This window comes from Heptranchias perlo, chromosome 4 (assembly GCF_035084215.1).
Source record: "Heptranchias perlo isolate sHepPer1 chromosome 4, sHepPer1.hap1, whole genome shotgun sequence".
Taxonomy (NCBI): Eukaryota; Metazoa; Chordata; class Chondrichthyes; order Hexanchiformes; family Hexanchidae; genus Heptranchias; species Heptranchias perlo.
In genome coordinates this window covers 42,716,320-43,004,677 of record NC_090328.1, presented here as the reverse complement: position 1 = coordinate 43,004,677, position 288,358 = coordinate 42,716,320, and the positions used below count along the sequence as shown (strand labels likewise).

The 288,358-nt window shown below is 44.1% G+C and overlaps 2 protein-coding genes and 3 long non-coding RNA genes across 7 annotated transcripts; 3 read left to right on the top strand and 2 right to left on the bottom strand.

The window, feature by feature from the left end:
• Positions 1-109,619: 109,619 nt before the first annotated feature.
• Positions 109,620-177,320, bottom strand: LOC137320884 (uncharacterized). 2 transcript variants are annotated; one of them, XR_010962660.1, is made up of 4 exons: positions 176,798-177,320; positions 123,274-123,450; positions 111,717-113,560; positions 109,620-110,573 (listed from the first exon to the last, which is right to left on the bottom strand). It is a non-coding gene; the product is annotated as an uncharacterized lncRNA (long non-coding RNA). The 2 variants fall into 2 exon arrangements; XR_010962659.1 differs by lacking the exon at positions 176,798-177,320 and adding an exon at positions 134,459-134,705.
• On the top strand, positions 110,103-144,856 carry LOC137320883 (arrestin domain-containing protein 3-like). The gene is made up of 7 exons (XM_067982833.1): positions 110,103-110,589; positions 120,807-120,879; positions 125,090-125,240; positions 129,053-129,155; positions 136,136-136,392; positions 137,667-137,820; positions 140,414-144,856. Exons 1-7 carry the CDS (start codon positions 110,322-110,324, stop codon positions 140,461-140,463), a joined length of 1,056 nt encoding a protein of 351 aa, XP_067838934.1. The 5' UTR covers positions 110,103-110,321; the 3' UTR covers positions 140,464-144,856.
• Positions 177,321-177,371: 51 nt separating the features above from the next.
• Positions 177,372-197,873, top strand: LOC137320882 (arrestin domain-containing protein 3). 2 transcript variants are annotated; one of them, XM_067982832.1, is made up of 8 exons: positions 177,372-177,893; positions 181,538-181,619; positions 183,729-183,876; positions 185,379-185,481; positions 186,291-186,547; positions 186,916-186,961; positions 187,082-187,166; positions 190,712-190,799. In XM_067982832.1, exons 1-7 carry the CDS (start codon positions 177,614-177,616, stop codon positions 187,150-187,152), a joined length of 987 nt encoding a protein of 328 aa, XP_067838933.1. In that variant the 5' UTR covers positions 177,372-177,613; the 3' UTR covers positions 187,153-187,166; positions 190,712-190,799. The 2 variants fall into 2 exon arrangements, with proteins under 2 accessions (XP_067838933.1, XP_067838932.1); XM_067982831.1 differs by lacking the exons at positions 186,916-186,961; positions 187,082-187,166 and adding exons at positions 191,511-191,665; positions 196,152-197,873 and having other exon boundaries at positions 177,375-177,893; positions 190,712-190,874.
• Positions 197,874-220,291: 22,418 nt separating this feature from the next.
• On the top strand, positions 220,292-235,362 carry LOC137320886 (uncharacterized). Its single transcript, XR_010962662.1, has 2 exons — positions 220,292-220,346; positions 235,005-235,362. It is a non-coding gene; the product is annotated as an uncharacterized lncRNA (long non-coding RNA).
• Positions 233,027-278,445, bottom strand: LOC137320885 (uncharacterized). Its single transcript, XR_010962661.1, has 4 exons — positions 278,394-278,445; positions 234,983-235,126; positions 234,611-234,719; positions 233,027-233,140 (listed from the first exon to the last, which is right to left on the bottom strand). It is a non-coding gene; the product is annotated as an uncharacterized lncRNA (long non-coding RNA).
• Positions 278,446-288,358: the final 9,913 nt, after the last annotated feature.

Below are 288,358 nucleotides of genomic sequence, written 5' to 3'. Positions count from 1 at the left end.
TCCTGCCTTTAGTGCCAGCAACTCAGCCAAAGGCTGGCCAGGGCTGTTTATTCTTGACCATCCCCCACTGTGCTGGATACCTAAGATGAACCCACTGTAGCGAGAGTGACTGCCAGAAAAATGCAAAGTAGGGAACCTCCCCCTGACCTCGGGTATTCTAGCAGGGTCAGTAACTGCGGGTCCCAGCAGTTGCACCCTAGTACTTTGCTGAGAGAAAAGGCCTGTGGATTTCTGGGTCCCATGTACATGCAGGTAGGTTGTACTACATTTTTTGCGTGAAGTCCTTTGAAGCTGTCAGTCTGCCAAGGATGTCTATTGTGATTTTAAGCTTTAATGTGTGATTGCCTGGAGTATGGGGTATGCATGGTAAGCAATAAAAGCTGTTGGAGTATATGAGGGTTTGGCATAGGCCAGCAGTAAATGTGCAACAAGTTGACAGGCAACGCTTTGTGGCAAGCACACCTGTATCATCCACCTGGTTAGTGTTAGTGTTAAGTAGTCTTACTATAGAAGGTTCTTTAAGATGTGCCATCTTTTTCTGTTTTTGTTCCCAGAACCTGTATGCGCAGCTTTCACCCTGGGCACCACCTCCAGCATGCTGCACAGCTCTCTGATAGAAGTGGGTACCCTGGGGTGCCAAACATGCCAAACCTTGTTGTACTCCTGCAGCAGTAAACCCACTTTTCCAGCCATCAAACAAGGGGGGGTCAAATGCTGCATGTAAGCCTTGGTTCAATGGTGACATTTTCACCTCTAACCCAGAACGTTCTGGGATCAAGCCCAACTTCAGAGATTTGAGCACATAATCTAGCATGACACTTCAGTGAGGAGGTGAGAGAGTGCTACATTGTTGGAGATGCCATTTTTCAGATGAGAGTTAAGTTCAGATGGAGGCCCCATCTTCCCTCTTAAAAGCCCATGGCACTCTTTTGAGAAAAGCAGGAGAGTTCTCCCATCGTCAACTTCTTCCAGTTCTGACAAAAGGTAATCAACCTGAAACGTTTCTCTCTCTACAGATGCTGCTTGACTTGCTGAGTATTTCCAGCATTTTCTGTTCTTATTTCAGATTTCCAGCATCTGCAGTATTTTGCTTTTGAGTCTCCCGGTATCCTAGCTAACATTTATCCCTGAACCAACATCACTAAAACAGTTTATCTGGTCATTTCATCTCATTGCTTTTTGTGGGATCTTGCTGTGTGCAAATTGGCTGCCTCATTTCCCTGCATTACAACAGTGACTACACTTCAAAAGTACTTAATTGGCTATGAAGTGCTTTGTGACATCCTGAGGACATGAAGGACACTATATAAATGTAAGTTCTTTCTTTCTATGCTGCTCCAACTCTTGCTCACATACTTTGTTTCCTGCTTCTACATTGACTTTGCCAGACACTTTTTTTTTTTCGCTCATACAGCCTTTGGAAAGGCTGAAATACTTTTAAAATATTTACAGCCTTTGTAAAGGCTGCTTCAAATTACCTTTAAGTGGCTGCATCCGCTTAAACTTTAGCTGCTGCTTTATCGGTGAGCTCCCAGCGCCAAGCCCAGAATAGGCCAGGAGCTTGCTATGAATAATTTATTAGGGCTGATTCTGGAAAATTCCAGGAATTCCATCCGGTGGGAATTTGGTGAGCGTTAATCTTGCTGCTTTGGTGCCGGGACCAGAAAACATACCCTAGTATTCCTTGTTCTTCAAATTAAGTTATTCTCTGCATTGTATGGGAATATTCAAGTAATCTAACAGGAGAACATTTGTGACATTTTCTTACTGTACAGTATAACTTCCACTCCTGATGCCCTTTATAAAGAGCACCCAAACTGTCAGTTGCAGCTTTATTTGACTGTTAGATAGCATGTAGTAAGAAAAAGCGATTACAAAAATAAACATTTTAACAACAAGTTTCAGACAACAATTAAAAAAGTAATTTTTGATGAAAATGACTCTACTGTTGAAGGTATTAATGTTTACAAATGCAGATCATATTTGCTTCTGGAGTCTCGGTCCTATTAAGATCCAGTCAATGGTACACGTACTGAAACAACGAAGAGAACCTCCACACTTAAACAAAGAAAAGCCGAAGTTAAAGGGCCATAATAACAATACAGCGACATTCTGAGGGGAAGAGGCCGGGAAACTTGGTGTATAGAAGATTGGGATTCTAAGAATAAGCCAAGTAACCAACCTTTCTTCTTCATTTATTAACCTCTGCATGTAGTACTATGGGTAATTCTCCCAAAATAATGCCTCTTTGAGGGAGGGAGGAACTGTCTGCTTAGGGTCCAAGGCAGAAACTAGCAATTCTCTGTCAAATTGAATGTCTTTCTTTGCAGCCACATCTAAAGTGTTTGGCTAATGTATGAGAATTACTTCAGAAGAATACCTGACTTGCAAATTGCAATATATTTAAAATTTGCCTATGTAATGGTTACCACTCAAATGGAATTGCACTTAATTTAGAGAGGAGGATTCAATTCATGCCAAGTAGTATGTGTATGGAATATAGTGTGCAAAATAACGAGTTACTTTTGTGTAGTGACAGTTTTACTTTTATTTCCATAGGATATAAATAGTTAAGCAGATTTTCTGACATAATTTATATTCACATAACAAAAGCTGGGTTCAATTTAAGATGTATGTGGAATGGAAACAAACAGTGATATCATAATTTACTTAGGTGAAATTTGGATACCACCTTAGACCTGAAATTTTGTTTGTGATTCAAGTTTTGCTTTGTTCACAATCCAGATGAGGTCCAGGGATGTCCAGTGACTAAAAACTGCAATTTATGCTTCCTAGCTGACACCATAGCTATCAGAAGGGTTGTTTTTTTTATGACAGGAACTTCATGTTACACGAAGCCATAGATTCAAAGGGAAGGTAATACTAAAGCCAGATTTTATTTCTGAACTACAGTTTTTGAAGAGGCCTCGTCTTCAGTAAATGTAGGCTATAAAGTAGAGTTCCACAACTAAGCCAACTTATAAAAGGGTATGGAATGCTGATATACTAGGACCAATTTAATGAATGAATGCTAGCTTTGTTCACCAGGAGTGGATATGGGAAACTGAGAGTGTGCTCCCTGTGATTTTTTATATATTAAATTAATGGACTGAAAATCATGGATTTGCAATTTCCAGATATTGGCTTTTGTTGGGTGAAGCACTCAGGGGTGATGGGCGAAAGGGACTTGGTGCAGGATAGGATAAGGTCAGCAGAGTTTCGGATGAGCTGAAGTATATGGAGGGTAGAGGATGGGAGGCCGGCCAGGAGAGCATTGGAATAATCAAATCTGGTTGTAACAAAAATATGGATGCATGTTTTAGCCGCAGATGGGCTGAGGTAAGGGTGGAGATGGACAATGTCATGTAGAAAAATGCTGTAGTCAATTTGTGCTCAAAGTCTCACAAACAGAAACTGAATGAATGACCAGATTTGTTTTTGGTGGTGGTTGAGAGACAAATGTTGGTGAGGGCACTGGGAGATTTCCCTACTCTTCTTTGAACCAGGCCTTGGTTTAAAGTCTTATCTGAAAAACAATACCTCTATTAATGCAGCACTCCCTCAGTAATGTGCTGAAGTGTCAGCCTAGATTATGTGCTCAAGTCTTGGCATCTGGCTTGAACCTGTAACCTTCTAATTCCAAGGCAAGAATACTAGCAACTGAGCCAAGGCTGACACTAATCCTCTCCATGGGACATTTAGTTACATGAAAGGTGCTATACAAATGTAAGTTGTAGTTCTATGGGCCTTCTGAGTATCAGATGGCAGATGTTAGCTAATCTGGCCTCCTTAGGAACCAGGTTATTAGTTGAGGGCTGGCCACAGCAGGATGGAAAAACTCTTCTCACTTTGTGAATAGATCATTCCTGTATGACAAAGCCAAAGAATGTGATAATATAAGACTCACAGTTTTTGCAGCCAGTATGGAGCAACTAAAATCATTTCAGATAAACCTGACAGAACACAGGCTTTATCCTTCCACCTCTGTGAAGCTTTTGCAGCCGTACAAATTAAAATAAAAGAACAACAGCAACTCGCATTTATATAGTACCTTTTAATGTAGAAATTAAGTCCTATGGTCCTTCATAGAATCATAAACAGACAAATCGACACTGAGCCAATGGAGGAGTAACTAAAGGGAGTGCCTAAAGGCTTGGTCAAAGAGTTGAGTTTTAAGGAGGGTCTAAAAGGAAGAGGGAGAGGCAAAGAGGTTTGGGGAGGGAGTTCCAGAGCTTAGGGCCAAATGGCTGAATGCACAGCTGCCAATGGTGGGGCCAAAGGAGGGAAAGATGCACAAAAGGTCAGAGTTGGAGGAGCGTAGAGTTCTTAGAAGGTTGTAGGGCTGGAGAAAGTTACAGAGATAGGAAGGGGTATGATGTGGAAGGATTTGAACATGAAGATGAGGAGTTGGGGGACCGGTAGCCATGGTCAGTGAGCACAGGGGTGATGGGCGAACGGGACTTGGTGCAGGATAGGATAAGGGCAGCAGAGTTTTGGATGAGCTGAAGTATATGGAGGGTTGAGGATGGGAGGCCGGCCAGGCGAGCATTGGAATAATCAAATCTGGTTGTAACAAAGGTATGGATGCATGTTTTAACTGCAGATGAGCTGAGGTAGAGGTGGAGATGGACAATGTTACAAAGGTGGAAGTACGTGGCTTTTGTGATGGAGAAAATATGGGGTCGGAAGCTGAGCTCGGGGTCAAATAGAAAGCTGAGATTGCGAACAATCTGGCTCAACTTGAGCCAATGGCCGGGGAGGGGGACCAGGGGGAAGGTATGGGTAGAGCCAAGTGAGGACTGTTCCACTAAGCTGAACGATGGATGAGAGGCTTTAGAGGAGGATGCTGTTGTCAACCGTGTCAAAGGCTGCAGAGAGGTCGAGGAGGATGAGCAGGGATTGTGCATCAAGGTCAATCAAAGAGGACGGCATTTGTGACTTTGATTAGGGCCACTTCAGTACTATATAAGGGGCAGAAACCTGATTGGAGAGATTCAAACATGAGTTGCAGGAAAGATGTGCACAGGTTTAGGAGATGACAACACATTCAAGGACTTGAGAGGAGAGGAAAGGAAAGTTAGAGATGGACAGTAGTTTTCAAGGACAGAGGAGGTACTCCTGCTCCTCCTAGCTCCATAATAAGGTAAGTTTAATATTTTTTACTTACCTTTTGGGTGGCAGCCTCAAGCAGTCCCTTCAAGAACCATTGATTTTGCTGCTTAGCACCTGAAGAAACTGGCCGCAGCATGCACGGTGCATACTGCAGTCGTTCGCAAACTCATTTATCAAAGTTGTCTAAAACATGAGTTAGGCCCCTGATTTGCCTATACAATGAAGGTTGTAGGTTCAGGTCCCACTCCAGACACTTGAGCACAAAATCTAGGCTGGCATTGTCGGAGGTGCAGTCTTTCAGATGAGATTTTACACTAAGGCCCCATCTGCCCTCTCAGATGGACATAAAAGATCTCATGGCAGTATTTAGAATAAGAGCAGTGGAGTTCTCCCAGTTGTTATGGCCAATATCAACATTACAAAGTAATATATGTTAGCACAGAATATGTGAGAAACAGTTCTACCCACAGGAGCAAAGCCAATGGTACAGATTCATCTAGCAGGTCACTAATGCTATGTTCAGCAGGGCAACCTCCTTTATCACTTTCCTTAAGGAAAAACAAGAGAAAAATTATAGGGAAGTACAAGCATGGACAGGAAGGTGCCAATATGTTACTGGATGAGTGAAGGGCAAGCAAGTGGTTGAAAGGGACACTTACCTTGCTGGGATGACATGAAGCCACTAAGATCTCCCTCACCCACATGCCCTAATACCTCCACCCATAATAATTGTAGGCTGAGTTTCACAGAGTAGGTGGGCAGGGCTTGTTGAATGGGTCACCGCCATGACAGCTTCTCTCTCGGTGATAGCGGGCAGCCTGATCCTTTAAAAACAGATGCGTTCAGCATTGAGATGTAACATGAGGTATTCCCTAATGCCCGGCCTACATTGCATCTTGTGTGAACTGAAGACTACACAGTATGCAAATAGTTTGTGGCGCCATGTGGACTTGGTGAAAAAACACGCAAGAGTTACGTGAAGCAAAGGAATCCTTTTCCTTTGGCAGCCACCAAGTTGCAGCTAAAACATTACAGACATTGCAGTTTGGGGTGTAAGAGGTGAAGTTTTGGGCCAGTGCTTTCCATAATGCTAATGCAGCACCATGTTATGGGCTCAGTGATGGTGCATGCCTGGTACGGGCATTCATTTAATTTCAGTTGTCACACTTTAGTCAACCATATCTTAGCATTTTTCCTTAGGCAACTTCTTCCTCATCTTCTATCAACATAGGAGGCTACTTTAACTCTGTTGGCTACCTTTTGCCATGTTTGCTGCACATTATTTTGATAGAATGGCTCCGCTTAGCCCAAAAATGGAGATCTTCCTCTGATGCACCTCCTCCAGAGACTCCTCATCAAAGGAGGCAGTCTGGTATTTGGCCATGGGTGCATTGCCATCTTCTTCCCAGCAACCAACCACAACAGTCAGCATCAACAGAAATCAACAGCAGCCTTTTAAGAGTTGTTGCATTCCATATTCCCCACCCACCTTATCTATCTTGGCACCTAACCTGCTGCTCAGTAATTATCCTTAATGGTTGCATTGACCTCATTTTATTTTCACTCATCTGGCTTTCAGAGTCATGAAGCCTTGTTCACTCAGCAGCCAGCGATTCAGTCTGCCTTCTAAAAGCCCAAATATAAAGGATTATCTTAAAATGAAGAAATTATAACTGCTGCCTACGAAGTTATGTCTATGCGCCTACTGACCAGCTGAACACCTGGACATTGATGCAGTTGGAGTTTACAGTTCGTGTAATGTCTTTACATCAAGTTTAGGGACCTTGATGGCCACATGGTTGCTATCAATAACATCCTGGACTGTGGGGAATCCTATGATTCAGAAGAATTGTACTTCCTTGTCATTCTTCCCTTGTTTTTTCTTAGGGAAAGCGATAAAGGAGTTTGCCCTGTTGAACATGGCATCAGTCACCTGCTAGATGCATCTTGATTAACTGATGCCGCAGATGTCCCTATGAGGGACATGGAAGCATAGAATTTGAGAATGGTTGTGACCTTCACTGGCACTAGCAGTGTGACCAAGGCTGTCTGCAGCAGTTGGCTCAGCTCTGTCACTGCCCACCACCTCACCTTGCAGTGAACCTCATCCTGTGAAGAAAGTTCTTTTCTGATAGTACTTGGTAGCTCTGCTCAGGTCTGTAAACATGGTTCTTTGGATAATGGTAGTTGCAGGGAGGTCACTTTCTGGACAATGGCATTCTTTCATTCATACCCTTTTTTGCAGATAGAGAACCCCTGAATGCTATAAGCATTTGGACAATTCCTCTTTTAAAAAAATCTACTCTGAAGGGAATTTTAGTGCCCACGTCACATACACCAGATGACTGGACTACATGGGGGTGATTTTAAACCCCAAGAACAGGTGGGTTGAGGGTAGGTGGGAGTTGAAAATTGTTGTTTTTTGGGTCGTGACTGCAACCCGGCTTTATTTTTGGGTTTACTGTCGGCACGTAAAAGTACAGGCTTCCCACTGGGAATGAAAAGTCCAAACATTTTGCGGTTGCGACCAAAAAAACAACTATTTTCAACTCCCACCAGCCCCTAACCCACCCGTTCTTGGGGTTTAAAATCACCCCCCATGAATCAGATGCCGGCATCATGAAATGCCACAAGTTGATTTGCATGAAATTGCATATATAAGTCATTCTCGCACCACTTGTGCGAGAGTACTGTGTGCCCTCATTAAAACCCCGCCCCCAGGAAAACACACAATGTACAAGTGGAGCAGGGAACTGGCGAATGTGTCCCCATACTTTTTCCTGGTCCTTGCATGCTTGAAACCTGCCAATGGGTACAATCAAGCAGGTTGTACAACTGAAGTTACATGGATAGACTGGAGAAGCTGGGGATGTTCTCCTTAGAGCAGAGAAGGTTAAGAGGAGATTTGATAGAAGTGTTCAAAATCATGAAGGGTTCAGATGAAGTAAATAAAGAGAAGTTGTTCCCATTGGTGGAAGGGTCGAGAACCAGAGGACACAGATTTAAGGTGATTGGCAAAAGAACCAAAGGCGACATGAGGAAAAACTTTTTTACACAGCGAGTAGTTATGATCTGGAATGTGCTGCCTGGGAGGGTGGTGGAAGCAGATTCAGTTATGGCTTTCAGAGGGGAATTAGATGGATACTTGAAGAGAAAAAGTTTGAAGGGCTACGGGGATAGAGCAGGGGAATGGGACTAACTGCATTGCTCTTACAAAGAGTCGGCACGGGCTCAATGGGCCGATTGGCTTCCTTCTGTGCTGTAATCATTCTATGATTCTATAGGTTAGATAGACAATTGAAGAAAAAGGGGATAAAGGGATATGGGAACAGTGAGAGCACATGGGATTAGGACTACTGCCCGTGTGGAGGATGAACAACAACACAAACTGGTTGGGCTGAACAGTATATTTCTGTATTGTAATTTCTATTAATTCCCGTTAGGTGGAAAATCTATCCCTACTACAGTTCCTTGACATTACCTTGGTACACCAACTGTGTAGGCTCTTTTAATATTTTTCCACAGTTCTGATCTGTGTAAGGTGCTGGGAGTGCCAGCCTAGATGAGGTACAGGACACCATTCCTAGGAGTTGATGCAGTTTATAGGGCCATGAAATGACATGAAGTAAAGTTTGTCAAATAAAATATTGATCTTCAACTTAAAATGCTATTGACTAGTTTTTAAAAAAACAATCTGGGGAGCCAATTTTCCAATCCATAAAAGAAGCATTCTTAAAATGATCATACAACACAACTTAAATGTTTTACTCAAATTCAGTTGCAGTCGATCAATAGTAAGAACATACCTTTGCAATGATGTGTTTTCAGCATATGTGGGAGAAACAGCCCTCGGTTGTTTTAACCTACAATCACGTTTTTTTTTAAAGTATTAACAGCAATTATCATTAACATTGAAGTACTTACCTGTGACTACTGCAATAAATCTTGTTAAAATAACCGAAACATACTTTTTGCATGCAGCAACCTGTCCCCTAGAATCAACACCATCTGCACATAGTTACCATGTAATGTGCACAGATGGAAATTCAAGAAGTATAAGTATTTCCATTCCTTTCAGCAATATGATAGTAAAGTAGTACGATTACGTTTTGAATACACTGGCATTAACATCCTTGAAGACTATCCGATTCCATTAATTAATAAGTAAATTCTTCCGTAAGTATTTTAAATGTCTTTGATAGACTCTCGAAACATCTAAAGAAAAACAGTTGATAAAAACAGCCCATAGCATTTCTTTCAGTCTTTCCATTTTTTTTATATTTGCTAGAAATGTATTCCTAAGGAAAAAAAAAATGGTCCATAGAATTTTCTAATGCAACCACTTTGGACAGAGTGTGAGAGGGATCCCTGACTGCAGAGCTGCAAATGGGCGAATTGTTAGCAGCGTACTTTAAATTGGGTTCCTCAGATCACTTTTAGTCAGAAATCGCAAACAATTCTATCAAGCTGTAAATCATGAAAATGGGAACAAAGTGTGCCAAATAAGGATTTATTGCCATCCTGTCCGTAAAATACAGGTTACCTGTGTATTCAATTCCTGCCTTCCCGTGACCTTGCACTGTAATTTCATTTTGACATTTGTTGCTCATTCCTCTTTAAGCTGGGTCTTGTGTTTCACAACCATAACACACATATGTAAATAATTATCACAATTTCTCTCTCTCACTCTCTCATTTTGACTAATTGCTCAACTATTACCATTCATGGCGTACACAGAGATACATTGTACACAGCATGCTATTGCATTTGGTACTCATTAGAAGGGCTACTCATTAGTAACTAATTGGTCGTGATTCTGAGATATTTTTCTGTTATTGTACAAGGAGAAAACCTCTTCAGAAAAGCTGAAAGTAGTAGTCACAGAGTTAAGCTAGTATTACTCAAACATAAACACTCCTGGCCTGCGATTAACCTCAAAACCAACTGACTGCAAAAATTGACCGTTCAACCTACAACCTGCAACCAAAGTTAGCTGGGGGATAAGGAACAAGAAAAAATACTCTGTTACTTGTTAACTAGACTGTACGAAGTAATTACAAATTTGACAGTTTTCTCATCTTTCTAGCTACATTTCTTTCACAATACCCATGAAGAAACTTGTTTTCTACATTAAAGACATATTACATTACAGAAGTAAACAAAAAGAAAAAAGGCCAAGTTAATTTTAACCTAACCCGCCAGCTGGGAAACTGATGAGATCGGGTGATACATTGGTTTTACACCCCACCCGATTTTATTCTCCATTAAAGTCAATGGAAGTTAATATAGGGCTCTATTTTAGCACCCGCTATCGGGTACATTCCTGGAAGGGGGGGCTCTGAAAATCGGGGAATCCCGGAGCGGGTTGGGAGCCCGGCTCCAACCCGCCCACTTCCGGGTTCCCCACAGACGCGCCGACGTGCGCGCGCAGCCCCCGCATGTGGGATTCCCGCCGGCAATTAAAGCCAGCGGGGAGCCACTTGAAAGTATTTACCTTGCTATTTCAGGTCATTAACAGACCTGATTAAGGGAATTTGTCAGGAGGGGTGGGATTTTACAAACAACTCCCGTACTGGGGGAAACACTCCCAGTTGAAATGGACGTGTTACAGCTATCAGCCTGTGGCAGCTGCAAAGGTCCATTTGACAAGTGTCGGGGGGGGTGGTGGGGTGGGGGGGGTGGGGGGGGGGGGGGGGGGGAGACCCTCACTCATTGCAGGAGGCAACTCTGTCACTTGGGACAAAGTTTGGCCTCCACCACCCTCCTCCTGACAATCAAATTCACCAACCTGCACACTTACCCCGGGGTCCAGAGACATGTACCTACCTTGCGGACCCCCTCAGATGTACATCTTCCGGATGGGGGCCACCGTAGCTGCAGTCATGACCTCCTCGGAGGGCGAACAGCATCACCAGCCTCGCCGGCCAAGCCGTCCCACTCTGACACATGGAGCTCCACAACACAGTGCTGTGACACATCCACCTGCACAGCGGGAGGGAGGGCAAAGGCAGAGAGAGATGCATCGCAGGGGACACTACCCTCGCCACAGGGTCCACAGACCGAGGCTCAGCTTCCTGGACCTCTCGGAGCAGCAGTGCACACGGAGACTCAGAGTCACTCGACATGTAGTCGTGGACATCTGCAGCCTCCTTCATGCCGAGCTGCTCCCGGTTGGCCCGAGCACCATCTTCTTACCTGTCGCTGTCAAAGTCACCACAGCCCTCAACAACTTCTCCTCCGCATCCTTCCAGAGTGCCACCGGGGACATCGTCGACGTCTCTCAGTCGCCTGCACAAAAGAGCCCTGCAAATACAACTACACCCACTTTGCAGTGACACAATGGGTGGCATCAGGTGTGGGTCTTCATTGTGATCCTCAGGAAAGGGCATTATTGCACAAACCAGACAAGATTCGCAAAGATGTGGCAGTAGTGGTGCCAATATAATATGTGATGTGAGTTGATCAGAAATTAAATATAAAGTAAAAACCATGACAAACCCTCAAACGCCATTGTGCAAGCCCTTCATGCTCACAACACGTTTGCCTTACGCTTCCTACTGCACATATGTGATGCATGCCCTGTGGCTGCAGCACAGGTAGTGGCAGGCTGAGTGAGGCTGACTGTGAAAGAGATGCATGAGAGGGTGAGTGTGAGATCGAGCCATGAGATTGTATGAGGATTGGGTTGAGTGGTAGTGGCGGGATGAGTACTGGCGAGGTGAGTAAGTGCAGGTAAGATGAGGATGAGGTTTGAGTGGGTGTGAGGGGTGATGTGACAGAGTAGTGTTGGCAGTGCAGAAGGAGATGTGGGGTGGGGGTGGTGATGTGGCAGACGGAGTGTAGGGGAATGAGTAAGTGTACTCACTTTGGCTGACCTACTTAGGTCATTGCAGCACCTCCTGCACTGTATGCAGGTGGGCGATATGTTGGTGGTGCAGGTGACCTCCTCTGCCACCTCGAGCCAGGCCTTCCTGGTGGCAGAGGCAGGCCGCTTCCTCCCGCCCGCCAGGGGGAAGATCTCTGTCCTCCCCCTCCTCCTCACCCCATCTAATGATACCTGGAGTGAGGCATCATTAAACCTGGGAGCAGCCTTCCCCCTGGGCTGCTCCATGCTGTATTTTTTCCTATTTGTTGCAGCATCAGTCAGTGGAGGACTTCCCCTTTAAATAGAGCTCCTCCAGCTGACAGACCTTACTGCGCATGCGCAGTCCGCCCGACGCGCAGATCAGCAGTGGGGAACCCGGAAGACCAGGTAAGTGGATCCAATTAGCCTGCGATCGCGCGTGAGGCAGACAGATTTCACCGGGCGCGTTACCCACGCGCCCAATAGCCCCCCCGCCACGAACCCGCAGCCCTGGTAACATCGGGCCCATTGAGCGGGATATAAAACCAGCATTCCACCCGCTTGATGAGCTAGGTTAAAATTACCCCCCACCCTGTCCCTCTTGTTTCCATTATTATCAACTTAATGTGTAAACACACTATGAATATGTACATTTCTTAGTACTACTAAAGACATTAAAGCCATTGACTTTAATAGACACAAAGTAATAATCAAAAATAGTAATTTAAAAAGTACAATTATAATTATTGCAAAATTATGGTTCATTTTAATCATTCCACTTTAGTGGTGTACAGTGCAATCTGACCTAAATGTGTTAGGCCAGATTGCACTGGACACCATTATATAATTCTAAACGCTCTGAGTGTTTCCAGCCTAGTGAATCAAATTCACATGCAGGTTTAGGTTAATGTTACATTTAATGCTCTATTCCCGTATTGCCCTTCATTATGTTTAGTAAGAAACATGTTATTTTTATTGGCTACACTGCTGGCAACATTGCATTGTGGGGAAGGGAGGCCTGGAGCAGCGAGGCTCCCTGCAGTGTAAGAGCCCAGAAGTTCCACATGTCCTCCGCTTTACCCTGCACATCAAGGGTTCAGAGTAAAACAGTCCTGACATTGACCTCCCAGAGACCCAGCCACTGAAACAGCCTTAACAAGGTATTAACACAGCAAATGTGCTCCTTAAACCATTACCAGCTGCAGGAGGCAGCGAGAGCTCTGATAAAAGGGCCACTTTGCAGACAGAATATCCAAGGAGACGCAGAATAGTCATAAGATTTTCAGTAACTCAACATCCAAAATTACATCCAATAAAAAGAAAAAAAAGTCTTTCATTTATACAGTACCTTACCAAGTCTCTCAGAAACATCTCAAAATGTTTCCTATAGAATTAGTTACTCTGAAATGCAGTGACTGCTGTTGTGTAGGTTGTTATGTACATTAAGAGTACAGTTGAACCCTATAGTATCTGTCACTGTTTCATAGTAAAAAAAAGTGTAACAAATGCATTGTTCCTTTTTCTCACATTTAAAAAAAATCCCTTAGAATGTAATTTTCATTTATTTGAGAAGTGTTTTCAGCAGGCAGTGTTATTAACTCTTAAGCACAACAGTATATTTGCATTATTAATACATTAGACTAGAACCAACCCCAGTGAGGCCCTGCTGTGTGTGTCCCATTTGCAATTTCAAATCACTAAAGTTCAGTTCTCTGATTTCCTTGCGCATGCGACTTTAATTGCAACCTGATGCATGCCAAAGGAAGTAACAAGTGCATTAATTCAATTGCTGCCATTATTGTGACATCACATCAATAACTGCTCCCACAACTACTGTGGTGCTATTTTACATAGGTTTGATATTCTAACCTTTATTTGAACTAAAAATGAACAATAACCACCACAATGTATATTGGACTCTTAGTTTGCATTATCCACAGTATGCCGAATTACATTTACAAGATAGCTCTTTATGTAACACACCAACTAATCTCCAGTGTTAAAGATAGGCAGTTTTATGCCATTGAGTCAACTATATATTTCTTTTTTTAAAATATAAGAAAATAAATTGTTCAGTCTGTTTTCATTCCAATTCACATGACAGTATTTAATCATTTTTTGAATATATAGTGATTCAGTGAGTTAGTGATCAATTGATTGACAACACTACTTCTCCAGTCCATTTCATACCAATATTTCTTAATGTCTCAACAGTCTGGTATACTTAATCATCTAGAAAGAAAATATAAGGCACAAAGAAGTTTCATCAAAAATTACATATTCTCTTGCTGGTCCAGCTAATGTTTCTCCTGGGTAGCAGCAGCTGGTCCAATACTCACAGCAACACAAGAGTTAAGTTATTAACATTTGAAGAGGTTGATCAATTATTAGTTTTCATAAAATATTGAAAGCAGATTAGTTTCCCTTCTTGACAGCTTTTATGACATCACTTTTGTTTGTCACATTTTAAGTCATTAGCAAACCTTTGTGAAAAGTGAGAATTCTTAGTAAATATACGGTTGGCACAATGCTTACAATACAACTTTTACTGTACCACTTAATTACTTCGTCCGAGAGCACAATTTTTGATCTGTAAATTAAATATACAAATTGATTAATGCTTAAGCAGAAAAGCTACACCAGGGTTGTTTGCAGTCAGAACCAGTAAATTTCAAACATAGGAGAGGAAGCTTCAGTAATGATGTTACTTAAAAAGATTAGAAAATGGAGTTACTTAACAAGATTACATTAGAAATAATAAATGTTAGAAAGCAAACAAACCTGGCATTTTATCTCAACTGAAGAAAGGCTTCAGCTGACTTTGATGAAAGGGAATCAAGTGATATGAGGATAGGGCAGGAAAGTGGAGTTGAGGTAGAAGATCAGCCATGATCTTATTGAATGGTGGAGCGGGCTCAAGGGGCCATATGGCCTACTCCTGCTCCTATTTCTTATATTTCTTATATTCCTAAAGTAACTTAGAATCTTTCAAATATTACTGTAAATGAAAACATTTGTTTTCTGAGGTTATGTGCAAGTTTAATTTGTACTGTTTCAAAATGTCGCAGAGACAAAATCAGCTATTACATTGACAAAAATCTAAGATTGTTTTAGCTATTTGTATCACTCTTTCATTCAAAAGCAGAATTTGCATTCTGCAATGGCAGAACACTGACATTAAGATCTCAGCCCACTCCCTGTGAAATAGGAAGAATCTGATCTCAAGTCCTATGATGCCACCTGGTGTATACAAAAAATGTTACAGTCCTCACACTGCATTGTAGCTGCCTCATGCTCTGTTGTTTAATTTTCAAACTTCAAGAGTGCTGCATTGGTAAATCAAAATTATGAAACAGGATTAGATCTGCATCACTTATAAAATTTAAACTAAATACCATAACAATCATTGATGAAACTCATACCATGAAACTAGAATTAGCCACACTGATAGGAACAACAATTGCTCAAAGATACAGTATATTTTAATCTTGCTTTATGATGGCTAGTTTTGCAAGCCAAAGTGAATGGATCATTTTTCTTGCAAAATTATCATACTGTTTAAAAAGAATAAAACTGAAACAGTGTACTGAGACATGACTGTAAGACAATAACCTTGTCATATGCAGTAACGTACAGAATTGTCACTGTCAGTCCAAGGGACTTAAAAAAGACTGTCATTAGGCTGACAGTACTCAACGTATCATCCTTAACTGACTGTTTAAATTATAACAACCCCACCTTCTGTCAGTGCCTGCATTCAGCCATCAAGACAACTAACCTGTCTGCTAAAATCAAATCTTGCTTCAGTAATATTCCTTATTTCAGAAGTATAAACCAATTTCCTTTGCTATTAATGATATTAAAACATGTATTACAAATGTTCCAATACTATCCAAACATTTTATATGAAATCTACTTTATGAGAAAATGCTTACTTGTGTTTTTCGGTGATCAACAGTTTAAATTAACAGTTTTAATTAACAGTGATTTTCTACTTTGTTTCAATGTTTATCTGTTTCTTTCAGACCCCATTTGGTTCAGTATAATGGACATCCTAAGAGACTATTGCTGCTGCTGAAACCCATAATTCCCTTTGCATGATCTTAAGGCATTCTCCGAGTATTTGTAATACGCCAAAAAAAATCGGAACAGTTCTGACATCATCCATTTCCACCACTCCCACCTTCCCTTCCCTAATGGCAGTATTCTTCTACAGCCTTTGAACACTCAATGATCTCTGTGGCTTTTGAAAACCACACACATTTTCTATTAGGTTGGAAATATGAAAGGCATTTTCTGTAAACAACTAACATTAACGACTGAATATTATTTAAGTAAAAAGAAACAAAGACCCAAAATATAATTCTTCATTCAAAGCTTTCTATTGCAAACATAAAAGTCATAATTTTATTTTTTTTCTTATTATTATGGTTGATAACTAGCTCTGCAGCCCTGAAAAAAATTCACCTTTCAATTGAGAATTTTATTTGCTACTTTTACAATATAAATATATAGCCAACCTTCTACCAGGAAACAAGCTGAGACTCAAGTATTGAACTTAGTCATGAAGGCAGGACTTTTTTTTTCCAAGGGGTGTTTGGACATGAGCTTGCCAGACTAAACAAAGCTACTTCAAAAAGGTCTATTTTTCAAATAGGAATTTCACAATAAGGTTCATATAGAAACATTATTACTTACCTTGATCTAACACTTCAAATAAAGAGAATGAAAAGAGAAGAACAGTCTTGTCGGACAAAAACTCTAAAGCACAAAGTCCAAGTGCTGGTTATGCTAGGGGACATAGTCTCAGGATAAGGCGTCAGACATTCAGGACTGAGATGAGGAAGGATTTCTTCACTCAGAGGGTCGTGAACATTTGGAATTCTCTACCCCAGATAGCTGTGGATGCTCAGTCGTTGAGTATTTTCAAAACCGAGATCGATAGATTTTTGGACTCTAAGGGAATCAAGGGATATGGGGATTGGGTGGGACAGTGGAGTTGAGGTCAAAGATCAGCCATGATCTTAATGAATAGCAGAGCAGGCTCGAGGGGCCGTATGGCCTGCACATTTCTCCTGTCTCTTATGTGTCGCTTGTCTATCAATAACTGCGCTACTGTTTATTGCCATTTCCCGGTGAATATTTAGGTCCGCAAGCCCAACTGATTGGTTTTCACTGGCCGATTTATGGAACTGACTAGCTATGGAAGAACATCTGTTGATTCTGTGTCCTATCAAGTGATTTGAGATAGATCTTTCAAAAGAAGGATTGGACCAATAATAAAAAGTAGAAATTATGGGGGGAGTGTTTGAACACCATGAACACCTCCCCTGTCTACGCCACTGACTGACCTGTACAACCTACTTTTAGCCAGCTAAAATACCGCTACATAGAGTCTACAGCACAGAAACAGGCCATTTGGCCCAACTTGTCTATGCCAGCGTTTATGCTCCACAAAAGCCACCTCCCACCCCTCTTCAACTAACCCTATCAGCATATCCATCTATTCCTTTCTCCCTCGTGTGCTTATCTAGCTTCCCCTTTAATGCATCTATGCTATTTGCTCCAACTACTCCTTGTGGTAGCACGTTCCACATTCTTACCACTCTTTGGGTAAATAAGTTTCTCCTGAATTCCCTATTGGATTTATTAGTGATTATCTTATATTGATGTCCTCTACTTTTAGATATCCCCACAAGTGGAAACATTTTCTCTATGTCTACCCAATCAAACACTTTCATTATCTTAAAGACCGCTATCAGGTCACCCCTTGGCCTTCTCTTTTCTAGTGAAAAGAACCCCAGCTTGTTTGGCCTTTCCTGATAAGCATATCCTCTCAATTCTGGTATCATCCTTGTGAATCTTTTTTGCACCTTTCCAATGCCTTTATATCTTTTTTTATAGTATGGAGATCAGAACTGTGCCTAGTATTCCAAGTGTGGCCTAACCAAAGTTCTTTATATGTTTAACATAAATTCTCCGCTTTTCAATTCTATCCCTCTAGAAATGAACACCAGCGCTTGGTTTGCTTTTTTTATGGCCTGTTAACCTGCATCGCTACTTTTATTGTAAACTTGCCATTTATTATAAAGTAACACAGAATTCCAAAGTTCTGAAAGGATTCACAGATAGAGTTAGATTGATATGTTTGGTGGAAATGATTGACAATATTGAACTCAAAAAACAATGTTAAGTAGAATTACATAGAATTGCATTGAATTTACAGCACAGAAACAGGCCATTCGGCCCAACGGGTCCATACAGTTGTATATGCTCCACATGAGCCTTCTCCCACATTACTTCATCTCACCTTATCACCATATCCTTCTAATCCTTTCTCCCTCATGTACTTATCTAGCATCCCCTTAAATGCATCTATGTTATTTGCCTCAACCACTCCATGTGGCAGCAAGTTCCACATTCTCATCACTCTCTGGGTAAAGAAGTTTCTCCTGAATTTCTTATTAGATTTATTAGTAACTATCTTATATTTATGACCCCTAGTTTTGGACTCCCCCACAAGAAGAAGCATCTTCCCTATGTCTACCCTATCAAACCCTTTCATTATCTTAAAAGGTGATCTTTCAGTCTTCTCTTTTCTAGAGAAAAGAGCTCCAGCCTGTTCAATCTTTCCTTTCAGTTCTGGTATCATCTTTGTAAATCTTTTTTGCACTTTCTCCAGTGCTTCTATATCATTTTTGTGATATTGTGCAGAGGCACAACTTCGCTAATCTGAAAAAGGTCGGGGCCAGATTGTCCAGAGGCAAGGCACCCATTGTATTAACTCCAAATGTTCTTCATTAAAGTTCTGTAGATAGATAGATAGATAGATAGATAGATAGATAAAAAGAAAAAATGTACGGGGGAAAATTGAATTGCGCTGGCCTGCCAGTGCAAACAGGGCACAGGGAATGAGCACGAGGGAAGGAACACACCTATTCCTCTTGGCTCCACAGAATTCCAGTCCAGTCCAAATCAAATCCAATCCAATTCAGAATTTTTCCCAAGATTTTTTTTTAACTTACCTTTACGGTGGCAGCTGCTGACAAAGCCACATCCACGTCCCAAAAACCAAAAGGTTAATCTGTCAGATGCTGATGGTCTTATTGAGTTTCCAGGGCATCCCAATTTCTCGTAAGGGTCCTTAAACATGAGCTAAGCCCTTCACTAGCATATGCAAAGAGATGAAGGCCTGAAAAATGGCCTGACTGAATTTTGAGTCGTACGTCTTTCAGGCATGCTTGAGGTGCATGATATTGTGCCTCGAAATTGGTCCTTTTCATAGCCATTTTACAACTGTAAAACGGGTGCAATGAGGACCAATTTCTACCAGAGAGTTTAATTTAGTTGACTAGTTAGTTAATTTGATTGAACTCGCTAGAAAGGAAAATCGGACGGGCTCTATAACGGGCTTCTTAACGATGACACTCTTTAAATTCCTTTAACTATAATAATTTCAAGATTTCCTGCATGACTGAAAATTTGAGATTCCTCAGCATTTTTATCATGACGCCTCTTTCCATATACTCTGTTTGCTGTTAAGTTTGGTGATCTTGGCCACAGACTTCTCTATAGGCAGCCTGAATGCCACAATGAACAGGAGGTGGGCTTGTAATAAGTTAAAATGAGCAACCTAATCTTTCCCCGCCCCACTCCCAGGGTGGAATTATTGTGAAGTATTCCAATAAGCAGCCAGTTCAACCGATAACTGCTAAAACCCACTCCAACTGTGAAATGGGAACTTCATCCCATAATATTCATGAATAGAGTTGTAATAAACACTATAGTTTCCACAAATTTCTAACCCTTTGGAGACAGAAGTAACATTGATACACAAAATAAACATAATAAAATTACAGTTAACAAATTCACTAAAAGGATACCATGAATTCTAAAATATTCAGCAGTAGTGTATATATTCTATAATCCTACTTCATAATGTTGAATATTAGTAGATAGATTATACATTTTGATTGGATTGCCCTCAGGGATGAATTCCCAGTAGGGTCACGCAGTCTAAGAACCCTATTTGAATTTGAAAGCTCTACCACAAGAGATCTATCAACTAATAGTTATAATGCAATGCCCAGCAGGTTCAATGCTAGAATAAGGGACAGAGAGCTGATTAATGCACTGTTGTTCTCTCTCATGCTTTAACTAGGTCTCTGATTCCATTCCGACACAGAATCCATTGAAGATTGCATTGCAAGCAAACTAGGATTTTACAGGGTGGAAAAATTATGAATTAATGATTATCAGAGACAATGCATTTTGAAAGCAGCAAAGGAGATATAATATTTAAGCAGTGTTTGAAATAGTAATGTTCATTTTCCCACATAAGATAGCAACTGGCCAGGAGCAAAAGCTAGAATTCTACCTCAGCCAAAATCCTTGCAGTTATTACAATGAGAGTAATTTAAAAACAAACCTTATCACGTGAGCCATAAGGTAATGTTGATGATATTACCTTTGTCTGCTATTTCAATGGAGGTACTAACCTTTTTAAAAATAAATGGGATAATGCTTCGATTAAAATGGTGAACAAAATACATATGTTAAAGCTTAGTATGCTGATATTGCGCACAGATATTTCTAAGCTAGCAGAACTTCAGTAATGCATTGGGTTTGTTATTTATACTAGATATGTGAAGAAAGTAATCATTTCCAAATAGCGTACAGTAGAAGAGAAAATGTCTTATCTCCCAAATGTATTTTTTTTAAATCGAGGTATCAGCTTGCTAAAATGTGCCTATTATTTTGCAATTTAATGATAAAACACCAACTACTCTGCATGGTTATGGTTTGCTTTAGAAAAATAATTGATCCTGGCTATGGCCCTGCTGCATTGTAACTTACTGCCAGCAGTAACCTAAATCATTAAATGGCAATGTATTCAAATTTCCCAGATTAGTTACCAGAAATGAATCACATGATCTTTGCTAATGAGTATGACTTACTTTTCACTCATGATGAAGGAAGGAAAATGGCACGCAAATCTAACTGTACAAGGATACAAATGCTCAGCTGTCTAAATATATTGGCCCAGACTTTCTGCTTTAGCGGAATCAAGGTTCATCTCTAAGTCGTAGGACTTCTGCCCGCCACACAGATGCTTCCTCTACCCTGGCCAATCTCTGGGCTTGGGATCATTTACATACTTTTAGTGGGCCAAGAGTTCATGGGACAGAGATCCTCTACAGCAGGTTACAAAGGCCCGGTGCATTGACTGCAGCCTCTGAGCCTGTGGTAAAGTTATAATAGTTTGTTAAAAATTTTCAATTTTGGCACTATGGCCTGTGCAACCAATTTCTCTGCAATTGATTGCAAAGGCTTTCTGAATTAAAAAAATGAAAAGCCCTGTCTTTTTGCCACCATAGCAACAATGGATGCCAAGCATCTCTGGCATCCAGCTTCGCTATGGCACAAATGACACCAAATGTATTTCCCTCGTTTGCATATTATTAAAATACACCCATACATATATGAGCAGTGATATAGAAGACTGCCAGCGTGAAATCCAACGGGCAGGGAACTGGCCAGGAATGTGGTGGAAGGTGTTTCGGTCATGTTTTCTACCTCTATGTGTCCCAGAAATCAGCAGAAAAGGGTTGGAAGGTTCTGACCATTTCAATTCCTGATTGCTCCTGGGTGTGACATAACTGTTCTGATTGTAATAGTTGTATAATACATAGGGCATAACTTCTGATTAATAAGAATGGTGGTGGAAGCAACAGGACAGGTGATGAGGGGCTGAAACAGATCCATATAGCAATATCTGCAGAATCTTAATGCCAGTTGTGATTTTCCATTAGGCCCTTAAACTGGCCTAAAGTGTTCTTACTGAAATGAGCCATATTCAATGCACATTACTATGCATTGAAATGAAGGCCAGCAAGATTTTCCATCCACTTAGAATAGGAACAGGCTGTGGACTCTTTTCACTCATCTGAAGTGGGCTTAAGGGAAGCTCCATGAGTGATGGAGCTCTTAAATGGATCTGAGGCGCTTAAGCTTTTTTTTTTATTTTCTAGTTTTCCAGTTTGCTTTTGGTATAGGTTTCTGTTATTAATTGTTGCCAACATTTTTATGAAAAAACATTTTCATCAATACTCCTAAGAGAAGATGTAAGTTTGGCAAGGGCTTCAATTGTTAGTTGCAGCTTGAATGTGTGCCCGACTGGAATATTAGTATGCATGGTAAGCAATGAAGGAGCAGTAAATGTGCGACAGGCTGACGTACATACTTGGATCATCCACCTGGTGAAAGGTAGTGTTGTATAATCGTACTGTGGCAGCTTCCTGAAGGTGAGCCATGTACTTCCACATTTGTTCCTACATGATGCAAGGCACTACATACAACAACAGCAACAACTTGCATTTTATATATAGTGCCTTTAACATAGTTAAAATGTCTCAATGTGCTTATGCAGCAAACAACACTGACACTAGCCATCAACTCCTGCCAGGCAGACTTCATTACTGTCCTCTGGGGCGAGCGTTCAGGAGTACCAAACATAACAACCCTCCTGGTGCCCACCTCATGCAGCAGCATATTCACTCTATGGGTCATCCAGCAGGTGGTATGGGTGCTTTGCCACTCCATGGGCCCGATGTTAGCAGGGTTGCGGGTACTCGGTGGGGGGGCTATCGGGCGCGTGGGTAACGCGCCCGGTGAAATTAGTCAGCTTCCCGCGCGATCGTAGCAGACAATCCACTAATTGGATCCACTTACCTGCTCCTCCGGGTTCCCCACTGCTGATCTGCGCATCGGGCGGGCTGCGCATGCGCAGTAAGATCTGTCAGCTGGAGGCGCTCTATTTAAAGGGGCAGTCCTCCACTGACTGATGCTGCAACAAATAGCAAAAATTACAGCATGGAGCAGCCCAGGGGGAAGGCTGCTCCCAGTGTAATGATGCCTCACTCCAGGTATCAATACATGGGGTGAGGAAGAGGGGGAGGACAGAGATCTTCCTCCCGGCGGGCGGGAGGAAGCGGCCTGCCTCTGCCACCAGGAAGGCCTGGCTCGAGGTGGCAGAGGAGGTCACCAGCGCAACCAACATATCGCCCACCTGCATACAGTGCAGGAGGCGCTCCAATGACCTCAGTAGGTCAGCCAAAGTGAGTACATGTAGTCTTTCCCCTACACTCCGTCTGCCACATCACTGCCCCCACCCCACATCTCCTTCAGCACTGCCAACACTACTCTGTCACATCACCCCTCATACCCACTCAAACCTCATCCTCATCTTACCTGCACTTACTCACCTCGCCAGTACTCATCCCGCCACTACCACTCAACCCAATCCTCATACAATCTCATGGCTCTATCTCATACTCACCCTCTCGTGCATCTCTTTCACGGTCAGCCTCACTCAACCTGCCACTACCTGTGCTGCAGCCACAGGGCATGCATCACATATGTGCAGTAGGCAGCGTAAGGCAAACGTGTCGTGAGCATGAAGGGGATGCACAAGGGTGTTTGAGGGTTTGTCATGGGTGTTACTTATATTGAATTTCTGAACAACTCACATTACATATTATATTGGCACCACTACTGCCATGTCTTCGCGAATCCTATCTGGTTTGTGCAATAATGCCCGCTCCTGAGGATCACTATGAGGACCCACAACTGATGCCACCCATTGTGTCACTGCAGAGTGGGTGTAGGTGTATTTGCAGGGCTCTTCTGCGCAGACAACTGAGAGACATCGGCGATGTCCCCGGTTGCACCCTGGAAGGATGTGGAGGAGAAGTTGTTGAGGGCAGTGGTGACTTTGACAGCGACAGGTAAGAAGATGGTGCTCGGGCCAGCCAGGAGCAGCTTGGCATGAAAGAGGCTGCAGATGTCCACGACTACATGTCGAGTGACTCTGAGCCTCCGTGTGCACTGCTGCTCAGAGAGGTCCAGGAAGCTGAGCCTCGGTCTGTGGACCCTGTGGCGAGGGTAGTGCCCTCTGCGACGCATCTCTCTCTGCGGTTGCCCTCCCTCCTGCTGTACAGGTGGATGTGTCACAGCACTCTGTTGTGGAGCTCCACGTGTCAGAGGTGGATGGCGAGGCTGGTGATGCTGTTCGCCCTCCGAGGAGGTCATGACTGCAGCTACGGCGGCCCCCATCCGCAAGATGTACATCTGAGGGGGTCCGCAAGTTAGGTACATGTCTCCGGACCCCGGGGTAAGTGTGCAGGTTGGTGACTTTGACTGTCAGGAGGAGGGTGGTGGAGGCCAAACTATGTCCCAAGTGACAGAGTGGCCTCCTGCAATGGGTGAGGGTCTCCCCCCCCCACCTGTCAAATGGACCTTTGCAGCTGCCACAGGCTGACAGCTGCAACACGTCCATTTGACCTGGGAGTGTTTCCCCCAGTGTGGGAAACAGTCCCAGTTTGTTCTAAAATCCCACCCCTCCTCACATAATCCCTTAATCAGGTCAGTTAATGACCTGAAATACCTAAATAAATACTTTCAAGTGGCATCCCGCTGGCTTTAATTGCCTACGGGATTCCCACCAGCGGGGGCTGCGCGCGCACGCCGGCGCGTCAGCGGGGAACCTGGAAGTGCGCGGGTTCAGGGCGGGCTCCGGTCCAGCTCCGGGATTCTCCGATTTTTCAAGCCCCCCTGCCAGGAATGCACCCGATAGCGGGTGCTAAAATAGAGCCCCATGACTCAGTTTCTTACCTCCACAATTTATTTTGCCAGCCATTGTTTTTTGACAGACACTTTTCTTTTAGCTCCATACAGCCTTTGGAAAAGTTGTAATTTACTTTTAAAATAGCCACACCATTTGTAAAGGCTGCAACAAACTTTACACCCATTCCTTTAAATTTTAGTAGCACCTCCTTAATTGCCAATGATTTGTTAAATTTAGCAACCCCGCCCCGGCAAGCTCCCAACACCAAGTTCAATAAAGGCCAAAGTGCACCATATATAATTAATTAGGACAGCCCCAGGAGTTCTACCTGGTGGGAAGTCAGCAGGGATTATGTTTTAGTATTAGGATTGGAAAATATATACTCTAATATCTCATTTAGAAACTCAAAAGGGCGTCTGTGGTGCCTACAACTTTGCCTGATGCAAAATTAAATCTACATATGAGTAATATTCCTGTAAATAACATAGATTATTTCTCCATAAACCTTTTCTCCCACCATCATACCTCAAGTATAGCAATAGAGAATTGTAAACTTGGTCTCTTCCTGTCAAAAGATATAACCCCCATCCACCACCACAGAGTTGGTGACTATAATATGACAGTAAGAGAAAATAGTAACAACAAAAACAAATATTTCAAGGCAATTTTTTTTTTTTAAAACTTACATATATTGTGGCCAAAATTCCTTGAGTCCTGCTCTGCTGCCAGAAGTGAGAAGGGGCAGTCTGACCCAACAGTAACCCTATCCCAAATCCCGGAGTTAGCTTCATTCGCACAAATGGAGAAGGTGCCCAGGCGATTTATGGCACACCGTGAGTGTTCGTCTCATGATGGGAGGAAATTTGGAGTGGCACCTTGCCCTTGCATTGGGAGAGGGCCATTGCAGCTGACGACTTCTTTTTAAAAACGTTGCTCCTGTAAATGTTGCATTGTCACTTTCCTAATGGCAATTGATCACTCTATCAACGATTGCTGCTGGGAAACTGGAATCAGGCCCCCACCGGTACATTGGTAAAATGAGTATGCCTGCATCATGTAGGCGTACTTTAAGTTAGCCCTAGTAAAGGTGGAATCGGCAGGATTTCTCAGGGAAGACGTCAACCCTCCAATCTCGCCTTTTTGATAATGTCAGGATGGAAGGGGGTGGGTGCTTATTGCACCCACACCCAATTAGAATTTGCTAACTTAAAGGAAAGATAGGTGGAGACTTGACAGAACCTGCCTCACATTCTGGTCTCCTGCTGCTCAACTTAATTCATTGTTCTGCCCTCCAAGGCCCAGGAATTTCCCATTATATATTTTTAAAATGTATAACTGTCACTATTGCTTGTCATTCCTTTTTTATCAAACAAACCTACACATTTTATAAAGAATTCTAACTTCCTTTAACCACATAGAATTCTACAGACCAGGAAAATGACAAGATGGTGGTGGCAGGGGAACCTGATTTATGCTGTTGAAACAACGCAAGTTAATTCATATTTAGAAAGCTTTAGCATCTTGGTCAGACTTTTAGAAGAAAATTACAGAACATGCATACAAACATATGAAAAAATGGGTGGGAAAAGACCATTAGGCCTGTCAAGCCCACCCCATCCAGCCCACACTGTAACCTTGTACACCATTCACCTAACTCCTGACCATCTCCTGGAAGAAGCAAAAAAAAAGAGAAAAACCTGCAGCCACCTTGGAAAAAACTCTGGGAAATTCCTCTCCGACTCCCTAAGCAATCCCCAGGAGACTGTGGTAGCTCAAAATAACAGCTAACTAGCAACTTACCCATATTACAAACTGGCCCGTTGTCTCTGGAATTTGTCAGGTGTTCTTTTAAAGGAATGTAGTGAGATTTTACCCACAGGTGTTTCAATAGTTTGTTCCAAAGAGCAATAAATTTCTGTAAAAAGAAATACTTCCTGGCATCTAATCTAACTCTTTGCTTGTGGATTTTCTGTACATGTCCTCTAATTGTACCATCCTGTCCACCTCAAATAATCCTTCTAACTGGACGGGGTCCAATTCCTTCATCATTTGACCGCAAATTGCACTTCTCCAATGTAAATAACTCTAACTCTTGCCTATCTGCATAACTAACAGCTGTAAGATTTTGTATCATTCTGGTCATCTCCCTCCATACCTGCTCCACAGCCTCAACCCTTCAACATTGTTGGCTAGATGCTGCGGTAACCGCCTGAAGAGATAAGATTCGGAATAAGAATGAAGTATCTGAGGCACGGAGCCAGAGTGAAGACTCCGGAGACCAACCATCGCAGAAGTGGAAGACCCTACGTCAGGGACGTAGAGACGATGTCGAAAGAGAGAGAGGACGGAATGCCTGGCCAGCGTCAGCTCTCCTTTTCGGGTATTATCCTTTATGTTCTGTGACCACTCAGGGAGTGTCAGAGAAACCTAGTGGGTGTGCGTTTAGATCTTAGTTTGGGTATAAGACTGTATAACCTGGTGTAAACTGCATGCCTATATCTAACCAGACGTATAAGCTATATGTATATGATCTAACGGCGTGAATAAAGTGAATTGAGAGTTAAGAGAGAATTGACTCTTCTCTGTGTACTAAGCCAGTAACCGTAACTGGTCACCCCCGGTCAACAACATGTATGGAGACCAAAACTGAACACAATACTTTAAGTGTATATGTATCATAGATTTGAAGATTTCAATTCAATGATACTTGCAAAACAACCTAAAATCCTATGTGATTTCCCTATAGCCACCTCACACTGTACACATTTAATGAGTGATAAACTACTAGCCCTGGGTTTCTTCCTTGATCCATTACTTTTAACATGAAAATGCAGAATTGGAATTGTGAACATGGGAAAGAAAATTATAAAAAAGAGCAGCAGCAATAAACAGAGATAGGGCACTGGGAAAGCAGGAGAGCACGAGGCAGTAATGAATCAAGGGAATGCAACAGGGAGGTCTAGAAACAAGGCTGATTGCTGGAGAGTAGAAACCAGGGAGGGGCAGAGACAGGGTAGAACACTGTACTGAGGTGTGACCTGGGGTGGGAGACTTACTAGAACCTTGATGAAGAGCTCAGAGAGGGAGGAGTGTGCTTAAAAGCAGCATGGGGTGAGAGGCTGAGAGAGTGGGACATAGTCAGGAAGAGCGTGACAGCGAATCCTAAAGCTGGAGCGTCTGAGGCACAGAGGAGCCCAATATTGCATAAGAGCCGCTAAGAAGAGAGCCTGAGAGAGAGAGTGCCATTGAGAATGGACAACTCTAAGTGTAGTTGAGAGAGGGAGAGCTGAGAACAGCAGAGAGGAAAAGGCTCTGAAAGCAGCCAGAGAGGGAAAGAGCCCTAAAAGCAACTGGCAGCAGATGCTCAAAATAAACCTAGGATGTCAGTCTGAGCAGCCTTGCTAGATTTGGTCATGTTCAAGGAAGATTTCAACAAACAAACAAGTCATTAGGACTGATTTTTATCTATTAGTGTAAATCGTGTTTAAGTGGTAGGAACTGGTGCTAATCCCACCAGAATGGTAAAGTGCTGATAGCACTGAAATGTCCTTGGTCAGTTGATTTGCATAATTATTCACAGATCCAAACTGTGCAGGTGAGGACTTTAGGAGGTGTCGGTGCATACTTGTGGTGGGAGTGGAAATTACATGTAAACAAAATTTAAAGAGATGGGAACAATTAAAATGAAGGGGGAAAAATTGGATAGGGCCTGTTTTTGGGTGGGGGTAGCATGATCCGCTATTACCCCGTGCCCAATCGCCCTTGCGCAGGCAGGACAAGACTTTCATCAGGCCTGAGGACTTACCTGCAATCTGCGTTGGAAATCAGCGTTGAAGGAGGATTCCTTGCAATTCACACTTTCCACCAGCCGGGGAGCTCCAATCTCTTAAAGGCAGGCTGTCTGTTAGAAATCTCTGAAAAGATAGCTGGTACCTATTATTTGCTGAAAATAACAGTCTGCTGTCTGCATGGACTCTGAACGGAGATGAGACATTGCACAGGTAAAGCACAGATGCAGTTCCTGTCCCTGTGTTTATACACTGATGAGTTATGTTAAAACATTGAATAAAAGTTGCGCACCACTAAATCCCACATCCTCCAATCTGCATGCCAGACTTTACCAATCTGCCAATCTGAGTTTGTACCAGGCCTGTGAGAGTCCGTGCACCAAGATTCTCTGCTGATGCACCAGCAAAGGCCTTGGTACAAGAGGTGGACAGAAGTAGGGACATCCTATATCCACGGGGGGTGGGGCCAGAAGCCCTCCAGACAGATACCCAAAAGGCAGTGGGAGGCAGTAAGGGACGAAGTCAATGCCAGGCACACAGCATCATGAATATGGATGCAGTGCAGGAAGAAGCTGCAGGAATGCTTTGACATGAGTGGTCAAGGTGAGTGAGGTCAACTGTCAAGTGGTATCTCCTACCAACTGCACCATTAACCGCATCCCCTGCTCCATGCACTACACCCCCCATCACCCACCTACCAATAAACTCTTTCCATTAGTACACAACTCTTCTAATCAGATGCTTCCTCTCACCCTCACACACTAGCACTGTTGCAATCAGCCCAATCACAACTCACAGGCACACACACTGGCAGCTATTCAACCATGACAGGCAGATCACCCAGACACATCCCGCTTTCTTGCAAGAGAAGGTGGCACATATCAGGAGGCAGCAAGTGGCAGTGGTATTCACCTCCTTGAGCCTGTTCCACCATTCAATGAGATCATGGTGGACCTGTGACCTAACTCCGTATACCTGCCTTAGCCTCATAGCCCTTGATTCACAGAAATCTATCAATCTCAGAATTAGAATTCACAATTGAGCTAGCATTAATTGCCATTTGCAGAAGAGCTTTCCAAACTTCTCCCAACCTTTGCTTGTAGAAGCAGTTCCTAACTTCACTCCTGCATGTCCTGGCTCTAAATGTTAGGCTATGTCCCCTAGTCCTAGTATTCAAGTATGGGAGACCTCCAAAAACAGATACAAATGTCTAGGCAGCCAGCCATTAACCTGTAAATCCTGCATGGTCCCTTTAAATAGTGCTCTATGACACGTTCAGACAGTCGGGGTTAAGACTGTGTGTTGAGTTGAGCGTTAGACACCATTTTGGCACTTATCACTTTAAATCAGCATTGCACACTGATTGTATCCATTTTCTCCTTACTTTACATGCTTCCAGCATTCGTTATCTGCGCCTGTGCTAACTCCAATACCAAGGTAGCGCCCGGCGCACTTCTGAGCCTTTCTTGGCACTTCGGGAGGCTGCATAGCGCCGAAACAACAGGCACTACACAGCCCAATTTAGCACCTGAAGTGTCATAATAAGGTGACAACATTTCTGAAAGCCTCTGGAAAGGCTCAAAAGGCATGTCAACCCATTAGTAGCCTTTGCCAAGGCTGAAAAGGCAGGAATTAAGAAGTGACAGACAAAAATTAAAGGAAAAGAAACCCAAGATGCAAGCAGTACTCCCCAGTGGCCCAGTGATCCTGATGGCTATTGAAGTTGAGATGGTTGCAAAGTGGGCACCACCCTCATAGGTATTTATATAGCACCTTTCACATCCTTAGAATGTGCTGCTTTACAACCATTGGATTACTTTTGAAGAGCGGCCATCATTGTGCTTAGGCAAACACAGGGGCCAATTTGTGCACAGCAAGGTCTCACAAACAGATAATAAATAAATGACCAGATATCCTGTTTTTTGGTGGTGTGATTGAGGGAGGATTGTTGTCCAGGATACCAGCAGAAAAATCTACTCTTCTTTCAATAGCACCACAGGATTTTTTATGTCTGCCTGAGCATCATAGAAAGTTATGGCACAGAAGGAGGCCATTCGGCCCATCATGTCCATGCTGACTGTAAAAGAGCTATCCAGCTTAATCCCACTTTCCAGCACTTGGTCTGTAGCCCTGTAGGTTACAGCACTTCAAGAGTACATCCAAGTTCTTTTTAAAAGGGTTGAGGGTTTCTGCCTCTACCACCCTTCCAGGCAGTGAGTTCCAGACCCCCACCAGCCTCTGGGTGAAAAAAAAATTCTCCTCAGCTCTCATCTAATCCTTCTACCAATTACTTTAAATCCATGTCCCCTGGTCATTGACCCCTCTGCTAAGGGAAATAGGTCCCCCCTATCCATTCTATCTAGTTCCATCAGAATGTTATATACCTCAATTAAATTGTTCCAAAGAAAACAACCCCAGCCTAACCAATCTTTTCTCACAGCTAAAATCATCCAGCCCTGGCAATATCGTCGTAAATCTCCTTTGTACTCTCTCTACATTACAGGAAATCACATCTTTCCTGTAATGTGGTGACCAGAACTGCACGCAATACTCAAGCTGTGGCCTAACCAATGTTTTATACAGTTCGAGCATAACCTCCCTGCTCTTATATTCGATGCCTCGGCTAATAAAGGAAAGTATCCCATACGCCTTTTTAACCACTTTATCTACCCGTCCAGCTATCTTCAGGAATCTGTGGACATGCAATCCAAGGTCCCTTTGTTCTTCTACACCTTTCAGTATCCTCCCATTTATTGTGTACTCCCTTGCCTTGTTTGCCCTCCCAAATGCATTACCTCACACTTCTCCAGACTGAATTCCATTTGTCATTTTTCTGCCCACCTGACCAGTCCATTGATATCTTCCTGCAGTCTACAGCTTTCCTCCTCACTATCAACCACACAGCTAATTTTTGTATCATCTGCAAACTTCTTGATCAAGCTCCCCACATTCAAGTCCAAATCATTAATATATACCACAAAAAGCAAGGGACCTAGTAATGAGCCTTGCAGAATCCCACTGGAAACAGCCATCCAGTCACAAAAACACGCATCAACCATTACCCTTTGATTCCTGCCACTGAGCCAATTTTGGATCCAACTTGCCACTTTCCCTTGGACACCATGGGCTTTTACTTTTTTGACCAGTCGGCCATGTGGGACCTTGTCAAAAGCCTTGCTAAAATCCATGTATATTCCATCAAACGTGTTACTCTCATCGACCCTCCTTGTTACCTGCTCAAAAAATTCAATCAAGTTAGTCAGACACGGCCTTCCCTTAACAAATCTATCTGACTGTTCATGATTAACCCGTGCCTTTCTAAATGACGATTTGTGCTATCCCTCAGAATCGATTCCAATAATTTGCCTAGCACTGAGGTTAGACTGACTGGCCTATAATTACTCGGTCTATCTCTTTCTCCCTTTTTAAACAATGGCACAATGTTAGCAGTCCTCAAATCCTCCGGCACCATGCCTGTAGCCAGAGAGGATTGGAAAACGATGGTCAGAGCCTCTGCTATTTCCTCCCTTGCTTCTTTTAACAGCCTGGGACACATTTCATCCGGGCCTGGTGATTTATCTACTTTCAAAGATGTTAAACCCCTTAATACTTCCTCTCTCACTATGTTTATCCCATCCAATATTTCACACATAACATTCATGCTGCCTGGTGATTTCAATGATTGCTGTGTGCAGACAGCACTACCTGCACTCTTGTTTGGCTGCAAACACCAGCAGGGGGCCCCGATATTGGAAGTAGCGAGCACCACTTAAAGGCAACCTGCACCTCTTAAAAGGGGAGGTGCACTGTGCCTGCAGAAAGTGGTGGAAGTCAATTGTGAAGTGAATCTGTGCTGCAATATAGTGAAGAATGGTGATGATGGGAAATCTGGAATTTTTAATGAGCAACAACTCCGCAGCTTAAAGTTTGCGGGACTCTTATATTTTCAAAATACAAGATACGGGTCTGAACAGAGATCAGAAATTGCACAAGTAAAATGCAGACTCAGGTCTCGTCCTTATGTTTAAAAACTGTTGTTGCATTTTAAAATATTGAATAAAGGTTTATCAAAACTACATCCCACATCCTCCAATCTGTACACCAGACCCGGCCAACCTGCTGATCTGAGTTTGTACCGGGCCTGCGAGAGAGCGTGCACCAAGGTACTCGGATGATGCAATAGAGGCCTTGGTGCAAGAGGTGGGCAGAAACATAGAATCATAGAATGGTTACAGCACAGAAGGAGGCCATTCAGCCCATCGAGCCTGTTGCAGCTCTTTGTAAGAGCAATCTAGTTAGTCCCATTCCCCCGTACTTTCCCCATAGCCCTGAAAATGTTTTCACTTCAAGTATTTACCAATTCATTTTTGAAAGCCATGATTCAATCTGCTTTCAGGCAGCACATGCCAGATCATAACAAGTCGCTACGTAAAAATGTTTTCCTCGTGTCTCCTTTGGTTCTTTTGCCAATCACCTTAAATCTATATCCTCTGGTTCTCGACCCTTCCGCTAATGGAAACAGTTTCTCTTTATTTACTTTATCTAAACCTTTCATGATTTTGAACACTTCTATCAAATTTAGAAACATAGAAAATAGGAACAGGAGTAGGCTATTCGGCCCTTCGAGCCTGCTCCGCCATTCAATATGAGCATGGCTGATCCTCTATCTCAATACCATATTCCCATTCTCTCCCCATACCCCTTGTTGCCTTTTGTGTCTAGAATTCTATCTAGCTCCTTCTTAAATATATTCAGTGACAGCCTTCTGCGACACACAATTCCACAGGTTCACCACCATCTGAGTGAAAAAATTTCTCCTCACCTCAGTCCTAAATGTCCTACCCGTATCCTGAGACTGTGACCCCTCGTTCTAGACCCCGCAGCCAGGGGAAACATCCTCCCTGCAACCAGTCTGTCCAGCCCTGTCAGAATTTTATACGTTTCAATGAGATCCCCTCTCATTCTTCTAAACTCCAGTGAATACAGACCTAGACGACCCAGTCTCTCCTCATACGACAGTCCTGCCATCCCAGGAATCAGTCTGGTGAACCTTCGCTGCACTCCCTCTATGGTAAGTATATCCTTTCTTAGGTAAGGAGACTAAAACTGCACACAATACTCCAGGTGTGGTCTCACCAAGGCCCTGTATAACTGCAGTAAGACATCCTTGCTCCTATACTCAAATCCTCTTGCAATGAAGGCTAACATACCATTTGCCTTCCGAACTACTTGCTGCACCTGCATGTTTACTTTCAGTGACTGGTGTACAAGGACACCCAGGTCCCTTTGTACATCAACATTCCCCAATCTATCACCATTTAAATAATACTCTGCCTTTCTGTTTTTCCTTCCGAAGTGGATAACTTCACGTTTATCCACTTTATACTACATCTGCATGTATTTGCCCATTCACTGAACTTGTCTAAATCGCCTTGAAGCCTCTTTGCATCCTCCTCACAACTCACAATCCCACCTAGTTTTGTTTCATCAGCAAACTTGGAAATATTACATATTTGGTTCCCTCATCCAAATCATTGACATATATTGTGAATAGCTGGGGCCCAAGTACTGATCCCTGCGGTATCCCACTAGTCACCACCTGCCACACCGAAAAAGACCCATTTATTCCTACTCTCTGTTTCCTGTCTGTTAACCAATTTTCAATCCATGCCAGTATTTTACCACCAATCCCATGTGCTTTAATTTTGCACACTAACCTCTTATGTGGGACTTTATCAAAGGCCTTCTGAAAATCCAAATACACCACATTCACTGGTTCTCCCTTATCTATTCTACCAGTTACATCCTTAAAAAGCTCCAGCAGGTTTGTCAAACATGATTTCCCTTTCATAAATCCATGTTAATTTTGTCTAATCCCATTGATATTTTCTAAGTGTCCTATTATCACATCTTTTATAATAGGCTCCAGCATTTTCCCTACTACTGGTGTTGGGCTAACTGGTCTGTAGTTCCCGATTTTCTCTCTCCATCCTTTTTGTGAACAGTGGGGTAACATTTGCCACCCTCCAATCTGCAGGAACTTTTCCAAAATCTATAGAATTTTCGAAGATGACAACCAATGCATCCATTATTTCCAAATCTCCTCTTAACCTTATATGCTCTAAGAACATCCCCAGCTTCTCCAGTCTATCCACGTAACTGAAGTCCCTCATCCCTGGAACCATTCTAGTAAATCTTTTCTGCACCCTTTCTAAGGCCTTTATAAAGCCCAGGATCCCGTATGCTTTTTAAAACCACTTTCTCAATCTGTCCTGCCACCTTCAAAGATTTGTACACACATACCCCCAGATCTCTCTGTTCCTGCACCCCATTTAGAATTGTACCATTTAGTTTATATTGCCTCTCCTCATTCTTCCTGTCAAAATGCAATACTTCGCACTTCTCTGTGTTAAATTTCATCTGCTATGTGAATGAGGGGTATCTTATATCCGCAGGCTCTTTAGACATAGGCTCATGAGGCAGTGGAGGCAGTAGCAGATGAGGTCAATGTCAGGAGCATAGCACCATGAACGTGGATATAGTGCAAGAATGCGTTCAATGATTTGACACGAGTGGTCAAGGTGCGTAAGTTCAACTGTCAAGTGGCATATCCTACCAACTGCATCACTAGCCGCATCTGCTGCTCCACACACCACACCCCCCATCACCCACATACCAACAAACGCTTTCAATCAGTACACATCTCTTCCAATCAGATGCTTCATCTCAACCTCACACACTACCACTGTTGCAAGCCTCACACTCACGACTCACAGGTCACACACACTAGCAGCCACATGACAGCCATATCATCCAAACATCTTGCAGGACACTCAACGACACACTTGCCGCTTTCTTGCGGGAGAAGGTGGTGCATAACAGGTGGCTGCAAGTGACAGTGGCTCCATGGAACATGAACCTGCTGTGTCTCTCAGGATGACAGCATTCCTGTCCCAACCCTGCCACTCCGCCAGTGCCCTTGCTGTTGCCTGTCAGCCAGCCAGCCTACTCCTTGTAGATTATTGCAACTTTATGCAAGTATAGGAAACCTCCAGAAACAGGTACAAATGCACCAGCAGCCAGAACAAATAATCCAGCAACTAACCAGTAACTCCAGCATGATCCTTTTAAATAGCATTGATGGGGGGTCCTCCATGCCATTTAAGACCTGTTCAGCTGTGCAAAGTTAAGCTATGCGTTGGCTGGAGTGTGGAGTTCCAAAATAGCAGCAGTCCCTTTAAATCAGCGTTGCACACTGACTAACGTCATAATCTCCCTACCCTACATGCTGCTGGCATTCGTTAGGTGCATGTGAGCAAAATACCTTTACCAAGATGCCGTCCTGCGCACGTCGCGCCGGAAGTGTGCACACATATTTTGGAAGCCATTTTTGGGGCTTAGGTGTCCGCGTAGCGCCTACAAAACGGGCGCAACATGACCCAATTTCGCCCGCAGTGTGTTTCCAGCCCAACCAGGAAGGATACGGTACTGAATCTAGATCTGGGGAATGAAGTGGGACAGTTGGAGCATGTTTCATTGGGGGAACATTTGGGGAACAGTGATCATAATATCATTAGGTTTAGAATAGTAATGGTAAAGGATAAGGAACAATCAAATGTGAAAATGCTTAACTGGAGGAGGGCAAATTTCAGTGAGTTAAAAAGGGATCATGTGCAGGTGGAGTGGATTCAAAAATTGGCAGGTAAAACGGTAATTGAACAATGGGAGGCCTTCAAGAAGGAGTTGGTTCGGATACAGAGTAGACACATTCCTATGAGGGGGAAAGGAGGGGCATCCATAGCTTGAGCTCTCTGGATGACTAAAGATATAGAGATTAAAATGAAACAGAAAAAGGAGGCTTATGACAAATGTAAGATTCATAATACTGTAGAGAACCAAGCTGAATACAGAAAGTACAGAGGAGATCGAAAAAAGAGAGAGATGAGAATAGATTAACAGCTAACGTAAAAGGGAACCAACAGTCTTTTGTAAACATATAAATAGTAAAACGATAGTCAAGGTAAGGGTGGGACCGATGAAGGACAAAAAAGAAAATCTTCTTGTGGAGGTAGAGGGCATGGCTGAGATACTAAATGGATACTTTGCATGTGTCTTCACTAGAGAAGAGGATGCTGCCATTGTCGCAGTAAAGGAGGAAATAGTAGCGATATTGGATAGGATAAAAATAGATGAAGAGGAGGTACTTAAAAGGTTGGCAGTACTCAAAGTAGAAAAGTCACCCAGTTCAGATGGGCTGCATCCTAGGTTACTGAGGGAAGTAAGGGTGGAAATTGCGGAGGCTCTGGCCACAATCTTCCAATCCTCCCTAGATATGGGGGTGGTGCCGGAGGACGTGCGGATTGCAAATGTTACACCCCTGCTCAAAAAAAGGGGAGGGATAAACCTGGCAATTAGAGGCCAGTCAGCCTAATATCGGTGGTGGGGAAACTTTTAGAGACAATAATCAGAGACAAAATTAATTAGCACTTGGAAAAGTATGGGCTAATAAATGAAAGTCAGCACAGATTTGTTAAAGGAAAATCAAGTTTGACTAACTTGATTGACTTCTTTGATGACGTAACAGAAAGGGTTGATGAGGGTAGTGCAGTTGATGCGTATATGGATTTTCAAAAGGCATTTGATAAAGTACCACATAATAGACTTGTTAGCAAAATTAAAGCCCATGGGATTAAAGGGACATAGAGTAATAGAGTTATACAGCACGGATGGAGGCCCTTCGGCCCATCGTGTCCGCGCCGGCCATCAAGCCCTGTCTACTCTAATCCCATATTCCAGCATTTGGTCCGTAGCCTTGTATGCTATGGCATTTCAAGTGCTCATCCAAATGCTTCTTGAATGTTGTGAGGGTTCCTGCCTCCACAACCCTTTCAGGCAGTGAGTTCCAGACTCCAACCACCCTCTGGGTGAAAAAGTTCTTTCTCAAATCCCCTCTAAACCTCCCGCCTTTTACCTTGAATCTATGTCCCCTTGTTATAGAACCCTCAACGAAGGGAAAAAGCTCCTTAGTATCCGTCCTATCTGTGCCCCTCATAATTTTGTACACCTCAATCATGTCCCCCCTCAGCCTCCTTTGCTCCAAGGAAAACAAACCCAATCTTCCCAGTCTCTCTTCATAGCTGAAGCGCTCCAGCCCTGGTAACATCCTGGTGAATCTCCTCTGCACCCTCTCCAAAGCGATCACATCCTTCCTGTAGTGTGGCGACCAGAACTGCACACAGTACTCCAGCTGTGGCCTAACCAGTGTTTTATACAGCTCCATCATAACCTCCTTGCTCTTATATTCTATGCCTCGGCTAATAAAGGCAAGTATCCCATATGCCTTCTTTACCACCTTATCTACCTGTTCCGCCGCCTTCAGGGATCTGTGAACTTGCACACCAAGATCCCTCTGACCCTCTGTCTTGCCTAGGGTCTTCCCATTCATTGTGTATTCCCTTGCCTTGTTAGTCCCTCCAAAGTGCATCACCTCGCACTTTTCCGGGTTAAATTCCATTTGCCACTGTTCCGCCCATCTGACCAACCCATCTATATCGTCCTGCAGACTGAGGCTATCCTCCTCGCTATTTACCACCCTACCAATTTTTGTATCATCAGCGAACTTACTGATCATAACTTTTACATTCATATCCAAGTCATTAATGTAGACCACAAACAGCAAGGGCCCCAGCACCGATCCCTGTGGTACCCCACTGGCCACAGGCTTCCAGTCACAAAAACAACCTTCGACCATCACCCTCTGCCTTCTGCCACTAAGCCAGTTTTGTATCCAAAGTGCCAAGGCACCCTGGATTCCATGGGCTCGTACCTTCTTGACCAGTCTCCTGTGGGGGACTTTATCGAAGGCCTTACTGAAATCCATAGTGGCAGCATGGATAAAAAAATTGGCTGGGGGACAGAAGGCAGAGAGTAGTGGTTGTTTTTCAGACTGGAGGGAAGTATGCAGTGGTGCTCCCCAGGGGTCAGTATTAGGACAACTGCTCTTTTTGATATATATTAATGACCGGCACTTGGGTACGGAGGGTATAATTTCAAAGTTTGCAGATGATACAAAACTCGGAAATGTAGTAAACAACGTGGAGAATAGTAACAGACTTGCAGGAGGACATCGACATAGGCATAATGGCGGAGTCCAACACGTGAGTGCAAAAGACAAGGCTGAAGTGTTTGCAACCATCTTCAGCCAGAAATGCCGAGTGTATGATCCATCTCGGCCTCTTCCCGATATCCCCACCATCACAGAAGCCAGTCTTCAGCCAATTCGATTCACTCCATGTGATAGCAAGAAACAGCTGAGTGCACTGGATACAGCAAAGGCTATGGGCCCTGACAAAATCCCGGCTGTCGTGCTGAAGACTTGTGCTCCATAACCAGCCGCGCCTCTAGCCAAACTGTTCCAGTACAGCTACAACACTGGCATCTACCCGACAATGTGGAAAATTGCCCAGGTATGTCCTGTCCATAAAAAGCAGGACAAATCCAATCCGGCCAATTACCGCCCCATCAGTCTACTCTCAATCATCAGCAAAGTGATGGAAGGTGTCATGGTCAGTGCTAACAAGCGGCACTTACTCACCAATAACCTGCTCACCGATGTACAGTTTGGGTTCCGCCAGGACCACTCGGCTCCAGACCTCATTACAGCCTTGATCTAAGCATGGACAAAAGAGCTGAATTCCAGAGGTGAGGTGAGAGTGACTGCCCTTGACATCAAGGCAGCATTTGACCAAGTGTGGCACCAAGGAGCCCTATTAAAATTGAAGTCAATGGGAATCGGGGGAAAACTCTCCAGTGGCTGGAGTCATACCTAACACAAAGGAAGATGGTAGTGGTTGTTGGAGGCCAATCATCTCAGCCCCAAGATATTTCTGCAGGAGTTCCTCAGGGCAGTGTCCTAGGCCCAACCATCTTCAGCTGCTTCATCAATGACCTTCCCTCCATCATAAGGTCAGAAATGGGAATGTTCGCTGATGATTGCACAGTGTTCAGTTCCATTTGCAACCCCTCAGATAATGAAGTAGTCCGTGCCCGCATGCAGCAAGACCTGGACAACATCCAGGCTTGGGCTGATAAGTGGCAAGTAACATTCACGCCAGGCAATGACCATCTCCAACAAGAGAGAGTCTAACCACCTCCCCTTGACATTCAACGGCATTACCATCGCCGAATCCCCCACCATCAACAACCTGGGGGTCACCATTTATCAGAAACTTAACTGGACCAGCCATATAAATACTGTGGCTACAAGAGCAGGTCAGAGGCTGGGTATTCTGCGGCGAGTGACTCACCTTCTGACTTCCCAAAGCCTTTCCACCATCTACAAGGCAAGTCAGGAGTGTGATGGAATACTCTCCATTTGCCTGGATGAGTGCAGCTCCAAAAACACTCAAGAAGCTCGACACCATCCAGGACAAAGCAGCCCGCTTGATTGGCACCCCATCCACCACCCTAAACATTCACTCCCTTCACCCACCGACGCACTGTGGCTGAAGTGTGTACCATCCACAGGATGCACTGCAGCAACTCGCCAAGGCTTCTTCGACAGCACCTCCCAAACCCGTGGCCTCTACCACCTAGAAGCACAACGGCAGCAGGCACATGGGAATAACACCACCTGCACATTCCCCTCCAAGTCATACACCATCCCGACTTGGAAATATATCACCGTTTCTTCATTGTCGCTGGATCAAAATCCTGGAACTCCCTTCCTAACAGCACTGTTGGAGAATCTTCACCACACGGACTGCAGCGGTTCAAGAAGACGGCTCACCACCACCTTCTCAAGGGCAATTAGGGATGGGCAATAAATGTTGGCCTCGCCAGCGACGCCCACATCCCATAAAAAAAAAATTTTTAAAGACAGACTGGTGAAATGGACAGACACATGGCAAATGAAATTTAATGCAGAGAAGTGTGAAGTGATTCATTTTGGTAGGAAGAATGAGGAGAGACAATATAAACGAAATGGTACAATTTTAAAGGGGGTGCAGGAATAGAGAAACCTGGGGGTCCACATACACAAATCTTTGTAGGTGGCAGGAGAAGTTGAGAAGGCTGTTAAAAAGCATATGAGCCTGGGCTTTATTAATAGAGATATAGAGTACAAAAGCAAGGAAGTTATGCTAAACCTTTATAAAACACTTGTTTGTTCCTCAGCTGGAGTATTGCGTTCAATTCTGGGCATCAAATTTTAGGAAGGATGTCAAGGCCTCAGAGACAGTGCAGAAGAGATTTACTGGAATGGCTCAAGGGATGAGGGACTTCAGTTATGTGGAGAGACTAGAGAAGCTGGGGTTGTTCTCCTTAGAACAGAGAAGGTTAAGGGGGGATTTGATAGAGGTGTTCAAAATCGTGATCGGTTTTGATAGAGTAAATAAAGTGAAACTGTTTCCAATGGCAGAAAGGTCGGTAACCAGAGGACACAGATTTACGTGATCCTCAAAAGAGCCAGAGGCAATATGAGGAAACATTTTTTATGCAGCGAGTTGTAATGATCTGAAATGCACTAAAAGGGTGGTGGAAGCAGATTCAATAGTAATTTCAAAAGGGAATTAGATAAATACTTGGAGGAAAAAAATTTACAGGGCTATGGGGAAAGAGCAGGGGAATGGGACTAATTGGATAGTTCTTTCAAAGAGCCGGCAGAGGCACGATGGGCTGTGCTATACCTGGTATGATATTATATGATACTTATGGTATAAAAGTGGTTTCGTCTAGGCCTGGAACTAAGATATGAGAGGGTACAGAACTAATAAGAACTTTTGCAAGTATAAGGATGTATGGTATTCTGTGAAGTAACATGCACTGTAAATGTAAGGTGGATTAAGGTAATCTGACCTGTTTGTGACTGCCTGTTCATAAACTTATTGTATTTTAACGTCACCACCATGTGGTTTTTGACTGGTATTTATTTAAGAATATTAATAGCCATCAGTGCAGGTAAGTGCACAATGACCTGTGCAGGAGGCTACAATTGTTTAAGATTGAAACTTCAAACATAGTCTGGTATGGGTTGAAATGGTACCACAGTAAATAAGGTTAAATAATTGTTCCAGGAATGAGGTACGGTTAAAATTATTCTTAGTAATAGCAATGAATGTGTCGTTCAAAGTGCAACGTTACCTTTCTTGTTCAGGTTAAGTAAATGTATTAGCTCATGAGCCGCTATCAACTAGCAATGGACCTACTTAGCCTGGCATTTTGTCAAAAACTTAAATGGTCTAGTTAAGAATTTTATATGTAGGAGATTTACAGCATTTTGATAAGTGACATTGGACAAGAATTACACCTTTCTTAAGCTGAAACTCATAATATATCTCATTTCAAGATTCTTTTTTATTGTCAGTGATCATCCACCGACAATGCATTTTGCCATCATAGACTTGACAGAAACATGATATGTGAAATTGTTATGTCACATCACTTATCATGATTTAATACAAGTCAGCCGGTACCATTTTAATAAATCAAAATAGTAGCTTTATACAGTAATGATTTTGTGGTATGCTCATTCTGTTACTATGATATATAAGCTTTTTTCTTCAAATGATTTACTGTTCATAGTATAAAAGTATTGAAGACTGCAAGAGATCAGAGCTCTTTTTTCCATGTAGCTCTGTTGTATAACAAATGTGGTGACTTGAAACTGCCCTTCATGTATTTCTATGACAGACAATTCCACTTCCATTCCTTCATTGCATCTAGATATATCTTCCAGGGTTTCCAAATAATAAGTTAGGATGCAGGATAATTCTATAGGAAGTTGTCGGACTTTCAAAACTAGTTTCAGTATTTTGAATGTTGTAGTCTAATTCAGGTCAAGAGCACTGATCTACACAAAAGGCATGAGTTAATCGAGGACAGCCAGCGTGTATATGTTTGACAAACTTAATAGTGTTTTTTGAAGAAGTGATCGATTGGATGGATAAAGTATATGAAATGTATATGGATTTTCAGAAAGCATTCAATGAGGTGTCTCACAAGAGGCAAGTTGAAAAATTCAGGTGTGTATGGTATATGTAGCAGCATGGATAGAAAGCTGGTTGATGGAGAAGAAGAAAAGATTAGTGTAAATGGGTGTTGTTAGAACTGGAGAAGGGTTGGAAGTGGTGTACCCTACGGTCAGTGCTGGGTCCACTTTTATTCTGGGTATATGTGGATGGTTTGGACATAGGAATAAGGGAACACAATCTCAAAATTTGCTGATGACACAAGAGTAGGGAGTTTGACAAACAGAGAGGAGGACAGTAAAGGACTTCAGGAAGGTGTACAGAGATTAGCAGAAGGGGCAGACAGGTGGCAAATGCAATTTAATGTGGATAAGTGTGAGTGAAAAATAACAAGGAATGGGAGTATACCTTTAGTGGAAAGACACTGAAGAGTGTGGATGAACAGAGAGATCCTGTGCTTCAAAAACATAATTCCCAAAAAGCGTGAATGCAGGTAGATGAAGCTATGAGAAAGGTCAATAAAATTCTGGATTTTATAAATAAGGGCATAGAGTACACGAATAAAGAAATAATGATTAAATAATTTGGTTGGGGCACAATTAACTCCACATGCACTACTGCTTCAAAGTGCCTGTAGAATGCTTAATAATGATCCTGGAAGCTGGTGGGCCTAGTTATATCTGTGCTCATCTGGTTTTCGTTGCTCTTGCAATAATGTCATGAGCCAGGACACATGAGGGTAGCCTTAGTCTCCTAGGAGCCATACTTTCACTCTGCCGCCATCTTCAAATATCCTAAGCACAGAGAAATGGGTATTGACCTGCATAAACTTTTGTGGTTTTTCACTGACCACCAGCACATTGATGGAACGGAAACCGTTGTGCATCCTAAATAGCATGTCATTCTGTGTAAAGATGTAGGTGGTAAAATTAGTGCCATTAATAATGCCCTGGATTTTGAGGAATCCTGCAATTTAGATCCTGCAACTCTGTACGTGGCGTTGTCTGTAGGCAAGATTCCAGCAGGTGATACAATTCAGTTCTCCCTGGTGAAATTGAGGCTGCAAAAGCAGTTGATCTTGGACATTCCCAGAAAGGTGTTCCTAAATCCGTACATATAACTCTGTGGGCAGATGGGATAGTTCATTCTTGATGCAAGCGAATCTGCCTCACATTTTTCTCTTGCTCTCTTCACCCACCCCCTCCCCCCGCCACCTTCTCCAAAAATCTCAAAACACAGAAAAAACCCAACAGAAATTCCAACAGTTAGAATTTAGATTGTAGCAATCAAAAATGCAGCTTTAAATACTCACTTCCTGAAAGGCCAGATCACCAATGACTTTTGTTGGCAATTCTACACAGGTGAGCAGCACATTCCTGGCAAGAAGATAGGGAAATCCCATAGGGACTCATTTGCATCACATTAAAAAGCAACTGAGCAATTAAAAAAGTTTTTGCATATTTTGGACAGTCTAAAAGGGACTGATCCTACTGAGAGGATAATCCACCCACACTTGTCCCCATTCACATCAGAGCAGGAAGAAAAATGTATGTGGTATTATTTGAAGTACTTGTTAACTAGGTCTGCCAACACCACCACTTTGGTTATCTGTTTCTTGACCGTCTGTGGAGACGTATTGTCTTGGACAATCTTGAAAATTCATATAAAAATTACAGCTCACAAAGTTGGACCATTAGCACCAATTATGTCGTCTTCTCTTTCTTTAGTCCCCCCTTGCCAGAAAACATGATCCCAAGCTCTTGAGGCAGTCAGGTGGTACATGAAAGACATCCTTGGTGGCTGAATCACTGGTTATCTCTCCTTGTAAAAAGCTCTCTTCAGACTATACCCGAGTAGAATCCGACCAGATAAATCAATACCCCATGTAGAAGTACACATTGGGCTAAATCAAATTCTGCACAAATAACTGGAAACATCCTTATCAGTACAGTACCAATACATGCTAATATAAAGTTCCTCTGTGTACTTTTCTACCACAGGAATTAATCCATTTAAAATAATTAGGTTAACACTTGTGGTGACAGCACCAGGTGGAAATTAGACGTGTATAATTTATTTTGTAATATGAATAACTGCTTAATTACTTGGCATCATTATTGTTATTCAGAATCAGTCTTTTCATTTTTAAAATGTACATTATTTTCTTTTACAATTATTCATATCAGCCTCCCCGTTCTTCATCTGTAATTTGTCTTTGTGTACTGCTGTTTTCCCCTTGTTTATTTTTTTCTTTACTTTGCATATTCCTTCGTTCCCTCTGCATGGAACTGATTATGCAGAATCGACATAAGGAAAGCAAAGGAAAGGAAAAAGAATAAGCTGAGTTAGGAGGGGAAAAAAGGAAATAAGCCCAAGACCAAAACTAAGTTCCTCTTCCACATGACAGGTCGCAAAGGAGAATTCTTCCATTTTGCCTCAAAGGACTTGATAAACGTTCTGTCTGGGTATTCAAAGCAGCTTTTAATGACATGGAAATTAATAAAATTACTCTCTGGCAATGGTCAAATAATGAATATTAAACACTTATAGCCCATTTATAAGAAAACTTTAGAAGAAATTAGAATCATAGAATCATAAAAGTTTACAACATGGAAACAGGCCCTTCGGCCCAACATGTCCATGTCGCCCAGTTTATACCACTAAGCTAGTCCCAATTGCCTGCACTTGGCCCATATCCCTCTATACCCATCTTACCCATGTAACGTCCAAATGCTTTTTAAAAGACAAAATTGTACCCGCCTCTACTACTGCCTCTGGCAGCTCGTTCCAGACACTCACCACCCTTTGAGTGAAAAAATTGCCCCTCTGGACCCTTTTGTATCTCTCCCCTCTCACCTTAAATCTATGCCCCCTCGTTATAGACTCCCCTACCTTTGGGAAAAGATTTTGACTATCTACCTTATCTATGCCCTCATTATTTTATAGACTTCTATAAGATCACCCCTAAACCTCCTACTCTCCAGGGAAAAAAGTCTCAGTCTATCCAACCTCTCCCTATATGTCAAACCATCAAGTCCCGGTAGCATCCTAGTAAATCTTTTCTGCACTCTTTCCAGTTTAATAATATCCTTTCTATAATAGGGTGATCAGAACTGTACACAGTATTCCAAGTGTGGCCTTACTAATGTCTTGTACAACTTCAACAGGACATCCCAACTCCTGTATTCAATGTTCTGACCAATGAAACCAAGCATGCTGAATGCCTTCTTCACCACCCTATCCACCTGTGACTCCACTTTCAAGGAGCTATGAACCTGTACGCCTAGATCTCTTTGTTCTATAACTCTCCCCAACACCCTACCATTAACGGAGTAGGTCCTGGCCCGATTCGATCTACCAAAATGCATCACCTCACATTTATCTAAATTAAACTCCATCTGCCATTCATCGGCCCACTGGCCCAATTTATCAAGATCCCGTTGCAATCCTAGATAACCTTCTTCACTGTCCACAATGCCACCAATCTTGGTGTCATCTGCAAACTTACTAACCATGCCTCCTAAATTCTCATCCAAATCATTAATATAAATAACAAATAACAGCGGACCCAGCACCGATCCCTGAGGCACACCTCTGGTCACAGGCCTCCAGTTTGAAACACAACCCTCTACAACCACCCTCTGTCTTCTGTCATCAATCCAATTTTGTATCCAATTGGCTACCTCACCTTGGATCCCGTGAGATTTAACCTTATGTAACAACCTACCATGCGGTACCTTGTCAAAGGCTTTGCTAAAGTCCATGTAGACCACGTCTACTGCACAGCCCTCATCTATCTTCTTGGTTATCCCTTCAAAAAACTCAATCAAATTCGTGAGACATGATTTTCCTCTCACAAAACCATGCTGACTGTTCCTAATCAGTCCCTGCCTCTCCAAATGCCTGTAGATCCTGTCCCTCAGAATACCCTCTAACAACTTACCCACTACAGATGTCAGGCTCACCGGTCTGTAGTTCCCAGGCTTTTCCCTGCCGCCCTTCTTAAACAAAGGCACAACATTTGCTACCCTCCAATCTTCACTTGCATGAAATCATGAAAACAATTGCAGTATTTTTTTCTTTATGCCTCTTTGAGACACCTTGGGACATTTTTCTACATTAAAGGTGTTATATAAATGCAAGTTGTTGTTGCATTTATTCTCAAACCTCATTATTACCAGCAGAGCTTTAACAATTCTGTGGTCCACCATTCACAGATCAGGCATAAGACAATTTCTGTGTCCACATCCTGGTTGACCATAATTTTTTTTTGTCAGTCACTGAGTTATGTTCAACTACCATCAAGACTGCAAGAAAATTAGTCTAATCATTGCCAAAGAAACATGGTTAGCCATGATTACTGTATGTCTTTTGCTGTTGTCAATGTCAACCTCTAATGCCATATACCAAAGTTTAGCTGTAGTTCACTTCATACTATTTATTACTTATTGTCTTAAAATGACACCTTAGACCATAGTAGATTTTAGTTATGGTTTATTCAGGCAACAGTTAGCAGAGCTAGGCTGAGATCTTTGCTTTCTTCTAACCAAAAACTAAGTACAGGTACACTGCAGGCATACAGTTTCATGCTTAAACATTTAAAATAATAAAAGTTTATTTTTCTGCTTGACCTGTTCTTCCTAATTTGTTCAGTTAGTAACATTTGTCACCAGTAAAATGAAATCCATATAGACAGGAGCCAGTTAATATAATGCTTTTAAATATCACAATATACACATTTTATTGTATACTGATGCCAGTGAAGGTCTAATGAGACACAATTCATCAACAACTGATCCTGCAACAAGAAACAAGGGGTAGATTTTCAACTTGCTGCCCAAGTGTGAAACTGAGGTTGTGGATAAGCTGTCCATTTGTAGAAACCGCCTGATTTTCATTACAATTGAAATCCCTCACCCTCACCAGACTCATCAGCATCCTAAAAGCCACGGATGCATGCCCATGTTGTCCAAATACCCCTTACTGTAGGATTTGGGACAAGGTAAGGAGCACATCCATAGGGCACGCAGAAGATCTGTCCTGCCCCAGATCCACCCCTAAAAAGCTTCCTTCAGAACTTCGTCCCTGACATATCCATGAACAAAATACTGTGCCACCATTCTTCAAATAGGCTGTTTATTCCAGGAATTCAGTCTACCTAAAAACCTCCCAAATGAGTCAAAAATTTCCTTTTAAAATGGTTATAGATGATATGCTTTTTTTTCTAGTATGTTTTTGAAATGCACTTTAAAAATGCTGTGAATTTTATATTGACCATTTTCATGAAATCAGAGCTTATTTACAATCCACTGTTGGCCAGGGGCTGCAGAAAACTACTGAGTTTAATTCGAATTGCTGACAAAGACACTGACTTTTGAACTGAGGTGACCTGGAGTTCAGTCACTGGTCTGAACTGGCCAGAACCGGTTTGAATTCGTTCCGCTTCTTAGAGGGACAAAGGAGCTTTGATGAGACACCAGGCCTTATTTAGAAAAGGAGTAATGAGGTGATGCTACCGAGCCCCTTGGAACAGAGCCAAACAGGGGATGACACTGACCACTCCAGCAACTTTAAGCCAACCGGAGAAGACAGCATCATTCGAAAAGACAGGCTTGAAGTTAAAACTGAAGAATTGCAGGCTTGGGGCCAGTGTGTTTGTGAGGGAGACTCCGGAGACTAACCATCGCGGAAGTAGGGACCCTACGTCAGGGACGTAGAGACTACATCAGGGACGTAGAGACGACGTCGAGAGAGAGAGAACGAATCGCCTGGCCAGCGTTATCTCTCCTTTCCGGGTATTATAATATCCTTTCTATTCTGTGACCACTCAGGGAGTGTTAGTCAGAGAAACCTAGTGGGTGTGCGTTTAAATCCTAGTTTGAGTATAAAACTGTATAACCTGCTGTAAACTGCATGCCTATATCGAACCAGACATATAAGCGGTATGTACATGATCTAATAACGTTAATAAAGCGAATTGAAAATTAAGAGAGAATTGACCGTCTCCCTGTGTACTAAGCCAATAACTGTAACCGGTGACTTCCGGTCAACACCACATGAAATGCTACAATTGCAGAGAAACTCGTGGATAGCACGTTTAGCGAGTTGGTCACACCGCAGGTAAAGGGTATACAGGCAGGAAGTGAATGGGTGACCACCAGGAAGAGTAAGAGATGCAGGCAGGTAGTGCAGGGGTCCCCTGTGGCCATCCCCCTCTCAAACAGATATGCCACTTTGGATGCTGTTGGGGGGGATGACTTATCAGGGGAAGGCAGCAGCAGCCAACTTCCTGGCACCACGGGTAGCTCTGCTGCACAGGCTGGGAGGAAAAAGAGTGGCAGAGCTATAGTGATAGGGGACTCAATTGTAAGGGGAATAGACAGGCGTTTCTGCGGCCGCAACCGAGACTCCAGGATGGTGTGTTGCCTCCCTGGTGCAAGGATCAAGGATGTCTCGGAGCGGCTACAGAACATTTTGGAGGGGGAGGGCGAACAGCCAGCTGTCGTGGTGCACATAGGCACCAACGATATAGGTAAAAAAGGGGATGAGGTCCTAAAAGCAGAATATAGGGAGTTAGGAGGTAAATTAAAAAATAGGACCTCAAAGGTAGTAATCTCAGGATTGCTGCCAGTGCCACGTGCTAGTCAGAGTAGAAATAGGAGGATATTTCAAATGAATACGTGGCTAGAGGAATGGTGCAAGGGGGAGGGATTCAAATTCCTGGGACACTGGAAACGGTTCTGGGGGAGGTGGGACCAGTACAAACCGGATGGTCTGCACCTGGGCAGGGCCGGGACCGCTGTCCTAGGAGGATTGTTTGCTCGTGCTGTTGGGGAGGGTTTAAACTAAAGTGGCAGGGGGTTGGGAACCTGAGCAGGGAGAGAGAGGAAAGCGTAACAGGAAGGGACAGAAGGTATGGAGTAATAGGTAAAGTGTTAAAAAAGGAAAAAGCAGGAACTAAGCATCACAAAACAGATTTGAAAGTTCTTTATCTGAATGCACGTAGCATTCGTAATAAAATGGACGAGTTAACGGCACAAATAACTACGTATGGGTATGATCTTGTGGCCATTACAGAAACATGGCTGCAGGGTGACAACGACTGGGAATTAAATATGATGTGGAGATGCCGGTGATGGACTGGGGTTGACAATTGTAAACAATTTTACAACACCAAGTTATAGTCCAGCAATTTTATTTTAAATTCACAAGCTTTCGGAGATTTTCTCCTTCCTCAGGTAAATATGCCAGGGTATTTAACAATCAGGAAGGACAGGCAGGAAGGAAGGGGAGGTGGGGTGGCTATGTTAATAAAGGAAGTAATCACTGTAATACAGAGAAATGATATTGGGACAAAGCATCAAGATAATGAAACAGTTTGGGTGGAGATAAGGAATAATAAGGGAAAAAAAACATTAGTGGGCGTAGTATATAGGCCTCCTAATAGTTGCAACTCTGCTGGAAGAAGTATTAATCAGGAGATAGTCGGGGCATGTAATAAGGGAACAGCCATAATTATGGGGGATTTTAATTATCATATTAACTGGACAAATCAAATTGGGCAGAGCAGCCTTGAGGACGAGTTCATTGAGTGCATCAGGGATGGATTTCTTGAGCAGTATGTAACTGATCCTACAAGGGGGCAGGCAACCTTGGACCTGGTTCTGTGTAATGAGTCAGGATTAATTAATAATGTCCTAGTTAAGGATCCCCTTGGAACGAGCGACCACAACATGGTTGAATTCCATATCCAATTAGAGGGTGAGAAGGTTGATTCTCAAACAAGCGTACTGAGCTTGAATAAAGGAGACTATGATGGTATGAGAGCGGAATTGATTAAAGTGGACTGGGAAAATAGATTAAAGGGTAAGACGGTACATGAGCAGTGGTGTTCATTTAGGGAGTTATTTTACAACTTTCAAAATAAATATATTCCACTGAGGAAAAAAGGGTGTAAAAGAAATGACAGCCATCCGTGGCTAAGTAAAGAAATCAAGGATAGTATCCGACTAAAAACAAGGACATATAAGGTAGCCAAACTTAGTGGGAGAATAGAAGATTGGGAATTCTTCAAAAGACAGCAAAAAGTAACTAAAGGATTGATTAAGAAAGGGAAGTTAGATTATGAAAAGAAATTAGCAAAAAATATAAAAACAGATAGCAAGAGTTTCTATAGTTATATAAAAAGAAAAAGGGTGGCTAAGGCAAACATAGGTCCCTTAGAGGATGAGACCGGGAAATTAATGGTGGGAAACATGGAGATGGCAAAAATGCTGAACAAATATTTTGTTTCAGTCTTTACAGTAGAGGACACTAAGAATATCCCAACACTGGACAAACAGGGGACTCTCGGGGGGGAGGAGCTAAATACGATTAAAATCACTCAGGAGATGGTACTCAGTAAAATAATGGGACTCAAGGCGGATAAATCCCCTGGACCTGATGGCTTCCATCCTAGGGTCTTGAGGGAAGTGGCAGTCGGGATTGTGGATGCTTTGGTGATAGTTTTCCAAAATTCCCTGGACTCAGGAGAGGTCCCGGCAGATTGGAAAACTGCTAATGTAACACCGTTATTTAAAAAGGGTAGTAGGCAGAAGGCTGGAAATTATAGGCCAGTTAGCTTAACATCTGTGGTGGGTAAAATTTTGGAGTCTATTATTAAGGAGACAGTAACGGAACATTTAGATAAGCATAATTTAATAGGACAAAGTCAGCATGGCTTTATGAAGGGGAAGTCATGTCTGACAAATTTGCTTGAGTTCTTCGAGGATATAACGTATAGGGTGGATAAAGGGGAACCAGTGGACGTAGTGTATTTAGACTTCCAGAAGGCATTCAACAAGGTGCCACATAAAAGATTATTACTTAAGATAAAAAATCACGGGATTGGGGGTAATATTCTGGCATGGGTGGAGGATTGGTTATCGAACAGGAAGCAGAGAGTTGGGATAAATGGTTCATTTTCGGACTGGCAACCAGTAACCAGTGGTGTTCCACAGGGGTCGGTGCTGGGTCCCCAACTCTTTACAATCTATATTAACGATTTGGAGGAGGGGACCGAGTGCAACATATCAAAATTTGCAGATGATACAAAGATGGGAGGGAAAGTAGAGAGTGAGGAGGACATAAAAAACCTGCAAGGGGATATAGACAGGCTGGGTGAGTGGGCGGAGATTTGGCAGATGCAATATAATATTGGAAAATGTGAGGTTATGCACTTTGGCAGGAAAAATCAGAGAGCAAGTTATTTTCTTAATGGCGAGAGACTGGAAAGTACTGCAGTACAAAGGGATCTGGGGGTCCTAGTGCAAGAAAATCAAAAAGTTGGTATGCAGGTGCAGCAGGTGATCAAGAAAGCCAACGGAATGTTGGCTTTTATTGCTAGGGGGATAGAATATAAAAACAAGGAGGTATTGCTGCAGTTATATAAGGTATTGGTGAGACCGCACCTGGAATACTGCATACAGTTTTGGTCTCCATACTTAAGAAAAGACATACTTGCTCTCGAGGCAGTACAAAGAAGGTTCACTCGGTTAATCCCGGGGATGAGGGGGCGGACATATGAGGAGAGGTTGAGTAGATTGGGACTTTACTCATTGGAGTTCAGAAGAATGAGAGGTGATCTTATTGAAACATGTAAGATTGTGAAGGGTCTTGATCGGGTGGATGCAGTAAGGATGTTCCCAAAGATGGGTGAAACTAGAACTAGGGGGCATAATCTTAGAATAAGGGGCTGCTCTTTCAAAACTGAGATGAGGAGAAACTTCTTCACTCAGAGGGTGGTAGGTCTGTGGAATTTGCTGTCCCAGGAAGCTGTGGAAGCTACATCATTAGATAAATTTAAAACAGAAATAGACAGTTTCCTAGAAGTAAAGGGAATTAGAGGTTATGGGGAGCGGGCAGGAAATTGGACATGAAGCTGAGTTCGGATCGGTCAATGCCCTGTGGGTGGCGGAGAGGGCCCAGGGGCTATGTGGCCGGGTCCTGCTCTGACTTCTTGTGTTCTTTAGATTTGTGGTTGGGATCAGATCAGCCATGATCTTATTGAATGGCGGAGCAGGCTCGAGGGGCCGATTGGCCTACTCCTGCTCCAATTTCTTATGTTCTTATGTTCTTATGTTCTTATGCAAGGCTTCGGCTGTTTTCTCCCCCAATATGCATGGAGCAAAGGGTTGAACCTGCAAAGAAAGTACTTGCACTTACATAGTGCCTTTTGCAAACTCAGGATGTCCCAAAGTTTCACAGTCACTAAAGTACTTTCATAGAAACATAGAAAATAGGAGCAGGAGTAGGCCATTCGGCCCTTCGAGCCTGCTCCGCCATTCAATATGATCATGGCTGATCCTCTATCTCAGTACCATATTTCCTGCTCTCTCCCCATACCCCTTGATGCCTTTTGTGTCTAGAAATCTATCCAGCTCCTTCTTAAATATATTCAGTGACTTGGCCTCCACAGCATTCTGTGGTAGAGAATTCCATAGGTTCACCACCCTCTGAGTGAAGAAATTTCTCCTCATCTCAGTCCTAAATGTCCTACCCCGTATCCTGAGACTGAGACCTCTCGTTCTGGAGCCCCAGCCAGGGGAAACATCCTCCCTGCATCCAGTCTGTCTAGCCCTGTCAGAATTTTATATGTTTCAATGAGATCCCCTCTCATTCTTCTAAACTCCAGTGAATATAGGCCTAGTCGACCCAGTCTCTCCTCATATGACACTCCTGCCATCCCAGGGATCAGTCTGGTGAACCTTTGCTGCACTCCTCTATGGCAAGGTAAGGAGACTAAAACTGCACACAATACTCCAGGTCTGGTCTCACCAAGGCCCTGTAAAACTGCAGTAAGACATCCTTGCTCCTATACTCAAATCCTCTTGCAATGAAGGCCAACATACCATTTGCCTTCCTAACTACTTGCTGCACCTGCATGTTTGCTTTCAGTGACTGGTACACCCAGGTCCCTTTGTACATCAACATCCCCCTATCTATCACCATTTAAATAATACTCTGCCTTTCTATTTTTCCTTCCGAAGTGGATAACTTCACATTTATCCACGTTATACTGCATGGGCCATGTATTTGCCCATTCACTCAACTTGTCTAAATCACCTTGAAGCCTCTTTGCATCCTCCTCACAACTCACAATCCCACCTAGTTTTGTGTCATCAGCAAACTTGGAAATATTACATATTTGGTTCCCTCATCCAAATCATTGACATATATTGTGAACAGCTGGGGCCCAAGCACTGATCCCTGTGGTACCCCACTAGTCACTGCCTGCCACCTCGATAAAGAACCATTTATTTCTACTCTCTGTTTCCTGTCTGTTAAACAATTTTCAATCCATGCCAGTATGTTACCACCAATCCCATGTGCTTTAATTTTGCACACTAACCTCTTATGTGGGACTTTATCAAAGGCCTTCTGAAAATCCAAATAAACCACATCCACTGGTTTTCCCTTATCTATTCTACCAGTTACATCCTCAAAAAACTCCAGTAGGTTTGTCAAACATGATTTCCCTTTCATAAATCCATGTTGACTTTGTCTAATCCCGTTGAAATTTTCTAAGTGTCCTGTTATCACATCTTTTATAATAGACTCTAGCATTTTCCCTACTATTGATGTTGGGCTAACCGGTCTGTAGTTCCCTGTTTTCTCTCTCCATCCTTTTTTATATAGTGAGGTTATATTTGCCACCCTCCAATCTGCAGGAATTGTTCCATAATCTATAGAATTTTGGAAGATGACAACTAATGCATCCACTATTTCCATGGCTACCTCTTTTAGTACTCTGGGTTGCAGATTATCAGGTCCTGGCGATTTATCGGCTTTCAGTCCTATTAATTTCTCCAGCACTATTTTTTACTAATACTAATTTCCTTTAATTCCTCCTTCTCACTAGTCCCTTGGTTCCCTAGCATTTCTGGAAGTTATTTGTGTCCTCTTCCGTGAAGACAGAACCAAAGTATTTGTTTAATTGCTCTGCCATTTCCCTGTTCCCCATTATAAATTCTCCCGTTTCTGACTGTAAGGGACCTACATTTGTCTTCACTAATCTTTTTCTTTTTACATACTTGTAGAAGCTTTTACATTCCACTTTTATGTTCCTTGCAAGTTTACTCTCATATTCTATTTTTCCCCTCTTAATCAATCTCTTGGTCCTTTTTTGCTGAATTCTAAACTGCTCCCAATCCTCAGGCTTGCTACTTTTTCTGGCAACTTTATATGACTCCTCTTTGGATCTAATACTATCCTTAATTTCTTTTGTTCGCCATGATTGGGTCACATTTCCTTTTGTGTTTTTGCGCCAGAAAGGAATGTATGATTGTTGCAATTCATGCATTTGATCCTTAAATGTCAGCCATTGCCTATCCACCGTCATGCCTTTTAATGAAGCTTCCCAATCTATCATAGCCAACTCACTCCTCATTCCTTCGTAATTTCCTTTGTTTAGATTTAGGACCCTAGTTTTGGATTGGACTACTTCACTTTCCATCTTAATGAAGAATTCTTTGCTGTTTCAAAGTGTAGTCACTGTTGAAATGTAGGGAAACACAACACCCAATTTACACACAGCAAGGTCACACAAAGAACAATGAGATAAATGAGCAGATAATATACTTTAGTCGTGTTGGTTGAGGGCTAAATGTTGGCCAGGACATCTTCCCTGCTCTTCTCAAATGGTATCATGGGATCTTTTATATCCACCTGAGAGGATAGACAGGGCCTTGGTTTCAAGTCTCATCACAAAGACAGCACCTCTGACAATGCAGAACGACACTTAAGTGTTAGCCCAGGTTAGATACTTACGTCGCTGGAGTGGGGATGGAGTTTATGACCTCTGGCTCAGAGACAAGAAGATAATACTGAGTGCTGGAGTAGCCACCACAGATTGCCCATGAAACAAGTCAACCCCAATTTTTTTTTAAAAAATGTGTGGCACTGAATGGTATTATATCTATCTAACTGAGAACAGGTCTTCAGTTATTCTGGATGTGTGAGGTGCTTAGGAAGCAGATGAAGACTGCCAGATTAGAGATGAAACCTGATTCTGTGTTTGGATATCTGCCATTAACATTATCACCAGAGGGAGAAGAAACTCACCTGTCAGATCAGTAGTACAGCCAGCCAGATCTTTATTGACAATTCTGTCATCTTCTCCAAATGCAAGCAATAGTTCCCAACCATAAATAAAATTGAAATCCTGGCACCATTACAGCCAGACTGAAATGAAAATTATTACTGATGGTAGTACCTCAAAATTAACCGCCCTGCTGCTTGCTATTCTCCTCATTTCTCTTCACACTCTGAAGTCAACAAAGGTTAATATATTGTTGAAAGCCAAACAATGACCAAATTAATATTGCAAGATTAACTGAAAATCTTTTTATAACAGACTAACATATACCTATGTGCATTCATTGATTTTGTCAAAATCATCTGTTCACACATGTTAAAATTTAGTTTAATTATAAGTATTAGCTTACCTTGGTACACAATAGCATACCTAGTTTCAACATCAATGTACTGTATTACAAAGGGAAGGCGTGTTTCATCCTTCAGAGCACTATGATGCCAACCTCAGCCATGCTGAGGAAAAATCTGAGGGAGAAGGTATTCCTGGACTGTCATCTTATGTTTCTTAGCAACTAACTCAAAACAGTATTGTTGGAGACTCAGGAACAATTTACCTATCTGCAGGTGGTACATGACCTGGAGGACACTAGAGGGACAAGGAGGAAATAGAGGGATTTTATATATTCGCACACAAAAATATAGTCCTCCAGATCCAAAACAATTGCTTTCAATACAGGTACATGCTTTTTCAGATTATATTCTCTGGTATTTTTCCAAGGCATGCAATTTATTCTTTAGAAGATTTCTCCTGCAAACTCTGTAGACTACAAAACTTAATATATTTGAGAAAAACAATTCCATTCTATATTTCCAATAAGAAGTCATTTCTCGATTGTTAAAAAAAATTCTAGAAGTAAATGTTCACAATCTTGACCCTAGTATTTACAATGCTGAAAAAAGAGGTATGGACTGAAAAATAAGATTAAGTGCATTATTGTATATTTATAGTAGCAGTAAAGATTTCCAGAGATTAATCAGTGAAAATATTGGCTTTTATGAAAGCATACATTTAAAAGGGGTATGCACTCAACAGACATTCAGAACATCTATGTGCAATAGTCTAGATAATAATAATTAAAGTGGTCAATGTGTGTACTACTGTGTATTACATCTCAAGTGGTACAGCCCAATGGAACAATTCACCTTTAAAATATCAGTGACCTTACAAATAAGGATACTGGTGATCATCATCATATGCACCAAAAAAGGAGCTTAATTAGATATTTATTCAGTATTTCCTTTCCTGAACATTGATTTATTGATGCTATTGTTTTAATTTATGTGCTGTACGCATCAGAACAAAACATCCCATTCTCACCTGTTACTACTATTGAATGGCTGGATCCACACACGCAGAATTTGACTCTCCCCAATGTCTCAGGCACAAATGTTGTTAAGATGCCATCTTTAGCGCAGATGTCACATGTGGTTTCATGTCCATTCTGCCAAAACTCTCCAGAGCCCCAAACAAACAGCAGCTCTTCAGCTGATCTTGCCATATTGTGCTGCAAAAAGAAACAATTAGAATATTATAAACCCTCCTCGTTATCATCCAAATAGAATATCAGTGTTATGTGCAGGAGCAAACCAGGATTTGTGCAGCAAAGATAAAAAGACTCACTAACACAATACAATCACAATATTCATGTATACAATTTTGTGTGGAGATAATTAACCTCAATAAGCGAGGTATTGCACAACTTCCTCTGGCTTCAATCCTATGATTCATGAATTGTATTAAAAGTGAAAAGATACAATCTGTTTACAGCAAAACTAAATCCCAGTTCTCAAGCACCTTCTCATTTAACCTCATTTATACTCCTTTCTGTTTCCTTGACTGCGACTTCGTATTTCACCAGTATGCTTGCTTTGTACTGATTTATTCAGGCTATCATAATTTATTCCATGATATCTTTCACTGTTCCTTATTAAGATAAAAGCTTGAAACTCTTATGATTTAATTGGACTTTATTTATTCCCCTCCACGCCCACGGTAATAGAGTCATAGAGTCATAGAAGTTTACAACATGGAAACAGGCCCTTCGGCCCAACATGTCCATGTCGCCCAGTTTATACCACTAAGCTAGGCCCAATTGCCTGCACTTGGCCCATATCCCTCTATACCCATCTTACCCATGTAACGTCCAAATGCTTTTTAAAAGACAAAATTGTACCCGCCTCTACTCCTGCCTCTGGCAGCTCGTTCCAGACACTCACCACCCTTTGAATGAAAAAATTGCCCCTCTGGACCCTTTTGTATCTCTCCCCTCTCACCTTAAATCTATGCCCCCTCGTTATAGACTCCCCTACCTTTGGGAAAAGATTTTGACTATCGACCTTATCTATGCCCCTCATTATTTTATAGACTTCTATAAGATCACCCCTAAACCTCCTACTCTCCAGGGAAAAAAGTCCCAGTCTATCTAACCTCTCCCTATAAGTCAAACCATCAAGTCCCGGTAGCATCCTAGTAAATCTTTTCTGCACTCTTTCTAGTTTAATAATATCCTTTCTATAATAGGGTGACCAGAACTGTACACAGTATTCCAAGTGTGGCCTTACCAATGTCCTGTACAACTTCAACAAGACATCCCAACTCCTGTATTCAATGTTCTGACCAATGAAACCAAGCATGTCGAATGCCTTCTTCACCACCCTATCCACCTGTGACTCCACTTTCAAGGAGTTATGAACCTGTACTCCTAGATCTCTTTGTTCTATAACTCTCCCCAACGCCCTACCATTAACGGAGTAGGTCCTGGCCCGATTCGATCTACCAAAATGCATCACCTCACATTTATCTAAATTAAACTCCATCTGCCATTCATCGGCCCACTGGCCCAATTTATCAAGATCCCGTTGCAATCCTAGATAAAGTGTAACCTCCCCGTCGGGGAAATGAACCCCGGTCTCCCGCGTGACAGGCGGGGACACTCACCACTATAAAATATCGATGGAGATGCTAGTGCCATTAACTTTGGACTGTCAAGAACTGTAGTTACAATGTCTTGCTCGACCAAAATAGTCAGAAGACCTTCTGGCTCCTGGGTTCCATGGACACATTGAATCTTGCCTGAAAAGTTCACTTCCAGAGCACCTTACACTGGTCACAGCCTCTTATACCATGTGATAAGCCATAGACACTGCCTGGCTGCCAACATATTGCCCGTGTCAACGGACACACCCCCTGAGAACTTCACTTTACTCCCAGCTAAGGTGCCAATTGCATGGTCTCTTATGTTCCTCCTTCTTGCCATAACCTTCGCCTGATTAATTATGCTTAGCCAGGACATTTCTGTCATTCAAATTATTTCCTAACAAAGTCTCAAAAGTTATGGATGCTGAAACTCTTCCTTTTACATCCATCCACGTGGGTTATTTTAACCACACTTTGGGAAGGCTATTTGTACTTCCTGCACAAATCTATGAACACAGGCAGGCCCACCCTTTATATACTGATCCCTAGGCACCAGATGCACTTGTACTAGTATGAGATGGTATCTCAAAACTCCTCTGTTAGCCACTTGTTCACCATGAATGGGCACAGGAACAGTACCAAATTCCATATACAGTCTTATGCACTTGTCTCAAACTCATTAGTGTCGACATCCCACTTATATCAACAAAAAGTTGAACTCCCAGTCCCTTCTCTGCACATTAATACCAAATACTTACCATATATGGCAATATCAATATAAACTCAATAACGCTTAATTCGACAATTTATATTAAGTCCCCAAATATTGATGGCCTTCTTTTATTACCACTTATATTAACAGGCCCTTAACTTCACTTGTGACATGTGACTACAATTTGGACCATTTTTATAATGTGGACAAGACAACATTATTTTTTAAATGCACCCCAGACAAAACTTATTGTGTCAAGAAACAACCGTGATCAGACAGTAAACAACATAAAGACCATGGGGGTAATTTTAACCCCCTTGGGGGCAGGTGGGCAGTTAAAATAGTTGCTTTTTGGAGTGTTCATAAACTGCAAGGGCTATCACTCCATCAATGCACTGCTGATGTGCGACTACCAGAAGTGATTTCTGCAGATATGTGCCAGATTCCCTGGCAGCTGCCATGATTCATTCATTTTGCACAAGTCCAACATCCCGTCCCTCTTCCACACATGAGACAGACTTAAGGGCAGGCTCCTTGGATACAAGGGATACCACCTGCAGACATGGCTCATGACATCCCGTGAGAAACCCCACCAATGAGGCACAGCAGCAGTACAACCAGAGCCACTTCACCACCAGGTCTGTCATTGAGCAAGCCATCGGAATGTTGAAGATATGCTTCAGGTACCTGGATCGATCTGGGGGAGCCCTTCAGTACTTGCCAGCGAGGGTGTGCAGAATAATTGTCGTGTGCTGCGCCCTGCACAACATAACGTAGCAGAGAGGATTACAGGTGGAGGAGGTCGAATGCACTCATTAAGCATCCTCATCTGGTGGCAATATTGAAGAAGGGGAAGAGGAGGGAGGAGGAGCAAAATGAAGATGGGGGACCCATCACCAGAGCAGCAGCGCACATTGCTGCCAGTGATTCCCTCATCTCAATCAGGTTCTCATAATGAGATATGCAAATTGAAGACTTTGAGCTACTCAGGCCGCCTGGAGCGAGCACCATCACCAACCCCCCTTCCCTTTGCACAAAACAGGCTCTTCAACCATGCATACCATGCTTACCCACCCAATGGGTGTTGGCATGTCTTGGCATTCATGATCAAGCAAATGAAATGGCGATTTCACACTCGCAACACAATAATGGCCAAGGCATAGCAATGGTGATAATGATTAAATTTAATGTGCTATAACAAACAAAAATATAAATGAACAACATGACATCTTGTCACACACTCTTGTGCATACCCTTGGTGAACTACAATTGCTAACCTTTCTCTTTCTAGTGCCTCTACGTGGTGCATCCCCTGTGGCTTCAGCAGAGGTAATGTCAGGTTTCTAAGATACCTGCCCTGACAGCTGAGATGCTTTTGGCCTATGAAATCTGGGTTTTGGAGCCCATGAGGACCCCACCAAAGACTGCTCCACCTGCACCTGTACATCAAGTGAGGAGGCAGCATTGCGGGTGCTGGTGAAGGGAGGGGAGGGGTGCAACGGGTGACATGTGGGAGCGCCTTGAGTCAAGTCCCCCCTTCCACGTCCCCTTTCATCATCAAACCTTTCCCGAGTCAGCGCAACATCAATCTGCTGGACAGCAAGTTGATGAATAGATGTGCCGCGTCGTATGGCCACGGACAAGCTATCTGTCAGTCTGTTTAAGGTGGCAGACATATTGCCATCCAGAGTATGCACGGCCGTTGTCATGGCCTGCAAGGTCTCATTTAAGATCCGTGCTTAAAGCTCAATGGAGGCTGCCACTCTCTCCTTCGCAGACATTCTCACATTCACCTGCATCAACAATCCACTAGCTATGGAGTTGGACTCCTCCATCATTGTGGAGAGTGTGCATGGCACGTTTCCCAGTACCTCAATCATTCTCCTTCTCAACGATGGCTCCCGGGGTTCAGCATCTGTGTCCAGCTGAACAGAACTTGGAGAGGACTGTGACCCCCGACGTGGATTCTCCACTGCTGCCCCTGCCACCAGCATCTGCTCGTGCTCACTTGTGAGTTGTGAATCACCAGTTGGCAACCCAACTAACTGTCTAACATGGCCCACCGAAGTGTGAGTATCTGCGCTGGTGCATGGCTGTATGTCCTGTGACGGTGCACCTCCAGAAGGAACGAAGACCTCTGAGGAATCGCTTTCTTCCATTTCAGCTCTTTCCTCTTGAAGTCGTGGAGGCCCTGGAAGACAACAGAAGCTGATATTAATTGTCACTTTTCCGATGAATAATCTTTCCAATGACCAGACTGAGGTCTGGAACAGTTCAATCATTGATAAATCATTCCACAACCAACTGATCAGATCAAAGCTCTGCAGTCCTGCCACATCCAGTCGTGAATGGTGGTGGACAATTAAACAACTAATGGGAGGAGGAGGCTCTGCAAACATCCCCATTCTCAATGATGGCGGAGTCCAACACGTGAGTGCAAAAGACAAGGCTGAAGCGTTTGCAACCATCTTCAGCCAGAAGTGCCGAGTGGATAATCCATCTCAGCCTCCTCCCGATATCCCCACCATCACGGAAGCCAGTCTTCGGCCAATTCGATTCACTCCACGTGATATCAAGAAACGGCTGAGTGCACTGGATACAGCAAAGGCTATGGGCCCTGACAACATCCCAGCTGCAGTGCTGAAGACTTGTGCTCCAGAACTAGCTGCACCTCTAGCCAAGCTGTTCCAGTACAGCTACAACACTGGCATCCACCCGACAATGTGGAAAATTGCCCAGGTATGTCCTGTCCACAAAAAGCAGGACAAATCTAATCCAGCCAATTACCGCCCCATCAGTCTACTCTCAATCATCAGCAAAGTGATGGAAGGTGTCGTCGACAGTGCTATCAAGCGGCACTTACTCACCAATAACCTGCTCACCGATGCTTAGTTTGGGTTCCGCCAGGACCACTCGGCTCCAGACCTCATTACAGCCTTGGTCCAAACATGGACAAAAGAGCTGAATTCCAGAGGTGAGGTGAGAGTGACTGCCCTTGACATCAAGGCAGCATTTGACCGAGTGTGGCACCAAGGAGCCCTAGTAAAATTGAATTCAATGGGAATCAGGGGGAAAACTCTCCAGTGGCTGGAGTCATACCTAGCACAAAGGAAGATGGTAGTGGTTGTTGGAGGCCAATCATCTCAGCCCCAGGGCATTGCTGCAGGAGTTCCTCAGGGCAGTGTCCTAGGCCCAACCATCTTCAGCTGCTTCATCAATGACCTTCCCTCCATCATAAGGTCAGAAATGGGGATGTTCGCTGATGACTGCACAGTGTTCAGTTCCATTCGCAACCCCTCAGATAATGAAGCAGTCCGAGCCTGCATGCAGCAAGACCTGGACAACATCCAGGCTTGGGCTGATAAGTGCCAGGCAATGACCATCTCCAACAAGAGAGAGTCTAACCACCTCGCCTTGACATTCAACGGCATTACCATCGCCGAATCCCCCACCATCAACATCCTGGGGGTCACCATTGACCAGAAACTTAACTGGACCAGCCATATAAATACTGTGGCTACAAGAGCAGGTCAGAGGCTGGGTATTCTGCGGTGAGTGACTCACCTCCTGACTCCCCAAAGCCTTTCCACCATCTACAAGGCACAAGTCAGGAGTGTGATGGAATACTCTCCACTTGCCTGGATGAGTGCAGCTCCAACAACACTCAAGAAGCTCGACACCATCCAAGATAAAGCAGCCCGCTTGATTGGCACCCCATCCACCACCCTAAACATTCACTCCCTTCACCACCGGCGCACTGTGGCTGCAGTGTGCACCATCCACAGGATGCACTGCAGCAACTCGCCAAGGCTTCTTCGACAGCACCTCCCAAACGCGCGACCTCTACCACCTAGAAGGACAAGGGCAGCAGGCGCATGGGAACAACACCACCTGCACGTTCCCCTCCAAGTCACACACCATCCCGACTTGGAAATATATCGCCGTTCCTTCATTGTCGCTGGGTCAAAATCCTGGAACTCCCTTCCTAACAGCACTGTGGGAGAACCGTCACCACACGGACTGCAGCGGTTCAAGAAGGCGGCTCACCACCACCTTCTCGAGGGCAATTAGGGATGGGCAATAAATGCCGGCCTTGCCAGCGATGCCCACATCCCGTGAACGAATAAAAAAAAAATCAATTCGTTATGTGTATGAAAGATGTTAAAGTTCTGTCACCAGCCATCTGCAGGCTGCCAGTCTCTCCATCTCCGACGGATAGTCAAGCAATGGTCCAACTTATCTCTATTGCCTCCTCCTCCACATCTGTCAGTTCCACTATATGTGACAACCAGTTCTGGTCCTTTCCCTTGCATTTTGTGTTCTCTTTTCCTACAAGGGGACAAACAACAGGCCTGCGAGTGACTGAAGGTGAAGTATTCTCACTATGAATGAATTGCTTTCAGTGAGGCTGACCATGAAAGCGATGCATCAGAGGGTGACTATCAGATAGATCCATCACATTGCATCAGGACTGGGGTGAGTGGCAGTGGTGATCATGAAGGGATCATGAAGTACTTACAGGTTAGTTGCTGGATTATTTCTTCTAGCTGCTGGTGCAATTGTACACGTTTTTGGACGTTTCTTATATTTGGCTAAAGCTTCAATATTCTATAGAGAGAGTGGTCTGGCTGGTTTTGCAGTAGTTTTAGTGGCAATTAAAGTATAGTGCTGCAGTTTGCAGTGCACTGCTATACAAGGGAGGTCATTGAGGCTCTGTACGCACTCAGAAACAGACACAAGGAGGACTGAGCACGAGGGTTTGTTCGCATTGCAGGTTTCCCCATGGTGCAGGGTGCCATTGACTGCACACACATTGCCATACATGCTCCACATCTGAACTCGGACATATTCATGAGCAGAGAGGGATTCCACTCCCTCAAATGTGCAGCTGGTGTGCGACCACATGCAGCTCATCATGCAGGTCAATGCCCACTATCCTGGCAGCAGTCATGACTCCTTCGTTCTGTGGCAGTACTCTGTTCAACCAGCTCAGCAAGTTAAAGGCTAGCTACTGGGCGACAAGGATTATCCCCTCATGAAATGGCTCATGACTCCGGTCCAGAACGCTCGTACACGTACACAGCAGGCCTACAACAAGAGCCAAGCTGCTACACAGAATATCATAGAGTACACCATAGGCGTCCTCAGGTGCTTCCGATGCCTGGACCACTCTGGTGGAGCCCTGTAGTGCTCAGCAGAGCGGGTATCAAGATTCATCGTTGTATGCTGCATGGTGCACAACCTGGCCATTATGAGGGAACAGCCCTTGCCACTGGCTATCAGGCGAGAACTTGAGCAAGAGGAAGACGAGAAGGAGGAGGAGGAAGAAGAAGTGCAGCAGGAAGTGGAGGAAGAGTCAGGGAGGCTACAAGATGGACAGGCCCTGTCTGCCAGGGCTTTGAGTGATCAGATTATTAATGAGCGATACCAATAACCTCAACGACACCTCCCCATTCACCAACAATCCCACACTCCTTACCTTTCCTCTCCCACATGACCATCAAATCATCCTCCTTAAGATTACACATTGCTTCCTCCCTCAGCTCATCACAGAAATAAAAACCACCACCAAATGCAAATTCAAATCCACATTTATAAATTAACAGATGAAATGATGCAAACAAAATGAAACTATTCACCGATGTGCATTCCCTTAGGGCCTGTTGCTCGTGTGCCTTTACCTATCCTAGTGCTCCTACGAGGTGCATCCCCAGTGGCTGGAGCATGGGAGGTGGAAGGCTGCTGACCTTCAATTAAGGAGCGTGCAGATGGCCTTGGAGGACAACCTCAAGCAGCTCTGGGCCAAGAGGGCCCAGGTTCAGACTGCACCATCTTGACCTGGGCTGCAGCTGTCTGGCCTGGCTGGCTGACCGGCAACAGCAAGGGCATTGGTGGAGGAGCAGGAATGCTGTCATCCTGAGAGAGGACAGCAGGTTCATCTTCCTTGGCTCCACTGCCATTCTCCTGGGGCACGCCTCACCAATCCTGGTGATCTGTTGGAGAACAGATTGCTGGACTGCTGTGATGCCTTAGAAGCTCTGTTCCACAGTGGTACCCAGAGCCATGATGGCAGCAGTCTCAGCTCCCAATGCAGCAGTCAGACCTTTGTTGGCAGATGTTTGTGCTGCAATGGAAGCTGTGACATCGGTCATCAGACGTTGCATCATGGTGGGTTCCACAGGTGTGCTGATGGAGGTGACCACCTGTTCCATGTGGGAAAGGATGGGCTCCAAGCTCTGCGCAAAGCCCTGTGCCAAGTTGGAACTGGACTCCTCCACACTTCTTGACTTTGCGCGCAGGCTAACTAGCAGGTTTCCAGTGCACCAAGCATCTGGTTGTGTACGCCCATCAGCCTTCTTCTATAGCCTGACCAATCAAAGTCATCACCTGCCTCCCTCTGCAGCAGAACTAGTGTGTGCAACCTCACCCTCCGGCAAGTTGGCACCTGCAGTATCCTGTCCCCCCTCCCCAGCTCCGGCACACTTGTGCCCGGTGTCTCACCACATACAGATCCCTCCTCAATCCTGGCCTCCAAAGTACGCGCAGTGCCAGTCTCTGAGCTGGTGGGTACAAGTGTAAGATCGAGTGATGGTGTCTCTTCATTATCACATTCTTCTTCCTCAGCCTCCTCTGACTGGAATGGTTCCAGTTCTTGGATATCTGAAAGGACAAAGGGACACGGGTTGAGTTGTGGTGAAGGGAGAGGAGAAAGTAAGAAGTGCGTGCTTACACAATCTGTAGCACGTGAGTCAGAAAGGATTGTGTGATAAGGGAGAAGTGGGAAGAGAGAAGGAGGATTGGTTATACAGAGATCCTCATCATCGATCTCACCAGCATTGCCAGTGGCCAAGGCGTCAACGATGGCCTTTCCAAAGATGACCAGCACTGTCTCCTCCATGGGAGTTAAGATGTGTAGGCGCACTCGTCCTCTTCCAGTTTTTTCTTGCTGCCTACTTTATGCACCAACTTCTCCTGCAAGAAAGAGGGAAGTGTGTGTGAACTATGAGTTGTGGGTGTGCTGCTTGCAACAGTGGCAATCTATGAGGGTGAGATAAAGCATATGATTTGAACAGTTGAGTACTGATTGAAAGATATTGTTGGTAGGTGGGTGACGGAGGGTGTAGTGCATTGATCAGTGGATGTCGCTAGTGGTGCAGTTGGTATGATATGCCACTTGAAACTTGAACTCACTTACCTTGACAACTCATGTTAAATCATTGAACTTCTTCCTGCACAGCATCCGTGTTCTTGGCACTATGCTCCTGGCATTTACCTCAACCAATACTTCCTCCCACTGCCTCGAGCATATTTCTGGAGGGCCTCTTGCCCTCCCACTGAATACAGGATGCCCCTCCTTCTCTCCACCTCTTGCATCAAGGCCCCTAGTGCATCACCAGAGAACTTTGGTGCATGTTCTCTTGCAGGCGCAGCCATTCTTCAAAGTATTAGAGCACTGAATCACTTCCTAAATGACTCCCACCACTTCCTGCAGCCACAGTGCACCTCCGCTTTAAGAGGTGCAGGCTGCCTTTAAGTAGAGCTAGCCACTCACGATATCGGGACCAGCGCTGATGCGTGCAGCCAATCAACAGTGCAGGTAGCGCTGGCTGCACACAGCAATCATTTAAAGCAGCAGGCAGCACAAATGTTATGTGCTGCCTTCATTGCAATGAATGGGCGTGGGTTAATCGTGCACCGGGATCCCAGCATTATCCAATTTAATCCCTTAGAAGTCCTGAAGCTGCAGCAATTCTCATAAACTGATTGAAAGCTTCCCATGGATCCCAGATCCCATGAAAGATCCCAGATCCCATGGAGTTGTTTGTTAACCTTCCATCCATACGGCGATACAATCAGACGGGAATCGAAAAACAGGTGCTACTAGACTGAGTTATTTCGCACTTTTTGCCTTCATTGATAAACTAATATGAACGAAGATGAAAAGCTATCCTTCACAATTACATAAACGTACAATTCAAAAGCAGGTGTCAAAGGCAAGGCAACAAGGAGGCCTCTCAGGTATGGGGGAGTGTCAATTAAACATCAGAAGAAATATACAATGGCAGGAAATGGCTTCACCTTGAGTGGAAGTTATCTCTCCAACCAATGTCCATGGATATTAGTGCATAAGTTCATCAGTAGAGGATGTCAGGGATCAGAAGAATCTTGCACTGTTTAAAAAAAAGAGGACAGCCTAAGGCCCTCATGGTCATCCCTTATATCCTCAGGGTATCGAACACCACTTGCAGGAAATATTTACTTTCAGCATCTCACGCACTGCATGTTATCTTGAGCAAATCATAGGTTCCCTACGTAGAAATAGCAAGCCTGGCATCTATCCCATCAACCTTTAGTGTGGCATAATCTACATTTAAGATGAAATGTTAAACTGAGGTCCGATCGGCCGAGGTGGACGTAAAAGATCGCATGGCATTTTTTGAAGAAAAGCAGCAACTTTTCCCAGTGTCCATTTATCCCCCAACTAAAGACCACCAAAAAACAAATTAACTGGTCATTTATCTCATTGCTGTTTCTGGGATCTTGCTTTTTGCCTACTAAACAACAGTAACTACTAACTTGAATCACTGAAGCCCAAAAGCATCTGCATTATACAGAGGTGCAGATGCTGGAACCATTGGAAGATTGGTTGTGGGACCAATTTAAAAACAAATGAATGAAATTATAGGGTGCAATGAGACCCTTGAACCCTTTTTGCACAGCCTCCAAAAAACTCAATTTTTTTCATCAATTATTCTGGACTGTAAAAAGTGGCCATAATTCATGGGTAACTGCTATAAAAGTGAACTTACAGGTTGTATAATATTTAACAGATCACCTCAATCGTTTTTATTACTTCCAAGGTTGATGCTTGCAAGAGCAACAAAATGTCGAGTATTATCTTTTTATCATTTTTGTTCTTTATCTTTTCAGTTTTTTGTCCTTTTATTTACCCTGTTAAATAATTCTGTAACCGTTGGTATATAACCAGTTTATGATGTTTCTTTGAACAATAATCTCTTCATGGAGAAACCTTCAAAAATTAAATTGCTTAACTGCCTAGCTGACGTGTAATTCTTACCAGGTAAATTCTCTAAATTGGCCCTTTTATTTACAAGTCAGAACTTGCTTACAAATGACCCTTCAACTCTACCTGCCTATGTGATTTCATGCTGTTCTGCTTGGCTGCCATAATGATACAGTTACATTGTTCGGAGCTTCAGCTTCACTGTTAATATTTAAACTCGAAGGAATGCAGACTAGTATCTTTATGTTTGTTTTCTTAAACTCATCCTTATTGGGAGGTGCTACAATATACAAATAATATTACTTAAATATAGGCAATTCCTGCATATTAAAAATAAATTTTAGCAGAATATCGAGTTTAAATATCACAGCCACATCCGATATATCTATAGCTTAATCTTTTTTTTAATTCATTCATGGGATGTGGGCGTCCCTGGCAAGGCCAGCATTTATTGCCCATTCCTAATTGCCCTTGAGAAGGTGGTGGTGAGACGCCTTCTTGAACCGCTGCAGTCCATGTGGTGAAGGTTCTCCCACAGTGCTGTTAGGAAGGGAGTTTCAGGATTTTGACCCAGCGACGATGAAGGAACGGCAAAATATTTCCAAGTCGGGATGGTGTGTGACTTGGAGGGGAACATGCAGGTGGTGTTGTTCCCATGTGCCTGCTGCTCTTGTCCTTTTAGGTGGTAGAGGTCGCAGGTTTGGGAGGTGCTGTCGAAGAAGCCTTGGCGAGTTGCTGCAGTGCATCCTGTGGATGGTACACACTGTAGTCACAGTGCACTGGTGGTGAAGGGAGTGAATGTTTAGGGTGGTGGATGGGGTGCCAATCAAGCATGCTGCTTTGTCCTGGATGGTGTCGAGCTTCTTGAGTGTTGTTGGAGCTGCACTCATCCAGGCAAGTGGAGAGTATTCCATCACACTCCTGACTTGTGCCTTGTAGATGGTGGAAAGGCTTTGGGGAGTTAGGAGGTGAGTCACTCGCCGCAGAATACCCAGCCTCTGACCTGCTCTTGTAGCCACACTATTTATGTGGCTGGTCCAGTTAAGTTTCTGGTCAATGGTGACCCCCAGGATGTTGATGGTAGGGGATTCGGCGATGGTAATGCCATTGAATGTCAAGGGGAGGTGGTTAGACTCTCTCTTTTTGGATATGGTCATTGCCTGGAACTTGTCTGGCATGAATGTTACTTGCCACTTATGAGCCCAAGCCTGGATGTTGTCCAGGTCTTGCTGCATGCGGGCACGGACTGCTTCAATATTTGAGGGGTTGCGAATGGAACTGAATACTTTGCAATCATCAGCAAACATCCCCATTTCTGACCTTATGATGGAGAAAAGGTCAATGATGAAGCAGCTGAAGATGGTTGGGCCTCGCACACTACCCTGAGGCACTCCTGCAGCAATGTCCTGGGGCTGAGATGATTGGCCTCCAACAACCATTACCATCTTCCTTTGTGCTAGGTATGACTCCAGCCACTGAAGAGTTTTCCCCGATTCCCATTGACTTCAATTTTACTAGAGCTCCTTGGTGCCACACTCGGTCAAATGTTGCCTTGATGTCAAGGGCAGTCACTCTCACCTCACCTCTGGAATTCAGCTCTTTTTTCCATGTTTGGACCAAGGCTGTAATGAGGTCTGGAGTCGAGTGGTCCTAGCGGAACCCAAACTGAGCATCAGTGAGCAGGTTATTGGTGGGCAGGTTATCTGACCCATTGGTCCACCTACATAGCTGATGCACTAAATAATAAAATAGTGGACATCCCAGTGTCAGACTGCATTAGCAGCCTCCTGGAGAGTTTGCAAAGTGTTTTTATTTATCATTTATTAAACTGTCCTATGGCACTTCTCTGCCCACACAATCACACATTATAAAAGATTGACAAGACAGCAATGTTAATGTCTCACTCTTTGCCATATATTTTTATATTTTGAAAATGAAAATAAAATTTAACAAGTTTCTCAGAATGCCGTCTTCACGGGGTTAATCTTAACTCTACCCTCCCAGAGGAAGCTGGGCTGCTAGGCAGATAAAAACGAGCAGATTACTTTCCTGCTCAGAACTCGATCCTTTCCTAAGGTTAACCTGTAGGCGGCTGAGGCACCCACCCAAAGTAGGAGGGAGGCTCATGAAATTTTGCCAACAGGACCTCAATGGCACTTTAACCAAGGCCTGGGCAGGGAAGCCAAGGAAGCCATCGTGGCTTTCCCACTAAGCAAGTCGTCAGCTGGTGGGAAGGTCAAAGAGGCCCTCTAGGTAAGTCAAAAAACTCCCTTCCTGGGGCCAGGAAGAGCCAGGCTTCCCAATCCCCTCCTTTCCCTTCCACGAGACACTCATGAAGCCTCCTCCAAGGAGGTCAAGTTTCACCTAATCTTCCCCTGCTGGCAGCCGCTCTGCACCCTCTTCCCACAAGTGCACCGGCAGCATTTAAATTGAGACCTGGCAGTTAAAATTGCAGCGACCTCCTGCTGCCTGTGGTGGATGGGAAATTAACTCGCCGGAGTGGTTTCCCACCAGAAACCTGCTCAGAGTTAATATTCAGCCCGTAATGCCTAATATCACTGAGGAAACTGGCATACAAGCCCTGACTCTATGTTATGCACACAAGAACCTGGCTTTAAGTGCTTGCACCTGCCACTCACACTGGAGGAATGAGTATACCAGATTCAGTCAAATAATTTTGTCAGTCTGAGTCACCCTGACCTGGTAGAATTGGATCTTGAAAAGGAAACCTGCCACTATTTAATATTCTAAAAAAGTCTTTGCTACTAATCTTAGCAAAACACATCATAACATATAAGCTAGATACCCCATACAAACACCAGTAACAATGTGACAAATGTAAAATTACAACTAAATATCTCATTCAAATACTGAATTTGAAACTAGCTGCATGGTAACACTATGCACTAATTTAACAGTATTGCATTCAGTACTGCAAATGGATGAATCCATAGCAATGATAATCAAGGAAGTCTTAAAGTAGGAAAAGATTTGAGAAAAGTAATAATAGAGACACTAAGGGGTAGAAATTGGTATGCGTTGCGCCCGTTTCTCAGGCGTAAAACCGGTGCAAATCATACCAATTTAGCAGTGGGACAGCTTGTGCCCAAAGGTACAACTGCACAGAAATGACACAACTACACTACTACCTCAGAGAAAGTACTTGTCGAACTTTCAAATGTACAAATCATATTAATACAAACAGTTCCCTACAATGTACAGTAAAAAGATTAGCGTTATTAAATATTTATGCCCTGGTTGTATTTTTTTTAAGATTGACCTTTCTAATTAAAGAACGACCCTTGAGGATGTAAAAAAGCTATGCAATCAGATTTAAACCTAATAATTTCACAAGGTGATGAAAACTTGTACCTGAGGTCGTTGATCGCTTTAATTCTATGACAGTAACTTTACCGTGTAATTCCCAAGTTGGATATATCTGAAATTTTGAAAGAGCAAAGCAATACATAACCTATTATAAAACTATTCTAAATCAATAGCTAATTTCTCAGTATTGATTACTATTTAGACATTTAAAATTTACCCTAAAGCAACAATATAACTTTATAGGAATGAGGTCCCAACAGATGCTCATAAGTATTAAAATTATTGACTACTGGCATAAGATCAAAAATGTCACCCTATCTATTAATCTTTATAAAAAGTCATTTATCCATTCTCATACTTTATTGCAAACATCTAAACTGAATTTGTTTAATAAAGCTCACCTATCATTTCTGCAAAAATGAATACTGTAAATCTCTCAAGTCATTATTGTTGTGAAGTTTTAATGTTTGAAACAGTAGGACAAAGTTGCTTCAAATGGTAGGGCTCCCACTGATGTATTTTATTTTAATCAAAACCACTTGCAGAGCTTGTAGTATCCAATATTTTTGGGTAGTGCTGGATCAAAAGAAAAAGCAAGACTTTCATTTAAATAGCACCTTATCACAATGCAGAGACATCACAAAGAACTTCATACAAATTACTTCTTGAAATTCAGCCACTGTTATGTAGGCATGCTTGTAATATTCCAATTACCAAAGGATATATTACCTTTTAGATGTTCACTGATGTCAGGTACCCTCTTGTGTATGTTTTGCCCTTCCCCAAAATGATCTCACCCATCACTAAACTGATGTTTTTTTTAATCACATGGAGCTGAGAATGCTGAAAGTGTGCATCAGTTCAATGGTGGAAAGTAGCATTAAAGTGCCGAGGAAACACCAGGACTAATTAAATAAATAACAGCTATCATTAGAACTAAAGAATCCTATAAAAATGTACAAGACAACTGCAGTACAAATTATACTAAGTCATAAAACATTCACTAATGCCATGGAGTCTTTGGGGTTGAAACTCCTCCATTCATTAGGCTTATTATCTGAAAAAGGCAAGATTTAATGCACAGTACTTTTATGGGTTTGCTCCAACAAATCGCTATTATCCTTTAAAAGCTTCTTTTGAAATTCCTCCCTTGCATAAACAACATTGCAAACATTAACAAAAGTAGCTGGTGTAATCAATGTTTAGCTTGATAATCGCTTGTGAAAAGCCAATTAAGGATACAAATTCTGCAGCCTTTGACTTCTCACAAACAGCATATTATCTCACACAGCAGACACCTGCTGTTATAGAAGCAAAGGAAGTTGGCAGAGTTAGCAAAGGGAATAGAGCAGTCACACAGGTTCAGTTTAATTGTGTGTTAATAGTACGAGTGGAGAATGCAGTACCACTTTGGTCGATGAATGACAGGAGAAAGAGCAGGAGGTGCAGAAGAGGATACTCAGGGAAGTCGGAAGTTATAGGAGACACATTAGCAGGAGCTGCTAATATCTCAGGTGGGTGCTATAGCAAAACAGAGTGGGGGAGATATTAAATTGCTCCCCCCAGCAGAAATGGAGTGTTATATTTACTGCCCCATTCCCACCTGCTGCCATTTCCTTGGGTGGCCCAGGCACCCAACCTGTTTCAGATGGGAGTCTCATTCAAATATGTTAATTGGGATCCTACGATGTATATGCACAGTGCATTCTCCACCCATTGGTACCAGCTGTCGAGCAGCCTAAACAGTGGTCCTCCTTATGTGGCTCGATGTGAAATTTTGTTTGTTAATGCTCCTGTGAAGCACCTTTGGGATGTTCTACTACGTTAAAGACGCTAAATAAATGCAAGTTGTTGTTGTTGTCTTTAAAGGGATTGCTGCAGCTCTTTGAGAAAAGATTCATTTTTTTTTAGTTTTGTGGGGCCAGGGGAGCATCAAAAATCTTCTGGCCCACTTCTGACTCTGTTCTGCTGGAGCTGCCGGAATTCCACCCCCCGACCCGTGAGCTGCATCTGAGTGCTGGAATAGCACTCATGGCTCGCTGGTCTAACATAAATGAGGCCAGGCCCCCCAAGTGGCTCGGACCTCTCAGCTGGGACTGCAGGCGGCAGCGCGATTGTATCGCCCACCTGAAGTTAGTGAGCTACCTGGGCCTCACTGAACTTGAGGTGACCCTGGCTGAGTGATGCAGGTTTTACTGATCTGTTCATTATCCTTCTTAGCAATGGTTCCATTTGCATGATTTAAACATTGAGTTTAACCCAATGTTTACCAGAGCCAAGGGGCAGTTTGTCTTTCCTGCTTTTAGCTTTTACAACCTCCAATTTATCCAAAGAATCCTAGACATAACCAGAGATGACATGAGGAAAAATGTCTTTATGCAGTGAGTTATTATGATCTGGAATGCACTGCCTGAAAGGGTGGTGGAAGCAGATTCAATATTAACTTTCAAAAGGGAATTGGATAAATACTTGGAGGGGGAAAATTTGCAGGGCCATGGGGAAAGGGCACAGAAGTGGGACTAATTGGATAGCAGTGACCATAATGTGATAGAATTTCACATCCAGTTTGAGAGTGAGGATCTTGGGTCTGAAACTACAGTATTAAACTAAAATAAGGGCAATTATAAAGGAATGAGAGTGGAATTGGCTAAAGTGGACTGGGTAAACAGATTAGATGGTATGATGGTGGATAAGCAGTGGCAAACATTTAAAAAGATATTTTATGACTTGCAACAAAAATATATCCATGTGAGGAGGAAAGACTCCACAAAAAGGGTGAACCAACCATGGCTAACTAAGGAAGTAAAGGATGGTATCAGGTTAAAAGAAAAAGCATACAACATGGCAAAGATTACTGGTAAACCCGAAAATTGGGAAAACTTTAAAAACCAGCAAAGGATGACTAAAAGAATAATAAAGAGGGAGCAAATAAATTGAGAGTAAACTAGCAAGAAATATAAAAACTGACAGTAAAAGCTTCGACAAGTATATCAAAAGGAAGAAGGTAACTAAAGTAAACATTGGTCCCTTAGAGGATGAGACTGGGGAAATAATAATGGAAAACAAGGAAATGGCAGAGGAATTGAACAGATATTTTGTATCTGTCTTCACAGTAGAAGACACCAATAACATACCAATAATAGTAGAAAATCAAGGGGCAAAGGGGAGGGAGGAACTAAAAACAATCACTATCACTAGAGGAAAAAGTACTAGGTAAACTAATGGGTCTAAAGGCTGACAAGTCCCCTGGACCTGATGGCTTGCATCCGAGGGTCTTAAAGGAAGTGGCTACAGAGATAGTGGATGCAATGGTTGTAATCTACCAGAATTCACTAGATTCTGGAAAGGTCCCAGCGGATTGGAAAACTGCAAACGTAACACCCCTTTTCAAGAAGGGAGTGAGACAGAAAGCAGTTAGCCTAACATCTGTCATTGGGAAAATGCTAGAATCGATTATTAAGGAAGTAGTAGCAGGACATTTGGAGACTCATAATAGAAACAAGGAGAGTCAACGTGGTTTTATGAAGGGGAAATCGTGTCTGACAAATTTATTAGAGTTCTTTGAGGAAGTAATGGGCAGGGTGGATAAAGGGGAACCAATGGATGCAGTATATTTGGATTTCCAAAAGGCATTCGATAAGGTGCCAGATAAAAGATTACTGCGTAAGATAAGAGCTCATGGTATTGAGGGTAATATACTGGCAAGGACAGAGGATTGGCTAACTAACAGGAAACAAAGAATCAGGATAAAAGGATCATTTTCAAAATGGCAATCTGTAACTAGTAGGGTGCTGCAGGGCTCAGTGCTGGAGCCTCAACTATTTACAATATATATCAATGACTTGGATGAAGGAACAGAGTGTCTTGTGGCCAAATTTGCTGATGATACAAAGATAGGTGGAAAAGCAAGTTGCGATGAGGTCACAAAGTGTCTGCAAAGGGATATTGACAGGTTAAGCGAATGGGCAAAAATTTGGCAGGTGGAATATAATGTGGGAAAATGTGAAGTCATCCACTTTGGGAGGAAAAATAAAGCAAAATATTATTTGAATGGAGAAATACTACAAAATGCTGCGGTACAGAGGGATCTGGGTGTCCTCGTACATGAAACACAAAAAGTCAACATACAGGTGCAGCAGGTAATCCGGAAGGCAAACGGAATATTGGCCTTTATTTCTAGGGGGATGGAGTATAAAAGCAGGGAAGTCATGCTATAACTGTACAGGGTGCTGGTGAGACCACACCTGAAGTACTGCGTACAGTTCTGGTGCCCTTATTTAAGGAAGGACATACTTGCATTGGAGGCAGTTCAGAGAAGATTCACGAGGTTGATTCCGGGTATGGAAGGGTTGTCTTATGAGGAAAGATTGAAGAGGTTGGGTCTATACTCATTGGAGTTTAGAAGAATGAGGAATGAGAGGAGATCTTATTGAAACATACAAGATTCTGAGGGGACTCGATAGGGTAGATGCTGAGAGGATGTTACCCCTCATGGGGGAATCTAAAACTAGGGGGCATCATCTCAGAATAAGGGGTCACCCGTTTAAGACGGAAATGAGGAGGATTTCCTTCTCCCAGAGGGTCGTAAATCTTTGGAATTCTTTACCCCAAAAAGCTGTGGAGGCTGAGTCATTGAATACATTCAAGGCTGAGTTAGACAAATTTTTGATCAGCAAGGGAGTCAAAAGATATGGGGAAAAGGCAGGAAAGTGGAGTTGAGGTAAAAATCAGATCAACCATGATCTCATTGAATGGCGGAGCAGGCTCGAGGGGCCGAATGGCCTACTCCTGCTCCTATCTCTTATGGTCTTTCAAATAGCTGGCACAGGCAGAATGGGCCAAATGGTCTCCTTCTGTGCTGTATCATTCTTTGATTCTACGAAATCCTGTTGGAATGTCCTATTAAGTGAATCTTTTCTTTAACATTAGCTGAGTTCTGTTATGTGCCTTAAGTGGGCCCCAAAGTTAGTTTATCTGCCTGATCTATTTCATTATTTATAACCAGATCTAGCAACACCTCCCTTGTAGCCCTATTGGCATACTGCTTGAGGAAGGAATCTTGTACGCATTTTTGAAATTCCATTCTTTTTTCCCCTATCAACTCCCTCTCTGTCCCAATTAATAAGTGGATAAGTCAAATCTCCCAGAACAATGATTTTGTTGTTCCTACTCGTATCTCTAATCTGACTGTAGTTTTCCTCTTCCATTTCCTTCCCACAATTTGGAGTTCTGTAATACACCCTTACTAATGTAACAAGCCCTTTTTGTGTTTCAGCTCCAACCATATTGACTCTGTCTGTACTGCTTCCTATTCTATATCAACCCTCTCTACAGCATGTATTCAATTTTACCAATTTTGCAACTCCACCTCCTTTCTTATCTTTACTATTCCTTCCAAATATATCATATCCTTATATGTTTATTTTCCATTCTTGTGCAGTTTGTAGCTAGATTTCTGTTAATGCTATGATGTCTACATCATCCTGTAAAATAATTCCTTCCAGTTCCCCCAGTATATTTCCCACACTCTGCGCGTTGCAATACATGCAATATATTTTAACCTTTTTTGTGTTTTTCTAAACACTACTCCTTTTCCCATGATTTTTTAAATCTAAGATACCCCTACCTTTACTTCGGTCTTTCCCCTGTTTATAACTAGTCCATTTGATTTTATTCCTCTACTCCATATACCTCTCGCTAAATTGTTTTCTGCATGAATCTTCACACTGATCCTTGTTGGTTTTATTTTCTCAGTCCCACCCCTTCCTATTTTAAATACCTCATGATTTGCCTACTTAACAATTTTGCAGTGCATTAGCACCCTTTCAGTTTAGGTGTAGTGCATCCTTGCAGAATGGCTCTCAACTGTCCCAGGCCTGTTGCCAATGCCTACCACACCATTACCCATGCATTGATTTCCCTAATCTTCTTACCCTTTCCTATTATAGTACATGGCTGGCGAAGTTACCATAAGATTACCATCTGTGAAGCCCTGCTCCTAAACGTGTTTCCTATTTTTCTTATTTCACCTTGCAAGACGACGACAACAACAACAACAACTCGCACTTATACGGCACCTTTAACATAGTAAAATGTCCCAAGTTGCTTCACAGGAGTTTCATCAGACAAAATTTGACACCAAACCACATAAGGAGATATTAGGACAGGTGTACAAAAGAGGTAGGATTTAAGGAGCGTCATAAAGGATGAGAAAGAGATAGGGTGGTAGAGAAGCTTAGGGAGGGAATTCCAGTGCTTAGGGCCTAGACAGCTGAAGGCATAGCTGCCAATGGCAGGACGATAGAAATCAGGGAGCACAAGAGGCCAGAATTTGGCCTTTCTTTACCTAAACCATTGCTTCCCACATGGACATAATGTAATACAAAAATCAAATATTTTAATATGTAATTTATATTGCCATCTTTTTTACAGCAAGGTGTCCTATGTTCTGTCTCCTGGTGTACTGCTCTATAACCATATATGCAATGCATGCAAAAATGGCTCGGGTGACCTGTGCTCTGAGTTTCCCTGCCTCCTTTTGGGAAAGTACTTGTACTCTTAAGCCTCCAAATTATCATGCTAAGGACTATGCAAGCTGAGTTAAATGCCTGTGATAAGACTGCTCATGCAAACCTGCATTTGTTTAAGTGAAAATTAGGAAGGCCATTCAGCCCATCTTAAATCACCAGAAAGACCCTCCTAATCCCCTATTTCAACATCAATTTTTTCTTAAATAATTCCAGTGTCTTGTCTTTCTCTACTCCATCTAGAAGTCCATTCCATACATTGATCACTTCTTGTATATAGAACCATCTGACATTAGTCTTAAATTACCCTTCTACTAATTTTAAGCTGTGTCCCCTTGGCCTACTCCAACAATTTAATTTAAAGCAATATTCCGGATGTACCTTTTCCAAACTCTTAATTATCTTCTGTTCCTCTATAAAATCATCTCAAGATGCCTCCTTTCTACACTGAAAAGCCCAAAGTTTCTCCAGTCTTTACTCATAACTTAGTTCCCTGACACAAGAGATCAGCCTTCCAGCACTTGAATATCTCCCTTGTGCCTCAATGAACAAAACTGGACACTGTAGTGAAGATGCAGTCTGGCCAGAGCATTGTACCATTTGATCATGACTTTCTCTGACTCATATTCTACTGTTTTGGCTGTACGGTTCATCATTCTACTGGCTTTGTTGATTGGTGCTCTGCATTGATTGGATACGTTGAGTGCCGAGTTTACTAAGACTCCTAGGTGTTTTTTGACTTCTTCCTTAGCTATCTTAACATCATTCATGGAATATGCATGTCATTTACTTTTCCTTCCTTCCTATATGTAAAACTTATTGTTTGTCAGTATTGACTTTAATTTGCCGTTGTTCTGCCCACATGCATCTCTTGTCCAACTGATTGTCATTTCTGAGCTGCATCTTTCAATTCCACTGCCCCTCCTACTTTGGTATCATCTGCAAATTTGACTAATTTCCATTGAGTTTTTGATTTCAAGTCATTGATCTAAATTAGAAACAATAGTGCTGAGTCTTGAGGTACCCTAGAGCAGGCTCCTCTTGCAAGCACCCATTATACTCTATCCTTCAGTTTCTTCGTTAATCCCAAGATTTATCCTGAACCTCTATATTCTGAAATTAGTGATATGAAGCAAGGGCATCATTATTTTCATGGCACAAGATATTTTGGATTGTATGTATACAATTATAGAATACATGAAAAGGCTGAGAAGAGGAGAATTTGTACCTGTTCTGCCAAAATCAGGATGGAGAAAATGGAGATAGTTCAGATTTTGATTTGGGTGGGGTTTATGGAAGGCATGAGCTGTATGAAAGAGATGGACTAAAGCTAAATATCATGGTGATAGCAATAGAAACTTCAATTTACTTCAATTGAGAAATGTCTAATATAGAAACTAGGAGAGAGTGAACAGAGAAGTATGAAATGAAGGATAAATCTCATCATAGGGTATGAGAGGCAATGTGTTAAGAAACTAAGTAAAATTAAGAAGCAAGCCCTGATATTGTCATTTTTTTGCATTTTGGATTTCATCAAATGCTCCCTTTTAATTTTAATCCTCACATTCAAGGCCATGGGTCTTTTGATAAGCTACATTAGATCTCTCAGAACTAAGGTGAGAAAATCATCAATAGAAACAAAAGGGACTGTAAACTCATTTCAGAAACCAAACATAACTGATTCAGATTTATTTTGGGATGAGGAAATAAGATTTTAAATACAACATGTAAATTTGGGTTTGATTCTGACAGGTCTACCCATAAAGGAAATGAAGTAGCAAACAGGCTATTTGACTTGAGCTGTGAGCATAGAACAGGAGGGCACTGGTTTAAAATTAACAAGCCTCAAGCAAGATCAAGTTTATTTTTTCCCCTCAGAGTAACAGTTATGTGGAACAAACTCTCAGCAAAAGCAATGGAGGCCAAGACTCCTCCAAAAAGAAACTGAATTATATGGGAATGGAATTTATAGTTATTGGAATAAGCATGTACAGAGATGATCAAGTATTCCAAGGACATAATGAGGTACGTTTTCACCTCACTACCCAGGTGTACAACTGGTGTTGCAGATCAGCCACCCATTATAAGAAATCAATGGAAATGAAAATCGAGCAGTTTCTATAATGGGCAGTTGATCCGCAACACCAGTCTCATGGCCAGATGACAAGTTGAAAACTGACCCCTACGTGACAAGGGTAGGAATATCCTGTCCGGAGGACAGCAGGTTATGTTGAATAGTGGAGTTGCGAAGGTGGATGAATATTGTGAGGTTTACTTTCATAACATTTAGGAATCAGGAAGTATTGATGCAGAACCTTTCCTCAAAATTAAATAGGCAGGAGAGAGTAGATTGAGAGTGGTGGGACTAATTGGGTAGCTCTTTCAAAGAGCCGGCACAGGCAGGATGGGTCGAATGGCCTGAATCGGTGCTGCATGTATATATGATTCTATACCTGGTCAGTGGATGAAGTAGGTTTGATGGACTGAGTGGACTTTTCTGTTCTATTCTTTCTTTCATTCTTATGGGCAGTGGGACAGTTTGATGGTTTATATGTATTTTTCATACCAACAATGTTTTCATTTCATTAAAAAGTTCATAACTACATTTTCATGAGCTCGAGCTTTAGCAGCAAAGAGCTAACAGCTATCAAGTAGGCGTTTCTTATTAATTTCTTGGTCTTTGCTTAATATCTTGTGCTCATTAGGTACACCTGTCATATCTCCGTAGTAACGGCTGATGTTCTTTAAATGTGGTGTCTGGAGGAGCAGGGGTATTCCTCCTGGCTCTACTTTCAGGTAAGTAATTATCAAAAACTTACCATTTTGGTAGCAGGCCAAAGGTTTGCTTTTACTGACAGATTAATCTTGCAGTGAGGGACTCAAACAGGTGCTAGGCCCCTTATTTGCATATGCAAAGGGTCTAACTCCTGTATCGGGTGTGGGCCCTGGACGCCTATCATTTTCTTTCACCAATATGGCGGGTGGCGTACTTCCAGCCGGAAATGTGTGCGCACTGCCTGCCCGCCATATTGAGAGCTTAGTAGACTGGTTAGCGCCTGAAAACAAGCGCTGTGTGGCCAAATTTATAGTTGAATAGATTTCTAATCAATCCCACAAAATGAAATCCATTTTAAAATGAGAAGTGCTAATGTGACGTATTTCATGTATTTTGTTACCACTATTATAGAAAATTTAAACAATTACATTATGCTTTTGTGGGTTGTAGCTGGTTGACTGGGCACAGATAAAATATGCAGAATGATTAAATTACAACACCAAGAAAAACAAGAGAGCATTGATTAAAAATTAATGACAAGCTTTTTGAAATTGTCTATCCAAAAATAAACAAAGTTCACCAGCCACATTTCTGGAAACTCACCAAAATGCAAAGAGATATCCCCTTTACCTTCTCTCTAATACTTTTTTTCCACCAGACAGTTGTTTGAAGGAATGGTTTGTAGAGTTAAAGTGCTAAAGCATTCATAATAAGGACTAAACCACAGCACATGTCAAAAAACATGATCACATTGAATTAAAAATTAATGGATAGCAATTTATAATTTGCTGAAGCTCTTACAAAATTCAAACTATTACTACACAAGCTAATGGTTTGACTGGCCCTACATCACCCTCACCAAGTTACACTCACATCATTCAAACACAGTAATGTAATTTAAATGGAAGACTACTGAAAGTGAAGTGCACCTTTTTTAATTTTTTGGAACTATTTATGCAACTGACCTGAAATAACAGGAGACCTGGAGCTGTAACGGGATATAACTTGAATCCGCTGGCTCTTTATAAAACTCTACTGACTGCCCATAAGGTTTGCTTTGTACTTTGATGCATTTATAAATGTTACAGCTATTGCCACACCCGCAGCCTTGCTAGACAAGCCCAGCAACTGTCACCCTTGGCTACTGCAGCACTTGCACTGACCAAACACACAGCTGACTGTTTATTCAACAGAGACTCACCAAAACACTGTTAGAAGAATAAATGTTTTTTTTATATACTATAATATCCATATTATAAGAGGCCAGTTAAGTCATTTAATGGTAAGTGATCTTCAAAGAGGAAAGCTGTGTTATATGTTGTAATAAATTATTCCCAGCACAAGGATTCTATCTCCTGAACCTTCATAGATCTACAGTTATTATGTTATGCCTATCTCCTGAGCCAGGAAGATGAGTGACCCATCAGAGGTTCATTCAAAAACTCATTCTAACACATTCACTCACTATCACTTCTCAACAAATTAATGCACCAGCCAAAATATTACAATAATTTCCATTTATACAACTTTGAGCCTGTCAGTACCAACCTGTATACCAACAAGTTAGAGAAAAAATAATTTAGTCCAATAAAAGGAAAGGGATAGGCAAGGAGCAGTATAAAATGCTCTTCCTTATCTAAATAATTTTAATAAATGAAGGCGATATTGTATTAACTATCCCACTTTCTTTCTCCTACTGTAACTCAACGTGCTAGCAATTAACTCTCTTCATAACTTGTAACATTTGTAACAATTTTAATATTAAAGGCTGAGGCATTAAGTGGATTATTAAAATATAAAGTATACAAAGTGATTTTTAAAAATTATACCCCATTTAAACCAGACATTTGCAGATCACTATAATTGGTGTAGATTACTAAAATATAATATACTGCACAAGATATTTTATCCTCTGTTGTTTTTGAAAGTGATATCTGGACAGGTGCTGATCATTCCTCTGCAAGTTTTTCATCTCTTATATCAGATACCTGTACCTGTAGTGCTGTACCACATACCAATGATTTTTCATTAACAGTCTCCTTATCTCTACACTCAGCTCACCCTGACACCCTTCCCATCAGCTATATTTTATGACCGAAACATAGAGAAAATTTACTTAGTAAGATCACTCAAAGCCACATACATAACAGTAATTCACTGTCGAGCACCAAATTTACAAACTATCACAACACTCATGACCAATCAGCAGCACTGTTTTACACTGTTGCAACACATTCTGTTTACGAGCAAACAAGTCTATATGGAATAAGCGCTGAATGCATGGAAAATCTCAGATTCACATTTCGAACTATTATTCCAAAACACAATTCAAGTATCTAGAGAAGCAGGTTTGCAATGAAAACTTTCCACATATTATTCAATGAATCTGACCCTGAAATGCCTGAGGTAGTGGAGGGTGGAAAGCAAGACTTCCACACGTGGACGGAAGGCCAAGAGTTTGGGTTGGAACATTTTTCCAGTGGGATTCGGTCTCATTTACAGTGCCACTGAAAGGAGGAGAAAAGAGAGGGAATATCTTATGTTCTCCCACCACCTCCCCCCCCCGCCCCCCCCACCCCCCCCCCGGCATGAAGGGGGTATGCCTGGGGAGTTTCTGAGCTTCCCTGAGAAATTCTACCCATCATTACTTTAAAAGCCCTCATACCATCTGAGATCTGGCTTGATAGCACCAAGGTCCCAGGAGCTCCTGCAGGGGATTAATTTCCTTTTTACAAAAAAAACCTGAATTATTTCTCCCTTAGGAGGTAAAAATTGAACTTACCCATAGCTTGTTTTCAGCCCGCAAAGGACTTTGGGGTCCACCTGTCGAAATGACGGCCAGCAGATTGTGGTGAGCATATCTGATGCACCTGCCTCGGTCATTCAAATGACCCCATCTCCAGGATTTGGAATGGGGTGTACGTCAGGTGTTGCAGGCAAATGAGAGCTTAGCTCTACCGCACTTGAGCTGGTGGAACAGACCCCTATGAATTTTAAGGCCTTTGCATCGATTTTGCAATACTCTAATCTATTAGGACCATATAAGTTTACAGCTTAGAAGTACGATATTTGGCCAATCCTGTGTCTGTGCCAACCTTTTGCAGGAACATTCCAAATCTAATCCCACTAACCTGCTTTCTCCCTAAATTTATTTCAAAAGTTTATAACTAGACACAAAGGAATTTCTCTCTACATACAGATTCACTGCAATAGAGTTCTTCATACATAAGAACAGGAGTGGGCCATTCAGCCCCTCGAGTTGTTCTGTCATTCAATTAGATCATAGCTGATCTGTACCTCAATTCCATTTACCTGCCTTCCCTCCATATCCATAACAAAAATCTATTGATCTCAGTTTTGAAAGGACCCTTAGTTCCTTAAGGATCCTCAGAAGTGTCTTATCCAGCCCCTGAGATTTATTCACCTTAGTTTTGCACAGCTGTTTGGCAACCATGTTGGTAGTAATGTGAATAGTGTCACAACTTACCTCTGCAACACCCTCTTGTTCTTTTCCAGATCAACTGTTAGCTATTTCCTCCTTGTAAAAACTGAGGCAAAAAACTTATTTAGCACCTTTGCAGCCTGTATAGCATCCCTCATCTGATCCACTTTCAGTAGCCCCTTTCCATCCCTCATTTTTCTTTTTCTCTTAATATAACTACAAAACTTTTTATTATTATCCTTCACTTCTCTTGCCATATTCAATTTTAAAAATTCTTTGCCATTCTGATGCATTTTTACACTCCTGGCATACCTTTTGGTACTAAATCCATCTAATTCTGCACAATTTAACTTCAACAACAACAACAACAATTTGCATTTATATAGTGCCTTTAACGTAGTAAAATGTACTAAGGTGCTTCACAGGAGAGTTATCAGACAAAATATGACACCAAGCCAGGTGACCAAAAGCTTGGTCAAAGAGGTAGGTTTTAAGGAGTGTCTTAAAGTTGGAGAAAGAGGTAGAGAGGCAGAAAGGTTTAGGGAATTCTAAAATTTAGCGCCTAGACAGCTGAAGGCGTGGCCGCCATTGGTGGGGCGAAGGAAATTTGGTAGGAAGAACGAGGAGAGGCAATATAAACTAAATGGCACAACTCTAAAAGGGTGCAGGAACAGAGAGATCTGGGGGTATATGTGCACAAATCGTTGAAGGTGACAGGGCAGGTTGAGAAAGCGGTTAAAAAAGCATACGGGATCCTGGGCTTCATAAATAGAGTACAAAAGTATGGAAGTCATGATGAGCCTTTATAAAACACTGGTTCGGCCACAACTGGAGTATTGTGTCCAGTACTGGGCACCGCACTTTAGGAAAAATGTGAAGGCCTTAGAGAGGGTGCAGAAGAGATTTACTAGAATGGTTCCAGGGATAAGGGACTTTAGTTACGTAGATAGACTGGAGAAGCTGGGGTTGTTCTCCTTGGAACAGAGAAGATTGAGAAGAGATTTGATAGAGGTATTCAAAATCACGAAGGGTCTATACAGAGTAGATAGAGAGAAACTGTTCCCATTGGCAGAAGGGTCAAGAACCAGAGGGCCTAGGTTTAAGGTGATTGGTAAAAGAACCAAAAGTGGCCTGAGAAAAAACAAGTGGTTAGGATCTGGAATGCACTGCCCAAGGTGGTGGAGGCAGGTTCAATCATGGCCTTCAAAAGGGAACTGGATAAGTACTTGAAAGTAAAAAACATTGCAGGGCTATGAAAATAGGACGGGGCAGTAGGACTAGCTGGATTGCTGTTGCAAAGAGCTGGCGTGGACTTGATGGGCCGAATGGTCTCCTTCCGTGCTGTAACCTTTCTATGGTTCCATGATTTATGTTTTCACTAGTACACCTGAAGGTTTGCTTCAGTCGGTATGGGTGTTGACTTACACCTACAGCAGCCACACCCACGAATAGTTTAATCACTCCCCTACCATTCTATCTATCCTGCCTGCCAACACTTCTATCCCCCTTTTGTTTAGGTGGAGCCCATCCGGTCTGTATAGGCTCCCCCTATTCCAAAAGGTGCCCACCAAAACCATGATACCCTATACCAAAGCCTTAGCCATGCATTGGTCTGCCTAACTACCCTCTGTCTCTCTTCACTAGCACATGGCATGGGTACCATTTCAGAAAATACTACTCTTGAGGTCCTTCCCTTAAGCATCCTTCCTAATACCCTAAATTTAGCATTGAGGAATCCGGTCTACTTCTACCTACAATATTCGTTCCCATGTGAATAACAACAGTTGGTTCCTCACCTGCTGCCTCTTGCATTCTGTCTACCTGAGACATCAGATCCTTGACCCACATACCCTGGAGGACAGTCCTTGTATCTGAATGGGTAGGCCTGAGGTGCACCCAATAGTGGGCTTTGGGCCTCATTTAAATCAGACCAGCGAGCTGTGGACAGAAGGAGGGATATCCTACATCCGCAGGGGGGCAAAAGGCCCTCCAGACATATGCTCCTGAGGCAGTGGGAGGCAGTACGGGACGAAGTCAATGCCAGGTGCATTGCACCATGAACATGGATGCCGTGCAGAAAGAAGCTCAATGCTTTGACACGAGTGGTCAAGGTGAGTGAGACCAACTGTCAAGCGGCACCTCCTACCAACTGCACCACTCGCCACATCCACTGCTCCACTTACTGCACCCCCCATCACCCACCTACCAACAAACTCTTTCAATCAGTACTCAACTTCCTCTCGCTTTCATATATTACCACTGTTGCAAGCAGCGCACCCACAACTCACAGATCACACACAATGGCAGCAATTCAACCATGAGAGCCACATCATCCAAACATCTTGCAGGACACTCACCGACAAACAACCCACTTTCTTGCAGGAGAAGGTGGCGTATAGCAGGAGGCAGCAAGTGGCAGTGGCTCCATGGAACGTGAACCTGCTGTCCTCTCTCAGGGTGACAGCATTCCTGTCCCACCCCTGCCACTCCGCCAGTTGCCCTTGCTGTTGTCTGCCAGCCAGCCAGCCCACTCGCAGTAGAGTGTTGAAATTTTATTATAGGAACATAGGAAGATAGGAACAGGAGTAGGCCAGTTAGCTCCTGGAGCCTGTTCCGCCATTCAGTGAGATCGTGGTTGATGTGTGAGCTAACTCCATATACCCGCCTTAGCCCCATATCTCTTAATAACGTTGGTTAACAAAAAATCGATCAATCTCACATTTAAAATTAACAATTGAGCTAGCGTCAACTTCCATTTGCAGAAGAGCGGGTTCCAAACTTCTACCACCCTTTGCGTGTCGAAGCATTTTATAACTTCACTCCTGCAAGTCCTGGCTCTAATTTTTAGGCGGTGTCCCCTAGTCCTAGTAATCAAGTATATGAGACCTCCAAAAACAGGTATAAATGCATCAGCAGCCAGAAGCAAGAATCCAGCAACTAACCTGTAACTCCTGCATGATCCCTTTAAATAACGCTGGTGAGGTGTCTTCCTTGCTGTTTAAGACCTGTTCAGCTGTGCGAGGTTAAGACAGTGCGTTGGATGGAGCGTTGAGTTCCAGAATCGAATCTGTCCCTTTAAATCAGTGTTGCACACTGGTCTACCGCATATTCTCCCTGCTTTACATGGTGCCGGGGTTACTTATCTTTGTGTGCGCAAATGCCTTTTCCAATATGGCGTCCAACACACGTCACGCTGGAAGTGTGCGTGCGCATTCCGGATGCCATTTTGGGTCCTTGGGAGTCCACGTGTTGCCTACTCAACATGTGCTACGCGTCCCAATTTAGACCCCAAAGATTCCTTGGTTGTTCCCCAAATAGCTCAGTGAATTTATCCAGTGAGGAGCTGAGCCACAGGGGTTAAATTTAGCAGTACACATTTTGATCGGTATGGTGGTTGTGGTAAGTACTTACCATTTTTTAAATTTATGCGATGTTTAGGGTTGGTTTTCCCTGAGGCAGCCAGCACTGTGCCTCAGGGAAAACCATTGTTGCAGCAGAGACCTGATGCAGGCATTATTCATCTTATTTGCTTATGCAAACGGTGTGGATAAAGGATGCCTCTTGTTTGTCCTTTCCCAATATGGTAGGCAGTGCACTTCCGGTCAGATGTTTGCATGCGTTTCCTGCCTGCCATTTTGGGGCCTTAGGAGGCCCAATTTAATCACAGAATCATAGAATGGTTACAACACAGGAGGCCAATTGGCCCATCGAACCCGTGCCGGCTCTTTGTAAGAGCAATCCAGTTAGACTCATTCCCCCGCTCTTTTCTCGTAGCGCTGAAAATTTTATCCCTTCAAGTATTTATCCAATTCCTTTTGAAAGCCACGATTGAATCTGCTTCCACCACCCTTTCAGGCAGCACATTCCAGATCATAACTACTCGCTGAAAAAAGATTTTCCTCATGTCGCCTTTGGTTCTTTTGCCAATCACCTTAAATCTGTGTCCTTTAGTTCTCGACCCTTCCACCAATGGGAACAGTTTCTCTTTATTTACTTTATCTAAATCCCTCATGATTTTGAACACTTCTATCAAATCTCCTCTTAACCTTCTCTGCTGTAAGATTGAAGAAGCTGGGGTTGTTCTCCTATCATCCCTGGAACCATTCTAGTAAATCTTTTGGAAGTCCATATATACAACATCAACCGCATTGCCCTCATCATCCCTCTCGGTTACCTCATCAAAAAACTCAATTAAGTAAGTTAAACATGATTTGCCTTTAACAAATCCATGCTGGCTTTCCTGTATTAATCCACACTTGTCCAAGTGACTATTAATTTTGTCCCAGATTATTGTTTCCAAAAGCTTTGCCACCATCGAGGTTAAACTGACTGGCCTGTAGTTGCCGAGTTTATCCTTACACCGTTTTTTGAATGAGTGTGTAACATTTGCAATTCTCCAGTCCTCTGGCACCATCCCCATATCGAAGGAGGATTGGAAGATTATGGCCAGCACCTCTGCAATTTCCACCCTTACTTCCCTCAGCAACCTAGGATGCATCCCATCTGGACCGGGTGACTTATCTACTTTAAGTACAACCAGCCTTTCTAGTACCTCCTCTTTATCAATTTTTAGCTCATCCAGTATCACAACTACCTCCTCTTTTACTGTGACTATGACAGCATCTTCTTCCTCGGTAAAGACAGATGTAAAATACTCATTTAGTACCTCAGCAATGCTCTGTGCCTCCATGAGTAGATCTCCTTTTTGATACCTCATCGGCCCCACCCCTCCTCTTACTACCCGTTAACTATTTATATGCCTATAGAAGACTTTTGGATTCCCTTTTATGTTGGTCGACAGTCTATTCTCATACTCTCTACTTGCCACTCTTACTTCCTTTTGCACTTCTCTTCTGTATTGGATTTGTTCTACTTTTTGTGGACAGGACATGAAAATAAATTGGCCCGATAGACTCCATCCTAATTGTGGTTCTCTCAAGTGTATCCCCCTTTAAATTTCACTTTTCTTAGTCACTCCATTTATAACTCTGTAATAATTTCTGGAGTGAGGACGTTTGTCTCTCCCTTTATTCAATGATTCGACTTGTCACCATATTGATTATAGAGTTTGTTCAGACTTTATTGTATAAGGTAGTTCAGACTATATTATATTACAATCCGTTAACAGTAATTAACAATCACTTGAATGGTGCAATAATAGATTCATATTACCCGCCTCTCACGATTGGACAATCAGCACGCCTGGCTCACTGATAGTGATCTTCCCGATAGTTTCACAGCGTTAGGCCAGAGGCCAGCATCGATCTGCTGGATGTGTCTAACTATCTGTTCCTCCTCCAACTGTGTTTCTGCGGGTTAAGAGCCATTCTCTTATTCTTTATTTCTACCTGAAAAATGTGCAACTCTGCACGTACTGTTTAGCAGATGATTCCCAAATGGCGAGCTAATGATGTGTCAGTTCCTTTATGCTGTGGAGATATCCCTATATTCACAGAAGCAGGACAAAAGTCACTAGGTTAGCTGATGACCACCTCCCAAGGTTTACAGCTTTCCTGTTTATTCAGCTATATGATTTAGTTAGAGTTCTAAAAGTTAGAAGAGTTAGAAAGATTTCGATAGGTTAATATTTTTCCATTTCACTAGATTTTTAACCCCTTACTATCAAAATTCATCTCTTCCTGGATTAGCCTATTCTAAATTTATCATATTTGATGAATTCTTAAACTCATTATATTCTTACAACTCTTCTATATCCCTTTTAAGTAACCTGCAGTTAGTTTACAAAATCACCATGGTTTAGTACCAATATTTAGCCACATGAGGGTGCAATAGACCAGAGCCAGTTAAAGATCTAAATACTGAATGGAAATCATTTCCACAGGTTTCTTGCAAGACTGCTAAAACGCCATCTTAGCTCATCCATCCAGAAACAAAATTTACAGTTCCCACATGTTGACCATGACTGTCAATAAATAGTCATTACTTGGAAGGGCCCCATTGATCTTCAAAAGTAATCCCACAGCATCAAGGCAGACAGATACTAAAGAATCGAGCTTTCAGTATTTAATTTTTTTTTAATTAAATCATTTTATTTTGGAAGATTTCCATTCTTCCAAACCCTTAGAATGGCATGATGTAGTTGTGGAGAGCAGGTAACTTAAAAGGGATGCAGAAGAGTTATAAATGGAGTGATTAAGAGAAGTGAAATTTAAAGGGGATGTACATAAGAGAACCACAATTAGGATGGAGTCTGTAGGCCCAATTTTAACCCTTCCGGCCCGGCGCAAACCAGGCACGCCATTGAATGGCTGCAACGACTTATCTGCACAAGTCCCGCTGCCTCCCCATGGGTTGCAATCTTAATCTGCTCTTCTGAATAGATAAGAGGGACACCTGCTGAATGGCAGCTGGGTCCTTTAAATATGCATATCGGACTCCGATGACATCATCAGGGTCCAACTACAATTTTAACCGGAGGCCTGCATGGGAAGCTGTTGTGGCTTTCTCATCGGGCCAACCTGGCTGCTAGATGAGCCTGAGCCAGAAGAGTCCCAGAAAGGTAAGTGGATTTTATTTTATTTTTAGTTTCCTTGTAAGCCAGGAGGAGTCGGAGTGCTCCTCCAAGCCCCACAAGGAAACCTTTGGCCGCTCCTGCCCCAGGGTTCCCTTCCCTGACAGCCCTCCTGATCCTCCACCCCCTCCGAACTGCTTGCCTAAGCATTGAGGACGGTTCCTTTGGTTCCCTGGTGGCGGCCTTCTGCCACCTGCCATCCCACTCCTACCCGCCAGCCAGCTACCGTTTCCTACCGGGTTTGGTGGGAGACTAATGGGGCCTATGCAAGTGAGGCCCAGGAGTTAAAATCTCCTGGTCCTCGCACTGCGGAGGTCCAAAATGTTTGCCCTTCGCCTCGGCCCCTGCTCGCACAACTCCCACCTGCAATTAAAATCAGCCCTTAAGAGTTATGTTTGTTGTGGGATATTGATGGAGGAAGAGATGTGAAAATTATTGATCAAAAGGCTCAAGGGAAGAGTTCTAGCCTTATACAGGAGGGTACAGGTACTCAGAGACAGACAAAAGTAAGTGAATTATCAGGGGCGAGTGGATAGCTTTAGACTTGGTTAGTGAGTCATCACAGGTGATGGGCATGACTCAAAAAGCATTGTCATATATTAATATTATGGCATTTTCCTTATCAATCTGGCATTTCTCAAGAGTTTTTTTCACACAAATGTGGAGATGTGACATGGTTATGCCATTTAAGTGTTATTCTATATGGTTTGAGTTAGGGATAATGGCTTTTCATACTGGTAAGTTGCAAAGAACATTGAGTCAGCTATCAAGAATCAGTTCAAATAGCATACCAAAAGCAATTGTTCGGCAATAGCAGTTGTCAAATGCAGGGACTATCCTGCTGTAGTATTATTTGGCCGGATGAATGCACTGCAAATCTTGACATGAAAGATGTTACAGAACTACTGCTCTCACCAGCTGTATTGCTGTGAAAATTGTTCATCCCTTATCCCCATGAGATCCAGGATGGTCTCACCATTACCACTGCCCTTGGCACATCACTCACGTTCAAATCTCAAATCTGAGGGCATCAAGTTGTAGCACATATGGTTCAGAGCAGCCTTGTTTTCAAATCTCTCCATGGTCTCACCCCTCCCTATCTCTGTAACCTCTTCCAGCGCTACAACCCTCTGAGAACTCTGCGTTCCTCCAACTCTGACCTATTGTCCATCCCCCCCCCCCCCTTCCTTCAACCCACCATTGGCGGCCGTGCCTTCAGCCATCAAGGTCTTAAGCTCTGGAATTCCCTCCCTAAACCTCTCCACCTCTTCACCTCTCTCTCCTCCTTTAAGACCCTCCTTAAAACCTATCTCTTTGACCAAGCTTTTGGCCACCTGTCCTAATGTCTCCTTCTTTGGCTCGGTGTCAATTTTTGTCTGAAGCTGTGAAGTGCCTTGGGACGTTTTACTACATTAAAGGCACTATATAAATTCAAGTTGTTGTTGTTAATTGCTCACTGCAAGATCTGACGTGGCCACCTCAGGTTGTGCTCCCTGTCCCTCTCTGTGGCCAAAACCTCTGAATAATGATTAGTCAATCTCAAATTACTTTTTCCTCCACAAACCATCTCCTCCGCTCTCCCTCCTGTCCTCTCTCCATCCTTGCCTCTCACAGAAATTTGGAGGAATTCATGGACTAACATAGCTCCGCACCAGCCCACCCGCACGGCTCCGCACCAGCCCACCCGCACTGCTGCACTATCACTGCTTGGCCTAATCATCATTATGAACATTAGTACTTGGCGGTTATAACTTTCAGGAAAGACTGAACAGGCTGGGTTTTTTTTCTCTGGAAAAAGAGAAGGCTGAGGGGTGACCTAATCGAGGTCTTTAAAATTATGTAGGTGTTTGACAGGGTGGACTTAGAGAAGATGTTTCCACTTGTTGGGAGTCCAAAACTAGGGGCCATAAATATAAGATAATCACTAATAAATCCAATAAATCATCAGTTATTGAAGAGATGCTACTAATATTTAAGGGGATGGTTGTAAAGTTTCTTGCAGCCTTTAGAAATGGTGCAGATATTTTAAAACTAAATTTCAACCTTTCCAAAGGCTGTATGGGGCAAAGAAAAGTGTCTATCAAAAAATAGTGGCTGGCAAAATAAATGTGGAGGTAAGAAACTGAGTCGATGACCAAGTGGAGTAGCAAAACACCCATACCCCCTGCTGGATGACCCGTAGAGTGAATGTGTCGATGCATAAGGTGGGCACAAGGAGGTTTGCTCTGTTTGGTACTCCTGAACACTCACCCCAGCGGACGGTAATGCAATCTGCCTGGCAGGAGTTGACAGCTAGTGTCAGTGTTGTATGTGATGCCTGCATGACGATGCCAGAACTGAGAGGTTATAACTATCGTAGAATCATAGAAAGGTTGCAGCACGGAAGGAGGCCATTCGGCCCATCAAGTCCGTGCCGGCTCTATGCAAAAGCAACCCAGCTAGTCCCACTCCCACGCCCCATCCCCGCAGCCCGACAAAATTTTTCCCTTCAACTACTTATCCAGTTCCCTTTTGAATCCCATGAGTGAATCTGCCTTCACCACCCCCTCTGGTAGTGCATTCCAGATCACAACCACTCGCTGTGTAAAAAAGTTTATTCTCATGTCGTCTTTGGTTCTTTTGCCAATCACCTTAAATCTATGTCCTCTGGTTCTTGACTCTTCCGCCAATGGGAACAGTTTCTCTCTATCTACTCTGTCTAGACCCTTCATGATTTTGAATACCTCTATCAAATCTCTTCTCAATCTTCTCTGTTCCAAGGAGAATGACCCCAGACAGGCTGGTGGCATGGGCGGACACGTGGCAGATGAAATTTAACGCAGAAAAATGCGAGGTGATACATTTCGGTAGGAAGAATGAGGAGAGGCAATATAAATTAAAGAGCACAGTTCTAAAAGGGGTACATGTACACAAATCATTGAAGGTGGCAGGGCAGGTCGAGAAAGTGGTTAAAAAAGCATATTGGGTCCTGGGCTTCATAAATAGAGGCATAGAGTACAAAAGCAAGGAAGTTATGATGAACCTTTATAAAACACTGGTTCGGCCCAACTGGAGTATTGTGTCCAGTTCTGGGCACCGCACTTTAGGAAGGATGTGAAGGCCTGAGAGAGGGTGCAGAGGAGATTTACGAGAATGATTCCAGGGATAATTAACTTTAATTACGTGGATGGACTGGAGAAGCTGGGGTTGTTCTCCTTGGAACAGAGGAAGTTGAGAGGAGATTTGATAGAGGTATTGAAAATCATGAAGGGTCTAGACAGAGTAGATAGAGAGAAACCCTTCCCATTGGCAGAAGGGTCAAGAACCAGAGGGCAAAGATTTAAGGTGATTGGCAAAAGAACCAAAGGTGACATGAGGAAAAACATTTTTTACACAACGAGTGGTTAGGATCTGGAATGCACTGCCCGAGGGAGTGGTGGGGACAGATTCAATCATGGCCTTCAAAAGGGGACTGGATAAGTACTTGAAATGAAAAAATGTGCAGGGCTATGGGGATAGGACTGGGCAGTGGGACGAGCTGGATTGCTCATGCTCATGCGTGGACTCGATGGGCCGAATGGCCTCCTTCCATGCTGTAACCTTCTATGATTGTATGAATTTTAAAGACACTACCAAACAAAATTACAATATAATAACAATTCACAGTTTTAGGATAATTCACTTCCACACATACCAGTTATCAAGCATTATTACACAGCCATAATAACTCATGTTTGACTTTGACATTACATTTTGATGAAAGTCATAGAATTATATAGAATTTACAGCATAAAAACAGTGCATTTGGCCCAACTGATCTATGCGGATGTTTATATAGTCCAAACAAATCTCTTCCCACTCTAAACACCTCTTCTCACCCTGCCCCTGTATCTCTATTCTATTCTCACTCATGTATGCATCAAACCTTCCCTTAGTGTAGTACAGTAAGAAGTTCAAAGATTTGACACGAGTGGTCAAAGTGTGTGAGTTCAACTGTCAAGTGGCATATCCTCCCAACTGCACCACTAGCCTCATCCACTGCTCCACACACTACATCCCCGATCACCCACCTACAAACAAACTCTTTCAATCAGTACTCAACCCTTCAAATCAGATGCTTCATCGCACCCTCACACATTACCACTGTTGCAAGCCGCACACCCGCAACTCACAGGTCATACACACTGGCAGCTATTCAACCATGACAGCCACATCACACAAACATCTTGCAAGACACTCACTGACACCTGCAGGAGAAGGTGGTGCATAACAGGAGGCAGCAAGAAACAACTGGAGGAGGACAGGTGCGGCTACACGTCCTAACTCCCATGGAGGAGACAGTGCTGACCATCATTGGAAGGGCCATCACTGAGGCCGTGGCCACTGGCGGCACTGCAGGGATCGATGATGAGGGTCTCTGAATACCGAATCCTCCTTCTCGCTTCCCACTTCTCCCTCATCCCACAATCTTTTCTGACTCACGTGCTGCAGAGTCAACACAGTTTCATGAAAGGGAAATCGTGTTTGACAAATCTCTTAGAGTTTTTTGAGGGTGTAACTAGCAGGGTAGATAAGGAGGGACCAATGGATGTAGAACATTTGGGTTTTCAAAAGGCATTCGATAAGGTGCCACACAAGATTAGGGCACATGGGATTGGGGATAATATGTTAGCGTAAATTGAGGACTGGTTAACAGACAGAAAACAGAGAGTAGGAATAAATTGGTGATTTTTGGGTTGGCAAGTTGTAACTAGTGGGGTGCCGTAAGGATCAGTGCTTGGGCCTCAGCTATTTATAATATCAATGACTTAGATGAAGGGACCGAGTGTAATGTATCCAAGTTTGCTGATGAATCAAAGCTAGGTAGGAAAGTAAACTGTGAGGAGGATGCAAAGAGGCTACAAAGGGTTATAGACAGGTTAAGTGAGTGGGCGAGAAGGTGGCAGATGGAGTATTATGTGGGGAAATGTGAAATTATCCACTTTGGTAGGAAGAATAGAAAAACAGAATATTTTTTAAAAGTTGAGAGACTAAAAAAGTTTGGTATTCGGAGGGATTTGGGTGTCCTTGTACATGAATCACAGAAAGTTAACATGCAGGTACAGCAAGCAATTAGAAAGGCAAATGGTATGTTAGCCTTTATTGTAAAGGGGTTGGAGTATAAGAGTAAGGAGTCTTGCTGCAATTGTACAGGGCTTTGGTGAGATCACACCTGGAGTACCGTGTACAGTTTTGGTCTCCTTACCTAATGAAGGATATATTGCCTTAGAGGGGATGCAACGAAGGTTCACTAGATTGATTCCTGGGATGAGAGGGTTGTCCTATGAGGAGAGATTGAGTAGAATAAGAACATAAGAACATAAGGCCTACATTCTCTGGAGTTTAGAAGAATGAGAGGGGATCTCATTGAAACATATAACATTTTAGAGAACTTGATGGGGTAGATGCTGAGAAGCTGTTTCCCCTGGCTGGAGAGTCTAGAGCTAGGGGTCATAGTCTCAAGATAAGAGGTCAGTCAATTAGGACCAAGATGAGGAAAATTTCTTCACTCAGAGGGTTGTGAATCTTTGGAATTCTCCACCCCAGAGGTCGATGGATGCTTATTCGTTGAGTATATTCAAGATTGAGATTGATAGATTTTTGGACACTAAGGAAATCAAGGGATATGGGGATAGGGCGGGAAAGTGGAGTTGAGGTAGAAGATCAGCCATGATCTTATTAAATGGCGGAGCAGGCTCGAGGGGCCGCATGGCCTACTCCTGCTCCTATTTCTTATGCTCTTATGGGTAAGCACGCACATCTTACTTTCTCCTCTCCCCTCACCACAACTCTACCCTTGTCCCTTTGTTATTTTAGATACCCAAGAACTGGATCCTGCCCAGTCAGAGGAGGCAGAGGAAGATGACAGTGATGATGAAGACACACCGTCTCTCGATCTCACACTCACAGCCAACAGCTCAGAGAATGACACTGTGCTTAATTTAGAGGCGAGGGTAGAGGCGGGATCTGCATGTGGTGAGACACCGGGCACAAGTGCGCAGGAGCTGGGGCGGGGGAATGGATACCATGGGTGCCAGCTCACCGGAGGGCGAGCTCACACACTAGTTCTGCCGCAGAGGAGTCAAATGATGACTTCGGTGGGCCAGGCTACAGAAGAAGGCTGATGGGCGTACACAACCAAATGCTTGGTGCACTGGAAAGCCTGCCAGAAAGCCTGCGCACAATGTCAAGGAGCATAGAGGAGTCCAGCTCCAACTTGGCACAGGGCTTTGCGCAGAGCTTGGAGCCTATCTTTTCCCACATGGAACGGGTGGTCACCTCCATCGGCACACCTGTGGAACCCACCATGATACAGCGCCTGATGACCGATGTCACAGCTTCCATTGCAGCACAAACATCTTCCGTCAAAGGTCTGACTGCTGCATTTGGAACTCAGACTGCTGCCTTGGAAGCTGAGACAGCTGCTATTGTGGCTCTGGGTACCACTGTTGAAAGGGACTTCCAGGGAGTCACAGCAGTCCAGCAATCTGTTCTCCAACAAATTACCAGGATTGCTGAAGCGCTGCCCCGAGCGAGTGGCAATGGCACCATGGAAGACGAACCTGCTGTCCTCTCTCAGATGACAACATTCCTGTTCCCACCCCTGCCACTCTACCAGTGCCCTTGCTGTTGTCTGTCAGCCAGCCAGGCCAGACTGCTGCAGCCCAGGCTGAGATGGTGCAGTATGAAGCCGGGCCCTCTCGGCCCAGAGCTGCTCGAGATGATCCTCCAAGGCCGCCTGTAAGCTCGTCAATTGAAGGTCAGCAGCCTTCCACCACCCATGCTCCAGCCACTGGAGATGCACCTTATAGCAGCAGTAGGAAAGGTAAAGGCACACGAACAACAGGGCACTAAGGGAATGCACAATGGTGAATAGTCTCATTTTGTTTGCATAGTTTCATCTGTTCATTTATAAATGTGATTTGAATTTGCATTTGGTGGTGGTTTTTACTTCTGTGATGAGCTGAGGGAGGAAGCAATGTGTATTCATAAGGAGGACGATTTGATGGTCATGTGAGAGAGGCAAGGTAAGGAGTGTGGGATTGTTGGTAAATGGGGAGGTGTAATTGAGGTTGCTGGTATCACTCATTAATAATCTGATCAGGCAGAGCCCTGGAAGACAGGGCCTGTCTACCTTGTAGCCTCCCTGCCTCTTTTTCCACTTCCTGCTGCATTTCTTCCTCCGCCTCCTCCACTTCCTCCTTCACCTCTTCCTCCTCTTCCCCTGCCTCTTCTTCTGGCTCAGGTTCTTGCCTGATAGGCAGTGGCAAGTGCTGTTCCCTCATAAAGGCCAGGTTGTGCAGCATGGAGCATACAATGACAAATCGTGATACCCGCTCAGCTGAGCACTGCAGGGCTCCTCCACAGCGGTCCAGGCTGCGGAAGCATTGATTGAGGACACCTATGGTGTGATCTATGATGTTCCGTGTAGCAACTTGGCTCTCGTTGTAGGCCTGTTGTGCACATGTGCATGGGTTCCGGTCCGGAGTCATGAGCCATTTCATGAGGAGATAACCCTTGTCGCCCAGTAGTCAGCCTTTGACTTGCCGAGCTGGTTGAAATATAGGTGGCACATTGGACTGCCACAGAATGAAGGAATCATGACTGCTGCCAGGGTAGCAGGCATTGACCTGCATGAAGCGCTGCATGTGGTTGCACAGCAGCTGCACATCAAGGGAGTGGAATCCCTTTCTGTTCATGAATATGGCCGAGTTCAGATGTGGAGCACGCATGCCAATGTGTGTGCAGTCAGTGGCGCCCTGCACCATGGGAAACCTGTAATGCAAGCAAACCCTCGTGCTCACTCCTGCTGCTTGTCTCTGGCAAGAGGGAATGAGATGAATCTATTTCTGAGTGCGTACAGAGCCTCAGTGACTGTCCTTATACAACAGTGCACTGCAAACTGCAAGATGTTGCTTATGTCGCCAGCAGCAACCTGAAAGGAGCCAGAGCCGTAAAAATTAACCGCCATGGTTACCTTGACAGCTACAGGCAATGCTGTCCTTGCCCTGCTCTGAGGCAGCAGTTGACAAATTTCAGTCACGACCTCTTTAGTGAACCGCAAACGTCTGATGCACTGGTCATCGCTGAAGTTGAGGTAAGAGAATTGGCACCTGGAGACCCTCATTGTATATGTTCCCACAAACAAAAAGGGTGGCACTCCCAAATCTAGAGCCCCCTGGATGTCAAGGAGCATACAGGATAGAATAAGGCAAAAAAGAGAAGCTTATTTCAGATACTGAGATCTCAATACTGCAAAATCTAGAGAAGTGTAGAAAGGGCAGGGGTAAAATTAAAAAGGAAATTAGGAAAGCAAAGAGAGGACATAAAAGAATATTGCCAAGTAAAATCAAGGAAAACCCAAAGATGTTTTATAAATACATAAAGAGCAAGAGGATAACTAAAGAAAGAGTAGGGCCTGTTAGAAACCAAAGAGGTAAGTGTGGAGGTGGAAGACATGGGTATGGTTCTTAATGAATACTTTGCATCTGTCTTCACAAAAAAGTGGGATGATGCAGACATTGTAGTCAAGGAGGAGTGTGAAATATTGGATGGGATAAACATAGTGAGGGAGGAAATATTAAGGGGATTAGCATCTTTGAAAGTAGATAAATCGCCAGGCCCAGATGAAATGTATCCCAGGCTGTTAAGAGAAGCAAGGGAAAAAATAGCGGAGGCTCTGACCATGATTTTCCAATCCTCCCTGGCTACGTAGGAGGGCTGGAGGATTGGAGGACTACTAATGTTGTACCATTCTTTAAAAAGGGAGAAAGGGATAGACCGAGTAATTACAGGGCAGTCAGTCTAACCTTGCTGGTGGGCAAATTATTGGAAACAATTCTGCGGGACAGTATTAATCGTCATTTAGAAAGGCATGGACTAATCAAGGACAGTCAGCATGGATTTGTTAAGGGAAGATCATGTCTGACTAACTTGATTGAATTTTTTGAGGAGGTAAGAAGGAGCGTCGATGAGGGTAGCTCATTTGATGTAGTCTGCATGGATTTTAGCAAGGCTTTTGACAAGGTCCCACATGGCAGACTGGTCAAAAAAGTAAAAGCCCATGGGATCCAAGGGAAAGTGGCAAGTTGGATCCAAAATTGGCTCAGTGGCAGGAAGCAAAGGGTAATGATCGATGGGTGTTTTTGTGACTGGAAGGCTGTTTCCAGTGGGGTTCCGCAGGGCTCAGTACTAGGTCCCTTGCTTTTTGTGGTATATATCAATGATTTAGACGTAAATGTAGGGGCCTGATTAAGAAGTTTGCAGATGATACAAAAATTGGCTGTGTGGTTGATAGTGAGGGAGAAAGTTGTAGACTGCAGGAAGATATCAATGGACTGATCAGGTGGGCAGAAAAGTGGCAAATGGAATTCAATCCAGAGAAGTGTGAGGTAATGCATTTGGGGAGGTCAAACAAGGCAAGGGAGTACACAATAAATGAAAGGATACTGAGAGGTGTAGAGGAAGTGAGGGACCTTGGAGTGCATGTCCACAGATCCCTGAAGATAGCAGAAGAGGTAGATAAGGTGGTTAAGAAGGCATATGGAATACTTCCCTTTTTTAGCCGAGGCATAGAATATAAGAGCAGGGAGGTTATGCTAGAACTATGTAAAACACTAGTAAGGCCACAACTAGAGTACTGTGTACAGTTCTGGTCACCACATTACAGGAAAAATGTGATTGCACTAGAGAGGGTACAGAGGAAGGTCGCTTGCCATTTTAATTCCATGTCCCTCTCCCACTCTGACCTCTCTGTCCTCGTCCTCCTACACTGTTCCAATGAAGCGACCGGCAGGTCAGGGTCACACTTGCGGACTGAGCGGAGGTGTTCAGCAAAGCGATCGCCCAGTCTGCATTTGGTCTCCCCAGTGTAGAAGAGACTGCATTGTGAGCAGCGAATACAGTGTACTAAATTGAAAGAAGTACAAGTAAATCGCTGTTTCACCTGGAAGGAGTGTTTGCGGCCCTGGACGGTGGGAAGGGAGGAGGTGAAAGGACAGGTGTTGCATCTTTTTTTCTTCCTTTCAGGTGTCGATTTTAAAATTCTCATCCTTGTTTTCAAATCCCTCCATGGCCTCGCCCATCCCTTTCTCTGTAACCTCCTCCAGTCCCATAACCTTCCGAGATCTCTGCGCTCCTCCAATTCTTGCCTCTTGCGCATCCCTGATTTTAATCACTCCATCCTTGGCAGCCATGCCTTCAGCTGCATAGGCCCTAAGCTCTGGTATTCCCTCCCTAAACCTCTCCGCCTCTCTATCACTCTCCCCTTCTTTAAGACACTCCTTAAAACCTACCTCTTTGACCAAGCTTTTGGTAACTTGTCCTAACACCACCTTATGTGGCTCGGTGCCAAGTTTTGTTTGATAATGCTGCTGTTGAGGGGCTTTACTACGTTAAAGGCGCTATATAAATGCAAGTTGTTGTCGCCCCTCCTGATCCTTCATACCCTTCACTTTCCTTCGACCCCATCCCTCTCTCCAATCTCACCCTTTGTCGTATTTTCACTATCCCCTCTGACCTTCTCCTCTCTGACCCTGAATGATCAGTCCTCAGCAAAGGCCTTAGCTTCATCCCCTTTCGCCCCCACCTCAATGAATTTTGAGCTCGACACGGCACTGTTCGCTAGTCCTCTAGCAGTATTTCCTTTCTCTATTGAATTTTAATATATGGATACCAGTGCCTCTGCTATCCCCACCATAGTTTATTTGAATATAGACAGTTCCTGGTTCTTAATGGAATGGGTGAGATCAATTTGCAGTATCCCACGTCATGTGAACACAGGACATGGCACTTTGCATTAACCAGTTCAGCTGGTTTCCCAAGAACAATTGCCAACAATTAAAGGAAAGTAAACAGAGTCTTCTGCTTTTAACCTTTATTTTTTTTTTATTCGTTCATGGGATGTGGGCGTCGCTGGCGAGGCCGTCATTTATTGCCCATCCCTAATTGCCCTTGAGAAGGTGATGGTGAGCCGCCTTCTTGAACCGCTGCAGTCCGTGTGGTGACGGTTCTCCAACAGTGCTAATAGGAAGGGAGTTCCAGGATTTTGACCCAGCGACGATGAAGGAACGGCAATATATTTCCAAGTCGGGATGGTGTGTGACTTGGAGGGGAACTTGCAGGTGGTGTTGTTCCCATGTGCCTGCTGCTCTTGTCCTTCTAGGTGGTAGAGGTCACGGGTTTGGGAGGTGCTGTCGAAGAAGCCTTGGCGAGTTTCTGCAGTGCATCCTGTGGATGGTACACACTGCAGCCACTGTGCGCCGCTGGTGAAGGGAGTGAATGTTTAGGGTGGTGGATGGGGTGCCAATCAAGCGGGCTGCTTTATCTTGGATGGTGTCGAGCTTCTTGAGTGTTGTTGGTGCTGCACTCATCCAGGCAAGTGGAGAGTATTCCATCACACTCCTGACTTGTGCCTTGTAGATGGTGGAAAGGCTTTGGGGAGTCAGGAGGTGAGTCACTCGCCGCAGAATACCCAGCCGCTGACCTGCTCTCGTAGCCACAGTATTTATATGGCTGGTCCAGTTAAGTTTCTGGTCAATGGTGACACCCAGGATGTTGATGGTGGGGGATTCGGCGATGGTAATGCCGTTGAATGACAAGGGGAGGTGGTTAGACTCTCTCTTGTTGGAGATGGTCATTGCCTGGCACTTATCTGGCGCAAATGTTACTTGCCACTTATGAGCCCAAGCCTGGATGTTGTCCAGGTCTTGCTGCATGCGGGCTCGGACTGCTTCATTATCTGAGGGGTTGTGAATGGAACTGAACACTGTGCAATCATCAGTGAACATCCCCATTTCTGACCTTATGATGGAGGGAAGGTCATTGATGAAGCAGCTGAAGATGGTTGGGCCGAGGACACTGCCCTGAGGAACTCCTGCAGCAATGTCCTGGGGCTGAGATGATTGTCCTCCAACAACCACTACCATCTTCTTTTGTGCTAGGTATGACTCCAGCCACTGGAGATTTTTCCCCCTGATTCCCATTGACTTCAATTTAACGAGCGCTCCTTGGTGCCACACTCGGTCAAATGCTGCCTTGATGTCAAGGGCAGTCACTCTCACCTCACCTCTGGAATTCAGCTCTTTTGTCCATGTTTGGACCAAGGCTATAATGAGGTCTGGAGCTGAGTGGTCCTGGCAAAACCCAAACTGAGCATCGGTGAGCAGGTTATTGGTGAGTAAGTGCCGCTTGATAGCACTGTCGACGACACCTTCCATCACTTTGCTGATGATTGAGAGTAGGCTGATGGCACGATAATTAGCCGGATTGGATTTGTCCTGCTTTTTGTGGACAGGACATACCTGGATAATTTTCCACATTGTCGGGTAGATGCCAGTGTTGTAGCTGTACTGGAACAGCTTGGCTAGAGGCACAGCTAGTTCTGGAGCAAAAGTCTTCAGCACTACAGCTGGGATTTTGTCGGGGCCCATAGCCTTTCCTGTATCCAGTGCACTCAGCCATTTCTTGATATCACGTGGAGTGAATCGAATTGGCTGAAGACTGGCTTCTGTGATGGTGGGGATATCGGGAGGAGGCCGAGATGGATCATCCGCTCGGCACTTCTGGCTGAAGATGGTTGCAAACGCTTCAGCCTTGTCTTTTGCACTCACATGCTGGACTCCGCCATAATTGAGAATGGGGATATTTGCAGAGCTTCCTCCTCCCGTTAGTTGTTTAATTGTCCACCACCATTCACGACTGGATGTGGCAGGACTGCAGAGCGTTGATCTGATCCGTTGGTTGTGGAATCGCTTAGCTCTGTCTATAGCATGTTGCTTCCGCTGTTTAGCATGCATGTAGTCCTGAGTTGTAGCTTCACCAGGTTGGCACCTCACTTTTAGGTATCTCATTAATACCATGAATATACAAGCATGTGAAAAGATGGACAGGAAAAGACCAGCTGGTCCATCAAGCCTGTCTCAAACAGTCATGCTGCAACTAAGCATCAATTGCCCCCTAAGTGTTCCCTTCCATCACTAGTCATATAATCTCCTGGGAGAGGCAAAAATTTTTTTAAAAAGCCTCGGCCAATTCAGGGAAAGAAAATCTGGGAAATACATCTCCGACCCCTGAGGTTGATCAAAACGAGTTCAGGAGATCATAGTGACCATGAGTCACATCACCCAACATCCCACCTACCTTTTGTATGCAGTGATAGTAGCGACAGCAAGGAACTCTTTCAGCTCCTCCTGATGCAGTGAATCCACACTCACCACATGAGCCAGCCACTTGATCCAAATGTTGACAACCCTCTGCACAAAGAAAGACATCCTAACATTTAATTTAGTTTTATGCCTACATGGCTTTTACACGTGACCTCTGATCTTCTTGAGATATACTCACTATGAATAGTAATCCCCGTTGGGAGTGCCAGATTGCACTTCCTCATAGCATCTTATCACATACCTCAGTAATTGCTCAAAGTGTTCCACATGCAATGAGTTAGTTTGAAGTACAGTTACTAACATAACATAAGAAATAGGAGCAGGAGTAGGCCATACGGCCCCTCGAGCCTGCTCCGCCATTCAATAACATGGCTGATCTTCTACCTCAACTCCTCTTTCCCGCTCGATCCCCATATCCCTTGATTCCCTTAGAGTCCAAAAATCTATCGATCTCAGTCTTGAATATACTCAATGACTGAGCATCCACAGCTCTCTGAGGTAGATAATTCCAAAGATTCACAAACTCTGAGTGAAAAAATTTCTCCTCATCTCTGTCCTAAATGGCCAACCCCATATCCTGAGACTATGCCCCCTGGTTCTAGACTCTCCAGCCAGAGGAAACAGCCTCTCAGCATCTACCCTGTCAAACCCTCTCTGAACTTTATGGGCATGATTTTAAAAGGGAAAAACCGGTGGGTTGCATGCAGGGAGACATTCAAAATCGCAACCAGTTCGGGCCCGCCTCCAACCCACCCACTTACGGTTTTCACCAGGGCATGACTAGGGGCAGGCGACCAACCCGCTCCCAGGCACCTTTCAAGGAGGCTGTGGGCCTCCATTTGTCCAGAGTTTCCAATTTCAACCCCTGGGGGCCGGGATTCCCGGGCCTTCTCATTTACACCATGTGAAAGGAGGCGAGAAGGCCTGAAACTAATAGGTATGTGCCTTTCTGGCACAGCCTGTGGGCCCGGAGGAGTAGGAGTGCTTTCTCCAGGCCCAACAAGCCCACCTGCAGCAACCCCCCAACAATCACGGACCCCCCCCCCCCCTACACCGATCTCTGGACCCCCCCCACAACGATCGATGACCACCCCAATCTCCGACCCCCCCACTAACGATCGAGGACCCCTGTGATGACACCCGATTCCCTCCCCCAACGATCGTGGACCCCTGCGCTGACCCCTGATCCCGACACCCCCCACCCCCCAGTGACTGATCCCTGATCCCTCCCCCATGACTGAATTCCCCCCAGTGACCCTCATGCCCACAGATGCCCCCTGCCAACCCATGCCCCCCATGCCCACCCGTACCCACCCCTGACCCTGGGCCCACCCATGCCCCCCATGACCCTCCCCCCCCCCCCCCTCACCCCATCCATACAAACAAAGACTTAGCTGAAGACTTACCTGAATACGTCCTCTCCCTGGCTGCTCTCCCGTCCGATTGAGACCAGCCTGTCAATCAGGCCAGCCAGTTGGACAGCAAACCGACAAAAAAAAAGACGTCCTTCCATCAAAATCATAAGGACGTCCGGGAAACCTGTACTTCCAGGTTTCCCTTTCGCAATTTTACCCCCCCCCCCCCGCCCCCTTCCCGGCTCGGCATCAAAATCATGCCCTACATGTTTCAATGAGATCACCTCTCATTCTTCTAAATTCCAGAGAGTATAAGCCAATTCTACTCAATCTCTCCTCATAGGACAACCCTCTCATCCCAGGAATCTGGTGAGCCTTCGTTGCACCACCTCTAAGGCAAGTATATCTTTCCTTTGGTAAGGAGACCAAAACTGCACAGAGTACACCAGGTGTGGTCTCACCAAAGCCCTGTATAATTGCAGCAAGACTTTCTTAGTCTTGTACTCCAACCCCCTTGCAATAAAGGCCAACATACTATTTGCCTTCCTAATTGCTTGCTGTATCTGCATGTTAACTTTCTGTGTTTCATGTACAAAGACACCCAAATCCCACTGAACACCAACATTTAATTGTTTCTCACCCTTTAAAAAATATTCTGCTTTTCTATTCTTCCTACCAAAGTGGATAACCTCACATTTCCCCATAATATACTCCATCTGCCACCTTCTTGCCCACTCACTTAACCTGCCTATATCCCTTTGCAGACTCTTTGCGTCCTCCTCACAGCTTACTTTCCCACCTAGCTTTGTATCATCAGCAAACTTGGATACATTACACTCGGTCCCTTCATCTAAGTCATTAATATAAGTTGTAAACAGCTGAGGCCCAAGCACTGATCCTTGCAGCACCTCACTAGTTACAGCCTGCCAACTTGAAAATGACCTGTTTATTCCAACTCTGTTTTCTGTCCATTAACCAATCTTCTATATCCATGCTAATATATTACCCCCAAACCCTTGAACCCTTATCTTGTGTAACAACTTTTTATGTGGCACCTTATCGAATGCCTTTTCAAAATCCAAATATACAACATCCACTGGTTCCCCTTTATCAACCCTGCTAGTCACATCCTCACAAAACTCTAATAGATTTTTCATACACGATTTCCCTTTCATTATACCATGTTGACTCTGCCTAAATCATATTATGATTTTCTAAGTGCCCTCTTACCGCATGCTTAATAATGGATTCCAGCATTTTCCTGATGACTGATGTCAGGCTAACTGGTCTATAGTTCCCTGTTTTCTCTCTCCCTCCTTTCTTGAATAGCGATGTTACATTTGCTACCTTCCAATCCATTGGGGCTGTTCTAGAATCTAGGGAATTTTGGAAGATCAAAACCAATGCATCCACTATTCTGCAGCAACCTCTTTTAGAACCCTGTAGGCCATCAGGTCCAGGGGATTTGTCGACTTTTAGTCCCATTAATTTCTCTGGTACTGTTTCTTTACTAATATTAATTACTTTAAGTTCCTCACTCTTCTTAGACCCTTGGTTCCCCAGTATTTCTGGTATGTTTTTAGTGTCCTTTACTGCAAAGACAGATATAAAATATTTGTTTACCGTCTCTGCCATTTCCTTATTTCCCATTATAATTTCTCCTGTCTCAGCCTCTAACGGACCCTTGCTTACTTTCGCTACTCTCTTCCTTTTTACATTCTTGTAATCTTGTAACAGCTATTTACATTCTTACAATCTTTTTATATTTCTTCCTGGTTTACTCTCATATTCTATTTTTTCCCTCTATCATTTTTTTGGTCTTCCTTTGCTGGATTCTAAAACTCTTCGTTGAGAATTATGAAATATTTCTTTAATTGTTCGCCATTGCTCATCTACTAATTTAATTTCCCAATCTACCTTAGCCAACTCTCCCCTCATACCTATGTAATTGGCTTTGTTTAAGTTTAAGACTCTACTTTCAGACTTACTGTTGTTATGTAGGCAAACAAGGCAGCTGTTCTTCACTCAACAAGGTTCCACAAATAGCAGTGAGATGAATAACCAGGTTATCTGTTTTTGGTAATGTTGGTCGAGGAGGAATGTTCGTCAGGACATTGGGAGAACTACCTGTTCTTCTTTGAATAGTGCCATGGGATCCAAAGAACAAGCAGACCGAGTCCCAGTTTAACATCTTATTCAAACAACTGCAAAAATGTGTTGATTTATGTGCACTCAAAACACTATTGTTTGATGCTGGTACTGCTTTTTTAAGGTTGCAGTTATGCCACACTATGGCACTACATTAGCTGTAGAGTATGAAACATAGTCATCAGGATCAGAGTTATACTGTGGACTATTACCCTTTATAAGAGGGTAGAGATTTGCCCCTGCATATTTGTGCACTTCGACAAAGCTTCACTTTACTAGCAGCAAATATTTAATGTTAGAGCAAAGTGATCATAACCGTCCACTTCCTCATCTATAATATATCAAAAATCTTACATCTGTGCGCACTTTGAGTCTGCATAACTTGACTTTCTGTTGTCACACTTTTTGGGGGTGAAATTGATCTTGGGCAGTAGCGAATTGGCAGCCCATTATACATCCTGCTCAATTTTCTTTTCCAGAACAGTATGAACTTGGCCCACAAGCACCCTAGAAGCCTAAGACTAACCAGAGACTTACATTAATGGAGGTGAGGATCCCTTTAAATACTGCTGGGTGGTGATGTTTCAGGTGTGAACGGACACCAATTACACAAAATGGTCTTGATTCAGGCATGGGATCCTTATTAACATACTTTAATGATGCCTGTATTTGTTTTAGGCTGCCACCAATTTCAGCCCCTTTGTGTCAACTTTTTCACATTAGAAATTCCTTGGGTAGAAATTGATTTGTGTTTCACACATTTTCTGGTCCAAAATTGGCGCCACAAAGTGAAATTTTGCAACACGGTCTCCCGTGTGCCCCACTCCATATTGGTTCAGGCGTCAATAGGCGTCCCTGGTGGCCACCTGAAAAGCTTGCCGTTCATTATCTAAAGTATTCAGTGACCGTTGCCTCTAGCCAAAGTGTACCTCCTTCTTAAAAGGTGCAGGATTCCTTTTAAATGGTGTCAGCAACAGGCGATATTGCCGCCGCCCCCACATTAGCCGAGATGCTAATGAACAGTGTGAGTAGTGCAGGCAGCATGTCTATTTTATTTAAATCAATGGGCTAATTTAGGGCATTAGTTGCGATCACGTTATCGGGCACGTGCTCTGAGCGCAGTTCCCATTCTGTGCCCAAAAACTGACTTAAACCTATCTGTACATCCCCCCACCATGTCCACATTTATAATAGATTTTGCCTATGTAAACCTGTTACATTGTGACTACACAATCTAGCCACTGGGTAGCTTTACGTATTCTCAAAGAGTCCCTCTCTAGAAATTTTCAGAGTCTGACTGCTATCTTGTTATTTGCTCAGGTCGGTTTTACTTTAATTTTTTTTACATTTTTATTTTAAATTTATAATTAAAATATTTTAGGCTGTTGGCACCTTTTCAAAATTTAAAAATAAATCAAATAAATCTGCCTGCTCTTCATCCTTTTCTGCAGCCCCGCTACTGGCTTATAAACCCATTTTAAATTTCAGTAGATATATATTTATATAAACATATGGCAAAAGAACCAGAGGCAAGATGAGAATTTTTTTTACGCAGCAAGTTGTAATGATCTGGAATGCATTGCCTGAAAGGGTGGAGGAAGCAGATTCAATCGTAACTTTCAAAAGGGTTTTGGATAAATACTTGAAGGTGAAAAATTTGCAGTGCTATGAGGAAAGAGCAGGGGAATAGGACTAATTGAATAGCTCTTTCAAAGAGCCGGCACAGGCATGATGGGCCGAATGGCCTCTTTCTGTGCTGTATCATTCTATGATATAGTGCCCTTCTGACTCTGATGTGATTTTTATAAATATATGATAGCATACCAGTGTCTCTGTGGAATCTGGTGATGCTGCGATTTCCTGCCTCCCACTCCGTTAACTGTGGGCACTAAGATGTGGTTGATATCGTGCTCTACCTCCCCTCAGCTTTATGCCAGGAGGGAAAGATTTTTTTTTACCTTTTTTAACGCTAATCAGAGGAGAAAAGAGAGCAGAGCCTGGTAGGAAGTATTTTTCTATTTTTATATTGTGGCGACGTTTTTTTGGCAACGGGCAGTTGAAAAAACTGTCTGTAATCACCAAGCATTGTTCTGTGAATTATAAATGCGATTTCATTTCGAGGATTTCATTTCCAACAACGTTCACCTGAGGAAGGAGGAAGCCTCCGAAAGCTTGTGAATTTAAAATAAAATTGCTGGACTATAACTTGTTTACAATTTTAATTCCAATTCAAGCTTTGTAAAAGCAAGATAGAAATTTCTGTCTTGATTACAATTCTGTTTTGATTACAATTACTTCCTACAGCTTGTTTTCCGTTTCAGGCCCGCAACCTGACTAAGCTGTGCTGTACTGTCACTTTCATCATTTGAAATGCTGCACATAAATGCTGAAGTGGCAGTCTGATTGCAGTAGTTGACAGAGTAGCATTAATACAGTATTGGGACAGAGTAGCATTAATATAGTATTGGGACAGAGTAGCATTAATACAGTACTGGGAAGATGAAAAGCTTGCATTGTGCAAAGAAATAACGGAATCAATTTTAATGAGAACCCAATGCAAAACCCTGTTTGTAAAACGAGGAGAGGGATGTCATAAAATTAAAGAGCAATGCATAAAAATAAAACTCTTTTCTCTCAGTGAACCTGAGTTACTGCGATTTAAAGGGAAGTGCGTGTGTTTTGCGTGATGATCCTCCAGTTCTGTAATGCTAGTTTCCCAGAACGGACGCAGTGAGCTCACGCCCAAGCCTGTTTGTCACTAAACTTCGAACAGAGAGGTGGGTGTGTCCTCCGCCCACTCCAAAATAGACATCTCTTGACGATCCCAAACCCGTCTCATATTCCACCGATCGGCGAGGGGAAAGTTCCACTTCTTCCACGATCTTTGTACAACAGTGACCGCAGTGATGGGGAAGGTGAAGAGTTTTGCAATTCTCTACGACCGCGCTGCTGATAACAATGTCCCTGTCTACACCAGCGGGGAATGGGTCTCTGGGCGGATCCTGGTCGAGGTTACGGCTCAGATCGAGGTGAAAGCTCTTAAAATCCACGCCAAAGGGCAGGCGTACGTCCACTGGTCCGAGACACACTCCTCTGGTTCCAACTCTTCCACCACACGGCACTACACTCAAGTGGTCAGATACTTCAAGCACAAGTACCTGCTAATCGGAATAGGTAGGTGTGTCATCGCAATACAAAGAGATCTTAAACATCTAAGCTCCAAAGTGTCTCCTTCACAAACCCAACAACTGTGTGTGCAGTTCCATGTCGCCCCCGCCTCTCCTATGTGACTGTGATGAATCTATAAATGGGTGGAGACACAAGGGCTGGAAATGTTCTCCAACTTTTTTTGCAAATACGAAACAGATTTAAGTGATGCCGTTGGCAAGATTAAACCGGTTGAAATTACACATGTAAAAGTTAAGGATCACATGCTCCATTGTTTTTCCATTACCAGCTAGGGTTGCCAAACAAAAAGGAGAAAAAAAACCTAGGGTTGCTAACTCTGGTTTGAGGCATTGCTGGAGGCTTGATCATGTGCTCGCAGTTTGCAAATGTTGCATTTGCTAATAAGGGTTGGGCAGCTGAGTATTTTTGCTCACTGTTTTGTATAGCAGCTGTTGTGCATAGGGTTGCCAACCCACTCGCCTACCAGTGGAAACAATGGGATCGATATTAACCCTACCACAATGGGCGGGAGAGGGTCGGGGTTAACAAATTTAAATCACGAAACGTGACCCCAACCTGCTGCGTGCCTACCGCCATTTTGATGGCGGCGAGTGGTGTGGCGTTTCTGTGCCCGTCTTGGAGAGGCGGGACACTTCATTATAATATTTAAATCAGGCAGCCACAGTGCAATTGGGAGCCTGATTTAAAGTTAACAGTTGCTGGCCGGGTTTCCCAGGGCTCAAGAAATGGAGTCGGGAGCAGCCGGCTGCAGAAGTTGAGTGCTTTTTAGAGCACTTATTGTGAGCCAGAAGGAGCAGGAGTGCTGCCCTCGGCCCCTCAAGCAAACCTTCTGTCGATCACGGCCTCTCCTCACTGCCGCGATCGGCCGACCCCCCCAAGCCCCAATCTTTCCCTCCCACACACCCGATTTCAGGCCTCCAACCCCCACCACCAAGCTCCAATCTTTCCCGATTGCCGGGGACTGTCCCCAACGATCCCCAGCTGCGGCCTTCTATCGCTGACTTTCCCACCCGGCAGCCGGCCAGCTTCGGCAGGAACTCCCCACCTCCCCGTAAATAGCGGGGCCAATGTTTCAATATTTACCAAGAGTAAAGACCTCAGTTTTCACTCACTCTTTTACTGGTTGCTCCTCTCTCTTGGCACCGCTCTCACTGACCAGGTTGCTGCCGTTGCTCCCGGAGGGTGATGTCACCGAGCGGGAAGTGGTTTCTCTGTGGCAGTGACTTCATGGAGCAGATCCACTGCTCCGGTGCAAAATCTATAGGGCCCCCTTGTCAATGGGTGCTTGAGTCGCAGTAGCAGGGAAGTTCTACTCTTCTTCCGGATTGCCAGCAGCAGTGCCTGAGAGATTCCTCTTTCATTCCAGGAGACTCCCGGGCTGTCCGGGATGATTGGGAACCCTGTTACTGACCCACATGTGTGTAACCTTACACTTGTGTGTCTTTGCTGCTTGGAAAACGCTCAGAAATTCCTGGGATTGGAGAGGGCAGAAATCGAGGTTTGTACTTGTGAGGAGGCAGGAATTTGGTTCAAGTCCTAAGAGCCACCCAAAAGTGAGGCTGCAGAAGCACTCACCCTCTGAGTGCAGACATATGGGGATAGAGGAGGGGGAATTTTAACTTCCTCCACCTGGTGGAGAAGGAAATCCCCAATTAATTCTGATTTTAAAATGCCTGATTTTTCAGGCGTATGAGGCAACTGCCTGAGTCAGTTATTCAAATCGGGGTCCTATTACATTAGTAAGACCCAGACACCATCTTAACTAGGAAGTCAGCGGGGCAGCTGCCTTAACAGCAAGTACCTAGTCAATCCACCGAAGAAGGCTTGTAAGGTACATTTAAAACTTTCCTTTGGCGCCAGGGGCAGCATGCGTGCTCTTCCGGGCCTCACAAGGGAAGTGTAGGCCTCCCTTGCCTGGAATTCTCTCCACCACCAAGTCCCCAACTGCTAACCGCCCTGGGAACTCCTTCCCTGCACTTATCTTGGGTCTGGCGAACAGCCTTCGGGCTGCCTAACTTTTCGCCACTTCCCAGGTGTTTTGTCGGGAAGTCAACCAGCAGCATGTTGATGGAGTTTGGCCGTCAATATTGGCTGGGGCTGTTGCTGCTACTTCCAGACAGGCTGGACGCTCACTGGGCAGCTTTCACACCTGGCAGTTAAAACTCCCACCATGGATTTAGAACAGGATAGCCTAAATTCTGTGATCTCCACCTGCCCTTGTGCCCTTCTGATTGTACATCTATATAGCAGGTAAATTGCAAGCATCTGTTCATAAAGGCAGAAGTGGCTGTTTAAAGGGAAGTTGCTGAAACTGAGATTGCATTTGCAGATTTTGTGGAGATATCCCAGAATTGACTGCAGGCAAAAGTTTTGTATTGTTTTAGTCAGAAAGTGTTCATCTACAATCTCCATTACCTGTGGAGAGGCATGTACTGAAGGGGAGTTAGAGAACCAGTATCTGAAGGCTGCAAAATTAGCTTTCCAATTGGAATTTCAACTTAGATGATACACATATTGGAGGAAGATTGAGTAGAATGGGCCTATACTTCCTGGAGTTTTGAAGAATAAGAAGTAACCTCATTGAAGCATATAGGATTCTGAGAGGGCTTGACAGGGTAGATGCTGAGAGGCTGTTTCCCCTGGCTGGAGAGTCTAGAACTAGGTGTCATAGTCTCAGGATAAGGGGTATAACATTTAGGACCGAGATGTGGAGAAATGTCTTCACTCAGAGGGCTGTAAATCTTTGGAATTCTCTACCCCAAAGGGCTGTGGACTCAGTCGCTGAGTATATTCAAGGCTGAGATCGATAGAGTTTTGGACTCTAAGGGAATCAAGAGATATGGTGATCAGGCAGGAAAGTGGAGTTGAAGTCGAAGATCAGCCATGATCTTATTAACTGGCGTTGCAGGCTCGAGGGTCGTATGGCCTACTCCTGCTCCTATTTCTTTACGGAGGTCTATAAAGAAATTTGAGATACTATGAATAAAACAAGGAAAATATAGCTGTAAACTTTCAGGATACAGCAAAACCTCAGAAGCATGCAAATGGCATTGAGACATATGGGCAATATAAAATAACACGGGGGAGATGTTGAGTGAGGACAGGAAGTTGCTGAAATACTGAAGCACTACATTTCATCAGTGCTTACAAATGAAATGATTGCCAGAATTGAGAAAATAGTTTAAGGTCGAGTGTAAACTAGAAACCTTTGAACTTCTACAAATTCCCAAACAAATCTTTCCTTGTGATTTTAATGAGCCAAGACCTGACAGGTCTTATACCAGGGAAGGGAGTTGGCTCAAGAGATTGTGAATCCCCTTTCAGATATTTTCAATAGTTCACTGGACTTGGGCCATATCCCAGAAGATTGTAAAGTAGCAAATATGACTTCTGTTTTTAGAAGGGGGGCTAGGCATCTAAGCATAGATCTGTAAGCCTTATCTCAATTGTGTGGCAATTGTTTGTTATGATGAGTGACATCATACGGGATCATCTTGAGATACAGGATTACTTCGAGATGGGAAGCATGATTTAAAGACCATGCCCAACCAATTTATTGGATTTCTTTGAGGTGGTTATCTAGTGGTAAGGGATAAAACAGTGAATACTGTATACCTGGATTGCAGGAAAGTATTTGGCACTGTGCCACATAATAAACTACAGGCATTGCATTAGACTGGATTAGCTGATCCATTGCAGCGAGTTGTGACAGCGAATGTTAGCCTTTATATCTAGAGGGCTAGAATATAAAGTGCAGGAAGTTTTGCGCAGCTATACAAAGTCCTGGTTGGGTCACATCTGGAATACTGTGTACAGTTCTGGGCACCACACCTTAGAAAGGATATATTGGCCTTGGAAGGAGTGCAGTGCAGATTCACCAGAATGTTACCAGGGCTCCAAGGGTTAGATTATGAGGAGAGATTACATAAACTAGGCTGGAATTCCCTGGAAAATAGAAGTCTAGGGGGTGCTTTGATTGAGGTTTTTAGGATTTTGAAAGGAATTGATAGGGTAGATAGAGAGGAACATTTTCCGCTGGTGGGAGAGTCTAGGACAAGGGGACATAACCTTAAAATCAGAGCCAGGCCATTCAGGAGAGAAATTAGGAAACACTTCTTCATGCAAAGAGTGGTAGAAGTGTGGCACTCTCTCCCACAGAAAGCAGTAGATGCTAGCTCAATTAATTTTAAATCTGAGATTGATAGATTTTTGCTAGTCAAGGGAGTTAAGGGATATGGAGCCAAGGTGGGTGGATGGAGTTAGAATTCAGATCAGCAATGATCTCATTGAATGGTGGAACAGGCTCGAGGGGCTGAATGGCCTACTCCTGTTTCTATGGTCCTTATGTTTATGGAGGGATAGTTAACTAGCGGCCAGTTGTTAGTGGTGTATCACAGGTGTTATGTTGGGACTGCTATTGCTTATAATTTCTATAAATGATTTGGGCGGTGCTATCATGCGCAGGGTGTCTAAATTTGCAGATGACACTCAATTGGGAGCAGTGACAAATGATGATTCTAAATGTACTCAAATTCAAAAGGATCCAGGGAGGCTAAATCTGTGGCAGACAAGCAATTTAATATACTGTAGAGAAGTGTCAAGTTAAGAGGGAAAGATAGTGAGGATTATGTTACCATTCATCAATCTGTAAAGCAATCTGAGATGTCTCTTTGTATGTAATGGGCGATATAGAAATGTAAGACATTATAACTGGAAATGTGCTTGCAGTGTTGCAACAAGAAAAGGATCTTGGCATTTTGGTGGACAGCTCACTAAAACTGTCAGTAGGTGTTCACAGGCAGTTGGGAAAGCAAATAAAATGTAGGGATATAGAGTTAGGGGTGAACTTATATATTCAGAAAGATAATTCTAAAATTATAGCTGGCCTAGGTGAGACCCATTCTAGAGTACTACGTGCAGTTTTGATCCTCCTATTTTAAAATAAAAAGGATATTAAGTTATTGAATGAAGTGTACGGTAAGGGACGAGATTTGTCTCAGCAGTAGAAGGACAGAGCACAGAGGATAGTTATCCTGGGACTTTTCCCCCCTGGACGAAGACTGTAGGGCCTCGATAGAAGTATTCAAGTTTGTGAGGTGTTTGGAGAATTTGGATGCACATAAGGTTTATATTCCATTTACTAAGGGGGTCATTTTAACCAACTTGCCCAGCGGGAAAGTGACTGGATCGGATCGGTCGCCTGTTTTACACCCAGCCTGATTTTACTTTCCACAGTGGTAAGTTAATCTGGTCCTGTCAGTTTCCCACCAGGATTAATTTGAAATTAACCCCTAAATTTAAGAACAAGGGATCGTGGTTTCAAATTAAGAATAACAAAGGAAAACAGGAAATGAAGACTTTTTTCAGTAAAAGGGTGATAAAAGATATGGAACAGACAACCAGGAAGGGTGTTGGAACAAGAAACTATCACAGGATTCAAATAAGCACTAGGTAAGTTCCTATCAGCAAATAGGATTCAGGGTTATTAGGCTAAAAATGCATATGGATGATTTTGTGGAAAGTTGGGATGGTTACGCTGGATGAACCAATGGTTCACTCCTGCCTGAAAGTGATACTATCATATGTTCTGTTGGTAAATGCATTTGTACATTGAAAGAATAATAGACCTGTTTAGGCATGCCAAAGTGTATTGTGGATAGCTGCATGAATGGCTTTATGTGTACTATCAATTGTACTGTGTACCCTGGGCTACTCATCATTCAGGTATAACTACATCTGTCTCTGCTGCTGCTAATGGAGACCTCTCATGAATTACATGTAATTGGTTGTGTGGTGATATAGGCTTTAGTTCCCTCCTTATGGGACCAGTACACGGAAAACAAGCTAACCCTTGAAATCTCTGCTGTGAGTATCTGGAAGAAGCTTGCAGCAAAAATGGTGAGCCAATGGTGACCTTCCACCTCCATTAGTAATGAGGGTTGGATGTTAGACTGTATCTGCAGGTATAGAGTGATGAGGAGGACAACTCCCACAAATTTAATGGCATGGATTCCACCTCACTCACCGTATCCCAAAATAGCACCTGATGTCCATCCTAACTCTTTAGATGCATTTGCACTTTTAACTGGAGATCTTGTTGGAGCAGATGGCACTGGTTATTGATGTCTCACTGCAAAACCTGAGACTCCTCAGACACAGCTCCTCCTATAAAAATATTTTTTTATATTGCTAGTTTATCCTTTTTGGCCACATGTATTTGTTTATTCTTCCTTTTCTTCTTTTTGGAAGGGAATCCAGTACCCTTCCCACCTCCGCACAGCACCAGGCACCAGACTTCCCAGCTTGTGTGACGATATGGGAACCTAAGATGCAGTCCTAGTGACGCAGGTGCCCGCTGTGGTTATTTAAATTACTTTCCTGCAATCCAGGTATACAGTATTCACTGTTTTATCCCTTACCACTAGATAACCACCTCAAAGAAATCCAATAAATTAAACCTCCCACCAACTACGGCAGGGTTGGCGCAGGAGGTCCCTGGTGGGCGCGACCAATTTCGGGCACAGCATTCTTAAAACAAGGAGTTTGGAGAGAAGTATTGAACAAGGTTCAAAGTTCTATTTGTGTTTTCTCCACTTTTTACAACCCTAAATGCAGTTGAAGAATGTAACAGCAGGAATAAGTTTGTCCCTGTTGATTCCTGACAAGGCTTTGCCCTGAGGTGATTGTTTTATTCTGCCTCTCCACCTTCTGCCAGTTCAGTACAAAAGGCTTTGCAGTGGAAAACGTGTAGCAAGCTGTGAATCCACAGAAGGTGGCATTTGAGGGTGCAAAATATGTGTGACGGGAACTGTGCATAAGAGTTTATACAGAATCACAATTGATTTCTGCAAACCTTGAGAAATATGTACAGGTTGTACTGAATTCCTGTCATACATGCTTGAAATCACATAAACAGGGAATCTACAAGTTTGTACAGAGTCACAACTAATTTCTGTAAACCCTGAGAAATTTGTACAGGCTTGCTCCAAATTTGTCTTATTACAAGCCTGAAATCATGTCAAAAAGAGTCTGGGTAGAGTGCAGCCTAAAATGCTGAACTGGGGCTGGGGCAGGAGAAGGACCAAGGAAGGGGTGTCGTAATACAGTACACAAAGCTGTTCAAGCACAGGTTTGCTAAGTCAATTAAAAATATTGTTGATTCTGCCATCTGGCACTCCCTGCGAGGAGTCGCTCTCGCAGGGAGAACATCTCAAGAAATCTTGGTTGTGCAGCCTATGTTCTTCCATCATCTGTGAACAGAAAAGGTCAATATTTACTATTACAATAACTTTTCGTCTTCAATGTAAACATTGTAGAATAGCATGGCCCTGTTTGAACACAGGCAACATTGGAAAGGTTAGTCAATAAATTGGAAGTCAATGCAGGAATTTGGTGATTTTTTTTTCAAATCCTTGTGCCCGTCAAGAAACACATAACTTAATATGAAAACAATTCACGGTAGTTTGAATATGGTCATGTCATTGAGGAGAATAAGGAAAGTCAAGTTGTTCGAGACAAAATTTAAATCCTCAACTGTGGCGGTGCAGGGTGGAGCTACTTGGACCTTGTGCTCCTGATAGGACCACTTCAAACAACGCTGGAGATCGCCTAGTAACTCCAAACAATCAGCCTTACTGTACTTTCCCCATTCCCTACAGGGGTAACAGGCTCATGGCTATTGGTTGCTGGGAACCAAGGAAGAAAATTGTTAACTGCACAACTCCAGCACATTTATTGAAACAGAGAACATCACTAGTATTTTTTTAACCAGCTCCCTGTTTGAATCCCGTAAACCTTCTTAAAAGTACACTGTATCTGTGGTGGGGTTGGAGTTGGGCCCACCACAAGGAAGAGCACCTGACTCCAGTTAATTTTCTGCAGAGTCGTTTGTATTTTTTAGGCGAGTTCTCCAGCCTCCCTTGGATGGAGGTGGAAATTGGCTGTAGCAAGCCTTAAAGACCTGTCATGCCTCTGTGTTAGCTGACGAAGGTGAAATTTTTTTTTAAATGCCATCGTCTGTGAAATTGATCACCTTGCGATCGATTGCATAGGCTTTTCAGCCCCTCAATTTTAACCTCCTCCTGCCAATGCCCATAACAACGCTGAATGCTAGGGACTCACAGACATCCCTTGTCCTCAAGGTTGCTAAAGTGCAAAGTATGAGCAATACATCGTATGACATATTTTCATCATTTGCTTGTAATTATGATATGACAGTCCATATTTGGGCAGCCCCACCTCACTCGTGGTGCAAAATGCTGGAAGTGGTCAGGGCAAGTGGGGAAACTGCTCACTTTCCACCACATTCTGCTTGAGGTACCATGGGGAGCTGCTGTAATTTGAGCAGAAAATCCTGGTCTAGTTTTTAAAACTTCAAGCCCCTCTAGTAACACCCAAAGGTTATATAATTGTATTTGATTACCGCAGTCTAGCTGGTATTTCCATGATTAAAATAAGGAAAAAGTACTCACAGTCTATGCCACTAGCTTTGCTATATATGAAATATATTGCGTTGGCAGAATACCGCTAGTTATGCAGAGTATTACATACAAAAAAAAGTTATCATAAATTAAAGCATAACTTGTGCCCAACACATTACATATTTTCACTTCCTGCCTATACTTCTCTTATTCCCTGAACTACACCATTGTGTAGTGAATTGTCTGAAACTTCCTTCTTTGCAGAAAAGTTATTTTTGTGTAAGAGTTGTTATTGTGATTGAGAAAAAAACGGAGGGACATCTATGCCCTGTTGCAAAGTAATAGTTTTAATTTGAACTTATGACTCTTTGGGAGCGATTTTCAGTGATTTGGCCCAGCTGGCTTCCTGGCACCAGAATGGGCATTGGTTAGGGGGTTGGCAGAGGAGCAAGCGTATTATCCTCCTGAGAGAGGACAGCATGTGCCTCTACCACAGCACCACTGCCACTCGCACGGGCCTCAGCACTTGCACTGATATGCAGGAGAGCAGACTATAGGAAGGCCATGATGATACTGAAGCCCCTATCCATGCTTTCACGCAAACTTTGGAACCTTGTGGGGATGGTGGAACCTAGGGCCTGAATGGCAGCAGTCTGAGCTTCCATCAAAGCTGTCAGAGCTGTCACCGTTGGCTCCATTACTGAGGGTCCCACTGTAGTGTTCATAGAACTGACCAGGTTGACTGCATTGCCTCAATTTCATGCGCTGCGACCCCACAAAGGTTGGAAGTGGACTCCTCCACGCTATCTGACATGGTGCGGTGCGTCCCTGGCAGGCCGTCCAATGTACCAAACAATTGCTGGTGCACACCAAAGAGTCTTCTTTTAAAGCCTGAGGCCTGGAAGTCCTCATTTGTGCCATCTATAGCAGAGCTAGGCCACTCTAGCAGCAGACATTTTTCATGCAGCAGCAGCTCAGTAATTCACCATTCACTAAAGGTGCCACCTCTTTAAGAGGTGCAGGCTGCCTTTAAATGGTGGGAGGCCCGCTGGATTTCTCGAGACTCCCCCTCATTGGACGAGCTGCCAATTGCATGTAGGTGTATGCTTACAACTCACCCTTACTATGGAAATGAGGCATGTACCTCAAAATGGCGCGTGCCTCATATCATCGGGTTCCGGTGGGAATAGCAGAAGCCCCACCCACTTTGTGGCCATTTCGGGTGTTAGTTGAAAATCCACCCTATTAAGTCCCCAACATTTAGTCAAAATTACGACAGAGCTCCATTATCCTGCGGGAGCAATTGCAAAGCATTCTACTCATTTCGTGCCCATTAGCAATGAGTATTTTCAAGGAGGCCTGCATTATATATTTTCCCTTTTCCTCTTAAGGGACCTACTCCTTCAAATAAGGCAACCCTTCATTGATGCACCTCCTTTAGCTTGTCCTCCAAAGACCAATAATCCTTGAAAAGTGTTGTTGTACCCCGGCCATTTTTCTCTCGTAAAATGGCACAGTTTTAAGGTCAGCAGCAATCCTTTAATATCTACCAAAACCTGATAATATGACCTCCCACCGCTGGGAGCACCACAAGAATCTTTAAATGAGATGACCTTGCATTAGTGGGCATGGTCACTTATGTTGTGTGCAGGACCACAGTGCCTGAGGAGCCGAGACCTCAGCAGCAGTGCACTAGAATTATGTTATTGACCCGTGTAGCCCATAATATGACTTTTTTTGCTGTTTACAAATAACTAATTTATTGACATTTATTTTTTTCAGATAATTCTGAAGAAGTCACCGTTATACCTCCAGGCAGATACGAGTATCCGTTCAGCTTTGTGATTCCACAGACGTGAGTTAGTAACAGAGCAATGTAACATAATAATGTATTTTAGATAGAGGAAGGCAATCGGTCCATCTAGCCTGACCATCCAATTATCCGCTTTCTTTTCTGGAAGATATGTCTATACGGGGAGATTTTCCTCCAAGGTTGCTTGTTGGATACCTGACAGGTGCAGTGCACCTGACATAAGGGGTCTCCAGTGCCTTTTGCTCTTCATTGCATCTTAGAAATATGTGTTCCTCAGGTGCTACAGTGATTTGTGAGAACCTGGTGACCGTATTACTCAATCACAGGGTGATGAGTGGGGCTTGAACCCATATCCATCTGATTCAGAGATGAGAGAATCAAAAAGAACAAAAGCAGCAATATTCTAGTTCTGCTTCCCAGATTAAGTTGTTCAGTTGAGATTTGGCAGAAATAAAGTTGCACCATTATAGCAATCCAGTTTAGAGCTTGTTTCACTATTTGTTGAGTAATCTATTGGATTTGGCAACTTGCCATAGTCAGATATTCCAGGAACTCAGCACATGATCTAGACCGACATTCCAGTACAGTGCTTAAAATAATATTTTAAAACTGCAAGAAAGTTGAACATAGAAAGGTTAAAGGTCTCCAACTTAGGAGGAGGTAACCCTTGGGCATGTGAACATCACCGGCCCAGGACCCACTGTTGGCAGCCTTCCATTGGCCCATTTTAACTCGAGATAGGGGAAAATAACCTGAATGGGTTAATGCCTGTCAATCATCAGGCATCATTTCTACTATAAAGATGAGCCCAAAACTCATGCTTGTAGAGAAATAGCGCGACTAAGGTGCGACAATAGCTAGATGGGGCCTCAGTTTTAAAATATTATTTTAAGCACTGTACTGGAATGTCGGTCTAGATCATGTGCTGAGTTCCTGGAATATCTGACTATGGCAAGTTGCCAAATCCAATAGATTACTCAACAAATAGTGAAACAAGCTCTAAACTGGATTGCTATAATGATGCAACTTTATTTCTGCCAAATTTCAACTGAACAACTTAATCTGGGAAGCAGAACTAGAATATTGCTGCTTTTGTTCTTTTTGATGGTCGAGGTCACAGAGGAGGTAGGTGTGTCGAAGCAACCTTGAAGTGTTGCAGCGTTGCATCCTATAGATTGCACATCGTGTAACCACAGAGCACCAGTGATGGATATGGCACAAGTTAGATGCCATCTTGGAATTGGTGTAAGATTCCCCTTCGGAGGCCACAGAAAAGGGCATAGCCTAGGTCTCATAGCAGTGAGCTTTTGGGAATTTCAACAATCTAGGAAAGTCTGACACGAACCAATTGGTAACAGTTGAGTACTTTATTTGGAATATGAAGAGAGTCAAGTACACACAGTGCATCAAACAGCGATTTATTCTGAACAACAAAGGCAAAGCTCACCCGGGTGGTATTCAGGGCAGAGTTGTATTCTGGCGCCAGCGCAGTTGTTCTGAACTGTCGCACCTTAGTAGCGCTAATTCCCTACAAGAAGCATGAGTTTTGGGCTCATCTTTATAGTAGAAATGATGCCTGATGATTGACAGGCATTAACCCATTCAGGTTATTTTCCCCTCTCTCGAGTTAAAATGGGCCAATGGAAGGCTGCCAACAGTGGGCCCTGGGCCGGTGATGTTCACATGCCCAAGGGTTACCTCCTCCTAAGTTGGAGACCTTTAACCTTTCTATGTTCAACTTTCTTGCAGACCCTGCAGTTTTCATACAACTGCTAAGCATGTTGCCATTGTTTGTTCTCAGACATGGGCCTCTGTGAGTTATTGTTTCGTTAAGACCGCTCATGGCAGCTTCTCGCACTCCCCATCTCTCTTGGGGAGGACAGCCTATCTCTTGTGTCAATTGTCTTAACATACTAATGATTCGGAAATATTGTGCTTACATACTGTGGTTATATATATTTTGAGTGCAGTATAAATGAAGTTAACTGTGATTAAGCATTAGTAAATGGAAAGTATAATCGTACACCCAGTAACAGGGTCTCATTTCCTTTCAGTTGGTGACCAAGTGGCAGGATTTGCAGGTCCGGAAGTGGCAGCGGTTGTGTTTCTGGTAGTGTTTGGGTAGTCAGAGCGGCGGGCATCCTTCCTCCAAGGTGCCCCCTATGATGTGAAACACAGAAGAGATTGTTTAGCTCTGCACACACTGTGGGTAATTGTAACTTTTATCGCCTGGTGAAAAAAGGGTGATAGCAAATCCATTCACTGGAAAAGAAAAACAGACTACCGATTCGCTATCACCTGTATTTCGTACAATGATAAAAGTTAAAATGACCCCCAGTGACTTTTGACCTTGATGAAATAGAGGATAAGTGTATATAGGCATTGCAGTTTTTGGAGAAAGCACAGAAAACTGACACTGCTTGTGATAAGCCTTACCATGACTTTATCAATCTTTCGCAGTCACATTGCCTCTCAATGTCACCCGTTCCGAGAGCCTCTCCTGTCTGTACAGTATTTTCAGAGTTTCCTGTTCGTGTAGACTCTGGGTTTTCAGTCTTTGTGTCCACCTCCAGTTGCCTTTTTTTGTTGTTGTTGGTTGTGTGCCACCGTTTCCTTTGCAGGAAGTGAACACAATGTTAAAGGAATTTGGGTGCCATGGACACTTTTTCCCCCGCATGAAAGCATGCGTCTCTGACGATGTGTTGCAGGTGCATTGTCCCCTTAAATGAACTGTCCTTGAAGAATGACAGAAGCCCCTGTGGCAGGCTATGTGAATTGACAGAGTAGTTGTGAGTTCTGATGGTGCTTGAGTGTTTGCAGAGGTTGATCTTTGCATGAGTAAGTTTCCCTGAGACCCAGGTGATGACAGAGAAAGAGCATGAGAGGTAAGGTGAGTAAAGCCTCTCTTGGAGATATAGGATGTGGATTGGCAGCAGTACCTTGCCTTATATTGGCCATTCAATATGGTCATTAAACTTTGACCAGCACTGTTCTTGGGGTGGCAGATGTTGCACCGACTGCTAGCAAACTCTCTCCGTATGGCCTGAATGACCCTCTTATGAGGCTTCCTAGCCCAGAGAGCTGTGGATGCTCCGTTGTTGAGTACATTCAAGACTGAGATCGATAGATTTTTGGACTGTAAGGGAATCAAGGGATATGGGGATCGGGCGGGAAAGCGAAATTGTTGTAGAAGATCAGCCATGATCTTATTGAATGGCGGAGCAGGCTCGAATGGCCGTATGGCCTACTCCTGCTCCTATTTCTTATGTTCCTGCCCTCAGTGCCTAACAGTCGATCCCTTCTTGCCCTGACCAGCCAGCAACACCAGCCATTGACATCCTGCCCCTCCCCTCACAGCTGACAGACACAGGAATTCATCAGTGAGCCAAACCTCACATTCAACCTTCAGTTGAAGCAAACCTTACGTAACCTTTCCACACTTCAACCAAACCACTGGTTCCCCATCTCATTTCAGTGCTCACAAACTCCAGAACCCCCACCCTTGTCCTGTCAAACCTCATTCCCATTGTTAGCAGGATGCTGCACTACCCACAAGTGCAGCTAAACCCCATTCCCCTTCCCCGGTACTGCTACATACTAGCAGTCAGAATTTCCATGGGATTCCTCCCAATTGTCTGCTGTAACTTTGGTGGAATATCGGCGTAAACAGCCATCTTCACCTCTCTTTGAGGTTCCCATGAAAATTCTAGCCCCAGATAATCTGTCTCCAGTTGGTGCATCTTCAGAGCATCTTGCTGTGTATTCTCAATTTTAAAATAGAAAGAGATAACAATTAAATAAAGCAGCAAACTCATGAATTGATTGAGACTCAAAATTGGTCCCATTATCTGTGTGCATGTATTCCATATAAACTGCGGTGGTCCCATGTACATTCAAAGTGGCTGCATCCCTTTACCCATAACCCCTTGTAAGTAACCCTATAAAGCGAATTCCCAACCCTTTATGGCGAGTTCCCAGTGCCAGGCCCGATTTATGAGTGGGGAGCTCACCACATTATGTATGTAAAATAGACACCGCAAAATCAAATGGGGACAGAGCACGAATGTCTGATCAGAGATCCAACCTAAAAATCTACCCCATGATATTGTGAAATTGTTTCAAGACTGATTCCGACGAAGGAATGTTTTAGTATTGCACACCATTCCATGAGGCAATTTTGGAGTTACACAATTTAAATTAGTTTCCTATTATGTGTCACTGATGCCTCATGATGCCTTTTTTCCCCTGACAGACCACCACTACCTGCCTCCTTTAAAGGCCCTCATGGCAACGTGAGTTATTGGATGACAGCCAAACTGCACAGGCCATGGAAACTGAGAACGAAAGTGAAAGAAATGTTTACAATTTATGACCAGATTGACATTAACACTCCATTGCTGCAGGTAAGTTCTGCAGAATTATGGTGGTGTGCTTGGTGAACCAGAGAGTCGATTTTCCAACAGTTTGCACCAGTGCTCCTGGATCATCACTCACAAAACGCAGCCTGACAACCTCTGGTCAGGCAGGGCATGGGGGAGGAAGCTCTCGCCAAAAAATTCATTTAAATATTATAGTTGTATTTAAAAACGTAAAAACGTGCAAATGAACAAACACACAACTTCAAACAATTCATATTGGTAATGGTTGTGTAAATAATAATTTCTGCCATTTAAAACATGCATTGCAGGCAGGAAAGTTCTGTGCTGACAGAAGTCAGGATTTAGAGAGAGACACAGATTCTTTTTGCTGTGGAAATTCAGCCTGTCATTGAAGACAATGGAGGGGGTGAATTTCTGCTGGGGTTCTCCTGCTGGCCTACCATTACTTTGATGGAAGAGCCGCGGAAACCCTGGCAGCTCAGCCTAAACTCCATTTGCACCAGTTTTCCTGGGTTTCCATGGCACTTCCGGTGAAGTTATGGCAGACAAACAGGAGAACCCCTGCGGAAATTCACCACTATGAGATTGATATTGCTTGGGTGTTAAATAGTCACCTGAGTGGAGCGTATAAGAGGAAAGTCAAAGGTATAATTCTATGCATTTTCAACATGAGTTTATTTTATCAGGCAAGCTGAAATATTTATTTCAAATTATTTAAGTTTTTACATTTTTATTTTATTTCTAGTGGTTCTCCCATCACGTTGCCAAATGGAAGTCAAAGAAACTGAGCCATATCTTGGAAATGTTGTAAATAAAAACAGTGATCATTTACTTTGAAGTTGGGCAGTTAATCCAGCACACGAGTAAATAAAAGGACTGGAGATTTAATTCAGAAAGATTGCATTAACATTTATTAATGAAATGAAAGAAACAAATACAACATAGTTCCACTAAAATGTACAATAAAATGTATGCAGTGAGCATTATTAAATTAATTATTACTCAGCAAGTGGGAGTGGGCCAGAATTTTTTTTTAACAAATTATTTCTCAAGTTGCTGGTACGACTGAGGCTAGATGGGAATATTTGTTTAAATCAATTTGTATCGTAGTCAGGAGTGGGACTTGAGGAGTGAGGCTGGGCCAGGGAACAGGGCAGTTTCTTTTACTCTTGGCAGTGGGACCATGCTGGGAGGAAGAGCTAGCCAGGCAATTACCGCTTAACCTCCCAATGCTTCTTCCCTCTTAATATCACTACTACAAATTGAGGCGTGCTATAGACACCTTCTTGGGTAATGTGGCTTCAGTCACTCCTATAAACAGCCTGAGTGTCTTTTTTGGGAGTTGACTCATACTGCCCTCTATCTGCTTGTATGATAGCAGGGCCTGAGGGTGAACCGTGGAGCCCCCTTGTGAACTGAACTGTACCTTTGTGTCTTTCATGTGTATTTCTTCAGTCTCTCCAAAGGCTCACCGAGCAAACACTTGGTGAGATGGGGCCAGATAAGTCATCAAGCTGCTTTATTTCACAGTAAGATGGACATACAGAACAGCTGTTATCAACAGACTCGCCCAATTCAATCCGTACACCTTATCTTCACATAATAATACGAAATAAAGAACGTACCACATAGGCCTCCGTCAGTGGGTGTCCTTACTTGACTTAACAAGAAGGTCTGTAACAATGGCCTAAATTTTAACCCAGAAGAACGGGTGGGTTGGGGGGTGATGGCGGTAAAATTGGAGCGGGACCGAATCCCGGCTCCAACCCGCCGAATAACACGTTTCACCCAGACTCATCTGGGTGTGCTTGCGCTTCAGAAACCAAGAAGTCCCGCAGGCACTTAAAGCCGGCGGGATGACATTTAACGGGGCAATTAAGATGGGCCAAGTGCAGGCAATTGGGACTAGCTTAGTGGTATAAACTGGGCGACATGGACATGTTGGGCCGAAGGGCCTGTTTCCATGTTGTAAACTTCTATTCTATAAGATAGTTGAAGTAGTTAACTGAATTAAATTTTTGTGGATTGAGGCAGACAAGCTATTTTAACTCTACCTGAACGTGTCTCCCGTGGCCTCTGAAACACATGGAAACAGAGGCAAGTTACAGCCGGTTGTCATTTGGACATCTAAACTAGTGATTAACACGTGAATAAAAAGTGAGTTTTTGCAGCAGGGCAATCAGTTCTCTCAGACAAACCTTTGGCTGGGAGTTCTTTGTGTTTAGACTGAGATTTCTTTGTTCACACTCAGAATTCTTGTGTTCACACATATTTACCTACATTTTGGACCCCCTCAAACTGACACCATCAGTATATCTGAGGTGAAGGCACATCAGCATCCACGGCAGACAAGGCGTGCATTTCTGGGAGTTGCAGCTCCACAAGAGAGGTGCACCATAAGGACCTGCAGAAGAGCAGAGAGGGGACCAACGGAGGGGCCGAGGTCGCAGATATCTGCACGCTCCATCATGCAGAGCTGTTCCCGGATGGGCCTGGGCCTGGTGGGCACACATTGCCCGTCGCAGTTAAAGTCACCACTGCCCTCAATTTCTTCGTCTCTAGATCCTTCCAGGGCACCACCGTTGACATCACCAGGATCTCTCAGTCGTCTGCACATAAGTGTATATGACAGGTCACGGATGGCTTGTTTGCCAGGGCATCCGACGACATCAACTTCCCCATTGACGACATCAGCCAGACTGAGAGGGCAGTGGGTTTCCACTCTCTGGCTGGCTTCCCACGGGTACAAGGCACAATTGATTGCACACACGCAGCAATGCAAGGACCTGCACATGAGCCAGAACTGTTCATCAACCAAAAGGGATGTCACTCCATCAATGCGCAGCTGGTTTGCGACCACCGGAAGAGGTTTCTGCAGGTGTGTGTCAAATTCCTTGGCAGTTGCCATGATTCCTTCATTCAGCGCAAATCCAATATCCCAGCCCTCTTCCACGCACAAAACAGAGTTAAGGGCTGACTCCTTGGAGACAAGGGATACCCCCTGCAGACATGGCTCAGGACACCTCTGAGAAACCCCACCAGCAAGGCACAGCAACGGTATGACAATCACATCACCACCAGGTCTGTCATTGAACAAGCCATCGGAATGCTCAAGATGCACTTCAGGTGCCTGGATCGATCTGGGGGAGCCCTGCAGTACTCACTGGCGAATCTGTTCTGCAGTCTTTTTATGATTTGAGATTTCCCTAACCATCACAGTTACCTCAATAGCTTAAATACTTGATCAGATCTTAATCACACTTAATAATTGCTTCACATCCCTCTTCCACCCTTTGAGATATTGATTGTGTTAGTGCTTATTACTTTTTATTCAATGATTTCCTTAAACTTCTATATAAACATTCATGATAGCTGGGGGATTTTTATGAATGGCGTTTCATTTCTAGCTTTTACACAATTTTAATCAGAATAAACTAAAATCTTTTGCTTCAGTCGTTTTTGAGTGTTAATACTTTTAACTTGTTCATTAAAGTAGTGGATACAAGAGTATGACTGTTGATCTGTGCACCAGATATGGGACCAGCTTTGCCCACTCTTTTGCAGAATTAATGTGTCTGTAATAAAATTCTTTGGACAAGTCATTAATACCTTGACTTAAATTGTATAGTTAGAGATTTTCAGGTATTTTGCTATTAACAAGGGAAGATTTCCTTGGTGCGATATTTGTAACAAAATCTTTAACCCGTTTATAAGGAAAAGGTCATCGATTCTGCTTCAACTGGCCCACAGAAGAAATCTTTGGCTTTTGTGCCATCTTGAGAGAGTGTCTATCTTGATGGAAGCAGTATTTACCGTGCTTTCTGTTGATTTTACAGTCCCCACAGAGAGATACGAAAGAGAAAACTCTTTGTTGCTGCTGCTGCGCCTCAGGCCCAATATCCCTAAATGCCAAAATTGAACGGAAGGGCTACATATCAGGTAAAAATCTGGAGCACTGCAAACTACGATGTTCTTGTCATACTGCGAGTATCACATCTGTAATAACATAATATTGGAAGTCTCGTATATGCATGCACTTCCTGTTTAGTCACCACTAATTACTTTCTCCTGTCCACTCTATTTCCGTCATGCTTTCCTGTCGTGTCCAAACCATCCAGACTTACATATACTTATCTTTGATTGAGTTTCCAAGCTTCTAATTTGCATCTCTGAGGTAATTGATACTCGCCACCCGCCTGAGGCTGACTGAATTCAGGCCTCTTGCCTCTCCCAACACACTCCAGAATTTTCTCCATAGGGTATGCTTTTTTAAATGTTTGTTTTAACCTTTTTTACAAGTCTTTGCAATGCTTGGAGGATCGACAATACAGTGTTGTAGCTCTATGTCTGTCCTGTGCTGTTGACAGCCAAGGATTAGTTCCCCGGGTGCAAAGGTCAAGAAAAAGGTGTGGAGATCCAGTTTGTCCCTTTCGCATTACCTCATGATTTCTGAAGCTTTCCTGAGGCGGGGGGGATGGTGGTAGTCAGAGCTTGGTCTGTGCCTCCAGAAGGCCATTTCATACCATCGTGCCTGTACCGGCTCTTTGAAAGAGCTATCCAATTAGTCCCACTCCCCTGCTCTTTCCTCATAGCCCTGCAATTTTTTCCCCTTCAAGTATTTATCCAGTTCCCTTTTGAAAGTTGCTATTGAATCTGCTTCCAACACCCTTTCAGGTAGTGTGTTCCAGATCATAAAATCATAGAATGGTTATAGCACAGAAGGAGGCCATTCAGCCTGTTGAGTCCATGCCAGCTCTCTGCAAGAGCAATCCCATCTAGTCCCACTCCCCCACCCTATCCCCGTAGCCCTGCAATTTTTTTTCCTTCAAGTACTTATCCAATTTCCTTTTGAAAGCCATAATTGAATCTGCTTCCATCACCCTATCAGGCAGTGCATTTCAAATCATAACCACTCACTGTGTAACAAAGCTTTTCCTCATGTTGCCTTTGGTTCTTTTGCCAATTACCTTAAATCTGTGTCCTCTAGTTCTCGACCCTTCCGCCAATGAAAACAGTTTCTCTCTATCTAGACCCCTCATGATTTTGAATACCTCTATCAAAACTCCTCTCAACCTTCTCTGCTCTAAGGAGAACAACCCCAGCTTCTCCAGTCTATCCACGTGACTGAAGTCCCTCATCCCTTGAACCATTCTAGTAAATCATTTCTGCACCTTTTCTAAGGCCTTCACATCCTTCCTAAAGTGCGGTACCCAGAATTGGACACAATACTCCAGTTTTGGCCGAACCAGTTTTTTATAAAGGTTCATCATAACTTCCTTGCTTTTGTGCTCTATGCCTCTATTTATAAAGCCCAGGATTCCGTATGCTTTTTGAACCACTTTCTCAACCTGCCCTGCCACCTTCAAAGATTTGTGCACATATACCCCCAGGTCTCATCATAACTCGTTATGTAAAAGTGTTTTTCTTTATGTTGCCTCTGGTTCTTTTGCCAATTACTTTAAATCTGTGTCCTCTGGTTACCGACCCTTCTGCAACTGGAAACGGTCTCTCCTTATTTAAATAGTTTTGATAGAGTAAAGAGTTGGGTGGGGTGCTCCCGGCCTCAGAGTCTCATTCTCTGAACGGAAGGCTTCCTCGGCATTCCAACACGGGGTGTCCAGAGAAGATGGCACTGTGGCCTTCCCACATACTCCCACTGACTGGAGGGTCCACAGGGACTTGGGGACGAGCTGAAGATTTAAAAGAAGGTCTCCTAGTTTTTAATTCCCCTCCCAGGAGCTAGAAGTCCAATCGGGATCTTTTGGCTGCCAATGGAGATCAGCAGATAGTACATCCCAATGTCCCACACCTAACATGTAGTTGTAAACCTGAGAGGACTGCAGCTTAGCCTTATTTTCCTGCCCCTTCCACTGGCACTAGTTTCTGCCAGGGGGCAGCCTGCAGTGCGGGTGTCGACAGGTTATGTAAATAGACCAGCATTGGAAATCCCGGTGAACCTGGGGTTAAACGGCAGCAGTTCTAGAATGTGGATAGGTGGGCCAGGAAAATCTTCTCTATCACAGCAAATCAGTGGATCTGACAATAGTACATTGTCTGTTATATTGTATTATTTCTCGATTGTTACAAAGTAGCATATGCTTCGACTCACCGTAAGTAAAGCCACGAGAGGTCCGCTGGTTTAATTTGAAAAATATTGCTCCCTGATGACTCGGTAAGACATGCATTCCATGAATTATACAGACCAGGAAGGCTTAGGCTCCACAGGGTTTGCACGTTTGATAACAGAGAATTTTGAGGCCAAAAATCTGCAGCCCTTCCAGCGCATATGCACTGTAAGACTGGCAGGAATGTGGCAGAAGGGCCAGGAATTAGGCCAGGACCAAGATATGCCAAGTCGCGGCCTTCCATGGGGGTCTTCTTTTGGGTGGAACTTCCATTTTCCCCAAACAAGGTCAGCAGCATGAGAGAGGGCATGGCTGTTGAAGGGAACTCCCAGACCAGGAGTTTCCCTGTCCCCGACCTGGAGGAACAGCAGCAGCTAATGTGCCCAATGATAGGGGGGGTACCGGTCACAGCAGGGATGCAAGTAGGGCCGACCTAGAACTTGGCCTGGACCCCCAGAGACTTTGACAAGTGGTGAGGTTTTATTGGCCCCCTTATAAAGAGGGCTGATGCACAACATATGGTATGTTTCCTTGGGGCAGTCTCAACTGCATTCCCTGTCGGGTGGGAGCCCAAGATGTGCCTCTAGTGCCGAGGGCATCCGCCAGGAATATGTTTTAAAAAAAAGGAAACCTTCCCCTGACCCAGCATACTTCAGTGGGGTCAGAAATGGAGGTTCCCTACAGGCACATCCCAGCACTTGTCGCCCCCACAGAAGTTTAGGTCCTTTTAGTCCAATTAGAATAGATTTTTAAAATGCATGTCTGCAGTTATCAGCTAAGAACAGGATGGGTTCAGCTCTGATACCTCCCTTAGTTGAACACTCAAGGGACAATTTTCCCATTCCTGTTGCCCCATCTGAATTAATTCACAGGGTGTTAGGAACAGGGAGAATGAGTAGAGACCTGGGTCGCCATCTGGTAAATAGCGAGGAGGATAGCCTCAGTCTGCAGGACGATGGGTTGGTCAGATGGGCGAAACAGTGGCAAATGGAATTTAACCCGGAAAAGTGCGAGGTGATGCACTTTGGAGGGACTAACAAGGCAAGGGAATACACAATGAATGGGAGGACCCTAGGCAAGACAGAGGGTCAGAGGGATCTTGGTGTGCAAGTTCACAGATCCCTGAAGGCGGCGGAACAGGTAGATAAGGTGGTAAAGAAGGCATATGGGATACTTGCCTTTATTAGCCGAGGCATAGAATATAAGAGCAAGGAGGTTATGATGGAGCTGTATAAAACACTGGTTAGGCCACAGCTGGAGTACTGTGTGCAGTTCTGGTCGCCACACTACAGGAAGGATGTGATCGCTTTGGAGAGGGTGCAGAGGAGATTCACCAGGATGTTACCAGGGCTGGAGCGCTTCAGCTATGAAGAGAGACTGGGAAGATTGGGTTTGTTTTCCTTGGAGCAGAGGAGGCTGAGGGGGGACATGATTGAGGTGTACAAAATTATGAGGGGCACAGATAGGATGGATACTAAGGAGCTTTTTCCCTTCGTTGAGGGTTCTATAACAAGGGGACATCGATTCAAGGTAAAAGGCGGGAGGTTTAGAGGGGATTTGAGAAAGAACTTTTTCACCCAGAGGGTGGTTGGAGTCTGGAACTCACTGCCTGAAAGGGTTGTGGAGGCAGGAACCCTCACAACATTCAAGAAGCATTTGGATGAGCACTTGAAATGCCATAGCATACAAGGCTACGGACCAAATGCTGGAATATGGGATTAGAGTAGACAGGGCTGATGGCCGGCGGGCCTCTATCCGTGCTGTATAACTCTATGACTCTATGACTCTTTTTTGGTAGCCAGGGAGCAGGTACAAGCTTCATATTAATATGTTAATGACATGGGAGCACTATTCTGATGCCCCATTTACGTTGATCATATGCACTTTAACTCCACGCCCATGGCACTCTATGGGGTTTTTGACCATTTGACCTCAGATCAATTTTGGGTCATTTATATTAAGCTGCTATTATGTTAAATTTATCTCAAAAGTAATTAAATCCATCGAACATGCATTCGGGGAATGTGAATTACACCCAGAAGTGTTTTCCGCATAGCACATCAGTGAGATATTGGGGTTCGTTAACATACTCCACAGAGGAAATTTGGAGTAATGTTGAAATGCTTTTAATTAATATCAGCACAGCAATGTGGCATCTTCTAGGGAATCCCACACCTGCCGGGGGTAACAGTCGGTTTGACTGCCAGCTCCTCAGATACGGGGAGTTAAGGAGGATCAGAACTCAAAAGCCCTGATTTTAACTCCTTGGCGGGAATCATGTGGAGATTTCAATTCCCGGGTGTCATCTGAATAGGCCCTGTCAGTCTTTCGTCCGAATCCGGTGGGAAGTGCTAGCTGGCCAGCTTATATATCCGGTATTTATCCAATTCCTTTTTGAAAGTTACTATTGAATCTGCTTCCACTACTTTTAAGATACTGCATTCCAGATCATAACAACTTGCTGTGTAAAAAAAACATTTCTCCTCATCTCTCCTCTGGTTCGTTTGCCAATTATCTTAAATCTGTGTTCTTTGGTTATCGGCCCACCCGCCAGTGGAAATAGTTTCTCCTTATTTACTCTATCAAAACCCCTCATAATTTTGAACACTCTATTAAATCTCCCCTTAACTTTCTCTGCTCCATGGAGAACAATCCCAGCTTCTCTAGTCTCTCCACTTTTATCCAGTTGATAAAAGGTCTCATGGTACAAATACTTGTGAAGGCCTCACTGACCATCATGTTAGTTGGTTCTTCAGCAGCAGCTTAATCACAGCATGTCATGCTGTATGTGGTGCTGGTTATAAATTTCTGGTCTGCCTTCGATATTCTCAGGCTAAAATAACTAGTCTCTCGAGTAAGCAGACCTATGTTCCTCATGATCAGGAGATTACTTTCACTTCCCAATATCTAAATGTACGATACAACAGCCCGAGGCTGTAATAATGTTGTGAACTGGATACCATGATCCTTTTACATGGCCTCACCTGTGCTTCTCCAACTTCCAAAAAGCAAATTGACTAACACTTTAGTGAGACAAGGCCAAATACAATTCGTCAAGCTGCTATAGTTTGCAGTCAGTAGGTGAAAGTGTAGAATAACAGATATAGCAAATCTTACCTCAATGCAACTTAACTTCAGCCCCTCCTCGTAAATAAGGAAAATAATTTTAAAAATTATGCCATGCTGACCCATTTAGCAGGTTAACAATCATTCATTTTTCTTGGACAGTCTCTTTTTCTTGAAACCTGACTGGTTATCTAATCCTAGGCCATCTTTCGTCTTAAAAGGAGATGTACCTCCTCGCCGTCTCATTCGCCACTCACTGTTAAAATGAACCTTGAAAAGTGTTTTCCTGTTCTTTTGTTCTCTCTGTCCACAGGAAATGAAGTCGGGGGAGGGGAGGGAGAGAGAGTCAATCTCTGACTCCACCCCATCATGGGGTTGGTTAGTAAAGCTGCCAATTAAACTGGCCTCTGCCACCCCCACCACCCTCCAGATGTGATCACCTTGATAACTAATTCCTGTTGTTTTAAGACAAACATTGTTGTCCCAATACTTAGAGCCTGAATGGCAGGGACATTTTAATAAACTCCTGGCCATTATTCCAGGTCTCTAAGGATAACAGTTTCAACGGCTGCTCATTACCTGTGAAGTTAGCTTATTAACATACCAATCCCCTGTTTGTGCCAGTGGCTCCAGCAATTCCCTATCTGAAAAACCATCTGAGAGGAGGCTAGATCTTTTGTAAATTAACCCTTAAAGTTCTGAATAACTGAGTTCATATCAGAACCATGTTCTAGCTTAAAACAAAAATCCCTCCTAAGTCAAATCGCCAAGAATCCCTAATTATGACGGCTGCATGAAAGAAGACATAGCAAGATGCTCACCAGGCAGCAAAGCCTCATTGGCCACATATGCCAAGATACCACCAACCATATTTGCAGGCATTGTCATACCTATCTGGCAATGACTCTGGGTAATTCACAGCAGAGAGCCAAATGTAGAGAGCTCTGTTGTAAAGACATCTACTGCTAACAGGCATCATAGGGCTGACAACAGTCAGTGACAGAACTCGTGATCTGTGGGCTCAAGCATGAGGACAGGTTGCATAGACTAGGCTTGTATTCCCTTGAGTATAGAAGATTAAGGAGTGATCTAAATGCGATGTTTAAGATGATTAAAGGAGTTGATAGGGTTGATAGAGGGAAACTATTTCCTCTGGTGGGGTAGTCCAGAACAAGGGAGAGTAACCTTACAATTAGAGTTAGGCCATTCAGGAGCGATGTCAGGAAGCACTTCTTCACACAAAGGGTAGTGGAAATCTGGAACTCTCCCCCAAAAAGCTGTAGAGGCTAGGTCAGGTGAAAATTTAAGAACTGAGATTAATAGATTTGTGTTAGGCAAGGGTTTTAAGGGTTACAGAATCAAGGTGGGTAGATGGAGTTAAGATATAAATCAGCCATGATCTAATTGAATGGCGGAACAGGCTCAAGGAGTTGAAAGGCCTACTCCTGTTCCTATGCAGTCGGGATTTCCTTTCCCTATCACTTCATAATCCCTACCCTTTCAGCTATGACAAAAGTACTAATCGTTTGAGATGCCTTTGGTCCTTAAAGGCTTGCAAAATTTTTGACCTCCCCCCCCCCCCCCCCCCACCATTGTGACAGTCCCCTTTAATTGTCCCCATACCCCTAAATTTGACTTACTAACTTTATTTTTTTTTCAACTAGACTGCTGCAGAATCCAAACGAAATATTCAAAATAATTTACTTTGTGTTTTTATCTCTTCTGCAGGTGAATCAATTCAAATATTTGCTGAAATTGAGAATCATTCTTCCCGCACAGTGGTGCCAAAGGCAGCCATTTACAAAACACAGACTTTCCATGCTGAAGGACGAAGCAGGAAAGCGAAGGAGCTCATAATCAATTTCCAGGGAGAGCCGGTGTTAGCTGGAAAAACAGAAAGTTGGAATGCAATGGCACTGCAAATTCCACCAGTGTCTCCCACGCTGATGAACTGCAGCATAATCGAGATGGAATACTCACTGATGGTAGGTGGGTTCTTGAATTACTGTTAAACGTGCTGACAATGCAAAATGAGTAGAGCGTCACAAAGCACGTGGTAATGCCAAACCTTTAAAGTAGGAGCTTTACCGTACTGTGTTTCTTGCCTTCACCTTTTATTTTCTTTGCTTTCTCCGTCCTCTTCCCACCCCACTGATTCTGGCCACTGTCCACTCACAACCTTGACATCATGTTAAACCCTGAGGTAAGTTTCAGATCCTATATTCTGTCCATCACAAAGACCACTGACTTCCACCTCTGCAACATTGCCCTCCTCTATTCCTACCTCAACCCCTTCACCACTGAAGCACACATATGAGATTTGACTACTCCAACCTTCTTGCTGGCCTCTCATTGTCTACCCCCTTTTAAAAACCTCTTATACCCCATCTCTTCAGCCAAGCTTTCCCTCCTAATTTTAATTACCATATTCTGTTAAAATGAATAAAATTTGGTATGACTAGTGTAATGTATGATGAGCCTTCATTTGAGAAGCGGCAGAATGAGATAATTGGCAAGAAATGTTCTCGGGGTCCTTGTCAAGCTGTGGGCAATGGCAGCAATGGTTTATCTGGCCACGATATGAAGCACATGTGAAAATGACTGTTATGCATTGGATGTTTCAGGTACATAATTGAATATGTCATCAGTTAGAGCCTGTCTTACTAAGTGACCAGTTGGTTGTGCAAATAAGTCGTCTTGCTCTAAGTTTAGATCATCTTCTGCCACTGGTTCACTGGTTGCTGCTGCCTGTCTCTTCAGTCAAGGTAGCCGTTAATTTGACAGTCACTGACAGAGATATCCCCGCCCTGGAAATGGTTTCTAGGATCGAGTGCGGAGCCCTGCAAAGTTCTATCATGGCCTCCTTGAAGAATCGTTTCTCTGCATGAAGGTTTTTTTGGCCATAATTTGATACAATTGCTTCGGCGGGTGGCTGTGTAAGGGCGGGTCCTACTTAGTCGTCTCTGGTGCAAACGCCCTTTTTAAAAAAAAACTGTTGCCGACAAAGCCATATTTATTGAGTAGAAACAGAAATGGGATCTCTGGTAATGACGTAAATAGTGGAATAGTCCAACACTCAGTTTATGCATTCTTATGTGAAGGATGGTCTCTTGGGTGGGTTGATATCAAATATGGAAACTCACCCTTGCACAGATTCCTGCTATCTACAGAGTAAGGGTAAGGGAAGAAATTGAAGTGGAAAAATAAATTGTTGGCAATAAAGTTTTAAATTATTAAAGGTTTGCTTATTGTTTCTTAGGTGTGCGTAGATATCCCTGGAACAATTAATTTAACTGTTAAATTACCAATAGTTATTGGTACAATTCCCTTGCATCCCTCCAACAGCCAGGCTACCAACTTTAGCAACCAGTATGGCATGAGCTACAATAATTTAAACCCCACACTCCCTGAAGGTAAGGACAAGATCTGACAAGACGTATAAGGATATGTGCATGTGGGTGACCAGGGCAGGGGAGAGCAGAAGTCAGAAAATCCTAGGAACAGGCCTTGCATCCTCCCTGCACCAGAGTGGTGCAGCCTGTTTTTTTGAGGGACAGGCTACACTGGAATCGTTGCAGGCTGCCACCGACAGTGCATGAGAGCCTCGTTAATAATTCAAAAATTATTTAAATTTAACTGGCCTATGACTTCCCAACGTTTGCTTGAGAAGTGTGCAGCCAGCACTCTGGACCTTTAAAATGATTACAGTGGAAGGCCCTCCCTGACCTTTGATTTTTTTTTTCTTAAAGCTGTGGTAGGCTGGTTCAAGATTGTTTTTGATTTTCAATTTTAGGTTCCTTTTTTGGCATTTTCTTTGGTGCATTTATTTCTTTGATTTTAATTTGGTTTTTTTTTGCATTTTTGTTTACTTGTTTAGTTTGGTTGCTTTCAAATCATTGCATTTCAAAGAACTTAAAAGTAATTTAAGTAGTGTTAAAATGGACATTCCACATGGAATTACTTTTGCCCACAGGGAGATGAGAATGAGAAGGAGTTGCAGAGAAATGATTAGAGGGAGGTCCACCTGTATTTAAGGTGGGTTGCACAGACCTCACATTACTGAAGTATGTAGGTCCATAGATTCCATGACTACTTGGGCATTTGTAAACAATTTTACAACACCAAGTTATAGTCCAACATTTTTATTTGAAATTCACAAGCTTTTGGAGGCTTCCTCCTTCCTCAGGTGCATGTTGTGGAATACTTGGGCATGTCACTCCCTGGGCATGTCACAGGAGATGAAGCTTTGTCGCCTATGCTACACCAAGGAGATCTTTCTTCAGGATGGATTGTATCCTCAGTGTGCCATCTTGTAAAAGTAGAAAAGTAGTATTGAGATGCTCGAAATTAAAGGAGCACAATCACAGCCTGGGTGCAAGTAAATAACTGTGTGTCATGCAATTAGATTCTATTACAGTGACTTGAGGTGTGATACAACTGAAAACCTTCATAGGGTGTGTTGCATCTTGAATGCTAGGGAGGATAAGATAATTGTCCAGGATTTGCTACTTGCTATCTAGTGACTTCTAGATGTCTCCACAGGTTGGATAACCTGCCAACACTCACTGCCTAGGCTTGCTTATAAAGGAATATAAGCTGTGAGGAGGACGCAAAGAGGCTGCAAATGGATATAGAAAGGTTAAGTGAGTGAGTGAGAAGATAGCAGATGGAGTATAATGTGGGGAAATAGGAAGTTATCTGCTTTGGTAGGAAGAATAGAAAAGCAGATTTTTTTTTTAAAAGTTGAGAGACTAAGAAACATTGGTATTCAGAGGGATTTGGGTGTCATTGTACACGAATCACAGAAAGTTAACATGCAGGTAAAGTAAGCAATTAGGAAGGCAAATGGTATGTTATACTCCAATCCTCTTGCAATAAAGGCTAAGAGCAAGGAGGTCCTGCTGCAATTATATAGGGCTCTGGTGAGACGACACCTGGAATATCATATACAGGTTTGGTCTCCTTACCCAAGGAAGGATATACTTGCCTTAGAGGCAGTGCAACGAAGGTTCACTCGATTGATTCCTGGGATGAGAGGGTTGTACTATGAGGAGAGATTGACTGGAATGGGCTTATATTCTCTGGAGTTTAGAAGAATGAGAGGTGATCTCATTGAAATGTATGAAATTCTTTGAGGGCTTGACAGGGTAGATACGGAGAAGTTGTTTCCTCTGGCTGGAGAGCCTAGAACTAGGTGTCATAGTCTCAAGGTAATGGGTCAACCATGTATGACCGAGATGAGGAGGAATTTCTTCACTCAGAGGGTTGTGAATCTTTGGAATTCTCAATGACTCAGCATCCACAGCCCTCTGGGGTAGAGTAAAATCAAGGCTGAGATCAGTAGATTTTTGGACAATAAGGGAATCGAGGGATATGGGGCTTGAGTGGGAAAGTGGAGATGAGGTCAAAGAACAGCCATGATCTTATTGAATGGCAGAGCAGGCTCGAGGGGCCATATGGCCTACTCCTGCTCCTATTTCTTACATTGTTAATATCCACTTGGCACAAGGTATGAGCTATGGCTTTCTAACCCCGCAAGAGTCATAAGGGGAAAAAAAAAATCAGAAAACAAAATGGTAAATCAGTGAATCTCACATTACTGCTTGGACCAAAATGCCCTGTCCAATTGACAGCCAAAAACAAAGGACCTAGGGCTAAATTGTTTTATCAATGAAAAAGTCATTTAATCAGCTTTACAGGATATCCTTGGCTTCCGTTTCAGCTGAGGAAGGGAGGTGCTTGATTCAAGAACATCAGGGATTTAAGTATGTTATTGTCAACAGGGATTGGTAGCCATTAAATTCATGCAGCTGGGCAGAACTCCTGATCAATTGACTTACAAGCAGGTACTATTTGACTGGCCTCACTGTTCACATGAATGAAAACCTATACTTTTAAGTTACCTGACAATCAGATGAACAGTGATGTTTTCGTCTAGCTCAAATAAGCAAAATGCTTTTTGGATCGGGGCAGATCCTTCTCATATTGTAATTCTTTCCTTTTCAGGGAAATCTGACTTTCTAATCACCAACCAGAATCTGGGCTTCCAGACATAAGGAACGAAAAGCCTTAAGAGGAATGATGGATTGAGGTTTACATTTGTCCTCCATGGGGTTTTAGTGATGTCTTGTTTGGCTAGCTCTCAAGTCATCTGACATAATCCAACTCCACTCCAAAAATCTATTTAACTTAAAGACAACAAGGATAGAACAGGGCACGACATTCATCCTCAGCCAGAAGTGCCGAGTAGATGATCCATCTCAGCCTCATCCCGATATCCCCACCATCACAGAAGCCAGTCTTCAGCCAATTTGATTCACTCCACGTGATATCAAGAAACGGCTGAGTGCACTGGATACAACAAAGGCTATGGGACCTGATAACATCCCGGCTGTAGCGCTGATGACTTGTGCTCCAGAACTAGCCGCGCCTCTAGCCAAACTGTTCCAGTACAGCTACAACATTGGCATCTACCCGACAATGTGGAAAATTGCCCAGGTATATCCTGTCCACAAAAACCAGGACAAATCCAATCCGGCCAATTACTGCCCCATCAGTCTACTCTCAATCGTCAGCAAATTGATGGAAGGTGTCGTCGACAGTGCTATCAAGCGACACTTACTCACCAATAACCTGCTCACCGATGCTCAGTTTCGGTTCCGCCAGGACCACTCGGCTCCAGACCTCATTACAGTCTTGGTCCAAACATGGACAAAAGAGCTGAATTCCAGAGGTGAGGGGAGAGTGACTGCCCTTGACATCAAGGCAGCATTTGACCGAGTGTGGCACCAAGGAGCCCTAGTAAAATTGAAGTAAGTGGGAATCAGGGGGAAAATTCTCCAGTGGCTAGAGCCTAACACAAAGGAAGATGGTAGTGGTTGTTGGAGGCCAATCATCTCAGCACCAGGACATTGCTGCAGGAGTTCCTCAGGGCAGTGTCCTAGGCCCAACCATAGTCAGCTGCTTCATCAATGATCTTCCCTCCATCATAAGGTCAGAAATGGGGATGTTTGCTGATGATTGCACAGTGTTCAGCTCCATTTGCAACCCCTCAGATAATGAAGCAGTCCATGCCCGCAAGCAGCAAGACCTGGACAACATCCAGGCTTGGGCTGATAAGTGGCAAGTAACATTCGTGCCAGGCAATGACCATTTCCAACAAGAGAGTCTAACCATCTCCCCTTGACATCCAATGGCTGCAGTGTGTACCATCCACAGGATGCACTGCAGCAACTCCCAAACCCGCGACCTCTACGACCTAGAAGGACAAGGGCAGCAAGCACATGGGAACAACATCACCTGCACGTTCCCCTCCCAGTCACACACCATCCCAGACTTGGAAATATATCGCCATTCCTTCATCGTCGCTGGGTCAAAATCCTGGAACGCCCTACCTAACAGCACTGTGGGAGAACCTTCACCACACGGACTGTAGCGGTTCAAGAAGGCAGCTCACCACCACCTTCTCAAGGGCAATTAGGGATGGGCAATAAATGTTGGCCTTGCCAGTGACACCCACATCCCATGAACAAATTTTAAAAAAGTTTGATGTATAACCAATAACCATTATATTTTGTTAGTCTACGCACTCAACAATAAGATAATTGTTAATTTAATCGCCGTAAACGGAACAATAACTTGGTTTAGGAATTCCAAAAGCAAAACATTAACTATGTTAAATTTGACAGAGCACAATAACTCAGTTTAGAATTATATATCAAAGCCTTAGTTGGCATCAACTTAATATAGCATATCAAATGTGTTCAACATTGAACAATACATCGGAGGCAATGTTGGCCCTTTTTGTTTGGTGAAATAACATAATACTTGGACTCTTTCTGGTTACTTCATTGGACAAAGGTAATATGAAAACCTACAACATATTTGCTTGAATAGCAGCTCAGCTATTGCATAGAAACAATTTTGCCTTGCTTTGTAATGTGCTGGTTCCAGTCTCTAGGGTTTACCGAGAGAGTGTTCTCAATAGTTTTCCTCCCATCATTAGTTGACACCTTACACATCTGTATTGTCATAATATACCTAAGGGTCATTGAGTTTGTGCTTTTCTTTTAAAAACTGATTTTTGCCAATCATTCCTGGATATTTTTCTCAGATGGCAAATCAGTAAAAAGCTGATTTGCTCCTAAATTTAAAGAAAAAAAACCTTGAAATTTTCCAGTTTTGTTCTTACTGAAAATCAGATGCAGTGATGGAGCGAGCATCACGTTGATGATGTCAGCACAGGTGTTCTGTGCTATATATACTGTGCTGATGTCTCAAATGTGAAGCAGACGCATCTCAGATTTTCGGCAGAAACAAAATGGCAGATTTGGCATTTTTTTATAAAAGGGAACCTGGTTTTAAGTTTCATAGAATCATAGAAAGTTACAGCACAGAAGGAGGCCATTCAGCCCACCGTGTCCGTGCCAGCCGAAAAAGAGCCATCCAACTTAATCCCACTTTCCAGCACTACAGCCCTGTAGGTTACGGCACTTCAAGTGCACATCCAAGTACTTTTTAAATGAGTTGAGGGTTTCTGCCTCTACCACCCTATCAGGCAGTGAGTTCCGGACCCCTATCACGCTCTGGGTGAAAAAAATTCTCCTTAGCTCCCGCCTAATCCTTCTACCAATTACTTTAAATCTATGCCCCCTGGTCACTGATCCCTCTGCTGAGGGAAATAGGTCCTCCCTATCCACTCTATCTAGTCCCATCATAATTTTATACACCTCAATTAAATCTCCTCTCAGCCTCCTTTGTTCCAAAGAAAGCAACCCCTGCCTCTCCAATCATTTCTTCAGAGCTAAAATTCTCCAGCCCTGGCAACATCCTCATGAATCTCCTCGGTACCCTCTCTAGTGCAATCACATCTTTCCTGTAATGTGGTGACCAGAACAACGCATGCTCTTTAAGTGCTTCTGTTAAATGCCTGGATTTTTGTTTTCTTTGCAAACCTGTATTCATGCAGTTACAACTCCATAACAGGAAAATTCCCTGAAGCTGCTCCCACTTCGCCAGCAGTAGGACGGAAGCGCTGCTTACGTGCTGAAACGCTTACATTTTTTATTATATTTTTATTTAGTGTGGAAAATGCTGTAATGGAAATTCAAATTTTTGTGACATACTTAAGTATTCTAATTGCTTTGTACTTTTGTGTTTCCTGGAAGGCACCATGTGTATTATGAGGCCATTCAGCAGCCTTATTTGCGGGCTTGTCATCTTTAGAAATCTTTCAGTGTACTAAGGACAGCTGCTGTGTGCTGTTTTTCTGACCAATTAGCCCTGGCACATATGTCCAGCAAGCTAAATTAATAAAAATGTTTGTAAAGGGCTGTGTAAGACTGGAAACCTTCCAAATCCTGGTGCTAGCTTTCAAATAGTTGCATTTGATTGGGTTTTTGAAGTTCAGAGAGAGCTAAATGGATACTATGAACTATTAAGAATTTTTACGAACAGGATGTGGCCTTTAAGCCCATCAAGCCTATCCCTTTGCCAAAGATCAATGCCATTCACCGTGTCTCTCAATACCTTCTCTCTCCAGAAACCCATGGTATTAGGGTACTTTTTTGTCTTCATCAGATGCGCAGTAGTCTGGCGGAGCTGACTGCCCATTGTAGAACTCTCCTGATTTTCATTCCACTGATGTCAATGGAACAAAAATCGGATGGACTCGAACAGGCCAGATTACCGCCCATGCAGTGAAGATGAAAAGTTACCCCATTGTCTGTTGAATCTATTTATGTTGTCTATTTCAATGTGACTCTAATACCTCTTGTTGACTGAACTGAATTACTAGTGGTGCTGAAAATAAAGGGAAGGAAAAATGAAATAATTAAAAAGCTGAATATAGCAGAGATTCCTCTGCTCCAAGAAACAACTGTAGTATCGTAAATGACCATGTTACAGTCAACGAGTCAGCTCCAAAGATCTTCTGTCAAGAGGGTAGTTAATTCATGTACTTTTCTCACCGAATCTTGCTTGTTAACAGCTGTTTTGTATCAGCAGTTCAGGTAACAAAATATTTGTAGATAAGTTAGCCCTTTTTATTTGAAATAGGTTAATGTCTGTTAAAAAAGCAGAGAGGGAAATTTGGTATGAGAGCAAGAAGGATTCTAGACGATAGTGATGCAAAAATTGCAATTAGCGATTTACGCCATTTTGCACGCTGATCTTCCCGTTGCAAACTTACACCTAAATTTCCTGGGAAAGAAATTTGAATACGCTGCAGCAAACATAGTGACGAATCAGAGACCTCAGAAGCAGTGCAGCCAATGGCAAGCCCCAAAAACCTTCACATACCACTATAAAAGCTTGTTAAATAAAAGTTTTTCTAATGTCATTTGTTGGATAAAAGTTTCATAAAACTTTTTTTAAGCATAATTTTCATTGATGTTTGCTAACTGAAAGTTCAATTGCAATTTTGTATTGAATAAAAGTTCTATTATTTGATATATTATCTTGTCTGTCATTCCTTGAGTTCGTAGCCCCATGGGGATCAGTCCACAACGTGATTGTTTGAGACTTCCTCGTGCCGCTTGATTTGGCGGGTTTGACATGGTGGAGGGGGGATTATGAGAGTTGAGGGTTATCATTGCCCCAAAACCTGTGCCACCAGCTACTCTCTGGCTGCCCTGGTAGCTGTGAGCGTGGATTCCTCCAAGAGGCCACCACCCCCAAGCTCAGGAAGACGCAGGCCAGGATCCTCTGATTCCATGGGCTCCTCATCTGCCAAGTCCCACAGGGCAAAATTGTGCAGTGCGCATCACACCACTACAATCTTTGCCAGTTTATCGGGGGAGAAGGGCCGTCCAGGCAGCTGAAGCGAGCTTTCAGCACCCCATTGGACCTCTCCACCACCTGCTGCGTTGCCACGTGTGTGCAGTTGTACCTTTCCTCTGCTGCCCTGTGGGTGATGCAGAACGATGTCATCAGCCACAGCTTCAGGGGTGGGCCTTGTCCCCTTGGATCATTCATTAGAAAAAGTGATCATCTGTTTCCAGGATTTTCAGCTTCTATTTCAGTCTTTGTTGTACCTGAGCTCAGTGCTGCCACCTAGTGACAAACACGGAACACTGTCCAGTCCAGCTTCTACACAGGCAGTTGCATTTGCCAGACTCTTTAAGGAGTTAAACTGAGCAAAGGAGACAGAACAGCCACAGATTTTTCAGGGCTACAGTGTTTAAATGCTACTTTTTTGGCTACATAAATTGAAAAAGGCTAATTTAACTGATTACATACTGTAATCCTTAAAATTGAATGCTCCTATTTTGCTATATTAAATTTAAACCTACTTAAAGTTGTGATACTGAAATGTTGAAAAAGAGTTGTGCTTTGTTGACTTGAAACCAACTAATGAATGCTGCGTTTATAATTCTGAACCCAATTTATTGTACTCAGTCAGCGGAGAGCAGTTGGTTAACCTCTAGGGAAGAGTTTAACTTTGTTCAATTAAACACAATCTTAAAACAGACACTGGGGTACATTTTTCAAAATGTCCTGCCCAGTAAGAGCCTCATTATCAGCTGATCAGATAATTGGACACGGAAGTCAGCAAAACATCTTTCCTTTAAGTCCTACAAATGGCTAAAAGGAAGCAGATTAGGATGTCTCAACAACAACTTGAATTTATATAGCGCATTTAACGTAGAAAACCTTCCTAAGGCGTGAGGAAAATAAGGGAGCCAAATTTGGTATACAGCAAAACTCTAAACACAGACACACATAGTGGTCCATTTCCCCTAAATATTAAAGGGTCAAGTAGAATCGCAACTTAGAGGCATAAATTTGGTGACACTGTTTTGATATAAATTGAAATGATAGATGAAAAATAAGGCAGGCTGCATAACAGGCATGTGATCCTCTGCATCCAGTTTTTCAACATGTGTTCCTGGTGTGCAATGTGCTTTGTTGGAACTGCCAAAGCGGAAAATTTACCTTTATGAGCCAACTAAATAAGTTAACAGAAGGGCTTTGCCAACTATAATTGCTAATTAAATTTAATACATGGTGCGGCATCAAACTGATCTTTGCAACTTAAGAAACTTGCACAAACTGTGCAGCATTTGTTTTTGGACTATATGTTTGTGCAATTTTACATGATTTGACAATGAAACAGGTATAGATGAGTAACTGCTGTTTGAGTCGTGGCTGGTGATGTCAGAAACTTATTAGAGATCCCATGGGAAGTCAACCACAAATTTAGTAATGCATTCCAAATTCCAGTTTGGTTCTGTTGGGATGTTCAGCTAAAGTCATTTGAGTTTTCAGAAGTTCTTTTTATATGTTATGCTGCATGTTAAAGAAAGAAGTTCTGATATAAGACACTAACCAGAAACTTAACTGGACCAGCCATATAAATACTGTGGCTACAAGAGCAGGTCAGAGGCTGGGTATTCTGTGGCGAGTGACTCACCTTCTGACTCCCCAAAGCCTTTCCACCATCTACAAGGCACAAGTCAGGAGTGTGATGGAATACTCTCCACTTGCCTGGATGAGTGCAGCTCCAACAACACTCAAGAAGCTTGACACCATCCAGGACAAAGCAGCCCGCTTGATTGGCACCCCATCCACCACCCTAAACATTCACTCCCTTCACCACCGGCACACATTGGCTGCAGTGTGTACCATCCACAGGATGCACTGCAGCAACTCGCCAAGGCTTCTTTGACAGCACCTCCCAAACCCACGCTTTCTACCACCTAGAAGGACAAGAGCAACAGACACATGGGAACACCACCACTTGCACATTCCCCTCCAAGTCACACACCATCCCAGACTTGGAAATATATCGCCGTTTCTTCATTGTCTCTGGGTCAAATTCCTGGAACTCCCTTCCTAACAGCACTGTGGGAGAACCTTCACCACACGGACTGCAGCGGTTCAAGAAGGCGGCTCACCACCACCTTCTCAAGGGCAATTAGGGATGGGCAATAAATGCTGGCCTCACCAGCGACGCCCATATCCCATGAACGAATAAAAAAAAAACACTAAGGCATAGATTTTTATCTTTACCACCTAGGCATTAAGCGTTAACTGGATGGAGTGCAAAAACTAAAATCAAGCTCAGAGCATCGCACACCCAGAATCGCGGGCTCCATTTTGGGCACGCGATTCTCCCCACCCAGGTTTCCGCTTCCTGCTTCGTCCAGGCAATGCTTTAAGCCCTAAGAGTTAAGCATCTTAAGATGCATAGCTCAAGGAATAGAACACAGATTCCAAAAAATTATTAGTTTGTACAAAGAAGTGCTCCCCCTGCATCTTGAGGGTTGTTTAAGCTTCTGAATACTATGTCATCAAGGCATCCTATTCTTGGAGAGAGTAGAAGATGAGCAACTGAGTTTATAAATGGGATTGGGACCCATTCTATGAGGAAAGACTATGGCAACTAGGAATGTATGCATTGGCTTAGAGATGATACTATTGAAATATTTACGGTCTGAAAGGGAATATATAAACTGGATTCTGGAGAAACGTTCACTATTAATACGAGCTCTAGGATAAGGTAATATAGATTCAAACTTAAATGAAGTGAATAAACAAACAGTTAAGATATAACTTTTTCCACAGAGGGTGGGGAATATGTTGAATAACCTACCCTGGGAGGTAGTGGAACGAGAGAATGTTACAAATTTCAAGGGGGTAATGGTGACAGTTTGGCAGACCGGGCTATTGAAGGATATGAGGGGTAGAGTGGGGTATGATATCTGTGACCTTTGGGACTATCACAGTGAACAGAAGTGGTAATTTCTGCTCGTTTACAATCCTGTGTGTTCCTAAGGACATTGGGATATACTGGGGAGGAGTGTGTGTTAAGCAAGTACATCTAGTAGCGTTTCATGGATAACCATAATTCTCCTGGAGCTTACTTGATTGCATTAGGGATTCAGGGAAGAATTTCCCAGAGTTTTTCTTGAATTTGGCCAACAGTTTTATTTCTCTCTTTTTACCTCCCCAGGAGTGGGTAATACAGAATTGGGGCATGTAATGTACAAGGTTGCATCATCTAATAGGGTGAAAATGGATGCGTCCAATTTCTTCTCACCCTTTTTTTCATGTTTGTATGTCTGTTTTCTAAGATTGTGCTTAATGGACAGAGTTATAGTTCCTGGCCAGTGTTTGAAACTGGGTTGAGTTGATAGTTATGACCTATGAACTACTCAATTAGAAATTTGGGGCTAAAAATTCCTGTTAAACTCCTCGACGGGGAGGGAATTCCACCCACCCCTTGGTTACATTCCTAACCCCAACCCAAATCCTGGGGTTAGGGGCTTATGCATAATTTGGACAAATGCTCACACTATTTCTGGTGCTACATGGGTGCCTATCTCAGTGGTGCAGAGGGGGCGGAATTTCATTGCAGCACTTACCACTGTCTAAGAGAATCAGCTGGGTGGGTCAATGATCCAAAATAAATTATAAAAAGCTGTAATTTCAAATTTGTCACTTCATGTAAATGTACATTGCATTGGGGACAAGAAGTTTTCTATCTGGCTCTCTATATAAGATGCAACATGCTACTTCTGTGGTTGGATAAAGAGATTTAAACCAGTTGCATTATAGCACCTGGCCAGGAGTTTAGAGTCCACATTCTGGAAATTTAGTAAGTGGGCTGTGTGTATTACACTAGCAAGCCAGCCATAAATTGATCCATTTATGCTGGGCTTTAGCTTCATGGATGCTGGTTATCCTCTGTTGCCTCACCTCAGTGATTATTCTTCAAATTTAAAGGCAGACAGAGAATGTTGGCAGGATATTCATTCATGGAAGTTTCACTCCTGAACTTGATCCCATTTCTATGACAGCCACATACACACACTTGCCAGCAGAGGTCACTAGATAGCCATCAACTACAGGAGTGCTGGCCAATGCCACTTTTTCTATCCCTGGAACACTAAGGCTGTTTGTAATAATCCTACCCATCACTCAGGAAAAAAAACCTGAAGATTAAAGAAAGAACGAACTTACAACTATATATCACTTTTCATGACGTCCCGAAGTGCTTTACAGTCAATTAAGTACTTTTGAAATTTTGTAATGTAGGAAGCACGGCAGCCAATGTGCACACAGCAAGCTCCCACAAACAGCAATGAGATAATGACCAGATAAACTGTTTAAGTGATGATGGTTGAGGGATAAATATTGGCCAGGACATTGGGAAAACTCCCCTGTTCTCCTTCAAATAGCACCAGAGGATCTTTTACATCCACCTGAGGGGATAGACTTTTTAATGTCTCATCCAAAAGACGGCACCTCCAACAGTGCAGCAGTCCCTCAGTACTGCACTGAAATGCGAGCCTAGATTTTGTACTCAAGTCTCTGGAGTGGGACTTGAACCCACAACCTTCTGACACAGAGGCGAGAGTGCTACCACAGAGGCAAGACTGACATCTATGTGAGGTCCCTTGCTGGTTTGGAGATTGTACATGTGGTCATACCTTAATGTCCTAGAATCATAGAAGTTACAACATGGAAACAGGCCCTTCGGCCCAACATGTCCATGTCGCCCAGTTTATACCACTAAGCTAGTCCCAATTGCCTGCACTTGGCCCATATCCCTCTATACCCATCTTACCCATGTAACTGTCCAAATGCTTTTTAAAAGACAAAATTGTACCCGCCTCTACTACTGCCTCTGGCAGCTCGTTCCAGACACTCACCACCCTTTGAGTGAAAAAATTGCCCCTCTGGACCCTTTTGTATCTCTCCCCTCTCACCTTAAATCTGTGCCCCCTCGTTATAAACTCCCCTACCTTTGGGAAAAGATTTTGACTATCGACCTTATCTATGCCCCTCATTATTTTATAGACTTCTATAAGATCACCCCTTAACCTCCTACTCTCCAGGGAAAAAAGTCCCAGTCTGTCTAACCTCTCCCTGTAAGTCAAACCATCAAGTCCCGGTAGCATCCTAGTAAATCTTTTCTGCACTCTTTCTAGTTTAATAATATCCTTTCTATAATAGGGTGACCAGAACTGTACACAGTACTCCAAGTGTGGCCTCACCAATGCCCTGTACAACTTCAACAAGACATCCCAACTCCTGCATTCAATGTTCTGACCAATGAAACCAAGCATGCTGAATGCCTTCTTCACCACCCTATCCACCTGTGACTCCACTTTCAAGGAGCTATGAATCTGTACTCCCAGATCTCTTTGTTCTATAACTCTCCCCAACGCCCTACCATTAACGGAGTAGGTCCTGGCCCGATTCGATCTACCAAAATGCATCACCTCACATTTATCTAAATTAAACTCCATCTGCCATTCATCGGCCCACTGGCCCAATTTATCAAGATCCCGTTGCAATCCTAGATAACCTTCTTCACTGTCCACAGTGCCACCAATCTTGGTGTCATCTGCAAACTTACTAACCATGCCTCCTAAATTCTCATCCAAATCATTAATATAAATAACAAATAACAGCGGACCCAGCACCGATCCCTGAGGCACACCGCTGGACACAGGCATCCAGTTTGAAAAACAACCCTCGACAACCACCCTCTGTCTTCTGTCGTCAAGCCAATTTTGTATCCAATTGGCTACCTCACCTTGGATCCCATGAGATTTAACCTTATGTAACAACCTACCATGCGGTACCTTGTCAAATGCTTTGCTGAAGTCCATGTAGACCACGTCTACTGCACAGCCCTCATCTATCTTCTTGGTTACCCCTTCAAAAAACTCAATCAAATTCGTGAGACATGATTTTCCTCTCACAAAACCATGCTGACTGTTCCTAATTAGTCCCTGCCTCTCCAAATGCCTGTAGATCCTGTCCCTCAGAATACCCTCTAACAACTTACCCACTACAGATGTCAGGCTCACTGGTCTGTAGTTCCCAGGCTTTTCCCTGCCGCCCTTCTTAAACAAAGGCACAACATTTGCTACCCTCCAATCTTCAGGCACCTCACCTGTAGCGGTGGATGATTCAAATAGATGATTTTTATGTTTGCAGTCTCAAAATAACTTGGGACTGCAAACATAAAAAATTGACTTCTGGGGATCCATTCTATACATATTTAAATCCAAAATGACTGAAATGGCTGCAAAATGAACTTGAATAAAACCAAGTTTTAAACTAATGTCTAAAGGATGCTGAAAATATTCCATAATGTGCAAGACATTATGGGCTGGATTCTTCTCTTGCTGTCAGAGTAGTGACAGAGCAGGACTGCCAACCACTGTGACCCTTCTGTAACCCCAGTCCATTTTCTTGGGTCGGGGTTCATTTGTCACATGACTCGGAGCGGAGCTACAGGCGGGAGCGGACCTAGGAGAGAGCGCGGGACTCGGAGACTACTAAAGGCCCAGGCTCGAGGGCCTACCCGCACTCGGAGCGGAGCTACAGGCGGGAGCGGACGTAGGAGAGAGCACGGGACTCGGAGACTACTAAAGGCCCAGGCTCGAGGGCCTACCCGCACTCGGAGCGGAGCTACAGGCGGGAGCGGACCTAGGAGACCTACGTGAGTCTTTTTCCCCAGCGGGGAGGGAGCTTCGCGGCTTTTTCAAAGGCAGGGGGCGGGGCCAATTCATTGGTACCCGTATATAGGTGGAGCGGTTGCTAAACCCGAGACACTACACTAGTAGTGACTCCCACCCTCCCACCTCCTCTAACCTTTTGGGGGGTAGAGGGAATTTAAAGGGTAGGTTCGTTTTTATATTTTGTTTTCAGGGACTTAACTCCTGGACCTAAGATAAATAAGAAGCAAAAAGTAATCCAAAGTGGGACGTCACCAAGGAAGAGGTAAGTGATTGGTTGGTGAGTATTTTCCTGCTGAATTTGTCTAAGGTTAGAGTTTGTGGATTCTAGGGTCTCTGTTGTGTAGTGGGGGACTGCTGTTCAGCAAGGGCCCTTGAGTATACCTTTTAATTGAAGTGAAATTGGTGGGATTCATTTAATTTGAATTAATTAGTTAAAGGGTAAGTCATGTCAGGACAGCCCAGCCTCGTGTTATGCTCTTCCTGCTCTATGTGGGAAATCAGGGACCCTTCCGGTGTCCCTGACGACCATGTGTGTGGGAAATGTATCCAGCTGCAGCTACTGACAAACCGCATTGCGGCACTGGAGCTGCGGATGGATTCATTATGGAGCATTCGCGATGCTGAAAACGTCGTGGACAGCACGTTTAGTGAGATGGTCACACCGCAGGTAAAGGTTGTACAGGCAGGAAGTAAGTGGGTGACCTCCAGGCAGAGTAAGAGGAGCAGGCAGGCAGTGCAGGGGTCCCCTGTGGCCGTCCCCCTCTCAAACAAATATACCGCTTTGGATATTGTTGAGGGGGATGACTTATCAGGGGAAGGCAGCAGCAGCCAACTTCCTGGCACCAGGGGTAGCTCTGCTGCACAGGCTGGGAGGAAAAAGAGTGGAAGAGCTATAGTGGTAGGGGATTCTATCGTAAGGGGAACAGACAGGCGTTTCTGTGGCCGTAAATGTGACTCCAGGATGGTTTGTTGCCTCCCTGGTGCCAGGGTCATGGATGTCACTGAGCGGCTTCAGGGCATTCTCAAGGGGGAGGGTGAGCAGGCAGAGGTCGTGGTCCACATTGGGACCAACGACATAGGTAGGAAGGGAGATGAGGTCCTGCATCAAGAATTTACGGAGCTAGGTAGCAGATTAAAGAGCAGGACCTCAAAGGTTGTAATCTCTGGATTACTCCCAGTGCCACGGGCTAGTGAGTATAGAAATAGGAGGATAGAACAGATGAATGCGTGGCTAAAGAGTTGGTGCAGGAGGGAGGGTTTCAGTTTCCTGGATCACTGGGCCTGCTTCTGGGGAAGGTGGGACTTGTACAAGTCGGACGGGTTGCATCTGAACCAGAGCGGGACAAATATCCTTGCGGGGAGGTTTGCTAGCACTGTTGGGGGGGGTTTAAACTAACTTGGCAGGGGGATGGGATACAGAGTGGAGCTACAATAGGGGGTGATGTGCAGCCAAATATTGAGAAAAAAACAAGTCAGCTTGGAAGACAGGGCAAATATGTAAGAGCAAGGCTGGATGGCATCTATTTTAATGCAAGGAGTCTTGCAAATAAGGTGGATGAACTGAAGGTGTTGATAAACACATGGGAGTATGACATTGTTGCTGTCACAGAGACATGGTTGAGGGAGGGGCAAGACTGGCAGCTCAATATTCCGGGGTACAGAATCTTCAGGCGAGACAGAGGGGGAGGTATAAGAGGAGGGGGGGGTCGCAATATTAATTAAAGAATCAATTACTGCCATAAGGAGGGATGATATATTAGCAGGTTCCTCAAATGAGGCCATATGGGTGGAGCTTAAAAACAAAAAGGGGGCAAGCACTTTGATGGGAGTGTACTATAGACCCCCAAACAGTCAGGGGGAGATAGAGGAACAGATATGTTGGCAAATCTCAGAAAATTGTGCAAATAATAGGGTAATAATAGTGGGGGATTTCAACTTCCCCAATATTAACTGGGATACTCAGAGTGTAAAAGGCTTAGAGGGTACAAAATTCTTAACGTGCATCCAGGAGAGCTTTTTGAGCCAGCATGTAGAAAGTCCTACAAGAGAGGGGGCGGTACTGGACCTAATTCTAGGGAATGAATCCGGCCAAGTGGAAGAAGTGCTAGTAGGTGAGCACTTTGGTGACAGTGACCATAATTCAGTGAGATTTAAGGTGGTCATGGAAAAGGACAGGGAGGGGCCGGAAATAAAGGTTCTAAATTGGGGGAAGGCTGATTTTAATAGGATAAGGCAGGATCTGGCCAAAATGGACTGGGATCAGCTGCTTGTAGGAAAATCCGCATCGGAGCAATGGGAGTCTTTCAGAAGGGAGATTGAGACCATACAATGGCAACATGTTCCCGTAAAGGTCAAGGGTGGTTCCAAGAACTCCAGGGAACCTTGGATGTCAGGGGATATACGAGAATGGATTAGGAAAAAAAGGAGGGCTTTTGGCAGATACAAAAGGCTAAGGACGGAGGAAGCCCTAGAGGAGTACAAAAAGTGCAGGGGGATACTTAAAAAGGAAATTAGGAGATCAAGGAGGGGCCATGAAAAAACACTGGCGAGCAAAATAAAGGAAAATCCTAAGATGTTTTATAAGTATATTAAGGGTAAGAGGATAACTAGGGAAAAAATAGGGCCCATTAGGGACAAAAATGGCAATCTGTGTGTGGAGCCGGAAGATGTAGGAGGGGTTCTAAATGAATTTTTTGCATCTGTTTTCACTATGGAGAAGGACAACGTAGACAGAGAAATACGACAGGGGGACTGTGATATACTCGAACATATTAACATCGAGCGGGAAGAGGTATTGGCGGTTTTAGCAGGCCTAAAAATGGATAAATCCCCAGGCCTAGACGAAATGTATCCCAGGCTACTGTGTGAGGCAAAGGAGGAGATTGCGAGGGCTCTAACACATATATTCAGAACCTCTCTGGCCACAGGGGATGTGCCAGAGGACTGGAGAACCGCTAATGTAGTACCATTATTCAAGAAGGGGAGTAGGGAAAAACCGGGGAACTACAGGCCAGTGAGCCTAACATCAGTGGTAGGAAAATTATTGGAAAAAATTCTGAAGGACAAAATTAGTCTCCACTTGGAGAAGCAAGGATTAATCAGGGATAGTCAACATGGCTTTGTCAAGGGAAGATCATGTCTGACTAATTTGATTGAATTTTTTGAGGGGGTGACTAGGCGTATGGATGAGGGTAACGCAGTGGATGTGGTATACATGGATTTCAGTAAGGCCTTCGATAAAGTCCCGCACAGGAGACTGGTCAAGAAGGTACGAGCCCATGGAGTCCAGGGTGCCTTGGCACTTTGGATACAAAACTGGCTTAGTGGCAGAAGGCAGAGGGTGATGGTCGAAGGTTGTTTTTGTGACTGGAAGCCTGTGGCCAGTGGGGTACCACAGGGATCTGTGCTGGGGCCCTTGCTGTTTGTGGTCTACATTAACGACTTGGATATGAATGTAAAAGGTATGATCAGTAAGTTCGCTGATGATACAAAGATTGGTAGGGTGGTAAATAGCGAGGAGGATAGCCTCAGTCTGCAGGACGATATAGATGGGTTGGTCAGATGGGCGGAACAGTGGCAAATGGAATTTAACCAGGAAAAGTGCGAGGTGATGCACTTTGGAGGGACTAACAAGGCAAGGGACTACACAATGAATGGGAGGACCCTAGGCAAGACAGAGGGTCAGAGGGATCTTGGTGTGCAAGTTCACAGATCCCTGAAGGCGGCGGAACAGGTAGATAAGGTGGTAAAGAAGGCATATGGGATACTTGCCTTTATTAGCCGAGGCATAGAATATAAGAGCAAGGAGGTTATGATGGAGCTGTATAAAACACTGGTTAGGCCACAGCTGGAGTACTGTGTGCAGTTCTGGTCGCCGCACTACAGGAAGGATGTGATCGCTTTGGAGAGGGTGCAGAGGAGATTCACCAGGATGTTACCAGGGCTGGAGCGCTTCAGCTATGAAGAGAGACTGGGAAGATTGGGTTTGTTTTCCTTGGAGCAGAGGAGGCTGAGGGGGGACATGATTGAGGTGTACAAAATTATGAGGGGCATAGATAGGATGGATACTCAGGAGCTTTTTCCCTTCGTTGAGGGTTCTATAACAAGGGGGCATAGATTCAAGGTAAAAGGCGGGAGGTTTAGAGGGGATTTGAGAAAGAACTTTTTCACCCAGAGGGTGGTTGGAGTCTGGAACTCACTGCCTGAAAGGGTTGTGGAGGCAGGAACCCTCACAACATTCAAGAAGCATTTGGATGAGCACTTGAAATGCCATAGCATACAAGGCTACGGACCAAATGCTGGAATATTGGATTAGATTAGACTGGGCTTGATGGCCGGCGCGGACACGATGGGCCGAAGGGCCTCTATCCGTGCTGTATAACTCTATGACTCTATGACATGGAGCGGGCTCCCCACCAGAAAGAGGGAAGACTCCTGCTGCCAACATGGAAACGTCTGGCAGTGCTGCAGTGACATTGCTGCATTAGCCCCTGAAGGGGCATCCGGGGATTTAAAAGGGGTGGAAAAGCCCTGAAGAGGATCACAAGAAATGTTTTTTATGGGCCTTGGCTAAGTGGGGTTTGAACCTACGACCTCTGATGCAGGCTAACACCTAAATTAGCCTGCACATCCCCTGCAGTGGCTTCTCCTCCTGCCCCCTTACAGTCACCTCTCGAGTTCTCCCAATGATCTATCTTTCCTGCCACTCCATGACATCATCCACAGGCATGGAGCCAGCTTCCATATGTATGCTGATGACACCCAGCTCTACCTCTCCATCACTTCTCTCGTCACGCATAAGATGTCAGACTTTCTTGTTGTGACCGTAATTTCATTAGAGACATGTTGGGGCTCACAAAGGATACGGTAGTGTAGTGGTTATGTTACTGGACTAGTAATCCTAAGGCCTGGAATAATAACAGAGAATATGAGTTCAAATCCCACCATGGCAGTTTGATCATGTGAATTCAGTTTAAATTAAATCTGGAAATAAAAAGCTGGTATCAGTAAAAGTGACCATGAAGTTGTTGGATTGTTGTAAATCCCAACTGGTTCACTAATGTCCTTTAGGGAAGGAAACCTGCCGTCCTTACCCAGTCTGGTCTATCTATGACTCCAGTCCTACACCAACATGGTTGACTCTTAACTGGCCTAGTAAGCTACTCGGTTGTGTCAAACTGCTAGAATGAATAACAAGTCACACAGACTGCACCTGTTCAAGAAAGACCACCATCACCTTTTCAGGGCAACTATGGATGGGTAATAAATGCTGGCCTTGTTGGTGACAGCCACATCCTGAGAATGAATTAAAAAAAACAAAGATGGCCACTACCTTTCGATCTCACATGGGAACAACACCACCTGCACGTTCCCCTCCAAGTCACACACCATCCCAGACTTGGAAATATATCGCCGTTCCTTCATTGTCGCTGGGTCAAAATCCTGGAACTCCCTTCCTAACAGCACTGTGGGAGAACCGTCACCACACGGACTGCAGTGGTTCAAGAAGGCGGCTCACCACCACCTTCTCGAGGGCAATTAGGGATGGGCAATAAATGCTGGCCTTGCCAGCGACACCCACATCCCGTGAACGAATAAAAAAAAAAATTATCCTTTCACTAGGATCCTATAAAAATGTTATCAAATCCCAGGTCTGTAAATAGGGCAGTCACAAGGACTTTAAACTAGTAAATGGCAGGTGGGGGGGGGGGCTCAGGTGGAAAAGATAGTATAAATAATAATTCTAAAATAAACAAAAGACAGTAGAGTAATAGTCAGAAATTATTCTTTAAGCACTACAGGTAAAGGGAAAACTAAAAGAAATTAAATCAGGAGAGAGAAATAAAAAATGTGAGAAAAGCATTAGAGCAGAAGGACAGGTTAGGGTGTGTGGCCCAAATAAGCATCATTCGTACAAATACATGGAGTATAAGGAACCAATTGAATGAATTGTAGGTGCAAATTCAACTTAAAGGGTACAACATGGTAGCCATTGCTGAGACACGGCTGCAAGACGGTCAGGACTGGGAACTGAATGTACCAGGTTATAAGGTCCACAAGAAGGATAGAGAAACTGGTAGTGAGAGAGGAGTAGCCTTGGTGATTAAGGATGAAATTACTTCAATGATGAGGGAGGATATAACGAGAGGTAAGCAGCAGTGGAGACTTTATGGGTCGAATTAAGAAATAGAAAAGGATTTAAGACTGTAATGGGAGTTGTGTTTCGGCCCCCTGATAACAGCTGTGAAGTGGCAGAATGTATAAATGCAGAGATAGACAAGCATGTAGCAAAGGCAGAGTGGTTTTTAATGGGGGATTTTAACTTTCAAATAGATTGGGATAAGCAGACGAGCTCATGTCAGAAAGGTAGCGAATTTCTTGAGTGTGTTCAGGACAGCTTTCTGCAACAATATATCCTAGAACCAACAAAGGGGCAGGCCATATTAGATTTAATAATGAATAATAAGCCAGATTTAGTTAACAGCCTATAATGGTGCATGAACATTTATCAAATAGCGATCATAATATGATCAAGTTCAACGTTGTGTTTGAAAGGGAGAAACCGTACCAGCTATTAAGATTCTAAATTTAGGTAAGGCCAACTTCAACGGGATGAGACAGAGACTGTCTACAGTTAACTGGGCAAATCTGTTAATGACAGAAGATCAGTGGGAGGTGTTCAACAAAGAATTTAACGTGATACAGAACCAGTTCATACTCCTAAGGGGCAAGAGCTCTACTTACCAAAAAAAACAGCCTTGGACAACAAAAGAGGTAAGAGACAACATAAAGCTAAAAGAAAAAGCATTCAAAAATGCAAAAATTGCACAGATCTAGGCGACTGGGAGAGATACAAAGAACAGCAAAGGGTGACAAAACAATAAGAGCTACAAAAAGGGAGTATGAAAAGAAAAATGCAACGGATATCAAAATCAACACAACTATTTTTTTACAATTATATTAGGAAAAAGAGGGTGGTCAAGAGCAATGTAGGACCCTTAAAAAACTGATAATGGTGATATTGTAACTGAAAATAAGGAAATGGCGAACATGTAAAATAATTACTGATCAGTATTTACAGTAGAAGAAGATAGCATGCCGGACACCCCAAGGAAACTAATTTTGAATCAGGGAAGAGGACTCACCATAATTAATGTAAGCAAATTAACAGTAATGAAAAAAATAATGGCACTAAAGAGTGACAAATCCCCAGGACCAGATGGTTTCCATCCCAAGGATTTAAAGGAATTAGGTGAGAATGTTGCAGATGCCCTAACTATAATCTTCCAAAGTTCTCTCGATTCAGGAACCATTTCTTTAGATTGGAAAATTGTATATGTCACTCCGCTATTTAAGAAAGGTGAGAGAGGGAAAACAGGGAATTATAGACCAGTTAGCCTAACATCTGTTTTCAGGAAATTACTAGAGCCTATAATTAAGGATAGAGTGAATGAACACCGTGAAAATTTTCAGCTGATCAGAGAGAGCCAGCATTGATTTGTAAAGGGTAGGTCATGCCTGAACAAACCTGATTGAATTTTTTTGAAGAGGTGACTGAAGTAGTGGACAGGGGAATGTCAATGGATGTTGTTTATACAGACTTCCAGAAGGCATTTGATAAAGTCCCTCATAAGAGACTGTTAACTAAAGGTGAAGCTCATGGAATTGAGGGAAAATTATTAACCTGGTTAGGAAATTGGCTGAGCAGCAGGAGACAAAGAGTAGGAATAATGGGCAGGTACTCAAATTTGCAGACTGTCACTAGTGGTGTTCCACAGGGATCAGTGTTGTGCCTCAACTACTCACTGTATTTATTAACGACTTGGATGACGAGATAGATAGCCACATAGACAAGTTTGCCAATGACACAAAGATAGGCAGCATTGTAAGCAGTGTAGATGGAAGCATAAAATTATAGAGATATTAGTAGATTAGTGAATGGGCAAAACTGTGGCAAATGGATTTTAATGTAAGTAAGTGTGAGGTCATCCACTTTGGACCTAAAAAGGATCGATCAGAGTACTTTCTAAATGGTGAAAGCTCAAAACAGTGGAGGTCTAAAGAGACTTAGGGGGTCCATATACATAGATCATTAAAACGTCATGGACAGGTACAAAAAATGATCAAAAAGGCTAATGGAATGTTAGCCTTTATATCTACAGGACTAGAATACAGGGGGGTAGAAGTTATGCTACAGCTATACAAAACCCTGGTCAGACCACACCTGGAGTACTGTCTTCAGTTCTGGGCACCGCACCTTAGGAAGGATATATTGGTCTTGGAGGGAGTGGAGTGTAGATTTACTAGAATGATACCTGCACTCCAAGGGTTAAATTACAAGGAGAGATTACACTAACTAGGGTTGCATTCCCTGGAATTTTGAAGATTAAGGGGTGATTTGATCAACGTTTTCAAGATATTAAAGGGAACTGAAAGGTTAGATAGAGAAAATCTATTTCCGCTGGTTGGGGAGTCTAGGACTAGGGGACGTGGCCAAAAATTAGAGCCAGGACTTTCAGGAGTGAAGTTAGGAAACACTTCTACACACAGAGAGAGGTAGAAGTTTGGAACTCTCTTCTGTAAACAGCAGTTGATGCTAAATCAATTGTTAATTTTAAATCTGAGATTGATGGACTTTTGTCAACCAGAATTATTAAGGGATATGGGGCTATGGCAGGTATATGGAGTTAGGTCACAGATCAGTCAGGATCTCATTGAATGGTGGAACAGGCTAGAGGGGCTAAATGGCCTACTCCAATCTAAAAGTTAGAAAAAGTTATGCTGAGTTGTTTAGAATAATGCGCCTGTTACATTTTTGGTTCTTTTTAAAACTTTTTACTGTAGATTATTCCAGCTCTTGTATCTTAGATCACTCATGGTTGAGTCCAAACTTCCCATAAGTTTCAGATTGTCTATCCTTGCCTTGATATCTAAGTAAGCTTTTGTAAATGTGCCATGCAATACGAACAGCAAACCTCCACTGGTAATTACTTTTAACTACTAGACTTATTTATGCCTTAATATGCTCTTCATTCAGTCTTTGAAAGCAGCATAGCATCACATTTTAAGTACAAAAGGACAAAAGAATATCCCCTCCAACTACTCCATTGCTCTGACTCCAGCCTTCTGTGCATCTTCCTGCTAAAAACTGAGCTAATTTTTTGTAAATAAGTTTTAAATACTATAACAAGCTGATGCAGGCCCATGACCCAGTAGTCAATCAGACACGCAGACTAGATCTGAAAACAAGTGAGGTTTGTTCACTCCCATGGGGTCTTTACTTACAGCGATGGCACAACACAGTGATAGGTATTAATTTCTAGCATAACTCTTCTCCCTCTCAGTGCCTTCCTCTCCAAACTCCCCTCAGTTCCACTGTCTGAGGCTGAACCAGACTGTACACAACCTTGGCGTCCTATTTGACCCGGAGATGAGCTTCCCACCACATACCGGTTCCATCACCCTAAGACCTCCTACTTCCACCTCTAACATCGCCCGTCTCTGCCTCTGCCCCGCCTCAGCTCATCTGCTGCTGAAACCCTCATCCATGTCTTTGTTATCTCTAGACTCAATTATTCCAATGCTCTCCTGGCTGGCCTCCCATCTTCCACCCTTCATAAACTTGAGCTCATCCAAAACTCTGCTGCCAGTATCCTAACTCGCACCAGGTCCCATTCACCCTGTGCTCGCTGACCTACATTGGCTCCTGGTCTGGGAACACCTGGATTTTAAAATTGTCATCCTTGTTCTGAAATCCCTTCATGGCCTCACCCCTCCCCATCTCTGTAACCTCTTTCAGCCCTACAACCCTCCGAGACCTCTGCGCTCCTCCAATTCTTGCCTCTTGCCGATTTTAATCGCTCCACCATTGGCGGCCGTGCCTTCAGCTGCCTAGGCTCTCAGCCCTGGAATTCCCTCCCTAAACCTCTCCGCCTCTCTACCTCTCTCTCCTCCTTTAAGACGCTCCTTAAAACCTACCTCTTTGGTCAAGCTTTTGGTCACCTGTCCTAATACCTCCTTATATGGCTCGGTCAAATTTTGTTTGATAATGCTTTTGTGAAGTGCCTTGGGATGTTTTATTATGTTAAAGGCGCGATATAAATGGGTGACTGTGGCTTCCTCTCCAAACCCCAACTGAACCATTCCTCTGCCTTTTATCCCTAGAGGCTGGAAGTCGTTCCTGAGTAAGGCAATTAAGGTCAACAATTTCTTAAGGCACTGTCTCCTTTTATATAACTTCTTAAAGTGGTATCTCTAATACAGAGCTCTCATCATCCTATAGCTTACATATCGTCCCTCTCTCACTATGTTACAATGCACACAGTGGGCATGATTTTAGCTGAGAGCTGGGAACCTAGCTCATCCCTCGATATTCACGTGGGAAACCCGGAAGCCAAATGAAAGTGAGTATTTGTGCTTCTGGGTTTCCCACATGCTAGGCAGCCAGATTGACAGGCTGGCTGCCTGTCAGGAGGGAAAGGAGCTGCGAATCAAAGAGGAGGGTGGGAGGGAGAAAGAGATCAGGGGCCCTGGAGCAAATCGGAGGGTAGGGGGTGGGGGGAAAACATGGAAGGTATCAGGTGGGCCTTGAAGATTGGGGGGTCCAGCATCAGAAGTTTGGGGTGCACAGCAACGGTGGGTGGGGGGGGGGGCGTCCGATCGCGGGGTCATGTCATGCCAAGTGAGCTGGTTGGGCCTGGATGAAGCACTCCTGCTCCTCTGGGCCCACAAGCAGTACAATAAAGGCACTCAACTCATGGATCAGGCCCTTCCCACCTGCTTTCACCAGACATGAATCGGAAGCGATGGGAAACCCGAACAGGTAAGGTTAAAGTTGTTTTACTTTTCTAATACACAAAATATAAAATATCTCATCTATTTCAATGAGGTACATTGCCCCTTTAAGTATCGGCCCGTCGGCTTTAAGTGGGCCTCCGGGGTGTCTGTTGAGCGCACACATCCAACGTGCCCTGGTCAAACCTGGAAGCGGGCATGTTGGAACCGGGATGCGGTCTCACTCCAAAAAGCTATTAGTTTAACCTCCCACCCGCCCCTAACCCACCCGTTCTTGGGAGTTAAAATTACCCCCAGTGTTTCTGCCTTCTGTTAATAGTGTTAAAGTGACCAGTAGTGATTTGTTGCTTCTCCGAGATTTCAAACTGCCCATTCATAGGATTTTCCAAATGCATCTTAATTTAAACCGAACAGTGTTTTTCGTATCTCGGAAGAGAGTTAACAGACTCCTGGACCTTGAATATCCAACCTCTGAAATTGAAAAAGGAACTGTCAGATATAATCCAAACCAATCAAGAAGTCTGCTTATATTTGAAAATCATTGTGCTTGACTCCTTCTCAAGCCTGTTACAAGGAAGACTATAACAACATAACAACAAATTTCACAACATTGTATCAGGATAAACCTGGCAGTTCAAGCTCCTAAGCGCAGATTGAATTTTAATGCCGTTGTTGCCAGAGCATTCCATCAAGCCGTGCCTCACCTAATGTTTGCTCAGCCCAACTTTGGAGAAATTGAGGAAACATTCACGTGAAAGATACAAATATCCAGTCAAGATCACAAGAGGATGCTACTGTTTTGTCCCCAAGTTACATTATCACGCAAGTAGATTTAGAGAAGAGTGAGTCGATTCCCATAAAAGTTCTAGACTCCCCAGCCAGGGAAAACAGTCTCTCAGTATCTACCTTGTCAAGCTCTCTTAAAAAATTTTTTATACGTTTCAATGAGATCACCTTTCATTCTTTTAAACTCCAGAGAATATAGGCCCATTCTACTCAATCTCTCTTCGGACAACCCTCTCATCCCAGGAATCAATCGAGTGAACCTTCGTTGCACCCCCTCTAACGCAAGTATAGTCTTCCTTAGGTAAGGAGACCAAAATTGTACACGGTATTCCAGGTGTGGTCTCACCAGAGCCCTATATAATTGCAGCAAGACCTCCTTACCCTTAGACTCCAACCCACTTGCAATAATGACTAACATACCATTTGCCTTCATAATTTCTTGCTGTACCTGCATGTTAACTTTCTGTGATTTGTGTACAAGGACACCCAAATCCCTCTGACTACCAACATTTCTTAGTCTCTCACCTTTTAAAAAATATTCTGCTTTTTTTATTCTTCTTACCAAAGTGGATAATTTCACATTTCCCCACATTATACTCCATCTGCCACCTTCTCGCCCACACACTTAACCTGCCTATATCCCTTTGCAGACTCTTTGCGTCCTCCTCATAGCTTACTTTCCCACCTAGCTTTGTATCATCAGCAAACTTGGATACATTACACTCGATCCCCCATCTAAGTCATTGATATATATCGTAAACAGCTGAGGCCCAAGCACTGATCCTTGCAGCACCCCACTAGTTAAAATCTGCCAACCCAAAAATGATCCGTTTTCTCCTACTCTCTGTTTCTGTCTGTTAATCAATTCTCAATCCATGCTAATATATTACCCCCAATTCCATGAGCCATAATCTTGTGTAACAACTTCTTGTGTGGCACCATATTGAATGCCTTTTGAAAATCCAAATATACTACGTCCACTGGTTCCCCCTTATCTACCCTGCTAGTTACACCCTCAAAGAACTCTAATAGATTTGTCAAACATGATTTCCCTTTTGTAAAACTGTTGACTCTGCCTAATCATATTATGATTTTCGAAGTGCCCTGTTACTACATCCTCAATAATAGATTCTAGCATTTTTCTTACTACTTATGTCAGGCTAACTGGCCTATAGTTCCCTGTTTTCTCTCTCCCTCCTTTCTTGAATAGCAGGGTTACATTTGCTATCTTCCAATCTACAGGGACCATTCTAGAATCTAGGGAATTCTGGAAGATCAAAACCAATGCATCCACTATATCTGCAGACACCTCTTTTAAAACCCTAGGATGTAGGCAATCAGATCCAGGGGATTTGAGGGCTTTTAGTCCCATTAATTTCTCCAGTACTTTTTCCTTTACGAATCTTAATTACTTTAAGTTCCTCACTCTCATTGGACCCTTGGTTCCCCTCTATTTCCGATATTTTTTTTGTGTCTTCTACTGTGAAGACAGATACAAAATATTTGTTTAACGTCTCTGCTATTTCCTTATTCCCCATTATAGTTTCTCCTGTCTCTGCCTCTAAGGGACCCATGTTTACTTTTGCTACTCTCTTCCTTTTTACATACTTGTAGAAGCTTTTACAATCTGTTCTTATATTTCTTGCTAGTTTACTCTCGTATTCAATTTCTCGGCCATCTTTTGCTGATTCCTAAACCCTCCCAATCCTTAGGCTTACTACCCTTTTTGGCAACATTGTAAGCCTCTTCTTTTAATCTAATACTATCCTTAACTTCTCTAGCTAGCCACGGGGTTGGATCACGTTTTCCGTGGAGTTTTTATTCCTCAAGGTAATGTATATTCATTGAGAATTATGAATTATTTCTTTAAATGTTCATTATTGCTTATTCTACTGACTATACTGCACTCATTGCTTACTCTGGGTGCAAAACTTAGCAACACATTTCTTGTAATATTACTGGCCATATAATAAAAAGATGGGTTAAAATAGTAAAAATGAATTTGATGCCATCCGAGTATGAAATGCAGAAAATTACAACTGTCCTGGAGTTGGACAATTGACATCTTCAGAATCAGCCTCAGCTGGTTCACAAAGATCCAGAATTCTATCAATGCCACTGAGTGAGAGTGGGGATGAACAAATGGGAGAAGGATCACTGGCATACAACAAAATGCCTGACACTATATGAATGCTATTCATGGCTTTACCTGAGCCAACTGACCTGTGAAGCCCTACATCAGCTTTCCACAGCCCCTGCTCAGGTAATCTAAAATAGTTGAATCCCAGAGTGATTTGCTGGAGACCCCCTCCCCCACTTTCCATCTCACGCAGATGATTATTGAGCATTTCCAAGAGACCAGTAGTGTGTTAGTGTTGGGGGAAGGAGTGGCATGGGGGGGAGGGGGTGGCATGGGGGGGAGGGGGGGCTGGTTCTAAATTAATATGGGTGCATAACTTTGTAAAGTGGAACAATGGGCCAGAATGTGCCCGTAAGGAACCTCCACTGCTGACCGGTGGACTTTCAGGGATCGGGTGGCGGTTTCCTAATTTGAATTATCCAGGTGAGTCTATGCCATTGGAGTGCATCTCAGACACTTGCCATTGGTGGGGGGAGGCCACAAAAAACAGTGGCTGCTGCTCCCGCGGGGTAGGGGGTGCAAGTCCCCCATGGAAACCTGTTGATGGTGGCCCATTGGCTTCCTTCATTAAGGGACTAAAAAATACTAATGTAACTTTAAAAATCATCAGGGTCCAGGCCATGCCCCAAGCTTAAAGTGATACCAGGGAAGTACAATGTTTGAGTTTCAGGCAACAGCGAATAATAATGAGATCCTGGGCAACTCTCAAACCAATTCTGTACTCACAGTGGGAGGGAAGAATCAGGATTGCAAAGCTAAATTGATCATTTTTAGATCCAAGCTCAACTTTTAGGGAACGCTTCATGGAGCACCGGTCAAATTTTGTATGTTCGTAACTCAATTGGTAATTCTGCCCACTGACACTTTTCCACTAATGGGGAAGGTGGGTTCCCCAGCTAACAAATGCCCCCCCCCCTCCCCCCGACAACCCCCCACCCCAACCCCTCCCCCCCCCCCCCAAATCACTCACCCCATCCCCACTAACCCCCTCCCCACCACCCCACTAACCCCGTCCCCCTAACCCCCCCACCCTCCCAACTCCCCACCCTCCACCCATCCCCACCAACCTAACCCCCCCAACCCGACACAACGCCCCCCCCCCCCGCCCCAACCCGACACAACGCCCCCCCCCCCGCCCCAACCCGACACAACGCCCCCCCCCGCCCCAACCCGACACAACGCCCCCCCCCCCGCCCCAACCCGACACAACGCCCCCCCCCCCGCCCCAACCCGACACAACGCCCCCCCCCCGCCCCAACCCGACACAACGCCCCCCCCCCCGCCCCAACCCGACACAACGCCCCCCCCCGCCCCAACCCGACACAACGCCCCCCCCCCCGCCCCAACCCGACACAACGCCCCCCCCCCCGCCCCAACCCGACACAACGCCCCCCCCCGCCCCAACCCGACACAACGCCCCCCCCCGCCCCAACCCGACACAACGCCCCCCCCCCCGCCCCAACCCGACACAACGCCCCCCCCCCCGCCCCAACCCGACACAACGCCCCCCCCCCCGCCCCAACCCGACACAACGCCCCCCCCCCCGCCCCAACCCGACACAACGCCCCCCCCCCCGCCCCAACCCGACACAACGCCCCCCCCCCCGCCCCAACCCGACACAACGCCCCCCCCCCCGCCCCAACCCGACACAACGCCCCCCCCCCCGCCCCAACCCGACACAACGCCCCCCCCCCCGCCCCAACCCGACACAACGCCCCCCCCCCCGCCCCAACCCGACACAACGCCCCCCCCCCCGCCCCAACCCGACACAACGCCCCCCCCCCCGCCCCAACCCGACACAACGCCCCCCCCCCCCGCCCCAACCCGACACAACGCCCCCCCCCCCGCCCCAACCCGACACAACGCCCCCCCCCCCGCCCCAACCCGACACAACGCCCCCCCCCCCGCCCCAACCCGACACAACGCCCCCCCCCCCGCCCCAACCCGACACAACGCCCCCCCCCCCCGCCCCAACCCGACACAACGCCCCCCCCCCCCGCCCCAACCCGACACAACGCCCCCCCCCCCGCCCCAACCCGACACAACGCCCCCCCCCCCGCCCCAACCCGACACAACGCCCCCCCCCCCGCCCCAACCCGACACAACGCCCCCCCCCCCGCCCCAACCCGACACAACGCCCCCCCCCCCGCCCCAACCCGACACAACGCCCCCCCCCCCGCCCCAACCCGACACAACGCCCCCCCCCCCGCCCCAACCCGACACAACGCCCCCCCCCCCGCCCCAACCCGACACAACGCCCCCCCCCCCGCCCCAACCCGACACAACGCCCCCCCCCCCGCCCCAACCCGACACAACGCCCCCCCCCCCGCCCCAACCCGACACAACGCCCCCCCCCCCGCCCCAACCCGACACAACGCCCCCCCCCCCGCCCCAACCCGACACAACGCCCCCCCCCCCGCCCCAACCCGACACAACGCCCCCCCCCCCGCCCCAACCCGACACAACGCCCCCCCCCCCGCCCCAACCCGACACAACGCCCCCCCCCCCGCCCCAACCCGACACAACGCCCCCCCCCCCGCCCCAACCCGACACAACGCCCCCCCCCCCGCCCCAACCCGACACAACGCCCCCCCCCCCCGCCCCAACCCGACACAACGCCCCCCCCCCCGCCCCAACCCGACACAACGCCCCCCCCCCCGCCCCAACCCGACACAACGCCCCCCCCCCCGCCCCAACCCGACACAACGCCCCCCCCCCCGCCCCAACCCGACACAACGCCCCCCCCCCCCGCCCCAACCCGACACAACGCCCCCCCCCCCGCCCCAACCCGACACAACGCCCCCCCCCCCGCCCCAACCCGACACAACGCCCCCCCCCCCGCCCCAACCCGACACAACGCCCCCCCCCCCGCCCCAACCCGACACAACGCCCCCCCCCCCGCCCCAACCCGACACAACGCCCCCCCCCCCGCCCCAACCCGACACAACGCCCCCCCCCCCGCCCCAACCCGACACAACGCCCCCCCCCCCGCCCCAACCCGACACAACGCCCCCCCCCCCGCCCCAACCCGACACAACGCCCCCCCCCCCGCCCCAACCCGACACAACGCCCCCCCCCCCGCCCCAACCCGACACAACGCCCCCCCCCCCCGCCCCAACCCGACACAACGCCCCCCCCCCCCGCCCCAACCCGACACAACGCCCCCCCCCCCGCCCCAACCCGACACAACGCCCCCCCCCCCGCCCCAACCCGACACAACGCCCCCCCCCCCGCCCCAACCCGACACAACGCCCCCCCCCCCGCCCCAACCCGACACAACGCCCCCCCCCCCGCCCCAACCCGACACAACGCCCCCCCCCCCGCCCCAACCCGACACAACGCCCCCCCCCCCGCCCCAACCCGACACAACGCCCCCCCCCCCGCCCCAACCCGACACAACGCCCCCCCCCCCGCCCCAACCCGACACAACGCCCCCCCCCCCCGCCCCAACCCGACACAACGCCCCCCCCCCCGCCCCAACCCGACACAACGCCCCCCCCCCCGCCCCAACCCGACACAACGCCCCCCCCCCCGCCCCAACCCGACACAACGCCCCCCCCCCCGCCCCAACCCGACACAACGCCCCCCCCCCCCGCCCCAACCCGACACAACGCCCCCCCCCCCCGCCCCAACCCGACACAACGCCCCCCCCCCCCGCCCCAACCCGACACAACGCCCCCCCCCCCCGCCCCAACCCGACACAACGCCCCCCCCCCCCGCCCCAACCCGACACAACGCCCCCCCCCCCCGCCCCAACCCGACACAACGCCCCCCCCCCCCGCCCCAACCCGACACAACGCCCCCCCCCCCCGCCCCAACCCGACACAACGCCCCCCCCCCCCGCCCCAACCCGACACAACGCCCCCCCCCCCCGCCCCAACCCGACACAACGCCCCCCCCCCCCGCCCCAACCCGACACAACGCCCCCCCCCCCCGCCCCAACCCGACACAACGCCCCCCCCCCCGCCCCAACCCGACACAACGCCCCCCCCCCCCGCCCCAACCCGACACAACGCCCCCCCCCCCCGCCCCAACCCGACACAACGCCCCCCCCCCCCGCCCCAACCCGACACAACGCCCCCCCCCCCCCGCCCCAACCCGACACAACGCCCCCCCCCCCCGCCCCAACCCGACACAACGCCCCCCCCCCCCGCCCCAACCCGACACAACGCCCCCCCCGCCCCAACCCGACACAACGCCCCCCCCCGCCCCAACCCAACGCCCCCCCCGCCCCAACGCCCCCTCCCTCCTCCCCCTCCCCCTCCCCCCCGCTCCCTCCCCTCCCCCTCCTCCCCCTCCCCCCCGCTCCCTCCCCTCCCCCTCCTCCCCCTCCCCCTCCCCTCCCCCTCCTCCTCCCTCCCCTCCCCCTCCCTCCCCCTCCCCCTCCCCACCCCTCCCCCTCCCCACCCCCCCCCTCCCCACCCCCCCCTCCCCTCCCCCCCCTCCCCACACCTCCCCCACCACCACCCCCCCCTCCCCACCCGCCCCCCCCTCCCCACCCTCCCCCACCCCCCTCCCTCCCCCCCCCCCCACCCTCACCCCCACCCTCCCCCCCCACCCTCACCCCCACCCTCCCCCCCCCCCCACCCTCTACTAGCCCTCTGTTATGAGTCTTCCAATTTGCATGCAATCCCTGGGTCTCCTTCTGAATTCTCAAATGGGTCTGTCATGTAACATAGGCCACATTTTGAAGTGTTCAATTGGATAAATAATGGGAATGCAATAGATGTAGTGTGTATGGATTTCCAGAAAGCATAAGATAAAGTGTCTTACAAGATGCTTGTTAGGTAAATTCAGGTGTATGGTCTAAGAGAAAATGTAGCAGCATGGATAGAAAGTTGGTTAACAGATAGGAAATAGTTAGGGTAAATGAATGTTGTTCAGACAGGGGAAGTGGGGGGGCAGGGTTGGAAGTGGTGCACCCCAACAGGTGGTGCTGGGTCCACGTTTATTCAGTGTATGTATGTACATATGTAATATATATATATATATATATATATATATATTACATATGATTTGGACTTGGGAATAGGTAACACAATCTCAAAATTTGCTGATGACGCAAAAGTAGGAGGACTGTAAAACTTCAAGGTAACAGACAGATTAGCAGAATGGACAGGCAGATACACTCTAATGTAGTTAAGTGTGAGGTAATACATTTTGGGTGAAAATACAAGGAAAGGAATAATACTTAGTGGAAAGACAGACACTCAAATGTGTGGATAAACAGAGTCCTAGAGGTTGAAATGCGTCATTCCCTAAAAGTGTGAGTGCAGGCAGATAAAGCCATAAAATTGCCAATAAAATGTTGGGTTTTAGAAATAGGGACATAAGAGTACAAGAATAAAGAAATACTGATGAATTTATGTAAAACATTGATTAGGCCACTGTTATATGCAGTTTTGGGCATCCCATTAAAGAAAGGACATTAAAGCCATTGAGAATATACAGCACAGATTCACCAGAATGATGCCAGAGAAGAGACTCGAGATATTGGGTCTGTTTCCATTGAAGCAGAGAAGGCTAAGAGGAGATTTGTTAGAAGTTTTTTAAATTACTGGGTTTTGATAGAGTGAATAGAGAAAAACTATTTCCTCTAGTTTGAGAGTCAGTGATAAGGTCATCAATTTAAAATTGAAGTCAACTGAAAGGAAGATTGGACAGGTTGTGTAATAGGCGGCCTATCCAATATTGCCCATTTTACATCATCGCCGAAAGTTAAAATTACCCCATATGAGTTAAGCTTAATGCAGTGGGGATTCAGCGGGAAATGCGGAAAAGGGATAAGAAGTTGGCTGAAGGGTGAAAAGCATTAAGAAACATAAGAACTAGAAGCAGGAGTAGGCCATATGCCCCTCGAGCCTGCTCCGCCATTCAATAAGATCATGGCTGATCTTTGGCCTCAACTCCACTTTCCCACCTGACCCCCATATCCCTTGACTCTCTCAAGAGTCCAAAAATCTACCAATCTCAGCCTTGAATATACTCAATGGCTGAGCATCTGCAGCCCTCTGCGGTAGAGAATTCCAAAGATTCATAACCCACTGAGTGAAGAAAGTCCTCCTCATCTCAGTTCTAAATGGCCGACCCTTTATCCTGAGACTATGCCCCCTAGTTCTAGACTCTCTAGCCAGGGAGAACAGCCTCTCAGCATCTACCCTGTCATGCCCTCTCAGAATCTTATATGTTTCAATTAGATCACCTCTCATTCCTCTAAACTCCAGAGAGTATAGGCTTATTCTAGTCAATCTCTCCTCATAGGTCAACCCTCTCAAGCCAGGAATCAATCTAGTGAACGTTGGTTGCACTCGGTCCCTTCATCTAAGTCATTAATATAGATTGTAAATAGCTGAGGCCCACTAGTTACAGTCTGCCAAACTGAAAATGATCCGTTTATTCCTATTCTGTTTTCTGTCCATTACCCAATCCTCTATCCATGCTAATATATTACCCCCAACCCTATGAACCCTTATCTTGTGTAACAACCTTTTGTGTGGCACTTTATTGAATGCCTTGTGAAAATCCAAATATACTACATCCATTGATTCCCCTTTGTCTACTCTGCTAGTTACATCCTCAAAAAACTCCAGTATATTTGTCAAACACAATTTCCCTTTTATAAAACCATGTTGACTCTGCCTAATCATATTATGATTTTCTAAGTGCCCTATTACTACGTCCTTAATAATGGATTCAAGCATTTTCCCAACTACTGATGTCAGGCTAACTGACCTGTAGCTCCCTGTTTTCTCTCTCCCTCCTTTCTTGAATAGCGGGGTCACATTTGCTACCTTCCAATCCACTGGGACCGTTCCAGAATCTAGAGAATTTTGGAAGATCACAACCAATGCATCCACTATCTCTGCATCCACCTCTTTTAGAACCCTAGGATGTAGGCCATCAGGTCCAGGGGATTTGTTGGCTTTTAGTGCCATTAATTTCTCCAGTACTTTGTCTTTACTAATATTAATTATTTTAAGTTCCTCACTCTTGTTAGACTCTTGGTTCCCCAGTATTTCTGGTGTGTTTTTTGTGTGAAGACAGATGCAAAATATTTGTTTAACGTCGCTGCCATTTTCTTATTCCCCATTATAATTTCTGCTGTCTCAGTCTCTTCAGGGACCCACATTTACTTTCGCTACTCTCTTCCTTTTTACATACTTGTAGAAGTTCTTATAATCTGTTTTTATATTTCTTGCTAGTTTACTCTCATATTCTATTTTCTCCCTCTTGATCAATTTTTTGATCATCCTTTGCAGGTTTCTAAAACTCTCCCAATCCTTAGGCTTACTACTACTCTTGGCAACATTATAAGCCTCTTCTTTTAATCTAATACTATCCTTAACTTCTTTAGTTAGCCACAGATGGATCACCTGTCCTATGGAGTTTTTATTCCTCAATGGAATGTATATTTGTTGAGAATTATAAAATATTTCTTCAAATGTTTGCCATTGCTTATCTACAGTCATATCTTTTAATCTAATTTCCCAATCAACCTTAGCCAACTCACCTCTCATACCTATGTATTTGGCTTTAATTAAGTTTAAGACTAGTTTCGGACTTAAGTACGTCATTCTCAAACTCAATGTGAAATTCTATCATATTATGATCACTCTTCCCCGTACTATGAGATTACTAATTAACCCTGTCTCATTACACAAGAACTAAAATCAGCTGTTCCCTGGTTGGTTCCATGACGTATTGTTCTAGGAAACTGTCTTGAATGCATTCTATTGGATACTAATTAGAGGAGTTATGTTGGTGTGGGGGAGGGAGGTCTGAATGGTGCTGTCCCAGGGATTGGATGCAACCCCCGCTGTTTCTAATTTACATCAACAACCTGGATTCAAAAGCTCAATGCAAATTAGTCAATACCACAACAGGAGCAGTAATTGAATCTGAGAAGCCAACTCAAGAACTACAAAATAAAATGAAGAACATACATAAGTAGGCAGAACAAATTTAAAATCATACAAATGTCAGGTCTTGAACATTGGAAGAGAAAATGAGTCATATATGTACTCCATGATTGGTGTCAAAATAGCAAAGGATGAAGTTCAAAGAGCTCTAAGGCTCTTAATAGACTTTGTGCTCAATATGCCCGACCACTGAGAAGCATGAAATCAACAAAGTAGGAAGGATGCTGAATCATATAACCAAAATGGTAGAGCAGAAGACAGAGAAAATCATTCTCAAACTGTATGGTGTTCCAGCCAGACAGACCTTACCTACGGTGTCCATTTCTGGTCACCAAGACAACATGTGTATATGTCATCTTTAAATGTAGAAAAACATCCCAAGGTGCTTCACGAAGGCATAATCAGCTTAAAAAAGCCAAAGAAGGAGGTATTAGGAATGGTGACTAAAAGCTTGGTGAAAGAGGTGGATTTTAAGGAGGTCTTAAAAGAGGAGAGGGAGGAAGAGGTTGATGAAGGAATTCTAGAACATGGGGCTAGACAGTTTAAGGCACTGCTGCCAATGGTGGGGCGAAGTGAGGGGGGGATTCACAAAATGCCAGTGTCAGAGGAGTGAAGGTAACGGGGGAGGGGTTGTTGGACGTTGGACTGGAGGAGATTATAGAGAGAGGGAGGAGCGAGGCCATGGAGGGATTTAAACCCGAGGATGAGAATTTTAAATTTGAGGCATTGGGAACTGGGATCCAATGTATCTCAGCAACGACAGGGGTGATGGATGAACGAGACTTGGTGCAAGAAAGGACATGGGCAGCAGAGTTTTGGATGAGCTGGAGTTTAGGAAGGGAGGCTGGCCAGGTGGGCATTGCAATAGCTGAGTGCAGAGCTAAAAAAGCATAGATTAGCGTTTCAGTAGCAGATGGGCTGCAGTAGGGGCAGAGATGGGTGATGTTACAGAGACTTTGTGAATAGAAGGATATGGAGTTGGAAGCTCAGTTCAGGGTCAAATAGGGCACTAAGGTTGTGAATAATCTGGTTCAGCCTGAGACTATGACTGGGGAGAGGGGTGGAAACGGTGAATAAGATTCATTGGCGGGGGCCCAAAGACAATGGTTTCAGCCTTCCCAATATTTAACTGGAGGAAATTGCAGCTCATCCAAGACTGGATGTTGTTTAAGCAATCTGACAACATAGAGGCAGTGAAGGAGTCGTGAGAGGTGGTGGAGCTAGGTGGAGAGCTGCATGTGGAAGTTGACCCCACGTCTTCTGATGATGCCACCAAGGGGCGGCATATAAACGAGGAAGAGGTGGGCTCCAAGGATAGTATCCTTGGGGGACTCTGGAGGCAAGAGTTAAGGGTGGGACGAGAAGCTATTCCTGGAGATGCTCTGGCTAATATCAGATAGCTAAGAGTGGAACCAAGCAAGGGTAGTCTCTCGGAGCTGGAGAAAGAGACCCATTGGAGAAAGATGGTGTGGTCAGCCACGTCAAAGACTGCAGAGAGGTTGAGGATGGATAGTATACCGTTGTCACAGTCACAGCAGATTTGATTTGTGACTTTGGTTCGGGCCATTTTGGTGCTGTGGCTAGGACAAAAACCTGATTGAAGAAATTCAAACATGACGTTGCGGGAATGATGGGCACAGATCTAGCAGGTGACAACACGTTCAAGGACTTGAGAGAGGAAAGGGAGGTTGGAGATGGAGCAGTAGTTTGCAGTACAGAGGGGTCAAGGATGGGTATTTTGAGAAGGGAGAGGTGGTGATGGTTTTGAAAGGGAGAAGAACAGGACCTAAGGAGAGGGAACCACTTATAATGTCAGATAGTATGGGGGCCAGTAAGGGAAGTTGGATGCTCAACAGTTTAGTGGGAATGGGGTCAAGGGAGCAGGAGGTGGGTCTCATGGAGAAGATGAGTTCGGAGAGGGCATGAGGGGAGATAGCAAAGAAACGAGAGAAAGATATGGGTTCAGGGCTAGGGCAGGGTGAAGCATGGGCTTGGCGGAGAGTGAGGTTAAGAAACAGGCAGCTGGACACAGGAAGACATTCAAGTCCTAGATGCATTTCAGAGAAGAGCAATGAAGCTGCCTCCTATAATCAGAGAGTTGAAGTATGAGGAAAGACTGGAGAAACTCGAGCTTTTCAACCTAGAAAAGAGGAAGTTGAGAGGTATATAAGATAAACAGTCTGGAAATGGTAGAGTTTTAATTTTTTAAAAAACATATGAGGAAAGGGTAGGGAAATGGAACTAAATGGATAGAGTCAGCACAGGCATGATATAATTTTACAGTACATTCAGCCTATGATTCTGTTGCTCCAAATTAAATTGTGGGAGTAGAACAAGGGGACATGAATTCAAACTAATAAAAGGCAAATGTCGGGAAATCTTTCATGCAAATGTAGCCCACATATGGGAAGGACTTCGGAGTAGAGCAGTGGAGGCAAAAACCCTGGATGCATGCTCGGATAGAAGGACCTTCGGGTCTGAATGGATGAGCTATGATAGGCCAGATGGCCTTCCTCATCTGCATTTATCTTATGATCCTTAATGACAGGCTCAACAGCATTATTGCAGATTTATTCCAATTGTCTCATCAGCGTACATGCATTCCAGTGACATTGAAGATTCAACCACATTGGTGTGGGACTGGAGTCACATATAGGTCAGACCAGGTAATGATAGCAGGTTTCCTGCCCTAAAATAGGATTTTTACAAGAATGTGACAGCTTCATGGTCACTTTTACAGATACCAGCTTTTTATTTCCAATTTTTAGAACTGAATTCAAACTGCCATGGTGGGATTTGAACTTAAATTCTCTGGATTAATAGTCCAGTCCTCTCTACTGGATTACTAGTGCAGTAACATAACCACTGCACTACCATACCCCTCATCATACTGTTCAAAATAATGTATTCTTTCAAGTGTTACTGAGCCAAGCCAAAACTCATTTGTGTGGATACATTTCACCTTCCAATATTCCATTTTGTGACTTCTGAATAATGAATAGCATCAGCAAAACATTTAAAAAACTGGTCAGCTTGATATGCATTGGAAGTAATTATTCAACAAATGAAAGAAAGGATTCAGAAAACATGAAAAAAAGCACATTTAAGAGAAGCTATAAAAGTGTGTCGGATAAAAGAGAAGTCAAGGGAATATTAAAATGTTTTTATGATAAATAGACCAAAAGTTAAGTAATGGGAGAAAGGAAACTAAGCCAAAAAAATCGAGCAAAAAGTCCCTACTTTATATAGCCAATAACAAATTTACTATTACCTGAAATGGCCACACAGTGTCGTCAGGGTACAGAAGACGAACGAGATTCAGACGCCTTACATTCTCCAGGTGCAACTTTTGCAGCAACCTTACTCCGCAGTTTTCTATTATTTTACATTATCCTTCAACAATGCTTATTTTAAATTGTCGAATAAAGCTTTCAAATTCCATTCACAGAATATGGGCGAAAAATGCAACACTCCAGCCCTGCAGTTTTATGCTACGTGATCAATGTGCTACTTTAACAGTCCGCGGGGTAGCGCTAATGCTGAGAATGGAAAAGCTCGCGTTGTGCATTAAATTGGTTGAATTAATTGCCTTTTGTTAGTGCAGAATCACGTTATGTAGAAAAAAACATTGTGGAGGATGATCTAATAAAACTAAAGAAAGGTGCGTGGGGGAAAAAAAAATCGGTGTTTTTTTTTTGTTACCCCGGTGCTACTGAATTGCTAGGAGGAAAAAGAAAAGGCGAGCTTTGGAATGACCTCAATCAGCTGTTGATCAGCTGGCACCAGCTCTAGACTCTCAAGGCGGAAGCAGAGTGAATCATGCACAGGCGCACTGGGGTTGTTTTTCACAAAACCGTTTTAAGTGAGGTGGTAGGTATGATATCCCCGTCTTTTGTACAGACCAAAAGCTGGGCAACAGCATCTCTGACTGTCCAAATCCAGATGCTCCTTTTTAATATTCCACTGGTCGCGCCTGCAGCTTTTGCAGCCAAAGGCATTGATCGGTGGTGAAGATCCCACTTTTCAGATCTTCATTTTTTTGTACATTTTTTATACACACACATTATATATATATATATATAAAACCATGGTGCTGGGAAAGGTGAAGAGTTTTACAATAAGCTATGACTGTCCTAATGATAACAACATCCCCGTCTATGCCAGCGGAGATTCAGTCTCTGGACGGGTGATTATAGAAGTTACTGGTGAAATCAGGGTGAGATCTCTTACAATCCATGCGAGAGGACAGGCGAAAGTGCGCTGGACGGAATCGAGAAACGCTGGTTCTAATACTGCCTACACTCAGAACTACACTGAAGAAGTGGAGTATTTCAACCACAAAGACCTATTAATCGGGCACGAGAGAGGTAAGCTTGTAATTGTAATAAAATAGACTAAAAAATATGATCTGGAAGTTTGCATTGTTTAAAGTCTTTGTGCAGCTTACTGTAACCATACTGTAAAATATTAGCAATCCAGGGCAGATCGCTGGACATATTCTAGAACAGTGGATTTTTATTATAAAAAATTATGTTATATTATAAAGCACTCAGTATGCGGTAAAGGAAAAAAATCCGGCATAACTTCACATGTAAAAGTTCAGTATCCTATGGTTCACCTTTCACTGTCAATTTGTTTGCCAGTGAGTGGTGAGACGTTACACTTGGGATGGATAGCAAACGCTGTAAAACAAAATTTTCGTGTTAAGTACCTCACTGATTTTGTTGCAATGCTATTGCACCGATTCATAGGGGTTTTAATCCCTTTTGTCTCTGATCAATCCCGTCATTCTGTAATAAAATGTGATGCAACGAATCACATATCTATCGAATTATAGCGACACAAACTTCACCAAAGCTTTTTAAAAATAATCGGTGCTTAGATCTTGAGACCAACAACTCTTTAAGTTATAATAGAAATGTAATGCCTGAATGTCTTTTTAGAACTGCAGTAATTTATATAATGTCCTGCGTGCGTGCAATGGCTTCCAGACTAAGTCCTTGAATTTAACAGTCTTTAATATACAGTCCAAAAATGTTTTCGAGAACTGGTTGCTTTGTTTGTTCAAAAAAACTAATCAAATGATTACTAATTTGATGCAACGGTTCTATTTTATCTAAATATACTACCTACAGTAACATTTACTTTCATTCGACACTATCACTTAGATGAGGTGCTGACATCTAAATGGATTTTATATTGTGGATTTGTACAATAGCCTATCCTGTCCCAATAATATTGTAATTGCAAATTATGTATTAAACTATTGCAAATCTATTGTAAATTCAGTAACATTAAAAAAGGGTTAGTTGTTTTCCTAAGTTTCCACCCTTTGTTCAAAGCGGTTCAATCCTGTTTGGGACAAGCATTGGGGGAAGAAGGGGGGGCTGTGAGCCTTCTCTTCGCTCATTGGTCTAGACCGTCAGATGGTGAGGATGACTTAATGCTATTTTGCAGAAAAACAAGTTACAGCAGCTGCTTTGCACCTTCGAATATCTGTATATTGCCTATGAAAATGTGTATTTTCCTTAAATGACCCTTTTGAATACCCATGTATTGGTGCAGTTTTGATACCGCACCACACTATTCATTTACAAAGCTTCCGCCATAAAATTGCGTTATTTGAATCCAGTTTCTTAGGATATTTTAGGAACATATCAGACATCATATGTAGTTTATTTTAATTTGGGTGCTTTTTTTTTTCTTGTGCACTTATGCATCCATCTTGAATTCCCATTAGGGTTCAGTTAGTGGACAAGAATACAACTATGAATATTTGCACTGACCCAGCTGAGTAAAATGACAGATACATTCATTTTATTTCCAATATCTCAAAACAACTATTGGGCATTTGTGTAATTTCCCCTAATCTGTAGCCGACATCGTCGAATGTTTGCAAAGGGTATTCATGCACGGTTATACATTACAAAAAAAAAGGTAGAAAAATGAAGTTTCGTATTATGTGTCTTGCCCAAGTTTCTGTCGTTCAGCTTAGCTTTGTTGCAGTTGCCCCTCCCCGGACTGCCGATTGGTCCTGCTGTTTGTTAGACTGTTGCTAAGGCGCTGTTAACTTTTCTTTGGTCAATGGAGCTGTCTATCATCTCACTTCCTCTGCTATCCACCCCCTCCCCCAAAGTCATCAGCATTGCAAAAAAGAATCCTCTGAAAAGAGTTCAAGGCTGTGAAAGGAACAGCAGTGAAACATTGATTTAGAAACCAGTCACTTGGCGAAAATGCAAAATTTATTAGGGATTCATTGTTATCATTGACCGCTGAGAGTAGCGGCAATGTCAGCGTCGTGTCTTCAGTTAAATACAATATGAATAACCAATCTCAATTGACATTCTAAAATGATCGTTTGGGTTTTTGTAATCGTGTAAAAGGTTTATGGGTCCACAGCATTTCGTGGCGGGAAACAAAAATGCCATTGCAACGTGTTTTTAAAAAAAAATAATTCCTTTGCTGTGAATATGCATGGTGGATCTTTGTGCAGTTGCAGTTTGCAGTGCTGCCTGTTCACTGTGCTGCGACGCCCCTCCCATCGCTCTGGGCTCCAGCCTCTCAGTCAGCACGTTAGTCTGCGCTCTGTCCTGTCTCTTTTGCTGATGAATACCATGTGGATGCGGCTGCGCTGGGCTGTTCGCGCCGGTTCAGGCCGGCTTTCTCCGCTCTCAGGCGCTGCCTGCCGCTGATTGACAGCTCGCTACTTGTTTACCGCTCCACTGCAAAGCCCGGCGTGCTGAGCTGGCAGAAAAGGGCAGGGAGATAGCCAGTCAATCCACAGCACGATCCCTGCAGGAAAGCAAACTTACACAAAGGGTTTTAATACTGCAACAATTTTTTTTTAAATTAAATGCTACATTGTTAAATATGTCTCCTTTTTTTTTAAGAACAAAAAAAGAAATTGTTTTTAACCTTATGCAACTAGGAATCGCTCTTCATAATGCACCATCATGTGGGAGTGTACATTTCAAGTCGTGTTGTAACAGTATTTTAATAAAACTGACAATTCCTATTAAAACTCCAGCCAATGATGATTTGGTGGAACAGGGATCCCAATGCGAACAGACAGGTGCAGAGTTGGAAAGGGTCCTCAGTAAATGGAAACCAGCATCAGGTTGTTACAGAATTTGCTGATTTTTTTAAAATCCTGGTGCCCGCCAGGAAACGTATAACTTAATATGGAAACGAATCGAGGTACTTTGAACACGGTCACGTCATTGAGGAGAATAAGGAAGGTCAAGTTGTTTATCGTAAAATTAAAATCCCCAAAGGCTCAACTGTGGCGGTGCAGGGTGGAGCTACTCGGACCTTGTGGCTCCTGATAGGACCACTTCAAACAACGCTGGAGATCGCCTAGTAACTCCAAACAATCAGCCTTACTGTACTTTCCCCATTCCCTACAGGGGTAACCGGCTCATTGCTTTCGGTTGCCGGGAACCAAGAGGAGAAAATTGTTAACTGCACTACTCCCAGCCTATTTATAGAAACCGAGAACGTCACTGGTTTTCTTCTCACCAATTCCCTGCTTGAATATTAGGTCCTCTATACTTAAACGATCTAGATTTTTAAAAATTCTGCTCTGCATTCATTGCCCTTCTACTGACAAACAAATATTATATAATTGGTCTTTGAATAATGTAAGCCATCTGTATTGTTTCAGCACTTCCATGAGAAAATACGGTGAAATAATGTCCTTGATGGACGTTCTTATCTGGTCAATGTGACTCCAGCCCCACACCATTGTGGTTGACTCTTAACTGCCCGCTGAAGTGCCCTAGCACGCCACTCAGTTGTATCAAACTGCTACCAACAGTCTGTTTTTCCAATAGAAATGTTATTTTCTTCTAAGTTGTATCTGTGGAAAAAAAACACTGAGGGATGTAGATGTGTTATAAAGTAAATAGTTTCATTTCGCATACTATTCATCTCGCCATTTGGTAAGTAATGTGTATATAACTCATATAATAGCTGGTTTACTGCTTCAAATTATTTAATACTTTTTTTTCAGATGATGATGATTCTGAAGAAGACCTCACCACTATACCTTCAGGCAGACATGAGTACCCATTCAGCTTTGAGCTTCCACAGATGTAAGATTTGCATTTTTCTTTATTACTGCTGCTTCCTTGTAATGTGTTTCTTGGATTAAATTTGCAAAAAAACCTTTTTTTCAAAATGTGAATATGGTATTTTTATATAATGGTAGATTTGCATCGTAAAGCTGCATGTTGATGAGATTCCCCTAATTTCTTACACAAAACCATTTCACCTGAGTGAGGTTCTGATGAAGAAGCCTGTTCAGCCCATTGGATCTCATCCTTTAAGAATAACAACCCAAAGGTCTTCCCATCACAGCATTTTTTTTAAATGAGTCCAATGTTCTGGCCTCCACCAATTTTTCTAGTGATCCATTCCAGATGATAATCACTGTCAGAATAGAATTACATAGAATGTACAGCACAGAAACAGGCCATTCGCCCAAACTGGTCCATGCCAGTATTTATGCTCCACACGAGCCTCTTCCCACCCCTCTTCATCTAACCTTATCAGCATAACCTATTCTTTTCTCCCTCGAAATGCATTAATGCTATTTGCCTTAACTACTCCTTGTGGTAGCAAGTTCTAAATTCTACCCACTCTCTGGGTAAAGAAGTCTCTCCTGAATTCCCTACCGGATTTATCTTATATTTATGGCACCTAGTTTTGGTCCCCCCCACATGTGGAAACATCCTCTCTATGTCTACCTTATCAAACTCTTTCATAATCGTAAAGACCTCTATCAGGTCACTCCTCGGCCTTCTCTTTTCTAGAGAAAAGAGCCGCAGCCAGCTCAACCTTTCCTGATGGAATACTGTGCACAGTTATACTTAAGTGTGGTCTAACCAAGGTTCTATACAAGTTTATCATAACTTCTCTGCTTTTCAATCCTAGCCCTTTAGAAATGAACCCCTGTGCTTTGTTTGCTTTTTTATGGCCTTATTAACCTACTTCGCTATATTTAGTGATTTGTGTATCTGTATCCCTAGATCCCTTTGCTCCTCTATCCCATTTAGACTCTTATTTTCCAAGGAGTATGTGGCCTCCTTATTCTTCCTATCAAAATGTACCACCTCACACTTATATTGAAATTCATTTGCCAATTACATGCCCATTCTCCAAGTTTATTAATGTCGTCTTGTATTTTGTTGCAGTCTTCCTCAGTATTAACTATACCCACCCCCCCAAATTTGGTATCATCCACAAATTTTGAAATTGTACTTCTGATTCCTGAGTCCAAACCAACAGTGATGCCAGCACTGATCCTTGTGGAACATCACATGCCAGTCTGAGTAACTACTCTTAACCCCTACTCTCTTTTTTGTTTTGTAGCCAGCTTGCTATCCATTCTGCTACTTGTCCCCTGATTCTACATGCTCTGACCTTAGTCATGAGTCTGCTCTGCAGTGTCTTATGGAAGGCCTTTTGAAAATCCAAATATATTGCATCAACTGCATAACGCTTGTCTAATCTGTTACGTCTTCAAAGAATTCAGTAAGGTTGATCAAGCATGACCTTCCCTTTTAAAATCCGTGCTGACTATTCTTTACTATATTTTCAGTTTCTAGATATTTTTCTATCACATCTTTGAGTAAAGCTTACCACCGACATTAATCTAACTGGTCCATAGTTCCCTGGACTTGTTCTATCTCCCTTTTTAAATATAAGAATCACATAGCTGTCCGCCAGTCCTCTGGCACTATTCCCATTTCTAATGAATTTTTATATATATGTAATAATGCTCCTGTTATCTTTTTCCTAACATTTTTTTAACATGCGCAAATGCAATCCATCCAGACCAGGGGTTTTATTCTCTCTAAGTTTGAATAGTTTATCAATTATCTTCCCCCTGCAGTGTAAAGAAATAGTTCCCAACATCTGTCCTAAATTTGCTTTCTGCAACCCTGAGCTTATGTCCCCTTCTCTTGCTACCCTGGCATATCTGAAAGTCTTCACAGAAGAAAGAAGGGATCTGGACTATTATAATTGTTAATCAAAATTATTGCAACCTACTAAACTCCCTATGAATTTTGAAAGACTTTCTGTAGTAACTCTTGACTGTTGGCGTTGTGTCGATTGGTTGCTATGAAGTGGATTTTGGTGTTGCAAATTAGTACCGTATTTTGTGTGGTCATTGTTTTATGATCCTTTTTTCCTGACAGACCATTAGCTACCTCCTTTGAAGGCAAATATGGCAGTGTGCGCTATTGGGTGAAAGCTGAACTGCACAGGCCGTGGATGCTGGTAATGAAAGTGAAGAAAGAATTTACCGTCTTTGAACACATTGACATTAACACTCCATTGTTGCTGGTAAGTGCCAGAAAATTTTGCAAACTTATCAATGTAAAATTCTTAAGATTTCTCCAGACATCTACATATTTAACCAGTTTAAAAGAGGATGCAACATGTTAATACAGGGCTCCCAGTAATTGAAACCAAGTGGTTACAATAAAACAAAATGATTATTCTCTTGGCTGAAACAGCGAGGCTACAATTATTAGAAAGCTTTAAAGAGGAAATGTTGCCATTACATTTTTATGAAACAATTGCTGTTTTAATTAAAAGTATGATCAATTGGTGTTGAAAATTGAGTAGATCCTTACAAGATGTAGTATAGGTGATTATTGTATAAGACATGCATTGTTCTGCTTAAATTAAATGTAAGCTCATAACTAATGATAAGTCATTTCCCATCTAAGATTATGAACCTATTTAACTTCAGTACAGTGGTACAAATTCTTTAGCAGATTTAAATTGTTTCTCCGGACAGACACGAACACTTATGAAACAGACACATTCATCAACTTAAAAAAAACACATTATTTGGTCTTCAGAATTTTTAAATCCCATCTACCCCACACTATGCAGATTTTACTTTAACCCCAATCCTGATTAATCTGAAGTGAAAGTGACGCCCATAATTAAACTTTTTCACATTGAGAATGGATCTTAGATTTTTAAAATAAATTTGGGGAAAAAAATCACATTTTAAAACAATTACTTAAATTAACAGTTTTATTAAGAATGGAAAGACTATGAAACAGCAACTAGATGCACATGTGAAATATTGTAGCATTTTGGTTCCCCTTATAGTTGTGCAAGCGGACTGCATTTCCTCAGCTCAGGCAAAAGGCTATAAAATGTTTCAGAAGCTACAATAAAGGATATACCACACAAAAGTAAGACTATTCCACCACAGTGGTCATCATAGCTACGCTGTATGCAGTCATTAACTGACATACATGTAATGCATTTCTAACAGTACATCACTGGGTAATGACCAGGAGCAGAAATTCCAGCTCATTTTTACACAGACTAATGCATATACTTAATTGGATTTTAACTAAAGTTCACAATTGCCTCACATTCCCCTAAATCCTGATACTGATGATGTTCCTTGTTAAAGAATCTTGACTTTGTAGAGTGATTTCCATAAATTTCTTTGTAAACATTCATGGTGGTGAGGGATATTTTTGTGAACAATGCTCAACGTTTGAACTTGTAAACAGTTCAGAACAAACTAAAACATTTCTTATCAGTGCTGTTTGAGTGGTACTAATTTTAACTTGTCAATTAAAATGGTGAACTACTGTGCACTAGCTATGGGACTGACATTACGCACTCTTGTGCAAAATTGATGACGTGCCTGTAGTAAAATTCTCTGTACAAATCATTAATATCTTGCACTTGAAAGTGTAGAGCAGAGATTTTCAGGTATTTTGCTATTAATATAGCACCATATGTCATCCTGAGAGACTGTCTATTCTGAAGGGGAGCAGGGGTATTTACTGTGCTTTCTGTTCTTTTTGCAGTCACCACAGGCAGGCACAAAAGAGAAAACTCTTTGTTGCTGGTTCTGTTCCTCAGGCCCAATATCCCTAAGTGCCAAAATCGAACGGAAGGGCTACACACCAGGTAAAAATCTGGAGCGCTGAAAATTAATTTCAATCCTTGGTCTGTGCCAAATTAACTGATCTCAGCCGGGCGGCAGTATTGGTGCTATAACTAATTTCAATGTGTATGGCCTAGGACAGGAAAAATGAGCCAGGCTTCACACTCCCAATTGCTATCCAATTATTCCTACTTCCAATTAACCTTACTGGAAAGTGCACCTATACTTCTGTTGAGGCAAGGATTAGGCTTGGCTATCATCTATTGCCTTTATCGAATAGCCTGCTAGCATTTATTGTCCACGCCAAACTGGCCATTCTTCATGTTCAGGTCGAGTACCAGATGGTTGCTGGTGACAGTGGGACCATATCTTGGCACGAATTACCACTTTCAGGAGAGAATCAGATAAGGTTTGCACGGGGGAGATTCTTTACAACAATAATCATCATATTTAGTTAACTAGTTTTCCAAATTCTATTAGTGCCTCTTTTCAAATCTTGGCTTTTAATTACACTAAACTAAATAAAATATGTTTCTTTTAATAAATCACTCCACCTAGTAATATTTTAATTGTGAAAGGAACTAAATGGCTCCAGATTTCCAATGTTAATGCTGAGACCAGTGCTATTCACATTGCCATTTTGATAGTTGTATTCCTTGCAGGTTAAAAGCACAAATACTATCAATACAGAAGACTACTGATGAACAGATTGATGCATTAGATATTATTTAAACAAGACTTTAAATTATTGTTTTTAATGAGAAAGAATGCAGATTCCAGACATAGTGCACATTATAATTTACATTTGTGCGTGTGTTTTTCTTTTGTGCAGGTGAATCAATTCACATATTTGCTGAAATTGAGAATTGTTCTTCCCGTATGGTAGTGCCAAAGGCAGCCATTTACCAAACACAGACTTTCTATGCCAAAGGGAAAATGAAGGAAGTTAAACACCTTGTAGCCAACTTGCGAGGAGAATCACTGTCATCTGGAAAAACAGAAAGTTGGAATGGAAAATTACTGAAAATTCCACCAGTGTCCCCCTCGATTGTAGACTGCAGTATAATCCGTGTGGAATATTCACTGACGGTAGGTGGTTTCTTGAATCACAGTTTTGTGTGCTGACATTGCAAAATGAGGACATCATTGAAAAACGTTTCATTGGTAACACCAGTCCTTTAAAGAAGGAGGTTTACTGTACTATCATCTTTTTCTTGCCTTAGTTTTTCCTCACCTTTTATTTTCTTCTCTTTCCCCATCCCCCAGGCCTAGCTCAATAGTCTTTGGTTAGGATGTTCAGTTTGTAGAAACATCTGAGATAGGTGGGGATTCTTTCCCAGCCAGTTTCCCTCCTTCTAATAACTTGACCAAGGCTGGGAAACTGGCTGTCAAGGAAAGCCCAAGTAACTGTATGGGAAATTTTCATGGTCTTGATATTTTTCCTAACCCTTTTTTAGGTTTCCTGCTGTATGCTTGAAGAATGCAAAATTCCCTTTTCCCCAGGTAACGTTCTGTGAATGCAGGTGTTTGTAAGATGAACAAAAAAAAATTTGAATAAAATGTCTTTTTAATGTTTGTATGTATTTCTTTCCCATTTAAAAAATTATTTTCTCCCTTCTCTAGATCACCACGCACTACATCCCGGCCAAGAGGGCGTGAAGGTGACCTGCTCCCAGGCCAATGCCGCTCTGTAACCGGCTGCCAGGAGGTGCGCGGGGTGACTTGCCCTGTTTTTAAAACTGTTAAAACATTTTTTTATTATTCTTATGGGGAGACAGTTAGCTTCCACTTATCCCTCCTCCGCTGGCCCGGTTGAGATTGGTAACTCACTGTCTTGGGAATAGTGTCATTTTATATTTTAGAAGAATCGTCCTTTCTCTAGGAACCTGCTAGTTTAAAGTTCCGCTGCATACTTTTTTTTTTCTTGGTGGGTTAGCTTAACTGTGACCATTCTAGGATACGTTACTGTGATGTGTAACAAGATTTAAGAAACTAACATCTATTAATGTCCTTCTGCAAAAGTGTATGAGCTTGAGGGTAACTGTGGTTCCTGTGGGGAATTTAGTTGATGCTGCGTCATTAAAAACCACATCACCTGTTGCTGTGTAGTCAAATCAAAATCTCCTTTCAGTGATGAAGGCAATCGTTCTGAATTTGAAAATAGTCCTGTAGTAAAACTTGGGAAATCGTGTTATCAATTTTTTTTCCCTCCTAGGAGGGAAAGATTTTTTTCCAATCTTAAGCTCATGCAACATTTTTCAGCTCCCTGGCGGGTGAGGTATTTATGTGAAGGGATGCTCTCGTGTTCTTTTTTAATTTGTTTCATTTTTATATTTACATTTCAAAGAGATCACCCAAGAGACTAGTGGGTAAAAGTAGTACTAAGCCACCACACATCAAGGTTGCAGATTTGATATCTAACCTGTGCTGAGTTTAGTGGATCTCAGCCAACAGAGTAATTTGGGTGTCTCAGTGCACCTGACTGAGGGAGGGGGGAAAAAATCTGGCATGGTTCCTGTTCCTGATCACTATTCAGTAACCAGCAGCGCTGGATATGTGAACATCAGCTGAGAACAGGATCAGGCCTGGCTATGATGCCCCTTGCAGCTGAATGGCCTGCAACTGATTACTATCTAGAGTCCTAAATGAAGAATGGTTTCTTGGGTGAGTTATTGAACGGCTGCTAGCAGCACCTGTAGAATACTAGTCAAGTGTCGGTGCCTTCAGTGGGGGGAGGGGGAGAAAATTGAGGGGGGAATTTTTATTTGAAACTTACATGCCATTAAAGAATCGCACAAAAATACAATACGTATAGCATAATCTTTCAAAAAGTGTACAAGATAGATGGGTTTCATAGAATCATAGAATGGTTACAGAACGGAAGGATGCCATTTGGCCTGTCAAGTCCGTGCCAGCTCTTTTTGCAAGAGCAATCCAGCTAGTCCCACTCCCCCGCCCTTTCCCCGTATCCGTGCAAATTTTTTCATTCAAGTACTATTCCAATTTCCTTTTGAAAGCCACGACTGAATCTTCCTCCACCAATCCCTCAGGCGGTGCATTCCAGATCTTAACCACTCGCTGAGTTTTTAAAAAAAAGTTTTCCTCATGTCGCCTTCGGTTCTTTTGCCAATCACCTTAAATTTATGTCCTCTGGTTCTTGACCCCTCCGCCAATGGGAACAGTTTCTCTCTATCTACTCTGTCTAGACCCTTCATGATTTTGAATACCTCTATCAAATATTCTCTCAATCTTCTCTGCTCTAAGGTGAACAACCCCAGCTTCTCCAGCCTATCCATGTAACTGAAGTCCTTCAACATTGGAACCATTCTAGTAAATCCCTTCTGCACCCTCTCTAAGGTCTTCACATCCTTCCGAAAGTGCGGTGCCCAGAACTGGACACAATACTCCAGTTGTGGCGAACCAGTGTTTTATAAAGCTTGTCATAGAATCAAAGAAAGGTTACAGCACGGATGTAGGCTGTTCGGCCCATCAAGTCCGCGCCGGCTCTATGCAAGAGTAATCCAGCTAGTCCCACTCCCCCGCCCTATCCCCGTAGCCCTGCAAATTTTTTCCTTTCAAGTACTTATCCAGTTCATCATAACTTCCTTGCTTTTGTACCTTATGCCTCTATTTATAAAACCCAGGATCCCGTATGTTTTTTTAACTGCTTTTTCAACCTGCCCTGCCACCTTCAAAGATTTGTGCACATATACCCCCAGATCTCTCTGTTCCTGCACCCCTTGTAGAATTGTACCCGTTAGTTTATATTGCCTCTCCTCATTCTTCCTGCTAAGATATATCACTTCGTACTTTTCTGCGTTAGATTTCATCTGCCACGTGTCTGCCCATTCCACTAGCCTGTGTCCTCTTGCAGTCTATTACTATCCTCCTCACTGTTCACTATACTTCCAAGTTTTGCATCATCTGCAGATTTTGAAATTGTGCCCTGTACACCCAAGTCCAAGTCATTAATATATATCAAGAAAAGAAGTGGTCCTAGTACCGACCCAAGGGGAATGCCACTGTACACCTCCCTCCGGTTTGAAAAACAACTGTTCACCACTACTCTCTGTTTCCTGTCACTTAGCCAATTTCGTATCTACACTGCCACAGCCCCTTTTATTCCATGGGGTTCAACTTTGATGACAAGTCTATTATGCGGCACTTTATCAAACGCCTTTTGGAAGTCCATATACACTACATCAACCGCATTGCCCTCATCGACCCTCTCTGTTACCTCATCAAAAAACTCAATCAAGTTAGATAAACATGATTTGCCTTTAACAAATCCGTGCTGGCTTTCCTTAATTAATCCACACTTGTCCAAGTGACTATTAACTTTGTCCCGGATTATCAGTTCTAAAAGTTTCCCCACCACTGAGGTTAAACTGACTGGCCTGTAGTGGCCAGGTTTATCCTTACATCCTTTTTTGAACAAGGGTGTAACATATGCAATTCTCCAGTCCTCTGGCACCACCCCTGTATCTAAGGATGATTGGAAGATTATGGCCAGTACCTCCACAATTTCCACCCTTACTTCCCTCAGCAACCTAGGATGCATCCCATCCGGACTGGGTGACTTATCTACTTTAAGTACAGCTAGCCTTTCTAGTACCTCCTCTTTATCAACTGCATAATACCACTTTTTTGAGATGATGCCCAATTTTTTACGCATAATTTACCAATATATTTCTGAATACAAGTTTTGTAGTTTAACCTTGTCTTTTCAGTTATGGAGCATTCAGAGGTAAATTGCAATGCCTTCTCCCAAAGCTCAATGGGTTAGTGCGCATCATGGTATATAATTGAGCTGTGCAGACCGAGAAGCATCCACATTTTGATTCCAGTTCTGCCGAGTTAGGTGATATCAGCCGGACATTGGTGAAGTCACTACTTTTGCCTTGGTGGTTCCAGAATTTAGGAGATGGTAGTTTATTTTTTTTAAAAACTGATCAGGTTTCCCATTCCAGATTGCTATTCAGGGACCATGCTGGAAGTGCATGTGTATGGCTATAGATTGGAAACTGGATTAGTTGTGCCCCAGTAGTGGAGTGGCCCACCGACCTTCATTATCCATGTGTTCATGTGAAAAATAGCCACTTGGGTGAGGTACCAAAGGGCTATGCTGCTACCATTGGAACCTTCCTCCACCATAAGTTACCACCTTCTGAAGCGGAGGGGTAAGGGGAGAAAATTGAAGAGGGGTGGAAAAATAAGTGTCAGTGATTAAAACTTTCAATTCTTTTTTCTTAGGTCTACGTGGATATCCCTGGGGCAATGAATTTAACCCTGAATTTACCACTAGTTATTGGTACAATTCCCTTGCATCCCTTCGGCAGCCGAACATCCAGCGTTAGCAGCCAGTGTAGCATGAATTTGAACTGGTTAAGCCTCGCACTGCCTGAAAGACCTGAAGGTAAGAACGAGCTGTGGCAAAAATGTAATCCATTATGAGGCAACTCGCCCTTTGGCCTACTGGTTAGAATGACCACCCAGTGTAGCAATTAGCTGGACAGACTAGAATGTTCAAGGTTTGATTCTTGGCCTGTGCTGAGTTGTCTAATCTCAATTGGGCTAATATTTATTGCGCTACAGTTGGCCACAGGGATTGGGCTACGGATGTATTTAAAAAGAAATCACCTGGGGTTCCCGCTTCTGCTTGCTGTCCAGTTGCACCTGTTGGAAAATATGAACCGTGTGAATGCTTGGATTGGGTGCAACAGCGATACTCTTTAATGGATGAATAGCTTCCTGCACCTACTGTCTGGGTTGTCATGAAAAGAATTGCCACATTGGCATGCACTCTGCTACATTGCCCATGGCGGTGGAACTATATAGCAGCAAGAATCAATGCCTTAAGGGGAGGAGAAGTGAAAAGTGGAAAGAAATCATAAATAAATGCAGCAGTGATGTATCTTTTTAATAATTCGCTGTTGGGTGTTAGGCTAATAAAATAGGAATCTAATATTGTATTCAGTGTTGTCGTTGCAGTTGATTGAACTAACTCTGCAATTCATTTTAAATAATGACCTATGGCTCCATCTCATTTTAGCTCCGCCTAGCTATGCAGAAATTGTGTCAGAGCAGCAACGGCGGAATAATCTGGCTACTACTGCAGTACGGGATGAATTAGAAAGAGTGTTTGAGGGACCATTGTTCGCCTACATCCAGGAATTTAGGTACCAGCCTCCACCTGTGTATTCAGAGGTAAGAGTCTTTTAGGTTATTTGGAACAATGGAAATATGAGGACTTCTTATTTATTGGAATTTCTGAGTGTACAGAATCTATATAATTAAAGGCCTTACTGTAAAACACATGAAATTAGATTGCAATTTCCTCATTCCTCAAGCCTGGCATGTCAGGTCTTCCCTCTGCCTGGGATTATTTGGGGCTTCCCCAACTAGTATAATTGGGCCTGCACCTGTAATATGAGCAGCCCCAGCATTTCCAATCTTATGAGTTGGGAGGAAGCATTCCAACTTGGCCTGGGATCATTGTGAACTCCATTGGAGGGGCGTCTGCAGAGCCTTGGTGCAAGGGCCTGCCCCTGAACCTCCACAGACCAGAGGATTTGCAGGGGTCTGGGGCAGGCCAAAGAAAAAGCAGGCAAATTGACAAATTATCTTAACACCCCATCTGGACAATTGCAAGGACTTGGGACCTTCTAGTTGCTGTTCTCCAGCAGTAGCTAGAAGGAGTCGATCTCAGTGGATAGGACCACAGCTGAAAGCCTCGGCTGTAGTTACGCCTCAACATCGGGGGCGGGGGGGGGGGGGTAAATGCTAGTGCAAGGCCCAGCCAGGAGGCAGGCCTTTGAGTTTCCCAGGCCATGCAAATGGTGCAGGGAAGGAAAAACACAGCTGCTTCATCAGGAAAAATTCCACAGAAACCCACAAAAAAGCAATCATTTGAAAGGCTGAAATTTCAACAATCGAGTCCCTGTGTTAAATATTCCAAAGTGGTTCTAGCTGCTGTTTTTATTTCTAACTCATTTGAATATATAACCATAAAAATAATATTTTATATGATTACTGCTACTACTAAATTCCCATCCGTCAGCAGCAACGATGGATTCACTCCATTGTTGTCAGTTCTGAACTAGCTTGGCCACTTCAGCCATATACACAGAATGTACAGCACAGAAACAGGCCATTCGGCCCAACTGCAATGTGGCGGTGTTTATGTTTCACACAAGCCTCCTCCCACCCTACTTCATCTAACCCTATCAGCATATCCTCCTATTCCTTTCTCCCTCATGTACTTATCTAGCTCCCTCTTAAATGCATCTATGTTATTCGCCTCAACTACTCCATGTGGTAGAACATTCCACATTCTAACCACTCTTTGGGTAAAGAAGTTTCCCCTGAATTCCCTATTGGATTTATTAGTGACTACCTTTATATTTATGACCCCTAGTTTTAGACTCCCCACACGAGGAAACATCTTCTCTATGTCTACCCTATCAAACCCCTTCATAATTTTAAAGACCCCTATTAGGTCACTCCTTGGCCTTCTGTTTTCGAGAGAAAAGAGACCCAGCCTGTGTCGCCTTTCCTGATAGTTATAACCTCTCAGTTCTAGTATCATTCTTGTAAATCTTTGTTGCACCCTCTCCAGTGCCTCTACTGTTAATTGTATCCATATGATTTATATCAATTAGTGTTAATTGTATTCAGGTGGTGCGTATCAATTGGGGACTCTATCCATTTATATGAGAGCTTATCTATGGAGTGGGTAACGTGGATCTCTGTGAATAAAGGCTTGAAAGCAACTGAAGATCAGGTTCTAGTATTGTATCCTTCATCACCTGGCTATCCAATTTATTACATCTACATCCTTTTTCTGGAGACCAGAACTGTTCACAGTATTCTAAATGTAGTTTAACCATTTGTATCCTTTTCTGTGAGAAGTCACTTATGACATTGTCTATCCAGCGCTTCCTTGGTCTTCCTCAGCTTCTTGTTCCATATACCTCTCTTTGCAGGGCCGTGAAAGATATTCTAGCTGATTCTATTCTTGAAACGAGCCCAAACCATCGCACTCTTCTTTCTCTGATCTTCTGTATAAGCATTGTTTCTTGTTCCATGCCGAGTTCTTATATCATTCTTGATGTTTGCATCCTTGGTACTCCCAACATTCCTCTCAACCAATTCACCTCTGCTGTTAGTATCTTTTGTTCGTCAACTTTTCTCATGTTTCAACACTCGGATCTGTATAATAATATAGGGATGGTCATTGCTTCATAAACTCTTACCTTCGTTCTTACCAAAATATCTTTAGCCTTCCATATCCTGCTTAATCCTTCAAAAGCAGCAGAAGCAAGTCCAATCCTTTTGATGTCTTCTTCACAACTCCCATTCTCTGACACTAACGCACCTATTCAGCTGCATCACCTCCAACTGTAATATGTTCATCTTCCTGATTTTTCCCAAATGACATGTCCTTTTGTCTCTTTAACCCATTAAATTATAGAAAAATATACTAAGCCTACACAAAAAAACATATATTAGAAATGCCTCCAAAAGGCTTCTCCCACACAAGCCTATCCCTGTCTGTGAACCCTGGGGCCTGAGTTATGCTGTCACACTGCATGTCGCACTAATGGACTATAATTCCCAGAATGCACCAGTGCCAATGTGAATATTGCTCTGTGGACTACAAGTCCCAGAATGCAGCTTACGGCTGGTTGTGTTTCTCCTTTATGCAGTACAACAACAACTTGCATTTATATAGCACCTTTAACGTAGTAAAACGAACGTTGTCAAATAACATTTGACACCAAGCCACATAAGGAGATATTAGGACAAGTGACTAAAAGCTTGGTCAAAGAAGTAGGTTTTAAGGAGCGTCTTAAAGGTGGAGAGAGAAATAGAGAGGCGCAGAGGTTTGGAGAGGGAGTTCCAGAACTCAGGGCCTAGGCAGCTGAAGGTACAGCCACCAATGGTGAAGCAATGCCAGTACTGCAGAGGTAGGGTAGGGCTTTCCAAAAGGAAGTCACAACATTCTTTGTGACTGACCAGTCTTGCTCTCATTCATTAAAAAATAATTCTGGTGCTTTTAAAGAGACATCCCAATGTTCTGTTTGGGGGAAAATAAAATCCTTCTCCACCCCCATATACAGCTTTCTGTTTGGAAATCAGATCTAGGGGGAAAGAGTTCTCTCGGCAACTACCATCACACCATCGCAGTGCTCTTAAACACCTCGTTCTTTTGAGGTCTAGTGGTTTTTATTTTAAATTCTGTATTGCACTGCTTGCCCCCGTCTGTGTAGCCATGCTCCATTTCCCAAGCCCCCCATCTTGCTTCATTTCCTGGCTCAAAATAGCACCATGCAGAACATCCCTGTGCGCAATGCCAGGAGCGATCAGTTAGTAATTATTAAATAATTTAGATTGCTGCTTTTCAATAGAAAGTCAGTTAAGGATGCCACCTGATCATAGCTACCTTATGTTGGACAATTTTGCAAATAAACTTTTAGATGTAGAGCAGAAATCACTACAATTCCTGAAAACTTGTGCCAAAACAATGGCACAAGTACGGTGTAATGCCAATTTTCAGCGCAAAAAATCGAAGACATTTGTTTGTAAGTGCTTTGCGCCCATTTTTACGCTACGCCCAAATTTCCTCGATGTTTTGCACTGATTCAGTGAAACCTATGCTGAAACCTTCCACCGCTCATTAACAAAGCTCCCCCACCATGCAAAAGATCAAGAACACTAGTTTCCTGCATTTATGCCCGTTCTGAACGGGTGTATCATAAATTTATGCTTAATATTTTAGGTGCAGCAGGACCCAAAGTCATATCTTCAGTGTTTTATGGCTTTTGTTTTACGCGCTTTTTAAATTTCTGCTCACTGGATCTTTGCATGCATTTTTACAGCATCAGAGTGAGTTATATTAAAAATTGAAAAGCATTTACAATTACATTTTCTTAAAGATGCATGCCTAATGTGCATAAAGGATGATTTGAAACTTTTAATTTTCATACTTAAAAGAAGGAATCTGGAGTAAGTTCTGTGCTTTCCTTGGGCACCGATTGTTTACACTGATTTCCGCTTGTTTTTACGGTCCGGCATATGCTAATGAGAGTCTCAAAATTTCATTGTAAGTTCTCGACGACAAGATCGGTGTAAATTTCAGCATAAATTGCCGGTTATGCGTTTGAGGAAATTCCCAGCCTAGAGATTTTAGGGACAGAAAACGGCCTATTAGACTCAACCATTAAACTATCCCTTTATCATGGATCAGCCCCACCTATCTACCTTTTTTTTTGCTGTTCTGTTGTTCCTGTTTTTCCAAGTTTTCTCCCTCCTCTCCTGACGACAACCCAGGCTCATGGCTGGCATCACTTGGTTGAGACATGGATCAGAGGTCAAACCTGATCTGTATGGCTCAATAAAAGAAAGAAAGACTTGCATTGATCTTGCACAATTCACACCTCAGGACGTCCCAAAGTGCTTTACAGTCAATGAAGTACTTTTGAAGTGTAGTCACTGTTGTAATGTAGGATTGATGGTACATTTACCTACTGAACTTTTGTAAATACAAAAAAAAAGGTCATGTAATTGCCCGAATATCTTTGCAGAGCCCCTTGGTGCATGTGCTTAGCATATTGTTCTATTTCAAAATGTTGTGAACTGGGGATCTGTCTGTACATTTATTTATTCATTTTAATTAATTTTTATTTTACAGATTGATCCTAATCCAGATCAGTCAAATCAGAACAGAGAAATAAACCCGTGTTGTTCCTCCCGTTGATCGGCTTTATGTGGCTATTGAGCCTATTCTTTCACGACGGTTTTAAAATGCATCACTGCACTGTTGAGGACAGAAGACTCAACATGAAGAGGAAACTCGGTGATGATTTATAACAGTGGATAGACAGAGACAGCCTATGCTAATGAAACCGAAAATCTGTGGCCTAAACAGAAAGCTGCTGAAGATGCCGGAAGAAATCGTAACTTTTTCATGTGGCACAAACAAGAAGCAGCTGAAGTGGACAGTGGCCACAGTATGTCTTTGACATTCACACCATTCTACTGGGGTTCTCGCCCTTAACTGAAATTTGCACATATTATTCAGTGCTTGTGTTGCGCTTCATATTCCATTCAGTCTTGATGATGGCTGTTTATTATTTTTGTTTGTGGTGAATTGCAGGCTGCAGACTTCAAGTTACTGATTTTTGTCTGGGGTCTGCACAGTTCAAAGATCAAGTCAGCAGTGTACAAAACTGACAGAATGCACTGATGTTATGTAGCCTGGACTGTACCTGCTTTGCACGTGCTCAGTATTGTCTTCTCAGGCTGGCCTTGCAACACCAACCTAATTGTGGCTTCTTTTAAAACATCAAATGCCTTCAAGCCAATATTTGTTGCTGTTTGTTCTTTTGCAGCCTATTGTAGTAGAATAGCAACAGATCAAAAACCTGGAATAAGGCTACAGAGAAGATTCTAGGTTAATTTTCTATTGTTGGGAGACTGTATTTTGTCATTATTCCTATTTGTTGCATTTCTACTATATACAGAGTAGCTTTGTGTTTCAGACTGCCTAAAACACTCAAATCTCAGGTGAATTTGTCACTTGCCAAATTGTTGGTATTCTCTTTTTTTTGTATTTTGATTAAATTGCACTGTTTTAAAATGAGGGACACTTGCAAAATTTGGATGGACTTTGAATTCTCTTTTTTTTCCCCCACCACCACATTTGACTTTAATATTTACTTGCACAATGAAGCATTATTTTTTCGCCTTCCATATTTTGATGTTGTTACCCTGTTCCCAGTGAATTGGGCCAAAATTTGGTTAACCTGTTTCCTCAAGAAAATATCAGCAATTCTAGACATTCTAAAAGTCTGAAGGACTTAAACACTTTGTTTAGTACTGGAAGCTACACGTTTCACCAAGGTTGAAACTTTTAGAACCAGTAATGGGCATTTTTGTTGTGAAAGAATGTCAAACTCTTCCAATTGGATCAGTCGCAGGATTGAGTACAAGTGGTCTTATTCCAAGAGTGGCCTTTTTGTAAAGAATACAAATTCAAGTGAAGTATGCTATTCTGTATTGACAAAAGTGCAGCACAAACATGGAATAGTTATGTGGAAGGGTTTGACTGTATTTATTGCGCTGTGTATTTTTCAGTTACATTGTGGGGAGAGGGCATTGAGGTTCACAGCATTTTGCGAGTGCCCCTAATTTACAAATTGTTTTGTGGGGTAGTTGGCATAATAGGGCATTTGATGTTTCCATTTGGGCAACCTTCATTTCTTTTTTTCAAAACTAGGGATCAACAATTGCTTATGTCTACAGCAGGTGTGAAACCTGATTCCACACAAGAAAAATTACAAAAAATAAAACAAGGGATCGATCAATATTATTCTGCACCCTTCATTGGCCAAAGATGGCTGGTCATTACTCATGATGTTCAGTTTTTCTTTGCTTTTCAGATCTTGAGTGCAGTTATTTGAATGGAGTTCTCAATACTTCAGATATAGATGTATTTGCTGAAACTGAATTGATATGAGAATGTTTTTTAAATATATATTTCTTAGATATTGGTCGATCCCTAATGTAAGAAAAAAGGACTTTGTAGTCCAGTATTCAATTTAGTTTCCTGATTTAAAAATTAGGAATAAATATTTTAAAAATCCAAAATGTTCTAGAAACCAAGTGCAATATTTAATGTTTTTTGTAAGGTTTTTTCCTTGACTGTGTACAGACTTTTTTTTAGTTTGGTGCTGTAATTATCTTTGTAGATTTTGTTAAGGAGACAACAATCCATGTTCTGTATGGTTTAATTTTTGTTTAGCTGTTCGTATAAAATTAAAATGTTTTGCTATTGAATTTTTGCAGTTTTTTTTACTTTTTCTGCCTCTTTCAAACACATACACAATAATGTAGCTAAATCTGTCCAAATGGCTCTGTTGCTAAATGCCCAAACCAGGGAGATTCCAGGTTTGATTTCTGTGTTGAATGAGCTGATCTCAGCCAGGATGTTAGTAGGAGCTCTATAATTGGCCCTAGAGCCCTAGGGGTAGGCAAAGGAAAAATGGACCAGGGTTATTGCTATCTGGCACCCCCTGCTGGAATGTGTATGTGTGCGAATGTCTGGTAAGTAAGGGATGGAGCTCAGTTCTGATGCCCCTCAGTGCAGATGGCCTGCCAACACTCAAATGTCAAGATTCACCATGAAGAATGAATATAAGGCTGAGGAACCACAAGACTACCAGTACCAATGGAATTTTACCATATAATCAATCCTTGAAGTGCATAATTTGGGGAGGGACGGTAGATCAATGCAGCCAATGTAAAAATGGATTGAAGATTTCCTGTGTTCGGTAGTGGAGTAATGGATTATCTAGCTGGACAATCTGTCTTGCTTCATGTTCATTCTAAATTCAGTGCAGCTGTTCCTGGTTTAGACAGTGGAAAAACCAAGGCCAACAGCACTGACCTATTTTCTGTAAGAAGAGAAAAAACACTTTGAGCCTCTTGTATGGTTAGATTAGAATTATCCAATTTAATACCTAACTTAGATTGTTTTTACTCTGCTTTCCTTGATCTCCCCCAGAATTTGGCACATTTTCAGTTTTTCAATGTTGGAAATGTTATTTTTTAGTTAGCTGGAATTTGTCTGAAATTCTGACCAAGAATGAAAATAATTTCCTTCATGTTTCATTTTTTAATCAAGAATAATAAAATTTAGGTCATCAAATCCCTGAACCATTGTAAACAGACAGTATGGTCATGGCGTAGAAAATCTTAACTTTTCTATTTAATGTTAATTTTCACACTCAGGACACCCTCAGTCGTGTTGTGTGGCACTACCACTGAGATAGATCGAGGCCAGATCTAGCAGCCCAAAACTCAGCATTGCATGAGGGCAGTGGGCCATCAGCTGCAGCAGAATTGTATTCCACCACAACCTAACCCCTTGGCCTCGCATATCCCTCACTCCTCCATCGCCATCAAGCCAAATGACCTACCCTGGTTCAATGAGGAGCAGAACCAGATGTACCCGAAAATGGTGAAGGTACAACATAGTTCTTTGGCCACTGGAAGGAGGCGATTGAGGAGGATTCTCGCGATGATCTTTCCTGTGGCGGACAATAGGGAAATCCCTCTAATTTCCGCAGTCGGACCCATCTCCTTTCTTGAAGATGGTCACAATTACTCCTCCCTGAGTCTCAATGCGGCTTCCGCCCATCAAGAGGCACAATGGACATGATCTTTAGTCCGCGACAAGTCCAGGAAAAGTGCAGGGAGCAGCATCAACCTCTGTGCTTGACCTTCTTCGATCTCGCAAAGGCCTTCGACTCTGTCAACCGTGAGGGATTGTGGAGCATCCTCCTCAAGTTCAGCTGCCCGCAGAAATTCGTCACCATTCTCCGCCTGCTCCACGATGACATGCAAGCCATGGTCCTCACCAACGGATCCACCATAGACCCAATACGAGTGCAAACCGGAGTCAAGCAGGGCTGCTTCATCGCACCAATGCTCTTCTCCATCTTCCTCGCTGCAACACTCCACCCCATCACCATGAAGCTCCCCGCCAGAGTGGAGCTAACCTACAGGACAAGCGGAAAACTGGTCAACCTTCGACGTCTCCAGGCCAGAACCAAGATCACCCCAACTTCTGCCATTGAGCTGCAGTACGCAGACGACGCCTGCGTGTGCACACACTCAGAGGCCGAGCTACAAACTATCGTCGACACATTCACCGAGGCGTATGAGAGAATGGGCCTCAGGCTAAACATCCGGAAAACAAAGATCCTCTACCAACCCGCTCCTGCCACACAACACTTGTCCCCCGACCATCAAGACCCATGGTGAGCCTCTGGACAGCGTGGATCATTTCCCATACCTCGGAAGCCTCCTCTCGGCGCGAGCAGACATCAACAATGAAATTCAACATCAACTCCAATGTGCCAGTGTAGCCTTCGGACACCTGAGGAACAGAGTGTTCGAAGACCAAGACCTCAAATCCAGCACCAAGCTCATGGTCTACAGAGCAGCCGTGGTCCCCGCCCTCCTGTACGCATCAGAAACATGGACAATGAACAGCAGTCCCTCAAATCCCTGGAGAGATATCACCAACGTTGCCTCCGCAAAATCCTGCAAATCCACTGGCAGGATAGGCATACCAACGTGGGCATTCTCTCCCAGGCTAATATCTCCAGTATCGAGGCACTGGTCACGCTCAACCAGAACAAATCCAATCCAGCCAATTACCGCCCCATCAGTCTACTCTCAATCATCAGCAAAGTGATGGAAGGTGTTGTTGACAGTGCTATCAAGCGGCACTTACTCACCAATAACCTGCTCACCGATGCTCAGTTTGGGTTCCGCCAGGACCACTCGGCTCCAGACCTCATTACAGCCTTGGTCCAAACATGGTCAAACAAAAGAGCTGTATTCCAGAGGTGAGGTGAGAGTGACTGCCCTTGACATCAAGGCAGCATTTGACCGAGTGTGGCACCAAGGAGCCCTAGTAAAATTGAAGTCAATGGGAATCAGGGGAAAACTCTCCAGTGGCTGGAGTCATACCTAGCACAAAGGAAGATGGTGGTGGTTGTTGGAGGCCAATCATCTCAGCCTCAGGACATTGCTTCAGGAGTTCCTCAGGGCAGTGTCCTAGGCCCAACCATCTTCAGCTGCTTCATCAATGACCTTCCCTCCATCATAAGGTCAGAAATGGGGATGTTCGCTGATGATTGCACAGTGTTCAGTTCCATTCGCAACCCCTCAAATAATGAAGCAGTCCGAGCCCGCATGCAGCAAGACCTGGACAACATCCAGGCTTGGGCTCATAAGTGGCAAGTAACATTCGCACCAGATAAGTGCCAGGAAATGACCATCTCCAACAAGAGAGAGTCTAACCATCTCCCCTTGACATTCAACGGCATTACCATCGCCGAATCCCCCACCATCAACATCCTGGGGGTCACCATTGACCAGAAACTTAACTGGACCAGCCATATAAATACTGTGGCTACGAGAGTAGGTCAGAGGCTAGGTATTCTGTGGTGAGTGACTCACCTCCTGACTCCCCATAGCCTTTCCACCATCTACAAGGCACAAGTCAGGAGTGTGATGGAATACTTTCCACTTGCCTGGATGAGTGCAGTTCCAACAACACTCAAGAAGCTCGACACCATCCAGGACAAAGCAGCCCGCTTGATTGGCACCCCATCCATCACCCTAAACATTCACTCCCTTCACCATCGGTGCACAGTGGCTGCAGTGTGTACCATCTACAGGATGCACTGCACCAACTCGCCAAGGCTCCTTTGACAGCACCTCCCAAACCCACGACCTCTACCACCTAGAAGGACAAGAGCAGCAGGCACATGGGAACAACACCACCTGCACGTTCCCCTCCAAGTCACACACCATCCCGACTTGGAAATATATCGCCGTTCCTTCATCGTCGCTGGGTCAAAATCCTGGACCTCCCTTCCTAACAGCACTGTGAGCGAACCTTCACCACACGGACTGCAACGGTTCAAGAAGGCGGCTCACCACCACCTTCTCAAGGGCAATTAGGGATGGGCAATAAATGCCGGCCTCGCCAGCGACGCGCACATCCCATGAATAAATTTTTAAAAAAGCTGCGATGGGCGGGACACATGCCCAGCACAAGATTCCCTAAATAAGTGCTCTACTTCGAGCTCCGCAATGGCAGGCAATCACTCGGAGGGCAGAGAGGAAACGCTATAAGAACACTCCCAAAGCCTCCCTAAAAAAATGCAACATCCCCACCAACACGTGGGAATCGCTTGCCCTAGAACGCCCAAACTGGAGAAGAAGCATCCACGAAGGCGCCAATCACCTTGAGCGTCACCATGTGGAGCACGTGGAGGCCAAGTGTAAGCAACGGAAAGAGCGCGCAGAATCCAGAGCGTCTCACCCACCCGCCTTATTAAACACTACCTGCCCCACCTGTTGCAGAGTCTGTGGCTCCAGGACTGGACTATTCAGCCACCGCAGAACCCACCCTCCCGGAGTGGAAGCAAGTCATCCTCGACCCTGAGGGACTGCCAAAGAAGAAGACAACATAGTTATGATAAACTGTGAAAGCAGCATGCTATAGTCCAAGCTAAGCAATCCCATAACTAATGGATCAGGTCAAAGTTCTGCAGCCCAGCCACATCCAGTCGTGAATGGTGATGGACAATTAACTAACAGGAGGAGGAGGCTCCACATACATCCCCATCCTCAATGATGGCAGTGCCCAGCGCTTGAGTGTAAAAGACAAGGCTGAAGCTTTTACAATTATTTTCAGCCAGAAGTGCTGCGTGGATGATCCTTCTCTGCCTCCTCCTGAGGTCCCCACCATCATATACCAGTCTTCAGCCAATTCGATTAACTCCATGTGACATTAATAAACCATTGAGTGCTCTGGACACAGCAAAGGCTACGGGCCCCAACAGCATCTTGGATGTAGTGTTGAAAACCTGTGCTTCAGAACTAGCAACAACAGTATATCTGCATGACGATGTGGAAAATTGCCCAGGTATGTCTGCCTACAAAGAGCCACAATTTCCTCCAGTTAAACATCGGGAAGATCGAAGCCATCGTCTTCAGCCCCAGCCGCAAACTCTGTACCCCCCGTCGCCGATTCCATCCCCTTCCCAAGCCACTGCGTCAGGTTGCAGCCAACTGTTTGCAACCTCAGCATCCTATTTGTGTGTGTGTGTGAGAGAGAGAGAGAGAGAAAGAAAGATGTATCCTGGAAGCTGTAGTTTTTAACCTCTCCTTATCACATGACTACCAGGCAAGAAAATTACAAATAGTCACAGGAAAAAAGAGCTTCAAAAATGGAATAGTTTAATTCTGATCTAAAGTCAGATTCACGATTCTAAGGATTAATCCCTAAGATCCAACATTTTTTTTGACAGGAAAAAGCCTGGAAACACTGGAACAAATGAGGACTAGGTATTTTAATGACCTCTTCTGAAATGAGAGAGGCCAGACATCGAAACTGTTATCTATATTAGTTTGAGACAATGGGGAGATTGTTAACATATCTCAAACCTTCCAGTGACATTCACATATGTAGGCCCCGATATTTATGGTGAGGGAGCATGTTTGCAGGCAGAAACCCGGAAATCCCAGGGACACGGAGGTCCTGCTGAATTTAAGGACAGGACCTCATTATCATTTTTAATTCCATTTCGTGCTCTGCAGCCGGCTCGATTGAAAGCTTGCTGGCTGCCAGCGGGAAAGCCTGAGGTAGAAGGCCACAGCTGGGCACCGGCAATCGGGAGGGAGGGAGGTATCGTGGGGCAGGAGGGAGAGTGGGGTTGGCAGATCGTGGGGCGGAAGGCTCAGGATCACGGGTTTGGGGGTGGTGGGGGTCGGCCGATCGCAGCAGCGAGGAGAGGCCGCGATTGGCAGAAGGTTTGCTTGAGGGACCGGGGGGGGGTGCACTCCTGCTCCTCCTGGCTCACAAGCAGTGCCGGAAAAGCACTTAACTGCTTGACCCACTGCTCCCGTCTTCATTTAACTGCCAGGTTTCCCAAGCTCTGGGAAACCTGTCCAGCAACTTTTACATTTAAATCAGGCTCCCAACTGCACTGATTTAAATATTATAATGAGGTGTTCCGCCTCTCGAGGGCAGGACACAGTCAAGGCACGCAACGCACCACTGTAAAAATGGCAATGGACGCATACGCTGCGGGTTGGGGTCGCATTCCATGATTTTTTATTTTCAACTCCTCCTTCCCCGACCCTCTCTAGCCTGTCGTGGGGAGGGGGTTAATATCGTCCCCGTAATGTCAGCACAGCAGGAGTTGGGCTGAACATGCCACGTAGATGCTATGGGTGGGGGAGATTTCTGGGCTACGGTGGGGAAAGAGAGAGATTGATTTCTTTAAGCGCTAGTCAGAAAAGTTCTGATGAAAGGTCATCGACCTGAAACGTTAACTCTGTTTCTCTCTCCACAGATGCTGCCTGACCTGCTAAGTGTTGCCAACATTTTCTGTTTTTATTTGAGAAAGGTATATTTAACTCACTAAGAGGGGAAGTGTGGTTTGCTTTGTTATTTTTTATGTTACAAGGAGCATTACAAAATTAATTAAAATTCACTGTAATTGTTATTTTGTTCATATATTACATGTAAAAAAAAAATCAGCCTGTTGATTTAAATTAGCCTCATCTCACTACAGTGTTCATCTGCCACCTTGCAAAGATAGAAGGAATGCACTTGGGGCTCATGTAAGATAACAGTATCCAGTTCATCGAACAAAGAGTTTTCATCATTATGATTCCTGGGTCATCCTGTTGTACGACTAGATATTGGCCAGTAAAAGTAAACTCCTGATCATAAGGTAATGTAAGGGGTTCTCTCATGGGTCAGACTAGGTGACACTGATACCAAATTGAACACTGGTGGCTAGCTGCCTGGGATACTGATTTTCACCAGTGGCATAAAAGTGATTTAAAACATTTATAATTTAAAACAGAGGTAGGGATATTTTAAAATGTCTTCCATATCAAAAGAAGTAGAATTTGAGATCGTTCGTTTAGCAGCTGACGAAAAAGTGAAAGGAAGAGTTTCAACTCCAAGAGCACAAATTTCAACTGGAGTTAGAGTGACACAGCTAAACCAAAGAGCAACACCAACAGGAAAAAAGAGAAGGAATGACAGATTTGAGGCCAACAGCAAGAAGAAAGAGCATCGCCATGGCCTTAAACTGTCAGAGAAAAGTGCATCAACAGCGAGTCCAGTAAGTGAGGTTGCAGAATACTTTGCCCATAATTTTGTTAAATTGAATCTGTTTCCAAATTTTTAAGAGGGAGATGGAATTGATACTTTTATTCGGGCGTTTGAATTGATAGCTTGTCACCTAGTAATATTCACATAGATAACATCAGAGGGCTCTTTCTCACACAGCATAGCAGGGGTCGGACTGAACAGGCCATGTAGGTGCTATGGGTAGGGGAGGTTTTGGATTCAAAGTGGTAGGTTTATTTGGCAGCTCAATTGGCTAATCCTCATGATGTGGAGATGCCGGTGATGGACTGGAGTTGACAATTGCAAACAATTTTACAACACCAAGTTATAGTCCAACAATTTTATTTGAAAATCACAAGCTTTCGGAGGCTTCCTCCTTCCTCAGGTGAATGTCAAGAAATCCTCAAACCTTTCGCATTTATAAATCACAGAACAATACCTGGTGATTACAGATAATCTTTCCAACTGCCCGTTGCCAAGGCAATCAAAGTGTTCAGACAGAGAGGTGTTACCTACAGGGCCACCGAATACACAAACAAAAAAAAAACAGAGAGAGAGAGAGGCAGAAACATAGAAACATCCGGAAGGAAGAGAAAGACAGCAAATGACCCGTTATATTAAAAACAGATAACTTTTGTTCGCTGGTGGGGTTACGTGTAGCGTGACATGAACCCAAGATCCCGGTTGAGGCTGTCCTATAAATGCGAAAGGTTCGAGGATTTCTTGACATTCACCTGAGGAAGGAGGAAGCCTCCGAAAGCTTGTGATTTTCAAATAAAATTGTTGGACTATAACTTGGTGTTGTAAAATTGTTTACAATTGGCTAATCCCCAGACATGGAGAACTGGGGGAAGTTCAGAGTTCAATTCTTTGGCCTCCCGTCCAGCTACGTAAGGAGAGAGAGAAACATTTTCTGGAGAAACAGGAAATCACAAAGAAAGAGACACCTCCTTAGGGTGGTGCCAACTAGATTCAAGGAGAATGCCAGTCAGGAAAGTGTGGTTTGCTTTGTTATTTTCTATGTTGCGTGGAATATTACAAAATAAGTTAAAATCCACTGTAATCGTTATTCTGTTCATTCATTATATATTAAATACACCAGCTTGTTTATTTAAATAGACTTTGTCTCACTAGAGTGCTCAAATTTTCCATTTTTCTGAAGATAGGAGAAACATACATGAGTCGTGCAAGCTAACAGTAGCCAGTTTACATAACAAGGGATTTTCTTTGTTATGACCACTAAATCACGCTATCATATGACTGCATAATGGACAGTAAATCTTAAGGGATGTGGAAATCATAATTGTTTACAGGAGAGACTAATGACATTAAACCTGAGAGGATATCTAGTGCAGACTTGAAATTAATAAGTTTGATTTTTTTCCAGCATTTTATATATTTTAAGCTGTTAATTAACATTTCTGAGCTAAAGGTTTTTTGTGTCACTGAGGGGCTCTAAGGTTTGTACCAAGAGCAATGGAAAAGTTTGTGAGGTGCTTTCAGACATAGCAGTTCAAATCAGTCACTTGCACCATGGTGATGAGTGGGCGGACGTATGAGGAGAGGTTGAGTAGATTGGGACTCTACTCATTGGAGTTCAGAAGAATGAGAGGCGATCTTATTGAAACATATAAGATTGTGAAGGGGCTTGATCGGGTGGATGCGGTAAGGATGTTCCCAAGGATGGGTGAACTAGAATGAGGGGGCATAATCTTAGAATAAGGGGCTGCTCTTTCAAAACTGAGATGAGGAGAAACTTCTTCACTCAGAGGGTAGTAGGTCTGTGGAATTTGCTGGCCCAGGAAGCTGTGGAAGCTACATCATTAAATAAATTTAAAACAGAAATGGACAGTTTCCTAGAAGTAAAGGGAATTAGGGGTTACGGGGAGCGGGCAGGAAATTGGACATGAATTTAGATTTGAGGTTAGGATCAGATCAGCCATGATCTTATTGAATGGCGGAGCAGGCTCGAGGGGCCGATTGGCCTACTCCTGCTCCTATTTCTTATGTTCTTACGTTCTTATGAATAACCAACTAACTGTTCAAGGTGCTGGTCATCGGAGGCCTGATGGTGGGAGAAACCTCTCTAGTCCACTGATACACCAAAGACAGTTACTGCAAGGATTACAAATCCACTGTGAGAAATAAATAAAAGCACTTACATTTTAAGTAAGGCAGCTTAAGCAAATCCACAATGAAAAGCAGAGCTTTATAATTAAATATGTAAAATATATTTTATAATGAAAATAACTGATAAAATTTGGTGAGGGAAAAAAACAAAGTATTTGCATCTAAAAAGATTTTGTAAAGTGGCAGGTCAATAGTATTACATATATTACATCTGCCTGGCTCTTATCTTACAATATCAGTGAGGTGTGTAATATTTTTCAAAAGCAAAATACTGTGGATACCGGAAATCTGAAATAAAAACAGAAAATGCTGGAGACGCTCAGCAAGTCAGGCAGCATCTGTGGAGAAAGAAACAGAGTTAACGTTTCAGGTCGAAGACCTTTCATCAGAACTGACTTTCTGACAAAATGTTTTCGACCTGAAACGTTAACTCTTTCTTTCTCCACAGATGCTGTCTGACTTGCTGAGCGTCTCCAGCATTTTCTACTTTTATGTGTAATATTTTTACCTTGTATAAGTCATGTGATACATTGCTTCAATAAATTGGTTGCTGCATTTAGGCTGTAGCAGAACTGCAGTGAAGAGACTACTTGTGAACAACACTACGTGAGATTTCCTAGTCTGTTAAAGGTGCCATACTGATTCTAGACCTTTAATATGGTATTATGACACTACTGGTTAAATTTCCCTCTATATTCATTATTAATTTATCTCTTGTGCATGTCATATAACACCAGACATTTCTGCCAGTGTAAGTCATCTGTATCCAGAGCCCATGGAAGGTTGCATCTTACAAGCAGTTCATACATTTGTTCTGTCTTAATGAGGGCTCATTCCGTAAGGTATGGACCTTTTTGCTCAAATGTCATTATTAACAAATTGAGAAGTAATCATTGTATACTTGGTGTGACTGACCTTTGACATAGTTGTACAGTTTTTTTTTGGGAGGGTACCCAATCCTATCCTTTTCTCATATGTACCTCTACTCACATATCTCACTTCTGCTTTCTGATATTCCCTGAAATATTAGTAATATTTGTCTGGAGCTATGTACTTTTTCTTTGTGTCCATGTTTTTTTTCTTCCTTTCCAATGTTTGATTGTGCAATCCAATATTTCAGACTTACTGGTCATCTATTATGAGACAACTGGTTAAATTCCCCTCTATATTCATTATTAATTTATCTCTATGGTCATAGAGCCTACCAAATATAACAGATGTAGTACCTGCACCAGTTCATTTTCACTATATATTGCCATTGTCAAGTTTTGACCAGCTTATGCAATTCTTTCATGTATAAAATTGTCCTTTTTGTGTACTTCTAGTTCTGTTCAAATTCTTGAAAATTAAAAGTTGTTAAAAAAAACTGGTCACATTGTCTGAATTCCTTCCTTGTGTACGACTGTAGGTGTATGAGGACATCCATATTGGAGAAATCTAAGTGGGACAATTATATTTTAATCCCATTTCTAAATGCTTATTTCATTTAATAATATATTTTTATTTATTCTTATTTTATTCCCAATTTTATCTCTTGAAGGTATGTTGTGGTAAGTTCCACAGGCGTCATCAGCTCTCCAGGATTTGCTCAATGGTCATCATTCAAGTGCGAGCCTGGACAGAGTGTTGGCAGAGCACTGGACTATGGAGGCACCATACCTTAGCTTGATCCTGTACTCACCTGATGTTTACAAATGCTGCTGCTCTGGTTGGGATCATATAATTCAAGACAGGCCAGGGACTGAACTTAGAACCTTCTTCATCTGCTCAGTACCACCCCACGCAACAAATATACTGAGGCGGGGGGGGCGCGTGAATGGAGGGTTATTTTTATATACCCCACCCGCCTTTTCATTATGCCATTCTCTGAGTGAAAGGGTGGACAAGTTGCCCGGTCCTGAGAATTGGTCACTGTAATCTATCGGAACTGCACAAGTTTGTGACCAGTTTTACTGTGAGGCCTTCCCCTGGCAGCTCGGCTAAGATCAAAAGAGTGCTGAGTACTGGAACATGGGATTGAGTCTCTATCCTACAATTGTGTGGTGCATCATGCTGGTACACCAATGCTGATACACTGGGCCCGATTTTACCAGGGGTGCGGGTTCTCAGCGGGTCGTCAGTCGGGCTCGTGAAAAACGCGCCGTCCGAATTTAGTGCGTTGCGCGCGCGATCGCGGCATAATTGAGGCAATTAGCCGGCAGGTACGGGTTCCCCGCTTCTCAGCTGCGTGCCGGCGGCCTGCGCATGTGCATTGACGTCTGAGCGATGGTGGAGCTCTATTTAAAGGGGCAGTCCACCAAAGCCCCTCCAGCCACAACCTAGAGTCCATGCAGGATGGAGGAGCGCAGGGGTAAGGCTGCTCCCCGATTCACGGACCACGCCCTCCAGGTGCTGCTGGACGGGGTCCGTATGAGGAGGGAGACGCTGTTCCCCACCGATGGAAGGAGGTGCCCTGGCAGCGCCACCAAGAGGGCATGGGAGGAGGTGGCGTCGGAGGTCACAAGCAGGGGCAACACCACCCGCACTTGGATTCAGTGCCGGAAGAGATTCAATGACCTCACCAGGTCCGGGAAAGTGAGTACACTAACGCACTCTGCGTCACTCCGTCTTCCACATCACCTCAAACACCTCACAACCCCATCTCCACTGACAGCACAGCGCTCCCGCACCAATCCTCATAGCCACCCAACTATCATCCTCACAGTGCCTGCACGTACCCACCGTCCCTGTCCCCACTCGACCACTACCACACACCCCAATGCCCATACAATGGGATGGGGATGTGGCACACGCATCCTCCCATCCGTCTGCCACACGCTCAACCCACTCACACCAATGCTTGAAGCGTCTCACGTTGCAATCATCACTCAATAACATTTTTGTGTTTTGCCCTCACAGGAGAAGAGGTGCAAGAACGCACGCGAAAGGGCACGCACCGGAGAGGGCCCGCCACACGAGGTGGCTCTGACAGATGCCGAGGTTGAGGCGTTGGAGATCAGCCACACGCTACACTGCCTGTCCGTGGCGGATGGCGAGGCTGGTTCTGGCGAAATGGCCGGTAAGGGAAAGCTGGCACTCAGCACTCATGAGCGCGAATGATCTTAGCATCACATGGCATATGCCGCACCGCCACATTTGGTCACATGCCTGATATTGCCCTCTGTTCTCTTGCAGGGCCGTCTGCGATCGACGTTTCCGTTGAGGGCGATTCCTCAGAGGACATGCCGGTCCCTGAGGGTGCATCGTCACACATGAGCCTTGCATCCACCAGCGCAGATACACACACCTCGGTGGATCCCCCCCCTCAGTTAGTTGGGATTGCACATGGTGAGTCACCGCGCACACGTGAGCATGAGCAGGCCCTGGTGGCAGGGTCAGCCGCGGAGGGTCCGCGTCGGTGGGAGCACTCTTCTCCAGGCTCTGCTCAGCCGGACCCAGATGCTGAACCCAGGGGGCCACCAGTCAAAAGGAGAGTCGTCGAGGGGCACCAGCACATTGCCGAGGTACTGGGAGAGGTGCCACGCGCACTCTCCACAATCGCACGGAGGATGGAGGAGTCCAACTCCTGCATGAGGGGAATGGTGGCACAGGTGCAGGAGGGTATCGCCGAGATAGTGTCGCAGGGACGTGAAGGCATCTCTGAGATAGTGTCGCGGGTAGGTGTGGGAACGTCTGCGGTGGAGGACAGGCTAGCCTCCCTCGAGCGTCACGCACAGCTCACCAATGAGTCCATCCAGGCCCTCACAACAGCTGTTCGGATTCAGGGTGAGCAACATTCTGCCGCCATCAACAGGTTGACAGATACATTGGAGGTGGCTTTGCAAGGTCTCACCCACGTCATCCAAACTGCCATCCAGCAGGGTGGAAGGGGTGATGTGGGCCTTGGCCATGAGAGGGAAGATGGTGAACGGGGAAATGGAAGTGTGGACGCTATTCAAGGCGCCCCCACGTCTCACCCGTTGCCCCCCTCTCAACCAGTGCCCGCAATAGTCCATCCTCTCCAGGTGGCCGAGTCTGCCCCTGCACAGGTGCAGGAGGAGCAGTCTGTGGAGGTGCCCTCACGGGCACCGAAACCCAGGGGGCGTCGGCCCAAAGCATCTACCAGGTCAGGGCACGAACAGGAGCAACCTGCCACCACCTCTGCTGGAGCCACAGGGGTAGCACCACGTAGGGGTACCAGGAAACGAAAACCCAAAGTTCCGTGAGCACACAGGGATTGCACCAGGGTGTTTGTCTATTTGTTATCTTTTTATTTCCAGTCTTTGAATGGCAACACAAAATAAACTCATTTTTTGTCACCAATGCTGCCACCTCTTGTCCATAATTCTGCGGCTTGTGCAATATGTCCCTTCCGTGCGCCTCATCATAACGACGACCACCCCGTCCCACCCATTGGGCATAATACAGTGGGTGTAGGTGTACTGGCACCACTCTTCTGTGGAGGGAGCCTGTATGGACCCTCGTCTGTGCACGTTATGACATGTGAACGCCTCACACAGTGTGATGTTAGGAGAACCGTTGGCATATGAGTGCCTCCCTGGCCTGACGAGCACGCAGGTGAGCCGGTGTTCGGGCCATGGGTCGTTCCTCCTCCTCTCGCTCATACTCCTCCTCCTCCTCCTCCTCCTCATTGTCGTCCTCAATGTGGGTGGTGGGTGTGCATGGGGCCTCCTCCAGCGGCACCCCTCTCTCTAGTGCCATGTTATGCAGGGCACAGCAGACAACTATAATTCGTCCCACTCGGAGTGGCGTGTATTGGAGTGCTCCCCCGGAACGATCAAGGCACCTGAAGCGCATCTTGAGCAGCCCTATAGCCTGCTCAATTGTAGACCTGGTAGCAATGTGGCTGTAATTATATCGACGCTGCGGATCGGTAATGGGGTTCCTCAGAGGTGTCATAAGCCACGTGTGCAGGGGATATCCCTAGTCGCCGAGGAGCCAGCCGTTGCCGGTGTTGGGTGCGTGGAAGAGGGGCGGGATGGTGGACTCCCTGAGGACGAAGGCATCGTGGCAGCTGCCAGGGTATCTGGCGCACACGTGTAGGAATCTCTGGCGGTGGTCACAAATGAGCTGGGCGTTGATGGAGTGATACCATTTCCTGTTGATGAACAGCCCTGGCTCATGTGGAGGTGCCCGTATTGCTATGTGGGTGCAATCGATTACACCCTGCACCCGTGGGAAGCCAGCCATATCATGGAATCCAACCGCCCTCTCCGTCTGGCTGCGCTCATCCATGGCGAAGTTGATGTAGGTCGAGGTCCTGCGGAACAACCCATCGGTGACCTGCCTTATGCACTTGTGTGCAGACGACTGAGAGACCCCGGTGATGTCCCCGGTGGCACCCTGGAAGGATCCGGAGGCGAAGAAGTTGAGGGCAGTGGTGACTTTGATGGCGACGGGTAAGAAGATGCTGCTTGGTCCATCCGGGAGCAGCTCGTCATTAAGGAGGCTGCAGATGTCGGCGACTACCTGGCAAGTGACTCTGAGCCTACGTATGCACTGCTGCTCAGAGAGGTCCATGAAGCTGAGCCTCGGTCTGTAGACCCTGTGCGGAGGGTAGTGCCTCCTGCGACGCATCTCTCTCTGCAGTTGCCCTCCATCCTGCTGTGCAGGTGGATGTGCCACAGCACCGTGTTGTGGGGATGCACGTCTCTGAGGCGGACGGCATGGACTGCGAGGCTGCTGAGGCTGGTCATGCTGTTCGTCCTCTGAGGATGTCAACGCAGCACCCATCTGGCATGTGTAGGTCTGCGGGGTTGTGCACAGTAGAAAAGTGTGTCCTCGCACCGGGGTTGCAGTTCCACGCCGGTGAATCTTCTTGCTTGGAGGAGGGTGGTGGAGGGCAGGCGTTGCCCTATGTTACGGAGTGTCCTCCTGCGTTGGTGAAGGCTCTCCTCCCAACCTGTGGAATGCACCTTGGCAGCTGCCACAGGCTGCTGGCTGCAACACGTCCGTTGGGAGTGAGAGTGTTTCCCCCAGTATGGGAAACTGTCTCATTTCACCGTAAAATCCCACACTTGTTAATAAAACAGCTCATTCAGGTCATTTAATGACCTGAAATAGCTACATAAATACTCTCAAGTGGAACCCCGCTGGCTTTAATTGCCTGCGGGATTCCCACCTGCGGGGTCTGCGCGCGCACGCCGGCGCGTCGGCGTGGAACCCGGAAGTGGGCGGGATCGAGGCGCGATCCGGTCCTGCACCTGGATTTCGGGATTTTTGATGCCCCCCCGCCAAGAACGCACCCGATAGCGGGTGCTAAAATCGGGCCCACTGCATCATATTTTGTCAATGCTTAATGATGATCTATGAAGTAACAAAAATTGCTCCACCAAGCTTTAAATTGAGACCAGGATCGTATAAAGCTCCTGTGGAAAGCCTATAATGCTGGGCATGAAATTAGCAACTAATGTAACAGGTATCTGAAGCTGCTGGTACCTTGTCCAGGGGGTTTGGACAGGGGATTTACAGTCAGTTGGCCATTCCTCCAACTTAATTATGCATTAGAGGCCTGTGATGTATAACCTCCCAACATGTTCCCATCTAATATACTCATCCATCGTTTTACCTCCAAATCAATGAAGCCTGAGGGCTGGTAGCTCACTCCTTAGATGATGGGTAAGAAACATTTGGATTTTTTTTCTAGTTACAATGACCAATGATAATATAAATTCTAGCAACCCAACATTGATCAGATATGCTTTTTAAATTAATTGAAATTTGTATTTGATAAAGCTTTACACTTCAGAAAGAAATATATACTGTTACACTGAAAATTAAGCAGATCTGTCTTACTGAAAACTGCATAAGCATTGTGATAGAACAATTTATTATTATATAATTCCCTATTAATATATAAATCCTGTGTGTTAACATTTCATTCAACTACAATGAACCAATTCAGCTCCATACCATTCAAATTACAGGAAGCGTACAAACAGCAAACCATCTGTAATTACAGAGCTGGTATCTCTTATCTCACAGTTTCTGAAAAATCAGAATTTTTCTGTTCACATTGCTGATATTTAAAGTGAAAGAAAATGGATGCTGGCTAAGACTTCTAAAGGAGCACATCAGCTTGTTTTCATTAAATCAGTCACGCAAAGAATTGAAATAATCAGTTCAGCTGGGACTGGATTATGCATGTTACATTAAATCTACATATTTTTTCCCTATGTTATATCGCACATTCATTTTCTTGTTTAATGCTCACAAATTTAAACATAAAAAGAAGTGTGCATAGCAAAAACATGGGAAAGAGCCATGGCCTATGACTTACATCGAAACAGCTGACCTTGATAGCTCAACAAATGACAAAGTTGCAAGTGAGCTTTAATCAGCACCATGCTTGATAAATACATTGTAGACCACATCTCTTCATCATTTATTCTGTTTATGGTGGTAATTTTCCAAGTTTACACTCCTAATGCAGAGCCTCGCCAACCAGCAGAACATATCAGGCATTTGGTTACACCTGCAACAGTTGCCTGTTCACCTATCAAGTAAGGAATTAAAATAAGGATTGTGGGCTGGCTCCTTGTGAGAAGGACTTTTTTTTTTCACAATACCTATTGTTCTTAGTCATAACATAATTTCCATGATTTTGTGACAACTTTCTGTGTGGCATAAAACACGATGCTTACAAGATATTGGGGTGAAAATTTGTTTGTGCCCGATCTCCCCCCATAGTCAAATAGCTTGTGAAAAACTCACTGACCAACCACACACATGATGGACACCTGGAGGAGGTACTGGAGCACCACTGATGGCTATGGAACAGCACCAAGCTAAAGTCACTGCCTTTAGAGGAGATAATGGAAAATATGGCTATCTGAACAAAGTAGCATGACTATATACAACTGTACCCAAGCACAAGTTACTGTCTTCAGGGGAGATTAAGGGGTATTTTTTGCTTAATAACCTTCACTCATGATAATAGAAGATGGGAACCCCTTGGAAGAGCTCAGTTTCAGGAGCAGAAGATTCAAAACTATAACAGCAGAACTTGAAAAAACCAGAAAGTACAAATTCAGATGACAAATATTGGCAGCAAAAGTGGAAAATTTGAAGCTGTGCAATAAAATTTTGGTGGTGGTACTAAAAGGTGATCCTTGTGGCAGAAAGACTCCAAGAGGAAAGATTTCCTCTGTGTGCTATGTGTAACAAAGTCATAAACCTGTTCTTTATAAATTGGTTACATTTTTGTTAAACACGGTACACAGAGGAAATCACCGCCCATATGTCATTTTTAGATGTTAAATTTCAAGGTTCTAGCTGCACAAATCCTGGGATTTTGTTCTCATTGTTTGCAATGCCACTAGAATTTCTGACTTGCAACCTTTCACTTTTGGTCATCATTTTGGCATGAGATGTGGGAGCAGACAAGCTGACACTATTGTTGGTGAATGTTGTGCTCCTTGAACTGTCTATCAATACAGATATGTATTGTGGGTGTTCGTGACAGATTCCAAGAGGTTGGAATTGTCCATGTGGTAACAGTTGCAGAAGGGTGGCAGCATCATCCTGAATGCTGACTGTGGACTCTCATTGGTGACCTTGGGAAGATCAACGGTTTAATAAAGGTCAAAGATGCTTTGTTGGGTTACATGATTATAATATATATGAGAGTAAACCAATACCCAGCGCTGGTTATGAAACAGTAATCCCACAAAGAATTTCAGCTGATAAGATAAATCATGAGAGCAAACTTCAAACAGCTTTTAATGGGTATCTGAACTCTGTGGTGAGATAGTTTTAAAATCACTCCAAGTTATTATTTCCCTAACATATAAGGGCCAATTCTCCTATTTCACCCCACAGTCCCAGCGTAAATCGAACTGCCGCCTGAATGGAATCCACCTGAATCTGTCCGTATTTCTGGATTCAGATGATTTGCCTTGAAGTCAGGCAGTAGCTGAAAAGGAAGCTTGCTGTTTGGGATGTTGGCTGCACTGTTCAGCTGAAGACAAATGTAAGGAATCTTACAACACCAGGTTATAGTCCAACAAATTTATTTTAAAATCACAAGCTTTCGGAGATTATCTCCTTCGTCAGATGATTGAATGAAAAGGTTCTCAAATCGCATATCTTATACGATGTTGGGACAGCATCACACCAATCAAAAGGTGTCGTTGTTATTCAAACAGGCCAAAGAAGCAAAGAAGCATACCGACAACTGGACAACCAGGAACACTACAGACGGTTACCCGCAGATCCGACCAAAGAACACACCCACCAGCTCAACAAACTGATCAAGACCTTCGATCCAGACCTTCAAAGCATCCTACGCACTCTCATCCCACGTACTCCCCGCGTGGGAGACTTCTACTGCCTCCCAAAGATACACAAAGCCAACACACCCGGACGTCCTATCGTATCAGGCAATGGAACCCTGTGTGAGAACCTCTCTGGATACGTCGAGGGCATCCTGAAACCCATTGTACAGGGAACCCCCAGCTTCTGTCGCGACACTACAGACTTCCTACAAAAACTCAGCACCCACGGACCAGTTGAACCAGGAACACTTCTCACCACGATGGACGTCTCGGCACTATACACCAGTATCCCCCACGATGACGGCATCGCTGCAACAGCCTCAGTACTCAACACCAACAACAGCCAATCTCCAGACGCCATCCTACAACTCATCCGCTTCATCCTGGATCACAATGTCTTCACCTTCAATAACCAGTTCTTTACCCAAACACACGGAACAGCCATGGGGACCAAATTCGCACCCCAATACGCCAACATTTTCATGCACAAGTTCGAGCACGACTTCTTCACTGCACAGGACCTCCAACCAACACTATACACCAGATACATCGACGACATTTTCTTCCTATGGACCCACGGCGAAGAATCACTGAAGAGACAACACGATAACATCAACAAGTTCCATCCCACCATCAAACTCACCATGGACTACTCCTCAGAATCGGTTTCTTTCTTGGACACACAAATCTCCATCAAAGACGGGCACCTCAGCACCTCACTCTACCGCAAGCCCACGGACAACCTCACGATGCTCCACTTTTCCAGCTTCCACCCCAACCACGTCAAAGAGGCCATCCCCTATGGACAGGCCCTACGAATACACAGGATCTGCTCAGACGAGGAGGAACGCGATGGACACCTACAGACGCTGAAAGACGCCCTCGTAAGAACGGGATATGACGCTCGACTTGTCGATCGACAGTTCCGACGGGCCACAGCGAAGAATCGCATAGACCTCCTCAGAAGACAAACACGGGACGCAACCAACAGAGTACCCTTCGTCGTCCAGTACTTCCCTGGAGCGGAGAAACTACACCATGTTCTCCGCAGCCTTCAACATGTCATCGATGACGACGAACACCTCGCTAAGGCCATCCCCACGCCTCCACTGCTCGCCTTTAAACAGCCACCCAACCTCAAACAGACCATCGTTCGCAGCAAGTTACCCAGTTTTCATGAGAACAGCGTCCACGACACCACACAACCCTGCCACGGCAACCTCTGCAAGACATGCCAGATCATCGACACGGATACCACCATCACACGAGAGGACACCACCCACCAGGTACATGGTTCATACTCCTGTGACTCGGCCAACGTTGTTTACCTCATACGTTGCAGGAAAGGATGCCCCGGAGCATGGTACATTGGCGAGACCATGCAGACGCTGCGACAACGGATGAACGGACACCGCGCAACAATCGCCAAACAGGAGGGTTCCCTCCCAGTCGGGGAACACTTTAGCAGTCAAGGACATTCAGCCACCGATCTTCGGGTAAGCGTTCTCCAAGGCGGCCTTCGAGACACACGACAACGCAAAATCGTCGAGCAGAAGTTGATAGCCAAGTTCCGCACCCATGAGGACGGCCTCAACCGGGATCTTGGGTTCATGTCACGCTACACGTAACCCCACCAGCAAAAAGGGGGAAAAAATTTATATGTTTTTTAAAATTCTCTCTCTCTCTCTGCCATTTTAAGTTTCTTTCTGCTTGCCTGTGTAAAAGACACAATGTATATCGAGTGTACTGGGACGTTCTGTTCTCCGTGACTGGCCTGTTTGAATAACAACGACACCTTTTGATTGGTGTGATGCTGTCCCAACATCGTATAAGATATGCGATTTGAGAACCTTTTCATTCAATCATCTGACGAAGGAGATAATCTCCGAAAGCTTGTGATTTTAAAATAAATTTGTTGGACTATAACCTGGTGTTGTAAGATTCCTTACATTTGTCCACCCCAGTCCATCACCGGCATCTCCACATCACAGCTGAAGACACATCTGGTAGCAATCCGGGGAGAAGCAAGTGCAATTCAGGAGGGACCTTCTCTTTCTATCAGATAGCCATCAGGTCAACGGGACGGTTGAGCAAGGAGCTTGGCAGGAGGTAGTAGATTCCATAAATGTCAGCAGCAACATGCGAGAATGTGGCTGCAGTTTTGCAAGAATTTTAATGATATTACTGGGAGAGATGCGGCAGAAGCCTGTAACATCATCTCATATTTATGTACTGTACCAGCTATTACTATCATGAACTGTTCCTTCCCACCTATGCATTTATTCACTGTGCCTTTGCCTTCCCATAGGCACCCATTACGCTGCCCTGTAGGTTTTTTAGCCCCATTTCTTTCACTAGAAGGCTGCACAGGATAACCCACTGACAGCTCCTTCTATGACTAGCACTCGCATGCTGTATGCTTTCATCTTCACAATACCTCTGACCCTTTCTGAATAGCAGGCCCATCGAGACAAGCGCGGACTTGGACAAGAGATGGAAAAGCAGGATGCATTAAATTCAGTTACACAATTGCTGACATGCCAGTTGTTTGATGAAGGCTATTTGGCAATGAGTTGTTTGGTGACATATTGCTAATCCTTTTTCTCTTTCTGTGTCTGCACATAAGACAGAAAAAGCTCTCTGAGGTCCCTTAGAACTGGATTCACCAAATACCTCGCCTGGCACCTCAACACTCAATCTCACTCTGCAAAGCAGCAGCACACATCCATCCAACCCTCTGGGGATTTAGATAGTCAGTTTAAGGGCAGCACGCTAGGTGATCTGCAGAGCACAATGTGCAGAAGCAGGTGGAGAGGGTCCAAGAGGATTAGGAAGGCACATAAGGTTTGAGAAAGAAATTTGGTTCTGGGGGTGATAATGGCTAATTCACAGGAATAAAAATAAGTCCTGAATGCCACGTGACTTATTCTTACAGCTGGTTATCAGGAAACACTGTTCTTTGTATGTATTTATAACAACATTTACAGCAATAGCATTAATTTTCAATAAAAACATTTTCCTGTAATGTGTGAAGACCACTCATTTTATTGTCCAGTAAAATTCCATCACTGTCATGTAAAATCCCCTCTCCCTATACATGATGTGAAACTGCATGAAAAATGCAGTCACTTTAACAGTGATGGGCTATTGGTAATAAAGGAAATGTTGCTGTCACTGACAAAAAGAATATCCCTGACAGAAAACTCAAACTAGCTCACCAAAGGTCAAACAGAACAAATGGAAATCTACTTATTATAGCCAGAAGGCTAGAGGCTTGTTCAAGGAAGAAACACTCCCCACCCATCATTTATTATTATCTATGTTATATACACCCTGCCATCTATTACTCCATATTAAGTATTGCACCTAGATTATCTTTCTGTTAATTTATCTTTGTTGAGACCAAAATTCTGCTTCTGGAACAAGTTATTTCTTTGCCTCACTGAAGACTGTACGGTGTTATCATCTTGTCATTTTAGGTCACATTTTCTTCTGGTTAAAGTGCGAGACCTCCTTCTAACAGTTTACTTAAATGTTGCAATAGCTTTGATAGCAGCCAAAGCAAGGCTGAAAGACACTAAAAACATTTAGCTGGAATCGTTTTCTTGTGTGACACTTGTGTGTCAGAGAAAAGGGAACCTGTAATTGTAAAGAGTGGCAGAACTACATTTTTTGGTGTTGATAAAAATAGTAATGAAGGAACCAGTTCCACTTGGACTAAGAAACAAATGAGAGGTTCCCTTATTTGGTAAGTAAATGGTGCTTTTGTCACTCCAATATTTCTTTTGGGTTTTTGTCCTCTATTTGCAATTGCATCATGGCTTACTCTATCCATAAATTTTGTAACAAACAGATTTTTGTTTAAATAACATGTAGGGAAGGTGTTCAGTGGCAAACTGTTGTACAGAGAATCAGGGAGATAAGTAGACGATTGTTCAGACGTGGAACACCCTACCAGGAACTGTGGTGGAGGCAGAATCCATAACAGCTTTTCAAAAGGAAGTGGTAAATACTTGAAAAAGCAAAATTTAAAACAGCAGGGAAATGGGACTAAACAAATATTTCAGACAGCTGGAACTAGCACGGTAGGCCAAATACCCTCCATGCTGTAAAAATTTTATGGTCCCAAAATTCCTGGGGGCCCGCTCCACCGACGTCAGTGCAGTTGAGCGGAATCCCCATCCGACCTTCATTGTAAAGGTCTCCACTTCAGCAGTTCTAAGGTTTAGCTATGCAGTCAAACCTTTCCATCCTAGAGGTGTTAGACCTAAAAGCCAGCATTAAAATCCACCAACTGTTCCTTTATTACAGTAAAATGGTTGGTGAAGGAGATAAAGCGGTGCTATCTCTACTATAAAGAGAAACTGGGAGAGCACCACAAAGGATAATAAGCCCAATCCAACACCATCCTAAGACAAAGTAGGGAAGACCCTGAGCAACCCTGCCCAATTACCCTATCCCTAGCGAAGCTTCTAGAAAGCTTTTAGAAGAATGCTGTAGTCAGTAAATACCCCATATAGGACAAGTCCAGGTTTTAATGATAGAACCACCAAAGTTTACAGCATAGAAGGAGGGCATTTGGTCCATTGTGTCTATAATGCTCTTTACTAGAGCATTCCAAAGTTAATCCCACTGTCCTAACCTTTCCCATAAGTCCTGTATTTTTACTGCTACATATGTTTATTTAATTTTCCCTTAAAAAATGCAATGGTCTCTACCTCAACCATTCCCTGTGGCGTAGCACTCCATGCTCCAACAATTCTCTCCATAAAAAAATTCTCTAACCTATTTCATCATACTCAGTGACAATTTTAAATTGATGATCCCTTATCACTGATTCATTAGCCATTGGAAATAGTTGTTCCTTATTCATCCTGTTTCTGATCAATGCTGAATTAGCTCATCTCAACTAGGTGTTAGTGGGACAATTATTTTTTTTGATATTTCTGGACTACGGAGAAGAAAAAACAGCCAAGATCTTTACTTCAGACTGCCACCCTATAACCCCCTGCTGAAAATGTTCATGTGTGGATGTTAGGTGAGCACAGAATCAAGGTCAGCAATGATGTCCAACATAGACATTTATTATAAGAACATAAGAAATAGGAGCAGAAGTAGGCCAATCGGCCCCTCGAGCCTGCTCCGCCATTCAATAAGATCATGGCTGATCTGATCCTAATCTCAAATCTAAAGAACACAAGAAGTAGGAGCAGGACCTGGCCACTCAGCCCCTGGGCCCTCCTCCTTAACCTCCTCCTTCCCCCTCCCCACAACCCCCCCTACACACACACTTTCCTGTCCAAACTCATACATGAAGAATAATCATTTGATGAAGTAGCAGGGCTGTTGATGCATGTGGAATTACACCCAAATGAATTACTGGCTTCAAAAAAAGAAGGAAATAAGATGAGAAAATTTGAGGAAAAGGAAAAAATTGCTATTTGTTATAATATACTAAAAAATTAGCTCAAAAATCATTGTATTGTATGGGATATGCAAAATGATGTTATGGGCATATTCTCTTAAAGATATACCCTATAACTGGAATGTTAACAGTATATATCACTTGCAAAATTCAGACTATATAACATCTGTGGCAATCCAAAAAAAAAATTAGGCTTGCTTAATATGTGGCCTTCCCACAAAGTTTCCCACTGCAGTTACTTCCTAATCTGTTAACTATAAGATGTGCTAATATTCTTGCTCTGAATAAAGGGGTTGAATTTCCGCGGTGGTTCTTCTGTTTGTCCATCATAACTTCGGTGGAAGAGGCTGCAGAGAGCTTGGATAAATGGCATAAATTCGCCCGAAGTTATGGTGAACGAGTGGGAGAACCCCCATGGAGGTTCACCCCCATAGTTTCCCATATCCTGTTTGGTCCAGTCCTATAAAGGAAGTCACTTATCCTCCAACTTTCAGTTCTGATGAAAGATCTACACCAGAAACGTTAAAACCTATCTTTTCTCTTTACAGATTAGTGCATCTCTTGTGCCATTGTACATTGGTAGTCTGGGATACGAAGCATACTTGTGATGTTTAGCTGTAAACCTGGCTTGAAAAGGAAGTGGTGAGCTAGTGATAACTGCATCATTTAAAATTGATGTTGCTGAGTATTTATTTTAAATAATACAAGTTTCCCCAGCTCACTACTGAGATATAGGGCTTGATTTTCGCACCCTTGGTCAGGTGCGTTCGTGGTGGGGGGGCTGCGAAAATCGGGAATTCCCAGGGTGGGTCTGGAGCCCCGCTCCAACCCACCCATTTCCGGGTTCCCCAGTGATGCACTGACCTATTCCACAAGCCAGTCAAGAATGGCCAAGACGTGGCAGTAGTGGTGATAATAATAATATTTATTGCGCATGTGGCAGAAAAGAAATATAAATAAAAAACATGACAAATCGTCAGACACCCTTGTGCATTCCCTTTGTGCTCACAAAACCTTTGCCTTTCGTTTCCGGGAACCCTTATGTGGTGCTACCCCTGTGGCTTCAGCAGAGGTAGTGTCAGGTTGCTCTTGTCCATGCTCTGACCGATGAGATGCTTTGGGCCGACGCCCTCTGGGTTTCGGTGCCCGTGAGGGCCCCTCCAAAGACTGCTCCACCTGCACCTGTGCAGGGGCAGACCCGGCCACCTGGAGAGGGGGCAGCATTGCGGGTACTGGTTGAGAGGGGGGTAACGGGTGAGACGTGGGAGCGCTTTGAGTGGCGTCCCCACTTCCATGTCCCCTTTCACCATCATCCCTCTCATGGCCCAGGCCCACATCACTCCTTCCACCCTGCTGGACAGCAGTTTGGAGGGCTTGTGTGAGGCCTTGGAAGGCCACTTGTAAAGTATCTGTCAGCCTGTTTAAGGTGGCAGAATGTTGCTCACCCTGAATCCGAACGGCCGTTGTCAGGGCCTGAATGGACTCATTGTTGAGCCGTGCTTTACGCTCGATGGAGGCTAGCCTTTCCTCCATCGCAGACATTCCCGCACCTACCCGCGACACTATCTCAGAGATGCCATCACGTCCCTGTGACACTATCTTGGAGATACCCTCCTGTACCTGTGCCACCATTCCCCTCATGCAGGAGTTGGACTCCTCCATCCTCTGTGCGATTGTGGAGAGTGTGTGTGGCACCTGTTCCAGCACCTCGGCAATGTGCTGCTGCCCCTCGATGACTCTCCTTTTTATGGCTGGCCCCCAGGGTTCAGCATCTGTGTCCAGCTGAGCAGAGCCTGGAGAAGAGTGCTCCCACCGACGTGGACTCTCCACGGATGCCCCTGCCACCAGGGTCTGCTCGTGCTCACATGTGCGTGGTGACTCACCATGTGCAAACCCAACTAAGTGAGGACGGGGACCCACCGAGGTGTGTGTATCTGCGCTGGCAGATGGCTGGCTCAGATGTGACGATGGACCCTCAGAGGCTGGCAGGTCCTCTGAGGAATCGCCCTCCACGGTCACGGCACTCGCAGATGGCCCTGCAAGAGAACAGAAAGCAATATTAAGCATGTGGACAGATGTTGAGGCGCTGCAGATGCCAAGTGATGCTAAGATCATTCGCTATCATGAGTGCTGAGTGTTCGCTTTCTGTCACCGGCCGCTCGTGCAATCCGAACCTCGGCATCCGCCACGGACAGGCACTCCAGCGTGCGGCTGATCTCCAATGCCTGCTGCTCCGCGTCTGTTAGTGCCACCTGGTGTGGCGGGCCCCCTCCGGTCCGTGCCCTCTCCTGGGCATTCTAGCATCTCTTCTCCTGTCAAGGCAAAACACAGAGGCGTGATTGAGTGATGGTTGCGTGGTGACCCACTGGATGCATTGGTGTGGGTGGGGTTGAGCATGAGGGAGATGCATGGGAGGGTGCGTGTACAACATAGCCATGATATTGTATGAGGATTGGGTTGCTTGGTAGTGTTTGAATGGGAACTGGGGCGGTGAGTACGTGCAGGCAAGGTGAGGATGATAGTTGAGTGGATGTGAGGAGTGATGCGAGAGCGTTGTGGTGGCAGTGCAGAAGGGGTTGTGTGGTGGTGGAGGTGATGTGGAAGACGGAGTGTGGGAGAATGGGTAAGTATACTCACTTTGGCCGACCTGGTTAGGTCATTAAATCTCTTCCTGCACTGGACCCAGGTTCGAGGCACATTGCCGCTGCTGGTGACCTCCTCGGTCACCTCCAGCCAGGCTTTCTTCGTGGTGGAGGGAGGGCACTTCCTCCCATCGGATGGGAAACGGATTTCCCTCCTCCTCCTCATCCCATCCAGCAGCACCTGGAGTGAGGAGTCCAAAAATCTTGGGGCAACCTTCCCTCTGGCCTGCTCCATGGTTCAGAATTGATTGTTTGCTGCAGGAGGAGCATTGGTGGACTGCCCCTTTAAATAGGGCTCCTCCAGCTGACAGACTTTGCTGCGCATGCACAGTCTGCCCGCTGTGCAGCTTTCCAGCGCGAAACCCAGAAGCAAAGGTAAGTGGCTCCAATTAGCCTGCGATTGCGTGCGGAGCGCACTGATTTCACCGGGCGCGTTACCCACACACCCAGTCGAACCCCCGCTAAGAACCCGCCGCCCTCCTAATATCGGGCCCATAGTACTAGATATCGTGCATCCGTTTTTAATGTTGATGGAAGTGAAAATGCAGGTGTACCAGAAAAGGATTTGGAACAATTATTAGAGATAACTGTAGAAAAGGAATTGATTCTGGAAAAATGAGCAAAACTCAAGATGGTCACATCACTAGGCCCCGATGGCATGTAACCTAGGCCATTGAAGGAAGTCAGAGAGAAGATAGCAGAGGATTTGATCACAAATTTTAAATCCTCCTTAGGTTTGCAAATTGAGCATGGAGACTGGAGGGCAGCCAATGTACCACCTTTGTTCAAGAAAGGAAACTGTAAACCAAATCATACGGACTGTAATTCTGATGTTGTTTTTGGTGCAAAAGTGGTGTAGTTCTGGCTTAGGAGATTGAAATTTGGGGTGTAAGTCAGACAACACAGAGTTATACTCATTCTACAATACACGCTAAATTCCAGTGGAACTGGATGCTGGCAGAAGATATGCCCATCTGAATCTTCTCTGCTCAGTGCTAACAGTTCCATATCTCAAGTGTCTTATGATAACTATAGTTTCCTGTTTCTGGTATTATCTACTGAATCTACGCTGTATGCTGTAGTTTTAAATCCTTTCTATAATAAGCCGCCTGTGCACAGTACTTTGTGGTCTAACTATGAACAATTACTGGGATGTTTTTAACAAATCTCCATTGCCCCTAGCACTATGTCTGAATTTTAATTCTAATCCACATTTCTCAGATGCTGTGGTCTTAATTCAATTAATATCAACATTTTAACACCAAAACCCTTCTGTGGTCAAATAGTCACAAATCCGAAACATGACGCTGCCCAACAAGCAGGTTGGCAGCTAGCACTAGGGAATGAGATGAAAGAATAATGGCGATGGTAGGATTGGGAGGTCAGAGGGGAAACACACATGGGTGGAGAGATGAGATGGGGTGAAGCGGGGGGGGGTGGTGGGGGGATTGTCTGGCAGTTATGGATTTTGAGGGAACACTGGAGGCAGGCAGGTAAATGCATGAGATGAATGGACAGAAGGGCTGGGATCTGGCAGTATTTTGGGAAACAGGGTGGAGGAGAAAGATGGCTATCAGCCTTCATTCTACCCCAGTCCCTCTCCCATCATCAAGGCCTTCCTGTCCCTTTTATTTATTTTTTTAATAACTTATTTGAAGGCGGCAAAAGTGTAAGTCTGGCATCCATGGTGCCACCTAGGATGAGCTAGAGGTCTCAAAGGTAACCAGGCAATTGCACCATCTTCTCTGGAGACCAATCATGGGTAACTCAATCAGATGTAAGTAGAATCAATAGAAATACATTTAGCACGTCAGAAAAGTATGATGGAAATAGTGTGACAGAAAAGAGTTAAAAAATGTAAATGTCACATGCTATGTGCAAGACTTTTGATATATACCAGGGAATCTCCATTGCAATCCTTATGGTGAGTCATCTGAGAGTTGTTGTATAACAGTAGGGGTGTGGTGTCATGTAATGCGCACCATCTTATAATCAACAACACTGATTTAAGTCAAGTTCCTTTTTTATTACAAGGTATTTTGAGATTTCTATTGGTGTTTTTCTGTGAGAACCGTAAATGAGTAACTTTGATTAATCTCTTACCTTTTTTTAAGGGTGAGGATACACAGGAAGATGGTAGGACAGGTTTAGCAGTAATAGAGATAGAGGAGCAGTTATTGGGATTGGTCTATTTTGATAATATTGGGAGTGGTTCTGGGTATGGCAGTATGCCAGAGGGGCAACATGAGGTTTGGTAGGACATGGGATTGAATGTGGTATTTAGTTTACTGGATGATTCCTGGGTTCTGACTAGGAGTGGAAAGGGCAGATTCTCATGGTTTGACAGTGGTGGCGGGTGGGAAAGTACCAGGATAAACTAGCACTGCAGAGGAGGAGCAATTGGAAGGTCCTGGGAGTATTGGGGGATGGACAGAGTCTATCAGCACTGGGCGGAAAGGTGCTAAGATGTGGCAGCACTGTGGAGACTACTGGGGTGTGGAGTACTGGGGAAGAAGCAGGGGTCCAGCTGCACTAGTTGGAGTTCTTAGGGTCTATCAGCACTAGGGAATGGAGTCACAGAATCTGGGAGCATTGGAGGTCGGTAAAGGTGGAAAATCTTGGGATCTGGTATCACTAGGGAGGGAGTCCCACAGTTCAGTAGGACTGAAAAAGGGATCTCATGATCTTATAGCACTGAGACAGCAATAAGATAAATGACCAGACAATCTGTTTTAATGATATTGGTCGAGGGATAAATATTGGCCAGGACAACTCCCCTGCTCTTCTTCAAATAGTCCCATACGATCTTTTATGTCCACTCAAAAGGGCAGACAGGGCCTCATCTGAGAGACAGCAACTCCAACAGTGTAGCATTCCCTTGATACTGCATGGAAGTGTTAGCCTGGATTGTATGCTGAAGTCATGAGTGCGGCTTCAACCCACAACTGTCTGATTTGGAGGCAAGAGCGCTACCACTGAGGCAAAGCTGACACCCGTACGATGGCTCAAATGTAACAGCTGAAGTGTGACAGGAAGTAAGTGTGCTACTTACAGACAGTGTGCGCTATACTCAAGATGTTTAATATATTATCGATAGATGATATGTGTCAGGTGTAGCTTAAATTTCTAGTTCCATAATTCTTTCAGAATATAAATACTAGGTGCTATCAGTAGACCCCCTACTGAACTATACAAATAACAAACTATTGATTGAGAAATAATACATTTGTACATTTATATACATTCTGTTTGCCCACAATTGTGATGTTAGATGATCTAGAGGAATTGGTAAGTCAAATTGAAGTACAGGTTTAAAGTATTAAGAAGTAAATGGACAGGCTGGGTTGCTGTAGCAGTTGTTACGATTACATTGTCCTTTATCTATTCAGCTAGTTCTTGATTTCCATTTAACATTTTGCTAGGGGGAGTTCTACTAATGCCTAATTAGCTCTTTGGAGAAGGTGGACTGGAAAAACAGTGAATAAAGGTGTGTATGGTGAGAAAAGCTCTTGTCTGACTAGTAATCTTCAGCTTGACTCAGCCAGTAGCATTTTCACCTCTGAATCAGAAAGGTTCAAATCTCAGTCCAGAATTTGAGTAATATAGACTGCAGTTTGGTTGTGATAGTACAGCAGAGGTTGTGAGTTCAAATTATTACCATAATAAATTTTGAAATTGAATTCAATGAATTTGAGTTCCACTGTGGATTTTATTAAGGTCCCAAGGCTGCCAGAGGAGATTGGCTGTCTTCTCCATTCTGGCCATTTCACCCTGCAGGCAGAAGGCATATTTATGAACCTTAAATCTTCAGCCTTTCAAGAACCTCTTTTGCCCCCATAAGAGCGCTGGAATTCGGCTCACCCCGTCTATTAAATGACCCCATCCCTATGATTTGGGAAAGGGTCAATGTTAATGTCCGAATTATCCTCTCTACCAGAGGCAGAGCAGGGACCCCAGAATTTCGGGGCCCATATTAATGCAAGTTCTTTCTTTTAATGCTAGACAGCCTAAGAGTCCACTTACACTGTTATAGGAACATAGAAACATTGGAGATGATTTTGACTCCCAACAATGGGCGTGAGTAGGTCGGGGATGGGTGGGGGGGGTTAATTGGTAAAAATGTGAAGCCTGACCCCAACGCACCACGAACGTGCATCTTTCTGGTTTAACTGCGACTGGTTTGGGGACATCCGAGCAACCCGCTCTGGAGCGGTGGGTCCGTGATTATAATATTTAAATGAGGCTTCATTCCTCAAAGTTGAATTTAACGGTTCCGGGCAGGGTTTCCCAGGACTCGAGAAACCTGGCGGCTAAAGGGAGGCGGGAGCTGCAGGTAAGTGCTTTTTAGAGCACTGCTTGTGGGTCAGGTGGAGCAAATCTTCTGCCTCCCTCCCAGAGGTCGGCTGACCCCCCTCACCCCCCACAATCTTCAGACCCCCCCAGAATCAGTTGACACCCCAGCAATCTCTCCCACCTGCAATCCGACCCCCCACCACGATCTCTCCCCCACTGCAATCTCTCCCTCCCCGCGATCTCTCCTGCCCCGTGATCAGCCGACCCCCCCCGCAATCTCTCCCTCCCCGCGATCTCTCCTTCCCCGCAATCTCTCCCCTTCCGTGATCTCTCTCGACTCGCAATCTCTCCTCCCCACGATCAACCAACACCCCCCCCCCCGCCGCGATCTCTCCCTCCCCACGATCGGCCAAACCCCACCCCCCCCCCACCGAGATCTCTTGCTCCCCTCAATTGGCCGACCCCCTGGGATCTCTCCGCCCCCTCGATCGGCTGCCCCCCCACCCCGCGACCTCTCTCTCCCAACGATCAGCCGATCCCCACATGATCTCTCCCTCCCCTCAATCGGCCGACCTCCTGCGATCTCTCCCTCCCCTCAATCGGCCGACCTCCTGCGATCTCTCCCTCCCCCCCAATCGGCCGACCTCCTGCGATCTCTCCCTCCCCCCAATCGGCCGACCTCCTGCGATCTCTCCCTCCCCCCAATCGGCTGACCTCCTGCAATCTCTCCCTCCCCTCGATCAGCTAACCCCCCCGCGATCTCTTCCTCCTCCTAATCTCTCCCTCCCTCCCTCCTCACTGCAGCACTGCGAGCCCCCCTATCATGCCCCAATCTTCTCCGATTGTCAGGGACCATCCCCCGTTGTTCCCTGCTGCGGCCTTCTACCGCTGGCTTTCCCACCCAGCAACAGTCCTGCCTCTCATTCAGGCTGGCTGCCGGGCGGGAAATGGAGTAAAAAAATGCTAATGAGTTCCTGCCGTTAAATTTGGCAGAACCTCTGCGTTTCCGACATTTCCAGGTTTCCCGGCCGCAGACACATGCCTTCATATATGTAAATGGATGTTAACTCTCGGCATACCTCATTGTGCATTCAGTAATGGCATCGCTATATGCAATTTGTTTTATTTTTCTCAACTTATTACATATATCTATGAGAAAAGATTGGATAGGCTGGAGTTGCTTTCTTTGTAACAAAGGAGGCTGAGGGGAGATTTAATTGAGGTATATAAAATTATGACAGGACTAGATAGAGTGGATAGGGAAGACCTATTTCCCTTAGCAGAGGGGTCAGTGACCAAGGGGCATAGATTTAAAGTAATTGGTAGAAGGATTAGAGGGGAGCTGAGGAGAAATCTTTGCACCCAGAGGGTGGTGGGATTAAGCTGGATAGTTCTTTTTCGGCCAGCACAGACACGATGGGCTGAATGGCCTCCTTCTGTGCCGTAACTCTCTATGATTCTATCTGGAATAATGTCAGCTTGGCTGAATGGTAGCACTCTCGTCTCTCAGAAAACTTCAGCCCATTATCTACTTCAGTGCAATACTAAGGGAGTGCTACACTGTCTAGTGGAACTGTCTTTCATGTAAGAGGTCAAACCAAGAGGTCTGCCTATCAGGTGGACATAAACGATTCCATGGCACTATGCGAAAAAAAGCAGGAAAGTTTTCCCAGTGTCCTGGTCAACATTTATCCTTCAGCCAACACAACCAAAAACAGATTAACTGGTCATTCATTTCATTACTGTGTGCAGATTGGTTGCTGCGTTTGTCTACAATACAACAGTGACTACACTTCAAAAGTAATTCATTAGCTGTGAAGTGCTTTGGGGCATCGTACAGACATGAAAGGTGCTATATAAATGCAAGTCATTTCTTTCTTAATTAAAGAAAATAACAGTCTGGTATTTAGATGTATTTAGTGGGTGCATTAGAATTTTAAAAGAAATCATACAGCTACTAGCTGTCCTAGCTCTCTTTTTTGTTATTATAACTCGGACTGTCTGCTCCAGAGGGGAAGAGGGCTTTGTTACAACAGTTCTTGGATCTGCATTATGGTATATTGTATCATGGCAGCTGGAAATTTGTTAAAACTGTTGTAGCCAGGGAGGGGCATAAGGGTGAGAGCTCGTCAGGGTTATGTAGTCTTATCTGTGTGTTCCAATTTAATGGTCTAGAAATAACAAACAAGCATTTCACAGTTTGGGATTTCCAAACTTGTGGTGTAAATATAATCATATTGTGTACTTCTTCTCTTGACTTTCGCTCATCAAAGGTTAGAAGCTTTATTTGGCTGCTGCCCCAATAGCTCAGCAAGTTTATCCAGTAAGCAGTTAAGCGAAACTAAATGGTGCGGGTACTAGGTTCAATTTACTGGGTAAGGTGACTTCAGCTGTGGGCTGTAGTAGGAGACTTAGAACTGGCCTCAGTGTTCTTTAAGGAGTGGAAAATTGGCCAAGGTCCCTATTCCTGATAGCTATCCAGTGACTGCATATTAAAAGCATGTGTGCATGTGGATGGCAGGTAAAGAAAAATTGGGCTTTAAAACAAATGCTGGAACTCTGAAACAAAAACAGAAAATGTTAGAAACACTCATCAGGTCAGGCAGCATCTGTAGAGAAATATAAAATGTTAAGGTTTCAGGTATAACTCATCATCAGAATACAGATGCTGCCTGATCTGATGAGTGTTTCTAGCATTTTTTGGTTTTGTTAAGGATTTCGGCTTGCTTGTGATTCCCTCTGTGGTCACTCGGGGACCAAAAATCCTTAGCCACAATCTGCCAGCGTAGAGGGGGTAGCGATGACTTAAAACCTTGACACTGTCCAAGTATTCAAGGTTAGGATAGGGTCATATGATAAGCATTATTGAGCAGGTGCCCAATCCACCAAAGGCAAATCTTTGGCACCCGCCAGATTGATGGGGCCAAAGCAGCGCTGGTAAGCTACTTGTTCTATGCAGGTACGGTAGCGTAGTGGTTGCATTACTAGATGAATAATCCAGAGGCCTGGACTAATAATCCATTTCAAATCCTGCCAGTTTGAGAATTTGAATTCAGTTTTAAAAATCTGGTTATCAGTAAATGCGACCATGAAGCTGTTGGATTGTTGTAAAAACCTAACCAGTTCACAAATGTTCTTTAGGGAAGGAAACCTGCCATTCTTACCAGGTAGGCCCCACTTCCACCACTCAGCTGACCTGTATGCCGGGTTTCGTCTGGTGTCCAGAGCGCTCAGTGGTAGAGAAGGCAATGCCAAGGAAATTCTCGGCATGGCAATTGCCTTCTCTTTTTCCTACCCACTTCGTGTATGGAACAGATGGAAGTTCTGCCAGTCCCAGGATCCTGCACAAATTCCTAGCCAGCAGGAATATGGTTGAGACTCGGCATTCCTGGGTCCCACTAGAATTCCCACCTCCATCAGGCCTCCAATGTCTGACCGTTTGGACCAGAGATTTTCAGCCCTTGCTGCCAAGGGTGAGACATAAATAATGACTACTTGGACAAGGTACAAGAGACAAGCACCCATATAACCATACCCCATCACCTTCAGGAGAATTATTTTTTTTTAAGTTTTACTTGTAGAGAACTAAAGTTGCAATTATGTATATAAAGTCGATTCCACATTTCCAATGAGGAATGGGGCTTGTAGGAAGCTGATAAAGAGAAATATTGGTGCACAGCTGTGATTTTTCACTTATTAAAATGAACAGACAGAAAGTCACAGGCTGTGTGCCATGATTTCCGGCAATGCACTCGCTGTGAATGCCACTCCCCACTGGGACTCGGGAATCAACCCTACAAGATGGTTAATACAGTGGATTTGTTCACTACCCAAGTAAAGTTAAAAGCTGGGGAGCCTTTCGTTGCCTCATGCTGACTCATGTCTGTGAGAACTGGTTTCTTGTCATTTCTTTGGAGCTCCTCTGGTGCTGACATGCCATTTGCTGAATAGCAGACAGCAACAGCTGTTACCAGTCGGTGATGCCTGTGTGCGTGTGGCAGGAGAGCTCAGCATTTGCAAATAAAGAACACTTCCAAAATTTAAATGCTCACCAGATTTAATACCAGGATTTAATACAAGCCCTTGAAGGCAGTTTTTTTTTACTATTTTGAGTTTGGCAGCACACATCAATGATTGTGGCAGATATTTTCCATTACGTGCCTGTTGGTGCCTCATCAGCAGCTGTAAAAACATTGACACAAGGTTCATTTTCCCTGTTTTTCTTTCAGTTCTCCCTGCTTTTCTTTCCTTCTCCTCTAAAACCGCTGACTCATTCTGGGACACAGTTCCATGAGTGCCAGCAGTCCAGAAGTACCTCAACCAGAGGGGAAGATTTCCCCTGTGCACCATGTACGACAAAATAAATATGTAGAATAGGTTCATGATTTCATTTCACATTCAGCACAGAGGAAGTGTTCTCCCAAATGGTCATTCTTCATGTTTGAATTCTAATCAGCAAGCTTGGTGGATTAGTCAAATGTGAGAGGCAGTACAATCGTGTCCTCACCCAAAATCTACACATACGCTTACAGTAGGAGTCATTGAATTGCAGTCATAAGCAGGAATCTCAGGTGTTCCTCCCCCCCCCTTCTTAGAACAGGAGTTACAGCAACATACCTGTCATCCTGGATGAACATATATCAGAAGGCAATCCTTGGACCATGGACTCCCCAATAGCTTCACAAGTTTACCCAGTGAGTGGCTGAGCCCTAGACCAGGAAACTCCACAGTTCAATCCCTGGTTTGTTCTGAGTCAGCTCTTCTCAGCCCCTGGTTTAGGGAAAGGAAAATCCTACTTGCTATCTATGAGCGTGGGCATAAGGACAGGTATGGGAAGGATTGTGATGCTCCCCCCACAGTAATAATAATCTACTGACACTCACTGACAAGGATCATACATTAATAATGGTTGCTTGGGCAAGGTACCAGTGGGCAACTGGAGTCCATGAAATTGTACCCCAGCAAGGCATCAATGTCTTCAGCAGAGGAGGGGAGAAAATTGGCTAGGGAAAAAAAAGACCTGACCTCAGTGTCATATCAACTGGCATTCATCCATTAAGCTATCAGGAACAAATTTATGTTTGTTTTTAGTTCTTGTGAGGGATTCTTTATCTTCTCCCTAGTCTCTCTGGATTACTAGGGCCATGCACCACCTGTCCCTGTGTCTGAGAGGGAGGCTAGGCTGTCTGTTCCCAGAGGGCATAAGAGGCCCGGGGACAGCTAACCCTGCAATTTTGCCTCTCCAGGGCAGCATGGCTCAGATCAACAGCTCAGCAACCTGTGGAAAACTGAACTTGTTTTCACCACTATTGGCTGCCAGTGCCAGGTTTCTTTTTCTGTATCTGATATCATATTAACCTGGAATCTTCGCAATACTCTAACTAAAGGTTCCTTATCTTTACAATACCATTTACAGTGTCTGTTATGTACAGTGAGTGTCAACTACATTGTGATCATCAATTAATGTCAATTGGGTGTTCCATAACATAGTACCAGACCAGCAGCCAAGAGGTTGTGAGTTCAAATCCCACCATGGCAAGTTTTGAAGTTGAATTCTATCAGTTCAGATCAGGCTAAATGGGCCACTGTTTAACCACAGAGGAGAAAAAAGATCTATAATATTATAAAACCAGTACAACTGTGAACACTTACTGTAATCTGTCACACCTCAGCTCCACACTGTAACTCATGTGTATTTTTGTGTCACACTTTCACTTCCTTTGCTCAAATTTCATATTTATAAAACAGCAACAAGTCACGTCTGAGGAGGTAGAAAATGAACCATGAATGAAAACCACCAAACATAAAGTTAAAAAAAGCGATGAATCAAAACTGGGCATGTCAACAGCAGCTCCCAATAACAGAAAGGATGAGATGAACCAATCAAATCGCTTCAAATAATTTCTTCAGACAGCTTTCACCCACTACTTTCTCCCTTGCTTATAGAAGTGTACACAGCTAAAAATAACATTCATAATATAACAAAGAAAAAGTTACATATTCTGAAAAAATTAGTAAACTTACCCATGTTACCCATTTTACCCAGGCCTTGCATTTCCAGTTGTGGACAGATTATTTGTGTGAGAGAGGAACGCATGTTGGGAGTTGTTTTCACTCTGCTACTACAGAACTGCTAGACTCTCCAGGACAGCCCACATCACATGATGGCTAGATAGAAAGCGCCAGAGAAATTCTGTCAGGATTTTCAATTGCACGTTTTCGGGCAGCAGAATGGCAGACCAGAACAAGAAATTGTATGGGGACCTGTTCCATCAGCAGCCCATAATCTACCATCACTTCTGGGATTTTCCACTGGAAGTGAAGAAGACACTGAATATGTCTGCCTTAATATGTGTTTACATTTCCTGCAAATGCAAATAAATTTTACTGCATTTTGGTTTTGCTATGTAGGCTGCAATTTTGTTTTTCTTTCCAATACTTCCCTCATTATTTTTGGTTGCTTCTATTATTTAAATAACACTGTACAAAATGATGATATAGATACAGAAATAGATAACACTTGGTCCATGTGATCCCCTGGACTGATTTTGGTCACCTGTGGGGGTCGGAGAGGAATTTTCCAGAGTGTTTTTTCCCTTACTGGCTCTGGGTTTTTTCTCTGCTTTTTTCCCTTCCCAGGAGGTGGGGGGGGGGGGGGTGGGGTGGGGAGGAAGTGTTTAGTCATGATGATCCGGCCATCATGGAGTGGGGCAGGCTTGGTGGACCAGCTGGTCTTTTCATGCACGTCAATTTCATACATCCGTATGAGGATGGGTTCTCCTTTGAGGCTTTTCACAGCATTGCATGATTTACATATGTTCTCAGAGAACAAATGCAAATGCAACAGCAGCTAAGGTGCTCATGTTTACATTTCCTGCGAATGCAAATGAATGTGGAACAGTGAAGGAGGAGAGAGACTTTCAGAGAAATAGAAGTGAATGAGGGGGGAGTGAGAAAAACAGAGTTTTTTTTGTATCCGTATCCATTGTGAAAGGCTATGAGAAAAAGTTTGAAGCCATTAATAGAATTAACCATGACTCTGATATGCACATTCACAGGAGTCTGCCTCTATTGAATAAATTCCAGACTTTACTTGAAACCATTGCGACTCACATAACGGAGGGAAAAGATGAAGAAGATGCATTTGTGGGAAGGGAGATATAGAGACCTTTTTGAGAAGGGATAGAGACGGGAGAAGGAGAAAGACTCTCTTGGTGACCTGGTGATGGGGCAGAGAAAACATACATGGAGAGAAATGAGAGTCAGAGAAGCCCTATTTGGGGAAGGGGGAAGGAAAGAAAAACCCTGTTGAACGTATGGTCAAGAGAGAAGGAAAGGTAGTCTTTTATGGTGGGAGGTGGAGAGAGAGAATCTGTTGAGGGCAGAAGACTGTTCAAGGGAAAAGGAGCGAGACCCTGTTTAGCAGGCAGACAGAGCAAAATGCCCTGTTGAATGGATGAGGAGAAGGGATTGGAAGAGAAACCCTGTTTTATGGTGGGGCAGAAAGAATAGTTGCTATTGGAGCTTAGTGAGCCCAAGTTATAAAACAGCACACCCCCCAATTCACCATGAGCAATGCCATGGAAGCTCTATTAGTGAAGAAGAAGAAAAAAAACAAAGCTTCAACACATGTTCTTTTGGACAGCTCTCCTGCTGTTCCTTTTATCACTTGAAGCACGGTAAAATAAGAGGCAAGAGGAGGAGATTACTGTGGTGTCAATTTGCATCTGTATTCATAACTATGATCAAAAGATGAAGGCACATTACATCCACTAATATTCCAAACGCAACAAGTTACCAGAATGAAAATATGCTCAGACGTCTAGAAATGATGGAATCAATTGAAATATAGCCCATTAACCATCGCAGATCTTTTTATAAATTTTAGATCCAGCAACATGGTTTCCATCACACTGAAAAATTACAGTACAATTTAAATAAATAGAAGTTATAAAGCAGAAGTACAGAAGACAGGCATTTGTGAAAACAAGTGGAAGACACATTTTTTGCTGAAAGAGTCACCAAGAGATGAAATGACTATACTTGTTAAGTTAAGCTAAATCAAATAAATATATTAGACTTCTGTCGTGGGTTTTAGGCTATAAAATTTAAGGACGTAAAAGCAACATTGCCTATGTTGCTAAAGAATTTAATCATTGCTTTTACAGGAAATCATTAGGAAAAGGGAATTTCTCAAAATGTTACACAAATTCTGGATACCAATGCCTCAAGCAACAGGGAGACAGTAATCCAGAGTGTAATAGAGCATGCTAGGCATTGAATACTTATGCAATACTGAAAGTGACTCAATGCTGACTCATTGGTTTCCCAACCAGCCAAAGGATATCCCCCTGCCTTCAACTGTTTTAGACCATCCTATCTTTGCGAAGCCCTGAAGCTAAACCGACATATCTCAAAGCCTTTCATTAATAGGTGGTATAGAAGTTGCTAAACTGTTTGAACAAATCAGTGTCATTTCTCCTCATTCATACTCAGGCATACAAAAATCCAATTAGTCGGAGAAACTTCATAGAGTTTGTTATTCTACTCATTTATGAATACCACTCACTGATTTATTCTGGTGATTTATATTTAAAGCAATAAAACTGTACCATTTCCTTTTAACGGGCACAAATAGTTCTTGATATCAATGAATGGAATGCTTCAAAGGAAAAATCCAACATTACAATAACAACTTGCATTTATATAGCACTTTTAAGGTAGTAAAATGTCCTAAGGCACTTCACAGGAGCATTATCAAACAAAACTTGACACCGAGCCACATAAGGAGGTATTAGGACAGGTGACCAAAAGCTTGGTCAAAGAGGCAGGTTTTAAGGACCATTTTAAAGGAGGAGAGAGAGATAGAGAGGTGGAGAGGTTTAGGGAGAGAATTTCAGAGCTTAGGGCCTAGACAACTGAAGGCACAGCCGCCATTGGTGGACTGATTAAAATCAGGGATGCATAAGATGCAAGAATTGGAGGAATGCAGAGATCTCGGAGGGTTGTAGGCCTGGAGGAGCTTACAGAGATAGGGAGGGGCGAGACCATGGAGGGCTTAGAAAACAAGGATGAGAATTTTAAAGTCAGGGCATTCCTGAACCAATATAGGTCAGCAAGTACAGGAGTGATGGGAGAACGGGACTTGGTGCAAGTTAGGATATGGGCAGCAGAGTTTTGGAGTTTATGTAGGGTGGAAGATAGGAGGCCAGCCAGGAGACCATTAGAATAGTGCAGTCTAGAGCTAATAAAGGCATGGGTGAGGGTTTCAGCAGCAGATGAGCTGAGGCAGGGGCGGAGACCGGCGATGTGGAAGTAGGCGGTCTTGGTGATGGAGGGGATATGTGGTCGGAAGCTCATCTCAAGGTCAATTAGGATGCCAAGGTTGTGAACAGTCTGGTTCAGCCTCAGACAATGGCCAGGGAGAGGGATGGAGTCAGTGGCTAAGGAACGGAGTTTGCAGCAGGGATCAAAGACAATGGGCATCATTTTAGCACTCGCTATCGGGTGCGTTCCTGGCGGGGGGGGGGCCCCGAAAATCGGGAAATCCCGGAGCGGGACCGGAGCCCGGCTCCAACCCGCCCACTTCCGGGTTCCCCACTGACGCCCCGGTGTGCGCGCGCAGCCCCCGCAGGTGGGAATCCCGCAGGCAATTAAAGCCAGCGGGATGCCACTTGAAACTATTTATCCTGCTCGTTCAGGTCGTTTACAGACCTGATTGAGCTGTTTTATTAGGAGGGGTGGGATTTTACAGTGAACTGAGACTGTTTCCCATACTGGGGGAAACACTCCCAGTTCAAACGGAGGTGTTGCAGCCAGCAGCCTGTGGCAGCTGCAAAGGTGCATTCGACAGGTGGGGGTGGGGGAGACCCTTCACCATCGCAGGAGGCCACTCCGTCACATTGGACAAAGGTTGGCCTCCACCACCCTCCTCCTAACAAGAAAATTCACCGACCTGGAACCGCAACCCCGGTGTGAGGACACACTTACCTACCGTGCGGACCCCCTCAGACCTACACCTTCCGGATGGGGGCCGCCGTAGTTGCAGTCATGACCTCCTCGGAGGACGAACAGCATCACCAGCCTCGCCGGCCACGCCGTCCGCCCCTGACACGTGGAGCTCCACAACACAATGCTGTGGCACATCCACCTGCACAGCAGGAGGGAGGGCAACCACAGAGAGAAATGCATCGCAGGAGGCACTACCCTCCGCACAGGGTCTACAGACCGAGGCTCAGCTTCCTGGACCTCTCTGAGAAACAGTGCATACGGAGGCTCAGAGTCAGACGTCAGGTAGTCGCCGACATCTGCAGCGTCCTTAATGACGAGCTGCTCCCTGATGGACCAAGCAGCATCTTCTTACCTGTCGCCGTCAAAGTCACCACTGCCCTCAACTTCTTTGCCTCCGGATCCTTCCAGGGTGCCACCGGGGACATCTGCGGGGTCTGTCAGTCGTCTGCACACAAGTGCATAAGGTAGGTTACCGGCGGCTTGTTTCACAGGGCCTCGCACTACATCAACTTTGCCATGGATGACCGCAGCCAGATGGAGAGGGCGGTTGGATTCCTTGCTGTGGCTGGCTTCCCACGGGTGCAGGGTGTAATCGATTGCACCCACATAGCAATACGGGCACCTCCGCATGAGCCAGGACTGTTCATCAACTGCAAGGGGTATCACTCCATGAACGCCCAGCTCATCTGTGACCACCGCAAGAGATTCCTACGCGTGTGCGCCAGATACCCTGGCAGCTGCCACGATGCCTTCGTCCTCAGGGAGTCCACCATGCCGCCCCTCTTCCATGCACTCAACACCCGCAAGGGCTGGCTCCTCGGTGACAAGGGATATCCCCTGCACACGTGGCTTATGACACCTCTGAGGAACCCCACCACCGAGCCGCAGCGTCGATATAATTACAGCCACATCGCTACCAGGTCTACAATTGAGCAGGCTACAGGGCTGCTCAAGATGCGCTTCAGGTGCCTTGATCGTTCTGGGGGAGCGCTCCAATACTCGCCACGCAGAGTGGGACGCATCATAGTCATCTGTTGTGCCCTGCACAACATGGCACAACAGAGAGGGGTGCCGCTGGAGGAGGCCCCATCAACATCTGCCACCCATATTGACGACGATGAGGAGGAGGAGGAGGAGGAGGAGGAGGCCGAGGAGGAGGAGGAGGAGGAGGAGGAGGAGGAGGAGGAGGAGGAGGCCGAGGAGGAGGAGGCGGAACGACCCATGGGGCGAACATCGGCTCACCTGGCTGCTCATCAGGCCAGGGAGGCACTGATATGTCAACGGTTCTCCTAACATCAGACTGTCCAAAGAGTCCAGACATCAGCACTTGGACAGAGGAGTGGCCATACCAGCCCCCTCCACTGCCCCCTGCACGGAACAGTGGTGCCATTACTCCTGCACCCACTGTAGTGTGACCCAATGGGTGGGACCAGGTGTTCGTCTTCATGCTGAGCCCCACGAAAGGGACCTATTGCACAAGCCGGTCAAGAATGGACAAGTCGTGGCAGTAGTGGTGATAACGATGGGGTTTATTGTGTATGTGCACTAAACAATTATAAATAAAAACATCACAGATAGTCATACACCCTCGTGCATTCCCTTTGTGTTCACAACACCTTTGCCTTACGCTTCTGGGAACCCCTACGTGGTGCTACCCCTGTGGCTCCAGCAGAGGTAGTGGCAGGTTGCTCTTGTTCATGCCCTGACCGGGTAGATGCTTTGGGCCGACGCCCTCTGGGTTTCGGTGAGGGCCCCTCCAAAGACTGCTCCTCCTGCACCTGTGCAGGGGCAGACTCGGCCACCTGGAGAGGAGGCAGCATTGCGGGTACTGGTTGAGAGGGGGGCAACAGGTGAGACGTGGGGGCACTTTGAGTAGTGTCCCCACTTCCATGTCCCCTTTCACCATCATCCCTCTCGTGGCCCAAGCCCACGTCACTCCTTCCACCCTGCTGGACGGCAGTTTGGAGGGCTTGTGTGAGGCCTTGGAAGGCCACCTGTAACGTATCTGTCAGCCTGTTTAAGGCGGCAGAATGTTGCTCACCCTGAATCCGAACAGCCGTTGTCAGGGCCTGGATGGACTCAATGTTGAGCTGTGCATGACGCTCGAGGGAGGCTAGCCTTTCCTCCATCGCAGACGTTCCCGCACCTACCCGCGACACTATCTCGCAGATACCCTCCTGTACTTGTGCCACCATTTCCCTCATGCAGGAGTTGGACTCCTCCATCACCTGCGCGATTGTGGAGAGTGCGCGTGGCACCTGTTCCAGCACCTCAGCAATGTGCTGCTGCCCCTCGATGACTCTCCTTTTCACGGCTGGCCCCCAGGGTTCAGCATCTGGGTCCAGCTGAGCAGAGCCTGGAGAAGAATGCTCCCACCGACGCAGACTCTCCACGGCTGCCCTGCCACCAGGGTCTGCTCATGCTCACATGTGCGTGGTGACTCACCATGTGCAAGCCCAACTAAGTGAGGACGGGGACCCACCGCGGTAGGTGTGTGTATCTGTGCTGGTGGATGCATGGCCCGGATGTGACGATGGACCCTCAGAGACCGGCAGGTCCTCTGAGGAATCGCCCTCCACGGTCACGGCACTCGCAAACGGCCCTGCAAGAGAACAGAAAGCAATATTAGGCTTGTGGACAGATGTTGAGGTGCGGCAGATGCCAAGTGATGCTAAGATCATTCGCTATCATGAGTGCTGAGTGCCAGCTTTCTGTTACCGGCCATTTCTGCAGCCCCAGCCTCGCCATCCGCCACTGACAGGCACTCCAGCGTGTGGCTGAGCTCTAAAGCCTCCTGCTCCGCGTCTGTTAGAAGCACCTCGTGTGGCGGGCCCCCTCCGGTCCGTGCCCTCTCCCGGGCGTTCTTGCATCTCTTCTCCTGTCAAGGCAAAACACAGAAGCGTGATTGAGTGCTGCTTGCATGGTGAGACGCTGCAAGCATTGGTGTGGGTGGGTTGAGCGTGGGGGAGATGGATGGGAGGATGCGTGTGCCACATGGCCATGCCATTGTCTGGGGATTGGGTGTGTGGTAGTGTTCGAATGGGGACAGGGGCGGTGGGTACGTGCAAGCACGGTGAGGATGATAGTTGAGTGGATGTGAGGAGTGATGCGAGAGCGTTGTGGTGGCAGTGCAGAAGGGGTTGTGTGGTGGTGGAGGTGATGTGGAAGACGGAGTGTGGGAGAATGCGTAAGTGTACTCACTTTGCCGGACCTGGTTAGGTCATTAAATCTCTTGCGGCACTGGACCCAGGTCCTTGTGATGTTGCCACTGCTGCTCACCTCTGCTGCCACCTCCGACCATGCCTTCCTGGTGGTAGAGGGAGGGCACTTCCTGCCATCGGACGGGAACAACATCTCCCTCCTCCTCCTCACCCCGTCCAGCAGCAACTGGAGTGAGGAGTCTGAAGACCTTGGGGCAGCCTTCCTCCTGGGGTGCTCCATGTTATCCAAGTCCTTGTTTGCAGCAGGAGGAGCATTGGTGGACTGCCCCTTTAAATAGAGCTCCACCAGCTCTCAGACGTCACTGGGCATGCGCAGTCCGCCGGCGCGCAGCTGAGCAGCGGCAAACCCGGAACCAAAGGTAAGTGGCTTCAATTAGCCCATAATTGTGCGCGGAGCACACTGATTTCACCGGGCGCGTTACCCACGCGCCCGATAGCCCCCCCGCCGCGAACCCGCAGCCCTGGTAACATCAGGCCCAATGGCTTCGGTCTTCCCAATATTTAGTTGGAGGAAATTTTTGTTCATCCAGTACTGGATGTCAGACAAGCAATGTGACAAATGAGAGACAGTGGAGGGTCGAGGGAGGTGGTTGTGAGGTAGAGCTGGGTGTCGTCAGCGTACATGTGGAATCTGACATTGTGTTTTCGGATGATGGTGCCGAGGGGCAGCATGTAGATGAGAAATAGGAGGGGGCTAAGGATAGATCCTTGGGGGACTCCAGAGGTAATAGTTCGGGAGTGGGAAGAGACACCATTGCAGGTTAATTACATTACAGTTAATCATGGATTCACTTATCTTAGAGATGCTATCACACCTGCTGGCCTGGCTTACTTTGGACATAGGAACATCCACCTGCACTAAGCATCTGACAAAGCGAGGTCTGGCCACCTCTGTTTGTAGACGTGGGTCTGCAGGTACCGAAGAATGGGTACAGAGCATCGCTCGTGCAGTCTGAACAGCCTGCCATCCCACCATTGTTTTTTTCTGCCCTATTTGTCAGGTAGGAGGATTTCCATTGGGATATTTTGTTGCTGGGGACAAAATATATAGAATTTGGTGAGCACTGCAGCAACTCACCAAGGCTTCTTCAACAGCACCTCCCAAATCTGCGACCTCTACCACCTAGAAGGACAAGGGCAGCAGGCACATGGGAACAACACCACCTGCACATTCCCCTCCAACTCACACACCATCCTGACTTGGAAATATATCGCCGTTCCTTCATCGTCGCTGGGTCAAAATCCTGGAACTCCCTATCTAACAGCACTGTGGGAGAACCGTCACCACACAGACTGCAGCGGTTCAAGAAGGCGGCTCGCCACCACCTTCTCAAGGGCAATTAGGGATGGGCAATAAATGCTGGTCTTACCTGCAACGCCCACATCCCATGAATAAATAAAAAGAAAAATTACAATAATAATTTACAACCATTAACACAAAGGCTCAAGAGGACCCAAATGCCAACAGGGAAAAAAATAAAGAAAAATTGTTTAAAACAAAATGGCAGAGAAACATTTATGTAAACATTATTGTGCTAGGTGTCAGCGTCGATGAATTGTTGGCGTTTTTACCATTACTTTGGAAAGTCATGGATTTAGACCCCACTTCATAACTTGAGCACTTAATCTAGGCTAACACTTCAGTGCAGCACTGAATGAGCGCTGCATTGTTGGCGATGCCATCTTTCGTTTGAGGCCTTAAACAACGGTCCTGTCTGCCTGTTTAGATGAATATAAAAGGTCTCATTGTGCTATTTGAAGAAGAGTAATGGAATTTTCCCAGTGTTCTGGACAATATTTATCCCTCAACCAACACCACGGAAACAGATTTAGACATTATGACCACATCTCCAGGGTGGTCGCAAAAGGTGGTGGAAACAGGCCAGCCCGAAAAATGTGACCTCCAATGAACCAACAGTGTCCTTTATGGGGGAACTGTGAATAAAACATTCAATGACCTTTTCTTCGGCAGTCCATCCCACCATCCAGGCTTGGACACCCAGGTGGGCCCCACTTGTGTCTCTCCAACAGCTGGTATGCCATCTTTCATCTGGTGTACCAGCTGCTACTCTTCCGCCAGTCTGGGGCCAAGGAAACTTCTGGCCTGGGAGACCCCTCCCCCAGCCATACATGCTCTGACATAAGGAACCAAGTTTAGGGCAGGCAGAGGTTCCATCCCAAATAAAGCCTCTTAGAAATTGGGCACAGAGGTCAGGACCCAGTGTATTCGGATCCCACCCTAATTTGAGACTCTTCCTGTCTGACTTATGACGGGAGTATGTGAGAGAGGTCGCAGATTTTCAGGGCAATTAACTGGCTACTGATCTCATTGTTGTTTGTAGAACTTTGCTGTGCAAACTCGGCTGCCGTGTTTGCCTGCATGACAGCGACAGCACTTCAAAAGTAATTCATTGGTTGTGAAATACTTTGTGATATCTTCTGGATGTGAAAGGTGCTGTATAAATGCAAGCTCTTTCTTTCTTATTGTGTCCTTTTCATAACCTTCCATTTATGTACCACGATTTAGCAACCTTGGATGCCATGCAACATGGGCATAATCTACGTTTGATGTTCTGAAAAATATTGCGGGCAGCTGCCAGCCCAGGCTCGACCATTCTACTTCACCTACCCCCTTTCCCAGGACTTACCAGTGGCCTGGCTTAGCACCGGAGCCGGTTGGAATTCGTCAGACCCTGACCAGTAAGCTGCATTGGGATGCCTAATACTGAATTTCAGTCAAGCCTCAGGCTGGCAGGGACCGGCGCACAAAGCCATCATTTGCCGGCTTGCTGCCCATTTTGGGTCCAACTCCAATTTCTCGACCTATGTTGGAGCAAAGATATTCCAGAATGAAACTCACACCATTTTCCTCTACCGGTTGCCTGATTTTTTCCGGAACAAGAAGTAGCCAGCCGCAGATAATCCAAGCCACTTTGTCACAAAGGATTGCTAAATGAAACAGTGTCCTATCTAACCTTTTCAGAAAGTGACACACCTGCTGAGTACTTCCAAGTTTTTCTGTTTTTATTTAATCCTTTCAGAACAGGCTTGTCAGATCAGTATTGTTTGTTTTCACACAATGGATTATTCTTCCACAGTACCTTCTCTGATTGAAATAAAAACTTGATGCCTCCTACGTCCTTGTATTTAGTTTATACTTGAGATATTTTGCCTGTATGAAGTGATAATAGTTGTTATATTGGCATAATATTGTGAATGTCATTCCCTATCAGTACAACACTGAACATAAAACTTACTGAAGACTCCAGTCTCAAGAATCACGTACTCTGGGAAAGCTTTTACCCCATTCACAAAGCACAGAAAATAGGGATGGAGATTGTTATGGCAAGTCTCCATCCTCTCTTACATTGCTTTAGGATTTACGAGGCTTCCCCAAAGCAGTGTAGATCTGGGGCAGGCCAAGGACAGGCATGGAGTTGAGGTGGGGAATGACATTCCTGGCCTTCCTGCATCATTTTTCTCCATCTTCACTGTTAGAGCACCCAGATACATGGGCACCCAAAGAAGCTTACATTAGGCCCTGCGCCTGGGTTTCCTCAGACCAGAGGATCTGAGAGGGCCAGAGAGCAAGGCAAGGAAGATCTGAAAACGTAAGTGCAACCTTCTTTTACAGCTCCTCAAATGACCTTTGGACCTGGTGGCCTGGGTGCTGGTGCTGCACAGCAGATAATCCTCAAGTTCATTCCTGATAATTCATCCCACTATTTTACATGGAATGGAAGTAAGACTTATGGGTTTGGAGTTGCCTGTGTCTGTTTTGTCCCCTTTTTGAATATGGGCACCAATTGGCCTGTTTCCATTCTACTCACAAGTGTCCAGTGACCCCTTTGTAATGATAGTCAGTACCTCACAAATCTCCTTCCTAGTTTCTTTCAGCATTCTGGGATAAATACTATATATTCCTGGGATTTATTTTGTTTCAGCCCTGTTAGCAAGTCTAGGGCTTCCATCTCATTTCTGCAACAGTCATTCGTATTGCTTAGGTTATCTCTGTTTTGGGAGGACATGTTACTCATGTCTTCCCTTGTGAATACTTGAAGGAAGTAGTCATTCAGAATAGTTACTGTTTTGTGTTCACCTCAGTCTCAAGCTAGTTAGTATCTTTTAAGGTTTTCACCTCTTCTTTGACTGTCCTCTTTTATAGTACTGTAAGAATATTTATTGTTGTGCTTTGCCTGTGCTGCTATACTTTTTTTCTAGGTTCCTCTTTGCTCCTCATTCATTTTGTAGTATGCACCATCCCACAGCATCAACTTCTTTTAACATTCTGCTGCCAGTATCACATTCTTCGGTATCTATGTGTCCTAATGTTTATCGATGCTTTTGAAAGTTCTTGGAAGCTGTTCAGGTGTGCTGCACCCATAGGTTTAAGTGGTACAGGAAAATTGGCCCCAGTGTATATTATTATGCATTTGTGATTAGGATTACAGATTGCATAAAAAATAGTATTCTACCATGGAGACAAAATATTGTGTAAACAGGGACAGGAGAAGAAAAAATGTGATCCAAAGTAGAACATCCCCAGCTCCGCATCTTACAACTAGAATGCCAGTCAGTTCCATAACAGGCAGTTAGTTGTTATGACCATAAACATCACAAGATTTTGACATCGAGCTGGCATGTTTAGGAGCTGGGAACATGCCAGATCAATACTAAGGAAGTCAGTAAGCCATCTCAGGGGCTAGATTTTACATGTCCAATCAAATCCTATCCCTGGATGAGGTATATGCAAAGTTCTAACTGAGGAATGCCTAGATTACACAAGAGGCAATGGGTTGCTCCACAATACACTATTATATAGCTCAGAATGTTTGGCAGAGGATCATGTTTATGAATAATCTATTTTAATTTGTCATATTTTAAATAGAGCTTCAATTGTTGAAAGGGGAATTCAAGCTATTAAAAATGAATGAACTATTTCAAAGACACTTCCGCATTCACTACTGCAGACACAAGTTGGGCATAATTCTCACTGCACTTCTTTATCCCAGGTAGATATCAACGGCGCAATTATTGGCTTTGGAGAGTGGAATATAGTCGGAGATATCACGATGACAGTGTGTGGAATGGATTTGCTTCGGGTATTGAGGAAAAGCTTTGATACACTGCGTCAAATGGTTTCCGACTTAAAAATCTTTCCCAGTCCTTGTAATAGATCAACACATCAGGTTGTTTACAGTTACAAACAGGAGCCAAATAAATACATGATTCAGCTTCTATTTGGCATTGTAAATATTATGTGAAAAGGCTGACTTATGCTGCAGACTTATATTATAGTGCCAGGTCAAGAAGAACTAGTCCTTTAATACTCTTGGCTCCTATTTATCTTTGACTAAAACTTGGTTCATGGCTGGCATCACTTTGCCCCTTACTGAGACTTCCTCGCCTGGGTATACTTTCCACCAACTGCCACGTCCAAGCCGCTGCAGTAGTGATGTGCCCTTATCACCAATTCACACCTTGGTCTCTCTCCCTACTCCTCTGGCACCTTCTCCTCTTTCAAGCGCCTCACTTTGTTCCACCCCTCTCACCTCTCCTTTAAGATGCTTGTTCTCTACTGTCCCTCCAAGTCCATCCTGAGTTCCTCCCTCCTTTCCTCCCTCAACACTGAGCAACACCTCACCCTCAGTGATTTCAATCTCCATATTAACTCACCTTGCCCTTTCCCCTCTGATTTCATTGCCGTCCTGTCCTCCCTAAACCTCTCTCTCCATACAAACTCTCCCTCCATATTCATAGTCACCTCTTTGACTATGCCATCTTCCATGGCCTCACTACTCCAATGGTCTCGATCACAGACAAGGCCATCTCTGACCGCTTCCTTGTATCTCTCACCATCCACGACCTCCTTCTCCCTTCTAAAACCCACTTCCTTCTGCATCTGCCCCTGGAAAAACTCTCTCTCAAGTCACTTACAATTGCACTTTCAAGCTGCCAAGTGTCTAGCCTTTGGTCGTCCATTTACCATTGTACTTCTGCAGCTGTCAATCTACTCAACCACTCCTTTTCCTTCACCTTTTATGTCCTTATCCTCGTAAAACCTTTAACCTTTCCCATCCTGGTTTGATGCTTAGCTTTGCTCCCTCAAATACAAGTGGTGCAGATTTAAGCATAGCTGCTACACAACTGGTTTAACCATCCATTACCAGGTCTGGCTGGACCACATCAAGCGCTATCGGGCCTCACTCTCCTCTGCCAAAACCACCCACCACTCCAGGATCATCCTGAAGAGCACAGATAACCCCCGGCTTCTTTCCTCCACTACCAACAATCTCCTTAAAACCTCTTTCCCTTGTCTTCTCTACCCACTCCTCCAACAACAAGTGTGAGGAGATCATGGATTTCTTTGCCACTAAGATTGAGACTATCCCTTGAACTGCCTCTACTCTTCCCATTGTCAACTAAGCCAAACTTCCTCCAGGCTCTCCCTTCATCTAGATCTAATCCCATGCTTTTCAATAGTTTCTCTCATCTCCCCTTATGCCCACTCTGAGCCACCATTCTTGATCCCATTCCCACTAAACTGCTGACCACCCAACTTCACTTCCTGGTCTCCATGTTAGCTGACATTGTAAATGGTTTCCTCTCCTTTAATGTTATCCCCCTCCCTTTCAAAACCACTGTCATCACCCATCTCAAAAAATACCACCCTCAACCCCTCTGTCCTTGCAAATTACTGCTCCATGTCCAACCTCCTTTTATTCTCCAAAGTCCTTGAATGTCTTGTTGCCTCCCAAATCCATAACCATCTTTCCCTCAACTCCATGTTTGAATCTCCAATCATGTTTTTGTCCCTGCCACAGCACTGAATCAGCTCTAATCAAAGTCATAAATGACATCCTCTGTGACTGTGACCATGGCACTCTATCCCTCCTCATTCTCCTTGACCTCTCTGCAGCCTTTCACACAGTTCACCATGCCTCTCCTCTAATGCCTCTACTTTGTTGTCCGGCTCACTTGGTTCCACTCTTATCTATCCAATCGTAGCCAGAGCATTTCCAGCAATGGCTTCTCTTCCCACCCCCACACCATTAACTCCAGAGTCCCTAAGGATCTATCCTTTGCCTCCTCTTCCTCATCTACATGATGCCCCTTGGTGACATCATCTGCAGACATGGGATCAGGTTTCACATGTACACTGACAATACACAACTCTCCCTCCAAACAAAATCTCTTGACTCTAATAAATGGCAGAACAGGCTCGAGGGGCTGAATGGCCTACTCCTATTCCTGTGTTCCTATGATTCCTTCATTGTCTCTGTGCTGTCGGACTGTTTGACATCCAGCCACAATTTTCTCCAGTTAAAGATTGGGAAGACAAAAGCCAATGTCTTTGGCCTCTGCCACAAACTCTGCATCCTTGCCCCTGATTCCATCCTGCTCCCTGGCCACTGTCTCAGGTTGAACCAGACTGTTCGTAACTTCAGTGTCCTATCTGAACCGGAACTGAGATTCCAACGTCATATCCTCTCTACTACAAAGATTTCCTACTTTCATCATCTGCTCTGCCCCTGCCTAGCCATCTACTGCTGAAACCCTCATGCAGATTCATTATTCCAATGCTCTGCTGGCCAGCCTCTCATCATCCATTTCTGTAAACAGCTCATTTAAAACTCTGCTACCCATATCCCATCCCATACCAAGTCCCGCTCACCTATCACTCCTGTCTGCACTGGCCTACGTTGGGCCCTGATTTCGCAACACCTCTCATTTAAATTTCTCATCCTAATGTTTAAATCCCTTTATGGCCTTACACTTCCCTTTCTCTGTAACCCCTTCCAGCCTTCCAACCCCCTCAGAACTCTCTGTTCCTCTGATTCTGGCCACTGGTGCCTCCTGCCTTCCTTCACCCCATCTCTGACTGCTTTCAGCCATCTGGGCCCCATGCTCTGAAATTCCCTCCCTAAACCAGGTCTATCTCTCCACCACTTTCTCCTCCTTTAAGACCCTTCTTAAAACCCACCTCTTTAACCAAGCTTTTGGTCACCACTCCTCATAACTCCTTTTTTGGCTCAATGCCCATTGTGTCTGAATATGCCTCTGTGATGTGCCTTGGGATGTTTTTCTACATTATAGTTTGACTTGTGCAATTATAATTGCATGCCTTAATTGTGCAAATATACTTCAGCAGGTGTAAACCAGTTATTGTGGTGCCATGTTTTGTCTGTTTAGCAACAAGATGTCTAACTATGTCACATATATTTATCACCAGCCCTTTTGTTTTTTACAGAGACCTTGACCCTAGGAGCAGCAAGCCTTACCTCAGCACTTAGCATCATTATCACAACTTGAAGCAGTCACCAGCCCAGAAACACAAGCCTAATTTTTTTGCTTGGGCAAAAACCTGAGTGGAAATTAATGAAGTACAATTCGTGCCCATTGAACAAGAAGTGGACTAAGCCCGCCAGAGTTTCCTGGGTCAGTAAAATTTACATAATGAGGGTGACTCGCCATTGTGGGGCCAGATACTTGTGTGTTGCTGTAGGATTAAAGGGGCCATGTACCCCAAAATCTGAAATTCCCAGCAGCTCTGAAAGTTCAGGAGAGAGACTGAGAGCCCACAGAGATGAGGACTGGGTGTGCATCTAACTGAAGTTAGTTAGAGGGGGAGTCAGTATTCAGAACTTTGCAACAGCATCCAGCAAGGAGGCAGAAATGACAGGAGGTGGCCGGGGCAGTCAGCACCAACTCCTCGACCCCATGCACAGCAATGCAGTGTCACAAAAAAAATGTAACCCGGAAAGAAAGAACTGCATCTTTCACATTCAAACATGGCAACCAATTTTTGCACAGCAAGGTCCCACAAATAATAAATGAGATAATTGACTAGTTAATCTGATTTAGCATTGTTGGTTGAGGGATAAATGTTGGCCAGCACACCAGGAAAACTCTTCTGCTGTTTAAAAAGTGCCATGGAATCTTTTATATCCACAGTCAAATGGAGCCTTGGTTTAATGTTGCATCTGAAAGGTAGCACCTCCAACAATGCAGTATTTCTTCAGTATTTCATTGAAGTTTCAGCCTAGATTAAGTCCTAGATGGGGCTTGAACCCATACCTTTCTGACTCAGAGGCAAGAGTATTACTACTGAGCCAAACTAACACTGTCAGGTCTGCCAAGCTAAGAGAAGCCAGCCACACCTTTCAAGATTGCAATGAACTAAGCATGTTTGCAATTTACAACCACCTCTCCCTCTCTGTGTTGAAGTGCTTAAATGGCTCATCCATCAATTCTTAAGAGGTATCATTGCACCCTTTACACCCTAGACTTCCCCTTCAAGCATTCCTTCGCTCACATCCTTGCATATTTTCAAGTCACTGTTATGAATTTGCTTATTTCATGGACCTGTTATCAGCCCCATTAGATTGGACTGCATTTCACACCAACTAGGGGTCCTTCTCACTTTTGTACTTTTTCTTAAAGGAGAAGACAGCTCATCATACCAGAGGGAGCTAGCCACACGTGTAGACCCCTCATCCTCTGCCTGCTTATCCTCTCTTTTGCCATGAAGAGGAAGCTGTGAAGGGAGGCAATGGAGAGAATCAGAGATGGGTAAGTTGGAGGACAGGTGCCAGATGCAGGTTCATCAGGACATTATACATTTCTCTCCCATCTCATCCTATTGCATCCCACATTATCTGTCAGCAATCGTAAAACCCTCCCGTCACCTCTTCTCTTGAAAGTGACATGTGATCTCAGCTCTTCAGCAGCCCACTTTTCCTCTTTTCCTCCTCTAGATGTGCTTCATAAATCATAGGCAACAACAGAGAAAAAGAAGCAGACCCAAGCCTGCCAGCATATCAGAGCAGATACCATCATTCACTCTCTGCCTCTCAAACATCACCCCAGATATACTGATCCAGCAGGAATTAGAGACTAAGACAGAGGTAAGTGTGTAGGGTGATGGACGGAGCATGAGTAGAGCAGGGGGACCAGGGAGTCAAGATGAGAAGGAAGATGTTGCTGACTGGAGGATTCGGAAACTTCACCCCTTGGTTGAAGAGCTTGGGACCCAGATCTGAATGGTCCTGAAAGAAAGACTCATGTGCAGGTGCCTGGGACAGCCTTCAAGTATTTGTAGCAGGTAGTGGGGCAATTAGAGGAGTCCATTACTTGTATCTGTGGCATCATAATGAATGGCTTCACAGCACTGCAGTCCACTCAGAGTATGTGGTAACACCAGTCTGTTCTGCATCAGAGAGCCCAAAGGATAAATTCCAAAATTCCCTAGATTCTAGAATGGTCCCAGCGGATTGGAATGTAGCAAATGTGACCCCGCTATTCAAGAAAGGAGGGAGAGAGAAAACAGGGAACTACAGGTCAGTAAGCCTGACATCATCATCGGGAAATGCTGGAATCCATTATTGAGGAAGTGGTAACAGGGCACTTAGAAAATCATAATATGATTAGGCAGAGTCAACTGGTTTTATGAAAGGGAAATCATGTTTCACAAACCTACTAGAGTTTTTTGAGGATGTAACTAGCAGAGTAGATAAAGGGGAACCAGTGGATGTAGTATATTTGGATTTTCAAAAGGCATTCGATAAGGTACCACATAAAAGGTTGTTACACAAGATAAAGGCTCATGGGGTTGGCGGTAACATGTTAGCATGGATAGAGGATTGGGTAAAGGACAGAAAACAGAGAGTAGGGATAATCGGGTCATTTTCAGATTGGCAGTCTGTAACTAGTGGGATGTTGCAAGGATCGGTGCTTGGGCCTCAGCTATTTACAATCTATATTAATGACTTAGATGAAGGGACCGAGTGTAGTGTATCCAAGTTTGCTGATGATACAAAGCTAGGTAGGAAAGTAAGCTGTGAGGAGGACGCAAAGAGTCTGCAAAGGGATATAGACAGGTTAAGTGAGTGGGTAAGAAGGTGGCAGGTGGAGTATAATGTGGGGAAATGTGAGGTTATTCACTTTGGTAGGAAGAATAGAAAAACAGAATATTTTTTAAATGGTGAGAAACTCTTAAATGCTGTTGTTCAGAGAGACTTGAGTGTCCTCATACAAGAAACACAAAAAGTTAGCATGCAGGTACAGCAAGCAATTAGGAAAGCAAATGGAATGTTGGCCTTTATTGCAAGAGAGTTGGAGTACAAAAGTAAGGAAGTCTTACTATAATTGAACAGGGCTTTGGTGAGACCTCACCTGAAGTACTGTGTACAGTTTTGGTCTCCTTATCTAAGGAAGGATACACTTGCCATAGAGGCGATGCAGTGAAGGTTCACTAGCTTAATTCCTGGGATGAGAGGTTTGTCCAATGAGGCGAGTTTGAGTAGAATGGGCCTATACTCTCTGGAGTTTAGAAGAATGAGAGGTGATCTAATTTAAACATAAAAGATTATGAGGGGGCTTGACAGGGTAGATGCTAAGAGGTTGTTTCCCATGGCTGGAGAGTCTAGAACTAGGGGGCACAATCGCAGGATAAGGGGTCGGTCATTTAAGACTGAGATGAGGAGGAATTTCTTCACTCAGAGGGTTGTGAATCTTTGGAATTCTCTACCCCAGAGGGCTGTGTTGTTGAATATATTCAAGGCTGAGATAGACAGATTTCTGGACTCTAGAGGAAATCAAGGGATAAGGGGATCGGGCAGGAAAGTGGAGTTTAGGTCGAAGATCAGCCATGATCTGATTGAATGGCGGAGCAGGCTTAAGGGGCCGTGTGGCCTACTCCTGCTCCTATTTCTTATGTTCTTATGTTCTGCCATGGATGCTCAGACTGCTGTCATAAAAGCCTCTCCCATCAGAGCAGAAAAGACTTGGCAGATTGAATAGAATGATACGTAGGAAAGTTGAGAAAACACCACATATAATTTTCTAAAAATCTTAGGAAACAGGAATAGTGCCAAAGGACTGGAAGATAGCAAATGTTACATCCAGTCGAAAAAATTATAGGGGATGAAATTGGTCAAAGCCAGTAACCCAAAATGGGCTGATAGCGAATTGGCACCCCATTTTACACCAGGCGATTTTCTTTTCCATGGAAGGGTGTTGCTCCAACTTCTGCCTACTCAGTAGGGTGGGCACCCCCCGTGGCACTGCTACAGACTTGGGCACCTGCCAAAATAGTCTAATGACTCCGCAGCCAGGACTTAGGACAGAAATCCCGCCTGCCGCTCTTCCAGCCCCTTGAGCAGTTCTGTGGGATTTCTATGCTCCAATCACATACCACAATACGGGGGATCAAATTAATTAACATTTAGAAAGGGGTGGACTAATTAGGGACAGGCATCATGAGTTTGTAAAGGCTAAGTTGTAGTTGACTAATTTAATTGAATTTTTTGAGGAAATCACAGGACATATAAAGGAAATGCACTGGATGTTGTATATACTGAATTTCAGAATCAGAGAACTTTACATCACAGAGGGAGGCCATTTGGCTCTTTTCACTTGTGCCAGACCCTTGTAAATTTCTCTTCTTCAAATATTTATCCGACTTCCTTTTTAAAGGCAATCATAGATTCTGCTTCCACCACTGTTTCTGATGGAGTATTCCATGTCCTAACGACTCCCTACATAAAAAAATCTCCTAACAGTTCATTTTATTCTTTTAATGATGATCCTAAAATTCATGCCATCGAATTACTGATTCACTGACTGTGAAAATAGTTTCTTCCTATTTGCGTTAGTAAAACCTTTCATAATTTTGGACACTTCTATCAGATTCCCTGATAACCGTCTCAGCTCAAATAAAAGGCACTCACGTTTCTCTAATCTCTCCTCATAACTAGAGCCCTTCATCCATGGTATCATCTTAGTAAATCTTAAAGTTGAGCATCTTAAAGTGGGCATATAGAATCATAGAATCATGCAGCACAGAAGGAGGTCATTCGTCTCATTGTGCCTGTGCCAGCTTTTTGAAAGAGCTATCCAATTAGTCCCATTTCCCTGCCCTTCCTCCATAGTTGTGCAAATTTTTCCCTTTCAAGTATTTATCCAATTCCCTTTTGAAAGTTATTATTGAATCTGCTTCCACCTCCCTTTCAGGCAGTGCATTCCAGACCATTAGACCATAAGAGATAGGAGCAGTAGGCCATTCGGCCCTTCGAGCCTGCTCTGCCATTTAATGAGATGATGGCTGATCTGATTTTTACCTCAACTCCACTTTCGCGCCCTTTCCCCATAGCCTTTGACTCCCTTGCTGATCAAAAATTTGTCTAACTCAGCCTTGAATGTTTTCAATGACTCAGCCTCCTCAGCTTTTTGGGGTAAAGAAGTCCAAAGATTCACGACCCTCTGGGAGAAGAAATTACTCCTCATTTCCATCTTAAATGAGCGACCCCTTATTGAGACTATGCCCTCTAGTTTTAGATTCCCCCATGAGGGGTAACATCCTCTCAGCATCGAGTCTCCTCAGAATCTTGTATGTTTCAATAAGATCTGCTCTCATTCTTCTAAACTCCAATGAGTATAGACACAACCTGTTCAATCTTTCCTCATAAGACAACCCTCCCATATCCCGAATCAACCTAGTGAACCTTCTCTGAACTGCCTCCAATGCAAGTATTACAACTCGCTGCGTAAAAAAAATTCTCATCTCGCCTCTGGTTCTTTTGCCAATTACCTTAAATCTGTGTCCTCCGGTTACCAATCCTTCTGCCAATGAAAACCTTATTTGCTGTATCAAAACTTTTTATGATTTTGAACACCTCTTATCAAATCTCCCCTTTACTTTCTCTGCTCTAAGGAGAACAACCCCAGATTCTCCAGTCTCTCCATGTAACTGAAGTCCCTCATCCCTAATACCACTCTAGTAAATTTCCTCTGCACTCTCTCTAATGTCTTGACATCCTTCCTAAAGTGTGGTGCCCAGAATTGGACACAATATTCCAGCTGGAGCCTAACCAGTGATTTATAAAGGTTTAGCATAACTTTCTAGCATAATATTCTAACTGCAGCCTAACCAATGGTTTGTATAGGTTTAGCATTACTTCTTTATTTTTGTATTTGATACCTCTATTTATAAAACCTAGAATCCCTGCTTTACCAACTTGTCCTCCCAATTTTGAAGATTTTTGAAGATTTGTGCATCTGAATCTCTAAATCTCTCTACTCCTTCACTCATTTTAAAGTTTTACTATTTACAGTACATTTCCTCCCATTCTTCCTCCCAAAATGTAGCACCTCACATTTCTCCGCATTAAATGACATCTGACATCTATCTACCCTACCTACTAACCTGTCTATATCCTCTTGAAGTTAATCCTCTTCACAATTAATCATGCTCCTTATTTTTGTGTCATCTGTAATTGTTGATATTGTATCCTCTGTATCCAAGTCCAGATTATTTACATATATTGAGAACAGCAATGGTCCTGGGGTCTCCATTGTTTACATCCCCCCAATCTAAAAAAGCATCTATTAACCATTACTTTCTCATTTCTGTGCTTTAACCAGCTTCCTCTCCATGTTGCCATCTTCCCTTTAATACCAAGGCTGGGATTTTCCTTCCTGTGGCACTGTGCCAATGGGGTGGGCCTATCCAACACTGCCGCTACCCAATCCTGCTGCAGCACCAGATGAGTTGAGGCAGTTGAGAGGGTGGAAACCCCTCTAAAGATTGGAGCATCAAGTGCCTTTTAGGCCTCGGCAGAGATGAGGGCCTACCAAGCAAGATAATGGGGGAGGGGAACGCCAGGAAGGATGGAGAGGAGGCCACTACAGGGCACTCTCCCTCTGGGGGGATAGCGGCCGGGGGGAGGGGCGTGGGGAGGGGGGAACTGATGCATGTTACTGCTGCTTCATGGGGTCTATCGCCTTCTTCCCCATGGCAGCCCTGGGCAAGTAGTGGTGACATGAACGGGAGGGATGGAAATCTATCGGAACCCCATCCCCATCTCCCCACTGCCATTTGCACGTGACGTGCAGGGAATTATGAGGAGGATATACTTTCTGCAACCAAGACTTAAGAGTAAATCCATTGCAGAGTTTCACCGAGTGTTAAAGATGATTTGTAATTGATGCTTTAGACAAGATTGAAGTTTGTTTACAAAAGGTTTCAGTGTAAGGCTGCTAATTGACAGACATAATAGCAGAAGACACAGTAAATACAATGCAGATCAACATGATCCATCAGGTCTTCCAATCTCACTCCTGAGGAGTGACAAACACATGTTTAGATTGAAAAATGTAACCTAGTTTGATTTATGTGACTCTAATATGTAAACTTAGCTTCACATCTTTCAATGGATTTGCAGTCAGTGCCATTGTTGATTGTAAATATCACTCATACAATTTCTCTGATGTTGGCAGCTCTGCATAGCATGAATTTCAGCATTTAGACTTTCTTGATTCAATACTGCTGCAATCTTGTAATAACTTTGAATCTTTTGTTTAAAAGTTCAGAAGGCTAACTGCCATGGTGGCATTGATTCTCCAAATGTACCATGTAGTAAGATGCAAGTTCTGGTCTGTAACTATAACAACAGCAGCTTGCATTTATATAGGACCTTTAATATAGAAAAATGTCCCAAAGTGCATCACAGAAGCATTGTTTTTATTGCAACCATTACCCCAAGCTAATCTCATTCAGCTTCTGGCTGTCAATGTTAGAGCAACATTAGCAGAGGCCAAGAAGCAGATTGTAAAACTATGCATAACACAGAGACGTAAAGAGTAAGGGAAGAATAACATTGTTAGTCAAAAAAGGGAAAAATAAATTGTCAAGCTGGGTATTAACTTCACCTTGACAGTGAATAAATATTATAGAATTGGCCCTCTATACATAAAAAGTAAACTTTTCTTTACTTAGTTCTCACTTTAGAGACATCAGATTATCTCCACTGGTGCCTCTGCCATTGATGCAATGGTGTGTATATTAGAACACAATTTTACTGCGTGTGTGTATGTAATCTGCACTGGCTGAGTTCCACTGTTAGCACTGTTAGCACAAGAAGAACTTACATTTGTATCACATCTTTAATGTAGAAGAACATCCCAAGGTGTTTCACAGAGCCATAAGGACATAAAGGACATACAGCCAAAGGAGGAGAAATTAGGATGGGTGATCAAAATCTTGATCAAATAAGTGGGTTTTTATGAGGGAGTTGGAAAACTGAAGGTGTTTGGGAGGAGGTTCGAGAGTGTGGGGCCTTGGTGGCTGAAGGCAAAGGGAAGAGGGGGATGCACAATAGGCCATTGTCAGAGGAACAGAGAAATTGCAGGGGAGGGGTGGAAGTGCTGGTATTGCTAGAGCAAGTTACAGAAATAGGGAGGAGTGAGGCCATGGAGGGATTTAAACTCAAGGATGAGATTTTAAATTTGAGGCACTGGGGACTGGAACCAATGTAGGTCACCGATGACGGGAGTGATGAGCAAGCAGGATAAGATATGAACAGCAGAGTTTTGGATGAGTTGAAGTTTATGGAAGTTGGAGGATGGAAGGCCAACCATTTGAATAGTTGGATCTGGAGGTGATAAAGACATGGATGAAGGTTTCAGCAACAGATGGGTTACAGTAGGGGCAGAGGTCAGCGATGTTACAGAGATGGAAGTAGGCAGTTTTTGTGATGGAGAGGATATAGATTTGGAAGCTCAGCTCTGGATTGAATAGCACACTGAGGTTATAAACAATCTGGGTCAGCCTGAGATAGTAGCCGGGGTGGAGGATAGAGTCAGTGGTGAGGGCAACTCATTTGTTGAGGAGTCGAACATGATGGCTTGAGTCTTCCCAATGTTTAGGTGGAGGAAATTGCGGATCAGCCAAGGCTTGGTGTCAGACAAACAGTCTAACAGCACAGATGTTGTGGAAGGGTCAAAAGAGGTGGTGGAAAAATAGAGCTGGGTGTCAGAACTGGGTGTCTGTCTGTGTTGCCAAGGGGTAGCATGTAGTTGATGAGGAGGAGAGGGCCAAAGATGGATTGTTGGGGGACTCCATAGGTCATGGTGTACATAAAGGACATTGGGCATGATTTTTACTTGGAGCCAGGTACCCCACATGTCCGCATATATTTGCGTGGGGAACCCGGAAGTGAATTGAGTGCGTCGCAATCTATGATCGCATCTCAAGGTGAGTATTTGAGCTTCCTGGTTTCCCGTGCATCAGGCAACCAGATGACAGGCTGGCGTCTGCCGGCAGTGAAAGGAGCTGCAAATCAAAGAGGGGGGCGGGACGGAGAGAGAGATTATTGGCACTGAAAAAAATCGGAGTGGGGGGGAGGTGGGGGGAGGTAGACTACATCGGGGGAGTCTAGCTAGCATTGGGGATCAGGGATTCAGCCAGCGATGACATCGGAGGGGGGGGGTGTCAGCAGCATCGGGGATCAGGGGGGTCAGCCAGCATCGGGGATCGGGTCCAGCATTGGGGGGGGGGGGTCCAGCACAGATTTGGAGGGGGGGGGGGTTGGCCAATCGCGGGGTCCAGTCGGTCAAGTGAGCTTGTTGGGCCTGGATGAAGCACTCCTGCTCCTCCGGGCCCACAAGCAGTGCAATAAAGGCACTCACTTCATGGATCCAGCCCTTCCTGCCTGCTTTCACTGATGTGACTTGGAAGCAATGGGAAACCAGAACATTTAAGTTTTCCAATACACAAAATATTAAGTACCTCAAGTATTTCAATGTGGTACATTGCCCTTTAAGTATCGGCCCACTGGCTTTCAGTGGGGGCGGGACTTCCTGGTATCTGCTAGTCAAACTGCCTGGGATAAACCCAGAAGTGGGCGCGTTGGAGCCAGAATGCGGTCCCGGGATGAGGTTGAGGAAGAGACCATTGCAGCTTTTAAGGGAAAATTGGATTAATATTTGAGACTATGGGGCAGTGTATTGCTCTGACAGACATGATGAGGTGAATTGCCTTCTGTTATGGTGCAAACTTCAATGGTTCTATGATTGTACGGTGCTTTGCTTTTTTCTGACAAAATTATTTTAGCAAATTAATAATTGTACAAATTGTGGATGCCTTGAACTCCATATTACCATTAAAATGGTGATAGAGCTTCATACACATGTGAGTACATTTATCAACAGGAAAAATGATAATGCATTTGTGTGGTCATCAGGCAAACTAGTTCATATACTAACTTTTTCAGATTTTATCAATTATGCTTTGTACGATTGTCTTTGAGTTGGATTTAAACAGTGAGTCAGACTGGCTCTCACATTTACAGACTGGCTTGCACAATTCTGGATAGCAAGATTTTAGTTTGATGATGACAAAATTCATTCTTACATCACTCAGTCAAATACCCCAATCTAGCTTGCAACTCCAGCTAAGTCACCATTGCTTTGTGATGGTCAGCAAGATGCTATAACATTGCACCACTAGGAATTTGTTGGATATTGCAAGATGTACTGTCGATGTTGTTGTGTATGATGTACGTTCTGTTTCTTCCCCTGACAAAGGTCATTTGATCGTAGAACATTTTAGCAAACATTTGTTCAATACCTGGCTACTTATGAGAAAGTGGCTCAATGCACAATAGTAGTATCCAATAAACAGAAATGGCATTGACATGGACTACCTATGAATGTAAAATGGGGCATGCTGCACACTCCTTTACATTTGCTAGCACTCGGGTAACGTCATTCTGACTAAAACAACAACACCAATGTCTCAAGGCACTTCACAGAGGTGTGTTCAGACCAAAATGGGCCTAAGCCAAAGAAGGAGATATTAAATGGGGTTTGAGGGAGGGTCTTAAGGAGGAGAGGGAGGTGGAGATCCAGAAATGTTTAAGAGAGAATTCCAGAGCATGGGGCCTAGACAGCTGATGACACTGAAGACTAAAACAATTAATGACAAGACCAACGCTTCTTTCAGCTAGCAGTTGGTTGTGTCAGTAGACTCTGAGTTGGTTGTCCACATGTGCAGGTTGGCAACAGCCGAGAAATAGGGTCTTCCAAGTGCGCACAGGGGTACTGATGGGGTTTAACCAGCTAAAACCACACATGTTATTAGTACATATCACTGCTCAGCTTCCTGCTGCTAGTTCAGCTAAAACCCAAACAGGATCATAGAACGATAGAAGCTTGCAGCACAGGAGGTAGGCACTTAGCAGCAAATGTTACTGTGCATGCTCTTTGCCATATCAATCCTAATCTAATCCCACTGTGTTGCTCTATTCAGAGAAGACTGGATCTTCCTCTGCTTCATATATTTTATGTAATTTTCCCTCAAAACATACAATGACCTCTGACATGATCACTCTTGGCTGCAAAGTATTCCATGCTCCAACAACTCTCTGCGGAAAAAAAATTCTCCTAACTTTTCTCCTCACTGCCCATGAAAAATTTTAATTGATGGTTCCTCGTCATGGACTTTCCAATCAGAACAAGTAGGCCTAGAAACAATCCCTGCACCGGAATGGATAGGCCCGATGCCCACCTGATATTGGGCCTCTGGCCTCATTAACATCAGACTGGCGGGCTGCAGACATCTGCTAGGCGTCCCCAGGCAGCTCAAATGTGAAGATGTCTGGAATTTCGGGCCATGGCAGCGGCTCGCAGGTAGAGGGAAGCAATCAGGAGCGGGGTGGGGGCAACCTGGAAGGTGGGGCAAACTGGGAGAGGGTCAATCTGGATGGGGGGGTCAATAGGGACAGAGATCGATCAGGGACAGGTGAGGTGAACGGGACATCGGTTGATCAGGTGGGAGGCAAGTGATGATGGGAAGCGGCCCGTGGTTTTAAGGTGGAGCCAGGAGGCACATTCAGATAAGTATTTTTTACAAACTTACCTTTTTGGTGGTGGCTTGCAGTGGTCGCTTTAAGGACCACTGGTTAGGATGCATGTAGCTGACTGTATTCAGGGCAACCCAATTTTGCACAGGGGGTCTCAAACAAGAGTTAGGTCCCTAATTTGCATATGCGCAGGGCCTAACACCTGATTTAGGTACGGGCCCTGGATGCCTATTTGTTTACCGATACAAATATGGCAGGAGGCGCACCTCCGGCCCGCCATATTGGAAGCTTAGGAGTTCCGTTAGCACCTAAAAAAACAGGCATCGCGATATCGAATTTCTAGGCCATAGTCTTTCCATGAGGAAACAATTAAATCTTTAGGCTGGTCCATTTTTTTTTGGGGGGGGGGGGTTCAGTCCAGGACTCAGGCCTAAAGTTTCAGGTGGGCCCCACTTCCACTGGCCAACAGCCAGTACACCTGCTTTCAACTAGTGTACCAGCCCACTGGCAGATCCTAGACCAGGGCTGAGGAACGTCTCAGTCTTCTCCCCATACTACACTCCCTTTAACACGAGGGACCATATTTGAAGATACTCTACAATTTACAGCTGCAGTTTCAATTTTCAGCAGATCGTTTGATGCAAAACTCTGGGCACCAAACAACATCTTGTCATCTACACAGAAGCTTCTTCCTAGCACTAATCCATTTTCATAATTTCAGGTACACAGGAAAAAAGAGCTTTAAAGTGAAACGGTTTATCACTTACTAAGAACAGGGTTTCAGTCACTTTGCACAGATCATTAGCAACCTTTTCTCACTAGATTACATGTCACACTATCTGTTTCTGGTTGAAATTTTTAATCAGACATGTTTGCCTGTAAGCATCAAGGCTTTTAGAAAGTAACTCTGTGCTAATCATGCATGTTTACCACCAAACTGTTAGTACTACAGTAATTTACAAGATGCTATCAAACTTCATCTAAAGAACATGAAGGGCAGGACAGCCAGAAAGCTTTAGAACCAGTAGGTCACAATCTACTGGAATTCATGAGATGAGGTGGCTGAATTAGTTCTGAGGGCTATTTCATGGATATAAGTTACTTGGATTTAAGAAGATATTTGATAAAGTTCTATATCTGAAGCTTTTACAGAGGAAGACCATGGAATTATGGAAAGGAGCTGGTTGAGTTGAACATAAAATTGGTTTGGTAATAGAAAACAAAAAAGTGGTGATAAAAGAATAAGACTCTGAAGGGGAAACTGAAGCATTCAAAATGATCTGGGCTAATTAAGTGGACAGGCTAAGGATTGATGGATGGGTATGACCCCTAGAATTCTGCAGATGAGATAAAGTGTTTCTGATGGTGATTGAACAGCACCATCACCTTTGAAAATAAGGCTTCACTGCTAACTACCACTTGGGACATATCATGAGCCACAGCGCTATTGCTCTTCTCTGAGAAAAAGACTGTAACTCCAAAAAAGACTGGAACTCCCTTGTCAGTCTGTCTTGCACAGACAATGACAACATTGACAGGAAAAGCATTGTTTGTTCTCAAAATTGTGCAGTACTGCTTCTGTGTCTAAGTTCAGCCAAGATTTTGACAGCCAGAATGGGATACACATCAGTATGCACGAAATTTCTGCCTGCAGAGGAAGGAGAGGATTCCATTAGCTTCTCCATTATATACAATGGCTCAAGAATCTCGATTATAAATTTCAATTTTGTCCGTTTTATCAGTTTTATCTGGTTTAATCTAAAAGGCATATTATAACAGATCACATCCTTTAAATAGTCACTACAGGCAAATACAAACTGAACCACCTTGTGGGCACCACAGCTGTCGGAATGCTGCATTTCAGGTGCGTGTCTTTACAGGCATGATAAAACTCATGTCTCATTCTGTTTGCATGTTTGGAGAGAGCAACATTAGAAAAGATAAGCCACCTACAGTAAACATTTCCAGAATAAGTGTTGCATAAGATGGGCTGGACATGAAATGGAAAGCAAATATGGGTTGTCATTTAACTTTACATTGTTGTTGGGAAAACTTTAAACAATTAAGTAGCCAAGTCTGAATTCACAGTTGTAACCAGTTTGTAACCAAATTTGTTACCAATCCCCTAATTCCATTCCCCTTAATCTTCTCCAATATGTTGTGGTGTGGTACCTTATCAAAGGCTTTCTTAAAGTCCATGTACAACACATCCACTGCATTTCCCCCATCCACCATATTTAGTCACCTCTTCAAAGAACTCTATCGGATGTCATTTAGAGTAAATGAAGGATAACATCAGTGAAACAAGAAATACTGCACTTAAAACCTCCATGTTCCATTTATCCCAGATAACTGTCAAAAGATCTGTTTTCCCTAAGATCCAAGGCAAATACTAGCAATATTTTTTTTATTTTAAAGAACTTATTGCTGATAGATGAGAGACAACTCTGAGGTACAAGCCAGTAAACATTTACTCGGCAAACCTTTGCTCCATCAGAGCCCGCCAAATGTTATGTTCCCATCAGTTGGGTCTCATTCAGTATATTTACACTGTCCATTGTAAATTTTCAAATGATCAGCTAAATTTCTATTAAAATATAACCTTTAAAAATGTTGTTATTTCACACATTCATTTCACATCATGCTATGTTGGGCCATATAATCAAAACTATCAGTCTGTTTTTAAATGCGTTGAATACATCAGCATGTTTCCTTTGTACACAACATTCTGAATAAAATTACACAGAATGGTAAATACGGTGACTTTATGTATCCCATTGAGATCTTAAACCTGCTCTCCCTTTAAGTGTCTAGGGGTAACAGAATCTCCCAAACGCAGTGGTCTATTTTAAGAGAAAAAACCTCCTCTCCTGTACCCTGTATCCTGTATCCTAGACAGTATAGAGGCTGACATGGACAGATGGATCAACCTGTCTATAATGTTCCTGAGAAGGGCAAACACAATAACAACAACAACCACTTACATTTATATAGCGCGTTTAAGGTAGTAAAACATCCCAAGGCGCTTCGCAAGAGTGTAATCAGACAAAAAATTAACAATGAGCCAAAGAAGGAGACATTAGGACAGGTGAGGTAGCCTAAAAGAGCATCTTAAAGGGGGAGAGAGAGAGGTGGTGAGGCAGAGAGGTTTAGGGAGGGAATTCCGGAGCATAGGGTCTAGACGGCTGAAGACACAGCCAAGAATGGCAGAGCGAGGAAAGTGGATATGCACAAGAGGCCAGATTTAGAAGAATGCATAGATCTCGGAGAGTTGTAGAGCTGGAGGATGTTACAGAGATAGAGAGGAGCAAGCCAATTGAGGGATTTGAACACAAGACTGAGAATTTTTAAATCGAGGCGTTGGTGGTCCGGGAGCCAATGTAGGTCAATGAGCCTAGGGGTGATGGGTGAATGGGACTTTGTGTGAGTTAGGAAATGGGCAGCAGAGTTTTGAATGAGCTGAAGTTTATGGAGGGTGGAGGATGAAAGACTGGTCAGGAGAGCATTGGAATAGTCGAGTCTGGAGATAACAAGAGCATGCAAGAGGCCTTCAGCAGCAGATGGGCTAAGGCGGGACAGAGTTGGGCAATATTACAGAGGTGGAAGTAGGCGGTTTTGGGGATGGAAAATATATGGGGTCAGAAGATCAGCTCATGGTCAAATAGGATGCCAAGGTTGTGAACAGCCTGGTTCAGTCTGAGACAGTGGCCAGGGAGGGGGATGGAATTGGTGGCTAAGAGGCCAAAGCCAAGTCTTTGAATATTTAATAAATATTATTATGCACTCCCTGTCATCTTTAACTGTTTCAAATACCATCAGGTTTCCAATGACAATTAATTACCCTGTAATGTCAACACCCACAATCCCAAGTATCCATAGACAGGCAAGAAACCCTAAATATGTTTCAGACGATTGCAAAATTGAAGGATCCCTTAGCCTACACAACTTGTGGCACTATTATTGAACAGCACAACTCTGCGGAATTCTGATCTAGAGCCTGGTCTGCTGCCATAAGGTTTAACAGTTTTTAAGCAAGTACAGATCAGGGGAAAGGGGTGGGGTGGGGGGGGGGGGGGGGAGGAAAATTGGGAGGAGGGTAGAAGGGGAGGGCAGAAAGGGAACCCTTTGTTCTTTCCTCCCTTCCCCTTTTCTCCTTCCCTTTCCCTGGCTCTGTACTTGCTTAAAAACGGTTAAATCTTTACTTCTTCCAGTTCTGACGAAAGGTCATCGACCTGAAATGTTAACTCTGTTTCTCTCTCCACAGATGTTGCCTGACCTGCTGAGTATTTCCAGTATTTTCTATTTTTATTTCAGATTTACAGCATCCGCAGTATTTTGTTTTTGACCCCCTTCCTGAAGATCATTTAACCTGTGAATAGGGCTGTCAGAGAAACTATTATATGCTCAAGATTGTAACTTTATTATGCTTTATTTTAGATCGGCCTGGAATCCGCCATGGATTCCATGAATTTCAATGACAAACCATTTTGTTGAGACCATGGAAACCATACAGTGGGCCTAAGTGAAACAGAATCCAAAGCTAGCGCTGAAGAGTGTTAAGAGAGAATTTTAACTTTTTTTTATTCGTTCACGGGATGTGGGCATCGCTGGCAAGGCCAGCATTTATTGCCCATCCCTAATTGCCCTTGAGAAGGTGGTGGTGAGCCGCCTTCTTGAACCGCTGCAGTCCGTGTGGTGAAGGTTCTCCCACAGTGCTGTTAGGAAGGGAGTTCCAGGATTTTGACCCAGCGACGATGAAGGAACGGCGATATATTTCCAAATCGGGATGGCGTGTGACTTGGAGGGGAATGTGCAGGTGGTGTTGTTCCCATGTGCCGGCTGCTCTTGTCCTTCTAGGTGGTAAAGATTGTGGGTTTGGAAGGTGCTGTTAAAGAAGCCTTGGCAAGTTGCTGCAGTGCATCCTGTGGATGGTACACACTTCAGCCACAGTGCGCTGGTGGTGAAGGGAGTGAATGTTTAGGGTGGTGGATGGGGTACCAATCAAGCGGGCTGCTTTGTTCAGGATGGTGTCGAGCTCCTTGAGTGTTGTTGGAGCTGCACTCATCCAGGCAAGTGGAGAGTATTCCATCACACTCATGACTTGTGCCTTGTAGATGGTGGAAAGGTTTTGGGGAGTCAGGAGGTGAGTCACTCGCCACAGAATACCCAGCCTCTGAACTGCTCTTGTAGCCATAGTATTTATGTGTCTGGTCCAGTTAAGTTTCTGGTCAATGATGACCCACAGGATGTTGATAGTGGGGGATTCGGCAATGATAATGCCGTTGAATGTCAAGGGGAGGTGCTTAGACTCTCTCTTGTTGGAGATGGTCATTGCCTGGCACTTGTCTGGCGTGAATGTTACTTGCCATTTACCAGCCCAAGCCTGGATGTTGTCCAGGTCTTGCTGCATGCTGGCACCGACTGCTTCATTATCTGAGGGGTTGCAAATGGAACTGAACACTGCGCAATCATCAGCGAACATCCCCATTTCTGACCTTATGATGGATGGAAGGTCATTGATGAAGCAGCTGAAGATGGTTGGGCCTAGGACACTGCCCTGAGGAACTCCTGCAGCAAGGGGCTGAGATGATTGGCCTCCAAAAACCACTACCATCTTCCTTTGTGCTAGGTATGACTCTAGCCACTGGAGAGTTTTCCCCCTGATTCCCATTGACTTCAATTTTACTAGGGCTCCTTGGTGCCACACTCGGTCAAATGCTGCCTTGATGTCAAGGGCAGTCACTCTCACCTCACCTCTGGAATTCAGCTCTTTTGTCCATGTTTGGACCAAGGCTGTAATGAGGTCTGAAGCCAAGTGGTCCTGGTGGAACCCAAACTGAGCATTGGTGAGCAGATCAGGTTATTGGTGAGTAAGAGCTGCATGATAACACTGTCGACGATACCTTCCATCACTCTGCTGATGATTGAGAGTAGACTGATGGGGCGGTAATTGGCCGGATTGGATTTGTCCTGCTTGCTAGAAACTGGACGGAACAGGAGTTAAAATCAAGTGGATCTATTTGCCACTCCAATCCTGTCCTGCAGCAGGATTAACCCTACGGTTTCTGACGGTGGCTGAGGCACCTGTCTGACCGAGCCTCATTAATGTATGGTTAACTAGTGCTATGGTGGAGGGTTTAAATTAATTTGGCAGGGGGGTGGGCACTAGGATGAAACATTACAGAGGAGAAACAAGGTGCACAGAGGAATGGGAGGGACAAGTAACACTAGAGTAAAGAATAGTTCAGAAATATGAGGGATCATAGAGGGCAAATGCGAGGCAGTCTCTATATGGGCGTAAATGCACATAACATGGTAAATAAGGTTGGTGAGCTGCAGGCTCAAGTCGCCACATGGGTCAATGATATGGTGGCAATAACAGAGACCTGGCTCAAAGAAGAGGGGGATTGGGTACTTAATATTCCTGGCCACAAGGTATTCAGGAAAGATAGGGAAGAAAAGAAAGGAGGGGTTGTGGCAGTATTGATCAAAGAAACTATTATAGCACTGGAAAGGTATGATGTACCTTTTGTAACATTTACCTGAGGAAGGAGGAAGTCTCCGAAAGCTTGTGAATTTAAAATAAAATTGCTGGACTATAACTTGGTGTTGTAAAATTGTTTACAAAGGTATGATGTAGTTCAGGGGTCAAAGACAGAATTTATTTGGTTAGAATTAAGGAACAATAGAGGACCAATTATGTCACTGGGTGTATATTGTAGGCCACCAAATAGTGGGAAGGAGATAGAGAAGAACATTTGCAGGCAACTTACAGAAAGATGCAAGAACTATACAGTAGTGATAATGGGGGACTTCAATTATCCCAGTATTGACTGAGATAGCAACAGTGTAAAGGGCAAAGACGGGGAAGAATTTCTGAAATTTGCACAAGAGAACTTTCTGAAACAGTGTGTTTCCAGCCCAACCAGGAAGGAAGCAGTGCTGGATCTAGTATTGGGAATGAAGTGGGGCAGGTGGAGCATGTTTCAGTGGGGGAGCATTTGGGGAACAGTGATCATAATATCATTAGCTTTAGAATAATTATGGAAAAGGACAAGGAACAATCAAATGTGAAAATGTTTAACTGGAGAAGGGCAAATTTCAGTGAATTAAAAAGAGATCTTGCCCAGGTGGAGTGGATTCAAAAATTGGAAGGTAAAACGGTAATTGAACAATGGGAGGCCTTCAAGAAGGAGCTGGTTTGGGTGCAGAGTAGACACATCCCTATGAGGGGGCAAGGAAGGGAATCCAAAGCTAGAGATCCCTGGATCACGAACGATATAGAGATTAAAATGAAACAGAAAAAGGGGCTTATGACAATTGTACGGTTTATAATACAGTAGATAACCAAGCTGAATACAGAAAGTACAGATGTGATCTAAAAAAGGGAATAAGAGGAGCAAGGAGAGAGTATGAGGATAAATTAGCAGCTAATGTAAAAAGGAACCCCAAAGTCTTTTATAAACAAATAAATAGTAAAAGGGTAGTTAAAGGAAGCATGGGACCAATTAGGAACAAAAAAGGAGATCTTCTTGATGGCAGAGGTACTAAATGAATTCTTTGCATTCATCTTCACTAGAGAATAGGATGCTGCCATTGTAGCAGTAAAAGAGGAGGTAATAGCGATATTGGATAGGATAAAAATAGATGAGGTACTTAAAAGATTGGCAGTACTTGACATCCGAGGAGAGGAAATATAAACTAAATGGTGCAATTTTAAAGGGGGTGCAGGAACAGAGAGACCTGGGGATACACATACACAAATAGAGGCATAGAGTACAAAAGCAAGGAATTTTTGCTAAACCTTTATAAAACACTGGATAGGCCTCAGCTGGAATATTGTGTTCAATTCTGGGCACCACACTTTAGGAAGGATGTCAAGGCCTTGGACAGGGTGCAGAAGAGGTTTACTAGAATGGTGCCAGGGATGAGGGACTTCAGTTATGTGGAGAGATTGGAGAAGCTGAGGTTGTTCTCCTTAGAATAGAGAAGGTTAAGGGGAGATTTGATAGAGGTGTTCAAAATCATGAGCGGTTTTGATGGAGTAAATAAGGAGAAACTGTTTCCAGCGGCAGAAGGGTTGGTAACCAGAGGACCCAGATTTAAGGTGATCGGCAAAAGAGCCAGAGGTGACATGAGGAAACATTTTCTTACACAGTGAGTTGTAATGATCTGGAATGCACTGCCTGAAAGGGTGATAGAAGCAGATTCAATAGTAACTTTCAAAAGGGAATTGGATAAATACTTGAAGGAAACAAATTTACAGGGCTATGGGGAAAGAGCAGGGGAATGGAACTGATTGGATAGTTCTTTCAAAGCACCAGCACAGGCACGATAGGCCAAATGGCCTCTTCCTGTGCTGTACATACTATGATACTATGATAATTGGAGACCTATCACATACATCGGACCCTGATGGCACTATAACAGTGCTGAGAGTGGCACCAACCATGTGTGCCCCGCTCAGTAAAATCAGACGAGGAAGAAACGGATGCCCTAAAACTTTGTGGTTACAGAAGGAATGCTCCTCGAGGCTCTGCAAGAAAAGTTTGGGCCTCACCTGCTCCCGGCTCTCCCCCACTTCCCACCCATTAAACCCCACCCCCTCTTAACTTACATGAGTGCTGCTGGGCGCCCTGTGGGAGCCTGATCGCCTTCCTGCAGCCAGCCAACTGCCTCAATTCTCCCCTTGCTTTCTGGTGGTAAAGTGATTCATTTACTGCTGTTTGAGCAGGGTGTAGCTTTAAAAAATAGGCTGTTTACAGCCTGTACATAAGCTTGTACTGTTCTTTATGTGTCCTACCTGTTAACTAACTGGATATATTTACAGAAAGTTAAGTTGGAATCTGACAATACCATCTTCTGGAGTACCTTGGAGAGAAGTAAAGTTCAAGTCAGCCAGGATTGTGTGAGTACTAAAGGGTGCAAAGTCTCTGCAGGGGCAGAAAAATGTAGGGCTGCAGAACTTGATTTATAAGGGACACATTCTCTACTTATGGCAAGTGTGGTGAGACCCTTGCACAGTAGAATGGCTCAGTAAAATATGATAAAATGAAATCTCCTGTTGACAGAGAGAGCTACCTGCTCTGTCAAAATTTCCTTGAAAATTCCATAGGGCATATTGGCTGTTTCCATCATCTGGTGCCATGGCGATCTTCCAGATGCAATTGTTATCAGTGGGTTCTGAACTTGGCATGACAAAGGCATCATGAGACTGCATGCTACTCAAAAGAGGTCAGATTATGCCTTCAAACAACTGCCAGACAAAATCCACCTCAACCACCAAAACCTATCCCATTGCATCCAAGTTAAACATTTCCAGCTGGATCCAATCATACTCCAAATTCTTCCTGGATTGTAAATCAAATCTTCAGCAATTCCCACCTATGTTTGACCAATTTTGCAGTGGGACCATTTTTTTTAATACCTTAAAATTTCAATTTTTTTTTAAGTAGCCATCTCCCACCCACACCCTGCCCTCTCCAGAATTGTGCCTCTAATCCTCAACAAATCCCACAAACACATCTCCATGTTAGCTTCTAGATCAAAAGACAACACTGAAAGCTTTAAAGAACCCAGAGGGATGAGATCTAGGCTGCCAGGTAATGGAGGAAGAATGGAGAGAGTTTTGGAAACATCCATCACAATGACCATCTGCAGCAGAATGCATGAGGGCCAACTCATCATGTTACATGGGATGTGTCACACCCCACAGTTGGTCCACAATTTCCAGCCTTCCCTGTGGAGGGGTTGTGGCCAGAGGGATGCACAGTTGCACACATTTGGGTCCCGTTCCCTCGTTCAGCCATTCTGGGCAGCAATCTGCAGGGCCACAGAGAGCAGATCAGTGCTCACAATCTCTGCAAATCTGAGCCTGTGGGCTTGATCTACCCACTAATACATGGACCTTAGTCATGGACCTTCCCTGCAATATGCAAACTAGCACAACTGTCACCGCTGGCCACAAGATGATGCATTCCCCACAGAGTACATTCTCCCCATAACAAACATGTAGGTTAAACATCTGTGGGACATATGTGAGTTGGAAAGGGTAGACTCTGTTTCGAACTTGAGAAATACTAGGCATTCTGGAATCTATTCCTGGAAGCCCACATGACTTAGGCACCTTCCACACAAACCAAAGTCACCCCTCAAGAGAACTGAATTGAAACCACAAACTAACAACCCCCTTCCTATTATTACAAAAAGGATAATGTCTCAACCCTACAAGGTCCATCACCATATCTGCAAGTCCTTGGGTACCCATGATACATCCAGATCTCAGGGATCACTGTCAAATTATTACAACCCTGAAAAAGTTCCTAATGTGTACATCAACTACCATAACATATTTAACAGCAACAGTTTGCATTTCTTCATTAGCCCTGAAAATGTGTGGCCCAGCGATCCTTGCAAGTACGCTGGTGCTTTCTGCTGCTGACCCTGCAAACGTTCACTGGGTCAGGAGAAGGTCCCTTTATTAACACGTGAGTGGTGGCTGCTTGAAGCACTAGGGGCACATTTCAGGTACCCGTCTTGGAGTCCATAAAATGCAGCACTGGTATCTGGATCTGGGTAAGGGTGCGGGTGTCCCTTGGTAAGAACAGAGGTGTCCTTTTTGTAAGGTGGGCTCTACTTCCACAATTTGACATCCTCCACCACTGATCCTATGCGGAGTCTCGTGAGGATTGGGAACGCAAGAACCTTTGACGTTGGGCAGACCCGCCCACTGTGATGCCGATGGCTTTGTAAGCGGCAGATGGATATACCAAATCCCGGCCTAATTTCTGATCTTTCCCTCCAAAGTTGGGGCAGGAGTTTTCCAGATGGACCAAAGGTTTTAGCGTAAGTGCCTTTAACATAACAAAATGATACTTCACAGTCCAGTGTCAGACCTGAATAGAAGTAGGATTGAAGTTAGGAGAGGCGGCCATGGATGCAGTCGAAGAGGTAGGTTTTAAAAAGGTTTTCAAAGCTGGGGAGAGATAGAGCAAGGCGGGCTTAGGGAGAAAATTTCAGTCTGTGGAGGCAAGATAGCTGAAGGCTCTGCCACTGATGATGGGGGGTGGGGGGGTAGGGTGGGAACGTGCAGTAGGTCAGAGTTTGAAGGGCAGACGGTGCGAGTTGGGATGTAGGGCTGATAGAAGAACTGGAAAAAAATGCAGGGTGAGAGGGCAATGAGGCTGTGAACGGATTTGTTCATGAGTCAAAGACTTTGAAATCAATGTGCTGGGGGGGGGGGGGGCAGAGAACCAATAAAAGCCAGGAATGATGGGCTAAGAGGTGAATAGGACTTTGTGTGGGATAAATTACGGGTGGTGGAGTTCTGGATGAGTTTGAGTTTACGGTGAGTGGAGCCCATGAGGCTGATATGCAGGACATTTGAAAAATCGAGTCTGGAAGTGACAAAGGTATGAATGAGGGGTTGAGCGGCAGAAGGGTGCGGGGATATTTCTCCAAGTACAATGTGATAAAACTGACTTTGCAAAATATATGCTTGTACTTTTTTCTTAACGAAAATACATTTTTCAGGAAGGTGTCATTGTGTTACAAAGATATAGTTGTGCTGCTTTTGCGTGATATCATCAGGACCGAAAAATGACTTTGGCTTTTTTCACTCTCCAGGAATAAAGATAGAAGGAACGACTGTCTGAATGCGCATTGCCGGTGGGGAACCTTGCCCACTTGGAGCCAGATCAGGCGCGCTCCCCAAATGGACGTGATTTCCAAATTGTGCTCCTGGCAGGAATTCAGAAAATCAGCCCCAGTGTCTCTTTAAAACTAAGATGAAAATAATAATAAATTGGTGGCCCTGAACACAATCAGAGACACACGTTATCACTGTGTAATCAGTCATGTACAGTAATTGCAACCTTCTTTGTCTTTAAACACAAGCCTGAAAACACTTTACCACAGTGACGTTGCTCCTTCAAGACAGAGAAACACTATTGTTCCACTTCTGACAACCAAGTGCTTTCTTACTTTCTGTTTTAGTAACATCTTAAGGGCTCTTTGCTATTGAAGCATACTTCTAAGTATTAGAGCTGGTCAAAATGACCCACAGACATGAATTAGGGTGCACTGCAGTCTTTTATTATTAGAGTACGCCGCTGATGTAAGTTGACACTGTTACACAGACGGCCAAGCCCAGCTCTGAGTAAACATAACCGGTTTGATCTGGCTTGGCAACTTAGTCAGCACTGCGACTCACTAGCACCACACCACATATTAAGGATGGTTTGGAAGCGTGGGATGTTTCAGTTCAGCCTTGTCTGCTTATCATTCCTCAGAGAGATAGCTGTTCTTGGAATTGATCGGCAACAGATTCAGACTGCAGCTTAGGTTTTTCTGCGAAGCAAAATAAAAGCCTCTCTACAGGCAGAAAATCATCCCGCTGCATTATTTTTCACTTGTAATAAAAAGCAACAATGCAATAAGTTGAGACATTTGGTTACTGTATGTAATGTATTTAACTTTCCTCCTTTTTTTTCTGTTTTTTCTCCATCTTCAGGATCCTAACCTCATGACATCCACTGTTCCCAGTTGAGGGAAGCTAGGTAACAACAACTACTTGCACTTTTAATAGTGAAACCTTCAAAGGCATTTCACAAAAGGACTCCAATCAGGAGTTAGCAGAAGGGTTAGGGGAGATAATTCAAACCGGATCAAAGAGAAAAGTTTTGAGTGGATTTTTGAAGGTGGGGAGAGATATAACGCATCAGACAGATTTAGTAAGAGAATTCCAGAGTGCAGGGTCATGGTAGGTGAAGGTTCTTCCCCTAATAATGAAGTTGAGAGAAGGAGCTTCTACAGTAGACCAGAGTCTGAAAACCGGAGAGTGGGAACTGAGACATAAGGCTGGCGATTCCAGAGGGAAGGTGGGTTCCAGGCTATGAAGGCATTTGTAAGAAAGGATGAGGATTTTAAAACACGTGCGCCAGGAATTTCCTTGGGGGTTCTCCCAATCAGCCACCATAATTTTGGCAAAGGATTGGCAGAAATCCCCTTTACGCTGTTTATCTGGGGTTCCGCTGATCTTCTTGTGAATTTGCGGCAGCCAATCAGGAGAAACCCTGAGAAAATTCCCAGCAATGTACTCCATGAATGATGTTGAAATAGCAAACTAGTAAAAGGAAATTTTAAAGAAAGAACTTGCATTTATATAGTGTCTTTCACAACCTAAGGATGTCCAAAAGCACTTCATAACCAATGAAGCATTTCTGAAGTGTAGTCACTGTTGTAATGTAGAGAAATTATAATGTAATGAAATTTAGGACTGACACCATGCAATTCTTCTTCACACAAAGAGTGATCAACATATGGAATCAACTTCCAGATAGAGTAGTGGAGACAAAGATCCTGGAATTATTTAAGAAAAAATTGAATGTTGCAATTGGGAGACATCAACCCTTCTCTGGATGGATGAAATAGGATGGGCTGAATGGCCTTTCTCATCCATAATTATCTTGTGATCAATGTGTTGGGGAATGTGGAGGCAGTGAAGCTTGGTGATGACAAGGCAGGTGAGCAGGACTTGGCATGGGATAAAATGCAGAGAGTGCTGTTTAAGATGAGTTAGAGTTTGTATATGGGGAGCTGAGAAGGTTTTTAAGAAAAATGTTTCCAAAGACGAGCATGGAGGTGACGAAAGTGTGGATTAAAGTTTTCAGCAGTGAGGAAACTGTAGGGACAAAGGCAAGCAATGTTACCAAAATAGCTGGTTTTGGTGATAGAAGGATATGAGATTTGATGATGAGCTCAAAGTCAAACAGAACATCAAGACTATGCACTGTTAGGCTCAACCTGACTGACAGGTTGGGGAGGGTGTAGTTGTTGGCTAGAGTGCAGAATTTCTGACAGAAGCTGAACAGAATGTCTTTATTCTTGCTGACATTAAACTGAAGAAAGTTTTGGCTCATTCACAACTTGATGTCAGACAAGCAGTTAGACAGCACAATAAGAGTCAAGGGGTTGAGGGCAGCGATGGAGAGGTTATGATATTGTCATCATACATGTAGAAGTTGACCGAATGCTTTTGAATAATGTGGGAGGCCACATATAGATGAGGAATAGGGAGGTGGGGGGGGGGGGCAAGGATGTAACCTTGGGATACTACGAAGGTGACTATGTGAAGAAATACCATTGCAGGAGCTGTCCTGGATGCAATGGGACAGGTAGGAGTGGTACAGTGAGACAGTGCTACCATATAGGTAGACCCCAGAGGATCAACTGTGTTGAAAGCTGCAGAAAGGTCAAAAAGGATAAGGAAACATAACGTTACCTGGTCGCAGTGACAGAGGATGTTATTGGTGACATTGACCAAAGTGATTTTGGTGCTGTGGGTGCGACAGAAACCAAACTAAAATGATTTGAACAGGATATGTGGTGATGACATGTTCAAAGACGTTAGAGATGGAGGTGTCGAATATAGGCTTTTTCAGGAGGGACAGCTTTGAAGGGGGAACAATGACAGTGGAAAGGGAGCCAATTACAATGTTGGCACATGTTGAATTGAGGAAAGGTGGTTGAATGATCAAGGGTTGGCTCTGGGAGAAGTCAAGGATGCAGGAGATGGATGTTATCAAGGAGGTGAGTCTGATGAGGGCTGGGAGGGAGTTGAAGCCACAAAGTGTTGTGGGGTCAGGAATAAAAGAGGGAGGGCTGCAGGGTGGGGGAATAAGGAGAATGAGGCAATAAAGCAGATAGCCTCAATCTTGAAAAGTAAAAATTCTATGTACTCTTCAACTTGGTATTAGAAATGAAGATAGTAGGGTCAGAGAAAGGAGGCAGTCAGTGGTGGTGAAGAAGATTCTCTTGCATTCACATGCTGGGCTCATGTGGATTGTAAGTGAGATGAATAAGTTATCAGGGATAGCCTTGTCTGTAATCAAGGACTTGGTGGTGTCTCTCACAATGCCATTCTTGAGACAACTGGAAGACCATGCATGAGACTAGCCTGGGGTGATTCACTGCCTCCTTACCCTTGGGGCAAGAGTCTCATTTCAGAAATCAGGAACCTACATTGTGGGGAGCCAGCCTGTTGCTGTGGTACAGCACATTGGAGCACCAACATGCTTTATCATCACTAAATCATAATTACATCATATTCTAATACACACTAAGATTATTATTCCTTCAAGGGCAAAATCCACATATACAGTCAAAGGTTTACTCTGAACTTTGCACCATTAAGGAGGCCAGGGATATATATTTACGCCTGAATTGTAATTCTGCTCAATTCATGTCAGGGCACAAACATATTTGTCACAGTGCCTCCTTTGAGTAATGCAGAAGGTACACATGAATTAGGTGCAAATATTGTTGGTTTAATTCTGCATTACGTATGTTGCCTCATTGGGAGTGTCGAACATAAGGAAAGCTCACATGGAACACCTGGCAAAAGGGATCATATTTCTGGACCACTAAGGCACTCACTGCAAATTTCTGCAGGTGATGACTTCTGCCTTGTAACATAACACATTAGGTAATGAACAATGAGGTATGCCTATCCCAGGGGGTTTAACCACGTCTGTAATTGACATGACCTACAGTTCATTGTTGCCATTAGATCATCTTTGTAATATTTTGTTTTGCCTTTTTTTAACAAAATACATAAACAAATATGAGCAAAACAAAAAATTGACAGTTTGAACTACTAGCAGCAAGAGCAAGATGTATATGAATGGGATAATGAAATTCAAATTAATTTTGAATATACAAAGGCCAGCGGGAAAGCGATTATTGTGAATCAATGTTTTCATTTCACCAGTGATCCACTAAAAATGCAGCAATCTTGTGTACCGTATAGAGAATAAAAAACAGTTGGTGATGTGTTACAACAGCAAGAGCATCATCTGAATCATCTTGAATGTGTTACACGCTAAACATACTTCCAGCCATTTTTTTTGATGTGTATACACCACTTCCTGAATTTTCCCACTTGATGCACCAGTAACTCCACCAGCTTTTCTTTAATGTTAGTAACTACCAACATTATGGTGAATTTCTAATGTGACTTCACACAATTTCATAAGGAGATTTAAAATGAGAAATTAACTCCAGTTATTTGGAGATGGATCCTGTTCACTTTATACTGGATCTTATCATCCACCATGACCACAGCATTTCCACCTACATACCATTAGATCAAATGAAGCAAGGTTTAAAAACAACATAATTTTTAACACAAAAAAAAATTGGTTTATGTACAAATTTTCATGAAATATCTAATAAAATGCATTTTCCAAAATCAATAACTGCACCATATTCTAATTTTGATTTTGAACTTTTTGGTGAAAATAATATTAAGTAAAATAGTTTTGTTGTATTGTCAAAATCTGCTTGTGAAAAATTATGACAGATTGCTGAAATGGTATAATCCAGACCACATGTTACATTAATATAAATGAATGCATTAATTTTATTCTTTATCTTGTTCAGCTTTTAAAGCAACATTTATCACTGTTTAAAAAATGCTATTTTACTCTACAAAATACAGTTAAATTACATGACTCTTGAATTTTTTTAATGTTATTTTCATTCTCTCCTATATCTGCTCACCCCAACAATTGCTGATCCTCGACATCTTTTAGCTGGGAGTGCAAGGCAGTCTCAAGCTGTAGAATTCTTTGTGACCCCACCCCCGCCAAGGTCAATACATGACCTTAGCAGGGCTACACACATACCAGATTATCCTCTTCAGTCTTTTGTGAAAGCTGATTTACTACAAACACTGCCACTTAGTGGCCTAGTTGAGAATGAACAATATTAACTAGAAACAGGAGTAGATAGATTCAAGTGACAGATCTGTCAGGGACTTGAATTTAGATTATTTGGTTAAAAGCCAGCACTGTAACTACCAGCCAGTTATGTTACTATTCAGATATTCATAGATTTGGTTCACAGAATCAAATAAAGAAATGGAGATCAAACTGAAACAGAAAAAGGAGGCTTATGACAAATGTAAGTTACATAATACAATAGTGAACCAAGCTAAATACAGAAAGTACAGAGGAGATCTAAAAAAGGGAATAAAAGGGGCAAACAAAGAGAATGAGAATAGATTAGCGGCTAACATAAAAGAGAACCCAAGTATTTTATAAATATATAAATAGTAAAAGGGTAGTCAAAGGAAGGGGGGAGCAATTAGGGGCAAAAAAGATCTTCTTGTGGAGGCGGAGGGCATGGCTGAGGTACTAAATGAATGCTTCGCATCCGTCGTCACTAGAGAAGAGGATGCTGCCAATGTAGCAGTAAAGGAGGAGATAGTAGCGATATTGGATAGAATAAAAATAGATGAAGAGGAGGTACTTAAAAGATTGGCAGTACTTAAAGTAGAAAAGTCACCCGGTCCAGATTGAATGCATTCTAGGTTACTGAGGGAAGTAAGGGTGGAAATTGCGGAGGCTCTGGCCACAATCTTCCAATCCTCCTTAGATATGGGGATGGTCGGAGGACTGGAGGATTACAAACGTTACACCCCTATTCAAAAAAAGGGAGAGGGATAAACCTGGCAATTACTAGCCAGTCAGCGTGGGAACAATTAGAGACAAAAAAGGAAATCTTCTTGACGGCTATGGTACTAAATGAATTCTTCGCATCCATCTTCATTAGAGAAGAGGATGCTGCCATTGTAGCAGTAAAGGAGAAGGTAGTAGCGATATTGGATAGAATAAAAATAGATGAAGAGGAGGTACTTAAAAGATTAGCAGTACTCAAAGTAGAAAAGTCACCCAGTCCAGATGAGATGCAGCCTAGGTTACTGAGGGAAGTAAGGGTGGAAATTACAGAGGCTCTGGCCACAACTTCCAATCCTCCTTAGGTATGAGGGTGGTGCCAGAGGACTGGAGGATTGCAAATGTTACACCCCTGTTCAACCCGGCAATTACAGGCAAGTCAGCCTAACATCAGTGGTGGGGAAACTTTTAGAGACAAAAATCTGGGACAAAATTAATTGGCACTTGGAAATGTATGGGCTAATAAATGAAAGTCAGCACAGATTTGTTAAAGGAAAATCATGTTTGACTAACTCGATTGAGTTCTTTGATGAAGTAATGGAGAGGATTGATAAGGTTAGTGTGGTTGATGTGTATATGGACTTTCAAAAGCCATTTGTTAAAGTACCACATAATAGACTTGTAAGCAAAATTAAAGCCCATGGGATTAAAGGGACAGTGGCAGCGTGGATACAACATTGGCTAAGGGACAGAAAACAGAAAGTAGTGGTGAACGGTTGGTTTTCAGACTGGAGGGAAGTATACAGTGTTGTTCCCCAGGGGTCGGTATTAGGACAACTGCTCTTTTTGATATATATTAATGATCTGGACTTGGGTATAGAGGGTATAATTTCAAAGCTTGCAGATGACTTGAAACTCGGAAATGTAATAAACGATGTGGAGGACAGTAACATAGACAGACTGATGAAATGGGAAGGCACATGGCAGATGAAATTTAATGCAGAGAAGTGTGAAGTGATACATAGAATCATAGAATTATAGAAAGTTAGGCACAGATTCGGCCCATCGTGTCTGTGCCGGCCGAAAAAGAGCTTTCCAGCTTAATCCCACTTTCCAGCACTTGGTCCGTAGCTCTGTAGGTTTCAGCACTTCAAATGCACATCCAAATACTTTTTAAATGAGTTGAGGGTTTTTGCCTCTACCACCCTTTCAGGCAGTGAGTTCCAGACCCCCACCACCCTCTGGGTGAAAAAAATTCTCCTCAACTCCTATCTAATCCTTCTACCAATTACTTTAAATCTATGCCCACAGGTCACTGACCTCTCTGCTAAGGGAAATAGGTCCTCCCTATCCACTCTATCTAGTCCTGTCATAATTTTATACACCTCAATTAAATCACCCCCCAGCCTCCTTTGTTCTGAAGAAAACAACCCCAGCCTATCCAATCTTTTCTCATAGATAAACTTCTCCAGCTCTGGCAACATCCTCGTAAATCTCCTCTATACCCTCTCTAGTGCAATCACATCTTTCCTGTAATGTGGTGACCAGAACTGTACATTTTGGCACGAAGAATGAGGAGAGGCAATATAAGCTAAATGGTACAATTTTAAAGGGGGCTTGAACATATCAATATGTCTTCCAAATTTAAAGAGTAGGAGAAATATCTCATTTTTTTAAAGAGAAGGAGCAGTATGTTGTACTGGAATTTGTCCCCCTTAGATCTCCTTTTTAACATCAAACATCTGCCATACATTCGAGTGCTTCATTCTTTCTGCTTTGCACCTATAGCTCAGTACCTCTTTGTGTAGAGCTGTGGGTGGGGACATCAGACCTAAGAACATGCATAGGGATTTCCTCAGATAAGTGCAACATTTCAGTTACACTTGAGGCTATAGCTAAGCTGTCCAACATAAAATGAAAGTTTGACAGGCATCAGCATCGCCAATGAGTTGAGTAGGAGAGTGTCTGGTTTGAGACAAATGCTTGAGCAGGCTGACCAGTGAGTGTACCTCCTTGATTAACTGTCCCAAACCTGCTTGAAGCAGTTTATATAATTGCTGCACAGTGTCATTCATTTAGTTGAGCCCAGAATCTGCTAACCTGGTTAGCAGAAGGTATAATGAGTGACTCACCTCCTGACTCCCCAAAGCCTTTCCACCATCTACAAGGCACAAGTCAGGAGTGTGATGGAATACTCTCCACTTGCCTGGATGAGTGCAGCTCCAACAACACTCAAGAAGCTCGACACCATCCAAGACAAAGTAGCCCAATTGATTGGCACCCCGTCCACCACCCTAAACATTCAGTCCTTTCACCAGCGGCGCACTGTGGCTGCAGTGTGTACCATCCACAGGATGCACTGCAGCAACTCGCCAAGGCTTCTTCGACAGCACCTCCTAAACCCGCAACCTCTACCACCTAGAAGGACAAGAGCAGCAGGTACATGGGAACAACACCACCTGCATGTTCCCCTCCATGTCATACACCATCCCAACTTGGAAATATATCGCCGTTTCTTCATCATCGCTGGGTCAAAATCCTGGAACTCCCTACCTAATAGCACTGCAGGAGAACGTTCACCACACGGACTGCAGCAGTTCATGAAGGCGGCTCACCACCACCTTCTCAAGGGCAATTAGGGATGGGCAATAAATGCTGGCCTCGCCAGCGACGCCCACATCCCATGAACGAATTTTAAAAAAACTGGCATATCAATTTGGTTATCTGCAGGATGGTTAGTACAACACTCCTCAAATTTACGAAGGGAAGTGTAGTTGCCTGCTGTGGTTTCTCAAGTCGTCCTGGGAATGCTAGATCAAATGAGAGTCACAATAGCAGGTTTCATTTTTCTTTAGTTCTGTGGAAGTTCTCACTGTTAAATTCCTTTTCTTGCCAGTAAAATAAAGTCACATTGCTTTGCATGTCCTCCATCGTCAGTTCTGTAAAGCATTGTTTCCTCATTTTCTTTTGCTGTTATTAAATTAACCTGACCAGTGTAAACCCCAGTTTGAACAATAGCCCCTCTCTTAGCCAGGTTACATGCCTCACAAACAGTGGTGTTCCAGTTCCTGCCAAAGCTCAGAGAACTACTGTGCTTACACAGGTATACACACATAGGATCATGAGTCATGTATTTACGCCTGTCCATGCGCAGTAGTTTTCCAAGTTTAAAAAGACATCAGAGCAGCCAATGCATGCAGCGCCTATCGCTCAACCACATACATCACATCTACTTACCAGGGTAAGTCTACTGACCCTTATAACAATGTGACATTGTGATATGCATTGGGTTTGGGGTGCTGCATCAGGTTAAGTGAACTGAAGCTGAAACAATATTACTCCAATCTTGAGCTACTTATTTTATCAGTTTTCATCAGACGATGTAGCCAAATTGGATTGTGATTTGGCTGCTCGATACTACTAGGGTTGTAAATTTTGATGCAAAATATTAGAATGAGCACTACCGCAATTTTCCATTGCATACCACCAGTGAAAATAATGCAGACTGATTCATATAAAACAACTGTCATGTTACCAGGTAGTTAAGCTGATTAATTAACATCATTTCAACTTGTTTGTCATGGAATGGCTAAATCTAATATTGTTAGATTTACTGCCATACACAACTTTGAAAATTACATATTAGCTACTGAATGTAATTGTGTTGCTTTCCAGTGGATTTCCCTCTAGCAGTTCACTATGAAGTGAGGATATCCAATATAATTAGACCAGAACAATTAATCTGCTTTTGTGTTTTCTATATGCTGGCCCCAGATTATGGAACTGGGTCTCAGTATAATTGAGGAGTAATGCGATTTATATAACTCTATCTGTCACTAATGAGACATGTTTGCAGGGAAAATGAGGATGATTAGTCAGTGATCTTAACCTTGGCTTGTTTCATGGACTCTTTACAATGCTGTCAATCATAAATGGATACCAAGGGTGCATTTACCTTACAGGGGAGAAATTACACACCATTTTCAGTATAATTTCAGTGCCCATTTAGGGCAAGTAACCACTTGTTGACAGCAAAATGGGGCAGAAACTTTCTGCCAGTTTTATGCCCCAAGATCAATCCCCTCAAATTCCTTTGCGCTTTTTGATCCTTCCCGCAATCTGCCCACTGAATCCCAAGTGAGCTCATTTAAATATATGGTGCTGCATCTCCAGGTTTCCTGCTTTTACATTCACAAAGCACTCAGGGTAATTTAGACTAAAAGTTATAAGGCATGGCTGTTGCCAGGATCAGCTGACACTGGCAGAAATTAGAAGTTTGTGAGCCTGAAGAGTTTGGACAGTTTCCACTAGAGATTTTTGCAGTTGGGAATGACTTCTTGGAGCAATTATTTTTTTCCTTGCGATTCTCCTTACACAGATCTGGACTTGCTTTTCATTGCTTTGGGCAGTGTGAGGCCTCTGGGAGATTTTCTCTCCCCCACCACCCACAGTGAGGGCTTCTCAGGAGCAGTTATGGTACTGCCGATGGGCATACCCTATGGGTGTGGCATTTTCATGGAGGAGGAGAAGGCTTCTTTCAGGCAGCCTGTAATATTCAGGATCTCTGTAATATTAACTAGACTGCAGTAGGGGCATGCATTCGTCAGGTGACTGATGCACTTTACAGGCGAGTTGGGGAATTCACCACCTTTGGCATCACAGGAAGATAGCAATGAGTTAAGGCCATCCAGACTTATGGAGTAGCTGGTTTTCTCCAGGTCCAGGGTGCAATCGATGGCACCCATGTTGATTTGGGAGCTCTGACACAAAACTACCTCAACTACCTCAACAGGAAGGGCTTCCATTCTCTGAATGTACAGATTGAGTGTGACAACATGCATAAGATCCTACACATCAACACAAGATATGCTGGAAGTTGTCACAATGTATTCTATCCTTTGAAAATTGGCCCGCCCTGGCCCTTTCAGGGAAGAAAATTAAATCAATGCCTGGCTTGTGGGTGACAAAGCCTAACCCATGATTCCATGGATAATAACCCCACTAAGAATGGTCCAAACAAAGGAGCGAGGCACATGTATCTACAAGACTAGTCATTGAGAGGACTCGTGGGTCTTAAAGGGGCATTTTGCTGCCTAGACAGGTCAGGAGGGGCTCTCCAGTATACTTCAGATTGTGTGTCATGCATTGTTATAGCCTGCTGTTCCCTGCACAACTTCGCCAAAGTTCTGGACTTTGACATTTATGGGAAGGTAGCCCTAACTTTACAGGAGGTGGGACTACATGGAGGAGAGCATCATGGGACAGGAGATCTGTGCAGGAACTGGGGTGGGCTTGAGTAATTCTGGCAGGAGACTGGTTCAACCCCTGCAGCATTTCTGCCCCACCATATCTAATTACAAATTGAACATGTAAAAATTCTTTATATGTTGACATTGTCAGAGACTTAGCATTTCATCAACTTGTTACAATGGATTTGAAATGTAACTTTCAATACACCCTGCACCCTCATTTTGTTGAAATCTTTAGCTCTCTCCATATTTCCTTTCTCCTACAATTGTTAGTATCTTCAAATTCAACCTTATTGTCACCTTATCCAGTATTTCTTGATTTAATGTTGTTTTCTCTCCTACTCTTTTCAATCTTTTGTCTTGTGTTATGGGTCTTGGTGCTTCACCTAGTTTCTCAATTAAAAAAAATAGATATGAGGTAACCTTGGTTTAAGAATAATAAAATTAATGGAAATGAGCATGGTCAGATTACTAGAACCATGAACCTTTTTGAGAAAAACAGTGACATAGGTTCCAATTATTGAAATAAATATAACCAAAGTTTTTTAATGTGTTGCAGTTCTGAGACACAGAAAGAAGGTGTTTATTTTCAGAAAAAAATGACTGTTGCTGGAAATCAGTGAGATTAATGGTCTGGATTCTCCTCTGGTTGGCAGGTTATTGGCAGGATGGGTCTACTTCCTGCTCATTGAAGATTACCACTAACCCACTGCATATTACTCTTGGAACCCTCATTGGCCATTCGGGGTGGTTTAATGGTCAGACTATAAGTCACTCCTCATTGGCTTACCTACGCTGAGAGGGAAGGAAATCAGCACTGGTGCAGCCCTTAAAAAGTGACAGCCAGTTAGAGAACATCATTGACTTCTCAGGAAGATGGCAGCTGGAGCGACAGCCTCAGGAGGGAGGGAGGGAGGGAGGGAGGGAGGGAGGGAGGGAGGGAGGGAGGGAGTGAGTGAGTGTCAGTCAGCAGCTGGAAGGGCCCCAAGATTTTCTAATATATCCGTGGAGTTGCTGCTGGCAGAAGTAAGGGCCAGGAGAAACAGTCTGATGGACAGTGAAGCCCCATAAGGTAATAGTGGAGGTTGTGTGGATGGAGAAGGCAGAGATGTCAACCTCCACTACCCCAAAAACTGCCATACAGTGCAGAAAGAGGTTCGATATTCTCACAAGGATGGCCAAGATAAGTTGACAAATGTAAGGAATCTTACAACTTCAGGTTATAGTCCAACTGTTTTATTTAAAAATCACAAGCTTTCGGAGGCTTTCTCCTTCGTCAGGTGAGTGTGGGATTCGGATTCCATGGAAGGTTACCGCATTTATAGTCAGAGAACAATACCTGGTGATTACAGATAATCTTTCCAACTGCCCGTTGTCAAGGCAATCGAAGTGTTCAACAGAGAGATGTTACCTACAGGACCACCGAATACACAAATGGCCAGAACAAGAGAGAGAGACAGAGAGAGAAACATCCGAAAGGAAGAGAAAGACAGAGAATGACCCGTTGTATTAAAAACAGATAACTTTGTTTGTTCTGGCCATTTGTGTATTCGGTGGTCCTGTAGGTAACATCTCTCTGTCTGACCACTTCGATTGCCTTGACAACGGGCAGTTGGAAAGATTATCTGTAATCACCAGGTATTGTTCTCTGACTATAAATGCGGTAACCTTCCATGGAATCCGAATCCCACATTCACCTGACGAAGGAGAAAGCCTCCGAAAGCTTGTGATTTTTAAATAAAACAGTTGGACTATAACCTGGTGTTGTAAGATTCCTTATATTTGTCAACTCCAGTCCATCACCGGCATCTCCACATCAAAGATAAGTTGAGGCAGTGGTGCCTATACACATCCTCTACCACTCATAAAGCTTCACTCACATGCTTACCTAGCATACTTTCTTCTCTCTCAGCATTTGGTTTTAAGGGAGACTTACTTTTGCTAAGGGCAACCCATGCATACACTCAAGCACCTTCTTTACTCAAAACCACCCTTCCACTTTACTTTGCCTTTTAGAAGAGCTTCTGCTAGTTTTCATGAGCACTTCAGTTAAAAGGACAAGGCACCTTCACCTCCCATATTGCATGCATGATCTCATATGGTGGAAGTCTATATAAGACTCACAGGTCCGTAACATTGTCTTCTTCTTCCTACAAAGAAATAAATGGCCTTCAACCAGCAGCACAGAAGGCCAACAGGGGAGGATCACTATCGCTGAAAACCTTGAGTATGCAGGAAGAGGATTTGAGGTGGTAGCCTTTAAGAATGTATTTTACTATATTTACCTCCCAAAATAGGTGGTAATTCAGAGGACAATCCAGGCCAATAAGTTTAATAATACAGTTTCATTAAATTTTGTTTTGTTTACCCTTCTTCTACCCAAACTTTATTAAATTAACCACAATAAAAGTTGTCCTATTTCCTCATAGTTTTTAAAAAGGTAATATTCATAAAAGTAATTATATTTCTTCCCCACCCCAGATAACAGATTAGTATGCCAGGCAAATTATTCTAAAATCATTTCCCTTTTCTGCTCTCTCAGCTGTCTGCAAATCATTTAACAATTATTTTTGTGTTTTCTGTCTTTTTTAAAACCCATACAAATAGGCATGAACATCAGGGAATGATTTGTGGGTTTACAGGACAGACACTAGCACATCTGTGTTCTATTACAGCAACAAAAATATAATCAGATCACATTGTCAAAGGGTAATTATAATACAATAATGCTTCAACATGTTACTACTGGGTGGGGATTTGTAACCAAATAAGTTTTCCATTGGCAACCTGCTTCTGAGGGAGATTTATAATCCTTTATTATTAACTTATTGTTGAGGGAGAATTACAAATCAATAATACTTTCATTGATAACCCACTACTGAAAGAGACTTACGAGCCAGTAACCTAATACCAGCATACACCTCTTAACAGCTTATTTTGCTCTTTCATATTCACACTCAAGTGTATTGGTTGCATGGTTGGGCACAGCTGCCACTAGTTACTCAGCTACCAATTAAAAGGACAAATTTTGATCATTCATTTAATAGAGAGGTAGCTAAATAGTGTACTTGATTATTCTTATATTTCATTAAATGCTGTCAGGCTGTTCCAGTGCAGCTATGAAACTGGCATCTACCGAACAATATGGAAGACTGCCCAGGTATATCCTATCCACAAAAAACAGGATAAATCGATCCCGGCCAATGACCGCCCTATCAGCCTCCTCCCAATCCTCTGCTCACTGATGCTCCCTTAGGATTCTGCCAGAACCATTCAGCTCCAGACCTCATCACAGCCTTGATCCGGACATGGACTCAAAAGCTGAATGTTAGAGGAGAGGTGAGAGTAGCTGCCGTTAACATCAAGTTTGACCAAGTATGGCACCAAGGAGCTCTACCAAAATTGAGGACAATGGAGCTCAAAGAGAAAACTCTCTAGTGACTAGAGTCATACCTGACATTATTGCTGGTGGCCAATCATCACAGCCCCAGGACAGCACTGCAGGAGTTCCTGAGGAAGCGTCTTCAGCCCAGCCATCTTCAGCTGCTTTATCAATGACCTTCCCTCCATCATAAGGTCAGAGGTGTGGCTTTCACTGATGATTCCACAGAGTTCAGTTCCATTGACAACTCCAATAATAAAGCAGCACAGAGGAAACCTACAACAGCACCTGCACAACATCTAGGCTTGGATTGACAAGGGGTAGGGAACATTTGTGCCACATAAGTGCCAGATAATGATCATCCCAAACAAGAGAAAGCCTAACCATCTCTCACTTGTCTTCAATGGCATCACCATTGCAACCATCAACATCTAAGGA

Bases quoted from the DNA above. Each gene is read 5' to 3' on its own strand.
- LOC137320883 (XM_067982833.1), top strand. From the start codon at position 110,322: ATGGGGAAGGTGAAGAGTTTTGCAATTCTCTACGACCGCGCTGCTGAT. The intron at 125,241-129,052 runs GTAAGTTCTGCA...TTGATTTTACAG, and splicing joins TTAACACTCCATTGCTGCAG to TCCCCACAGAGAGATACGAA. The intron at 136,393-137,666 runs GTAGGTGGGTTC...ATTGTTTCTTAG, and splicing joins AGATGGAATACTCACTGATG to GTGTGCGTAGATATCCCTGG.
- LOC137320882 (XM_067982831.1), top strand. From the start codon at position 177,614: ATGGTGCTGGGAAAGGTGAAGAGTTTTACAATAAGCTATGACTGTCCT. The intron at 181,620-183,728 runs GTAAGATTTGCA...TTTTCCTGACAG, and splicing joins AGCTTTGAGCTTCCACAGAT to ACCATTAGCTACCTCCTTTG. The intron at 183,877-185,378 runs GTAAGTGCCAGA...TTCTTTTTGCAG, and splicing joins TTAACACTCCATTGTTGCTG to TCACCACAGGCAGGCACAAA.